Raw genomic sequence first — 283,110 nt, 5'->3', positions numbered from 1 at the left:
TTATAGGCAGCATATTGATGGGTTTTGTTTTTTTATCCATTCTGATACCCTGTGTCTTTTGATTGGGGCATTTAGCCCATTAACATTCAGGGTAACTATTGAGAGAGATGAATTTAGTGCCATTGTATTGCCTGTAAGGTGACTGTTACTGTATATTGTCTCTGTTTCTTTTTGATCTGCTACTTTTAGGGTCTCTCTTTGCTTAGAGGACCCCTTTCAATATTTCTTGTAGAGCTGGTTTGGTGTTTGCAAATTCTTTCAGTTTTTGTTTGTCCTGGAAGCTTTTTATCTCTCCTTCTATTTTCAATGATAGCCTAGCTGGATATAGTATTCTTGGCTGCATGATTTTCTCGTTAAGTGCTCTGAATATATCATGCCAGTTCTTTCTGGCCTGCCAGGTCTCTGTGGATAGGTCCACTGCCAATCTAATGATTTTACCCTTGTATGTTACAGACTTCTTTTCCCAGGCTGCTTTCAGGATTTTCTCTTTGTCGCTAAGACTTGTAAATTTTACTATCAGGTGATGAGGTGTGGACTTATTTTTATTGATTTTGAGGGGCGTTCTTAGCATCTCCTGGATTTTGATGTTTGTTCCCTTTGCCATATTAGGGAAATTCTCTACAATAATTCTCTCCAATATACCTTCTGCTGCCCTCTCTTTTTCTTCTTCCTCTGGAATCCCAATTATTCTAATGTTGTGTCATTTTATGGTGTCACTTATCTCTCGAATTCTCTCCTCGTGGTTCAGTATTTGTTTATCTCTCTTTTGCTCAGCTTCTTTATTCTCTGTCATTTGGTCTTCTATGTCACTAATTCTTTCTTCTGCCTCATTTATCCTAGCAGTAAGAGCTTCCATTTTTGATTGCACCTCATTAATAGCTTTTTTGATTTCAACTTGGTTAGATTTTAGTTTTTTTATTTCTCCAGAAAGGGCTTTTATCTCTCTGGAGAGGGTTTCTCTAGTATCTTCTATGCCTTTTTCGAGCCCTGCTAGAACCTTGAGAATCGTCATTCTGAACTCTAGATCTGTCATATTACCAATGTCTGTATTCATTAGGTCCCCGGCCTTGGTACTGCCTTTTGTTCTTTTTTTTGTGGTGAGTTTTTTCGCCTTGTCATTTTGTCCAGAGAGGATTTGCTTTCTCCTCCTCTGGAATTCCGCTGTTCTCCTTGGTGAGTAAAGTTGATCTTGGCTGGATTTCTTGTTGATCTTCTTGGGGGAGGGGTCTGTTGTAGTGATTCTCAAGTGTCTTTGCCCCAGGAGGAATTGCACCACCCTTACCAGGGGCTGGGCTAAGTAATCCTCTCGGGTGTGCTTTCGGGAGCTTTTGTTCCCTGAGCGCTTTCCATAGAATTCCAGAGGACGGGAACGAAGATGGTGGCCTCCCAATCTCCGGCCCAGAGGAGCCGGGAGCTCGGGGTCCCGCTCCTCAGTGCGCCCTCAGAGAAAAGCGCCCAAATGCCCCCGTCTCCCTGGCCTTTGGTGGCGCTTGGAGGAAAGCGCTCAATCGGTAGCACTTGGAGAAAAGCGCCCATTACTCCTGTCTCCTTGGCCTCCGGCCTCGCTCTGGGCTCACCCAGCCCACAACCGGTTTCAAGGTAACCCCGAGCTGAGAGCTCACTCCTTAGCTTTGTTGCTGTAGCCGACTTCCTTGCTCTAATACCTGCGAGCTCTGCAACACTCAGACACCCCCATTCCTTCTGTGACCCCTTGGGACCTGGGGTTATGCTGACCCTGTGTGGGCTTCCCCCCAGTTTAGCATCTGGAGCGATGTCCCTCAGCGGAACAAACTTTTAAAAGTACCGATTTTGTTCTCCGTTGCTCCACCGCTTGCCGGGAGCCAGCCCTTCCCCCTGTGGTCTATCTTCCCGTCACTTTGGATTCACTTCTCCGCAGGTCCTACCTTTCAGAAAGTGATCAGTTTTCTGTTTCTAGAATTGTTGCTCTTCTTCTCTTCAGTTTCCCGTTGGATTTGTAGGTGTTCGCAATAGTTAGATAAGCTATCTAGCTGATCTCCTGCTACCTGATGTCTCTCAGCCTGCTACTTCTCTGCCATCTTGACTCCACCACCCGCCCCCCCATTAGTTTATTTTTGCTTTTGCTTCCCTTGCTTCAGGAGACCTATCTAGAAAAATGTTGCTATGGCTGATGTCAGAAAAAGGACTGCTTGTGCTCTTTTCTAGGGTTTGCATGTTTTCAGGTCTCCCATTTTGAATTTATTTTTGTGTATGATGTAGGATAGTGGTCAGTTTCATTCCTTCAGTGGCTGTCCAGTTTTCCCAACATGATTTGTTGAAGAGACTGTCTGAAGAGACAGTCATTGGATATTCTTTCCTGCTTTGTCACAGATTAATTGGCCATATGATTGTGCATTGGTTTCTGGGTTTTCTATTCTGTTCTATTAATCTAGGTCTATTTTTGTGCCAGTAGCATACTGTTTTGATTACTACAGCTTGATAATATCACTTGTAATTCACGGGAATTGTAATGCTTCCAACTGGCTCTTCTTTTTCAAGATTACTTTGTCTTTTTGGGTCTTTTGTGGTTCCATACGGTTTTTAGGATTGTTTGTTCTAGGTCTGTGAAAAATGCTGGTGGCTTTTTGATTGCCTTGTGTAGTAGAGACATTTTTACAATATTCGTTCTTCTAATCGATGAGCATGGAATGTCTTTTATTTTCTTTTTATATCATCTTCAATTTCTTTCATCAGTGTTTTATAGTTTTCAGAGTGCAGGTCTTTCACCTCCTTGGTTAGGATTTGGTGCAATTGTAAATGGGATTGTTCTCTTTCTCTCTCTCTTTTTTTTTTAAAGATTTATTTGACACACACACACACAGAGATCACAGGTAGGCAGCGAGGCAGGCACAGAGAGAGGGGGAAGCAGGCTCCCCACTGAGCAGAGAGCCTGATGCAGGGCTCGATCCCAGGACCCTGAGATCATGACCTGAGCCGAAGGCAGAGGCTTAACCCACTGAGCCACCCAGGTGCCCCTGGGATTGTTCTCTTCATTTCTCTCTCTGCTGCTTCATTATTAGTGTATAGAGAAGCAACAGATTTCTGTGCATTGATTTTGTATCCTGCAACTTTACTGATTTCATTTATCAGTTCTAGCTCTTTGTTGGAGGAGTCTTTTGGGTTTTCTATATATAGTGTATCATTTTGTTCGTTTTTGAGAGAATTTCTACCAAAACACCAGTCTGAGTTACTATAGCTTGTCAGTTGTTCTTTCAAATAAAAATGGTGCTCCGTATCAGGAGTAACTGGTTCAGTTCACCATTCCATCCCACAAATGCTTTTTATTTGAGATGAGAATTGGGTTTCAAAATGCAGCAGAAATGTTTTGTGTGTACGTCTCAGCTAGTCACGCAGAATGTTAAAAAGATACTCAAGGGTGGAGACTTAATAAAATTAATGATTTCTACTGCTTCATAAGGAACATTCATAAGTAAAAGTGGCTTTTTCTTTTTAATATAAGTGTGTGGTGAGGAAGAAATAAAATAACTTTTTGTTCAATTTGATGCTAGTATTTTGGCTCACGCAGGTGTCAGCAGTTTTGCTGACTTCCCACCACTGCCTTCCCACTACTGGACAGATGTCAACTCCATGAAGATGACAAATGGTGTCTAAATAGTTAAAAATATTTTTACCTCCTTGGCCCCTGATAGGGTCTCAGGGAACCGCAGGGATCTGTGGACCATCCTTTGAGATGCGCTGAGCTACAGAGTCAGGAAGAGGTGGTAACAAGGCCTGGGAAGGGATCCCCACCTGTGGGAGGAGCTGCTTCCAGCCACTCCCGACACTGTCCAGGAGGTCTGGGCCTCTGCTGCCCACACAAAGGGCAGCATCTAGGGCTGTGGGGGCTGTCTGGGCTGGGGAGAGTGTGTGCTAGGGATTGATCAACTTTAGTTTGAAGCTCAAGTAGCTTTTCCAGGTCAGAAAGTGCAGCCTTCGGAGAGTAGGGACTGGAAAATGCAGCAGAGGCTGCATGGGCAGCAGTTGCTAAAGAGAAAGACCTAGAGGGCCATGGAATGGGCTATCCTTCTAGAAGACACCCAAGGAGACAAGTGGCTGCAGGTTTGCTGCCCTGACTCTGGGCTCCGGCAGGTCCCTGTCCCTGACTACCTGCCTGCCTGGTCCCTCACCCCACAGCCAGTTTGGGGGCCTTTTAGGGTCTGTTGTTCCTTCCGTTAGTTGCAGAGCAGGGGTAAGTGTGCAAATGAGGGGAAACGTCTCCCCGTCTAAGCTCACAGATCTGAAGAGGGGTCAGGAATTCATTGGGAGGATCTGGGTTTGGTTCTGTTTTATTTTAAAGTGCTACGTACATCTTGTAGATGAAGCAGAAGCCTCACGTATGCAACCCTAACTGATTCCTAAGTCTCATGGCTCATTATTCTCACCTCCCACCCTGAGTTTGGTCCATTCCATTCTGTCTCCCACCAGAAATCCCTGACACCCTCCTCCTCCACCCCCACATCAAGCAGCTTCCCTCCTCTGCTTTAAACTTGCCCCCAAATTCACCTCCTTCAGAAATCTTTCTCCATCTCTCCAGTCTTCCTCTGCAGAAACTTCCTCTGCAGTCTCTGATTCATTTCCAGTTCCCTCAGTGCTCATAATAGGTAAAACTCCCATCTTTGAGCAGCAGGATTGCTGGGTGCTGTGCTGAGTATCTCATGTGTGGTGTCTCTAATTCTTATCATAGGAGTCCTCCCCCGATCCCCAGTCCCCTTTTTCTGGATCTAGCATCGTTGCAGTGATCTGGTCAAGCATGTCGATTTTCCCTCTAGTACATCACCTTCCTCTGTTCTCCTCTTTTCATCTGCACACCTCTGCCCTGATCCAAGCCTTGTCTCCTGCCTGGACTACGGCACGGCCTCTTTTTATCCCTTCCCAGACCCCATGCACTAGGACTGAAGCTCCTTGAGGACAGAACTTGCCCGTTGCATTCAACACCATCTCCAGAGCCCAGCATAATGTCTGATCATACTATCTGTAAGACATTTACTTTGAAGAAATGAACAGATGGAAGCAGTGGACAAAGGAAAAATGATGGCCATTTTACAGATGAAGATACTGAGTCTCATTAAGGAATGTGCCATGACCTCATGCTCTCCCCACAGGAGGGGGCCCCAGTGAGAACACATCCATGTGCGTCGGTCGCTAAAGCCTGTGACTGCCGCCCCCCCCCCCGCCCCCTGCCACTTGTCTTCCTTACTTGAGTCAGATGCCCATCATCCATTCTGCCTCCATGCCTTACTGACCAGCCTAGATGGATCGTGAACTCCTGCGGGAGGGCAGTGACGTCAAACGTTCTCATAAGTCCCTGCACCTGACAGTTGCCTTGATTTTGAGTTGGAGGCTCAGGGTTTCGAATAGGATCCCTCAGTGTTAGGTACACGATCCTTAAACAAATAACTCTGCCTCTTGGAACCTGGCTTCCTGGTGGGTAGATGGGGTTGATGATGTGCGCATCTACCACTCAGCAAAGCCACAGAAAAGCAGGAGGCCAAGGCTGGGACAGGGGCAGTGGCAATGGGGTGGGAGAGAAGCCAATGGGAGGGGGACGTGTCCTGGAAGCAGAATCAACAAGTGTCACCAGCATAAGGGATGGTGACCATCTTTCCTGGTTGGGGACCTAGGACTGCTGTGCAGGCCAGAATGAAGCCCCCGTCCCTCATTGGGGTTCTTCACCACATGGGCTGTTTACTGTGCTTGAGGTGTTGAAACATCCTCCTTTCTCAACAATAAAGTCTTACAGTCACCTTTGGTCGCCCTCTTCCTTCTGTCATCCAGGGTGTTCCGCAAGAGCATTCGCTGCTGACAGCGTGAGGCCGCGCTCTCCTTCCTGGTCTCGTTCTTACTCTGTTCCCGGGCGTCTTCACCTCGGCCTTTGTCGGAGCAGCCGCCTCGAGTCCCAGGATCGCCTGCTGCTCCCGGCTGAGCTCTAGAAGGGCTCCCCATTGCCTGTGGAGATCAGCCTTCGGAGCCCGGCTTCGGCTCCCTGCACATGGGTTCCCATCTTGCCTTAGTGGCCTCTCGCCCCCTCAGGAGCCCCCCTTCAGTCAGACTCATCTCCTCACTTCTGTCTTCCAAAGGGGCTTTGCTGTCCTTGGGAATCCTAAAATCTTTACTCTGGAGGAAAGCTGAATGGCATCTATCCAGCCTCTCCCTCAGTTCAGACTTCCTTCCAGATTCTTCGCTAATAAAATGGTTTCCTCTGGATTGCAATGGTTTCCAGCGGTCCCTCCTCCAAAGGGGTACCAGCTGCTCCCCTGCGTTTCATTTGCTACTTTGCCTCCTGCCACTGCCCATCTGCCTCCCTGGGGCCCCGTTCACATCTCACTCCTCCAGCGCCCTTCTCCGGCCCCCAAGCCTGCAGTGGCCATCCTTCTTCCTTCCCTGTCTCCTGGTGATGGCAGTTAACAACGTAAGTTGGTTTTGGTTCTTTGTTTGTTTGTTTGTTTTAAAAATTGTCATAAAATACACATACCACAAGAGTTACCATCTCAACCATTTTTAACTGTTCATTTCAGTGGTCTGGAGTAGAGTCACGCTGTGGGGGGCCCATCACCGCCATCCATCTCCAGAACTTTCTCATCAACTCATTAAACACTAACTCCCCATCTCCTGCCCCACCAGTCCCTGGCAACCACCCTTTTATGTTCGGTCTGTATGAACTTGACTCCTCGAGGGTCCTCGTATGAGCAGAATCAGATGCATGTGACCGTTCGTGACTGGCTTACTTCACTTAGCCCGTGTCCTCCGGATTCACCCGTCCTGTAGCACAGATGCATAGTCAACATCACCTGCCTTTTTGAGGCCGCCTCATATTCCACCAGGAGTGCAGGCCACATGTTGCTTTTGCGCTCCTCCATGGGGGGTCCCCTGGGTCGTTTCCCCCTCTCGGCTACTGTGAGTGAGCAGCACGAGTTTTGAGTCAGACAGGGTTCCAAGTTTCAGGCTCGGCTTGGTTCGCTTTGTCGCTGGGGTCAGATGCCTAACCTCCAGGAGTTTCAGGCTTCTTACATATACTATGAGGTGGTGTTACATGCCTTTTAGGATTTTATAGGCAGTGAGGAGAAAAGGGGTGTGTGGGAACTGGTGAGCCACCTGCCAATGAGGGGGTGCTCGGGGGAGCCGGGAAGTTCCTCCCGTGGGTCACGTACCAGCATGACTTGGTAGCGCTAGCTGCCCTCTTTGTGAAATCGACACCAGTTCCATCTCTATAGTTCTCAGGGGGCAGGGACTTGAACATAAAAAATAATCACTAACTCTTTGCTGATTGTTTGACTTGGAAACAGCTGTGTGTGTGAGCGCATAAAAGCAGGAGTGTGAGTGTGAGTCGATGTAAATATGTGTGTGCACGCCCATGGGGCACGAGAGAGGGGGTATGGGGGTGTGTTTGCGGAAGGCAGGGTCAGCCCATAAATATTGCCTCTAGTATGTATGACTCACATGCTGGAAGACCCCACATGGTGGGGGTGGGGAACAGGAGTGCATGTTTTGTGTCTATTTATTCTGTATTTCTTGCCCCCCCCAGGTTCTCCATGCTGCTCCCCCCTCCCCGGGGGTGGAGGCCACATGTATGGAGTGAATAAGTGCGCTGGCAGTTGGGGAACAGGGTCGCACAAAACAGAGGAGTATGGACAATCGCACGTTCTTTGTTCTGCCTGCTGGTCCCCTGTCCCCACTTCACGCCCACCCTAAAGCCCCGTTCTCTGTGCCAGGCTGGCCTGCCCACTCCCGCAGCCCAACAGAAGGCCTGTCGCCACTTGGCTTCTGCGTGCTCTGGCCTTGTGACAATGCCGTCGCCCTCCCAACGCCTCCCCCTCCCCGGCCACTTTGCTTTGGCAGGTGTGAAATATTAATTGCCTCACTGGGGACTGGGCTCTTTCTGTCTGTCGTGTCTGACCAGAATATCATTCTCTCCTGCAAATATAATTACCGGGATGGGGGGGTGCAAGGTAGGGAGGGGTGTGTGGGGGGGGAGGGCGTTGAGAGGGGCTGCAGCTTTTTTTCTTAATCGCCTCTCGCCTGTCTGTTAATTAGGAGCCGTGCTTTGCTACATGCTGAGATATTTTGGTTAATTATGAAAGAGAAAAGGACAAATTTGTCACGTCTTTTGTTTTCGTTCCGCCACGTCTCGTGGTGACAGCGGTGTAAGGCTGACGGACTGCTCAGGCGGCAGCGCCAGATGCTCACGGCCCCTCCTCAGGAAGTGGGGGGGGGGGAAGGGACCGGGGGGGGGGGGGGGGACTGCTTGCGCCCCATCCGTGGGGGTCCAAGGCAGAGATTCCCATGTGCGGGGGGGGGTGCCAGGGAGGGCCCCCCCTTCCCCGGAAAGAAGGGGTGGGGAGACACCTTCCTGCGCTGTGGGGTCTGCATCGCTGGCCTTCAGCTGATATCCCGTGGGGCAAGCCTGAACTTGCCATGAGAGTTCAGGGCAAACAGGTGGCTTGCTGGTACCCCAAGGGTCCTGAGGAAGTGCGAGGCCTGTTTGTGTTGGAGTCGGGGGTGAGTCTGATGCAATGTGGTACTCTGTGAGCGCACCATGGCATAGTCCGCCCGGGGCTTGTGCAGAGATGTGCTAGTCCTCTGGCCACTGTCGTCTGGCTAAGGCCTCCAGGCCCGCCTGTACCGTATTCCCCTAGATTGGGAGAAGACCCCGCCTTTGGGCTCGGTGGCTCCCCGAGCTTCTGTGTGATGGTTAAGTTTATGTGTTGACTTGGCTTGGCTATGGTGTCCAGCTGTTTGCTCAAACACCAGTGTAGATATTGCCGCAAAGATATGTTTTAGATGTGATTAATATATCACGCCAGTAGACTTTGAGAGAAGCAGATTAACCTCCATAATGTGCTTGGGCCTCATCCAATGAACTGAAGGCCTTAAGAGCAAAGGCAGAGGCTTCCCAAGGAAGGAGTAATTCTCCCTCAAGACTGCAACATGGAAACCCCCTGTTTCTCACCTTCTAGCTGGCCTACAGATTTCAGACTCAAGACTGCATCAACTTTTACCTAGCCTGCCGACCTGCCTTCCAGGTTTTGCCTTTGCCAGCTCCCATGATCCCATAAGACAAATCCTTAAAATAAGTCTCTCTCAATATATATGTTATAGAAAGTAACCTATAGCCATACCTACATATGATATATGATGCATATGGTATATGTATCTCCTGTAGCTGTTCCTCTGGTGAACCCTGACTAATATGGACCCCAATGCATCCCTTACCCACAACCTGGTCTTAGAGTTGCCTGCTTCACTCCCTGTCTTCTCCACGAGTTGCAAGAAACAACAACAAGGATGCTAATGCCCTAGCATCCCCTGGGCCTTGCACAGGGCCCGTGTGTACTAGGCCTTAATACGCATTTGTTGCATATTGAATGAGTTCATTTGGGAAACAAGAAAGACCTACATCCCCTACAAGCAATCAAATAACGATCCAAGACAGCCTGGGCAGTTCCTGACTTATAAATGGGTTGAGTTCCAAAAATTCATTTGAATTAGTTGTCTGAAGCTTTTTCCCATAACAACAAGGATATCAGTGCTGGCAAGCCTCCAGGGCTGGCTGCCAAAAACCTATTTAACCCATAGTATAGATTAAGTACTGTGCATTTGCCATGAAAAATAGTAGAAAACAATACTCTTGCAAGGCTAGTAATTAAAAGAAAAATATGATAGTATTGAATAAAAATAGATGAAATTTTTCATTTTGAATATTGGAGTTTGAGGAAAAACAGGAAGGGATGAGCAAGTAGAGGGAGACTTGGGGAAAATCTGAACGGAATTTCTGAGTCGTTGCGACAGTTTTAGGAGTGGATGGGGCCACGTCTTTATTTGATCTAATTTCTGTTCCTATCGCTCCTTGATTGCTAAATAATGAAGCTCCTTCTCACTGGTCTCAATTAAAGCCATTAGTTTGTCCACAACTGTAACAAAAGGAGGAAGTAAAGGAACCCTGGGGTGCACAGGAGAAAGCCCACAAAAAAAAAAAAAAAAAAAAAAAAAAAAAACCAGAATGGGAATGTGCCCAAGTGGGAAGAGCCTGGACTGGAGACCCGCCCTGAAGCCCTACTGTAGGGAATGCCGCGCGGCCAACTCGGCAGTTCCCCGCGCCTGTCACCAGGAGGCACTATTGTGCCGTTGTCGCCTAAGACTGGGGGTGCGCTGCCTTTGAGGAGTGGTTGCCTTTGGGAAAGCGGGAGGGATAGCGTGGGGGGCACATTTCCAAGCTGAGTGTCAGGCCTGCATAGGCATTCTCCAGTTCGAAAGATCGAGATGAGTGTTACAGACAGAAAAAGATGTCCCAAGATCCAAAGTGGGGAAGTGCGGACAGTGGGAGACTCATGGGAAAGGTGAGCCTGGGACTGGATCTTTGGGGCTAGCATAGTGGGGCCAGTGGAAAGACCGGAAGCCCCCCCGGGGGGGCAAGTTTCAAACAGGGTCAGTGGGAACAAAGTTCCTGAAACAAGAGGGGACCCGGTATGTTCTGGGAAGGGAGGTAACCCTGGGACATTGACTTTGTGAAATAAAACAATGGGGAATAAATGTGGATGTTAGGATCCAGAGGTCGTGGTGGTGGTGGTGGTGCTGTTTTCATGTGTGGAGCGGGGAGCAAGACAGTGAGTTCTTTTTTAAAAACCAAAAGGTTTTGACTTTGAATATTTTCAGATTTGCCAAGATAGTCCAGGGTTCCATGTACCCTTCACACAGCTTCTCCTAATGTTAGCATCTTACATGATCACGGCACATTTATCAAAACTAAGAAATTAACATCTATACAATGCGAGTAAGGAAACTACAGACTTTATTCCACTTTAACCAGTTTTCCCACTGAGTCTCGTTTCCTGTTCCAGGATCCTGTTCAGTATACCCTGTTATCTTCAGGCCTCTGTCTTCTTCAATCTGTGACAGTTTCTCAACATTCCCTGATTTTATGGGTTTTTAGAAAGGATACCACCTGGGGGAAGTATCCTTCACATTGAATTATTCCAGGAGGCACATGATCTCAACATGACTTATTACTGGGGATGTGAGTCCTTGAAAACTTTCTCCAAGGGTAGATTCAATCTAATTTTCCAAAATAATTGAACATTCCTGCCTACACACACCTTGTTGTCCAGATGAACTAGAAAAGCATTCCTGTTCCTGAGAAGCTGCACACTTGACCCTCTCTGGATAACTGACCATCAGCATTTTCTTTAAAAAGTCACTATTCCTCTCTCTCCATGCTTTGTTAGAAGTGAGTCACTAAGTCCAACCTACATCCAAGGAGATGGAAATTAAGCTCCACCTTCTGGAAGAAAGAGTGGCGAAGAATTTTTGGAGCTCTGGTAAAACCACCAGGTAATAATACATATTGGGGGAAGATGATTTGAAGCTATACAACTATCTTATTTCGATGAGTTCATGACTGGGAACACTGATTTCTGTAACTGTGGGACAGAGGACATACTTTGGAGGGAGATAGACATATGATAAGAGCTCTGGGGTTCCCAGGATTAGGGGTTTGTGTGTGAGAATCAGGGAAGCCCATTCCTTTGCCCACCGTCAGTCTCCAGCACCTTGTTGCCAGACCTGGGAGTAGCTATGTGTTGAGACCCTAGCTGGGACCCCTACAGACATGGTCATGGAGGTGGTGGAAGTGGGGCGGGGGTACGTGCAGATGTGGGAGGAGAAAGGTGCAATTAGCATGGGTTCCTGGTCATGAGTTATTGGCCATCTTTTGCAGGGGAAGGGTCAGGAACCCTATCAGCTGTAAGAAGTCAGGCTGTCTTGTCTCGTGGCCCTTCCTGCTGGCCCTGGGATGGATGGGAGTGGAAGGGTGGCTTCCAGCTTCTTTGAGGGCCTTCCTTCTGAGTTGAGACGGCAGCCTGCTTTCCAGCCCACTCAGGAGCTGCTGATAGCCTCCTCTTTAAGGCTGGAGCTTGACACAGACCAGCTGGCTAGTCCACTGATTGTGCTTGATCTCGATCAACCCCCCGCCCCCCAAGCACCCCAGATCCAGGAGGTCCGTTTGTAACTGGGACTCTCTTAGCTCTGTTGGGTTGCCAAGAGCAGCGAGGCACTGATACAAGCTGCTGGTGTCCTAGCCTCAGGGCCCTGGGGGCTTTGGCCCTTCTATTTTTTCCTCCACAATTCAGCTTTAAAGACAGTTGCCTGGAGAAGAGAGCTGTTTGTGCCTTTAGAGCTGGGATTTGGATTGCCTGCAGGGTGTCCCTCGGGCTGGCTATCCTCTTTTCTCCTTTACTTAGTCATCTCTGCCACTGTCCAGCCTGGCTGAGTTGGGTGGGATTCAAAGAGTGGCATCCCCAAGTATCTCCTATGATGGATCATTGAAGGAATGATCTCTTTCAGCATCTTCAGCCTGTCTTTGACTGATTCGATTTCATGGATCTGTGATCTGGTCTATCTCACCTCTTCCAAAAAGCTTTCCTGGATTAACTTTACATCTACCCAATTTTAATTTAGCTAATTTAACCTCAATTCTGTGCTGTCTCTGAAATTTCAGATGTAAACATTCATACTCCCTTACTAAAACGTCAGCTCTTTGAAGGCATCTCCCTCCTCCCTAAGTCTGTATTATTGATAGGCAGATTAAAAGATGAAAACATAATTTTTTTTTTAAATCCTATATGGTCCTTAGTGCCTTCTGACTCAGTTTGTCTTCTGGAATGGTCGAAGACCTGGATCAGACTTCCAGGAACCTAGGCTTGTCCCATCCATTCTCATCCGTGTGTGTGTGTGTGTGTGTGTGTGTGTGTGCTGGGTCGGGGTTGCCTGTTATTCCAACCCTGTGGCCAGCCCTCTGTGCTGCAGCGTGTCCAGTTTCCAAAAGAAATTAGCAGGAGACAGAGTTACCCTTCCTCACAGGGCTTCGAAGAATTCCCCCTACCCCAAGGCAACGAACCCTTCCCTGTCCCTTCAGGGGAAGGCTCCAGTGCCTACAATAAGGAAACCCCGGACAGACATCTTCCATCTGTCAAGAAGCGGGGAAGCGTGCTGGGTCTCTCTAGGTCTTTTATTATTTTCCTTGTCTCCTTATTTGCATTCAGTAAGGAGGTGACACATTCTAGAACATAACCTCCCTTTTTCATTCCGGGAATCTAATTGTTATTTCTGTGTTTGTGAAAGATAAAGGATTAGCAAGAATGCTTTGCATTAAGGCGCCATTTATAAATCCTTTATAATTATTTATGAAATTATCCCACATTTTATAGCATGGGAGATAATAACTTAAATTGATGTATTAAACATGCACAATCATTATTTTAACAATATTAAATGCACCTCTGTAGAATAATCATTTCATAAATACGAAGAAAGCATTCAGAAGTGGCACCTTAATTTAAGACATTACAGGATTCGTGACACCCAAATCCACGACCCTTTTTCTTGAAGACAGATGGAGTTTCTTATCTGGCTGCAGTGTTCCTCTTTCGTGAAGTGAAAATGAATTCTTAAATTAAAAAATATATTATCGAGGTAATTTTGGCAATGTGATGAAGCAATGGGAGAGGAGATAAGCAGAATTTCCAGGGACCAGAACAAATTGGACAAACCTTATCTTTGCTTGTCTCCATCCTCCCCACGCCCAGGGTACTGGAAGAGTCATCTGGTCTCTGGGAATCCTGCAGTGTTCTGGGGAGGAGGTAAGAACAGGCTGATGGTGAAGACCGTTGCATTATTTCCCTCTAATGCCACGGCTTGGGGGGCTGTTTTGAGAAACCCTAAGAAGAAGATCCATTTTGCACAGCAGTAGGTTTCTGCAATGAGGGGCTATAAAATAAATTATTTTTTTGCCAGGTTAGTGAATCCAAGGTAAGTAAGCCATGCTCCCCAGCGGTGCAGCACCACTGTCTTTTGCTGGTGGTGCCCTCTGCTGGCCACTGCCAGAATTTCAATACCATACATTCACTGCACGGATAGCGAAGCTCTTTTTAGGGTCTATGCCCTGTGCTAAGCGTTTGGTCAACATGATCTTATTCAATTTTCACAACAATCATTGAATGACAAAACTGAGGCCCAGGGATGAGGGCAAATCTACTCTGCATTTAGAGACCACGCTCCACGGTCTTAATGAGTCTATTTAGACATGCATCTTAGTCTCTAACTCAAGTCTAGTAGTATCTCCAGTGCAAATCCTTTGGGAGAGATGGGGGTCTTTGAAATGTATACTCTGTATTCTCCGATCCAGTCATGGCCCCTGTACTTTCAAATCCTGGAAGCCACTGCGGACTCTTCTTTCTCTCTCACCTCATACGCAAGCCCCGTCAGGACTTCACCTTCAAAATATATTCTGGATTCAGCTGCTTCTTCTTTTTTTTAAAAATTTTGTTTCTTTCTTCTTTTTTTTTCTTTCTTCTTCTTTTTTTCTTTCTTCTTTCTTTCTTTCTTTTTTTTTTTTTTTATTACCATATAATGTATTATTTGCCCCAGAAGTACAGGTCTGTGAATCATCAGTCTTCCACAGTTCAAAGCACTCACCATAGAGCATACCCTCCCCAATGTGCATCACCCAGCTACCCTATCCCTCCCCCTCACCCCCCAGCAACCCTCAGTGTGTTTCTTGGGATTAAGAGTCTCTTATGGTTTGTCTCCCTCCAAATCCCATCTTGTTTCATTTTTTCCTCTCCTCCCCCACAACCCCCTGCCCTGCCTCTCAAATTCCTCATATCAGGAGATCATATGATAATTCTTTCTCTGATTGACTAATTTCACTCAGCATAGTACCCTGTCGTACCATCTACGTTGTTGCAAATGGCAAGATTTCATTTCTTTTGATGGCTGCATAGTATTCCATTGTGTATATACACCACATCTTCTTTATCCATTCATCTGTTAATGGACAACTTGGTTCTTTCCAAGAAGCTGGACATTGTTCCAGCTTCTTTTTTTCCGAACCACTTCCTCCATTACCATCTTGGTCTAAGGCCCTGCCACAGCTTGTGGGTGTTACGTCAACAGCCTCCTACCTGGGTTTCCATAGCCGTCAGAGCGAGTCTAGTAGGACACCAGTGAAGGTGTGCTCCTTCACCTTCTCATGGCACGTAAAAGCCAAAGAGTCTCACAGTGATCCAAAGAACACTACAAAGTCTGGTGTCTGGTCACAATCGCCACCTCTCTCCCTCTCCTCCCTTTTGCTCACTCTACATCTGCCCATGGGCCACCATGGCATTCCTTGAATATGTGAGTCGAACTCAGCCTCTGAACCTTTGCCCTGGCTGATCTCACTGTCTGAAATGTCCTTCTCCCACATATCTTCGTAACTTGCTTCCTCACCTCCTTCAAACTTGCCTGAAATCCCACCTACTTAGTGAGGCCCACCCTGATCCCTCTATTTAAAATTACACTCCTCTGTGCCTCATTGCGAATCTTCCTTCCCTGTGTTGCTTTTTCTCCGTCCGTCTCTAGTCTGTTATATAAGGTACTTAGTTAGTGTGCTCATTCTCTATCTCTGCCATCTCCCCCACTAGAATGCAAGCTCCCTGAGGGCAAGTTTTTGTGTGTTTGGTGTCTGTTTGTTTCCCAGCACCCCGGAAGAGCGCCTGGCACAATGTAGGTCCTTAACCAACCCTGTTTGATGGCGCAGCATTGCTGCCTTGTCCCCAGTTGGTGGAGGATAGAGTGACTGTCCTGGTTTGCCCAGGACTGGCCTGGTTTTCATACTGAAAACCCAGCATCTAGGAAAACCTCTTAGTCCCTGGCAAATCGGGACGGTTGGTTACCTGAATGACGGGCAAAAACGTCAGGAAGAAGGGACAGCTGTCCCCAGGAGCTAGTTAGATCTCCACCGCCCCCCACCCGGGCCTGAGCCTGCCTTCGCCCACATCACTAGAGGATGGGGTGGGGGCCGGGAGAATGGCTCCATCTCAGAAAAAGCCTTTGAGTTATTGAAATTGCAGCTTATTATGAAGAAGAAAGTGAGTTTCTATTTCCCTGTAAGTGGCACAGGAGTAGAAAAATGATAGTGTAGTGATGTTCCAGTGGAACAATTATTTTCCCGAGCCGGAGCAACAGAGTGCAATCTTTGATCACCCACCCCCTCCAGCTGAGTTTAGTGGCCGATAAATCTTCCTCGAGCCTCCCGGACCTGTGGCTGCTGCCTCCGCAGGGCCTCCCTGGCAGGCTCGGTCCTCATCTTCCCCACTGACCCCTGCTTCTCCTGACTCTGCTTTTTGGGTGATTGATCTGGGCCAGAGCCGAGGGCAGAGGTGAAGGGAGACTGAGGCAGAGGACAGGGAGGGGGTTTCCACTCACTCGCTCAGGGCGTGACCTTGAAGCACAGATGCAGGAAGGTCTGCCTCGGGGCTGGGCTGGGCTGGGGCAGTGACAGAGATACAGAGCAGGGAGCAGAGATCAGAAAGGTTTTAGAGCCCGTCGCATTAAGATGGTCGGGGAAGGCAGGCGAAGGAGAAGGCCGGGTCGGAAGGCGAGGCCAGGTCTGGGAGAGCAGACAAGCACAGGTGGGCTTGTCTGTCCTGCCTGCCCGAGGAGGTGTACCAGCAGAACTTTCTCTCCCTTCTGACGAAGTCTCAGTGTTTCCTGAGGTTGTTTGGTCCCTGAGTCTGCCTGGCTTTAGTCCACTGGCGCGGCCCCGGGGAGGACCGCCACCCACCGGGGAGGTCAACAACAGACTTGTCTTGCTCACAGCTCTGGAGGCTGGAGGCCCAGGATCAAAGTGCGGGGGAGAGCGCTTCCTGGCTTCCAGATGGCCCTCGCACGGGGTCTTCCCAAGGGAGAGGGATGAAGGGGGAGGAGAGGAAACGGGCGCTGCTGTGTCTCTTCCTCTTCTTCTAAGAGCACCAGCCCTACTGGGTTCGCCCTCCCCCCATGACCTCATATAACCTTTCCACCCCCTTACAGCCCTGTCTGCAAACACAATCACTCTGGGGCTTGGGGCTTCAGCCTATGAACTTGGAAGGTGTGAGAGGGGCAGGGGGACACAGATATTCAGTCCAGAATCCTGCCTTCTCGGTGCTTCCTCTTGGTTCCTGGATTGCTACCAGAGAAGAGGTCTGAGACAATCTCATGCTCAGCCTGGATCGTGTCTCGTCCCAGATATTTAAGCGGTTCTGTCCTTAGACCAGCAACATCAGCGTTCCCTGGGAACTACTCAGAAATGCAAATTCTCAGGCTCTACCCCAGACATCCTGAATCAAGGACTCCAAATCGGTTGTGTTTTAACAAACCCTCTGGGCAATTCTGGGCAAAGTCGGGTTTGAGCACAGTGTGGGTCCGTGCATCAGGTGTCACAAGCTGGTTTCTGCCCCTTACCTGGCCTCTTCCATCACCTGTCTTTCTGGACCTAAGCTGGGGCCTGGTTGGGGTGTCTAGTCTCAGCCAGTTTCCCTCACTGCTGGGGGAGCCTCGCCTTCTCCGTGTTTTGATGTCCTTCCCCAGTACCTGGTTCTTGTACATCACTGGGTCTATATTTTCCTTTCTGCTCCTGAACCTGGATGCCCACGCCCGGGCCCTCTGCTGACTGCCGGCCTTTACTGCCGGCTTTAGCCTTCTCTGGCTTCCTCCCATTGCCCACTGGAGTTGACCACGGAGGACTTCCTTCCTCCATGCAACCTGAGGGCCTAGGCCATCGACTGCCGCCATTCCCCTCACAAACCTGTGCGTCCACATCAGCTTTGGGCCCCTCGGGGGCACCGCAGGGGTCATCCTGGCCCAGAGTCCACCCCCCGCTCAGCCCACCCACCCAGCTGCAGCCATTCTCGTAGGCTGGACCCTGTCCTGGGCTATGACAGGTCCCAGGTTGCTCCTGGGGTGATGCCCGCACTTGGAATTCGAGGCCATTAAACTCTGCAGGGTTGTGGGCTGGGGGGATGGGCTGAGCTGTTGGCTGGGCTCCCAAGTCCTTAGGATTAAGGACAGGTGGTGGGTTTTTATTTCATTGTTATCAATTATAGGGGTCCTTCAGCAATTGCTGGCTGGGAATGAGAGGAATGAAGAAGCCTGTGGTTTTTGTCCTAATTTGTTTGGTTTGGGGCTGGACCCCGAGCTCGGGAACCACAGTAATTAGCCCAGCTGCAGAATTGGGCAAATGTAGCACATGGCTGTCATTGCTCCAAGGGGCCGGGCTGGCACCAGAGCCACTGGCTCCAACAAGGGCTTTTGTCAGCTGGGGGTGGGCTGCGATCGTAGCAGCGGATGTGGGGGGTGGCGGGGGGCGCTTTGCGTTCCCAGCCTCCCTCCCCGCTCTCTCTCCCACCCCTTTTGGCTGGTGGAGCTGCCCCATTGCTGAGTCTGGGGGGTGGGGGTGAGGAAGGGAGAGAGCCCTGGGATGAAGAGGGCAGGGGCCAAAGGCGTGGTGGTGGGGACTTGCGGGAGAAGTGGGGGTCTGGTGTTGGAGGAGCAGGGGAAAGCTGAGAGAAGGGGCATGGCAGCCACGGACAGACAGGAGACATGTGTAGGCCCAGACCTCGGGGAGAGGACATCAGCCATTTGCCAAGCCAACCAGAAAATTTAAAAGATGGGTCAGCGTGCAGGGGAGCGCCTCGGATGGGAGAAGGGGAGGCGAGTTGGGTAAGGAGGGGGCGCTGGGCTACTGAGAAGGGCTCTGTGGCAAGCCGCAGCAGGGCTGGGGCTGAGGCGGTGGGGGCTCACGGAGCTCCCACGGGGGAGCCCATCACTTGCGTCCGGACGTGCGTTCACAGGGCCCGACCGTGGAGCCACAAGCTGTGGGACCCGCACGCGCTGGCCTGCGTCCCACAGCCTCCCTGGGGCTCCAGGGCCTCCCTGGCTTTCCTGCTGCCCCTCTCAAGTGCTGCTCGAGCTTTCCAGTGCTTTCCTCAGCTTTCCAGTGTGAACAGTTAATGCCTTCAGGCACTTGGCTTCTGTGGGCTGCGGAGGGTCCAGAATCTGTGACATTTTGCTGACTCCAGTTCTTTGCTCTTAATTGTAGAAGGAAATCATAGCAGGAGGATTTAGGGCAGACATTGGAGAGAAACTCTGACTCGTAAAAGTAGGTGAGGCATAGAAGAACAGTGTGACTTATCTCAACCATCCGTCCAGAGCTCTGCGAGCTGACCTCTTCCAAGGCTGCGGAAGAACCCCCCAACACGCCCCGCCACCACCACCCTGCCCCTCACCCCAGCCACAGACATTTTAGGGCTCTGTGAGTAGACTTGAAACCAGATGCCTCCCTGGGAGCTAAAAACTCAGCAGCTGCCATTTACTTCTGTACTGAATTGTCTTCTTTGTAGGATGACCAGAGGGGCCGCTGTCCTAGGACCACAAGGAGGCACAGTGCCATTAAGAGACGAGTAGAGGAGTGGGGATGCTGGTCCTCTGCTATCTTGGGCCAGATGCCCCTCCACCTCTCCCAGGTAGAATTCTGTTGGCCACACATCCTTCCTCTTCCCGTCAGCAGACCGAAGGACATACTCTCTTCCAAACCCACGGCAATGGCAGCCACTGGCTTCTTCTCTTGCCCTTGCCATTCCTAAAGATTCTGGATGGACAGAGAGGCAGGGAAAGGGTTAAAATGCCCACACCCTGAGGGATGGTTAAGGCAGTGAGAGGCCAAGGGAGAAGTGGGCCTGAGTCAGGGCAGGAGCCCAACGCTGGGCTTTTGGGGTATGTCCAAAGCCAGGGCCAGGGTTTGGGGTGAGGAAGGTTTGGAGGAGGCATTTCCCAGGTTTGGAAGGGACATATCTCCAGGAAATCCCCCTCTAAACCTTCCTCACCCCCATTTCCTGGGAAATGCCCCTCCAAACCTTCCTCACCCAAAACTTGGCCCTGGCTTTGGGCCACAAATACGGATGGGCACAGGCCACAAGGTCACAGACTGCTGTGCTGGGGTTGCTTAATACCTTTGTAGGTACACTTTCATCCCAATGGTCTGATGTCCTCCGGGGGAGCCTCAGTGCACTGACCTCATTTCTGTCTCCCCCCTAGAGCGATCTGCGATCTGCGCCAGGGGCAGTGATGTCTCTTTTGTTCATTCTTATGTCCTCTGGGCCCACACCTTAGCAGGAACTCACTAAAGTTACCTAAATGAATTTGCCCAGGAGGGAAATACAGTTGCGTGGGCCTGGAGCTGGGTGTGGGGGGCTCCCAGCCATTTCTGCCCTGGGCTCTTCCCTCTAGTCTCTTTTTCTTCTTGTATCCCCTCCCTTCTTCATAGTCTCCGGCTGTCAACTTTTCTTTTGCCCATTTTCTCTCTTTCCTCCCCGTAGACCTGACCTGGTCCCTGGCTGTTATAACCATATAAGCAGAGGTATTTACAGTATGCCTGCTCAACGGGGCCCTCCCGGAAGGCCCGAGCCTCGTGGGAAAACATTGAGCTATTGTGCTTGCCTCTCACAGAACTCCCAGGGCTCCAGCTTCTCTCTGTGGCCTTCAAGAAGCACCAAGGTCAACTTCATCCAGGCAGCCTGCACAGGTCCAGAATACGACTTTGTTCTGTCACCCTGACCACGCATCCTACCCCACGTTCTCACAGACAATGAGTGGTTAGTGCCCTTTAGGTAAGACACAGATTTGTAGCACAGGCAATAGACATTTTTGAGGAGGGATCAACGGGCTGAAGGGACAAATGTCAGAATGCCATCAGTGATTTGGTCAAAAAGTCAGTTTCTGGAGAACATCTGAAAATCACAAAATAGTTAACATTAGCTGTCCATACCTCCTATCTCAACATCGCTGCCATGAAAAACAATAACCAATGTGGGTGCTAAATGAGCCAGGGATTCTGCAAGATTCTCCTCCATCAAGGAAATTGTTGGTTCCACATGCTGGTGTCCAGCGTGTAAGGTCCTTTTAAAGGAACCAGGCTTGCCTACACATGCAGTCCCATTTGGGGAACTAAAAAGCTATCCCAGGGTGGTAGGGAACCTTAACAATATGCCTCAGTGATCTCTGTCTCTTGGTCTTCACCTCCTTGTATCATCCCTTGTCCTTTGGTATACACTGGACTTCTTGATTTGCTTCTAAAGAATAGAACATTTCACTTCCAAGACGAGGTTATAAAAAGACAGTGGTTTTCATCTCGGGTGCTTGTGGTCTCCTAATTTCTCACTCAGTTTTTTGGTTTTTCTTTCTCTCTCTTTCTCCCATTACCAGCTACCATGCTTTGAGGACCCTTAGACAGAGAGGTCAGTGTGATAAGGAATCGAGGCCTGCCAGGTAACCCATGCATGAGCTTAGAAGTGGGTCCTCCTAATAAAGCCGTTAGAGGAAGCCACAGCTCTGGTCTTCAACCTTACAAGAGACTTTGAACCAGAGGCATCCAACTAAGACATGCTCAGATTTACGACACATAGAAACTTTGAGATAGTAAATTTTCGCTATTTTAAGCCACTGAGTTTTGGGGTAACTTGTTACACAGCAGTAGATAACTAGTGCACCTGTACATCACCAGTTTTCATCTCATTTCATCACCAATTGTCTCCACTGCCCCTACTCCCCATTCCCTAGCACCCTGACTCTAGCTCCCCACACCCCCTAACCTCTCATTTTGATTCTTACTCTTTGGCTTCTTGTCCAGCTTCTTGGCTGGTTTTGACCTTGTCAAGTGGTTTTGACCTTGATTCCTCTCCAGACGCAGAGTTGGGAGTCTGCCTTTTGACACCATGCTTCATAAGCTTGTGTAAGAAACTCCTCCCTCCTAAACTTCCTCCCAACCAAGCTCACCTCTCACCTGCTCCAGCCCACACAGAAGCCGGATCAGAAAGTCAGCCTACTTCTAGAACAGGAAAGCTTAACCAGACACGCTGGAAAGATTTTCAGTGAAGGCTGAAACAACCTTCTTATCATGAGAAAATCCACCACATTCTCCTGCTGTTCCTATCAATCCAGACTTTCCTGCATTTGTTAGCTGATGGATGGCAAGTGGCTAGTCCATTACTTTGTAAAAACAAGATGTTGTTTTCAGATATTTATCTTTCCTCCCTCTTGCTCCCTGCTCTACCTCCAAGAAAAACTTTCATTTGTTAAGTCTAGTCAGTATTTCATTCATTATTATCATTATTTTTGAAATTTAGACATTAGAATGATCAGGTCTGGGTTCCATTATGGGGCTCTTGTGACCTAGGGTAAACATTCTCTGTGACTGGGAGAGTATGTGGCTACTTTTCCTCAATCACCCTGGTTTCATGATAGATCAGGCTGCAGAGTCAATCAGAGGCCAACTCAAGATTGGGTACAGAACCAGAACTGATTCACATTCATTGGATTGCCTACAGATATTGATGACTCAAATTCAACGTTTCCATGTGGGCTGGGGGGGAGGACCTAGCCTAGATTGGAAGCTGGACATGACATTCCTCACCTCTTGTCACCAAGAAAATAGTACACTAACAGATGGAAATGCCAGGTAACAAGAGATAAGTCCCTTGCCCACAGAGGATGCATGGTAAATGTTTGCAGGAATGATGAACAGAGACTTTTTTTTTTAATTTATTAGACAGACAGAGATCACAAGTAGGCAGAGAGAGAGGAGGAAGCAGGCTCTCCGCAGAGAAGAGAGCCCCATGTGGGGCTTGATCCCAGGACTCTGGGATCATGATCTGAGCCGAATGCAGAGGCTTTAACCCACTGAGCCACCCAGGTGCTCCTGAACAGAGATTTTTAAGGCCTCTGAGGACCTGTCTGGCCCCTCTCCCCACTCTTCCTGGATGATTTCATCTAGGACCATACTGTAGTCTTCACCTATGACCTGAAAATTCCCAAAGCATTATCTTCAGGCCATTATCTCCAGGCCTTGAACACTACAACCACATATCCAACAGCTTTAGACAAATGCCCTTGATTGTTGCTCAAAAACAGAAAGTCCTTTGTGTCCAAAATTGAACTTACTGTCTTTCTCCCAAAGCTGCTCCTCATCCTGTCCCATCTTCTGGAATCTCTCTACTTTGCTCAAGCTAGAAAACAGGAGTCAGATGTGAGTCCTCCTTCTTCCCGACCCTGCCCTTGTGATCAGTCATCGAATTTGGCTGATGTGATTTCTTGCATAGTCCTTGAAGGGGGCCATTGCTGCCTACCTCCCTTATCGCCCTGGTGTCTCTCCTGTGTTACTCCTAACTGGCCCTTCTCTTCCAGGGTAGGTGTGGCCAATTCATCTCCACATTCCTGCTGGAAAGGTAAGTGCAAAATGCAGTTCTGTTCACAGCATTTTATTCATTCATTCATTCATTCATTCATTCATTCATTCGAGAGATAGAACACGTGTGCATGCAAGTGGGGGGGGAAGAGCAGAGGGAAAGAATCTTCAAGCAGACTCCCTGCTGAGTGCGGAGCCTGACGGGGCTTAATCTGGCCACCCTGAGATCACAACCTGAGCTGACACCAAGAGGCAGACACCTAGCCGACTCACAGCACTTTCCTGTTTAGAATGATTCAAAGTGGGGCTCTACACTCGACACGGAGTCTGCCTGAGATCTTTTTCCCTCACCCTCCGCCCTTTCCCTCCTTCATGTGCTCACTCTCTCTCTCTCAAATAAATAAACACATCTTTGGAAAAAAAAATTCAAAGATTTATTTATGTATTTATTCATTTTTGCCCTTGGGTCAACGGCCCAAACTGTGAGTAGAGGCTGCAAAGCCTCACCTGGTTTGCTCTTCCCTGCTTCCCTCTCCAGCTTTAGCTGCTTGTCCATAACATACCTTGAATCTTGTGTTTCAGGCACAGAGAACACCTTATGGCATTCTAACCCCTTTGTACACAGGACTTCCTTGCCCGGGAACTAGCCCCTCGGCTTGTTACTTGGCCTGGGTTCCTTCTCTTTGTCCTTCCGAAGTCAGCTTAGCTGCCACCTCCCCTTGAGGAATGGTCGCTATCCCCCAAGTCTGGGGTGGCTATTTCCTGGTGGGCCTTGACCGCACCCTGGGCTTCTCTGCCATCACAAATACATGCTTGTTTCTGGGGCAGCCGGGGCAGCCTTGTGGCCAGAGCCTCGGACAGTGCCTGGTCTGCAGAAGGGAACTGGTAGGTAAATCATGAGGTCCCAAAGGAATGGGGCCTTTTCCTTTTCAGATCTACGGAGGGGAGGTTCTTCCCCTTCTAGCTGCCGGTACACAGTAAAAACCTCTACCTGCCCCATTCAGCCAGTGGGGAAAATGAGCCAGGAGAAAGTACCGGACTCAGGATCCAGAGGCTGCTGGTTTGAATCCGACTCTGCCTCTTACCAGGGGAAGTTACTGAACCTCTAAGCCTGAGTCTGTTCCACCGTGAGGCGGGAACCCTACCCCATAGCAGACAGGGCTGGTGGAAGGACCACACAGACAGGGCTCGCCAAAGAGCCCAGCTCAGTAGATGCCTGGTTAGAACAGAGTCCTCCCCTCTGTTCCCACGGAAGCCTGAACCCAGGGCAATGAACTTGAGCTTTCAAGAGCAAGGCTGACAGAGCAGACTTGATAAGCACCCTGGTTGTCGGATATGATAATAATAGTCTCATTTATTAATATAAAGGCCCGCTAATAGAGGCGGCGCTTTTAATTAGCCAGCACGGCCACAATATTAATTTTTATCCACAGTTATTTAAGTCCGGGAGCCTTCCTCCCCTCTTCTGTTAGCACTTAGCTGCAGGGCGATTGAGAACATTTGTAATTGGATTTCTGTGCAGGACTTAATTATAAGGAGACAATAAAGCCCCTGAAATGCGGCAGGTTCTACCCTGCTAACTATTATTTTCCAGACACACGCTCAGGCCAATGAATGCTCAGATTTATCTAAATTATAATTTTTAAACTTAACAAAGCTTTCCTTGCCCCGCCCCTCAGGACCGAGGGGATCTGCCGGGAGCCCGGATTTGCAGGGAGGAGGGCGCGGAGGACGCAAGCTTCATTCCTGTAATCGAATGCTTCGCTCCATGGGCTACCAAGCGGCTTCCCCAGGCCCCTCGGGATCTCGGAACTGTATTTTCTTCCCTCGGCCAAATGGCTTATTAATAGAATGGGCTTATTTATATCTCACCCAGAAAATCCCAAAGTGATGCGGTAACAGGGAGATATCGAGCCAATTAGTTGTGGGGCTTGTTGTCGTGGGGGGAAATCTAGTTATTAATTTACTGCCCTTCACCAGTGGCAGAATCGATTCCAAGGAAACCAAAAGGAAAATAAGAAGAGAAAGAAAACCACGTGTTGTAGACCATCTGGGAGAACTCAAAGAGAGAAGGCTACACCATTTCTACCTTCAGCAAAGCTGTCTAGCCATAGGAGGGCAGGGAGCCGGAGGCCTGGTCCCCCGTCAGCTGGGTGTGCTGTGAGCTCCAGCCTCTCCGAGCATCCATCATGCAGGCCTGACTGTTCCCTCGGTGAGAACATTCGGTTCTCACCACACTCTGCGAAATGGGCTTATTTCACCCACTTCAGGAAGACACATCGATTCGTTCATTCAGTATGAATCCTGTAGCTTTGGAGAGGCAAGAGTGGACAGGGGAGAGAGGCTACCCTCTTAGAGGTTCCTTTCCAGCCCAGGGGGTGAGTGGCCCGTGGCCATCAGCCAGCATTCGTAGGAACCCAGGTAGGTTCCGGCAACGACCCAGGTCTGGGGCATCACTTCGCCTTCTCCTGGCTGCCAGGTTCTGCGCATGCGCGGCTGGCTACACAGCACACCCTGTGGCGGTCCACCTGCCACCCTAACTGGGCGCCATCAGAGAAGGAAAAGGGACCCCCAAGGGGTACAGCTCTGTGAAGGACCTGGAAGAGGAGGGTCTGCCGGGATGAGGGGGTGGGAGATTACCTTCTGCTCCCCTCGGAGCGGTGGTAGAAAACGAGTTCAGAAATACAATATTGTTTTTTAAAGAAAAAACTACGATCATCCTTTTGCTTGTGGAAACTGTTCAGATCACATTGTAGCATATCGTGAATGTTTTTCCCAATCATTGGAAATTCTCCGTGGCTGTAATGTGAAATGCTGGTATAATATTCCATCTCGTAGATAAACCACAGTTTATTTAACTTTCCAAAACTTGTGGATATCCAGACCTTGGTGAATATTTAATTCGTTTGTAGTTATTATTATAAATAGAAGAGAGGAACATATAAGTGTGTCCTTATTTTCACTTGCTCAAAATCAAAGTGGAATGATTGCAACAAAGAGAATGAATTTGTTAAAGATTCTTGAGGCTTCTTGGCACACTGGCCCTAGAAACATTGTACAAATTTCTTCGGGGCTGGTGATGCGTGAGAGGCCTTATCATTATGCCTTAACTTCATCAATACTCTGCGTTGATTTTTACAAGTATTTGCTAATTTGATAGGGTGAAAAAATATATTTCATTGCTGTGTTTTCTTCCAGGGTATTGACTGCTAGTGAGGCTCAACATTTCTTTGTATGCTTAAACCATTACTTGTATTTCTTCTGCAAATAGCCTATTCTTGTTCTTTGCACATTTTTCTTTTGGGTTTAGAGGTTTTTTGTTATGTATAAATGCTATTTTATATTTTAAGAACATAAATTTTTTGATGTTTTTGTTGCAGACATTTTTCTCAGGTTGATTTTGCCGTTTATTTTTATTTTCTATGATGTTTTTTTGTAGAGATGGTTTGAATTTTTATGCAGCCAAATATATCTTTTTTTTTTTTCTTTGTGACTCCTCCAATTGCTTTTGTGCTTAGAAATTCCATCTCCACACTGAGATGGAAATAGTAATCTATATTTTATCCTAAGTATTTTATGGTTCTCTCTTTTTTACACTTAACCCTTTAATTCATCGGACATGTATTTTGTTCCATGTTGTGTGATAAGGACTTACATAGATTTGTCCCCTAAACAGTTAACCATTAATCCCACCATCATGTATTAAAGAATGTTTTCTTTCCCCATTGGCTTGGATGCCACTTTTATCACATGCTGATTTTTTTTTTTAATATACAGTACACTTTTCTGAGCTGTCTTATTCTGTTCAGTTGGTTCTTCCATTATAATCACACTGTTTTAATTATTGTATCTTGTACATTCACATAATTTAAAATATGACATATTTGTATAGGAAATGTAGCATTTTATTATCCGGTAGAACAAATCTCCTACAATGACTCTGTTTTCTAAAAAAATTGGCCATTCCTGTTAATTTTCCAGATGAATTTTAGAACCATGCTGTCTAGCTCCAGAAAAAAAGAAAAAGAAAAAAAGAAAACAGAAAAAAAATCCCATTTGGGACTTGAAAGGGATCAGATTCAACATATATCTTAATTCATGAACCATTTGCATCTTTGTACTATTCAGTCTTGCCATTCGGGGAAAATGACATGTTCTGGGTTGTTTTTCCCCCTCCCCTCTTTTCTTTGTTTTTGCACATTTAACTCTTTAATCTAAGTGAAATTTTAGTGTGCACTGTATGGTGAGGATCAAAACTGATTCCTTTTCAAATAGACGATTTCCCACAGTCCCAGTGTTTGCTTCACTTGCACCTTCTCCAGTGGTTTACGGCGGCTATTATCATTTATTAAGTCCTTAAATACATAGTAAGGTCTGTTCCTGAGCTGCCTAATCCCATTGATGGGTCCATTCTTGTGCTAATGCTACACCATTTTGATTCCTGTCTGGTCTTCCACAGGAAGCGCTGGAAGCATGACCTCCTCCAGATGGCTCTTGGAGTCTCCGCCCGCTTCTTCCAAACCAGGATTCATTTCCTGTTATAAACACTCAGCCCCTTGGTCTGAGCCTCTCTGGTCCAGAAGCTTTTCAGTGACCAAGGGACTGGGATGGAGCGGTCTGATGCCAGGTTTGGGGGTTTTAGTTGAGAAAACACCAAGGGTGGTGATGACTGAGGTGGGGTCCCTGTGTCTACTGCTTCTGTCCTTCCCACAGTTCAGAGTGCTCAGAGGCCAGATGTTGGCTGTGGGGCAGCTCCAGTCTCCAGGGCTGAATGAGGGAGAAAGCAGGGCCAGAACATTTCAGGGAGGTGGTGCAAGTTAATAATGCTTTGCTAGAAACCTCTTTCTTTGAGGGCCTGCTCCACACCGGGCCTGGGCTAAGGACCTTACATACATTGCTCTTGTTTTCACCAGAACTACCTGAGCTAATATCGCATTTTACATATTAGAAGACTGAACTAGAACCTCAGCCGCTCCCACAAGGGAGGGAGAATTTACCAAGGTTTGGGCTACCTTGAGCCCTGTCCTGGTGACAGAATAAGGTGATGTGGGGTCCAAATGTTTGCAGCTGGTCATCTGAGTTGAAAAGGCTCAGTGGTCCTCTCTCCATCCAGGCTAATGGGGTCACGTTGGGGGGCCATGTCATTCTTGGCCATGGCAGAAGCTCGGCTTCTGGTCCGGCCTCCCTCTCCCTCCCTCTCCCCAGCCTGCTGTAGTTCCCTCCTCTCTGCCAAGTGGACAAGTTGGCCTTTGTAACCACTAACTTCCAAAACTGAGAGTGTTTAGGGGAGAGCTGGTGTGCCCACCGATGGTGGGATGCAGAGATGTGGGGCATGGGGACAGAGCGAGCAGAAGGAACCTGTGAGTTAGAAGCCTGTTGCTTAAAGGAGGGGTCTGTGGACCTGATCACATTCTGTCTAAACCAGTGGATGAAATGGCTAAAACAGCCAGAATTTAAAAATAATATACATTTGTTTATTTCATCTTTCTTTAAGAAAAGACTAAATTTGTGTCTAATCTTGGTCAACAAACAGGGAGTCCAAGGTCACTTTACTACCCGTGCAGTCTGTGCGTCCTTGACACTGTGGGATCCCCCCCTTTTCCACTTGAGTTCAGTTCCCATTCACATACCCGAGTATTGACATACCTCCCACGTTTAGCTCATCGTGGCCTATAGCATTCCATCATATCGATGATCCACATTTTAGCAAAACGTACGCTGTCTGGAATGGGCAATGCATGAGCAGACTGATAGCGAAAGATCTGGCCATGAGAACATAAAACTTGGCTATGGGGGGATTTTACCTTTTAGAGGCATGGGGACTGTCATAATGCAGATTATCATTCCGATAATGAGACGGGTAGAGCCCTGGGCAGGGAATCTCACTATCTAGGTTCAGAGCTTGGCACTTTCTACTATTGACTTTGTGTGTCTTTGATACTTTCTTCCCCTGGTTCTCAGATTTTCCTTGATCTGCTATGATTCGCAGCAATCATGAAACCACAGAGATGGAAGGACATCACAGTGACTTTGTTTAACCCTCTTGTTTTACAGATGAGAGAACATGGGGCCCTGGAGGTCAAGTGACTTGCTCAAGGTCACAAAGTCAGCCATTATCTTTGCAGACGCCACCCCAACCAGCCTCATGGCTTTGTGACTCATGTCAGAGGTTGGCACTCCCTTGAAGTAACACCCTTCATTATTACTCGTGCCAGTCCCCCGGCAACCTTTGGAGGGTTTTTCCCTCTGAGTTGTTGACGGCGTGCCTCCTGGACTTCTGCCTCTCGTTCTGGAAGCCCCGTAGCTCTGACTTGACCAGGCTTTATAGAAGAGAGAGAGGGCCATGAGGTTTCCACCTGGGCTCTGGGGCTGCCTTGTTTCCTTACAGGACCCCTGCCTCATGTCTTTCATCTTTTCCATCTGTCTGAGCCATCCTTCAAGCTGCTTTTGGAACAGCCTGAAGCAGCCACATATCGCTATGCTGCGCGGGCCGAGCCTGGGAGCTATTTGGCTTATTGTAATTATCTCACCATCTTGCTATGTTTCTATCTCAGTTCACAGAAAGCTCTAAGTGAACAAAGACCCGGGCACAGTGGGCTAGGGTAACGGGGCAGGGTGGGGTTTGAGCCCCTGGAGATCTGGCTAGATCAGAAAAATCCACAGGTCTCACGTCCTGATGGAGCCTCCCCTAGGGAAATTGTCTTGTATGGTAGGGACTGGAATGAGACCCTAGGAGCAGGTCTTGCCCATGTGACGCTTTCATAGAACAATGGCAAGTCAGTGATGTTGCTGAAGCAGAGAAGGGACGGCTCCACAAAGGAAAGAGACCAGCTCAAGGTTGAGGAGGAGGGAAGAGTGGCTGTCTCTAGTAGGTGGGTGCGTGTCCTTTTCCATCCCCTATAGGGACCAAAGGAAGGCGACCCTGAAAGGAAAGGCTGGCATCCTGGGGGATGTGGGGGTGGGGCTCAGAGAGAAGAGAGAATCACTTCATAGTTTTCCAAGTTCAGAATTTTCTAAAGACTGGGATCAGAGAACAACAGAGGAAGTTTCCTCAAAGGGGATGTTTTGGACCAGATCTGTGTACTTTTGTCCACTGTCCCCTGGATCTTTTTTGCATCTCACATAAAATGCAATTTTAGGGGTGCCTGGGTGGCTCAGTGGGTTAAAGCCTCTGCCTTCAGCTCAGGTCATGATCTTGGGGTCCTGGGATCGAGACCTGCATCAGGCTCTCTGCTCAGCAGGAAGTCTGCTTCCCTTCCTCTCTCTTTCTCTGCCTGCCTGTCTGCCTACTTGTGATCTCTCTCTGTCAAATAAATAAATAAAAATCTTTTAAAGTGCAATTTTATTCCAGGGCAAAGACTCAGAGAAGAAGGGGGAAATGGCAATGGCAGGGCAGGAATAAGGAGAGGACAGTGATGATAGGAAGCCCCGGCTGGTGGGAAGAAGCTGGATTCCAGCCTCCCTAACACGGAGGCTAAGGCCATGTTGGATCCCCCTTCCCCAGAGTTCCTTGAGAAGGTGACATAGAGGCATTGTCCCTGGAAGTTTTCCACAGCCTGGGTGGACAGAGAGCTAGAAGGGGATAAGAAAGAAAGGAAAGGAGCGCCTGGGTGGCTCAGTGGGTTAAAGCGTCTGCCTTCGGCTCAGGTCATGATCTTAGGTCCTGGGACTGAGCCCCACATTGGGCTCTCTGCTCAGCAAGGAGCCTGCTTCTCCTTTTCTCCCTGCCTACCTCTCTGCCTACTTGTGATTTCTCTCTCTGTGTCAAATAAATAAATAAATAAATAAATAAAATCTTAAAGAAAAAAAAAAAAAGAGGGAAAGGAAAGGTGCCATATTTAGTCCCCACCATGTCTACGCCATGTCCCGTCTATCTTTCTATTCCTTTCTCTCTTGGTTCTAGAGGAGGGACATGACCTGTTCCTCTGTGTTGGTACCAGCTGTCTTGTCTGCAGATCAGCTCTCACCAGCACAAGCCCCATTCATTCTCAAGATTCTCTCTGCTCTTCACCTGATGAAAACAAGCAGGGTTTACAATAGAACAGACCTGGGGCCAGTAAAGTCTATAAATCTCATATGTCATGGGCATTCCTGGTCTTCACTCAAGTATAAACGGATTGGGTGCTCCGATCTCAGATTCCATGTCTCTCCTCCTTCTTTGTGAGGTGGCACTAGGGGTCTCTCTCTCCCTCTCTCAATGCCCCCCCTACCCCCAAAAGCCTGAACCACCTTGGGGCCTCTCCCTTGCTCTCAGTCTCCTAGCGCAGTGGGAATCTTGCTGGTTCTCTGGAGATGGAAAACGAGTAACTTAGGACCCAGTGATTTTTGTTTTGTTCCTCACAATGCTTAAGCGACCGTCTGCCCTGGCCTTCTTGAATCATCTCCTGACACGGGGAGGCTACTGAGGATTTAGAGAAAAGAGCGGAGGCTGATCTGGGGGATGGATGTTTGCGCACGGCAGCTCCTTAGGGGAACCTAGAACGCCCCTCCTGCGCGGTTGGAACTCTATAAACAGCAGCTGTATCCTTCACTCTCAACTCTGGAGTGGTTCTGGGTCCCTTGGACTATTGCTTCTTTGCTATTCCAACATTACCCTTTCTGATTTCACTATCGCCATGCTGGCTCCATTTTTGGTCCTTGTTCTCTCCATGGTTCCTCGGATCAAATGTTGAGTTTTGAACTTGGATTCTAGTCTGGCCTTTGGCACTTCTCTCCACTTGGCCTCCACCTTGTCTGTGGGTCAGAGGCATCCCTGTCTGGTAGGGAGGGTGGTCCCCAGGTGGGACCTTATTCTTTGGAGCCCTAACAGTTCTCAGGGGCAATTTGGGGTGCAACATGGGGGGGTGGGAAGGGGTGGAGACCTGGGGCGGGAAGGGGAGGCAGAGTGGGTCGGGGTTTGACTCCCTATCTCCACCAGGGCAACTCCACTCGGATCTGGATTCTGTATGAGCCTTTCTATGGTAAAAAGTTGGAAACCATAGATCTTTTAAAAACCCCTTCAATTTATAAAGAAGAAAGCAGAGATGGAACAAAGAAAAAGAATTTGTTAAGCTTTAGGGCTTTAGGAGGAGACAGGCCCAATGACTGGGGCACACTCCTGAACACTTTGACCCTGGAGCATGATCCACACCTCCAGGAGTCTTGTGGTTTCTGTGTTTTGCCCTTGTTCTGCTGGGAGAGGCCTGAGGGCCCAGAAAGCTGGAGCACTGCTGTCACCAGCTGCCTCTGAGCTGTAAGGACCATCCACCCCTTCTGCTTCGAGCACTGTGTGCTGGAACCAGCGAGGCCCCTTTAATGAGTCCCGAAGACCCCTGACGGCACAGCTTGTGAAGACCTGCAGGGTCAAGTCCCATGGAGGTCATTAACCTCAGTGTGATTCTGGTTTGCTATATATAATTTCTCTGAGGCTCGGCTTTCTTGTCTCTAAAATGGGAGTAAGCAATATTTCCTCTTCTGACGTTTATAGGAGTCAGTCTGATCATGTCTGGGTGGCTTTCCCCACAGGAAGCTCGCCCGTGTGCACACCCTGCCTCCTACACTACCTTACCTTAACACTTTCAACCTTAAGGTCAAGGAAGAAAGAACTCAGGCGAACTGGGCAAGAGGAGTGATCATGTCTGTTCCCCTTCTCCTCCATAGGCGTCCTCACCCCCTTATAGGGAAATGGAAACTAAGAGCTGCCTCTAAAGTAAAGGAAAAGGAGGTGGGTCCCTGTCATTCCCCAAGCTCAAGGTTCACGGCTATCAGCGGGGACTTAGCTCCCATCGTGGTTCTGTGGCCTTTAAAGTCACCAGGGGTCATCGTGGGTGGAGGTGGAGTCGGGCACCTTCCTACCCTCTGGGGTCCATCACCTCAGGCTTCCCTCCCATCTGGCTGGGGGTACCTTGGACACCCAACAGCTCTCCAGGCTCAGCATTTCTAAAATGCATCCTCAGAGTTGGGGGCACTTGGGGTGACAAGTTAGGAACTGAAAAATGGAACCAAATGAAGATGGGCAGCTACGGAAAGACAAGACTGGGAAGATGGACCTGGCAGCACGGAATTCCACGTGATTCTTGGGGATATAACAACGAGGCTTTTTTTTTTTTTGGTACCAGTTTTTGATGTGTGCTTCTGGTGTATGATAATAAATGGGCTAGGATAATGGATGCCTAAGAGAAAGATCAGAGATGGGGATGATTTCCAGTTTTTCCCATTTCCCATTATTCCCCATGATGACTCTCAGAGTCAGGCCCTCTCCCGGGGTCTGGAGCTGGAGCCCTCCCGGCCCCTTGGTCCTGTTTTGCTCTGAGGTCACTCCACACCTCCATGATCTCCGTCCCTTTTCTTCTTTGCTTAACCAGCAAAGGTTGGGAGTTTTCAAAAAGTAATTTCTACCAGGAAATTGAAGAGTAAAAGAACCCAGGTTTTAAAAAGCATCCAAGTATAAACGTGTGGTCGTCAGGGGCTCGGGGAGAGAAGCACGGGGAGTTGTTTAGTGGGGCTGGAGTTTCCATGTGACAAGATGAGAAGAGAAGGGACGGATGGCGATGGCCGTACAACAGGGTGAACATACTTCATGCCCCTCAGCTGTACACTGACCCATGGAGAAGATGGTCAATTTTGTTAATGTGTATGTCATTACAATTAGAAAAAAAAAAAAAAAAGGAAAGCCTCCAAGTGGATGGATTTACGGATCCTTGGCGTAGGGTTTAGCTTCACTGTTTGAGAGTGGGTTGACTTGTCATTTCCTCCCTGTGATGGCTAATTTTTTGGAGCAACTCTGTGAGGCTATGGTGCCCACTTCTTTCAAACATCAGTCCAGGGGTGCCTGGGTGGCTCAGTCGGTTAAAGGTCTGCCTTTGGCTCAGGTCATGATCCCAGGGTTCTGGGATCAAGCCCCACACTGGGCTCCCTGCTTGGCGGCAGTCTGCTTCTCCCTCTGCCTTTGCTCTCCTCTTTGCTCTAAAATAAATCAATACAATCTTTAAAAAAGAGAACAACAAAACCCACCAGTCTAGGTGTTGCTGTGAAGGTACTTTTTAGATGTGAGTAGCATTTATAAGCAGTAGACTTTGAATAAAGCAGATTGCCCCCTATAATATGCATGGGACTCCTCTAAACGTCGAAGGCCTTAAAAGCAAAACTGAGGTTTCCCAAGGAAAAATAAGTTCTGCCTCCGCATGGCCTTGGGACTTAAGACTTCAACGTCAGCTCTAGCCCGAATTGCCAGCCTGCCAGCCTGCACCTTGGACTTCAGACTTGCTAGCCCCCAGCCCGGCGTGTGAGCCAGTTCCAGAAAGTCTCTGTGTCTGTCTCTGTCGATCTACCCCCACTACACACACACGCACACACATACACATGCACACACACGTACCCACACCCTATTGCTCTATTGATTCTGTTTCTCTGGGAAACCCTGACACATACACTCACCTGGAACTAGTTGGGGATGGAGGTGCCCAGATTTCCCCCTGAGGGGAGAGGAGGTACCCCTCCAGGTCTGGTAAGCCCTTCATTTCCTCTCCTACTCTGTTTCTCTGGCTTCTCACTGGGCATCAGCCCTCCTGGGGTATGTGCCCTCTGCCTCCAACCTACGTACCTATCTCTGGTGCCCCTGCCCTGGACCTAAGGGCCTGGCCTCCCCTTCGGCTTTCTGGGTGAAAGGGTGTCTTTCCTATGGGGCCCCAAACATTTTTTGGACCCTGGCGCTAGTCAGGCTTTCAGGAAGCCACCTACTGACTTTGTAGGAGGTTGTACTCTCTTTGTGGCTTTAGTCCAGGGGGTTTGGCTTGATTCATTTCTCTGTTTTCTATCTACTTTTAGCATATCTACTGGCCGCTTCTTGACTGGCTTTGCCTTTGGGTAAAGCCTTGATCCATTTCCTGTTTTCCTCGGTCAACAGCTACACCTAGGCTCCTAAGGACTTAACTCTCAGGCATCAGTTTCCTTTGTGAAACCTGTGAGCATTAATTCAGCTTCTTCCCAGAGCCAGAGAGAGACCCTCATCTCCTCCTGCTTGTAGGTCCTATTGGACTGGCCATAAAAGAAGGATGGCTAATACTTTCTCTGTCTCATTCACCTATTATAAAATCTAAGGTGTCTGTTATATGCATTATCTTATTTAACCCCTCCGAAAACTCTCTTTAATATACAGTATCCTCATTTTATAGATTTGAGAACTGATATGCAGAGAGGTTATGGAACTTGTCCCAGAACATACACATGGGAATGGATTTCAGCCCCAGGCAATCTGAATTCAAGTCCTGTGCTCTTAGCCAGGGATAGATAGAGAAAATCGAGCAAGTTGAAAAGAGTAGGGTATGAGGAATAAAGATAAATAAGACAGAGATATAAAGCAAAGTCAGGAAGAGGATGAATATTATAATAACTTGCTGTTGAGGGTCAGGTACACATGTGTGCTACAGGTGGGTCACAAATTTGGCTCCAAGCTTGGAGCCACAGGTGGGATCCTCCTCCGTCTTTCAGCTCATTCGCTGAGCAGAGGGTCGGACAGCTCCTGGTGTTATTGCGATCAATACTGTGATCAAGCACAGCTTACCACTTCCCTAAGTCCTTTCGAGTGGCTTCTCGTGCAGGGTTTCCCTCAAATCGAGGGGCCCAGCTGTCTGAGCATCCTACTGCTGGAGTTTGGCAAAATTATTTTGCACTTGTAGTAGGAATGATATGTAATTCCCCACTAAGAAAAGGGCGGAGCCTTTCTCTCTTAGAATAATGATTTGCTATTGATGGGGGATTGTAAATTCTGAAAAAGTTGCACCGTTAGGACTTAGCTTTATATGTCCAACAGTGCCTAATCTAGTGTCCAGCTCACCTCAAGTGATGAATCAATGAGGACCATGTTGAACAAATAAGAATGTTAGCGGAGCCCGAAGGGAGTGCTCCCACAGCACCTGCTTGTTAAAAGGAGGGCCCATTTCCAGGGAAGACTTCCAGGTCTTAAATGGCCTAGAGCTAATGAGAGGCACTTTATTGCTGAGGGGCTGGGGGAAAGAGCATGCAGTGGGAACTCTGCCACGGCTCTGCGACCTTCAGGAAATCACTTAACCTCTCTGAGCCTCAGACTGTAAAAATGGACCATGGCTTTCGTATGAGAGGATGTTCTTGCTAGAGCCTGGAATACTGTAGGTGGTCCACAGAATTAGGGTGCTCAATCGTTCATTCTTCAGAACATTCTTACTGGCCTCTGCGGCGGGGCAGGACTCACTGTGCCTTGTCCTGGAAATACACCAGTGAACCGGACACGGGGTGGGGGGGGGGGGCAGGAGATTCCCTCTTCCCCTGTCACTTCCTTCCCTGCAGCAGATATTTATTTGATATTTGATAATAGGCCTGCTTTGGGGCACCTGGGTGGCCCAGTCCCTTAAGCGTTGGGCTCTTGACTTCGGCTCATGGGTCGAGGGATCCAGTCCCAGAGCTGTGTCCGGCTCTGCTCAGCGCGGAGTCCGCTTGAGATTCCCTCTTTCCCTCTCCCTTTGCCCCTCCCCCTGCTCACACACACTCTGTCTCTCAAAATGAATCAATCTTTAATAATAATAATAAAATAATCTCAAGTCCAAGTTGTTGAGGGACAAGCGGGGAGTGGCACGAAGGCCCAGGGAGCCCGAGGAGAAATGGCCTCCTCCTCCGTGCGGTCGGTGCCGCGCGGGGCCCCAGGCCAGCCGAGGGCGGGATCCCAGCAAGCGCAGCGGAGCCCGGTCTCCGGGGAATGCCCCGCCCCACACGGTGACCGGGCCCCCCTGGCTCATCAAGGTCATCTCTCCCTGCGGTGGAACGCACCGCGGCCGCACCCTCAGCACGGTGGGAAACGGCGCACTCATGCTACGCCCGCCTCAGCGCTCTGCTCTTCGCCTGGCTCTTCAGGGTGTCGTGTTTGCATTTTCTCACCCTTGGGACCAGCATTTGCATCTCTCTAGTCTCTCCAGGAACGGCGCGCAAGTGCGTGCGTGCATGCGTGCGTGCGTACGTGCGTGCGTGCTCACACGCATGCGCACAGACCTTGTAAACGCCGAGCCGCCCAGTCAGCAGTGGCAGATCTTCGCAGGGATGCTCTCTTTGAATCCAGCGCAGCCCGCACTGCGCTTTTATATGGTTTTGTGCTTCGAGTCCCAGGCCCCATCTGTCCGTGTGTTGGCGGTCGCCGCAAGACTGGGCTGGCCTTGACAGCAGGGCCGTGTCTCCCGCATCAGACTGCAGGTGCCCTGAAGGCCGGGACGGTCTCCCGCCGCAGACTGGAGGCCCTCGAAAGGCAAAGCTGCATCTCGTCCTTCAGGAGCCTCTGCTTTTGACGTGGGCGCCAGCCTGGGGGCCCAGAGAACAGCTCTGACCCGGTGGTCATGAAGGGAGCCTTCAGCGGTCTCCTGGTGCGCAGTTTCCTGAGATGTCAGACTGAGATTATCTAGCTGACCTCGTCTACTCCTTTTATCTGCCGAGAGTGGAGGGGTCACCCAGTCACCCACACACTTGGGGATACAAGAAGGAGAAAGAGAAAAATGAGAGGACAGAAGAGGAAAGGAGGCGTGGCATCCTCGGGTCCAGGGATCATCTCAGTCAACTTGCCACCTCCCTGGCTCTTTGCCGGGACTCCACCCGCCCAACTGATTCCCCCGCCAGAGCCCCGCTCCCCACTCCCACTCCCCCCAGCTGGATCTAATAGGACACAGTATCTGGCATCATTCCCTGATCCCCCCTTCATCCCTTAGCTGAAAGTCAAAGGAAAACAACAAAAACACCCTACTCGTGGTGTCGCCAAGACATTCCCTTTTTTCAGAATCCTTGTGCTTTTCATCAACCTAAAAGCTTGATGAGGGCAAGGACCATGCGTTCCTCATTTATTATTCCTGCCCCTTCCCCCAGCCTTGCCAGGGTGTCATGCCCTGATGGTAGATGCTTAATACACGTTTTGTGTAAACGAATGAATGTGATTTTCAGGAAGGACCAGGGATGGATCTCCTCATTCTCCTGAGACCTCATCTTCCCTGGCAAAAGTGTCTCAACCCTAAGTCTCTGCACTGTCTTTTGTTGGGGAAAAGCTGTATTCTGGGGTCTTGGAGCTAGGGGGCAGTGTCCACCCATTGGTACAGCTGGAGCAGAGTGTGTGTGTGTGTGTGTGTGTGTGTGTGTGTGTGTTGATGATGACTGGACATTACGAAGCTCCGGCTATAGAGAGACTTCTAGAAGTCCCTTAAAACCACTTAGCTCATCTTTCCTAAGTAGCCTACTTCTCAGATATGCCCATGAAACGTTATTCTGCATATATGCCACTGAACAACCAGGCTTATCTGAAGATATGTCTTTTCTTTTTTATCCAGTAAACTTTATTTATATATAACAACAGTACAAATTGTGTCCTTGGCTTGCAAAATAGGAGTGTTTCATATTTACAATAAGTACACAGTAATATATTAGAATAACCAAAAAACCCCCATTTTATTGTAACATTTTAAATACTTAATTTTCTTACAGTTTTTATTCCACAACACCTGTAAAAACAACAAAACCAGACAACTATCATTGTATTTTCTTAAAAATATATATAATACAGATTCCAGTGTGTCAAGAAGAGCGGGTTTGGGTAGGAGAAGTGGGGGGGGGAGATGCAGGTGGGCTCAGGTCCCTAGTTTCATGGTATAAAGAGCTTGTCCCTTGTTCCCCAACACACTTGCTAATGCGGGACCATGTTCCATTATGCCCTGTAATGTCAACATGGAGGGCCAATAAAGCCAAAGCCAGGGCCTTGACTGAAATCCAAAGGTGCCTCCCATCTTCCTTGAGGCTCGACAGGAGAAGCAGGTTGCACAGAAGAAAGGATAGAGCCCAGTCTGAAGGTGGAGCCCTGCTACAGTGAGGAGAACGAGATGGAGCTGTCCACAAGAGGCCGAGAATCTGTTCGATAAGCAGGGGTCTTGATCAATCAGCTCCCAGGATGGCCCCTGATACCAAGAGTGAAACTTACCTTTTATTCATGGTGTCACTGAGCCCTGGGAGCTAAAACTGCCCTCTTTGGGAAAACCAGGAGAAAGGCAAGAGACGGGGAAGAGAGACTTTGGAGTTATAAAGAGGATGCCGCCATTTTCTCCAAGCCTGTTCCTGAGACAAGGCATCGAAGGTCCTGAACTTGATCTCCCAAGTCTCCCTATGGGATCTGCTTCCACAGCCCTATAACTATGAGGCTGTTTTGCATTTTCTCTTCACCCCCTAGCCCCTGGCCCAAGAGTCTCAAGTCTTTTGTGGACAGGCCTCAGGAGCCTCAGAAGCAACAGTGTGACTGGGAAAAAATGGCCTCCGCGAAGGCAGCTGCCAGCCCAGCATTTAACTGCTACAGGTTAATGGGGGCCTGTGTGGCAACTGGGATGCGCCTGGAGATTTATCCGCCAGAGGCTTCACACATCCTCTATTTGTTCTGTCCAGATCGTTTTTAGTCCAGCACATCCATCCATTGCTTCTGCTTCATGCTCGGCGGAGCCAGAGGCCTCGAATGCTATTTCTTGTCCTCATTTGGTGGAAATGAAGGAAGGTCAGGAGCTCAAGCAGCATGGGACAGGCCACCAGAAGCGTCAGCGGCCGTGGAAGTGAGAGAGGCTCTCACTGCAGAAGGAATGTCCCCAGAATAAGGTAAGGCAGCTGGGTTGGTCGGCTTTCTTTCTTCTTCTGGCCCCCTTTCTGCAAAATTCCTGCCCTCTGCAGGTGGTTGGGAGAACCACCACCAACTAAGTTGGTGGCAGGGACCAGTAGCCTGGAGACTGAATTTGCTAGAAGAAGATTCTTCTTGGTCTTATTGATTGCTGCTTCTCAGCACCCAGAAAAGTCCCCAGCAGACAGCTGCCGGCATGTGAAGGCTCCCCAAATGGAGGAATGGAGGAACCGGTCCCCGCCCTTGCACAAGACCAACAGCTGATCTACTCTTTGCATGACCGAATTCCGCAAAAACGGGAGCTTTCTGCAGTGGTGGGTCAGACATGATTTGAGAGATGCGCTGTGGGGCAGGGAGGAGGGCATGCACAGAAATACCTGACCCTCCCGACTCCATGCTGAGAGCAGAGGTGGCAGCAGGCCAGCTGGAGGGACCTGTTCCACCAAGACAGATATCTTATCCATCTTTGTCTCGTCCCTTAGCGCCTTCTGTCTTGCCAAGCATATTTCTGGGGTCCCTATCCAGCAAATTGTCTCTTGTGAAGATTAATGAAACAAATGAAGCTGGACTGATTTTGGAAAGAAACTTCCCTTCCTGTCTCCCTCCAAGATGGAAGGGCTTCATGGGGGGTAGGGGCTATGCCTTTTTCCTTACATGAGGTCAAGATATCTTCAAATTAGATAATAGTGAGGAGAGAGGCCAAGTCACTCCCCGTTGTCCACGTTCTACTGGCATGAACTCCATTGGTTCTTGATGACCCAAAGCCAAGAGCTGGTGGAGGAGGGACAGATAGGAAGCTAGAGTGGGGGCAAGACTCCATAATCTTTCACCTTCATGGCCTGGCTTGAGTTGCACCAAGTTCTCCTTTCTCTGAATTCCCTCCTCAGAGATCCCCGTGCCACCTCCTTTGCCATCCCGACTTGCCCAACACTCTCATGGAATCCTGAGAAATGTGCCCAAGCCACTTATGCCAGCTCTGGGTCCTCTCCCTTCCACTCTCCAGCTGGCCATCCCCCCATCATTCTCCACACTCTTGAGAAACCTTCAAGTAAGCAGCCCCAGGGCAGTGAACGGGTCACCCGAAGGAGCTCTTGGGAGACGCTCAGGTAGATGTGTGGAGGCAAGGCTTGGTGAGATGCTGTGGAAATGTCAGACTTCCTTTCACTTCTTAGTGGAGCAAAACCCTGGATGCTGGTCTGTGCAGCCGTGTGATCAGAAAACCTTTGTTCAGAGCTCAGAAGTCATGTGTGGGTGGGCGGGGATTTTCGGTGGCCCCGAGCGACCCCCACTTACGTTCCACTTGCCCGTATCTTCTCTCCTTTCATCACCATTAATCACAGGCTCCGAGCTGATAAGCTTTGGGTGCTATGAAGAGCAAACACTTTGGCTTAGTGCAGAAGGCCAGTCATTAGTATTTCTTTCAGGCTATTAATAGGGCCCAGAGAAACTTTAGCAGAAGTGGATTATCAGAAGAAAGTGGCCTTGGCATGGCTGGCTGTGAATTATAATGAAAAGAGCGAGTTTCCTGAGTATTTTTGCTGAATGCTTTTCTCTTTCCCTTCGTCAGCTGCATTAAGGCGAGGAACTGAAGCTGAGGAGACCAGGCGATGTCTGCTGTGTGGTTAGTGCAGCGATCCAGAGCCACACGCCAGGGATGGAAGCCAGCCCTCAGAGCTCCCCCTCCCAGAGCCCTTTCCTGGGAATCCACTGTGGTCAGCAGAGCCTTTGGAGATTGAATTGTTTGGAGGTAAATCAGGGCACAGAAAAGGTGGGACCCAGAGTTAATTACAGAGGAAATGACCCTGGTCTGGTCTCTCTCGGGCTGGCTGGTCCAGTTTCCCAACACTGCAGCCCCCTGAAAAGTGGAAGGTGGAAAGGGGAGGATGGTTCTTCCCCGCCTGCCCCTTCCCACCCCTTTGCCTTTCCCTGGCCTTTCTTCTCCCTCCCTCTGATGCTGCTTACAGAGAAGTTGGAGCTGCCTGCTTGGATCCTTGCCAGCGTGGAAGGCCTGCAAACTCTGAAGGCTGTCCTGGTCGCCCATGTCTTGCTGCCAACAGAGCCACCTTCCCCTGGATGACTCCCACTGGCTTTCATGGGTCCTCTGGGCCAACGTGTGGAGCTTTGGTCTCTCTGTTTAGAAACTACACTCAGAAGGGTTGGCCATCCATGGTTTTAGGTGTCAGCAGAAGAGAGAGAAAAAGGAAGAAGCCCGGTGAGAAGCCACCCACTTGTCCTTCAAACTCAGAGGGACGTGGGAGGCAGATAGGGAGGCAGGAGATAGTCACGTGAGGATGCTACAGTCATTTCTACTGAGCCAAGGGCTCAAATGATCGACCAGGAGCTTCCTTCCTCACATGAGCGGAGGGTTTTCTCCCCTCTGCAGGCACAAGAGAAGGATAGAAAGAAAGCATCACAATACAGGCGGCCACTTCTTTAACTGATGCTCTTCAAGTATTGCTTGCTGTAAACAGTGTTTGGTTTTTGCTTTCTCTTTAATTGCAAGAAACCCCCGGCTGATTGGAGTAGAACTTAAAACCAAACACTCATGTCCCCAAATCAGCTCCCAGATGGGATGTCCGGGGCCACACACACCAGACTCCTCTCCAGGGGGCCTGGTTGATGACAGGGACTGATGTAAGGCAAAGCTGCCCAGTGTCCTCAGGGAGGCCAGGCGTCTGGTCTGGGAGAGGCCCACCTCTCCCCCACTTCTGATAGTAACTTTAGGGGAACCAAAGGGAAAAGTACCAAAGGTCAGCTCTTCATTTCTTGAGGTTTGAGATTAAATAAGAGAAAAAACAAAAAAACAAAAAACAGTAGCAGAAAGCATTGGTACCCTACAGACACAGATCTCTCCAGATATGAGAATATACAGGTGTGTGGTCCATAAAGCTCCTTTCCGGGGCATCTGGGCTGAGACCCTCCGTGGCCCCACGGTCAGTGCTGAGTTCAGTACTTGCCACGGTCCTAGGGCTGCCGGGATGATTCCAGGTTGTCCAGGCCTCTATTTTGCGAAGTGTATGGTGTGAACTTGTGCTCATTCTTCTTCTCCTCCTCATGTTCTTGTCATTTCAAGGGAAAGCAAATGATCACTTCCTTCCAATTCCTCCCAGCTTCTCTTTGCAGGCTTTTTCTGGCATTTGGAAATAGGAGTCATTTGAGGAAGAGGGGGAGGGCGGGGCGAAGGAATGGGGATGGACCTCAGATTGAAACAGAAGTGGGACAGGATGAACAGGGAGGCTTTTTGTTTTGTTTTATTTCTGTTTTTTTTTTTCCTTTTTCTTAAAAAAAATTAAATAAAGTTCTCATTATTTCCCCAATATACATCAAATGAGTTTTCATGCAAAGCAGCAGTCACAGAGGCAGAACTGTTCCCCAGTTCATGCCTCTCGGCTTGAAGAACCACCTTCTCTGTGCCCCCTGCCTCTCTCCGTGGTTCCTGTGGGTGGACGATACCCGCGGTCTCTCCCGGCAGGGGCCGCGGGGACGGGCCGTGGCTGGCGTGGGGGGGAGGGGCCCTCCCCTCTCCCCGGGATGGGGTCTCAGGGGACAGCAAGCTCTGGGGTCTGCTCCCCTTCACTTGTCCTTCCTTCTGAGACACCCAGTGTGACAGCTTTCACCGGCCCCTCTTCCTGGGAACGTGCGGCTCCGTCTCTCAGCTGTCGATGGACATAGCACTTATGAGCTGCTCCACCTTGTACGCCAGCCGCTGTCGCCGGGCCTGCTCATCCTGCTCCAGGGCCCCGATGAGCTGAGGAGCAAAAACAAAGGCGGAGAAGACTTCAGGACTCAGTCTCGGTAGAGGAAGCCCTTGGCCGAATCCTTTATCCCTCTCCCTGCCTTGCCATTCTGGTGTTTAATGAACACAACTAGGGATACTCTGAAGGACTGACTGAATACATGCATGTATGTGTGTGTGTGTATATGTGGGCATGTGTGCACATATATGTATGTATCTTTTTTTTTTTAAAAGATTTTATTTATTTCACAGAGATCACAAGTAGGCAGAGAGGCAGGCAGAGGGGGTAAGCAGGCTCTGCAGAGAAGAGAGTCCAATGTGGGGCTCAATCCCAGGACCCTGGGATTAGGACCTGAGCTGAAGGCAGAGGCTTTAACCCACTGAGTCACCCAGGCACCCCAATATATGTATATATCTTAAAATAACAAATGATATTTGGCATATTTGACAAAGCTATGTAAATATTCGCTATTATCATCATCATTATTATTATTATTATTATTATTGGTACTAATGCTAAGTTCAAGGACAATGCCAACGCATGCCTTGGAAATTCTCCGGAGCGGTCCTGTGCGACCTCTGTTCATGTTAAGGTCCGCCTGCATGCCTGAAATGTGGCTGCCAGTGTCTGCCCCAAGTGCAAAGAAGAGTCTGATTCGTTGTCTGAGAGAGGATGAAATTGGGTATACAACACTTTGAAAGGAACAACAATTATGTTATTAAAAGTGTTACTGATTGTGTTAACAATGAGTGAAAGACAATGAAATGTGTAAGAAAGCGCAGGGTGAATTGGAGAGGAGAGGCTGCCGCCTAAGGGAATGGGAATGAATTTTGACCTCACTTTTTTTTCCCCCTTTCTTTTTTAAAGATTTAATTTATTTATTTGACAGACAGAGAGAGATCACAAGTAGGCAGAGAAGCAGGCAGAGAGAGAGGAGGAAGCAGGCTCCCTGCTGAGCAGAGAGCCCGATGTGGTACTCCATCCCAGGACCCTGGGATCATGACCTGAGCCCAAGGCAGAGGCTTTAACCCACTGAGCCACCCAGACACCCCCTGAGCTCATGGGTTTTTGACTCCTTGACTTCCCATTTAAATTAGCCTCTTTTGCTGTTATTGATGGGCTGAGCCCGGTGTTCTGTGTAGCTGCCCCCCGGCTGCGTGTGGCCCTCTGTCCCCCCACCAGGCCCCGCCTTACCTCTTCACTGTACTTGCTGACGTAGGAGTAGATCTCATTGAGGGCGCTCAGCATATTGAACTCCACCGCGTGCAGGCGGGACTGCTCAGCCAGGTAGGCATTCATGTCCTGGTCGCTGATGGCGGGGAGCTTGGCGATGTCTGCGTAGTATCTGACGTAAAGAGGACAGGCTCCTTAGCGGGGACCCGGCACTCACTCCCCTGCAGGATTCCGACCTCAGGCCCCTGGAGAGCACGGGATGTCCCCAGTTGTTCCTCCCTCCTTACTTCTCTTCTGATAGGTCTTCCTCTGGTTCCTTGCCTCAAGCTAAGGTTGAGTCCTAGAGACTCGTGCTCACTAGGCCAGACTCCATCCACCTGGGAGCTTCCACTGCAGCGACCCCCGCCAACCTCCCCCCACCCCCCGCTCTCCCAGAATGTTTAAAAGCCCAGATGCTGACCAGACTCTGATTGGACTCCTTGTCTTCCAATTCCCAGATCTACTACTTGCTGGCTGTGTGACCTTGGGCAAGTTACTTAGCCTCTCTGAACCTCAGTCTCCTCATCAGTAAAATGGGGAGGGTAATATTTACTTTGCAACTCCCTTGGATTTTTGTTTTTTAAAGATTTTATTTATTTATTTGACAGAGAGAGAGAGATGACAAGTAGTCAGAGAGGCAGGCAGAGAGAGAGGAGGAAGCAGGCTCCCCGCTGAGCAGAGAGCACGATGCGGGCCTTGATCCCAGGACCCTGGGACCATGACCTGAGCAAAAGGCAGAGGCTTTAATCCACTGAGCCACCCAGGTACCCTCCCTTGGATATTTTAATGATAGATAAATAAATCTTTATTACAGCACTGGTTGCTTACCAGGTGCTCAATAAAAGGTAATCAGAATGATAATGATCTGACCTCCAAGGGCACAAATTTCCCCTTCTCCCCCCAAGCAGAAGTTTGGATAAGGGGGAAGGGTGGGAGCCTGAGATCCAAGGGTACCACAAACATGGCTGTGAGCTGTGAATCCTCAGTCAGTGAGGCCCGTGGGATGGTAGATGGCACACAAAGACGGGGGTGAGGGCCTGTCCTGGGAGGGCTACTGACCTCTCCACCCAGCTCTTGTAGCTGGGGATGTCCTTGGCATACAGTAGCTTGTTGGAGGGAGAGTCTTTGCCCAGCCGGTGCTCTGATGTGGAGCAGGAGTCCATGAAGGTCTGGGCCACCACAGACAGACAGGCATCCGTGATGCTGCCCTTGTGAATGTCGAACACAAACTGGGGGTTCTTGATCACGTTCACCCAGAAGCGCAGGGGGAGGCTGTAGGGAGAGGCAGAGCAGACCCTGAGGGCCGAACCTCGGCCGCACCCCGATGGTGTCCATCAACATTCCTCTCCTCGCTCTACCAGTAGTAATTCTCTCCCCGGAGGGCAAGGGAATGAAACCACAGAACTGCTCGGGCCAGGGCTGCAAATCTTGTCTAGGCTGCTCCTGACCCTGGGGCAAGGGAGGGGGCACCACACTATGCTAACTGGGTGCTGACCCTGAGCCTTGACCACCGCAGGGTAGACATGGCTGGGTTCTGTTCCATCCAGGCAGCTTTTCCCAAAGGCCTCCAGGCCCTCAGGGAAGCCCAAGGATAGAGAACTGCATGATTTTCTCAGAGCTTCAGACAAAGCCACCAGCCTAGAGTCCCTCTGCAGTGCCCTCGGCCATTGTCCTGAAAGACGCAGCCCGCAGCCCCAGGCATTGCCTGGGAACCGGCACAAAGGGCACCACCTGTGCTCCCCGCCCAGCCTGGCCCCTTGCGCTGCTTCCCAGGACTGGCCAGGCCCACTGGGGCTGAGCGGTGGGCCCCCCTGGGGACAGCTCTTTCAGGGCTCTCCCCAGGGCTCTCTCCTCTCTGGGCAGGGGCAGGGGGAGGAGAGGAAGCCATTGTCGGCCTGCTGGGAACGAACTCACTGCAGCTCTAAATTTTTCCCACCCCAAGAGGAACTGATCAGTCATTAGGAGTGTTCCTTCTTGCAACTTGGGAATTTATAACCAGAGCAGAATGGGTTTTCTCTGCTTCTGAGGCCTTCAGGAGGCTCAGTCCATTTACTCCCCTTCAAAATCATGACAGCTGCTGTTTCTGTGCGTTTTCCAACTTGGCCTTCTCCTCCAGTTGCCTTCAGGGCCCTAACTCCTGGGCTTCTCTGTGGAATGGTCTTTGTTCCCTGGCTTGTCCTTCTGGCCTGAGATGACATTCCAGAAATTCAGCCTACCCCTCATCTCCCCTTCTTCATCGCCTCTTGACCCTCAAGTGCCCCGAATGTTCCTGAATGTCTCCATCATGCCCAGTCTTGGGAAGATCCACTTTGCCCATTCCAAGTCCTTCCAGGATGATTTCTGCTTATCTTTCAAAGGAGAACAGGATGGCTCTTTTCTGCAGCCGGGGAGGAGCTGCCTGGGCTGAGAAGTGACTCATCTCTTCCACCCTCCCATTCCCCGGCAGCTTCAGGGAGCTTCTGATATTCTTTCCTTGGACACTAGCTACCTGAGGTCTGGCTAAGGGGACCCTTCCTGCCACAAACCCAGGGTAGGACAGTTCTATGAGCTGGGCCTATCTGGCAGCAGAAGGCAGCGAGATGGAGATGATCCAGAACCTTCTCTTCATCTCCCCGAGATTGCACACTTCCAGTGCCAGGCTGGGGAGCCTTCCAAAGCCAAGGAGACAGCCATGGCCCTGCCGCTGGGAATGCAGATGAAAGGCCCGCCCTGGTGAAGCGGGCGGTGGGCTCCTCACCCGCGACCACCAGAGTCTCCCCATTTCACTCCCCCGTGATCAAAGTTGCAGACTCCAGAGGGCCAACAACCACAGAGTCTTGAAGAAGAAAGGATTATATGGGTTTGGGTTTTTCCAAAGTGTTTTTCTGGTTGCTAGGATTTTTGATTCCCAAATAACAGCCGGGGCCCATCTGTGTCGGCTCTGTTTTCTGAGGAGATGGCTGACTCCAGACAGCTGTGCGGGCTGCTTGCCCAGCCCAAATGCCCAGACCTCCTCGCGCCCCTCTCGGGGCTCTTTCCCGGAGGAAAGTTTTTGACTCCGGCTCTCGGCCAGGCCCTGTCTGACCCTGAAGCCAGTCCTCAGCTCGGTCTGTGGTCTAGATCTCAAACCCAGGAGAGAAAAGACGTCTTCCAGGGGCCTGTGGAAGCCCCTTCTCCCACTGGTGTGTGTGGCTCTGGGGTTTACCTTAGGGGAATAGGTAGTCAGGCCTACAGGACACACCCTGCCTGCTGCTTCCCCAAACCTCTGGCACCAGGGGTCATCACTTGGCCCTCAGGGGTCAAGTTTGCCATGACATCCCCCTGGTTGGTGGGCTTGAGTTGGTAGCAAGGGCAAGCTCTCTCCCCAGGGGTCTATGTTCACGTCAGAGTTTTCCCATCTCAGGATGAGGTGCCTTGGGTTCTGCCCCACCCAGAATGCCTGACGCTGCCTGGCTTTGCGGCTTGGCCACTAGGTCTCCACTGTGACCCTTCAGGTTCCTCCAGCAACACTTCCTGAGAACCAGAGGGCACAGAGTCAGGGAGGAAGTGCTGCCTGGGAAAGGTTCTCAGCCTGAAAGGGCAGAGCTCAAGCCCAGGTCCCGGTGCCAGACCCCTGGCCAGGCTGGCCCCCCTTGGCGCCCGCAGCCCAGGGCCCACGTGGGCTCTGCAGAGCACATGTCCATTGTTTGTTCTGGGATCCTCGGGTTACCCAGCCGCTGCAGAGCACGGCTCCCCCATGCCCCTGGTCCCTGCCGGCCCCCGGCCCCCCCTCCCCCAGCTTGCAGCCTCTCCAGGCTGTAGCCAACGCACCCCTCCTCCCGGCTCCCCGAAGGCTTACCAGTTGCTTTTCCAGGTGTGCCGCACGTCCGTGTCGTGGATGCCGTGTCTGTCCGCCTGCTCATCCAGGAAGTCAAACATGTACTTGATGGCCAAGGGCAGAGCGCTGCCTCGGTGCACCGTGCTGAACAAGGTCTCAAACAAGTCATCCACGAACTTCTGCAGGGTGCCCTGGGGGAGGGGCGGGGGGGCGAGAGTGAGGGGGAGGGTGGGGGAAAGTGGGGGTGCAGGCAGCAGACGGGCAGACCAGATGGTGCCTTGGACAGATCCTGCCTTGGAAATTCGTCTGCGGTGCCAGGCTGTGCAGACAGCATGGTGGGGGTGGGGAGGAGGCCGCTGGGGTGTCGGGGAGGTGGGAGGGACTGAAGAGGCTGCAGATTCCTGGGAGGAATCTCTCCTCCAACCCGCAGCCACATGCCCCATCTATGCCTGTGTCCGTGCCAGGCGGGAATGCGCTTGGGGTATCTCCGTAGACAGTGAGGGCTCTGAGCCCCAGCTGCCCACAGGGACTGGTGAGCACATGCTGGGAAAGGAGAATGTCTGAAGACTGAGCTGGAGGACCACGAGCTTCCTGGCCGAGAGTCTTACTGAAAGGTGCAAAGAGGTTTGCCATACATGTGGCCTCGGTGCTGCAGGTGAAGGGTCCAAAGCCAAGAATACCCAGGCACAGACCCGACCCACAAGGCTCTGGAGGGTCTCTGGGCAGGGACAAAGCTGGGCCTGGGTCCCCCAGTTTACAGGTTCAATGGACACCTCTGAAGGTTAGGAAAATGTCCAATCTTCTCTGGTGGCTCTCTTGGTCTCTTATTAGCATATTAGGAAAAAAAATTTTGAGACATACGGTCTGTGGGTGTATTTCTATGTCCCTTTAGGGAGCAAGTCAGAGCTGTAACTTGGATGCCACTGTAGGAGAATTTCAGCAGCATTTTTGTGGGGTCAGTGGGGGAGAGTATTTGAAATCTGACCTGTGCTGGAAAATATGGGCCATAGAATTGCCATACTCACAGGCAGATGTGTTCTCTGCTTGGGAAGCTAGAAGACAGCTTTAGATCCTAGCTTCTAGCACTGTGGCTACCTCCACTCCATCAGCATTTGGGGGCCGATGCGGTGGGAAGGGGAAGGGGGAGCCTTCTCTCTGATTATTGGCAGACCCGGCCTTTGTGCTGTCCCTCCCACTGTGGCCAGAAAGTGGGTGCAAAAGGCAGTGTTGGTGGGCACTGGTCTATCTGTCCAGCTAACACCAATAAGAAAACCCCAACATTTTCCTCAAAGGTGCAGGAACCCAGAGATGAGAGCAGCTCCTCTGAAGAGTAATGGTGGGCTTGAGGGGTGGGCCAGGGGCAATGATATTATTGCCAATAGTAATAATGATATTTTGCCAATGGGTAGAGAACAACAGTGGCCCGAACCTCTGGAAAGTCTGCTCTGGAACCTGGACCTGCTCGTCTGAATGGGTCCCCTTAAAGGACAGATTCCATGACACCCTTACGCTGGGGATAGGGGGTGGAGGGTGGGCAGGACGTACCCCTCTGAGGAGCCCTCCCCAGGCTGAGCAGAGCAGGAGTTTACCTTGGTGGCCAGTAGCCGGGTCAAGTAGATCTCAGATACCATCTTGCTGCCTCGGTCACCCTCCTTCTGGTCCCCATGGTCATGGTTCTTCACCAGATGCCACACCTTAACCCCGCTCTCCAGGTCTGGGGTGATCATGGGGGCTCGAGACCGCAGGCTGTCGGGACTGCCTGTGTACCTGAAGGAGGAGTCTGAGGAGAAGGGGGCCATGGAGGCTCATAAGACACTGATTTCACCATCCTTGCTTGTAGAATCCTTCTAGAATCTTTGCCCTCCCACTGCACTCACTCAGAATAAACCAGTTTCCACTGGAAGGAGACCCCTGGGACCTCATATCTGATGGGTTATTTGGGGATCCTCGGTTGGCATGAGGACAGAGAAGCCTAAAGCCTTTTTCTTTAAAAAGAAGATTTAGAAATTCTGTGAGCTGCAGAGAGCCTTGAGAATTTGTGAACCAACACCGCCCCCCCCCCCCCCGCACATCCCCTGATGCTTCCACAGCAAAGAATAATCAATGGGGGAATGTCAGCTGAGTACTTTCACAGGGGCTTTGATGAAAAATCTGGGTGCCAAGAAGCTGTGAGCTGTCATGGCCTCTCTTGGGGGTCTGTGGGTCCTTTTTGGAAAACATTTGGGCCCAGTCCTGAGGTGTCCTTTAGCCCAAAAACCTTACTGCGTACACAGAAGCAGAAGAAATGGAGCAAGAGAGAATGAAGCATCGTCCGTATTACCCGGCGGGCGCTGGGGGTCCCAGCAGCCTAAGGGATGGCTAGGCTAAAATGCCCCATGTCCTGCCCCCGTTGGGACCCTTTTGAGAGTAAAGGGGGACCGTTAATAACTCATCCAGAACAACAGGTACAAATAGGGACTGGCAAGTAGGAACCCCCATCCACGTGCCTCCCTGATTCTGGGCCCCTTGCACTCCTTCACCAGGTCGTGGCTGCCCAAGGAGGGGCGCACGGTACCCCCGTCCCTGCAGCTCTGGGGTCACAGCTGCACTGGCAGTGGCTGCACTTGGGAGGAGGGGAAGCAGATGCACAAATGTCCTTGACTGGTGGAGGGCAGCTGCAAGGGCTGCCTGCTGTTGTGAGGGATGGCGAGCGGCTCCAGGTAGGCCACGGAAGCTGCCCCTGAGCTGCCCAGGCCTTCCTGGTCCTCACCGTATCTGCTGATAGATGTCCGGGAGATGCTGGCAGAGGCCGGGATGTTGTAGGACGAGGTCTGTTTGGGGACCAGGGCCACTACCGATCTGTCTGACACCTGAGAGGGTACGAAAGGTACAGTGTGGGTGAACCAGGAAACTGAATCATCAAGTACTTCCAGAAGCTAATGACATAGATATGGGGTAGAGCCCAAGGAGTTCAGGAATACTAAAAATAATATGGTTGCTGCTCGCCAATATGTCCGATATGGTAGTTATTGGCCACCTGTGCTGATCGCCCACTTGAAATCCAGTCAGTCATAACGGAAGTAACTACAGACTACTAACTCTAACACGAACCACTTTGCTATAAATGCATAATTCACACTGGGTTTCCATGAGTTAGCATGGACAGAATAACACAAACTACCTCATTAATAGCTTTTCTATTGGTTCCATGTTGAAATAATTACCTTAGAACCCACGAGGTTAGGCAAAATATATTGTTAACACTAATTTCGTCAGTTTCTTTTTACTTTTTAAACGTAGCTAGCCAACAAATTTCAAATTACCCGTGTGACTTGCATCATCTTTTTACTGGACATCTGGGGCTTGGCCGAGCCTCCCTGCAACCCTGTGGGGTCGTACAATTATTCCCATTTTACAGGTGAGGAAACTGAAGCAGAGGGAAAGCGAAGCACCATCTTCAAAGTCATACAGAGACTACGTGGTACAGCCGATATTTGAAGCCAGGCCTGTCCAGACTCCAAAATACATGTTCTCCCCATTATATCTTAATTTGGGATTTTATTTCAAGTCACACTGGTCTGAAGCCCATTTTCCCTTTTGGCACGGATTTCTTTCTGGCCTGGGTCCTATACTGCTCGGGCTACCTTGAGGAGTTTCACCAACAGGGTGGCTGCTCTCAGGGAGCCCAGAGGGAAAGATGGCGCGTTCCCCTTCCTTCGTGAGGGGCCCAGGCTCAGCACCCAGCCTGGAGGGAAAGGGCTGATAAATGAGGAGCCATATTGAAGACATTTGGGGCCATTTTGATTTAAGAGTACCCTCCATCCAATAAAAATGGAGAATCCCCAGAATTGTGGCGATCCAATTAAACCCCTAACGCAGAGGGAATAAAACAGCTATAATAATGTTATGGGCCATAAAACATTCCTATTAAACCATTTTTTATTTTAACAATTTTTATGAACTTTATAAGTTTGATTTATAGCTGCACCAGTCGTAAAACCATCTTTCTGGGTCTTAAATTGTCAGTCCCTCTCTCCCACCAAAAAAGAATTAAATGTTGGGAAGTCAAACTATAAAGGAACATTAGTGCTAACGAGATTCCCTGATAGCCGGTTTTAGTAGTGGTGTTTAATTTTACCCTCCCTATAAATCTGCGGGAGCCCTGCAAGTTTTTTAACATCTCTTTGTTAATTAAGATTATGCAGATTTTCTCCTGGAGGGGCTTCCAGGACCTTTGACTTCAAGGAGGGTCACCAGGGGCAGTGCTCGGACTTGGTGGCAGAAAGCTGCAGGGCCCTGGGCTCCTGTGGGTGCCTGGAAGGGGCCCAGGCTCCAGTCCTTCCCGGCTGGGTGGTTCCCAGGGGTCCGCACCATCCTCCCAGCTCTGGAACTGAGCGGGGGACCTCTCCACCTCTGTCTTTCAGGAACTCTCCTTGCCACTGACAGCCTAGAAATGATACTCTGAAAACCTGGCAGGGGTCGGGGAGGATACTCCCAGGAAGAATAGATTACATTCTGCATGTATGGTTTGCTGTCACCTGGAGGATTCACAAGGTGACTCGAATGACCACCGTTCAACCCAATTCCAGGTCTTGTCACTAAATGTCTCTCGTCTATAGTCCTAGCCTTCCTTTCTCTTGACTGACAGGCGGTGCAAATATTCACTGTCCGGGCTGCCTGCTGGGTCTGACCTGGGCTCTGCCTCTTACTACATGACCTCAGGGAAGTCGGTTAACCCCTCTGCGTCTGTCTTCTCATTTGTCGCTGGGGATAATAATGGCATCTAGGTTTGTCGTGAGGCTCAAAGGAATCGGAACACAGGAAGGTTGACAGCTGCGCCTGCCCCCAGTGGGCACTCAGGAAGTGCTGGTATTAGTGTGACTATGAGCACCATCGTCATCATCACTGTCCCCCAAAGGGAAGCACAATCCCGGTTGTTCCTTGTCACTCAGGGCTGGCATGTGGGAAGTACCTTGCACCCGGGAAAGCTCAGTAAATATTTGAGGAGTGAATGAATACATGAATGAGAAATGACATTGGGGAATTGAAAGTGCTTTGTATGAGGAGCACTGTAAGAACAGAGCATTCTATTCTGATTGGGAGCCTTAGGATGGACAGCCCAGTAACAAGCGTTAGGCCATCACAGACAGAAAAGAAAGGCTTCCCTCCTGCCCTTGAGAAACTTCTGATTCAAAGGCACAAGGCTAGTCTCTTTCGTTTTTTGCTTCTTTAGCTCAGACTGGTTCATTCCAAGTGTTCTCCAGGATGCCCTAAGGCCCTGTAAGGGGGGTGGGGTGGAATGGACAGGAAGGGGCTCTAACACTTTGGGGGCAGTCTTCATCCTAGGGACCTCACCTGCTATTTCTAATTCTTCCCACCACCTTTGCAAGCCAGATGTCATCTTGCAAATGAAGAGCCCAAGGTTGCAAGAGGTTAAAGTCATCCCACTGTTGAGTGGAGAAACGGGGGTTGAAATACGGCTTGCAAGCCTTGAACCCTTCTCAGACACCACACTCCATCCACCTGGGGCTAGGTGCAGTCAGGGTTACGAAGACGACGGGGATGGAGCCTGGAGAGGGGTGTTTCTGGGGCTGCCCCAGTGCTCCCCACCAGCTTCCTCTCTGCCTCGGAGCCTCCCAGCCTGCCCCTACGGCCTTCATGACCCTCGTGGCCTGGTCTGTGGCAACTTGGTGCTCACCAGTCCGGCCCGCCAGTCCCTCTGTCCCCACCCCTCGTGAGGCACCACGAAGGACGGTGTTACTACTCAGGCAATCCCATAGGGTCTTGCAGCCTGAGGCGCTTCTTCTGGTTGGTTTAATTTCCCTCGGTGTCTCTCATTTCCTGCTTCTATTTTAGTATTTTTCCCCCGAATCTCAACCAGCCTACCTGTACTTAATCTTACAGAGAGCCCCAGCCATGAGTAGTCACCATGGGAGGGAAGGGGAGATGGGAATAGATCCTTGCAGGATTTTTTGTTCTTTTGCTGGAATTTTTTTTTTTTTTTTTTTTTTACTATTAATTCATTCAGTGCATCCACCAATGCACTGAGCACTTTGTCTCCTGTACTGAATCTATTCCACACGACTTTATGGGGTGAGGATCACCTGAGAAGGGAGAGACCTTGAGTAATTTCCCCAAAGAAACCATCTAGTACGTGGCACAAGGCAAGAGCTCAAAACAAGTCGATCTTGTTCCCGGCTCTATGGCAGGTGAGTAGCAGAACCTACATCAGTAAGATGCTGAGGTCAGAAAGCCACAGATCCCTATGGCTGGCGTCCTTACAGAGGACCTCACAAGATGCAATTTTTCTGCAGACGTGGAGGTACACAGGAGAGAAACGCCTTGCCCTTCCCAGACCAGTTAAGTCAGTTTCTCGGGGTGGAGTCTGGGCATGCGGGAGTTTTGTTTTGTTTTTTAAGATTTTATTTATTTATTTGACAGAGAGATCCCAGAACCCTGGGATCATGACCTGAGCCAAAGACAGATGCTTTGCTGGCTGAACCACCCAGGCGCCCCGTGGGCACTCACGTTTTTATTAAGTTTCCTAGTGATTTTAATGGGTAACCATGGCTGAGAATCTCCGATTTAGATTCTGAAGGACGACGAAAGGGGTGATGGCTTCCGAGGGCCTAAGAGCAAACCCTGGAGTGAAGGAAACAGTCTGGGGGGGGGTCAAAGGTTGTGGGGCAAAGCCCCCATTCTCACCTGATAATGCATCAGCGTGTTGAGCCGCTTCCAGTCGCCCTCGATCTTAGTGGTGATGTCCTCGTCTTGCAGCACGACCCGGGCGATCCGGCCTTGACGCCACTCTGGGTGGAGGGGGTGGTGCAGGTAGCAGCGTAAGCAGGCAGGGGCCTAGGAACCAGGGTCACCCAGTCCTGCCTCCTCTAGGGACCTGGCAACCCCAGCTCCAAGCTGGTGCCACCCATAGCGTTTAGAGACATTAGAGGCTCCACGGGGTCAAGACAACTGTCGCGAAGTGTGGGCAGGCAGTGTCTCGGGAGAAGTGCTTCCTGTGGTCCCTCATCTGGGCAGGACCTAGTCATGGCCTTAGAAGGGTCCTGGGCAGGGTGGGGCTTCCCATTTTCTCACCCCATTCCATTCCCAAATGCCCTCCTGGAAGCCACTTTTTGACTCTTTGCCCACCACACTCTAAGGCGGGGCCTCCTACCCAAGTCCATGTCAACGGCCCTCGGCCGCTGGGAGTAGGGCACGTTCTTATAGACGGCATCGAGAATCTTCTCCTTGACCTGTGTGATGGTGTCACAGTTCAGCACCTTCACTGGGATCTCTGGACTGTTCTCATTGTCGGGGTTGACGCAGTTCAGGATCTACAAGGATGATAGAGCGGGAACAGGATGGGTGTTTAAGGGGCCACTTGAGGGAGAACGAGAAAGGCCTTGGAATCCTCTTTCCAAGGCTTACCCCTCTTACAGGAGAAATGTCTGTGCCTCAGTTTCTCTTGCCTTCCTGCCATCTGCCAAATGACAACCTGAGTCATGCCTACCCTTCTCAAAGAATTGAGACTCTACTTTCTAGGTCCTGGTTGGCTTGGGGGCGACCGTCATCCTGGGACCAGGCGTCCTAGGGGTTTGGAGATGGTTCCAGGTGTATCAGGGGCTGACCATCTGCTTCCCAAAGCCTCTATATTAGGAACTAGCAAATTCATCTTCTCCCCCATAATGCTGATTTCCCCATACCTAACAGAGGGTGGTCTGGCCCTGGCCTATCATCTAGGGTAAACTGAAGCAGACAGCGCTCTTTGGGCCCACCAGATGAGATGGGGAGGGGGAGCCAAGGCGTGTCTGCCCCGCTCCTAGAACACTCTGCATGGCCCTCAGACTTGATCCCAGGCTGTTTCCCAGCCTCTTCGTTGACCACTGGGATTGGCTTTGTGCTCTGATGGCAGAGTACCGAGCAGAGGCAGGTGTGCCATGTCCCCTGAGTTCCCAGCCTCCTTACCAGGGTCTTGTACTCGATCTGCTGCCGGATGAGCTTGTCCTCGCTCAGGGAGTAGCGGGCCTCACCCGTGATGGCGTCGATGGGGCCCTTCTCCATCTGCTGCTTGATGGCGCAGTAGAGCATGAAGAGTGGCTCCCCCGCACATTCCTGTGGGCACAGGCAGGGCATGGGCTGTGGGGCGGGGCGGGTACCCGACTCCTCTTCTCCCTTTCCTCACCACCGCTCCTAGACCTGCCTTGCTCTGGAGCACCCCAGCCAGGCAGGTTGCTATTCCCGAAGGTTCCCCATGCAGCATTCGTGGCCGGCCTTGGCACAACAGCCCCTCGTCTTGCTCGCAACGCTAGGCCCTGGCTCACCCCCACTCTCACCTTCAGGAACTTGTGCAGGAGGAAGGCAAACCAGTTGGTCAGCATCTTCTCAGCCACAGACTCTGTCCTGGGGAGAAAGAAGGAATGGGAGGGGCAGTCCTTTATGGAGGGGTCTCAGAGAGCGGGGTCTGGCTCGCATGCATCGTGGCCCAAACAGGGCATCAAAGGGCACAGGGCTGGGAGCCAGGACACCAGGGCTGAAAGTATGACCTTGGGCCAGAGGCTTTTTCTTTCTGGGCCTCAGTTCCCTGTGGAAATGGAATGGTGCTCTGGGTCTGTAGCTGAAGGTGCCAAGTACCCCATTTCCACAGGGCTATCAATTCCTAGTTCTCCCTACTTCCTGCTGGCCTCAGGATGAGAAACAGAGCTTCTCTGTCCCTTTGGGATACCTTGCAGGCCTGAATACTCCACTTTCATACCCAGGAGGTCTCTGGTACATGCCGCTCTAACCTCTCAGAATCAGACTGCCTGGATTCCAATCCTGACTCTGCCACGTACTGACTTGGGCCAGTCATTTTACCCCTCTGGGTTCATTTTCCCCATCTCTTAATCGGGACAATGATAATAGTGTGTGTCCCACAGGGCTGTTGTCAGAACTGTATGAGTTAACGTATGTAAGGGGCAAAAATAGCACTGACCCCCAGTGAGCACGATTCCATGTCATTCCTTCTGTCCTGTGGGGTCGTGGATCCCAGCCGCTCAGGTGGAGAGCAGGAGGCACGAGTGTTTAGCAGACAGGGAATCTGCTTCTGCAAACACCAGCGCTCCCCAGCCTCCACCCTGGGCTGCAAATCTGGGGACTCAGGAAGGAACAAAGCCGCTATGACAGACCTTCAGTGATGGGGATGCCGAGGGGTGTTTTAACACCCTGCACGTGGCGCAAATTATACCCTCTGGTTTCAGTAAATCCCAGGCATTTGCCAGGGCTGCTCAGCAGTCTGGGCCTGGGAGAGAGTGACAATGGCAGAAGAAATTGTAGCTTTGTCCCGGGGCCCCTCCCAGCACCCTCTCCAAGCATTGTGCCTGAGATTAGCTCTAATTTAAATACAACAGTTCTTAATGAGAGTTTCTAATGCTCAGATTGGCAGGAGGGGGACTCGGTACTCAGGAAACAAAGGCGTTCTTCCTCCCTCCTCACCCCACGTGGGTTCTGGAAGCCTGAGACCTCTTCCTAGGAGCAGGCTAAGGAGGAGGGCGGAGAAATGGAGGAGGTGCCTTCGAACCCCTGGTGTCAGAGGCGCTCCAGAGCTCTGCTGGGCTCCCTGGGGCCTGACCAGGGCAGGAGGGTTTGGGGAAGGGAGACCAAGGTCTCCAGCCCTGTCTCCTGTCAGGAAAACTGCAACTGGGGAGGAGGCATGTGGTTCCTGCTGGCGATTTGGGTCCTGGAAACTGGGTGCAGAAGGGAGAGGCTGCACAACTCCCTGGCCCCTGCTGAGCACCAGAACCTTTCTGTGATGAAGGAAGGGTTCTCTAAGTGCGCTGGCCAGTCTGGTGGCCAGCACAGGGAGGCCAAGCCCTCGGCACCCGGCCAGCACGAGGCAAAAACTGAAGGTTACGTTTTATCTCATTTTTGTTCATAGCCGCCTGTGGCCACCGTGCGGGACAGCGCGGTGCTAGCGGCACGCGGAGGGACTGACAGCGGGAGGCGTGTTACTGCTGCCGCTGCGTCCATGAGGACGCTGAAGTAGAGGGGCCACGTCACAGGCTCGGGCGCACAGCGTTGGCGGGTGGCGGAGCTGGGCTTGAGCCCCGAGCCTGGGCTCCTCCATGTCGCTTAGCTCCCGGGGCCCCCGGGGACCAGACTTGGCGCTGCGTGACGCGCGGACCCAGGCTGTCGTGCGCGGGGGTCCGTCTGGGGGTGCAGAGCCCCTTGTGCTGCTCCAGATCGCCCTGCGCACGTGTGCCCGCCCCACCCCCACGCCCGCCGCCCTCTCCTCCCCCAGCACCAGCCGTCCTCCCCGCCCCCCACCGCGGGGCCCACCTCCGGAGCAGCAGCTTGGGGTGGTTCTTGTTCTCCAGGTTCTTCTCGATGAGGTCAGAGAGCAGCTGCTTGAGGACGTCGGTGGCGTACTCCAGGCGGCCCTGCAGGCCGGTCATGATGAGCGAGGCCACGTTGCCGCGGTCGCGCATGGAGAAGCTGCGCTGCAGCTCGAGCGTGCGGATGAAGGTGAGCAGGAACACCTTGTTGTTGATGAGCTGCGCGAAGAGCTTCAGGGCCTTCTCCACGTGCTGCTGCCCGTTCCCCTGGACCTGGGGTGGACCGGATGGGCGCGCCCTCAGAGGACAGCCTCGGCCTCCCCGACCTGAGAGGGCGGCAGGGCTCTCGAACCCCAGACGGGGTAGGAATGGCAGGTCACTGCAGTCTCTGCTCTGCTCCGCGCCCACTGGGGTGGGAGGCCTGCCTGGCTCGGGCAGAGCCCTCTGAGGGGATGCGGGCTGTCTGATTTTCCCCGGGGTTCAGTAGGAGCTATTCCATCAGACCCGCTTGGTTTACGAGTCTCCCTGTAATCCTCCCTGCCCTGATTTATTATCTTTAGTAAAACAAACCAACACATGAACAAACAAACCTCACAGAATCACGTCTCTCCGTAAGCCACCTTAAATCCATCTGAGAGTGCGGCAGAATCTTAGCTAATTAATTTAGTTATTAATTAAAAAAGTGACAATGAGCCTTCCCCTGGAATCATCCCAAAGAGCCTGCGCGCCCCCCTTGGCCGAGATCTGCCTGTTGTGGTGAAGCTGTTCCCAGCTGTTTGTCCTCATCATTCCTGACCTTCCTCTGAGCTGCTGGGCCCCAGCTGCATTTCCCAGGATAGGACCCCCCAGGCCCTGCGCCTCCTCCCGGGGTGAATCGGGGAGGGTGGCAGGGATTACCTCCAGCTCCCGCAGCACGGGATGGTCCTCAATGCCAGGGAACAGGACTCGCATAGCGTAGGTGCGGTAATCCAGGTAGGGGATGCCCGAGCGGTCCAAGTCGCTGGTCAGCTCATTGATGTCAGTCTGGAGCTCAGCAAAGGCTATGAAAGTTTAGAGAGATGAGAAGGCTCAGGAGGGCACCCGCACAGGGAAGGGGCAAGGCAGGAGTAGACGTTTGTGAAGGAGGGGCGGGCCTGTGGTATACAGACAGGAAGGGTTGTTTAGGGATGTTTCCAGAAGGGGTGAGCTGTCTCCAGGCCTCCTTTCTTAGGTGGGCATGTGGGCCATTTCTAGGTTATTTCCCCTTCAATGCTGGTGCATCATTTTGACATTTCTTTCTAAGTATTGCAAGTGTAGTTAAAACAAAGGAAAGGGAAGAATACTATGATTTGGGTCCTGCATGGCCTGCCGGTCCCAGAAACAGCTGAGAGGTAGTAGCCAGGGGGAGGAAGCAAAGACAAAAATAGGCAGTTTTGCTCCTGGGTTTTTTTGTTTTGTTTTGTTTTTTTGTTTGTTTGTTTTTTGTTTTTTTCCCTCCAAGCAAGAGAATAAACCAAGATGCAAAACTCTGGGCAATGATGAACATGAAAACCACCATGAGATACCACATCATACCCATTAGGATGGATATTACAGAAAAATGGAGGAGCTCCTGGGTGGCTCAGCTGACAAGGCATCTGACTCTAGGTTTTGGCTCAGGCCATGATCTCAGCGTCCTGAGACTGAGCCCCGAGTTGGGCTCTGTGCTCAGCGGGGAGCCTGCTGGAGATTCTCTCTCTCCTTCTGCCCCTCCCCCAGTCATGCTTGCGTGCTCTCTCTCTCTCTCTCAAAATAAATAAATAACATTTTTTAAAAAAAGAAAAATGGAAAACAAGTACTGGAGAGGGTGTGGAAACACGGGAACCTTTGTGCATTGCTACTGGGAATGTAAGTTGGTGCAGTTGGTCTGGAAACCAAATTTGGTGGCTCCTTGAAGACAAACACGGAGTCACCATAGGACCCAGCAACTCCATTCCTAGGTATGTACCCAAGAGACCTGAAAGCAAGGACTTAGATATTTGTATACTCATGTTCATAGCAAGGTTATTCACGCTACTGAAAGGTGGAGACAGCCCAAAGGTCCAAGGACAGATAAATGAATAAAAAACAGGTGGCACATATATTCAATGGAACATTACTTAGCCTTTAAAAGGAAGGAGATTCTGCCGCGTGAAGCTCTAAAATGCGGAGTGAAGTAAACCAGACACAAAAGAACACATACTGTAGGATTCCATCTACAGGAGGTTCCCAGAGTAGTCAGATCACAGAGACAGAGAGCAGAATGGCGGCTGCCAGCCGCTGCTGGGGAGGGGAGGTGGGGGTTTTTGGTTTAATAATTACAGAGTTCAGCTGGGGAGGGTGAGAAAGTTCTGGACATGGATGGTGGGGATGATTGCACAACAGTGTGAATGTACTTAATGCTACTGAATTGGGGGAAGGAAGAGCCCTGGGGTGTAGAGACAGTGAGGGTTAAAAAAGGTAAATTTTATGTTTTGTATATTTTAACACACACACACACACACACACACACACACACACACATAGTGTGTGCTAAGGGGACACTAAGAACACCAAACCCAGCCTCGGGGCACATCGCTCTGGTGGCAGGCCTGGCTCCAGGATGCCCCTCTCCCCTCTCCTCCCCTGCCCCACTACCAACAGAAGCCTCTGCCCACCTGTCCCCCACCCAGAGCTTCCTTCTGTTCCAGCAGAGGCCTTGTCTCTGATCCTGACATTTGCAGCAAAAGGAGGAATGTTTTGATTCTTTACTGAAATGTTTACTCAGAGAACCGGCTGGGTCCTCAGCCTGAGGGGTACTTGGGATACTTGTCACCTCGAGGCTGTGGTTGCGTGGGAGACAGAAGAAAGCATTCTCTACTCCCATGTGCGTCTGTGGCCAAGGACGCCAACAAGTGGCGGCCTTCAGCGGGCTCAGCCTGCAGCACTGGTGGGAAACTAGCTCTGGGGGAGGGGCTGAGGCCAGAGGCAGGTGGGAGCTCCCTGCCCTTCCTGCTGCTGTTTCCACATGCTCCCAGGGCAGCAACGCAAGACACAGGAGCTAGACTCCCATTTGGGGGGGGTCTATAGGGTCTCAGAGGGCCCAGCCTGGGAGGCTCCGACTGTGGGGAAATGGAGACCCTGAAAGGGAGTGAAAGGGGGCCAGCGTGGGGGTGAGTCAGGGCACAGGAAGGACTAGAACAAGAGGAGCAGGCCTGGGGACTCACCAGGGCATTCATTTTTTTTGGAAGGGTTGGGTGGAGGGAAAGGGAGAGAGAGAGAATGTTAAGCAGGCTCCACGCCCTGTGCAGAGCCCAACATGGGGCTCAATCCCACAACCCTGAGATCATGACCTGAGCTGAAATCAAGAGTGGGACACTTAACTGACTGAGCCACCCAGGCGCCCCCAGGGTCATTCTTAATAGGACTTCTCTGGCGCTAAAGGCAAAGGGAGTTTCTGGGCAGGCAGAGGCTTAGGGTGGGAGGCATGGCAATAGAGATGAGTTGTCTAGAGGGAGGAGGTAATAAGACTGGTGAAGAGAAATGGGGCCAGGAAGCGAGGCGGTGCCTCCACTTACCTTCCTTACACTCAAGGGCCACGCGGGACTCCAGGTTGTCCATCTGCATCTGGAGCCTCTTGAGAGTGAGGTCGTTTTCCCGAGACTTCCGCTTGTAGGCAATGAGGACGATGATGACGATGATGAGGAGGAGGCTGCCGCCCGCCGCGATGCTGACAATGGCTGGCAGGGTCAGCAAGCTGTCTGAGATGACACTCACCGAGCCAGGAGAGAACACCATCCCGCCCACGTGAACCTGTGCATTGCACACACACAGACGCTGTAGAGCCCTGGCATGCCATCGCATCCTTATGTTTCAGGGAGGGCATGAAAGACCACAACCACACAATACAGACTCAGACATGGAACAACTTCCTGTTTATTACCTGCCTGTCGTTTCTCATGTCCTCAACTCCTACCCATTTCAATGCAGAACATGGTGACGAGGTGTTAGGAAGAAGCCTTACTTTAGGACAGATCACGCATGCACGGTGGGGAGAGGAGGAAGTCAGGAAAGGAAGGGAGTTCACTCACCATGACTTTGTGCTGCCCTGTGAGGTTGGGAGGCTCGCAGAGGAGCTGTGTCTCGGACACGGTGACAGCACACGGGGTCTCCCCGATCAGCACTGTGTAGTTGAGTTTGGCGCCTCCAGAGGCGGGAGGGCAGAGGTTTTTGCCCTGTAGATAACAGTAATCTTAACGGAAATAATTGACACATGCGTGCAGAAGCTAATCGCCCATTACAAAAGAGATTAAAGAGGTGGGGGAAGGGCAGCCATGCAAAAACCAATAGATGGCTCCTGGGAAGTTTTTGGAGAAAACGTTAAACAGCCGCAATTTAGAGAGCCAAAGGGAAAATGTGGGGAGGAGAGAAAGAAAGGCAGGAAGACATGGGGAAGAAGACAGGAAGGGGAGACCTCCAATTGACGAGGGCAGGCAGGATATACATAAAAGTAACAAAACCCATGGACAGATCGTACCAAGGAACCATGACCTCTTGAAATGTACATGCGGGTGGCCAGGGAAGTGGGCGATAAAAGGAAATGTCTACTTCGGAGGTGCTACAGAACCCCGGGGTCCCGAAGCTCACGAGATCAAACAGAAATATTGGAAAGGGTCTCCTGAGAATCCCAACTGCAAGATCTTTCACCGGGTAAGTCCGTATCTATAAACAATGCCCCTTTGCAGGGGGCTGGCAACTCCGCAAGTCCACAAAGGAGAACGGGAAGGGCCCGGGGTGGGGGTGGGGTGTCGCCATCACCGCGCAGAGCAGGCTACACTCTGCACATCCTACCTTCAGAATGATGGGCGATCCTGGCTTTTGATCCAAGACTCCGGTAGGGCTGAGCAGTTCAAAGGTTGGGTTGGGGTAGTAGATGAACTTCGTGTCGTTGTAGATGAGCAGGGACTGGACGTTGTTGAAGACGAATCCAAACTCATCTGGCCGCTCCACGGCGTCCAGGCCGGGCCGGTAGTCCGTGGTCAGAGAGGGCGCCAGACAGGTCAGGGTGGTGGTGTTCACGACTTTGCACACCTAGGAGGCCCAGAGCACAGCACTGAAATGCAGACTGTGCAAGGGTGGCGGGGTGTGTGTCATGCTACTGCCTCCCACCCTGCTTGCTTTGGCCCATCACCACTGTGTTCTCTTCATGAGATGGTGATCCCCTTGAGAAAAATGGCTGTGAAACTTTTTTTGAGGGGGGAGTGCATTTGAACATCATTCATTCATTCATTCATTCACCAACACGGTTTGAGCGCCTAGTCTGTGCCCCGCACTGTGCCAGGAGCCGGGGCCATCTAGCGACAGCGTCACCATCTGCAGGGGGAGACAAAGGACCGAACATGCTTTAATCATACAGTCCTGGCAGGGGGCCTGGTGTGCAGAAGGAGCTAGAGCCCTGTTAAATGCATGATGGGTGTGAGAAACGCCCTGGTGGGCAAGGACCAGGTAGGGTAGCAGGGTGTGTGTGTGTGTGTGTGTGTGTGTGTATGTGTGTGTGTGTGCATGTGTGAGCATGCACGGCCATAGGCTATGGATGATTCAGGGACACTTAGAAGAAATGAGTGTAATGTAATCCAAAGAATGAGTGGGACCCACCTAGACAAGGAGAGGGTGGGTGCGGGGAACAAGTCCCGGGCGGAGGGGACACAGCACAGGCTTAGGGTTGAGGGAGCGTGGAGCAACTGAGGACAAAGCAGGGCAGGAGCAGTGTAAGGTGTGTGTGTGTGTGTGTGTGTGTGTGTGTGTGTGTTGGGGAGCAGGAAGGAGCATGAGATGAGCCTTCTGCCAGCACCCAGTAGGTGTTGAATTAATGTTTATTCAGTACACTGATGAATAAAAAGAATTCTTCAACTCTGTGAATGTTCTTTTCAGGCTCTCTCTCTTCTGCTCCCTCACTTTGCACAAGAGAACAGCCCCGGGACTGATACTGAGTTGATGATGTCCTTTCTTTCTGGCCCTGGGGTCCCTACGAGAACTCTAGCTGCTAGCCCTCCTTGGCAGGGGTTGTGCCGCTCCCTCCTCTGGCGGTTTAATTCCGGGGCTGCCCAAGGCAGCGGCCAGCCCCAAGGAAGCACCACAGGACCCTGTGTGGCCTGCAGACAAAACCTGGCCTCCCACCCCCTCTCCTCCTGGCTTGTGTTCAGTGCGCCCCGGTTTGGGCTTCGGGCGTCCCGGCTATAGCCAAGGGCATCTGGGAGATCTCGGCTGCACAAGTACACGCTGTCCTGGCAGGTCCACACATGCTGTGAGTCTGGCCAACAGACACACACACATGGGCTTCATGTTCTGAAAACAGGACCGCGTGTGAAGCTGCAGAAAAGCTGACAGTGATTATGTCAGAGCTCCAAGTCCAAGTATTAACCCCCGCGCTCCAGAGGGAGGGGAAGAGTTTCATCAGACCCGCTCACTAAGGGCCTCATGCCCTGTTGAAGGGCAGGGCCTGCTCCTACTCTTCCCGCACAAACTACCGCTATTCCGTATGAGACGGACGACCCCTTGGTGTTCCAGCTGGGGACGCTCTGGAATGAGGAACACGGTGTGGGGGTCGGGAGCCATCAAACAGGCAGAGCTGAGCTGGCGAGTCTCGGACCCTGTGCTCTGCGGGCAGCGCTCTTCCCTCTGCTCCCCCATCTCCGTCCGCACGCCTCCCAGCACCCCAGACTGGACTCCCCTCTGAATAAGCAAATCGCTCCTGAATAAGCAAATCGCTCCCGAACAAGCATCCTCTGTTTGCTTCCTGCCTGCCCGCGCCCGGTGCTGCATCGGCACTTTGTTTGCCAAACATTCCTTGGGGTTTTGTGGCCTTGGCTTTGGCCCTTCTCACTTCTCACTGAGGCTGTTTCAAACTCCAGAGCTGAGGATGACCTGGTGCCCAGGCAGGCCGGGGAGGTGGGGCGGGCAGAGTGCTGCTCTCCTACTGCTCCTGACCGAGGCACAGGCCGAGTTTATGAGTGTCCCAGGTGCAGACCAGGCTTGATGAAAACTGCACACCAAGGCCTCTCCTCCAGCTGGCCTGCAGACCCCGGGCAGGTCACGACGGAGCCTGCGATGCCCAGCTCTCCACAGGGAGGAATTATTATGATGTAGCTCCTCGAAATACGGAAGGCATTGGGGGTGGTGGGGGGTGGCTGGGGGAATCGCTTAGGACATTCCTGCCTTGGGGCTGTAAGAGTGCCCTGGTGAGTGGAAGGGACACTCTGCACCTGTCTTTCCACATGGAGGTCAGGCCTTCCCAGACCAGTGTTCTCTTCCAGTGGCTTCCGGAGAATGGAGGCTGCAGGCATTGGAGGTTAACCTCGTTGGTCACATACTTACTCTTTACCACGCTAACCATGTCTTTTACTTTCTGTATTTCTGATGCTGTGACATCTGGGGCCTACTGACCGGGAGGACCTCCCCTCCCGGGGCCAGCCAGCACCTAGAGACAGCAAACAACTTGTCCGCTGGCCAGAGCAAGCTGTTCTAACGCAACCCGATCAATCCTGCGCCCACCCCCCCACACACACCTCCTTTCACAGGCTCTGAGCAGCTCTCCACCCTTTCTGACCACACCAGGCCACGTACTGGACAGCTGGGGACAGCCCGTGCACCCCAGAGCCCTCGACCATGATTCAGACTGGTTGATCCTAAACCCGCTCACCTTGCCTGGTCGGTTCCTTCCCGCAGGAGTGATAATAAAGGCACCTGCCACAGCGCCTTTCTCTCCCTCTGCTTCTACACCCCGCTGGCACTTCCCACGTGGCCCCCCCCGTGGCATGGCAGGCCCTCTTCCCTGTGGCTCTGTGAGTACAACAAACCGTCTTTCCGACGGCAGCTGTCTCTTGTTCTGTCGGCCCTGTCACATCTGAGTCATAATAAAACCTATGCTTTAAAACACGTACCTAATTGGTGTGGGGCTTTCATCCTTGCTGAGTGCGAGTGCACTGTTCAGGGCTTTCATTCTTGCTGAGTGCGAGTGCACTGTTCAGGGCTTTCATTCTTGCTGAGTGCGAGTGCACTGTTCCCATCACCACACCTCACCTTCCTTCCTTCCTTCCACTTAGGACTTGGAGTTTGACAAGGTGGTCTGGGACCTACTGGGAGCTACTGGCCTCGGTCTGGAAGTGGAGTGGAGGTACAGGCTCTTTTACTCATGGATCAGACTCTCCATGTGGGATAAGGAGCCCTGTGCTCTCCTGGCCCACAGAGCTGTGACCGTGGCAGCTACTAATGGTGTGACACAGGTGTCCCCGCATGTCTGCCACAAGGGAATGTCATAACCGAATCACCAGCACCTCACCTGCTCTAGTAGCAAAGAGCCCAGGGGATCCCCATTGCCTGGGGATCCCCTGGGCTCTTTGGGGATCCTGCTGGCCCTGCTACCAGCTACCGTCCCGGTTGGGGCAAAGCCATTACTCCTTTCTGGCCTTCATTTCCCCAGCTGGACAATGAAGGGGGGTGGACCAGAGGATCCCTGTAACCTTTCCAGATCTAGCCTTCAAAGACCGTGCATTTTGTGCCTTTCAGCACTTCCTAGGGAAGCTTCTAGCATGCTGGAATCCTGTCAGGGATGACAGGATAGATAACACCATCTTTCCCATCTCCAACACTGCCTACTCAATCCTCTGAGGTCAGAGCAGTAATAATAGCAATTATAGGACAAATAATGGCCATAATAGCACCTCCTGGACTGTAATTATGAATACAATCGTGTTTCAGAAAATATTGGCTAACCAGACTGAGATGAAGCCACTAGAACAAACTAAAACAAAAAAAAATTGATAACGCCATCACAGACATTCTGCTTTTATGATCAAGAACTTCTTTAAAAAATAAAAATCACAAAAATCCATTGCGAAAAGAATTAAGTGAGACGGCTCAGCACTGGAGAGTAAAGTCAAATGTTGGACCGGCCATCTTCGCCACAGGGGTACAGGGAGCCATGTGCAGTGACGAAGGTTTGTCCTCCGCCCACCCCGGGCCCCGCCAGAGGCTGTGTTACAGAGCTGCGCGGAGAGTCTTATCATTAGCATTTACAGGCAGAGAACAGAGGATCACAGAGCTTAAATGACCGGATCATGGTTGTACGACTAAGAAATGGCTGTGCCCCACTTCCAATTCAGAAGCGCCTGATTCTGGAGGCAGAATTTCTTCACCCTTTTATACTGCTTCTTATCGGACCTCCAACTGAACATGCATATGAAACAGAAGCCCTTTCACGTTGTTTCGCAAGCTCAGAAGCCAGTGCATTTATACACTCATCGACTGCCTTCTGACGAGAAATCTGACATGGTCATTGTAAGAGTCACTGTAAGGTTCAGGTGTTTGCGGCCCTGATTCCGGGCTTGAGGTCTTGAACTAACTTTCTTCCTTGGTTGGTGGATACTCCCGGGCTAATACGGACCTTAACACATCACAGACGTAGACACAGGACTGTGGTTATGGAGGGCCAGGCAGACTAGGGGGTACTCACATTGACAGATTCCTTGCCGTTGAACTTGACTCGGACCCGTGGCTCCTGAATGACATCTAGGTTGAAGCCTGTGATGGTCAGGGGTGTGTGGCCACTGGGAACAAGCACGGAGGATGGGTCAGGTTCAGACTCCCCTCAAACTGTGAGCCACCACCACCCCTGGGTCCCCTCCCAAGTCACACCTGGCCGAAGGGGTTATGTCAGGTGCCAGGTGCCTCCCTCCCACCTCTGCCTCACCTGGCGATGCTCCACTCGGGCTCAATGCGCTGCACCCGGGGGTCGTCTATGTACTCGAACTGCAGGTTGTTATCCACGTGGGCTCGGTCGACGCTCACGGAAACGGGGACGGGTCCCAGTCCGTTGGATGATGGGGGTGAGACGCACACAATCTCGTTCATTGACCGCCTGACAGGGAGACAGCAGGACGGTGGTGAAGAAAGGCCTGGGCAACGGGGAGAGCTCTCTGGCTTCTTCTGGGATCTTCCTCGGTCTGAGGGTGTGGGTAGCCCCGAAGTGCTCTGTTCTTTCCTACTCTACACAATGAAACAGACCCATTGCCTGTGTATAAGGGTCCCTCTTTAACCGGAACTTCACCTCTGGTTGGAATAGGGAGGGAACAGATTAGAGAGGGGGATTACAGAATGTGGGGCAGGGGCAGGGCTTCATGGGCTCTGGGGGGAAATCTTTTCTTTTCTGGATTTTTCTAGAATAGACTAGGTAACCAGGGCCTAAGAGTCTGGTCAGTCATTTAATAAATATTTACTGAGCACCTACTACGCAGAGAAGGAAATGCATAGTCCTTGCCCGTAGGTGTTTCCAATCTGAGGAGGAGATAATCCTGAGGCATGCTGGGCTCTCACCCATGGGTTCTGTCAGGATGCTCTCAGGCGTCTGCATAATCCCAGGGCTTTATTGGTGGATCCGGTGAATAGCAGGTGTTCCAGTTTTTATGCACAAGAGATGTCCCAAGGATGAGTGTGTGTGCTTGCAGAGGACTGAGGCCATGCAGCCTCCATGTCTCTCAAGGTCCCAGAGTGGGGACCTCATCAGTGCCCAGTCCCAATGATGACTGAAGAGTTTCTGGGATCTCCTCCCCAGCAGTTCTCAGGGCCCTCATGCTAATTATTTTTAGAAGTGTCTTGGCGGGTTCATGAGTGGTACGTACTGCTATAAACTGAGTAGCATGTATTTGGCACAGGGACAGGAATGGTGTTTGGACCCAGACGTCCGGGCCATGGAAGCAATGGGGCGGGCACCTGTGTGAACACGTCCAGAGCAGGTGTGCACACGCCTCACATGGCCAGCCGTCTAGGGCTCCTGTGAATCCATCTTACCCATAGAACTCGCAGGTCTGGTTGCCCAGGTATACAGCCACACTGCTGCCAGCCCCAAGGTAATGGCCCGTGATGGTCACCATGGTACCTCCTGATTCTGGTCCTCGGATGGGGTTGAGTGACAGCACAGAAGGGTTCTTTAGAAAGAAGCAGAGAAACAGTCATAGCTCAGGTTTTGCCCAAAGTGACAGACCCAGGCTAGACGTAAGGAACAAAGGAGGGACGGTGTCTATGCTCTGGGTAAAGGTACTTTTCCTGCCTTTTCTAATCTCTTCTCCTGGAGCTGAGACTGTGTCCAAGAAGAGGCTCTGGCATGTCCAAGGAAGGCAGAAGCACTGCGTTTTAGAATTAATTAACTCCCTGGGGAATCCCGTGCTCATAACATTGATGGGAAGGCAGAGGTAACACAGACTAATCTATCAATTAGTTTACAAATTGAGAGCAATTTGAAAATGCTTCTCTATCTAGAGCCTGTACTGATTTTTTTGGCACAAAATCGATAAGACTGAATAAAGCATCCTTGTCTAGACTGGGCCACCAAGGGGCTCAAGTCCTCCATTAATGGCCCACACATGTGTCCTGTCCCCTCTGAAGCACGTGAGGGGTGCCGCAGGGGACCTGGTGCACAGAGCTATCTGCGAACGCTTGACATGGCTTCCCCAACCTTCATCAGGAGGATGGCCCGTCAGTAACCAGGACTTTCTAGTAAACTCACTAACCTGTAAAATTGAATCTGAAGCTTGAAAGAAATGTCATCTGGTCTCTAGTGCATCAGGCAGCTGACCTGAATCAGAGAGGAATTGCTCCTTCCTGGGGGATAGGGGAGTGGAGTGGAAAGTGCATTTAACTGAGCAACTATGCCTGCACTAGCCATTCGCTGTCCATGGCCCTGCAGCAAGTTTCTGGGTCATTCTGGGCTTTTGTTTGTACCCATGTTGAGAGGGGGGTGGGCTCAGTGATCTCTAAGACCTCTCCCAGCTGGGACAGTCTATTGATTCTGTCTCCACCTGACACCCTGTCTGTCCTGCGTTGAAGACGGGGTAGGCTGCCGTGCTCTCCAACCCTAAAAAAAGACCATAAGCTAAAAAGGGCAGAGATGCCAAGATAAGAAGGCAGAGCCTGGAAAACCTAGAGCAAGTGGTAAAATGTTTTAGAGAGAATAACATTTTGTGGTCTAATGATTTTTCAAAACTCTTAACAAGGCTGGTTTGACCCCTTGGCTGGTGTTAGCACTTTTTAATGAACGATTCAATGTGATGATATACGTAAGTGTCAGAGGAGGGATTCTGGGGCCCCTTCTGCCCAGAGGCAGAACCCCAGAGTACTGGTTCTGTGGGAAGATCCCCAGAAGCACAGTATTTTTTAAAAAATTTAAACATTTTTATTTATTTATTTGATAGACAGAGATCACAAGTAGGCAGAGAGGCGGGCAGAGAGAGAGGGGGGAAGCAGAGAGCCACAGAGAGAGAGCAGAGAGCCCAATGTGGGGCTCGATCCCAGGACCCTGGGATCACGACCTGAGCTGAAGGCAGAAGCTTAGCCCACTGAGCCACCCAGGCACCCCCAGAAGCACACTATTGATTCAGAAGGAAGACCTGGCCGGCCTTAAGGAAAGCCTTCGTGATTCTAGTGCTCGCCACCTGAGTGCGAGGAGACGTTTTCAGGTGTGAGAATGGTGAGAATGTGCATATGTGCGTGTGACCACCCAACACACAGAGCAACTCATGAGCACACCCGATCCCGTGGGCCTGCCGCAGACACACGTCCCTGTGGGATTTGAAGTGACTTTTCTAAACTCCTACTTACAATATCCTTGGTACAAAACAAAGCATGTGGATAAATATAGACCTTTTTAATTAGGTCCCTCAGGCAATCTGTCCTCATTAGGCTGGAATGAGACTAAGATGTCACACTGTGTGTGGAGGGGGACAAGGGGCAGCCCCTCCCTGCTCTATGGGTAGGATCCACTTTCTAAGAAAGGCCTGATTTTGCCTTATTTAGCACTCCGACCTGCGGCTCTCTGGGACTCTAACAGCATCGTTAGTCACACATCCATCCTACCCCTGATTTTGGAGGGGGGTGTGGGACTTCGCCGAGAAGTCTGGAGCGGACGCGTGCCTCTGCTGGGATCTCAGCCCTGTGGAGGACCCAACACTCACCACAAAGGTGTACTGTTGATGGGACTTGGTCATGAACTCTGGCTTACACTCGCCAATGCACAGGCGCACAGGCCCGGACGTGGTTCCCACGAGGGCATGGCCCATCTCACAGACGATCCTGAGGAGACAGCAAAGCTTCCCGTGAGAGGCTCGGCCAGAACCGCCCTTGCAGCCTGCGGTGCTCACTCCCATCCCATCCCTTGGATGACTCTTCACGACCTTGCCCTGGGGCTATACCAAGACTCAGCTTGCTCACTCCTCAAGCTGTGTGACCCTAGGTAAAGTACTTTCCCTCTCTGGGCTTCAGCCTCTCATCTGTACAGTGAATGAGATCACCTCCAAAGCCCGGTACGCCCCCAGATGCTATGTTGCCTCATTCTCTGAATAACCCAATCTTCCCAGTGCTGAGTGCAGGACCTAGCGCTGGGCAACTACCCAGTCTTGGTCGAATAAAACCCAACGTTGACAGAGAGACCTAGGGCAGGTGATTTAGTTAGCGTTCTTTCTTTTGTGACAAACCAAAGTCGCAACTCTCCCAAAAGGAGGGAGGGAAGGCCTATTTGTCAAGCTGATTCCATTGTGGTTTGTCTCCGACGGTGAGTTTTAAAAAGGGAACAGATAATCTGGTGAGACTGTGAGTGCCCCAAACAGGAGCCCCCGGCCAAAGGGAGGAGGGGAATCCTGCGGCAGCCCCGGCGAGGGGGTGGGTGGTGGATGAGTTCATTAGGACAGCATCTGACATTGGACTCCCACTTAATCAAGGTCTGTGTGCACTACGCTGGTGGGCGAGGCAGTGAGCCCGCCGTGGGGCTGGAAGTCACGTCCCACATTAAGAGGCCGGGTCGCTGGAGGGAAGAGGGGATACGGCCGAGTTCTCTCTCATGAAACGGCGGATCGATACCCCCCGTGATGACTTCCCTGGCGCCTGAGATCAGTTACAGCAAGCACATTTAGACACTGGTTGCCTTGGCCACAGCAGCCTTCTAGAAACGGTGGGCAGCTGGAGGATATGGGAGAGTCTGAGGAAATCAGGTTCTTGGGGGTTCCTCTTGCCTGGAATTAGGAGGCATGGGGCGGGTGGGAAAGGGCCCCACCAGGCTCAGCAAAAAAAGGAAGCTAGGGACCGAAGAAAGGGCTCTGCTTTTCCTCCCAGCACCGTATGAGAGTTCCCAGGAGCCCGGTGCCCCCAGCAAGTCTGCTCAGTGGGAAGCCAGGAAAACAGAGCCGGGCACACTAATCCCAAGCATTACCCTGGCACTGCGGGGAAGGTCGGTGTTTAACCAGCCACTGCTTATCTCCCCAGCTTCTCCAGGAAGGAAGGTAACTAAACAGAGATTTCATTTCGATGTAATAAAGCTTGCATTAAACAAATACACCGCATGCTCGCACACACGGCATGCCACGCCGATCTCCACCTCCTTCATAACAGTTAATCCCAAATAAGTACTTTAACTCCTGGTGAATATTGACTTAACATGCAATATCTGTCTTATTACATTTAGCATATTAGATTCAACAAGAAAGTACTGAATGCACACGGAAGGATACGCTCCCTTCCCTTTCTCCGTGAATAAATAAATTAATTACAAACCCAGAAAAAAGACAATTGTGATGATCCATTAGTATTTTACACATAACTGTCCTCTTAAACCTCATTAGCAGAGCATTCGAGAAGCTTAATTTAAGGTACCACATGTGGTTATTTTCATGCTGCTGCCTGCTTGGAGTCACAAATCTCTCACCCTGTTTCCTGGGCCCTAGTGCCTGCCCCTGGTTGGTGCAGGGTCCCCGCCAGCCTGCAAACCATCCCCTGTGCTCTCAAGGGGCCTGACAGGAGACTCTGTCACCTACTGCAGGGGAAGAGGAGGACACATAAGAGCGGGGGAGCACATAAATCTCTCTCCCTCTCTTCTAACCAGGGCCCTCTTGTTCCTTACTCGCTCTTCCCCTACTCTGTGCTCGAGTCATCCTCCAGAAGACGGGAGGAGGAAATCATGGCAGGTTTGATGTCCTGGAGAAAGGAAATAGGAGGACATGTGAAAGTCCGGGGCATGTTTTTGATTCCTCGGTCCCAAGGGTCCACCTAGAAGAGGACAAGGCCTCGAAGGGACTGTTCAGCTGTCTCCGTAGGGAGTTAGCAAGGGGCTGGAGCCATTTAGCACACTGTCTTTTCTAGAACATTTTCTCACTCAGGGCTCATGTTGCAAGAGAGAAGCTTCTCATATGAAGGACCTGGGAGAGGAGGGGTGGATGGGAGATGAGCTCCTCCCAAGCGCCGCGTCCAAGGCCAAGCGACGGTCATTGGTTCTGACGGCCCCACCTGGGAGGGCATGACGCAGGTGCAAGGGCTGGGCTGCAGCGAGGTGTATGTCCTCCCTGCCTTCACACTGCACCTGACACTTTACCCCGCCTCCTCTCCCCGAGGTTAATTTCATCCTGCTGTGGGCAGCGGGCAGTGGGCAGCTGTGGGCCATAGGAGAGGGTCTGGGCTGGAAGGGAAGAACTGGGTGAGAACCCTAAGGAGTCAGCATGCGGAAGAACCCCAATGGCCTCCAACCCTTCTTCCATTCCTGGGATGCGATGCTTGTGCCAAAGGATGGAGGGGCATTCTTGAGTGCATCGGTCATAGGTACGTGTTCTCGGAGCCCAGGGACAGAGGAAGGTGAAGGAAGAAGCAAGGGTAGCTGCAGGGAGTAGAAAGGCTTATATGGAGGAATGAGGGTCGGGACAAAACAGATTCAGGACGGTAATAAGAGTAAGAGTGAGAATTTACGGAGCCGTGATTGGGGCAGGCACTGCACAAGACAGGGTCTCGTGGCATCTCAGGCTCTCCTCCAAGGCGCGTCTTATCATTTCTGTTTTATGGGCAATGACACTCAGGCTCAGAGAGGCCAAGTAACTCATCCATGGTCACAATGGCTGAGCCACGATTCAAATCCAGGGCAGCCTGCCTCCAAAGCTTGTGCCTTTGACCATTCTGTTTCACTGCTTCTAGGATTAATGGAACGCCTTCCATGTGTTTTGGGGTGGGGGTAGGTAGACATGGCAGAAACGTGAGGGAGCAGATGAGGTTGTTGGGGGTGTGGGGAGATGGGGGGGTAGGGTGGGGAAGTGCCACCTGATTTCCCAAGACTCTGTGAGCTGGCTACCCATGCTCCCTACCTTCCTGGGTGTGGATGATCCCAGGCTGCAGTGTGAGCACCACTGCCTCCTTCAAGCCTTCCAAGTTGGCAAGGTTCCTGTGGTTGGATTTCTGGGGGCCTTCTGCCTTCCCGGCCTCCTCCTGGTGTATCTGGTGGCTCTAGGCTTCCTACATCTCATAAGGAGACCATAGCTGAGGATGCCTAAACTTTTTCCTTGCAGAATGAGGAGCCTGACCAATAAGCACCCGGCTTCAGCATTTGGAGGTTCAACTCCTTCCTGGTTGAGAGGGAGCATCTGGAGACACATATGTGACACCCACAGGCTCTCTGATGGAAGGAGGGGCAGTTCTGTGGGGCAGAGCGTTTACTGCTCTGACATCCTGAGGACCAGGATGCAGATGTATCTGCAACAGATGCAACTGTAGAGAACATCCAGTTCTCCATTCTCCAGATGAGACATTTGAGGATCTGGGAGCAAAGTGATTTGCCCAAAGTCACCCAGCTCACCAACAGCTGAGTTCCTAGGCCCTAGTCCAAGGTGCTCACCCCCATACCGTACCACACCCCCCAGCCTGGCAGAGACGGTGCCTTTCTCCCCCTGAGTGTACACTCCTGTGGTGAGAGCCCAGGCAGGAACATCCAGCCAGCCAGGCCTGGGTTCACAGGTACAGCAGAGGAGGCAGGAGGAAGGCAGGGAGTCTGAGGACCCTGGCGGAGTCCCTCTTGCGTTGTCCCTGTCCCTGGAGGGGCAGACTTTAAGCCTCTACCTGCATTGTATCACCCGGAACATGTCCTATTATGGAATCGGCGGGCCCTTCACAGACAGGTGGGTGCTGATTGCAGGACTAAGTGGGACCCTTTAACCAACATTAACCTAATTGCTGAGTGATAGATGGAATGGCACAAGCATATGGTGAGCCATTACTGTGCCCGCTAATCCTGCCCGCACCCGGGACACTGTGCTGGCCCGTTTAGCCAAATTCATCTCTCCCAGACATCTGTAACGATTGTGCCTGCTGCTCGCTGCCTCGGATGGAGGCTTAAATGATGTTCACAAACTCTGAAACCTTGAGAGTGGCGATGACCCTGGCATGGTGGGGAAGCAGGGCTGCCCCAGCTGAGGTGCAGAGAGGGCTTGCTCCCTCCTGTCCGCCTGGCACCCCAGAAGAAGGAGGTTTTCTAGGGTGCCCGGCCACTGGCCTCAGCTGGGACCCCAGGTGACCAGTCGCCTCCCTGGGCTCTCCTCACCTCCTCACTTCTCATGTCTCTCAGCACTTTCTCCCTCGCGGCCCTGAGTGAGGGTGGTGCCTTTGATTTCAAAGACAGAATACTGCCGCCCATTCCTAGGGCACACCGTAGTGTCCGTTTCTGCATCTTACTGAAAGTCTCCCAACCCCGTGCAGTGGAATCATGACTTCCATCAGGCTGAGGAAGGTCAGAGAGATCAGATAGTCTGCTGAGGTCTCAGACCTGGTGAGCAAAGCAGCTGGGATTTAGAGCACCTATGAATTCCAAATCCCATGAGATCTCTGTGTCCAGCTGCTCAAGAGTTTGTACTTCTCAGCTCAAAGCCTTACCCGGCGGCCCCCCAGACTTTCTCCTTTGGAGCCCTGTGGCATCTCACCAAGCTGGACACTTGGCCTGTGTCCAGAGGTGCAAGGCGGCCCTTGAGGCCAAGGCGGATTCGGTGTCAGTGGGACCGAGTGTCTAGCCCAGCCCAGCAGGATGCTGACCTGGAAGGACTCTGTCCTGCCTCCTGTCCCAGATGCTTTCACCTTTTCTTCTGGCTCCTCTCCCTCACCTCTCTCCTGGAGACCCAGCCAGCCTTTCCTCTGAGATTCAGTCCTTGCAGAGACAAGATTGTCAGGGGAGGATCTCGTCTGAAGGATCAGAATAGCTCCTTCCTGTCCCCACTTGTGGGGGCGAGCAGACCTCCATGTGGTCCTCAGAGTTTGCGAATTCACTCCTCTGACTCTGACCCTACTCTGGGCCATGTCAGGATCATGGGCCCTGACCCCATAGGCCACTCTCTGATGGATCATGGGATCGTCAGACCACTCTTGTCCAGGAGCCTTGCCCCATCGCTCTTAGGACACAGGAGAGACCTGGAGGAGAAGTCAGGGGCCTCAGGTTCCCGCTCTGCCTCCGACACTTGTGCACAGAGTGGACCGGGGAAGTCCTTCCACTTCTCCAAGCCTTTGGCTTTCTCCTGCTTTGTCAAGGCCGATAGCAACATCTATCTCTCAGAGTCCCTCCCAATTAAAGTGAGATAATGGATGAGAAAGGGCAAGTACTGACAGAAAATAAAGTGATGTCATTTTCCTGGTTGTTACGGGAGGCTGGCTCTGGGGACGTCAGGGGGAGGAGCCTGGGGCTCCAGGAGGTGGAGCTAAGGGAGAGAAGCCCCTCCCACAACCCCCACTCTGGCGAGGGCTCCTAGCACCCCTGGTCCAGCTGTGTTCTCAATGGAACCAGGGTGACCTGACTCCACTTTACCTGACAAATCATGCAGAATGCTCCGGCTGCTCCCCCTCGCTGTCCCTTGTTGGGTAGGAAGCCTCCCTCCTGCCAAACTCCCGCCCCCAGCTTTGTGCCCAGCTCCTGCCCACCGACTCCACAGCGGTCGCCACTGCCAAATGAACGCCCCAAATTGGAACATATGTCACTCCTGGAGCCCCGTTCGCCTGTCCGCTGCTACACGCCTATTTTCTAATTTCCAGCTGACATTTCCCTTAGTGAAATAAATGAATTTGCTCCGGCGGAGGCCCTGCTCGGATTAAGCTGCTGTCAGAACCCCATGAGCCAAACAAATTGTTGCTCGCAGCCCACCGAGCGGGATGCATTCCAATGGGGGCTGGCAGGGGAGGGGCCAGGGAGACCCAGGAGGAGCCTGGGCTGGTTGGGAACATGGCTCAGTCACCACTGGCCAGGCGAAGACGGAATGAGGGGCAGCGTCGTGCGGGGACCTCGGAGGCCTCAGGAGCCAGGGAACGGGGCATCGCAGAGGGTATGAGCCTTCGGGAGAGGAGGAGGGGTAGAAGAGGGCTCTGGGCAGGCTTCTGGGGGCAGGGTCCACGGGAGGAAAGGAATGCGAGGGAATCCTGGAGACATCCCAGGGAAGGGAATGGGAGAGTCCCCACCCTGAAGCTGCATGGGGAAAAGGGCGGGGCCAGAGCGCGCTGGACTCACTGCTCAGCGATGATGTAATCCCCCGGCAGGGGGGTGCAGGGCACCCCAGCCACCTGCACGTGGTGGGCGATCTCAGAGAAGTCCAGGCCCAGGTTCACGCCATGGATCGTCACTCGAGTCCCTCCTTCAGGTGGTCCAGACACCGTCAAGATCTGCGGGAGGGAAATGGGATCACAAACCTGCGGGGCCACAGGGGAGAGGCAGCAGGGTCCTCACCGTGCCCAGAGGGAGGCTGCAGGACCCTTGCACACCTGGAATCTGGGGGAACGGAGCATTTTTCCTTTATTTATTGTAGCCTATCTAGGCTCCTGACATCATCTCGTTTTATATGACTTCCTTGGATCCTGAGGTCATTAATTCATTCATGCATTCATTTACTTAAAAAAAAAAAATTATCAGCAAGGCCTGTATGAAAACCCTCCTTTGAGATATGTCTCTAATTCACAAGCTGTCAGATTGTGATCAAGTCACCTAATCTCTTGAAACCTCAGTGCTTAGTTGTGAAGGTGGGGATAATCTTCTCTACCAGGCTGGCGGGTAAAGGGCTTTGTCATTGTTCTGTGCTATTATTGCCCCTCCCGCCTGCTAGACGCCGTGGGGGTTACAATGGCGAATAGTCCGGAAATCAGGAAATTTGCCCTCAAGGAACTTCTGGTCAAGGAGGAAGAGATAAAGGAAGCTTTAAATAACACTGATGCGGGGCACACAGTGATAAGATCGATTCAGAGGAAAGCTGTGGGAGCCCAGAGGAGTCCAAGATTAGGAATTGCTTTGCGGGTATGGTGAAAGATGCAAAGTGTGTTTGACATTGTGCGGCAAAATAAAATAAAATAAAATAAAATAAAATAAAATAAAATAAAAAAACAATCCCATGATGCCTGCTGGAACCATGAAAAAAAAACAAAAAACAAAAAACTTCAGGATTTCCAAATTTTGCTGGCTTCTCATTAGCAAATATCATTCCGTTAGTTCCTAATTCAGTCACCAAATGTTGTCTCATTTTGCTTTGACCCAACAGGAAAAGATATCAAGCTCTCTCAAGGTGTAAACCTCTGTCTGAGATTAGATAAGGCTCTTGGAAAAATGCAGCTCCTTGGTATGGAACAGATAGAGAGCCCAGGGAATAAGTTCATCCTTTGTGGTCCATACTTATCTGAAGCAGGAGGAAGTTAGAAGTCAAGCGAATCACTGGAAGCAGGCTCAGGGTATCTTACGGTAAGATTCTTGTCCAACCTATATGTACAACTGTAAAAAAGTCTGAAGCTCTTTTCACTACACCATAAGAAAGGCAAGACCAGGTGGGAGGGAGGGGTGGAGAGAGGGAAGGGTGGCTTGGTCAAGGCCAAGGCCACCAAAGTCTCCTAAATGAAGCTGCAGCCTAGGACCTTCTGCCCCTGGGTCCCGCTGGGAGCCTCCCTTTAACCCTATACATACTGGCAGGGCATCCAGTGGGCAATGGAGTCAAATGTGTCCCAGGGCAGAGATGATAGATCAGTATAGGTGAAATGCTGCAGAGGGTTCTGGAAACTCTTCCCTCTTTCCTGCTCCCCAGAGGGGCAGTGAGATCTTCCTGTGATGTGAGCACTATGACTTGTGCAAACAACTTGACCATGGATGCCCAGGTGATGGTGGGCAGAGAAGAGAGGTTGGTGGGGAGGAGGACTGGAACAGGCCTCCTTCCCCACCGGGCTGACTCCTGGGATCTCATCAAGTTGGCTGCAAAGCCAGGACTGGAACTCAGTCCGCCTGACCCCATCCTCTTTTGCAAGTCTTACATTGCGTGGTTTCCTTTCCTCCTTGACGGGAGTAGGCCATGAGCTCTCTCATCTGGGGCCTCATTTCACCCAAGTCACCTTGTCTGAGGCTCTCCATTCCTTCTCTGGGAATAAAATATCCCACCCTCTGAATAAAACTAAATAAGATTCATGAACTGAATCAAGAGAAGGAGAGTGGAGTTGGCTTGGAGGCATTTCTGTGTTGGGTGTGAGTTGGAGTAGCAGAACAATGCAGAGAGAAAAGAGCTGGCCTGAGGAAGCAGTAACCCCACAGCTTTCCTGTGTGTGTGTGTGGGGGGGGCAGAATCTAAAAATAACCCATAGGGGATCTTGGCTGTCACACTCCTCCCCTGGAACCTGGGCCCCCTTGGCTCTGCTAGACAGACCCTTGTTAATGAGGAACAGGGAAGGGGATGCCTCTGTGCCCCTGCAGGAGACATCAGTCAGAAGGAATTTGCTTTGAGCAAATTCAAGTGCCCGGTTCTCCTTTGATCCAGGACTGAGCTCCACAGGCCCCTCCTGCCCCTCCCCCAGTCACCTGGATGACAGGAACCCACCTACCAAACGGAACTGACAAAACTGTGGTGATCGCTTTGCTCTCCTTCCCCCCACTTTTATTTTTAAAAATACATTCTTTTGCTCGCTGCAGTTAATTACAACCTTTCAGAAAAACTGTGAAACGAAATCTTTCTGGAATGCCTAAAAATATTTCCATCTCGCAGGTAGCATGTGGGGATTGTGCGGTGGATATATACAGCGTTGGCAGGCTCTGCAAAGCAGCTTCCTTCAGCTGGCGAGTCATCACAGCGTCCCCTTCTGACATTCAAGGGTGGGGTCTGAGACATGACTGTCCCTGGGAGGGGCCGCAGGGTCCATCTGCCAGCCCAGAGCTGAGCAGAAGCATAAGCCAGCTTGCGTGTCGCATAAGCCAGCATATTGTTTACAGAAGAAAGACTTTTTTTTTTTTTTTTTAAATTGTTAGCAAGTGTTGTAGTCTTGGCATGAAGACATGTGCAAAGAGATAGCTAGTTTGGGGTGTGGAGACGCCAGCCGATCACTTGTAAGCTAACTAACAGCTGCTGGAATCCAAACCTGGAGAACCAGAGTCCTCAGGGGTCATTGGAGAAGGCCTGGGGGATGCTGGGGCCCTGGGGGTCTTCTTTCCCACACAGCACGTGCTCCGTGCTATCCTGCCGGCACCTGGGGTAGGTGGCAAAGGAGTCTGGGGTCGAGGCATTAAGCAACCACCGTGCAGGCCCAGCGCTTACGAGGGACCCAGCTTACGTCTTCCTTGCTTAAAACAAAACTGATGTGTAAAAGTCAAGATTTCCCAAACACAGCTGAGGAGGTGAGGATTTGATTTGCGAAAGGATTCCCCAGGTCTCCATTACCGATGACTTCCAAATCTATATCGTCTGCTCCGACCTCTCTCCTGAGCGCCATATCCATATATCCAATTGCTCCTGGACATCTCTGCTTCCACAGGTATGTCCCTCAGGCCCCTCACTTTTCACTGTGTCTGAAAATGAACTCTTAATTTTTCCTCCTTCCACTCCCAACCTGATTATCCTCCCAGATTCTCTTTCAAGGTTAACGGCATCACTGTGCCCCCAGCCAGGACCCTTGCAAGCACCTTCACCTGTCTCCTTTCCCTCACCTACCTACCATGTACAATAAATAACAGTCACCTGGCACTAGCAGATCTTATTCCCCGGCATCTTCTGAATGTGTGCCCCGCTCTGTGTTCCCGGGTGGCGATAAGCAGCTCTCACTCGCACTAACTGCAAGGTGGTCCAATGTTAGAGCTAACTTCCACTTGCCACCGGCTGACCTCCATGAACGCACCCTTGGCCAGGTGACTAGTCGCTTGCTCGGAAAACCTTTAATGGCTCTGACCACGGACAAAGGAAATTCCCTCATTCCTGGCCTGGCACGCGTCCTTCAAGTTCTTCTTCTTCTTCTATTTTTTTTTTTTTTAAGATTTTATTTATCTGAGAAATAGAGCATGACAGGGAGTAGCATACTTCACCCCAACCCCCCCACCCTGAGCAGAAGGCCCGATGCGGGACTAGATCCTAGGACCCCAAGATCATGACCCAAGACGAAGGCAGATGCTTAAGGGACTGAGCCACCCAGGCGCCCCTCATCCTTCAAGTTCTGATCTTTGTTACTTCTTCAGCTACATCTGCTATCTTATACTATGTCCTCCATATTCTACCCAGATGCCAGCTATTCCTGCCAGCGGTTCCTGCCCACGCATAGCACTTTAACCATCTCCATGCCTTTGCTTCATGTGTGCTCTCCCCAGTTTAAAATCAGAGTGAGTCAAGGTGGAAGTCTGGGCTCAGGGTGCAAAGGAACAGAGAAAGGTATCCTGTAAGACACATTCCCTAACACCTGAGGGCTTCCAGGTAGCTCAGAGAATAATGGCCTTGAGGTCTGAGCAATGGCGTGGAGTGGTAAAACCCCAGGACCAAGTATCAGGGAGAAGCTATAGAGGGGGGGCTTTATGGAAAAGGACTTACTCTCCAGAAAGAGAGTGAACAGGATCTTTTAGGATGCCACTTCAGAGCAGACAGCAGTGGGATTCCACATCCACCCTAGAGATGGCCCACAAGCAATCCTAAAAGCAACATTAGATTCTGGGTGCTGTGTGTAGCATCTGTGAAGCTTGGTTCTCTTGGGAGAAGGACATAGGTCTATAACGATCAACTTGATGGAGTTCCCTGCTTGCAGAACTACAAGGAGGACCTTTCCGATCAGGAAGAAGTTCTGGGGCTTCAGGGAAGGGGAGAGCTAGCCTCCTGCAGGGGTGAGAGTGAGAGGGCAGGATGGGAGTTATGTAGACCACCCCCACTGACTGACAGAGGGGAACCAAGGCAGGGGAGGGATGGTGGCCAGCTCCACGTGTCCTGGCCTCCAGTTCAGAAGGCCCTTGCTGCTGGCTGCTCTGGGAGAGGGAAGAGAGCCCACCGGGGACCCGGGGAGCACCTGCAGCAGGAAGACAGCAAGACAAGAGCCTGAATGTCCCCTCTACCACATGTGAGCAACATGACCTTCAATCTCAGGGCCCTTATCAGAAAGCAGATAACAATACTTCCCTCCCAGGGACGTTCTGAAGGTTAAGGAAGACAACACTGGAAAGTCCCTAACAGGACAGTGGGTTAGAGAGCAGGTCTGGACAGCTGGCAGTTTCCTCTCCCGTGTTCCCCCTGCACCTGTGCCTTCCCAGATCATGAAGATATGGGATGGTGGAGTGGCAGGGAGTTTATAGAGGCTGGCAGTCTTTCTGTTTCTCTGGAAGGAGGACACAGGGACCGGGGAACGTAGACGCAGACGTGACTGGGGGTAGAGAGCGCTGCCCACGGGCTGACTAGAGAAAACCTGAGAGGCATCCTACAGCCTGAGCCTGTCCATGCTGCCGAGGACGGGAACTTGGCTTTGGGGGATTCTGGGCCCTGTGCGGAAGCATACTCTGAGCCAGACATCACCCTTTCACCCAGAATAAATTTGGGAGGACACTGGCCCTGTCTAAAATGGTCTTCATTCTTTCCTCCCTCCGTTCTAGCCATTTCTTTTTCCCTTGGCAATTAGCCATTCTGGGGTAGGCAAAGCATCACACAATGAACTCAATGAGTATGCTTCCAGGAAAGTAATTCTGAATGAGACACCCACACAAACAAACGGTTTGGCAGTCTGGGATGTGGATGAGTGTGTGTGAGTGTGTGTAGTGAGGGTGTGCAGAGAGGGGGAGGGGAGCTGAACCCGTGTGAAATCAGCTGCGACCTTTAGATATTGATCATTTCAGCCCCATGCTCCTCAGCACGTACTCTCTGTGGACCAGAAATCTATCGAACTTCTCTGTGGATCTCAAAAGCAGGGGATGAGGTAGAGAAGTGCCCAGAAGCAGCTGCTGTTGCTGGGGGTGAGGGGAAGAGGGCTACGGCACTCCTGTGTTCTGTGCTGACTCCCGCTGTGCCCTCCCCGACCCACCTCCCCAGGGCTCAGGTTCAGCTCTCTCCTGTACAGCATGTGCTCCTGGGGAGAGCTAAGGGTCCACAGGACTATAGGATCTAAAGGCCAGGTGCATTTGACAGGCTTCTCCCCGCACTGGCCAGACATGTCCACTGACCAAGGCCTACCTCTCCTACAAGCCTCTGCTAAGGCTTTCTCCCCCGTGAGGCTTTCTCTGACCCCCTGGGGCAGATTTCATAGCACCTGCTCCCACACTCCCACTGCCTTTAGTGAATGCCCCGAGAAAGTCATGGGCACGCCAGGTTGTAAACCGCTTCTTTTCTCAATAAGATAATTACTATCTTGGGACAGAGACATCTCACTTTTGCTTAGCGACCTGATACTTAGCACACTGCCTGGAACACAGCAGCCCTGCGTAAGTATCCCCAGGTCTTTACTGCTGGGAAACGCTGGTCCCAACCAGATCGCAGAGCAAACTGTGTTCTCTAAAGACGGCGGGGGGATGGGTGTGTTCTCAAACTGTGTTCTCTAAGGATCGGTCCATGTGTGGTTCGGGTGCAATGCAGTATTGCAACAACCAAATCTCAAGAAATTCCGCTGCGCTTGCTCTCAAGTTTCATTGAAGTGCACTTCTGGTGTGATCCCTCATTGAACAGATGAGTGAACACCTGCCTCCTTGTCAGACGCCTTCCAGGTATGGAAGACAGCAGCGAAGCCGCCCTGGCCTGGCTTCTGCCATTCTGTTAGACTTTTGTCGGAAGATCTTGTTTTCCAGACCCTTCAATCATTTCAGATGCTCTTCTCTGGACTCTGGGGCTTCCAGGCATCCTCTGAGAGTCTAATGACCCAAAAGAAGCTTGTGGCTGGTGCACAGGCCTGTTTGAAGTACAGTAAATGGCGCCCATGCAATGACTTCCCGCTGCTTGTCACACATACCATGATACTTAGCACACTGCCTGGAACACCATGAACCCGGCCAACCCAGGGCAAGTCCCAGAGGGAGGCTAAACCCTACATCTCGTTTCCAGGTCCATTTTTTCTCTTTTTCTCCCTCCCTGGGGTCCCTTCCCCTATTTAGGTACCTCTCACCCTACTAGTCTCTTCTCCTGCAAGAAACCTTTATTTGCATCATTGTGGGAACTTGTGTTATGACCCTGCCCCAAGAGCACTGGCTTTTTAGCGGACTGTAAAATAAAACATTTGTCTATATGCAGCCTTTGTAAGAATAATGTGGGAAATGGGTTACAGCAGAGGCCTCAGTCCAGCAGCCCTATGCCCTCCCCAGAAGCAGTCACTGGTGGTGCCCAGGTGTATAGGTGGGTAGCCCATGTCTGGCTGGGACTTTTTATCAGCTCATCCTATGCCTAGATGGGTGAGAAGTAGGATGTGGGATGAGGCTGGCCTGTGCTGATGGTAGGGGACTAACTAGTCTCCTGCTGGGTCCTCTCCAAGCCTCCTCGAGCCTCTTATGGGAACCACTTCTCCATCTCCTGAGACCCCACCTGCCAGCCATGCAGTCCCACGGAGTCCCGCTGAGCTCCTGGGCACCCCCGCCAGACCTGGGCTCCTGCCAGACTGTGTCGTATCTGTTTTCCACCGTGGGCGCTGTGACCTGGAAAGCAGCCGCCGTGATGCTACACTCGCCCTGATTCTTGCAGTCACTAATTGAACAGTTCGGAGGGAACTGTGCCACAAAGCCGCCCAAGGGCGGGAGCAGATGCGGCCCATTAATTACAGCTGGGGAGCTCCGGCGGGCTTCACCCAGGAGAGGAGCGCTTGAGGTGCCCCAGGCCCAGGGGCCTGGCAGCCTGGGGAGTGCTGCCCAGGGCCCCTCCTGGGATTTGGGCGGAGCCTTGGAGGGTAGTGTAGGGGGCTCCTGCAGGGTAGGGGCCCAAGGGGTCAGAGGAGGGCTGCTCCTTGGTGGAGGCCTCACGAGGCCCGGCTTCCATCCTAGTGAAGCTGGCTTCCTTGGGTCACAGCTCCTGCCTGATAGACATGGTGGGAGGGAAGACAGACACTGAACAGTGGCCCCTGTTACTGAAGATTCTGATAACGCTGCCTGCCATCATTTATTTCATTTCCTCTATCATCGCATATTCTCATACCATTTCATTAGGTACTTATCATGAACTAGGAATTTTGCCAAGGGCTTTACATATTCTATCCCACTTAGGGCTCAAAACAAGCTTCGAGGGAGGTCCTATTGTAATTTCCTTGTTACAGATGCAGAATAGCACCCAGAGAGGTTAAGTAATTTGCTCAAAGTTACACCAGGTCCCCCTAACCTGTGCTTCCAGCCTCCACAAGACGCTGCCTGAGTTGACCTACTCTTGCCCTGGAAAAGACCCCTTGTTCATCAGCTGGGAGAACTCATAACCTAGTCGACTTGTGGGTTTCCTTCTGCTCAGGTTCCCCCAGCCCCTCTCCCAGGGCTAAGGCCAGAATGTGCGACTTTCCAAGAATCTCTGCCATTGGCATTGCTGGTCTCTGCCATGTCTCTGATCTTCTCCACTTCCCCCACCCCCTCTCTGTCCCCATTCCCCCTGTGGATGTCCACACACCCGCCTTGGCCTTGCCCTCTTGTCATCTCTGCCTGTGCTTGTCCAGTCTGATGCCTGGAGCAGGGACGACTGGTTTTCTTTCCTTCTCGGTGGTAGGCTGGAAGAGCGCTCTGTGCCGGCACCTTCCCCCACTCCGACCCTATGGGCTGAGAATTCTGGTTTCCTAAGAGCCCGTGAAAGAGATGAGGGATAGTGTACAGGTCACATGTGGGGCTCTAGAGTCAAGTAGCTGCGGGTTAACTCCTGGTTCTAAAACTTACTAGTGGGGTGTCTTCGATAACATTGTCACCCCTCATTGTGCCTTGGTTGCCTCATCTGTAAAATGGGGCTAATGATCCTGGTAGTACCACCCTCATCAAGGATGTTAGAAGGTCTACATGAGATGACATGGCTGCTAAAAGCAGTTCTGGGTGCCCGGTGAGCACTTGGTGAAAGGTAGATACAATATTTCTTATTACGAGTTTATGGTGAAGAAGTCCAGGCAGAAACCAGGCTAGCTGAATTCCAGAAGACAAGTGGCTGGTGTCGAGATGGCTCAGCACGGCTGCCTCTCTGATGGGCCTGTCCAGCTCCTTCCATGGCTCCAGCAGGCGGTCAGCACCCTACACAGGCTTCCTAAGAGCACCTGGGACAGACTGACATCAAAGCCTCCCAGAGCAGCCAAGGGAGGGGAGCCCAGAGAAGGTGCTCCAGGACAGACACCCCGCAGCTGATGGACAGGTTCTGTAGTAAAAACTTCTGTGCCTGAGACTGGGATCACGCCCTGAGTGCCCGACCCCCAATCAGGACCAGCCAGGGAGGACAAGCTGCCAGTACTGGGGCAGCTAATCTTCTTCTGACTCAGCCACTTAGTCCCTCCCTGCTGGCTGGAGCTCTCCTGACTTCAGAAGGCAGAGGCGCCAACTCTGTGCCTGCACATTCTGATGCCATCCTGATACTTGGCCAGAGACACCTGGAGGCTGGCTGGGTGCACAATGGCAAATGGTCACATTCGTTTCCACTTTGGGCGTGTATGTGTATGAGCACAAGTGTGCAGGCAAGTGTGCACACTCTTCAAGGTGGGCTAGAGCCCAGCGGACGCACTTTGCGGGGATCTCTGGCCCTGGTGGCACCAGCTCTCCTACCCGGCGTGAGTCCTTGCTGGCTCTGTCTTAGCTGATAGTACATTCAAAATCTAATTGTTATCTCAGCAGAGTAACTCCATTATTCATTCTGACACCATCCCCCGTTAGCTGTTTGTTGCAGTGATGTTATATTAATGAGGCCTGCAAATAAATGAACGGGAGATCAGAGTGCTGACTTGTTTCTCAGGAAAGCTGGCTGACATATTTATTTATTTGTTGGGAACTTTGCAGCGAGTCTTTCTGGCCCTGGGCAGGTGGCTTTTGGCCTCTCCTGCAGAGATCTGGTGCAGCCTTACGGATAAATACTTGTAAATGTTCAACTCCCCGAACAATTTCACAAATGCATTCACAACCGAGAGAATCCGGGAAAGAAAAAAAAAAAATCTACTTTCAATTATTTGGGCAAATGGAGAGCAGACGGAATGCAAGAGCAGTGGATCATCTCCAACAAATATTGTATCAACTATTATTTTTGCTTGGTTTTAGAGAGCGATGCACATGGTTTTCCACATTTGGTTTTCTCTTCCAGTTACACATACCTAAGATAGTATTAAAGAGAATTTATGTTCCCTGAGCATCAACTAGTAAGGGACTGGGCAAGTTAATGACATTGAAAAATTCATAAAGTAAAATCTACAATGGGGTCGATGGAGAGATGATTGTAAAACCGGCTGCACTACAGCCTGGCATCAGTGCGGTCAGAAACACAGGTGAGCTCAGAAACGCACAGGAATATTTTTTGGTACCCCAAGGTTGATAGGTTCCTGGCCAATCCCTGAGGACCCCAACTCTGGAGATTTGCCCTTGCATTTCAAGTCCACTTTGCTTACTCTTCCCTCTGGTCTCTAGCATCACTGCAGGTGTGAACTACATAGGCCCCATCCTCTGGGCTCAGAGTCAGCTCAGATGCTTAAAAAGAATGAACCACCACGCTCGGTAAATTCCAACTTCGATCTCAACCCCATCATCCCATTGATAGACACAATCAGAAACTCACCAGATCAAGTCTGATAACTCTAATCAACATACATAATTAAAGTAACATCTATCCTATAGACAAGAAGGGGGTTACCCTAAGTTTAAACACACCCAAAATGCTCCTCCTGTTCCCCCTTCACTCATAGGAGTTAAGTGTAGACTTAATTATGTCTAGGAAGTCAGGTAAAGGTTACCTTAAAGCTCAATATAAAGGGTGTGTCAATGCTTCCAGCTTTTCTGGCCTCCCCTGGGACCTTCCAGAAGAATTCTGATCCTGGGCACAGATATTTTTGGTACACTTACAGTGGAGTGAGGTGGAAAAGTGTATGGCCAGAGAAAACTCCTCCATCCCTCTGACCAAGAGAGCTAGCATGGTATTGTGGGGTGAGTCTACATTCTGGAGTCAGAAGGCCCTGGTTTTGAATTCATTCTGCCACTAACGAATTGGGTGACTCTGGGCAAATTATTTACTTTCCAAAGCATAATTTACTTTCTCCTCAACTCTTAAATGAAGATAATTCTGGGCATCTTGCAGGATTGTTAGGTTGGGTAGGTGTGCAAAGGTCCTGGTGCACAGGAGAGTGTGGCTGTTATTGTGAACACTCCCAGAACTAGGATGGGGCTCACGTCTGTTCATGTCCCCGGCCTGAGGTAAGTGTCCTCATTAGGTGTCAAGACCAGGATCCCTGCTGTAGTCTTCCTTCTACACAGAAGACAACAGAAAAGCATGTAGATGAGAAGTCTCTGTCCTAGGTCCTTTGGATGAAGCAGAATGGCCTGGTGGGCAAGCAGATTCCAGCCTCCTCCAGGTGGCCTATGTTCAGGGATAGGCTGGGATTTTGCAGTGACACTGCACCTCCTGCCTCTCCTCCCAGAACTAACTTATCTACGTGATAACTTCCAAGCCTAGCACAGCAACTGGCATGCAGTAGTCACTCATTAAACGAATATTTATTTGTTGCAACGCTCTGTTATGGGTTGAATTTTATCCTTCTCAAATTCGTATGTGAAAGCCCTAATTCCCATTACCTCAGGATGTGACCTATTTGGAGAGAGGTGCCATTCCAGAGGTCATCGAGTTAAAATGAGGTCATTAGTGTGGGGGCTTATGCAATATGACTGGAATCCTTCTTTAGACAAACAAACAAGCAAACAAAAATCAGAGACAGACATAGGAAGGAATGTCACGCAGTGATGAAGACAGCGCATCTACCAGCCCAGGAATGCCAAGACTGCAGCTCTGGCACGGAACAGATCCTCCTCGTGGCCCTTGGAAGGCCCCATCCTGCAGACGCCTGGATCCGGGACTTGCAGCCTCCGGCACGGCGAGACAACACAGAGCTCTTGTTTAAACCCGCTCCGATGGTTGTTTTATGTCACCGCAACCCACGCTGACCAACACAGTCACTCTGAGTGGAGATCTCTGTCGTGGGAGCTCTAGAGCCCCTCGACCCTTCCTACGTTTTCCTCCCCAGTTACATATTCGATCTCCTTTTCCTTTCTGCCAATGCTGCCCCTTCCCAGCTCGTCAGAAAATGTTGCTGCTGGGCCTTCCTTTCTAGTGGGTGGCTTGTGCCATCTTCCTCTTTGAGATCCTAGCAGTTCTGGAAGCACAGCAGCGTGGAGGGACAGGCATCTCGCGGCCTCTCTGAAGCTCTGCACGTCTCTTGTCCCCATGGTGGAACAGGTGACACGTGCACAGACACAGGCGTGAGAGCTAGAATGGGAGCGGCCTAGGATGCCCCCCATGGGGGACAGCATCTTTATCACACCACGGGCTGGCTGAGAAGGAGCAGACGGTGAGTCCTGAGGGGGGTTCCAACCTGCAGTTTACGCCGACTGAGAAATTCTTACATTGGCTGTAAGACTTGTCCTCAGTGGAGCTGCCCTAGGAGGTGGGTCTCTAGGGGTGGGCTTAGTTGCCATGGAGACAGCTGGGTGAGAAGGGGTTAAGGATGAACCCAGCTGTTCACTCAGCTAAGCTTGAGTCCACCCCTTTTCCTAAAACAGAACTCATTCGAGGTCAATTCATCCATCTCTCTGCCCCTGGGCAGGGCAGTGCCCATTCCGGCCCCCATCTGTTTCCAGCACCGGAAATCCTGCTGCCTCCAGCAGCCACCGCTGGCCATCAGAGTCTCCTTCCTCTCTCACCACCCACATTTTTGTTACTACTCCTTGCCATAAGCACACAGCCTAAATTAAATCGTAAGGAGACATTAGCCATCTTCAAATCGAGGGATATTCTATAAAATAATTGTCTTTACTCGTCAAAAGTACCAAGGTCGTGAAAGTCAAAGACAGACTGAGGACCAGACTTCGTAGTAAATGGCTCTCATAGATGGGTTTGCACAGAGCGGGTGGGCACACATTTGGAAGGCAAGGGCCAGAGACAAGGGGGAGGCACGTATGCAAGGGCACGAATCCCACAGAATTCTGATTATTAAGGAAAAGATCTATGCCAACGTCAAGGAATTAGCCAAGAAAGCCAAGGTAAAGAAAATGAGCTGATTCTTCTTAAAAGTTACTTTTAACAAATGATCCATTTTTGGTCACGAATGCCAGAGAGGCACATGAGCTCGATTCTTCCCATTACTGGTGATACTAACTTCCATCACTGGGTAAAAGTAGTGTCTACCAGATCTCTTCTCTGTAAAGTGTCTATTTTTCTTGTTATGATTAATACATATCTTGCGGGGAGATGGCTTAAGAATATGTAAATACCCTATTTTTTCATCATACTTTCATTTACCAATTTTAGTATTCATCAGCCATTCTTCCTGAAATAATTATTACTGTGAATTTTGCCAAATGGTGATTTTCTATTTCCCTAGGTCCTTTTACATTTTTGAGTGAGAATTCTAGTAGAAGAGCTTCCTACCTCCCCCGTGGATTATTTATTTATATCAAGAAGGAGCAAGGATTCTTATTTTATCCTATTGCTTATACTCAAATAGTATCACTTCTTTTCATGCTCAGATTGTCCCAGATTTGGCTATTGGGGCCAACTTAAGTTGGCTCCTATGCCCTGCTTACACATACTCCACGTTTTTGTTACTACTCCTTGCCATGAGTATACAGCCTAAATTAAATCATAAGGAGACATTAGCCATCTTCAAATCAAAGGATATTCTAGAAAATAATTGCCCTGTACTCGCCAACAGTACTAAGGTCGTGAAAGACAAAAGGCTGAAGACCAGAGTCCTAAGGAAACGTGCTTACAGAACATCACCTGTGACCCTGGGTTGGATCCTCGACCAGGAAGAGGGGGACAATCAGAGGGACAATTGGCACAATGTGACTCCGGCATGTATATTACCTGGCATTATTGTATAAACGTTAATTTCCTGATTTTGATAATTGTCCTGTGGTTATATAAGATGTTAATTTTGGAGAATCTGGGTGAAGGGTATATGAAAGTTCTTTGTACTATTTTTGTACCTTTTTATAAGTCTAAATTTATTTCAAAAATGAAAAGTTAAAAAAAAAAATGAAGATGACTTTTCCAGGAGAAGGATGGGAGGAGGGTGAGGGTAGGGGACACAAAACTCAAGGGACTGTTCCTGATTCGAGTGAATAAAATATTCCAGGCCTGGATTCTCCCTCCTGCATGTCCTGTCCCGAATGATGTCCCCTGCATGGCCTGAGCCACCCCACGGATTTGTCTCTCTTCCCCAGAGACGCACTTTCATTTCTCCACAGCCTCCACCTGAAAAAACACCAACAGGAGACCCCACTGCTTGGGGCCTCCGACTCCCGCTGCGATGTTCACTGGGAAAATCAATTATAGCCTAATTACCTCAGAGGGTTAATTAGCATCATGTCGCTTGGGTGTCCTCTGTGAATGGAGCAGCCAGTCAGTCAGTCCCTGGTCAGTGAGCAGGGGCGATAACGAGACGGAGGTTTCCCGGGGAGAGAAGCCTGCCTCAGGGCTGGGAAGGCACCCCTGCCAGGTGGGGAGTAGACTGGGCCGAGGCGGCAGCCAGGGTGGGTGGAGGTGAGCGGTGCCGACGGAAGCAAGCCCCTGCCTAATTTAAGCTCCCCTATACCACAGGCGCAGAGACACAGACCGACAAGTACAGCTGCAAGATTCCTGGGGCAGAGCAGGTTCTGGCAGTTGCTGGAAATCACTAGAATCTGGGAGAAGGCATGAAGCCCTGAGCAGCTCAGGGAGCTGGCTGCGTTAGGGCAGAGGCTGGGGCCCTACCAACAGGGGTAAATGAGTAAAAGGAAATTGAGGAAGTCTGATCTTTGAGGGGCTGCATCTCCACGCTCACAGCATCTTCCCACCAGGATGAACGAGAACCTAGCTGGCAGGAGACACTCTCCCACCACACTGTGCTTTTCCTGGGATGTCCCGCCATGTGGATGGATGGCATCTTCCTGGTCTACCTGAGCTAGGAAGGTTGGACATCAAGGAAGGGGAGGCCCTTGCTTCTTGTGCTACATTACTTGGGAAGTGAGAGACTTTACAAGTAGTTCTATAGTTCAGTGAATCAAGCTTAAATACCAGTTCTGCCATTGACCAGCTGCATGAACTAGAGCAACCACGCCACTTCTCTGAGCCTCATTTTCATCATCTGTAAGATGGAGGTGAGAAGGTTTGCCTCCCACGGTGGTTGTGGGATTAAACAAGATGGTGCCAAGTGCAGTAAATAAACATCAGCTCCCTCTTCAAATAACCCGTTTTAGGTTAAAAACACTCAATTTGATCTTGAGGGGTTTCTTTCGACAGATCTGAAGCTTCAAAATGATCACATGGAGGTTCCAGAAGCTTCTCAATACTCGAACATAGGTGCGAGCCAAAGGTGCTTTCTTTGGCTCGTAAGGACAATGAGCCAGGAAGAGGGCAGTGCTTCCACCTGGAGAAAACGCAGAAATGGAGCAGCCCCTCACTGCTTTCTTAAATGAGCGGACCACGGTGCTACCTGCCTGAGCCTTTATTCCCAGTCCCCATAAGGAACGTGCAATTAGTTTCAAAGCACAAGTGACAGTCGGTGAATAAGGAGCCACAAAGAGTGATGAACACATAATGCAACCAAAGTTAAATACAACTATTTCTCTCCCAGGCCATTCAAAACCCCGAGCAGCTGCTTTTTCATTCACATCATCTATTCATCTGCCTTTGCAATTTGCTATTCAGGAAACATCACTTTTTTTTTCCAGGATAATTAATTACCTATTTCTTTCCATTAAAATGCGCAAACAAATTGGGACAGAGAGTAAATCCTGGGAAATGGCACGGTGGCCAATGTAGTGTCTGCCGTCGCTTTCGCCTTCCGTGTTCAACTTTGCAACTCGGAGCTAATTGTGGCTCCCGAAATCACATTCCTGCTGAGAAAAGCTAAACCTGCTCTCTGAAATGTTTACCCACCACGCAGCCAATTTCCCGTCCCCACCTGGCTCTGCCGGCCTGGCAGGGAGTTGCGCTGGCTCTGCCTCCCCTCTGTGTATGCGTCTACACCGATGGGCACCACATTCACACACCGGCCTGAGGGCACACATCCATATGCTTGTCACTTACACCTGGACGCGGGCCATCGAAGCACCCAAGAGAGGCTTCCCACACCCCACATGAAACGTGCAGGACACTTTGAATTCTTCTGTGTGAATGCCTGACCCACTGCACATCCACCACGGGCCGGCTCCTGGCCACCCCGCCCCCTCTGGGAACCTGTGGGTCTCACCTCGGTGATTTGTGGGTTGGAGCACTTGACATTGTGGCTGGACCAGTCGAGCCAGGGGCTGGAGGGGCTGGTGCAGTGCTGCTGCAGGGTGCACCTGCGCTCGCCGCTGCACCATCCGCACTCGAACTTCCGGTCGGCCTTCAGGCAGAGGCCACAGCTCTCCCGCTGCGCTGCACACTTGTAGAGGTGCACTGCAAAGACAGGGTGCGACACAGCGGGATTGGAGAGGGCTCCTGGTGACCGAGCCTCTTCTCGGAAGCACCACGGCACACATCGGCCTTGGGCACAGACAATACCGGTGATCGCCATCATCCTTGCAAGGGTAACTAATGCGGAACAAATAGTGAACTGAGCCTCTTCGTTGTTGAAAGGTACTGCAGAAAATACTATTTAAGAGTTCTGGCTCTAGGGGTGCCTGGGTGGCTCAGTCCATTAAACCTCTGCCTTCAGCTCAGGTCATGATCTCAGGGTCCTGGGATCGAGCCCCACATCAGGGTCTCCGCTCTGTGGGAAGCCTTCTTCCCACCGCCCCCCCCCCCCCCCGCCTGCCTCTCTGCCTACTTGTGATCTCTCTCTCATCAAATAAATAAAGTCTTTAAAAAAAAAAAAAAGTTCTGGCTCTACACTGAATTGTATCAGGGCTTGGACTGTGGTCTTGCTACTTCTGGCGATGTGACAGAATGTCACTTCCCTGAACCTAGTATACTTAATCTATGACATGGCTGTGATCGTTGTCTTTTGGAAGGTTTGAATGAGGTATCATGTCTTAAGTACTTAGCACAGTGCCCGAGTGTCCATAACATACCTGATGGGCCACACAAGCTTAGGCTCTTCTCTTTGAGGTCCCACTAAGTTTTTCGACACGGTCTTTCCTACATGGGGCCCTCATCACAATAGGCAAGGACTGATTTCCCCATTTCAGGTAAAAATGAAGCTCCAAAATGTATATAATGAGTCTTTTTTTTTCTTTTTTTAAGGTTTTTATTTATTTATTTGAGAAAGCATAAGAGGGGGAAGGTGCAGAGGGCAAGAGACAAGCAGACTCCCCACTGAGCAGGTTTGATCCCAGGACCCCAAGATCATGACCTAGACCTGAGCTAAAGTCAGATGTTTAACCAACTGAGCCACCCAACCACCTCAGTGTATAATGACTCTGGAAGCTTGCTAAGGTTAGTGCCCAAGCTAGGATGGTGGCATTCCAGCTCTCTGTGCCGCTAGACTATAGATCCCAAGAGGACCCTGCCCAGAAACTGGGGACTGGGGCATCTGGGAAAGAGGTCAGCTCTGCTCTAAGAAAGGCCAAGTGGCTAGCAAAGTGCAGGCAGAACTGAGGAGACAGAGTAGACACAGTCCTGTTCATGTCCCCTGCATTGGGGGGTTGCATTCCCACAGAGGACAACCTGGCTACTTAACAGGTCACTTTTGGAGTCTGCAGACCCTTGGCCTTTGCTTTTGTCTCTTATTGACTTAGAAGCCCTGGGCAGGCCAGTCTGCAGAGGTGTGTTTTGGGAACCTGGGGCTTCATTGTCACCCACTGATGTTTTGAATTCAGAATCCTGCGTAGAATTCTCCAGAAACAGAACACTCAGAGAATCACTTTCAACTTTTCTGGTCAAGCAGACAGACATAAGGTTTCAGGACTGGGGGTTGGGGGGTGCCTATGCTAGAAATTGGGCACAGGCCCCAGGGGGGGCATTTTTTTTTATTCCTCCATAGGTCGCCATCCTGTTCCTCTGCTCTGTCAAGTGTCCCTCAGTTCCAGGTGCAGGGACATTTAAACATCCTTATGCCCATGGCTTCTTACAGTAGAGGGCAGGAAGTGAGAATAAGATGAACTATTACATAGTGAGCGTTTACTAACTTCCACAAACGGTGCGCGTCTGATACCTCATTTGGTCTTCGTGCTGACCCCAGGAGGGGATCACCCCTTCCCGCATTTCACAGGGAAGGAAACTGGAATGAAGGCAGGGGCAGTAAGTAGTCTGAGTCCCCCCGCCTGTAAGTGAAAACACCAGGATCTGAATTCTAGATTCTAGAACCCAAGTCCATAAACACCATGGCCGTCTCCACCCAACACGGCGCACGAGCACCAGACACACATGGGCCCTCGGAAGGACGAACAAGGAGATGGTGCTGCCTGAGTGTCCCAAATGTCCAGAGCCCCCTGGGAGGGGTCTGACGTAAGCCTGCACGTGGCCGTTGTCCTCTACGCTACAGGTGCGGCGGCGACCTCTGGGATCCCAGCCCAGATGCTCAGCAGGAAGAATGTTTGTCTCTCAGCGGTGAGGAAATGTGGCCAGGGTACGAGGAGGAAGAGAACAGAAATTTCCCTGGTTCAGTTTCTTTCTCCCAGCCTAAGTGGACTCAACTTCCTTGAGGGTGTGTTGGTGGGGGCCTCTGGTGGCTCTGGTCCCCTCTCTGCGCCCACGGGCGACCCTCAGGCTAAGGGAGAAGCTGGGGCAGCTCTAGCTCTAGCTACTTGAAATGTAGTGAGATGTGGCTCACGGTGTGGGGAGAGGTGTCTGGAGGGCAGAAGGCTTGACGTCCCACAGTGGCCCGAGGAAGGGCAGTTGGGTGGTCCAGCATGTGACTCTGAGACTGGACATCCTTGGTTCAGATCCTGGCTCTTAACTTTCAGATCCTGGCTCTTAACTTTCTGATTCAGCTTGTTTTTTTTTTTTTTTTTCCTTTCCTTTTTCAGCTTTATTAAGGCATAACTGACCAAAAGAAATCATAAGGTATTTAAAGTATATACTGTGATGATTGGATATACATATACATCGTGCTAGGGTTCGTCCCATCTAGCTAATTAACATATCGATCACTATATATAGTGATTATATATATATAAAAATCATATATATAGTGATTGATATATATTGATATAGATAGATAGATAGATTAGAAATATACATTTAGGTTGTTCTCTTTCCACAGACCTCAATCATACCATGCAGCGTTACCATGCAGCGTTACTGTGCTTTGCACTAAATACTCAGATTTCATCCATCGTACAGCTCAAAGTCTGCACCTTTTAACAATCTCTTTATTTCCCCCCAACCAGCCCCCAGCAACCACTTTTCTACTCTCTGTTTTTATGAGCTTGACTTTTTTTTTTTTTTTTTAAGATTCCACATATCTGTCTTAAAAGGCTGGAGCACCCGTCAGTGTGCGTGCATTCCTGTGCCGAGGACAGTGCTAACATGTGTACTTTTGGTATCTGTGCTGTGGAAGTGAGCACTCATGGTTCATTTCATAACCTCTTTGGGGCTTGGTTTCCTTATCTATAAAATGAGAATGATACTAGTACACCCCTCTCAGGGTTGTTACGAGGATTAAGGAGAATCATCTCAAAAAAATCACTGGGTGAGGGGTGCCTGGGTGGCTCAGTGGGTTAAAGTCTCTGCCTTTGGCTCAGGTCATCCCAGGGTCCTGGGATTGAGCCCCGCATCGGGCTCTCTGCTCTGCATGAAGCCCGCTTCCTCCTCTCTCTCTGCCTGCTTCTCTGCCTACTTGTGATCTCTGTCTGTCAAATAAATAAATAAAATATTACAAAAAAACCACCAAGTGAGTGCCTACCCACACTGGCGTTGCTTTTGTCCCTCTGGAGAGCAGATGGGCACGTTGATATTTGCTGCCCAGAGGGCAACGCCTGCCTGGCACGTGGGAGGAGCTGCCCGCGAGTTTGTACGAACAACGATGGATCAGGGTGGCGGTCATGGAGTGTCCCTCCCGGGTCAGCCCAGCTTCTCGGTGAACTTCCCTGCAGCAGTCCTGGGTTTGCGTCTTCCGGCTTGCCCACTCCCCCACCTTAGGACCTGGGGGGGGGGGGGGTGCAGCCTCACAAGCCTTCTTTGTGCAGTGACGGGACCAAGGACAGGGGAATCAGACCCTAATTGAAAACAGAATCTCTATTTCCCTGGAACCTGGCAGGACGTTCCTGCTTGCTGCTTTCCTAGGTCAGGTTCTGCAGACACTTCAAAGTCTCCGGGAGCCAAAGAAAAGTGCGAGGAGCTAGCAGCTGCCTGGTGGATGCTCTGGTTGTAACGAAACAGGGTTCCCAACAGGACTCCTTTGATGGCTCCAAATGTTGCTTTAGGATCCTCTGAAGAGTTCCGCTGACAGAGGGAGTGTATTATTCATGGCACAGCGGCTGGCCGGCTCTGATCCCTCCGCCCCAGTCTTTCCCGGGGTCACGAAAAGATCAAACCTCTACCCGGAAGTAGCTGCTCACCTTTCAGGTCCTGTGGGTTGTCGATGATGAAGTTGCCATTCCACACCACAGCGAAGTCCACGGGCAGGTTGCTGATGTCCATCCCGTCGTACTGGTACTGTGGGGAGAGGGCAGAGAGCGCACGGCTCGCGAGGCTGCCCAGCACAGGGGGCCAGGGATGCTGCTGGCTCGTGAGGCTCCCCAGCACAGGGGGTCAGGGATGCTGCTGGCACCCTGGGGGACCGGGACTACAGCGGAAGAGAAACCGGGGGCTCCGGCTCCCTCTGGGCAGAGAAAGGAGCAGAGGGAGAATCAGGCGAACCCCCTTTGCTGTTCAATCGATGTCTGCGACGCCCTCGCCCCGACTCCCAGTCACTAATGCCAAGTGGGTCCCGCCCAAAGCCCTTGGTGTGGTGCCCCCTGCCTCCCATCATCCAAATCCAAACTCACTTCTCCAACCTCGTCTTCCACTGCCCTCCTGCAGAAAGCTTTGAATCCACCTGTCTCCAGACACAATGGCCCCAGCACGTTTCTGCCTCCGTTCAGCTCACATCGCCTAAGGAGCTCCTTTCTCTCTCTCTCTCTCTCCAGCCTCCATCCTTCAACCTGCCTGTGTTCTTCTGGTCCAGCTCAGACTCACCTTCCCCAGGTGTCTTCTCTGACATCCCTAGAGGCCTCCTCCGGGCTCTCTCTGCAACCCCCCCACCGCACCCCTGCAATGCCAGTTTTGTCTCTCACTGCCTGAGAGCTGCTCTGCATCTTTTCACGTGCAAGTCCACATCCTGCTGTGTGAATCCCACCGGAGCCTCGGAGCAGAGCACACGCACAACAAACAGGGCTGTGGCTGCTGGTGGGCTGGGCGCCGCAGGGATCTTCTGGCTGCACGTGAGCTTTACTTTGCCCAACAGTCCATTAGGGAAAGAGTTCAGAGCTTCTGGTCACAGATCTGACCAGGCTGACCATGAAAGGCCTCAAGCTGTGGCCAGGGGTCTACTCTCGCTCTCTCCCATGCTGGTCCCGCAGAGGACCAGCAAGCCTGGCACACACTTCAGAAATAGGCTGTCAGGTGGCCCAGCCTCTGCTCCTCAGTGAAGACAGGCTTTGGGAATCCCCTCCCGAGAGACCTGATCCGCCCTGGCCACTGAGATCTCAGGGCAGGCCACGCTCCTGTCCGCCCCCTCCCGCCCCCTGCCCTTCCTGCCCGCTTCCTCCCTTTGTCCTGTTGCATTTCTTTCTCATCTCACCTTCGCCTTGTGCTTGGCGGCCTTCCACTGATTACAAATTCTATCAAGCACCTGTGACCTGGGAATCTGACAGCCCCCTGATAAGAAGCCCAGATTCTCTTTATCTCTCCCAGGCGAATTAGCTTCCCTCAACACCTCTGTCACATCACCCCCCATCTCCAGCTGACCCCCCATAGTCAGAGACAGGAGTTGGCAGATAAAAAGATCTTCTCTGGGCTAGTATTATAATTAAACACCTCGTGCTTTCTGTCTGGTGTGCAGGACTGGTTTAACCCTTGCAGCTCTCGAAACTCACGGCTCCCTCCTTCCCCCTTTCCCCCTCCCCGCCTGCCATTCTGCTTCTCCTGAGTTCCTGTCCCCTGTCCTCTGGTTTACACCTAAATGGCGGCGGCGGTGTGTGGTGGCATCTCCTGGCGCTGGCTACAAATGTCACTGAAGGCCGAGAGGTCTCTTTGAACTCAGAAAGGGCACAAAGCTCTCCACTGACACCAGAGGGTCCTCGTGTCACTCGGCCTCCTCTGTCACCACCAATCTGCTCGGCTCTGCTTTGAGGGGTGCCAGCATCTGGGGATGTGGGGTCAGCCCGTGGACCCGGAAGGTTCTGGGAACAGGGGCAGCTCAGGCCTCGGCCTCGGCATGGCGGTGAGAGAGAGCTCTGCAGCGGGCAGGGCGCGGCAGGAGTCCCCTTACCGAGCTGTTCTGGCACTGGACACTGGAGCTGTTGAAGCGCAGGGCAGGCACGCGGTGGACGGCGCCCTGGATGTTGAGGACACACTCATAGCCTCGCTGGCCGGACTGTGGCTGGGGCAGGTTTCGAGCCTTCAGAGTGATGGGCTTTACCTCTCCGACCGGTATCAGAATCTCCTCTGTGGGCACCAGCTGGGGACAGTCCTGGGGGAGCAAGCGGAGAGACGCCATCTGTCCCGACTCGCACTTTCCTATGCGTCTCAGCTGGGGTAGGGGGCAGGACCCGGGTGCCCAGCCAGACCTCCTTGTACCCAGGTGGGCTGCCCACGAGAAGGATGTACCTCATTTAAGGGGCACTGGGGAGTCAGCAGGGGAAATGAAATCTCTCTCTTAGCTCCCGGGGCTTTGATATTGTCATCCCCAGTCCACACGCTGTCCCAGATCTGGTGTGCGTGCTACAATTTAGGAATTCATTTCCAAGCACCAGTGTGGCAGGCTGTGGATTTTATCTCCTGCCACACAGGATAAAAGAAGCCCCCGCGCGTCCCCGTCCCCAGCCTGGACTGCCTGCCTCTCGGTTTCATCCCCTCCCCAGCTCCTGTCCACCCCCCCTTGCACCGTCCGGCCGGAGGCATTCTGTTATCAACAGTGTCAGCTTCTCCGCTCCGGCTGAGTCGGCCTTTCCAGAAGGGGGATCAGCGCTCCAGGCAACGCTCTAAACACTTGCTCTGGCTTTTTATCTCATTTCATTACCAGGCCCTGCGTGAATGCCATGTTGCTTCGGAAAACAAAACCGAGAAAAGAAAGTCTTGGTGGGGAGGGGCTGTGGGAAGGACCGTGCGAGCCCAAGGAAGTGAGAGAGCCGGACTGATTTTCCGGACTTCTCTTCCTAGATGTTTCTTCTCTCCCAGGGGTCACCTTGCCATCTTCCCGCAGCTCTGATCTCCTGCCCACACTCTCCCTCGTGGGGAAGACAGAGCCCAGCAGCCTCTGGCAGGGAGGATGGTAAGGGCCAGCCACCTCCATGGGCGGTCACTTCCTGTCTCCTGGGACCAACAAGGGAAATTCTTGATGGGGTGGGGGGGGGGGGGCTGGCACTTAGTGCTCTGGGGCCAGAGCCGCTGCACTTCCTGTGAGGTGTGGGACAGTCTTGAACAAGGAGAATGGTCCCCAGCCCAGTGCTAAAAGCGCTCCTGGTAAGAAGCCGTTGGTGACACAGGTGGCATTGAACAATGGACAGCTTTAGAGGCAGAATTCGGAAGAGACGTAGGGGAACCACAGCTGGGGCTGAGGCAGTTGCTTCTCTCCTCAGGCCTCAGGTACAAGCCCTCACTAGTTGGCCTCTGCCTCCTCACCCTGGGGGCTCTTGTGCACCGCTCTAGCCATCTGGGATTTCAGATGAGTTGTGAGGGGCGGTGTCCCCAGCTCTTGGGCCTTTGGTCCTTTGGAGATCCTTTTCTCTCTACTGGAAACACTCACTGGTACCTCCTACCACTCTTCGACATCCTGGCTCCTGCCTCAGCCACTCTGTAGCCTGAATGCCTCATAACTAGCCTTCAAATTCAGCTCTGCAGCTCCTTTTCTGGAAAGCTGTCTCTGACCCTTTCCCCGCCCTGGCCTTCAGGATGGGTTACAGACGTTCTCCCGTGATCGCATTTAGCCCTCAGGATTGCAGTTTCTTGTTGGCTCACTGCCCTCGCTGCTGTGAGAGCCTGACGTCTCATTCACCTCAGGGTCCCCGGTCTCTATCCCAGTTCCTGACATGCAGTGGGCACTTGGTCATGGCTTGTGGGAGGGTAAACAGAAAATGAGAAAATGAAGCAACACATGAAAAGATCGCTAACTTTCTTTCCACTTCCGGCTTTCTACATTCTTCAGAGCATGAGGGTCGAGCCCTGCCTTGTGAGCACCAGGAAGCTCGAGGAGTTTGATTTCCAAAGCTGTGGTTGGAAATGGTCACTACTTCTGGAGTCGCGTGATTACTCAGTTGGGCCTGTCCACATCTAGTAAGAATCCTGAGAATTTATGAAACTCTGGATAAATTTTCCACTGAAACTTATTGAGCAGGACCTGGAGGAATGTCTGGGGTCACTGGTGCCCTCTGTCGCCTGTAGGCTAGCTGCATGTGATGACCCCCAGCAGACAAGGTCTCTACAAGAGACAGGATCATAAGGCAACCCCAGAGCAGATGGGTCCCTGCTTAGAAGCCAGTCACTCAAGCTGCCAACTCATAAATACACTCCTTCCTGCACGCTTCCTCTCATGACCTGAGGGCACGCTTGACAGAGTCTTTCATATATTTATAGCCAAGAAAAAAAATGAACACCACTTTAGGGAAACCCAGACATCCCCTGGAAAAGGAGATACTATTTCCTGTTAGGGGCTAAAAAATCCCCATTGTGTCTAATAAATTAAAATTTTAATTTAGACTAGAAATAAGACTGAGGTATAATGAGGGTGTGTGTGTGCATGTGTGTGTGTGTGTGTGTGTGTCTGAGACAGAATAAATTTTCAGACACAGAACTAGTTGATACATTGTAAGTGATGACTAGTTGTTTTTCATCTCTAACGAGCTCAGAGAACAAATTCAAGTTTTAGCAGCACAATCTTCAAGATGTGTTTCTGGAATTATGATGTTTTGTGTCAGTAAACAAGATTGTAGAACGCTTTTAACTTCGGCAAATTTACATATCAAATATATTTTATATATATTTATTATATTACATATTATTTACATATCATACACACACACACACGTGTATACATCCTTATCTTTTTGTCTAGGTTAAGTTGGGTCCAACCCGGAGGTTAGAGAATCATAAGAAGACACTTGAAAAGTACTCCTTTTTTTTTTTTTTTTTTTTGTTTTGTTTTTTTCTTAAGGGATTCTAAAATTTTAGAAAAGAGTCCCACCGTCTGCTGTTTCAAGACCTGCGGGAACCAAATTTAAAGACAATGATTGGGGCGGCTGGGTGGCTCAGTGGGTTAAGCCTCTGCCTTTGGCTCAGGTCATGGTCTCAGGGTCCTGGGATGGAGCCCCGCATCCTCTCTCTGCCTGCTTCTCTGCCTACTTGCAATCTCTCTCTCTGTGTCAAATAAATAAAATCTTAAAAAAAAAAAAGACAATGATTAGGGGCTTCCCAAATGCCTTAACAGGTTTTAAGATTGCCTCAGTACAGACAGATGTTTTATCCTCTGCTTGTTTTTTCGTGGGGGTGGGTTTTTTTGTTTGTTTTTGTTTTTGTTTTTGTTTTTTGCAATTTCAGGCCACGAGGAGTAAGATTCTTTCTTTTATTCTCTAGGGTAAAGGAAGAAGGAGTTGGGGGTCAGGTACACTGCCTTCTTCTTGGGAAGCAGGTGAGGATCTAAAAGTCTGGGGTTGTGAGTGTGGCGCAGGTGAATAATACATTAAGGAGGAAGCAGCAAGCTTCCTGGGCAGCAGCGGGAGGAGTGAAGGCTGAGGGCAGGTGCAGGAGAGCCAGCAGCCTGGAGCACTGCTAAGTCGTGGGAACTTCAGTGCCTCAGGGCCTTGAGGAAGGCCATTGGGTTTCATCAGATAGAATGAGGCCACTTGCAACTCCATTGTTTCTGTGAGCTTGCACGCGCTAGCATGCACATGCGCGCTTGCGCACACACACACACACACACAGTTGCTGTCTGTCCTAAGAAAGAAAGTGCAAATAACCACGCTATGCTGCTATGCTTTCCCCGCAGAATGTTAAGACGGCTATCAGTGTTAAAATGCCCATTGCTACTGCTTTTCTCCCTGTCTTTAGGTCATCTTAACTCCTCTCTCTGTCTCCAGGCCAACTTGGCAGCAGGATCACCTCCTTGGCAGCAATCTGAGTTTCTGTCCAGAGGAACAGATGTCCTATCTGGGAACATCCCAGGGGCGGGGGTGGGCTGGGGAGGAGGAGCCCCGGCTCCGGGGAAGGCAGAACCCTGGCGTGGGAACCCTGCGCTGCTCAGGACCGCGTCGCCCACTCTGTTTAGCTGTGCTGCTCAGCACGGAGGCCCCTTCGGCCCTCCGAAACGACATCTCCCATGTGGAAATGGCATTATCTTCACCCACTGGACTTCAAAGAGAGAGAGCAGCTAGTATCCTGGGAAGCTAATCGGATTTATTTGGTTCTATCTTTCCCCTGGGACAGGGCGTAAAGAAGATATTTATGTATCTACATCTCACTAGGCCTGGTTTAGCCGTGGAGGGAGATGAGCTTTTAGAGCCGAAAGTCATACACAGTAAGCCATACATAGCCCCGCGCACGGCCGCTTGCTAACACCATGTCCCAGCTTGATCCGGCCCAGGGAGGCAGAGACTCGGGGGGTGGGGGTGGGAGGCATCAGAGATCCCTTATGCTCTGCACCGTGGAAAGGTCTGGCTCATAACCTGAAAAGAGCTCAAGAGATGGTTCAGTTGAAATTCAGTTTCCTCATCTATAAAATGGGCCCAGAAATACCCGACAGGCTTAGAAGGCTTAGAAGGCTTCTTGCGTGTGTGTGTGTGTGTGCATGTGTGTGTATGTGCTTGCGTGTGAACCCAGGATTAGAGGACATCAGCTTACCCACAGTCAGCCTGGGGACATTTACTCTGTGTCATGCTTTCTGCATGTATCTGATGATCCTAAGGAAATTGCTTAAATTACCTAAACCCCTGTTTACTCATCTATAATAGTATTCATTTCATAGAGTGGACTAAATGACTGTGTGTGTGTGTGTATATATATATATACATATATATATATATGTATATATATATAGTATTGCATATATAATAATCACTCAATAAATGTTCACTACTGGTGCGGCTGGGTGGCTCAGACTCAAGTGGGTTAAGCCTCTGCCTTCAGCTCAGGACCCTGAGGTCCTGAGATCAAGGCCCTGCACTGGGCTCTCTGCTCCACAGGGAGCCCGCTTCCCCTCCATCTCTCTGCCTGCCTCTCTGCCTACTTGTGAGCTCTCTCTGTCAAATAAATAAAATCTTAAAAAAAGTTCACTACCAATATTTTTATTTTGAATTAGGTACTTTCTTATCAAGCCTAAGCATATGGACTTGGTTCATCACACCCCTGGGAAGAAGCAGGAAAATCTACCTCACAGGCTGGTTGGTCAGTATCTGCATGTGGGCCTACTAACCCAGCTTCCACGGGCAGCCTCCCCAACCGGAGAGATGGACTGGTACCAGTCCCTGCACACCCCAAACCCTCACGACCAAGGAGCATAAAGCCAAATTGGGATCCGGCCGGCAAGTGTGGCTGTGGCCATGGAGACCAGCAAGCTGACTGGCTCTGATTTTCTGCAGAAAGCATACTGTACTCAGCTCTTTTGGATGCCTGAGTTCTCTGTTGCCTTGGGCAAAAAACCTAAATTTTTAGCATCTTGGTTGCTACATATGTCAAATATGAATTATGTGAAACTGCAGGTCTGTTTCCAAAATCAATTGAGATGCCACATGTCCATGACTCTCAATCCTTAGACTCATTTGGAATGGGACCCAGGAATTTGGAATTTTTAAAAAAGATTTCATTTAATTTATTTGAGAGACAGATATCACAGAGGCAGAGGGAGAGGGAGAAGCAGACTCGCTGCTGATCTGGGAGCCCCATGCGGGGCTCGATCCAAGGACCCTGGGATTGTGACTAGAGCCAGAGGCGGATGCTTAACCAACTGGGCCACCCAGGTGCCCCAAGAATTTGAATTTCTAACAAGTACCCAGGTGATACTGATGCTGCTGGTCCTCCTACCCTGACACATGGTTTGAGAACTCTTGTCACATGTGAGAAATTACAAATGTGTGCTATGTTAATGTTCCGTATACATCAAAGGAACTCATCAGTTATACATTGTTTTGAGGAAGCAGACATAAAATTTTGGTTCAGAGTTAGGGGGCCCTTACTGGACGTACAATAGAAATACTCCTGGATCCTAAAAGAAGCACCTAAGGGATTGCCAGTGCCCAGAAAAACCTAAAGACATCGGTGCAGACCCCTAATATAGCAAGGAAAACCCCACCCAAGCTGGACGTGTGCACTTTTGCTGTTGCCCACATTTTCAGAAATCGGACTCCGCAGAGGCAGAGCTTTGGACGGAGAAGAGCAGAGCCTGGGAACTCTTTGCTGGGAAGGGAAGAGTGAATGACCATGGCCAAGAGCTTGCTGGGAACCTGAACCTGTTTTCTTTCCTGGGCGAAGTTAGGAGCCGGACACAGACCAGGCTTCCACCCCTGGCCTCCAGAGTGTCAATCCTGGGGCCCGCGCCGGGGGCCTGTGCTTATCAGCAGTGAGAAAACGGCGGTCTGGCCCAGTTCCACTCGGGAGAGGCAGAGGCGACGCTGTGAGGGAGGGACAGAGAGTACCTCTCTGCCCCAAGCAACAGACATTCAGGAAAGAAAGTGAAACTAACTGGGGGTAAGAAGCCTTTGGGGTTCCCCCCAGGGCTCCTTTGGTATTCATCTAATCCCAAGTGGCCGGGTGGCAACAGCTTTTCTGTGGCCCTGCTCCCTGGAACATTCCAGTCTCTCCCCCATGACTGTGAGGGAACCGTGTTCCAGTGACTTCTAAAGGGCACGAGGGAGGCCGGCATGTTTCCAATTAGCCTTCTGGCCTCCACAGCCCTGCAGAGTTTATTTGTCTCGCTCTGCACGCCCCTCCTCCTGCCCTCTCTCCAGCGGCAGGCCCCTTCCAGGCTTGGCTTTGGGTTTCCTGCTGCCGGAGGGGGAGCCCCTGGGAGAAAATGAAGCAGCTGTTCCTTCTTGTCTAGATCTGCACTCCCCTCTTGTCTCTGTGCGTTTTGTGGTTGGCCTGGCTTCATTTTACTAAAAAACTTAAAAGTTGAGGAGGGGCCCACGTGAAGGTCAGTTTCTGAGACCTTTCAGCACCATCTTCTCACGCCGGCCTTTGCCTCCGAGCAGCCCTGTCTGTGGCTTCTGCTGTTCCTGGTCTGCCTCACTGCCCTTCGCCATTCTCCCGCGGACTCCCTGGCTGGGTGAACCACCCTCCACGCTGTACCCGTGGCCCTTGGGTCCTTTCCTTTGAGTAAGAAGACTGACCTGAAAGCAGTGCCACGCGCTTGCAGCAGAATCCCAGGGTTGGGATTAATTTCCAATGTCCACTCAGACCAGGGCAGCTCTTTCAGGCCAGCTATATCCAAGCACACCAACTGGCTGCAGGGGAATCTTTCTCTGGAAGGTTTTCAAGGCACTACATAACTGGTTCCATCACGCTGGGGCACCTGTCTTAAACACCACCAGTGGGCACCATCTATGTTTCTCTCTTTCAAGATGGGCACATCCCATGTTTCTGGCTGAACGTAACATGTATTATTTCAGAAACTCAGCAGAATTCAAGGCCATGGGTGTGTGTTTGAGAAACAGTTCAAGGCCTACTATATTCTTACTTAATTTTTTTTTTTTTAACCTTTGGAGGTGTAATTGGCAAATGAAATTCTAAGATATTTAAAGAATGTATCATGATGATTTGAGATATACTTTCTTATGTTTATTCATGGAAACAACTAGCATTTCTATCACGACTAGGAGACATTAGAAGACTCTCTCTCTCTCTCTCTCTCTCTTTTTTCCATAACACTCTATTTCTTGAAATCAGGGACAATGATATCCAAGGAACCCTTTCTAGTAGCATTTGGGTAAAGTGGCCATTCCTTCCTTCTTTCAGGCATGCATTCCGCAAACACTCCCTGAAGTGTTTGCTGAGGATTTAAAGATACAATGTAATCCTTGCCTTCAAGAAGCTTCTAGTCTAGTGCAATGGCAGCAGGTATGTAGAAAGAGTACAGCAGAATACACACAAGCTACACTTACTTACTTTTGCAGATTTTCTAAAAAGTGGAAGAAGAGGGTAATGTGTGTACACACGTGTGCCACTTATATGAATATGTACGTCTCTACAGTTGTTCAAACCCAACCGACTGGCCATTCTAGGGTGTGAAAACCATTAAACACAAGAAAGGGAAAGCGTCCAAGCATGCCTCATTTTCCCAAGGCAAGCTGTGAATGTGTATGAAAGTCAACATCATTGGATACTCATCGGATGAGGTATTCCTTGGAAAGACAAGCAATCTGATATTTCATGGTGTTGATAACAAAGGTGGGTCAGGCCTTGGGGATGGAACACTGGCTGTATAACAGACTGGGACTTTTTAGCAAGGCCTGGTTCTTTTCACCAGCTGAATTTCCTTCTCTTTCTAGAAGGCCACCCACCCAGTCATACATCAGAGTCAAAGAATCATTGAAACTTGGAGTTGGAAGAGAGGTTGGCATGAAAGAATGGTTGAGAGTGAATGTTCCATTGAATCACACTATGTCTGTAGCCAAGCAAAGGCCTCAGACTCAAAGAATCAATGCCATTCAGGGCCCTCTTCTAGACAATGGAGTCTGGTTGGTTGGATATGTCCTCTCAGCTTTCAGTCTCAACCCTCAGTTCCCCTCAAGCCTTTGAATGTAGAAGAGTCTTAGGAGTCTAGAAGATATAGCACATTTCTCTGCCTTTTGGGGTATTTTTCTGCCACTTTTTCTTTTCTTTTGAGTTTTATAACAATGGGGTCTTTCTGACATGTAGAATCTCTGCGAGGAAGACTAAGATGCGTCAGTGCAGGGAGATGGCCAAGCTGCTGGACTGTCCACCTGAAAAGGGAGGGCCACTCAGATGCACTGAGAAACGTCACCATGCCAAGGCAAGCCCTGCTTACCTCTGAAATATTGATCCGGCCCTCCTGGAAGGAGCAGGTGGTGGGGTCGTGAGTGCAGAGGTTCCGGTATTTGCACCAATGACAGCGGAAGGCGCTGTTGACACAAGACAGGCACCTGCAAGGATGGAGACAGTAAGAGGCAAAGAGAAGGGAGCAGACAGGGAAGGTAAGGGTCCCAGGTAGCCCACGCACTATGATGGAGGCTGGTTGTCCTAGCCTTTCTCTCAGGAGGGCTGATTCGTGGGGCACCGAGAAATGTGGAATCTCCTTTGAAGATGTTCAAAGGACCAGAAAATTGGAAAAAAGAAAAAAAGAGTCGAAAGTGGAAAAATGTAACTTCTAGAGCAGTGGTGTGTGAGAGCTGGCCTGCATCAGCTCAGGAGAGCTGATTATTTACATTTCTAGGAATTTTGCAAGTGGTCGGTATCATGTTAATAACTTGAAATCAGCCATGGACAGAGTATTTACACCCTAGAAATCGGCAAATACTGCATACTAGGGTTTTTTCTTGATTGATGGCCGTTAAATATTTATCAGCATCCCACCACTTGGAAGGCATGAGACATAAGACTTAAGACAGAAAAGCACAGGGATAGAAATTGGGCAGATAAAATTCCGGGCTTGGACTGCCACTTGGGGTCACCTTGAGCAAGTCACTTCACTTTCTGCATTGGAAGTTCTTCATCTGTCTGCTCCACAGGGCTGTTTAGCATCAAACAAGATAATGTGTAGGAATGGTTTAGAAAGGTACAATGTTAAATGTGTTACTTTCAAGTGCTCAAATTACCTGTTATTTCGAGCTCTTAAGTCACATTTGAGTGTCAAAGACTAGAGCAATCACACGTGTTTCTGGGCTTTGGGGGAGTTAACAATATAACAACATGAAATGGCAATTTGTCTCAGTCTCTAAGTAGGGGAGCATAGCAGTAGTATGGGGGTGTCGCATGCATTTCTTGCCAGGGTAAGCGCTTCTTCCCCTCTAGTTTTACCTGGGGGCTGTGTGTGACCAGACCATTATACTGGAGTTGGGTTTTGTCAGAGGGGTCGGTCTTCCTGCTCCTTGTCAGCTCCCCCCCATCTAGCCTCTGACAACTAGACCAACCTCGAAGGGACACAGCTGGGTCTGCGATCTGGCGCCATCTGGTGGCCACTCTCTTTACATTTCGGTGGATGGGTCTCCATCTGGGGGTGACATGCTAAACTGTCACCCTGTTTTGGGTGCATTAGCCCATCTACACCTCCTCCTCCCTGTGCTGATCAGTCTTACCCACTTCCGGATATGCCCAAAGGGACTGTGTTTCTGATCTTGGGCCACACCGACTGGTTCTTGCTAATATCTTAGGATTCAGCAAGTAAAGAATGAAATTGGACAAAGAAAGATAAGATGGGCTTTAAACCCGGCCTCTCCCCTGGCTCACTTTGTGACCTTCGCTGCAGCACTTATCCCTGTGGGTCTCAGTCTACCATATTAAAAGCAGGGGATTGAACTTGATTCTGTGACTTTTTGCTAGGAATGCCAGGAGTAGAACAGGGTAAGATAGTGTTTAGCAATAAAATGGAATCTTTGCTGTCAAGGAGTAGGTTTGGTTTTTTTGTTTTTTGTTTTTTTAAATAATTATTGGGTATATTTTGTTTTGTTTTGCTTTTGTTTTTTGTGGGTTTTTTTTTTTTTTGGCTAAAACTTGCTGTCTGTGACTGCATTTCTGTTGCCATAGCAATGCAAAGTGGTGACATCACACCGAACTGCCCTGGAGATGAGGATGCTCTCACGAACAATGAATTCCATCACCACTGTGCTGGAGTTTGAGAAGGAGGTGGGGAGTTTCTTTTGCCAAGACGCTAACATTTTCCCCAGCAGGGTTAGCTGGGATGGGGACGCAGTGGTTAGTGGGCGATTTAGTTTATTTTGGTTTCTGTACTTATGCCCTGCCCCCATCCCAGGCCATTTTTATCACTTGTCCTGCCTTTCTCAGCACATCCATTGACTTACCTCAGTGGGGCCCAACTGTGTCTCCTTCCTTAACTACTGCGGAGATCCTAGAGTTCCAGCAGCTGATTCCCATGATAAAAATCGAGATCAGAGAAGGGGAGGCTCGGGAGGACTGGCTCATTGGTCTCTTTTAATGGCTAAAGATTCCCTTCAGGTACAGTGGCACACAAACCCTCTCCCCATGTGGATTGTTGAGCCCATCTTGTCCACAGCCTGGACCCTACAGACAGGATGCCTTGGAGTTATGTAGACCTCAGGTTATTCCTGTCTTGGGAAATGGGAAGGACTGGCCCATAGACTATCCCTAATGATTGCTCCTGGCTCCTTCTGGTGTGGTGTTGTTGCTTGATCTGTCTCCTTGTGGAATGTCCAGGGTCACTGGTCCAGTGGCCTTTATGAGGCCCTATTATAGAGACCCATTTCCCTCTTTCTAAACCAGAAGGTATAGAGATCCCAGTTGGTACAGAAGGAGTCTCAGCTTCTCTTCCAGAGAATATGGACTGAAACTAAATATGGGTCTGTCTTCCTGCCCCACTGTAGAAGCTCTTCGCTTGTGGGCACCACTGGTAAGTGTTCTGCTGCTGGACATGGCTGGCGAGGCCAGCTGGAGCCTACTCAAGCCCTTCTAGGGGCTGCTAGTTTGGTCTGGTTTCTCCCTCCTCTTTGAAAAGCTGAAGGCTGGGTTTGGACCACAGTGGAGTTAAAGTCGGCTCTCCCCCTCCTAGCCTGTGCCTTTATATCCTGTCCTCCTCTGGGGGTAGCTGTGTGCATAGCTGACTTCTACCTTCGAGTCTCTCTTGGACTCGGACATGGAGCATACGTCTAATTACATTCACTGTCAATCTCTCCGTTCAAAGCCACCACCAACTGGTCTTATGGTCTTTGGACCATGACCTTCGTCTTCACGTCAAACTCTCTGCTTACTGTCTAAGCTGGAGAATTGGGGGCAGGGTTGTTGGGGGTCCAGGCAAGGGAGATTGGATGAGATCAGCGTCTTGGACAGTGAGACTCATTCTGTTTAACATAACTGAATAAACCGAACAGAACTGAAAAGGAACGATTATGAAGAGCTTACTTTGTCCCCCACCGTATGCCGGGCCCCGGGGGAGACTAGGAGGGGAAGCCAGAACTTTGGAGCTGTGAGAACCCCACACCTGTATCCATGCCCGGGGCAAGGCCCTCGCCCGGTGAGTGCTTACAGTTGGTGGGCGCTGCAGTTGTAGAACTTGAACTCGGTGCTGACAAATATCTTCCCTGTCTCCTTGGATCTCAGCTGTAGCTCTAGCCCAAACCAGTCTGGGGGTAGGAAAAAAAAAAAAAAAAGGAGAGGGTAACACAACCTGGGAGCCCAGTGGAGAATCTGAGGGTAATCCATTAAACCAGTCCAGGGCTCTCTTGGGGGCATAGATGGTAGATGAAAACTGCCTGAGGCATCGCCTCCCAAGAGGGTCCCCTTGATCCTGCTGAGACACCCGTCACTGAGACCCAGCCACCACCCCCACCCCTTAGGGGAAACGGAATGAACCACATCCCACGGAAACCCTTGCTTTGGTGAGGCATGTTCAGTTACTGAAAGACTTCAGGAAATATGAGGCCCGAACCCCTCAAGTCCCCAGTTCCATGGGGAGAACCCCACTGGAAATCGCTGGCTGGAGCCACTGCCATTCCTAGAAGGGAAGGGAAATCTGGGAAAACTCTCTGCATATGGGCAGATTTAACCCAAATGGGAGCAAAGGTTTTCCTTCTTCCTGAATTTTGCTTTGGGCCATGACAATTAGCTTTCAGGCTCAAACGAGCTGTATAAGCCCATGGTAGCATCTGTGATATGAAGGCTTGGTCAGGCAGCTTTTGTGCTGGCGCTCCCACCCTGCCCCCTCTGCCCTCTGTGCATCACCCTATCCCCCGGGCACTCTACTCTTGACCATTCTTTTTTTTTTTTTTTTTTTTTTAAGATTTTATTTATTTGACAGAGAGATATAGCAACAGAGGGAACACAAGCAGTGGGAGAGGGAGAAGCAGGCTTCCCGCTGAGCAGGGAGCCTGATATGGGGCTGGATCCCAGGAACCTGGGACCATGACCCAAGCCAAAGGCAGATGCTTAAAGACTGAGCCACCCAGGTGCCCCTACTCTTGACCATTCTGGTAGGGCAGCCCCTGGCATGTGACTCTCGCAGCACACACTTCTTACCTTGATCCAGAGGGATGCCCGGGACATCCTTGGGTCCTGGTGAGATGCAGATGACCTGGCTCCCAGACACTTGTCCCTCCACCTCGGTCAGGTTCCCGAAGGCACAGGAGATGCCCACAGACAGGTCGGGGGCATCACTCACAACTAGGCTGAGCTGTGGGAGGAGCAAAAAGCCTCAGGAGGAAAGAGATGACACCATAGGAAGAGAGAGTTCTAGGGCCTCTGGGAACCAGGGCTCCGGGTCTAGCCCTGCTGTGGCCTGCTTGCAGACTCATGGCCCCCAAGCTCATATCTAAGGAAGGACATTGGTCTAGTGATCCTCTGACTTTGACACAGAGTAATTACTGGAGTGCAGAGTTGATGGCTTTTATTAATATCACTGAGTTTAGTTTTCAGTCTTGGCCAGCCTCATAAAGGACTGGGTGAAGGGCCCTTAGAGGGAAAGGTACCAAAATTCCTCTGACTCTTGTCATTCTGACATGAAACCATGACCCTGGAAAGCAAGTCTTCAGCTGAGCCCTTTGCAAACAAGCTGTAACGCTGGCTTACCAATCTGGAGGGTTACTGGGTTGGTGGGCAACAGCTAGCCCTCTCCCTGGCTACGATTCAGTGGCTGCTTATCAGGATGGCAAGTGTCCTAGAGTTCCTGCCTCTCTGTGCCCCCAACCCTAGGTGCCCTGCTTGCTGACAGTCCCTGCCCAGTAGGGCGGTGGCTTCCTAAGGAACTGTGGGGACCAGAGAAAGCAAGGAATGTGGACACCAATAGCTCAGTCATCTGCAGTCATCTGCTGCCTCTGGGTTCCAATGATCTAGGCTAGCACTTTCCAGCTTTTTCAAGTTTGCATACCCTCCTCTGAATGGTAAAAATACCACTGAACGCCAGAAATGAGTTTGTCCACAACACAATAGAATATCTAAGTGATATTTGACACAATAGGTAAAAAATGCACCTGGCTTCCTCTAGCAACAGGGGGTGACCATAAGCGTGCATGGCAACAATACCCCGCCCCACCCCCGCCAGCCTCCAAGTCGGGAACCACAGTGTACATAGGTCTCCCATTGTCTTCCCACCAACACCTGGCTCTATTTATTTGCCGTGGCTTCTCACTCACAGTGAGTGTCACCTAGCCTCTCCAAACATTTGTTTGCTGCTGAATCCCTGCCCCAGTTTCGTTTCCATGGGGCCAAGAGACTTAGGTACAAACTCCCCTATTTGTTCCCTCGGCTCCATGGGAGCCAAAACCTCCTGGTGGGGATGAATGAACAGAAATCTTGGAAGGTTCATTAACTAATTAACATCCATAAATGCTCATAAAACCTTCAGAATGAAATAATCGTGCAGGGCCTAAGGACATGAAATATTTGGGGTTGTACTCCGACAGGTGGTTAAGGGCTGTTTTAGTCTCTTTAATATCACTTTAAGTACATACTGACTGTGACTTAAGCCTCGGTCTCTGTCTCTGTCTCTGTCTCTCCTCTCTCTGTCTCTCTCTCACACACAGAGGCAACTCTAAGGTCTGTGTGAAAAACCGCATGAAGTGGAGGAATGTAAACAGAGCATGTAACAAACAATGTGTTATTTAGTATCAGATCACACTATGTTGTAGATGTTTGTTACTAAATGCAGAATCTAGATTTACAAAACAGATCAATGGGTAATGAGTTTCCCGGGAGTACAGAGAATGACTGTGCCCTTTACAATAGGAACTACCATTGGTTTTCTATAAACACAGCATTTCCTTGGAGTGTTTAAAGTGAGAGCCAGTGACAGATATACGTGCACGTGTTGAAGGAACACGCGCACACCACGTGCGTGCTCCGTGCCCTCCCCCGCCCCCTGCGGCCCCCAGGAGGTGTTCCTTACCCGCCGGCTGTGTTCAGACACTGAGATGCTGCTGGGCTGCACCTCAAGGCTCATGCACTGGCTGATGCTGGCCGCAAATCGGTTGGGTTCCCAGGCGCGCTGGCACTTGTCCCTGCGGGAGCACCTGCCAGGGACACACATTCATAAGAGGTCAGGCCTCTGAGACCCATCTGCTGGGCTCCACGGTCCCCTGGCGGTTTTAAGAGTGGTTTTCTGCTCTGAGGCTCTTGGCTTGTCTTCTACTTATGCTTTTCACTTAGCCCAGAGGGCCTGGGTGACTCCCAGATGGTCCTGATCACAGTTAAACACAGACTAAGAGGAAGTGGGACTCACCCCCAACATGAGCGGTACAGTTTAGACATAAAGAATAGCACCTGGGGCCGCCTGGGTGGCTCAGTCGGCTAAACGTCTTTGGCTCAGGTCATGATCTCAGGGTCTTTGGTTCAAACCCCATGTCAGGCTCCCTGCTCAGTGGGGAGTCAGCTTCTCCCTCTCCTCCACGCTCCTTCTCTCTCTAGTTATCTCTGTCGCTATCTCTCTTTCTCTCAAAAAAAAAAAAAAAAAAAAAATAAAATCTTAAAAAAAAAAAAAAAAAAAAAGAATAGCTCCCGATAGATAGCATCTTTACAGGTTGTGTGGTGAGCAAGGGCGGCAAGTCTGGGGAATGAGAGGGGTAGCCCCAAAAGACGCTAAGCATGTGAGCTCTGGGGCCCGGCTGCCTGGATGCTTCCCTCCTTCCCCCAGGCCACGGCATACTACGGTGTCCCTTTGGGCAAGTGACTTAATATCTCCGTGCCTCAGTTTCCTCAACCATAAAATGGAGAGGATGGTGATAATACCCTACCTCACAGGGCTGGCGTAAGGATTAAATACATGAGTACTTAGAAAATGGCTTTTTGGGGCACCTGGGCAGCTCAGTTGGTTGAGCACCCAACTCTTGATGTCGGCTCAGGTCATGATCTCAGGGTCCTGGGATCACGCTCCCCCTGCTCCTTTGCTCTTACGCGCTCTCTCCCTCAAATAAATAAATAACTCATTAAAAAAGAGAAAATGACTTTTCAGCCCTTATAATAATGTTAATGATGATGACTATTCACGTTATCATTCTACCCCCAAAAGGTGTCCAAGGCAGGACAGGTCTTCACTGAGTGGGACGGCCTGCAGGAGATCCTGTGGCTGGACTAATGACTCTCTGAAGGCAGGGACCATGTTTTATTCATTGAGATGGTCTCCCTGTCACATGCTGTATCTTAAATAAATATCTGCACTGTGAAATAACGCCTGGAGACAGAGAAGCAGACTGGGGTGGGTGGGTGGGGGCTGCCTTCGCCAGAAAGCTGTGCGGCCGGCCATCTCTCCCGACAGCTTCAACTCGGCCCCGGGGCGGCAGGTGGGCACGGGGACGCCTGCGAGCCGGGCATCTGCTGGCCGCCCATGTCACAGGCGAGCACATTCCAGGGCTGGTGCTTCTCCAGACCAAATCCCCCCGACATGCCACAAGATGCCACAATCCCTCAGTGATTCCCCCCACCACCACCTCCCCCTCCCCCGCCCCTCCCTGCTTCCTTTCCAAGCACATAATGGATCTAAATATGAATGCTGTCAAAGAAAAGAATTATTGAGGTTTAAGTGAATCCTTAAGATAGCTCTAAAGTGAGCTCTTGACTGGGGCCTTTATCTCATTGACTCACTGAAATGGCTCTTTTTTATCATACTATTTATGGCAACAGCCCTAACAGAGATAAATAGCCTTGGAGACAATAACACACTTGCAGGAGCCAGGCACACAGAAGAGACAGGAAGGTTTCAAATCCCCCCCACCCCCCAGACCTAAAGCCTCTTCAGCGATCTCCCTGGGCCTCCGTTACAGTCCAGTGTGCGGGCCTGGGAACTGGAACTGGGCCCATCAACTCCTTCCCACCCAGGCAGGCCACAGGTGGCAGGTGCAAGGGCATGGCGGGGGCCTGCTGACCGCGAGGAGGACCCAAGAGGAGCAAGATCTGGGCACGAAGAGGAAAAAGCTTGTTTCTAAGGGCTCTTGACAGGCTGGAGGGAGAGGTGTGCCCCGTAGGTGGGAGGGATTCTCGGCCACAGGTAAGGAGCTCAGAGGACGGAGGAAATCGCAATCTATCCTGATGTGGCAGCTCAGGGGTTCTAGAAGCCACAGCCCACCCAGACAGGAGGAAGACAGGGGTGGTGTGGGGCCGCCGGGAGACTCCAGCACTGTGACAGATCAGTAGGCTCAAGCATGAGCTGGGGAACACGGTTGTCCTTGCTGGTGAATCAATGACAATCCCCCATCTGTAAGGGGTGTTCCACCTGGGAGAAGCGCCGAGTGCACCCAGGCTCGGTGGGCTGCGCAGGGAGCAGGGGGTGGGCAGGTAGCCTTGGGCACTCTGCAGGGGGCAGGCAGCCCTCAGGGTCCCTGATGAGGAAGAAATCCTCCTGATGAGAGAGGCCGGTCGGCACCACAGAGGGGAAACGCAGGGGTGGCCACATCAGCCGTTCCCGTGCTCAGCAGCAGCGGCACCCCTTGTCTCACTGGCCCCGCAGGAACGTTTTCTGCAAAACTTCTTGAAGAGCCTTTTACCTCCAAACCCAAGCAGGGAACCCAGTATTTGTGGGCTTAAATCCAGTCCGGATTTTGCATCTGTGAGGCGCCTGCTTCCCTCCCTCCCTCCCTAGGCCTTGCAACACCTGCCACAGAGGCGGGAAGCCAAGAGCTATTGTGCAGGACCCTGAACTCTGGCCCTCCGCCTCCGCCTCCACCCCAAACCTCGCTCATTGCATGGAGATGCTCTGCCGGCTGGCAGCGAGCCAGGGAGCTTCCAAGTCCATTGGGGAACAGAATTCCTAGCCAGCGCCTGCCTTTTGGTTTTCACCCTCTTCTCTCCCTCTGGGGCCCTTTCCAATTAGGAAGTTTAAGTGTGATTTTGCATTTCTATTGAGCTGGTAGTCAAGGGGCCGGGTGTATCTGAATAGGGGTGTGAGGCTAGTTAGAGTGAGACACAGACTTCTTGAAATCATGAATTAATGCGGCCAGAAGGGTTCTCCCAAAGGTTCAGAGTTCATAATAATTACTTTGATTTGCACAGCCTATTCTGCGATTCCTTATTTGCAAAGCATTTTATTATTTCATTTAATCCCCACAGTGTACCTGTGAGGTAGGCATTATCCCTATTCAGCGCTGGGGGAGTGAGGCCCAGAGCGGTCAGCGGACCATCCAGGGTCACACAGCAGCTCACTGGAGTCCAGATTCCCCACCCCCAACCCCACCCTGGCGCAATGCCATCTGCACGCGGGCGGCAGGTGGCAGGATGCACTGAAGAGTTTCTGGGGAAGCTGAGAGAATGCTAGAGCTTCACTGGTGAGTTCTTTTGGTGCCACTACCCTTCCCGGTATTGACAAGGTGCAAACTAGGGAGCAGCCAGGAGGGCAGAATTTGGAAGTGAAATGAGAGGCAAAGGCATGATGCTGGGAAAGAAGGACCCCCACCTGCCTGCAGCCTCTCTTCCTGCTCTCCAACCTGGATGTGAATTCCTGGAAATTCCTCACACACTGGAAACCCTGGGTCACATCCTCATCAACAGTCCCAGGAAAGCACCTGGTCATCAACAGTCCCAGGAAAGCACCTGGTCATCTGCATTCCAGGCTCCTTTTTGGAACGATCCCCAACTTACATGTTGTGCAGGGAGCACCAGCCACAGTGAGGGTCCCCCGAGCTCAGACACTCTCCACAAGTTGTGTACTGCTCACAGGATTCCACGGGGACCCTGGTGATCTGGCAGAGAGAAGAAAGACAGCACAGTTAGATCAGGGAGTGAGGACTGGCTGATGTGTGTTCGGACTCACCTACACTACTCCCACCGGTAGTTGCACTGTCCCCGCGGGTAAAGAGGGGACACTGGGGGGCGGGGGAATCAATGGCCTCTCTCTCATCCGTTTTCCTGGTGCAAGGTGGGGTTACAGCTAAGGGGAATGTGTTTCTGGGGGTGGCCAGCCCAAGGCTCCTTCTTGCCTTCACCAGGGGCAGAAGCATATCTTCCTCTCTCTGTCTGCCCGCCACTCATGTCCTTCGAGAGCTGGCCAGGCTCATGAAAATGGTGACCTCTGCTGAAAGCCCACTGAATGCCACCAACTTGTCTCTGAAGGGCTTTCAGCTGGACTTGGGCAAAGACACCCTGCCTGCACAGAACACATTTGAAAAGGGAGAGAAGGAGAAACTTTTCCTATCTAATAACATTCATCGTATGGCACAGTCTCTCTACATCCAACCTAACATACCACCTGGATCCAATTATCCCATTCTCTGATGTCTGCAAGCAATTTTTTTCTAGTAAATCTTCCATCCTTTTGAAAAGTCTGGTTAAATGGGAACATCCACAGAGATGAGCTGCCTGATTCCGTCTTGCTGGGGAAAGTGGGAATTTGCAGATCAAGTCCCTCCCCCCACCCCAAGGGTGCAGCCAGAGCGAGCTCCCGCCAGTTTCCCTGTGAGGCCCTGCAGGGTCTTGAGACGGGCCTGTGTGGACCCAAGACCACCACCTGCCCAGTATGTGTGACATTCAGGTAAAGGGGTCTGAAGATTGCCTTCTTCCATCTGCAATGCTCGGTACCGCTGCTGGTTGGGGCAGGAGGCTGATGGGCTGCAAAGCCATTTGCTGGGCTGGGGCTGAGTTCTCCTTCATCAGAGCAGAGAGGTCCCCCACACACTGGATGTGTAAACCAAGTGCAAACACACAGTCTGGGGTCCAGCCACACGCTGTTCTGCCTCAGGCAGAGGGACAAAGGATCTGCTGGGGACACTTTCACAGCATGCTCCTGAGAGGATGGGGAGAAGTTTAACACGCTTATCTAGCAAATGTTTATCAGTTGTCACTACAGCGAGGCTCCAGGGCTACGGCAGAGGGAAAGACTAGCCATCAGGCCACGGGTCCTGCTCCTCGGAGATCAGAGTCCATGTGGAGTTGGTAATTGCAAAGCTGGAGCTCCTCGCCTGGGACAGGCGCCACCGTAGAGGAGGGGTGCCCAGGACAAGGTGTGGGGGGAAAGAGGCCATTGGAGAAAGCCTGAGTCAGGGGAGGAGAGCGCTGGTGCAGAGACGCGGAGGGGCACAGCACAGTGAGCCGTTATCACGAGCAAAAGTCATTAAGGACAAGTTCAGCAGAACTCAAGGGTATTGCCTGGCTGGGGCAGGGTGAGATGTCATGGGACATACGCTGGGGCCAGACGAGGTCTCCTGCACACGTCCCGGGAGGCTCCCTTTCTTGGTTGGGTGCTCCCCATTCTCACCACATCGTAACACCTAACATTGCATCACAAGGCTTTTCTATAAGCGGGTGGACACAATCAGCTTTAAACAGTCCTAACTTCCTTTTAATCACAAAAATAATGCAGGAAGGATAATAGTAAAATCTGGCAGTTCAGTTTAAGAAACTAGTCCTGGGAGAGTGCAAGCCAGTCTGAAATAGCCTCCAGGTACCAGACCCGAGGGTGTGAGTCGAAGCCTTGTCTGTGGTGTGCCCTGATGGCTGACAGAACAGCTCAAGGGGCTGAACTGCCCCTGGGCCGCAGGAACAGACAGGGTATCCCGGCAGAGAAAGGCCGCCCCACACCGGGAAGCGCCCCGCTCAGGTCTCTACTCCAAGAGCGGTGCTGTTCAACCAAGGGTCCTTCGTGGAAGAGTGGTCAGGGCGGGGTGGGATCCCCACACGGCGTCTGAGGGTGCAACTCACGGACCTGGGATGCCTGTTCACATCCAGAGAGATGAGTCTTGGGGTGCCTTCCCAGTGTCTGAAGGGCAGCTGTGTGGCCACAACAGGACTCAGGGGTGAAAAGTTTCAGGAAAGCCCAGCCAAGGAAGGTCAAGGTTGTCCAATAACATTCAGCCCTCGCTTTGGCAAGGAACTCCCGTCTCTGGGATGGGAAAGTGAGTCAAGGTGACAGGTGTCTGGAAGGCTGCGAGAGGGATTTCTGCCCCCAGAGGGAGGCTGCCTTTGTCCTTTACACTCTGCTCTATTTCTTGCAGCTGACCTAACTCTTCCCTGAGTCTGCTCACGATTCCTGCCCCGAACGACTTGGTACAGTTGAAAGAGACCATCCAGGAGTGCCAGGGGGCTCAGTCGGTTAAGCGTCTGACTCTTGATTCTCACCCAGGTCATGATCTCAGGGTCCTAAGATGGAGCCCCACATCAGGCTCTGTGATGGGCGTGAAGACTCAGATGATTCTCTCCCTCCCTTTCCTTCTGCCCCTCCCCCTGCTCGTGCACGCTTGCACGCTCTCTCTCTTTCTCAAATAAATGAATATATCTTTAAAATAAGTAAATAATAAATAAATAAATAAACAAACAAATACATAAATAAATAGAAGAGACCATCCAGCCATTGCTACCAGCCACTGGCATCATTACATTGCCTTAAGAAACAACCTTGACCTCTCGGACTTATGGCCTATGACTCCTCCAAGGAGCACCTTTCTGAAAGCCTGCCTCTCCTGGGCCTGGATCTCTAAGCCTTCCAGGATCTCTGCAACCCCACAACACCAGCGGGCTTCTGCCAGGTCCCTCCAACGCGCCCCCTGAGGCCTGGGCACCATTGCAGCCCAGGACCCAACCTTCCTTTCTTGGGTTTCGGGCTCCGTGTGAGTGATGTCTGCATCTGGCTGGAAATTAAAACAACTGTCTGCATTGCATTCGGCCCGTCTGTCAAAACACAGCCCGGCTCTCAGCAGCTGGGAAAGACAGCCCTGAATGGGAGCAGTGTCTCCAGCAACAAAGCCCACTTTCACGCCAAGTGCCACGGAGATAGTGAGAACCCTGTTCTTCTCCAAACATGAAACCAATAGCACAACTATTTTTCCTGTTTCCTGGGCCCTCCTGGTGGGAATTTCTCTCTCTCTCTCTCTCTCTCTTTTTTTTTTTTTTATAATGCACTGAGTTGAAGAGCAAAGTGAAACAGGAAACTTCTGGGGTGAGGGGTGGTTCTAAAACTTGAATCATCCCCTCCTCCAAGATCTACTGGGCAGGCACAAAGCAGAGGCAAGAAATGTCCCTGGGACTGACATGGAGACCCTCCATGTCAGATGTTTCTGTGGGTTCTCTGTCTTTCCCATATTCACGAGTTCTCGTATTCATTCATCAACCCATAGTCACTGATTCATTGATCACACCCCTACGTACAGATAAGGGCCAATGCTAGGCACTTCGGGGGAATAAAAACAACTGCACCTTAAGACACAGCCATCAACTTCAAGTTGCAAACAGACCAGCCGTGAAAAGGCAAGAGCGTGATGTGTGCTCGAAAGCACTGTAAGAAAGCTGAGGGGATTCAGAGCGAAGAGAAAATACTTTTCATGTCTGCTGTGTCTAACACGATAGCCACGAGCTCGTGTGCTTATAAGCACCTGAAACGTGGAGGGTTCTAAGAGGTGCTCTAAGGACACAAGGCACCCTGGATTTTGTATGGAAAAAAAAAGTTATCACATGAATACTTTTTTATTGACACACGTTAAAAATGGAAGTTTTCAGACAATGGGTTACATAAAATCTATTATAAATATAATATATAAATATATAATATATAATAAAATTTATATATAAATCTTTTTAAAAGTATATAAATATATAATAATATATAATATATAATAAGATTTATATATAAATCTTTAAAAAAGTATGTAAATATATAATTATATATATATAATATATAATAAGATTTATATATAAATCTTTTAAAGGTGTAGCTGCTAGAAAAGTGAACATTTTACACAGGGCTTGCATTTCCGGCTTGCATTCTGTTTCTATGGGCCCGTGCAGCTCTGGGTGGGCGTTCCGAGCAGGTTTTGTGACAAAACAAGGCATGGGCCTGGGTCTTGAAGGGTGAATCATATGGACACAGAAGGAGAGTGCCCCAGGTGGGAAGAGCTTCCGCGCAAACGGAAAAGCAGAGTTTCTTCAGCAAACCTTGCGTGAGAGCCGGGGAGCGGTGGGTATAAATCTGGAGAGGCGGGTTTGGCTTAAGCTGGGAAGGAGAGGGCAGACCACGGAACTGGGGACGTATGAAGTTTCTGAGCTCTCTAGACTACCATGGCTTCGCCAGAAGAATGTCCTCCAGAAAGACAGGGTCCAGGAGCTCTCAAGGAGGAATGGCTCTCCAGGCATGGTCCTGGACCCAGCACTGTTGGCATTACCTGTGAGGTTATGAGGCACGAAAACCCGGAGCCCACTGAGTCAGAAACTCTGGAATGGGGTCCGAGTGGTACTTCTAACAAGCTCTCCAGCCATTCTTACCACTTAAAGATTGGGAACTGCTGGTACAGATAACCTCACTCCTTGGGTCTTTTTAAATGTCAGGTTCCCCAGGCCAGGAAGAAAGGGAATAAAACTTGACTTAGGGGCAGTGGAAGGAATGAGACTGATTTAGGGGAGTGGGAGAAGGAGGTATTCTGGGGACTGCTTTGGGCCCAGGGAGAAACCAGTCCAGACAGCTCTGTCTCTGGAGGCCCTAAAGGACCAAGTTTGAACGTCTGAAATCCAGATGCTTGGCCCTGCGTCCTAGGTGACAGGCATGCACGTGCTCTAGGACCGGGCAGGGTGGGACAGGATGGGGTGGGGACCGACGTGGTCTCCAGCAGCTCCAGAAGGAGCCCGAGCTTCCTCCCGAGAACTGCCATCGAGTCGGGCGCAGCACTTTGTCGGGGCTGACTCAGAGTTTAATGGGACACTCTATGACGCTGTAATTAGTGTTTGTTTATTATGATTGCATTTTAATTATGCCAGAGGCTCGCCCACCCCCTCGGCTGAGTGCTGGGATCCAAGGGTAGCTAGGCTGGGAATGAGAAGCCTGCGTCAGAGGATGCCCTCCTCCTGACCCATCCACCGCCTTCTCCCCGGGACCGCGGAGCTGCTCCGGACAGCTTCCACGCTCGCGCTCCGCATTCTCTGCTGCTTGATCTTAGGTCTCGTAATTATACCTCTAATGAATATAACTGTCCTATTAAGTCATTTACTTAAGACATACTCTTAATTAAAGGTGACTCATACTGTGTTCCTGGCCCCTCTGGCCTTGGGGCCCTGCATCTCGAGTGTCTTCCTTGGCCTGATTCAGCAGGACTGGAGCTCTGTGTAAGAAGGGATCTGTGGGGCTGTGCAGAGATTAGGGTGGCTCCCCCCACTCTCCCTCTTCTTAGCATCCCATGTAGTCTCACAGGGCGGGAGGCCCAGCCTGGCCAGGAACATGACATCAGAGTCTTACTGGCTCAGGTGACAAGTCATGGAGGGAATGGCTGGAATCAACTTTACGCCTCGAGATCTGGAAGAACATGGCAGACCCGCTGGGGTATGGAGCACCCGGGGTGAGGCCAGGAAGGCGTCGGAGGCCCCGGACAGGCAGTACCTCAGGTACCAACACAACATCACTCTTCAGAGTTGTCCGGGGGTAGGCATAGGAAACAGAGCCCTTTGCCAAGTGAGCTTGGGGACAGAGAATCAGTGCCATGTCTCTGCCGCCGGAAAGGAGCAACATGGTTCTGAGAACCCAGATGGGTCTCCTGGAGAAAGATCTGTGGTGAAGCAGCACAACGCATGGGATTCTGACAACCGATTGTGCCCGGGCTCCCTGTAGTCCTTAAACCCTTCCTGAGCGTTTGTGTTGTGTTACACTCTCTGCTGGTCACTGGGGCCGTATTCTCTGCCTTCCTGGAGTTCTTGGTTTGTTTGAGGACAAACCCAAGGAAACATACAATCTCAACACAACGGGATAGATGTCACAAGAGAGGGAGAACCAAGAGACCGTCGTGGCTCAAAGGACAGAGAGCAGAGGTTTGCCTGGTTGGGGCAGGAGGGGGCATGGCACTCCGTGGTCCCGAGGCCCTGTGGGATTCCTCTGCAATCGTGCAAGAGAGATACAGAGGGAACAGGAGAAAATCAGGGAAAGCTGTTCTCCAGGCTGGTGGGGCCCCTCGGAGAATGAACATTTAATCCCCCTCTTCCCTGGAATCTGTTGCCCCCCGGCCCCCGCCAGATGGTACACCTGTCCCCACACGTGTTCCCAGCCTCCTGACACAAGGAAAGAAACAGAGGCCTTCTCAGTGGCCAGGAGCCAGGTGGCGGGGTGGGAGGTGGCGCACACAGCCTGGCTGGGGCAGGCAGTTGGTCTGATCAACAGCTCGCCGTCCCCAGGGCCAGGGCAAAGCGCACAGCAGCTGAAACCCAACTGTCCCCTGAGCCTTGCTCCTTGCCTTCATACCTCCTTTAGGTGGTCCCACCAGCTGGCCCTCCCTCCCCTTGCACTTAGGAAGGTCTCGGCCCCACTTTCTCTTTTTTCCCCAGTGCAAGCCTGTTTTCCAGCAAAGCGCGATGCTCTCGTTCATCCACGGCCGAGGGCAGTCCGAGGAGAGCTGCAGCCAGGCCCGGCACGTGGACTGACTTGCCATCCAGGGCACTGGCTCCCTGCACCAGGGGAGGGTCTGAGCTTTTCCGAGTGCTTTCACAGGCTTTATCTCCTTTGATCTGCACAGCTCCCCAGGGAGGAAGACAGGGTGGCCATTGTTAGGTATTATGATTCCCATTTGATCCACTAGGAAAGAGAGGCCCCCAAAGGGCTTAGCCCCAGCTCCGTCTCGTGGTGAGTGGCAAAGTGGCTCCTCCATGGCCCATGCTGGTGACATACTGTCAGGGAGCTTTCTGAGGATGGGGGAACGGGAGGTTCAGGGGACAGTTTCAGCAGACAAGGTTGGAGGTGAGCCCAGAGCCGGGTTTAGGAGGCAGGCAGGAACCCGAGGGGAGGTAAGCCTATGGCTTCTCTGTCCCTGCAGTTCTGCGTAGCTTGTTGGTACCCAGTAGTTGCTCATGGGGGGATTGGCGGGTGGGTGGAGTCTTTCTACACAGGCTTTCCCCAAACTCCATCAGCCCCATGGCAATGGGTACAATCGGCCTCGAGATGCCTGAGTGCTCAGGGCTCTGTCCTTCCCTACCTACCAGACGGGGCCAGGGTTCAGAGTCCTCACTGGGAAAGGGACACGGGCTGCTGACCCAGTGCCCAGCCCAAGCCAGAGTGGACCCTCCAGGGACAGGAAAGGTTGCACCAGCTCCTGATCGGCCTTGTACTCCATCGCCTACGGTTCAGCAAGTTTCCATGGGAAAAGACAGCTTCTCCCTCCTGTCCTTTCAGGCCAAGAGTTTCTTTCTTGCCTACTGGGTGCCTGAAGCCACATCTTCATCTAAACTTCCCTGCTGGGAGTGGGTGGGGGCAGAGGTATGGGGCAGCAACGAGACCCCCTCTTTGGATCTGTTCCCCAAGGATGGAGGGGTGAGGAGGCAATAGGGGGTCTCCTGCTGAAGGCTGGCAGGCTCCTGGCTGGCACCACCCGGCTCGGAGCTGAGCAGTTAGAGGCCTGCAAAACAGCACAAGGCAGCAGGAATAATAACAATGATAGATTTCATTTATCCAGTGCCTACTGCATGCCAGGCACGTGGTACATAGTATCTCACTTAATCCTGTGCCAACTTCGCAGGCAAGGTATTCTCAGGCTCGCTTTACTTATTAGGAAACAGTCTCGGGGCAATAACCCACCCAAGATCACATGCCTTGCAGGGAGGGGGCAGGCACAGAGCTGGAGACCAGGTCTGTCTGACTCCCGGGCTGAGGAGTAAGATGGAGACAGGCCACCCTGAAGATGGAAGGCCTTCCCTCTCCTGAGGCTGCCCCAAGGGCTGGCTGTCGGGGCTGCCTTTCTCCTAGAAATCAGGTGCCAGCCGCAGTGCCTTGCCATGTTCTTGGACACTGCGATCGCAGACGTAGAATGGTTCAATTTAAGGTTTTTAGACTTTAAGATGGCGTGAAAGCAATACGCATGCAGCAGAAACCGTGTTTTGAATTCTGAATTTGGATCCTTTCCCAGGCTAGCAGTACGTGGTACGAGGCTCTCTCATGCTTCGGGCGGCGGTGGCAGTGAGCACAGTGCCCAGTCAGCCACGGATCCCAGAGGCAAACAACCCGTGTACGTCACAGCATTCTATGCTCACAGGACCATGCTGCTTTTCCCTTTCAGTACAGAATCCAGTCCATTACAAGAGCTAGGCAATGCTTTCTTATCAAACAGGCTTTGTGTTCGACAATTTTGGTCCATCTGTAGGCTAGCGTTAAGTGTTTCGAGCACATTTAAGGTAGGCTAGGCTCTGCTATGATGTTGGTAGGCTAGGTGTAGGAAATGTGTTCCAGCTTACAATGGTTTCATGGGGATGTCTCCCCATCCAAAGTCCAGGAAGATCCGGACAATCACCCATCTGATCACTGCATGCCTCTTAGCTCATTTTACTCTCCTGCTTGCTGGCAATGAGTCCAATGGCAAATCCAGACCTAGTCCCAACAAAAGGGTGCAGAGAGGGAGAGAGGCTGGTGAAGGGGAAAGAGCCCCTACTAGGTTCTTTTTCAAGCTGGCCAGAACCCAGAACAATAAAGGCAGAGGCTCTGAGCAGGTTGCCCGGTTTCCATCCTGAGCCTCCCAGGAACGTCACAGAGCCCTCATCACAGAGGCGGAAGGGGCTTTTCTGTCCTGGTCTCACCAGGAGTTAGTGGTGTGGCTTATGGGCAACCCAGTTCGCCTCTTAAGCCTCCAGTCTCTTACCTTTTTCACGGACACAACAGTACCTGCTCATCAGGGAGCCGAGCACCTTTGAGCTCACATTTTCAGCTTCAGTCATTTCTAAGAATCAACCTCCCAGTAATTAACGTGAAGAATTCACTCTGGTTTGTTCCCAGGGTTACATCCAGTTCTTCAAAAATCAATAGCCATGTGTGAGACCTCCTTAAATCCTCATAAAGTAAACATCGGCCCAGCCTCCTGCCTGTCCTCCGAGCCATAAAAAGTCACATGATCAATATCATTAAGAAAAAGGAGGCATCGAGCCCCCGGAAAACCAGCTGGAGGTTCTCGAGTCTGTGATTCCAACTAAAGCAACATGCAACCTTCTGACCAGAAGCTGACCCTGGGGCTGACTCCTAAGAACTCCTGACTATCTGGGGACCTCAGGGCAGAGTGGAGTTCAAAGACAAAATCTATTTTTAATGACTTGGGGGAGAAGAGTGGAGTGGCTGAGTAGTTCGTAGTAATTAAAGCTATCTATCACTCAGAGAGTAGAATCCAAAGTTGGTTGAACTTTTCAATGACAGTTTTCCCCTCATTCATAAAGCCCATGCAGGAGTCAAAGGGGAAAGGGTGGTAGCAAAAGAAATCTCTGGCCCTGACTAGTGAAATTTATCCTTTTGATGAGCACTAGGGCAATGGCCTCTCCTGGGGTCTTTTTTTTTCAGCGAGAAGCCATATTTTGTATTGACATTTTGGTGGACACTGAACGTAGACAGCTGATAAACCATAGGATATTAACTTGTCAGCACTCCCAACCTCAGTTTCCTTCTCTGTGAAATGGTGACTATAATGATGTCAACTTCACAGGGATGTTTGGGGGCCTCACTGACACCTGCACACCAAGAGCTGTGCATACAGCTGGTGCTCAATAGTGGTAATTATTACCATGCTCATTATTTACAGACCCCACTGAAGGTGGCAGTGTTTGCATGGGAAAGGGGCAAAGGGCCCTCACCCAGGCTCTGCACTCCTGTGCTGCGCGACCTTGAGCCGGCCGCCTAGCCCCTCTGGGCTGAGATGGCTGATGTGTCTGTCATACAGAGAGAATGATGTCTGCCCTTTGCACGAAGAGCGGAACAGCCACTCCAACTGCTGTCCTTAATCCCTCCTTGAGGCCGAAGTGCCCTAAAAACTCAAGATCCTCTGCGGAAAGAAGTCAGATCAAGCTTGGTCTCCTCAGGATTAAGGTAAAACTTGGGCAAAGGAAAAGCACAAAGAGGGTAGGAAACCGAGTGGGCAAAGTAGATATTCCAAACACCATTAACACATTTTCTTAGACAGGAGTTCTGGGCCAGAAATATAAGGGAGGTAGAAGTGGGGCCCTTTCTAGTTTTGGTTTTTGGAAGGATCTACAAAGAAGCAGAGATGCAGATACTATGCGGTCTCCATGACAACCGTGGGTTTGTTCAGTTAGGGAAAGCGGGTGGGAGAGGAAATCGGGGATGGAAAATGGGGCCTAAGAAATAACAGATCTCCCACGTGGGGTCCAGATGTCTTGGACCAGCCAGGTGCCACCAAGTTCCCTATCGGGTCAACATCAACTCCTCTACCCCCAGGAGGGGGAAGGTGATAAGGGCAGGAGGATGGAGTAACACAGCAGGGATGACTCCAGCCACCCACTCCTGCTCATTCATCCGCACTTGTACTTGTTCAAGTGGTTTCACTGAGGGCCCTGATGCCCAGAGCCCAGGTACAACCTTACCACATGGAGACTGACTTTCTCTAAGAGCTGGGCCTCTGCCTTGTCGGTCCTGGTTTCTGGGCTCCATGCCCTTAACTTCTTGTCCCCGTGCTTTCCAGTTACCAGCAGAGGAGATGAGAGGGGTGGAGCACCAGTTAATCCCCAATTCTCTCTGCAGCCTCTCTGGTGCATCAGCTTGGGCAGGTGAGCCCTGTGGTGGGAATGCTCAGGGCCCAGGAGGATGCTGGTCAGGTTCTGGACCACGAGTACCTTTGCTGTTGTCTGGGTAGAAGGTGGGGCCTACCTTTGTTGTGGTTTGGGATAAGGACTCAGGGAATCCTCCCATAAGAGGATAAATGGGGCCTCCTGGACATCCTTGTTCCTAAAGGGGACAGTAAGAATGAGCTCCTTTGGGCAGAAACCCCAGCACTGCCTCCAACCCAAGCTCCAGGTTTCTGTCCCCTGTGCCCAACTGTGCTTCTGGCTCTGAGGCTGGCACTCATGGTTACTGACACAAGCTTATAGTTTCTCAGGGGCTGTATGAATTGTGTACGGATGTCCCACTCTTGATATCTTCCCTTGCATCTGCTCCTGGGGTTCTGAAGGGACCCCATGTTGAAGGCCCCAGGTCACCTTGACATAAGGAGAGCAGTCTTACTGAAGAGTGTAAGATTTGGCCAAGGCCAAAGGCACAAGCCCTCCTTCAGGACACCCGAATCAACAGCTACGCATGTAAGGAAGGTCAGAGCCAGCTTCGCTCTACCCACAGGCACTGGAGCTGAGGTGGACCTCCCTCTCTCCACCTAAAGTGTTGCATAGACCTGAGAAGACAAGAAACCATTCGAGCCTCATGTTGTTAAACAGAAATTGGGTTTCCAGGGGACCTTATGGAGGGCATCTTCTCAGCCATCTCTCTGTTTTTCTCTCTAACCATCTGAGACTTGGCCATCTTATCTTCCTGACACACAAGATCGGAAAATAGTACCTCTAATTTTTCGTCATATGACAAGTGTCTGGCTCCCTTGGGAAGCCCAGAGCAGATTCTTGTCACTCACAACTTCCTAGGACAAGTTAGTAGGTGAATGGACGAGTGTGTGTGTGTGTGTGTGTGTGTGTGTGTGTGTGTGTGGAGACAGAGAGAGAGAGAGACAAAGAGACAGAGATGGTGGATAATAGTACACGTTAAATCTCTGTCTAAAGACAAAAAGTCTCCTACACTTCTATAAATTTTAAAATTTTCCTTTCTGTACAGAGTTCATGTGTTCATTCACACAACCCTGGCAAGACGGTGATGGGCGAGGTAGGAAGGCTCCACCCTTTGCTGGATTCTGAGCCGCCATGTTGCTCCTGGCATCTGCATAGACTGGTCGGTCAGTGGAATAGAGACCCTTCCACTGGGGCAGCAACAGTAACAGGGCCTCAGTGCCCTCTACCCAGGGGCGAGCCTGGAGGGACTGTGACCTGGCCTTGGGAATCTACATTCATGAGTGGACCTACATACGTTTATTCATAAATTGGTGTTTATCAGTTGACTGTTATAATTGGTGCTTATATCTGTCCCTGGGCTTATGGACTCTTTTACTTATTCGTTAATCCATCAAGGTATGAATCTTTAATTCATTCATCTCTTCATATATCCAGCAGACCAGATATCAAGTCTCATACTGCGGCGCTACAAAGTCAAGTTAGTCACGGTCTTACGCGGCCCTCAAGAGGCATATCATCTCTGGTGGGTATGCTGGAAAGTCCGAGGCTCGCTGAAGAGGTTCCTGGCTGAGAATGAGCATCCGCAGGGGCCAGGAAAGTGTCACCCTTTGTGGCAGGCCTGGAACCACAGTGATATTCAGAGAGGCAGGAGCGGAGAGAAGGGCAGGAGCAGAGACCGAGCGTGAGGAGACGCAGAGAGGCCCCAAGAATGAGCACTGGGAGAGCAGGGAACTGGCGGGAAAGGTAAACTGAGGGAACATCGTGGAAGGCCAGGGTGGTAGAAACAGAGCAGAAAGGAGGAAAAGGACAAGCTGTGCATTTCCTCTTGCACCATGTGTCCCTCACCTGTCCCTGTCAGAGCATCCCTGCTGCCTCCCCCAGGAGGTCCCCGCTGTAGGTCCTTGGAGCAGGATGGTGGCTGTTGGTCCCAAGGGTCTCCCTTCTACTATTCTCTGGACACCAGATGTGCTCTGCATACCCTCATTTCTCTGTTCTTCCAGAAAGGTGGACGGCATGGGTCCTAGAGTCAGACCGCCCGGGGCCGAATCAATCCCTGCCTCTTCACTGATTAGCTATGTGACCTTGGGCACCCTCTCAGCTAAGCCTCACTTGTTGATTGGTGAAATGGGGTTAATACTAGCACATATTTCTGTAAGACTCACTACCTGCAGATGAGGAAGGAATGGAGGCGCAGAGCGTCACAGTGAATTCACTGGCGGTCACACAGCCAGGAAGTCAGAGAGCTGGGGATTCGAGTCTCGTTAGGCTGGCTGCAGAGCTCGTGCTCCAAACTTCCACATTAAGTTGTCTCTTAGGCATGAAGGTTAGAAAACCAGTAGGTTGGTGTCTAGCACACAGAGATCAGTTATTAGGAACAGGTACATATTAAGAACATGGTATGTATGCTGTGTAGGCATGAAGTTCAAAGAACGAACAGACATGTCTCTACTCTTTAGGTACTCATAGTGTAAAACAGATAAACCCCGGGAAAACAGAGAAGCAACCCCCCCCCCCAATTTAATGAAATATTAGCACAGATTGATGGAGATGTAGTACAACTACAGGAGTAAAGGGAAAACCATGGAAGGCTTCCAGGAGGCAGTGTTTTATGATGATGCCCTCAGCTAAAAAACCTAAATAATACAAAAAAAAATTTTTTTTAAAAACAAGAAAAACTGCCTCTTAGATGAAGTTTATAGTCCAAATGCCCTCCCTCAACCCCAATATCTGAGCCTTTTAACTTCTGATCCCCACCAGCCTGACATTTCCACTCGAGACTCCCTCTGTCCGTGTCAAACCCCCACTCCTGGCATGGTGGTCCCTTATGCTGTGCACAGTCCTGCCTCCTTAATTTTACTCTGACATTCCTGCTCATCAGAACGTCCTCCCGCCTCTTGCTCACCCCTGGGCTCCCCCTCTTCCATGCAGCCTTCCTTGATCAACCTCTGTGATGTCTCTGAATTTAGAATCTGACCACCTGCCCAGCTGGCAGGACTCTAATGCACTTTGTGAAAAAACAGTCTTCTTAGGACTCTATCTTTTTAGGTTACTCATAGGGCTCTGCTTTTTACTTCTTTGTATGAGATATCCCTGTATGCTCCGACTTCACTTTCTTACACAAAATAGGTCTATAAATACCTGCTGAGAAGTTAATCACACTTGCCCAGTGATCCAGGTTTTATTTTAAGCTTCTTAAGTAAATGTACTAAGAACTATGCGAAGTTTCTCTAGGTGTGGCTGACGCCCCTGGCATTTCTGCTGGGATCCATTAGGTGATGTGAAGGTTTTAGTTAGGTTTTTTTTTTTTTTTCGTTTTTCTTTTTAAATAGACTTACTGTTTATCACCCAGCAGAGGTGCATGGTGTCATGGAAAGGACATGACTGTTTGAGTTAGAACGGGGCTCGGCATCACGCTGTACTCAGCTGTGCTGGGTGAACCACTTAACCTTTCTGAGCCTCAGTTTCTGCTTTTGTAAGTACTATCAGATACCAGAATTAAAGCATCCAGCAAAGCACCAAGTTACAATGACCACAGCAAGCTCACTAAGATGGCAGACGATCCCGCAATTTTTTTAGAGCAGACTGTCAAGACCCTTCGACCCTTCATCTTGGGTCCCAGCCCCAAATCAAAGAAATACAGGGGTCAAGGAATGAAAAGGAAAAGATTTTGTGAAATGTTCGGAGGAAGCCCTTGGAATGCTGTAACCTAGCCAGCCACCCTTTCATAGGAAACGCTTGAAAAGCTTGAGATGCATGCCCTGCACTGGAGGGGATACAGTCCACAGGAAAACCTAGAGGGTAGGACATCCAGACCCTCAGCTGACGGCTCTCAGGAGGCAGAGCGAAGGCAGGACCTCGGGCACTCCCTGAACGCCCGCACCCCGGTGACAGGGGCCGACTGAGCATGTGGAAGTGCTTCCTTGCACCAGATTCAGACGTGCACACCTTAGGAAGGCGAGCTGGTCTGGGAGCATTTTATGACCTGTCCCAGACAACCCCCTGGACCGAACAGGTACATACTAAGCAAGAGTACGACAGACGAGCTGGAAAATCAGGGCCGGGAGCAGAGAGCTGCCTGATGGGAGCTAGAACCAGGGCAGCTCGGCAAAGGGGCGTCCAACGGCCCACGAAGGACCCAGCCCCAAAAGAGAGTTATTAGCCAGCTTGGAGAGTGGGAAACTATCTTGTGACAAATCCAGTTCAAGTGTGAAAGGGTCTCTAGGACCCTTCCTCTCTGCTTCCTCAAAGGGTTCAATAGCAATAATTGGGTGGGGGAAGAGAAATGAGAAAAAGAGCAGAACCACTCCTCGTGGCTCCAAGTGGGAAGCGTGCAGGAGGCCCAGGCGGCAGGACAGGGGGGTGTCTGGCTTTGGTGAAGGCCAGAATTTTACTTTTGTTCTGAAACTGGACATTATAACTTTGAACAGAGACTGTTTGAGCCTTGAAGGCCTTGTATTTCTATCCAAGAGTGAGCTGATGAGCTGTGCAGGTGCTGAAGACAGGGGCAAAGGGGCCGCGGGAGACAAACCAGAGCAGCATTTCGATGCTATCTGCCAACGTAGGGGCGGGCAGGAGAACGCTAAAGGCGCCGTTCCTAACTGCACGTCTTCATGACGGTCCCACGACATCAGAGCCACGACCCTGCGTGGTGCAGGATCAGGCTGCCCACACACTTCCGCAGCAACTCCTGGTGTCACTTCTGGGGACAAACTGAAAACTTAGCGATAACGTGATTTTAAATAAAAAGAAAACTCTGGGTGTCGACTCTCAGATGGTCCTGCTGAGTGTTGTCTCTGAAACCCTGGTGTCCTGGGGAGTGGACAAGGGGTGCAGAAGCCTCTTTTTCAACTCCAGGGGTTCACGGGTCCTAAGAATTTGAGAACTGCCCCAGTGGAAAGCCTCAGGGGATGCGAGCACCATCATTAAATGTGACATCCCAAGCTGGTCTAATGGAGACAAAGGGGTTAGGAGGCGCAGGTTCCTGGTGAGAAGCCCTCTGAGGGCCCCTGCCTCCCAGACCCCAGCGCCAGCCCTGCCTGAGCCATCCGTGGGGATTACAGCTCTGCCGCTCCCCCCTGCCTTGAGGGCGGTGGCAGGGAATGTTCAAATCTTTCCTTTCCTCACTGCTTTCTATTCCTGGCCTCCTCCAATGGCTGCTTGAGATGGAACCCATGTCAAGGAGCTGCTGGGCATATTAAGGTGGAGGGGAACTTGGGGAAATGGAAGAGAAACAAAAGATTCTTTTCCTTTTCCTTTTTTTTTTTAAACAGGTGCTTAGGAAATTAATTAGAGCAAATAATCACCAAGTTGTCTGAGTCTCTATTTTATTTGGTGCATGCCGGGTCTGCTGGAAAAAAAAAGGGGGGGAATTTTAAATAATTTTGGAGTTATAACTGATGTAATTAGGTGCTCAGTGAACACTTAGCATCGAGCTGTGCTTATTAAAATTACTGTTTTAATCAGAACATTGCTGGAGAATCATTAATAATACAATGGCTTGATTCCCTGGAACTCTAATTAGACCTGGACTTTTAACCACCTGAGCGTAATCTGGCTCCGTCTGGATGCACACCACGGGTGATGCATTATCATTTCAGGCCAAGCGGGGATGGAGCATCAATACTGCTCTTTAGTGACGGCCAGAATGCTTTATTTTGGAGGGTGAGAGTGTGTGGAGGAGCCTTGGGGGCTGCTGAGGCTGAAGGGTGGGGATGGAAGTGAAGAGGGTCAGCCAAGGGCTCCGGGTTGAGGTCTTCAGGAAGGAAAGGCAGGAGCTATCTCTCCTGCCAAAGGGCATGCCTTATCCATCATTCTGCTTGGGAAACAATCAAGCCCTAATGTCATAGATCCAGTGAAGGGCCATTTCTTGGGATGGTCTGCCTTCATGGGGGCCGGCCAGTCACCCAAACCAAACTCAGCTTTAGTCCCCGGCCAAGCCACTGTCATCAGAAATCTCATCCATCCCTCCCTGAGTGATAACCAAAGGTTAATCTGGTGAAGGACTGGGGCCCCTTCTTAAGTTCCCTGTCCAGCACTTTGGGTCACCCTAGAGAGAGACCATGAGGTGGGCTGAGCTTCTCCAGAACTTTCCAACCCTTATTGACATTTCAGGGTTAACTAGGTCCACAGCCGGGAGGGAGGCTACCTGGCTGTGTTCGCGTCCCCTGAGACACTTGGCTGAGCTGGTGTTTGGGGAGTGGAGTCAATGCCCCTGGCTTTGGCCTGGAGTTTTGGTTTCTCCTTCAGATGGTGACTCAGCTGTATCAACACGGATTCGGCCCCCACGGCGGGTGGAGTGCTGGGATTGATGTCACGGGGGTGCCCAAGAGCAAAGGGAATAGAATCATGCTCTCTGCCCTCCTAGAGCTTGCTAACTCCTTGGAAGGACATAACAAAGATGTGAAAACAAGATTTAGGATACTTAAAAGGCAGACACTGAGAAGGGAAAATTAAGCTGGAGCGGGGCGAGGGCAAGCAGAGTTAAGTGGTGATCAGAACACGATGGGATTAATCAGAGAGGGGCTAAAGGTCTTCCAGAAGAGGACGTGGGGCCAAGAAGGGGAGGCAGCCCTCTCTGTGCCCTCATTAAACATTCTTCTGGCTGCTACTGGAAGCCTTGAGACAACAAGACTGAACTCTCTCGGAAGCTTCCGTTCTTAGCCACCTCTAGCCAGTACAGCACTTGTGTGCAACTGAAAGAAGGCAGCCCCTCGAGGTGCATGGCTGGTGAGATGAGTGAGGGCTCATTTCAGCCTCCCACTTGCCCCTCAGCCAGATACTTTTGTGCAGTACACAACCTGAACCATCAATGTCTGGAGGCCCTGATGTCCCAAGTCTGTAGGGGAGTAGAGTTGAAATGTGTGGTGTGGCTCTATTGGAGTTCAAGCCTAGCAGAGCCAAAGATAGAATATTTTTAAGGGCTGAACATCATACCTCTTGTCAGCCCTGCGGGGGGTCAGTGGGAGGCAGAAAGAAAGTTGGAGCAGAGTGGGCTGAGGAAGAGGGACGTTTCCACAGAAGCGGTAGGACTTGAGGAAGGCGGGGTGAAAAGTCATGGGCAGGAAAACATCACAAACCAAAGCAGAGAGAATGAGCTTCGGGGTGTGTACTGGCCATAGCGAAGGACGTAAGAAAGATATCCCCATTCAGATTTCTTTTCGTACTAGTTCCACCGGGAGAAGACATTTTAAATAAGAATCAACAAAATAAAACAACTCTAGGCCTCCCTCAAGGAAGTAGAGAACAATGGAAGATGTTTCCTGTAAACCAACAACGCAGGGCAGGGCCGGAGAGCCCTCCTTCCATTGTGGGGGAGCTCCAAAGAGAGGTTTAAGATCCAGAGGAGTGACAGGAGTCCCCTTCCACTTCCAAGACTGTCTCACGGGCAGGTCCCTCATCCCTTCTGGATTCCTAACAACCCCTCACCTCAGGGGAGGTGGGTGACGAGTTTATACACATGGAAAGGGAGGGGGGGCAGGCAGTCCTTCTGCTTGGGAGAAAATGGCCAGGCCTCAACTCAAGAATTCCTGTGCTTCTGAAAAAAGAACACCATCACACACACACGTACACACACACACCACAAACTTGTGTTCCTACGCGAACACATGGAACACAAACACACAATCACCTTCACAGCAAATAGCCTGACACGGCACGCACAATTCCCACACGCTCACGCTGACATGCCACGCCCACATTCCTGTCACACACACAGTCGTAACGCACCGACGTTCCTACCCCACTCGCTGCCACCCCCCCGCCCCCCGCCCGCACCACAACTGTGGGCAGGAAGAGCCATCAGGAGCTGTCTCCTTCGGGTTTGTCGTGAAGAAGGATTAGGGCTGCCCAAGATTAAACAGAGGAGTTAAAAATGACAAACAGACTTCTAAACAGGATTAGAGTCTTAATGAAAACCATAATGAATGGAAAAGCCACACAGATATCATCCATTAATGGCCATAAATATCAGACCAACAGATGAGATCTTAGATACTGCAGTTCCGAACCCCATCAAATTACTTCTATTGTAATTCATCAATAAATAACCAAGCCCAGCCTCATTTCCGAGGTCTTATCATGCTGTGGAGAATAGACTCTGAGACCAGACAGACCTGGGCTGGAATTCTGGTCTCTCTCCTGACAAGCCTGGGCATGTCCCTCTGCTTTTCTGACCGCAGTTTCTTCATCTATAAAACACAGATAATTATCCCCCTAATAGGGATGTTGTGGAGATTAAATTAAGTCCTGGACAGCTCTAATAATCACTTATAATAATATTAATAATTTATTATTATGGGTATGATCAGTTTTCACTGTTATCTCTTGTTCTCTCCCTTTTTCAGCCTCCTGGGGTCAAGGAGAGCCAATTGGCTGGTGGGGTCAGTGGAGAGAGAAGGATAAAGGAGAAGGGAGACAGAAGGAATCGGGGCAGCAAGCAACAGAGGCAGGGGCAGAGCAGAGAGAAGACAGGAAGAGGACAAGAAGATGAGGAGGAGGATGGCGGGCCTCGTGGATGCTACACCCTGGCATCATCCGTGCTGGGCTGCCCATGCCCATCTGGGTGGTGGTTCCCAGGTAGAACCAGGGTGTGGAGTCAACACACAAGTATGGCCCTGTCTTCCTACTATTTTTTTTTTAAGTAACAGTTTTATCGCGATATAATCCACAAAATTATAATTCATAATTTCAGGAAATTCACCCACCTGAAGTGTACCCATCAACGGTTTTTAATATTTTCATAGATTGTACAACCATCAGCATCATCAATCTCAGAACGTTATCATCACCCCCAAAAGAAACCCTGTACCCTGTAGCAGTCCCCCTCTTCCTGGGACAACTGCTCCCGCGCCAGGCAATCACCAACTGTGTGTAGATTTATTCGAGACATTTCATATAAAGAGAAGCGTACGAAATGTGGTCTTCTATGGCTGGCTTCTTTTATCTAGCATCACGTTCCCATCCATGATGTAGCATAAATTAGTGACTTCTGAAATTTCTTAACTCAAAGCGGAAAAGGGGAAGGAAGAGAGCCTCATATGCCCACACCCAAGCACGGGTCCACAAGTCACTCTGAGAAAGCTCACTGAATCCAGGCTAGTCCTGAAGTTACAGACTCAGAGGGCAGCCACCGGGAGGTTTCATTCATTTTTACCACCCGGAGAACCCAAGTGCGGGGAAAGGATGCGTGTTTCGAGTGTGTGCGGTCCGCACCCTCCATATGCTTCTCACGAACAAAGGAAAACAAAACAAGATCCAAATGTAAGAGTCTCTTGTCTATGGTTTTATGATTTAGATTTAATGTTAAGAGGCAAATGAGAGTCTCTTGGTATTCTTCCCATATGTCTCTCTCTTATCTCTTAAAAGTGACAATTCCCAACTCTATTTTTACAATGTAAAAGGATGGCTCTTCTCTAATGGTTATCTGTCATTGTTTATGTTGAAAGTAATTTTGTACGTTAAGATGTAGCCACAGGAGGCAGGAAAGCGACACCCCTGGGCCACAGGCAGTCCCTGAGGTAGGAGGGGCTTGTGATCTGGTTTGAGAAGGACGAGGCTGGTCATTGGACTCAGGAAATGTCAATCACCTTCGTTTTGTCCCTGAAGGGGATGTGTCCCTTAGGGCAGCTGTGCTGAGTTTCAGGAATGATAGGGCGGTGTCTATTCAGTCCAGCTGACTCCAGAGACAGACAATACTTAAAGACTAAATTGTGTGTGTCGCTTCACGGACCATACTGTCGCCAACCACCATTACCCCATGGCCACTAGATGTTAGTCTAGGGCCACTGGTAAAGCCACGGGACTTCATGCAAAATGGAGCCAGACCTACCACTGACTGATAACTTCTGTTTCAGGGAAGCCCAGTGAAAGAGGGTGATGCCAGGCTGTCTTTCTTCCCCACAAATCCCAGGACTGACTGAGCTTGAATCACAGGAAGAGGAGACTGTCCACAGACAGGCCAAGACAGTGCTACAAGCTACAGTGGCCATGCATGGTGGCCGTACTAGCAGCCATAGCTGGAGAACCGGGGAAGGACTCCGCTAATGAGGAATGCCCTTGAAGTGCAGGTATGATTACTGTCCCTTCCTATTGGGGCTGTTCAGCGATCAGTATCTCCAGTGATCTCAATGGGTACTGTGAGACTCCCAGGAACTCATTTTTAGAACTAAATTCATTTGAAAATGGAACAATAACGATACCAAATGGCCTGTTGTTTAGGGCCCTATTTCATGAAATAAGACGACAGTGTTGCCACTCTAAAAAGGTCAAGCATTGTTTATTAACAATGCCCAAAGAATCTCATTAAATCTGGGAGCGTGAGGACAGAACAAACTAATATGGTACATGTGAAGTGATTTGCATACCAAGGAGGACCGCCCTGGGACCAGACTAGCAGTTTACGTCTCCCCATGGCTACTGTTCAGCAGTCCCCGAACTCCTCGGGGTGGGTGGGGAGGGGGTGCTGCTGTCCATTGCTCAGCTCTGCTCTTCATTCTGCTTAGCAAAGAGGAGGCCCTGGGCAGATTTTCCCAGCCCCAGGGCTCCTTCCTCCATTGCAAACTACTCCTCAGTGGCATGGCAAATAGACAGGGGATCTCAGGTAGGGGGGAATGGGATTCCAGAAGTTTTCTTCGTTAATCTGGAAACACTCCAATTTGCTCTCTGAGCATTCCAGAGGCCCTAACTCTAAGAATAACAGGTAAAATTAATTCTTGTCATTCTCTGTGATCATATTCAAACCCAATATTCTCAGCTTGGCCCACAGAACAGATCTGCCTACCCCCACTCCCCCATGCTTTCCTTTTAAAAGCATTTTCTCGAACAGGGAATGAGTGCACAGTCAGTGCCGGGAGGGGCCGGGGTACCTCCGACCTGCATCCAGTTTCCTAGAAGCTTGGAACCTCTTGCGGGAGACACTGGATATTTACTGTCATTTTTACCACGAAGTTAAAGGAGCTCAAAGAGCCGAATTCCTTCTGATTGGAGTGGACTGGGGAGGTTTTGAGTTCTGCTGGGGCATAGGAGCAAGGACACAGGGAGCTGGCGGCAGGCAGACACTTTCGCTTTCTACAAGTTCAAAATACCTGCATGGTTCTTGAGCCTTGAGTCTGTTTTTCCTTCATCTAGGGAGGCTGTTAATGAGAGAGACAGCTCCTTGAGATGAGATGGCTGAAGGCTGCTCCCAGCGGGCCTCAGAGGCTCGGGAGAGGCCCATGACTACAGACAACTGCGGGATGGGCCGGGCGGTGAGTGCGACCAGGCCAGGGCAGAGAGCAGGATGGCAGCTTAGCCTGGCTTCCTGCAGAAATCTCCTGGGCCTGGGGAGGCAATCTTGAATCAAGGGGTGGCTCTGTCTTTTTCTGGCTCTTCTAAGAGCTTAGGCCTTTCCTGTGGTTCTGGAGATAGGACCGATCATGGACTATGCGGCTCATCTTTCTTGGAGAAATCAGATTCCCTTCTGGCCAGTCTCTAGCGGTTAGGGAGCTAACGGCTGCCCAAGACTGCCAGGGTAGGACCGGGAAGATGTAAGATCTTCTTAAAAAGCTACTGTTTGTTGAATGTTTGCTGTGCCCCACGTCCTGTGCTCAGTCTTCTGACGTCACCAGCTTAATCCCTGCCACAACCCCATGAAGGAGAGCCTAGCATTACTGACAATGTATCTTAGAGGAAACTGAGGGCTTACATTAGGTAACTGGGCAAAGGTCAGTCTAGTAACGAGGTGCGGTGGGGATTCCAGAGCTGCTGAACCCAGGCTGCCCTTCCCCCCGGCCACTGGGCCTCCCACCAGCATGCAGGTACCACCAAGTGTGTTCGGAGGGCCTGGAACCCCCTTGCCTGGCCTGCCTTCCCGGGGAGGTACAAGCTCTGCTCTGACCTTCTCCTCACCACTCCCCTCCCCTCCCTACCGCCACAGCCCTCCCGGAAGGAAGCTCACGAGAAGGGATGCAGGCACACCGTGTCCTGGGCCCGGGGACAGGTGACCTTTCCAATTCAGCACCTTTATAAATCTTACCTAATGAAGTTAAGGGGAAAAAAGAATTAATGAATAAATGAAGGTTAAATCACTCCCTGCAGAAAATTGATGCTGACAGCGAGGGCCAAGAAGAGAGCTCGGGAAGCAGGGAGCTGACTTGCACAAGAAGCTTTTTAAAATTCCTCTCCCTGAAATTCGAGGGAGCCATGTGGCTGGCCAGTTCTGAGCTCAGCCAGGAAGACTTTGGGACATCCAAGGCATACAGCCCGAAGGCAGTGGAGTAAGAAAGCCATGTTCTATCTTGGGTAGTTTTTTTTTTTTTTTTTTGGGACGCCAGTTTGGGGGTTTCTGATATACAGACCTGTGTTTGTGCCCTGCACACATGCACGCATACACACACACACACACACACACACTGTGAACATTGTATATACATCGTTAACTCCAGCAGCCAGCCAAAACATGGGCACCTCGGGTCCGCCTGACTCATTCCCGGCCTCCCGGGGCTTCTGTGGAGTGTCTTCTTGTCAGCACTCACTTGCTAGCCCTGTTGGTCTCCTTGTCACCACCCTCAGCTGCCACCCCCATATCCCCAGGGCTGCACACCTCAGCCCAATTGGCTCAGAGGGGCTAAGGGAGGAAGAGAAAGACAAGCAGAAACAGACACCAGCCAGGGCAGGCCAGGGGGCAAAAGAGGTGTGAGGAGAGGGTGGGGGTTCCGGGAAGGAGATGGAAGAGGAGGTGCACAGTAGAGCTCACAGGGCAAAATCTGGGTGGGGGCCTGGGAGGCACATCTGCTCTTCCCGACGGCAGCGCTGGGGCTCACTGAGTCACTTGCTCGGGGGGCAGGTCACTGGTTGGCCTAACCCGACCTCTGTTTGGCTCCTCGGTGCAACGGGAACTCAGAGGAGGCCTATGGACTCCTCCATAGGATCAAAGGCAAGAACCCTCCCTGGTGCCGGCACTGGGCAGATTCTGCTTCTTCCTGTTTAAGAATCTGATCATGAAGACAGGGAGGCTCCAAGGGACGGGCAGAGCAGGCCCACCCCGCAGTGAGATGGGGGGCACGGGAGGCAAGGAGCCAGCCCTGGGCTGGTGGAGGGGTGGGAATGCGGAGGGTGGGCTGGAGGGGCGGGGGGAGACAGAGAGACCTGAGCTGACTAGATCAACGAGTAAATAAAAGGTCATAGTGATTTTTCCAGGCACCCAGGGAGAAGCGGGCGGAGAGCTGTGCTGACGGCAGGCGCTGACAATTGGCAAATGAGCTTCTACAGTTATCTGTTTCCCTTCCTTATTCTCGTCTCCTAAGACAGAGGCTAGAAATAGATGCAACTGGCAGATGACTTAAGGATGAAAAATGAGCAACATGTTAGTTGTGGGGGCTCAGCGGCAGTGAACCGGGGAGCTCGTGGGTGAACCCGAGAGAAGGAAGAGGGCAGAGCTGGACCTGTCTCCAGGGTTCGGCTCCCGCTCTGTCCCAGCCACTTTGTGGGGCTCCGTCATTTCAGCTCAGCAGCGCTAGAAGGCAGGTATTATCATTTTCTCCACTTTACAGAAGGGAAAACTGAGGCTTAGGACAAGCCAGGCCCTGCCAAAGAATGGTAGAGCCAAGATTTGAACGCAGGCCGATCTGCCCCCAAAGATGAGCTCCTTACACCATCCTGCAGGGTCTCCTTTCCGTGCACTCTCTCTTTTCTTATCCCCCGTCATCCCCTCTCTCTCCTCCTAACCTTCAACAAGTGTTTATTAAGCCGCTAGTTAGGGCCACACACCGCAGTATCTCTTCGGGAGACAGAAGGGGCCCAGAGAGGCAAGGTCTCTGCTACCAAAACATGTTGCTGGGATGACTGAATGAATGAATGAAGCAGGTACAATCTCTCTCTTCCTCTTCCTGTGAACCTAGATGAGCAGAGCTTTTCCTCCCTGTACAGAGAAGTGGCCGTCCTGAAGGGTGGTGCAGACTGGCGTGATCACAAAGGGGTCGGGGATGGGCTGTAACCGGCCATGGCACTCTTTCTCTTGGGGGTGCCTTTCAGATCCTTGGCCCTTGGAGGCAGGGAGGGGGGATGCTGCTGTCAGCAAAGGGGAAACACTGGGAGCTTGGTGCATGATTGTTTTCTGCCAAGTTCTGTGGGGGCAGCAGTAGGGAATGAGGGAGCCCGAAGCACCTTCTCTTGGGTGGAGGGATGGGTGGGTGGGTTGAGTCCACCTGAAGTCCTCTGTGCACTCTGAAGTCACCTGTGAGCTACAGATAGTCTTTGAGGACTGATACCTCCTGACCCTTGACTTCAGCTCCAGCAACGTCAAACTGGGGGACTATTCCCTGAATACGCTGAACTTGTTCATGTCTCTGTGCTTTCCTTCACTTGAGAAATACTCCTGTGCCTTTTGTTCCACCTGGTGAGCTCCCCCCTGGCCCCCTTTCATGAGTCACCTAGAGCAACACCTCCTCTAGGAAGCCTTTCTTGATTCACAGACTATTGGAAACCACCCTCTCCTGCATTCCCAGCCCTCTCTGCACACTGTATCACAATATTTTTTCCCTGGCGTATGTGTGATTTTGTCAATGAGCTCTGTGCTCACAATAGGTTCTCAAAGGTTGTTTGATAAATTGCCTGGAAGCTGAGTGGTTAACTAAGACATTGTTCTCAGCTCTGTTCATTTTTCTCTTTCCAATCTTCCTCCTGCCCAACTCTCATCTCTGCCCATCTCCTGCTTCTCATTAAACATTACTTGAGGGACAGAGGCTGGACCCAGACTGTTTGCTAAGCCACCAGCAGCTGATGACATAGCCAGTTCTCCCTCCACCTGGTGCAAATTTCAAACCCCAACCTGTTTGCAGAGGTGGGGTGTGGGAATAACCAGGAGGGGGAGTGAGGAGGGTTGCTCTGCGCAGAGTGGAAGAGGCTTTGGGAATTTAACTGCGTAGCACACAAACCATGACCTGGAGACAGTGGCTGATGCGGGGTCTCTGAGCTGGGCAGGCTATGGAGAGATCAAAGGGTCAGCTTGGAAAATGCAGCCAAGTGGGGCTCTGAAGACTGAGCAAGCCCGAGGAGAAGGAGCACAGACCTGCCTTCCCCCCAGCGAGCACAGCCCTGACCTGTGGTCTGAAAGAGCCGTGTCGTGTGGCTACCCTTTCCCACGCCCAGAAGACAGGAATGCTTGCTCTCATCTGACGTGTCCGCCATGTAGCTGTTCTCATAAGTACACACACTCCCAGACCCACGTCAGCCTCTGTCCCTCGGAGGAGGCTCGTCGCCAGAGTGGAGGTGCTAAATGTCATGGACGCAGGGGTCATTCAAATACCTTTTCTTCATTAAGGAAACTGAGGCCCCAGCGGGCCTGCTCTCAGACATATGGGGGAGACTCCAGGGATTAACTGGAGGCAGAATCCTAACTTACCACTAGCCTGTCACTCTCCTGTCACCTCCTGCCATCCCTCCCCAACCCTCCCCCACATACCTCCTTCACAGCTCCCAGTTCGGTTCTCAAGTCGTCCTTGGGACCAGGCCCCAGGGAGACCAGTTGTCTGCTGGGCAGCATGTGTGAGTGGCAGGCCGGGACTCACGGGCCCTGAGGAAGAACCCCCGTGTGTCAGTAAGCCAGCACAGCTGGTCACCTCTGGCTGAGGAGCGCAGAGGTTGTAGTCTGGAGAAAGCGACCCATGGTCGGCTTCCCATTTCTGGGAACCCTGTGTTCACGGAACCTGTCTCACATAAAAGGCCCAAGCCCTGGGTACCAGCAGCCAGTGGGACTGAGGCCCAGCTCCTCCCTGCTCCTGCACTGGCACGCAGGACCCCCGGCCTAAGAGGAAGGAGCCTCAACAAGTGGGCCCAGCAGCCAGCACCCACCTCCCACCCTCTCTGTGGAGAATGGGCTGTGCCCCTCAGAACTTCCAATCATGCACCTCAGAAGGGTTCACTGACTTCCCCTCCCCGCCCCCCCCCCCACCCCTTTGCTGACAACGTCTGGTGCATCTCTCGGCACTTCCGAAGCCGTATCTTCACATCACAGCAACTGTCCTACTCATCAGCGGATGGAAATAACTTTTCACGACGGCTCCTCTGATGTTGCCATCTTTTGTGTTGATCAAAACAACAAAACGAATCAGACTCTCGGCGTTTGATTGAAGCCTAATTGGAAATCCAAAGTGGCACTAAATGTTATGGTCTAAATAAAACACATTCAATTACAGAAACCCAACACGGGAAGCATGAGCGAAAGCTCTGGGAAGGAGCTGAAAAGCAGGCTGCAGAGTTCTGGGGCATCACTGCGGGGCTTCCTGAGTCTCAAGACAGCAAGCACAGAACCCAAGAGCCCAAGAACCCTCCTCCCCCTTAGGGCAGCGAAGGCACGGATACCATTTGTCTGGTTCACACTGGAGTAGCCTGGGAGGGGCTGAATCAGGGCCTCCTGTCTTCTGGACCTGCTCTCCTTGCAAAGATGGCCAGCTATGGATAGGGGTAGAGGGGGTCCAAGGGGGTCATGGCATCACCCCCTGGGCCTCCCTGGTGGTGGGGTGGGGCAAGCAGGGCGCGAGCCTTGCGACCACACCAGCCTGCACCTCCACCCCAGGCCTGGCTCCTAGGGATGGTACAAAGCGCCTTGCTCAGGTCCCTTAACCTTGCCAAGCCTTCCTTGTGTGCCCAGCGGTGGTGACAACGCCCACCTTCCAAGCTTGCTGTAAGGACTCCAGATAATGCTTGTGAAGCCTGTGGTCGGCCACACAGGCCACACTGCAGCTGTACCTCCCTCCGGCAGGACACTCTCTCTCCATCCACTCTGACCACCAGAGCCATCTCCCCGGACAGTCTACGTAAGGCCCCGGGCAGTGCTCACTCTCCTTTGTTGGTTTTGAAAACAAAAAGCGCACTGCTCCAGTCTCCTCGGGAGGTATCAAACGAGGACCTAGGAGTCCGTGCTGGTCCCCTGAAGCCTTCAAAGCCGCTGCTAAACCTTTTCCTTAATTTGGAACCAGGTGGAGAGGGAACAGGAGGGGAAGGGCTTTGTGCCCCACACACGGCAGCCAGGGGGCGCCGTCTCCGGACTGGGAGGTGCGGCTTCGGCTGCAGAAGGGTAGGGTGGAGTCCCAGCTCTGCTCTTAACCAGCTTGGTGGCTCCGGGCAAATGACTTAGCCAGACTTGAATTTCAGTGTTCCTATCTCTAAAAGAGGTGAGGCCAGTACTTCTCCCAGGGGACTGTTGGATTAGCTGAGGTCATGTTTGTAAACTAGAATAAGAAAAACACAACCTGAATGTTAGTTAGATTTCAACACATCTTAACGTAGAGCTGGGAGTCAGGGCAGGGTGGTTAATTTTCTCTTTTAGGTGTGGCTACAGGCAGGGCGTGATCTGTAGGGCCTGAGTCTGGTGATTATGCATGGGACAGGATCATAAAATACCATGACAACTACCAACATTTATTAAGCAGGTAATAGGCGCCAGATACTTTTCAGAGGGCTTTTTATGTATCCATTCACTTAATTTAATCCTTAGGCAGACGCCATAATTATGCCCATTTTGCAGATGAGAAAACTGAAGCAAAGAAAGGTAAAGCAACTCCAGCTTTAAGTCCCAGGTCACACAGCAGGAAGTGGGGAGTAACGCCTCAAACCTCAGCAGACAGGCACAGTCTAGAGCTTGTACTCTTCATGGGGTCCGGAAATGGCCCATCGTCATCCGCATCAGCTTCCTCACATTCTGGTTCGGTAGACCTTCCCTTCTCAAGAGTCACCTCCCCCTCCTGTCTCCCATCCTCACCTATCAGAGAAAAGGCGGCTCTTCACTCGGTAATCTCTGAGGTCTAACCAGCTCCGAATTGCTGCATCAGAGAGCAAATGAGCCCTCTGCCGGAGTGACCCCGAGATGGAAAGACAAGGGCAGGCCTCTCCCAGGTTGGTAGGACTTGCTTCAGTCCCGGAGCACACTGCGTGTCTCTGCTACAGCCGGGCTCACTCCCTACTGCAATGTGTCCCCTGTCTGTCTTCCCCACCAGAACCTCCCTGAGGGCAGGGATTCTACTTTATTTATTACTGCACAAAAGCACACTTCCCAGGGCTGCCGCTGCACTGAAAAGAGCAGAAAGAAATCAAGAAGGTACCTATCGTCAGGCAGCCCTATTTGTAATATTTGGCTGCAATATTACTTAGAAAGCCTGCCCTACCTATATCTGCATATGCAAATGACTTGTCAGTGGACAGCTCTATGCATTATACATGGTAGACACTTTAACGGTCTGTTGAGTGAATGAGTCTATGTATGCAAATGGTATGCAAATCTTTCCCTATTTTAATTTGACCCTCGGGAACATCTTCAGTGACTCTCTTGGGCCCAGGTGGTGTTGTTGGTGTTTTTTTTTGTTTTTTTTTTTTAATTGAAAGTCTTTAAAGACAACCAGTTTTCTCTCTCGCCTGTGCCCAGAGAAGATGTTGTCAAGTTGGGAAAAGAATGCTGGGCTGGACCAGGTTAATCAGGATTAATTCTGCTTCTCCTGGTCATTCAGGGGAGGACATCAGCAAGTGACCTGGCATAGGTCTCCTCACCTTTAAAAACAAGGGAGTGGGTTTCCTGCTGGTGGTGAGACCCTATGATTTCCCATCTCTCAGAAACAGGAACATCACCCTGGGCAGGCAGACTGTCAGTGTTCAGCACGACCTGCCTAGAAAGAGAAATCAAATCCCTTGCCAAGGATTAGAGAAAGTCTCCAGCCCCCCTGCCCATTTAGAGAAATGAGGTTTTTGGGCACTACTTCTCCCAGCCTGGGCATTGTGTTCAATCATTTCCTTCCAAACCAAAGGATTTTAAAATAAGAGGCTGGAGTTTTCTCTCTTAAACACAACAAGCCAAGCGTCTGATTAATAGGGTGGGTTTGTGTTTCCTTTCTCTCATGTGAAAATATTTATTAGAAAAATGTTCCAATGAGAATATTAATAGCCAGGGAATCAGCTCTGTGTCAGCTTCTTTGTTCCTTGACATTTGAAATGGGGGGCGGGGGAAGGGGTGAGAGAGGGAAAATCAAAACCCAGGCTTGGGGTGGTCACCTTTCCCTGGGCCCCCTCCCCCAAGAGGCGGGATTCTGCCCTTCCTTTGGGAAAGGCACTGAAAGGAGCAGCTTAGCTCCTGGGCCACACCGGGGTCCCCATCCTTAACCAGAAACACATGTGCATCAAAGGCTTGGATTGAAAGTGACACATTTGAAAACAAAAGTGCAGCCGAAATTCGCTTATCCTCACTTTCCTAATCCGCAAACTCTGTAATTCTCCCCAAAGCCCCTCAGGCTCTGCCGCAGTCCAAGCCTGCTCACATTCTCTCCTCCCCCTGCCTCTCCGCCCAGGTCTCCCACCCCAGGGCAGAGGGAGGGCTCCTGTTACTGGGACCCCGGTGCCTTGTAAAAATACACCTTGGCACGCTCTGCCCGCACCCTGGGAAGCCTTATCGCCTGGACTAAACAAATGTGCACAATCAAAATAATAGTCTGAGATGTCAAAATAAATGAGCAGGAACATCTGGAAGTGTGGTTGCCTACATTTTTTCCTTTCCCTGCCTCAAGCATTTAGATGCCTTTGGGGTCTGGCAGCTGGTGGGGCGGGCTCCAGGTAGGAGACTCTTACTTCCGACTCACAATAGACCCTTTGAAAATGCTTATTTGGGGTACTAGGTCCAGGTTTGCAGTAGGTAGGCCCTCCCCCAAATCAAGGAAACCCCAAATTAGCTCTCTGCTGAGCCGGGGCATACGGCACATCCGGGGGTGGCACAGCGGAGTGGTGTGGCCCGGCCTTCCCTTCGTCCTCCACCACCCCCCCCCGCCAGCACACACCTTCAACGGAGGCCCCTTAACCGAGAGCCAGGGAAGGGGTCTCTCCTGCCCATGAGCCCCTCAGAGAAGGATGGCTTCACAATCTTCCCAAATAATTTGTGTTTCCAAAGTTTTGCTTGCTCCAACTCTCTTGAATTACTTAAGGCGGGGGTAGTTAGAAGATCAGTTTCCTGTGCGTCTCTGCGGTCTAAGTCAGCCACGGCTCCACAGAGCCGAGGTGGGGCACCACGGAGGCTGGCCTTCCTTCCGAGGGGGCTGATTTATTATCACCATAGGGACACTGCCCGGGAGAACCCCTTAAAATTGTGTGCCACTGTCTGGGCGATTTCCTGGCAGAGTGACCCTGTTCCTGATGGATTCCCTCGCTGGCTTGCAGGAAGCACTTTCATTTAGGATCTACGCAACCTTTAGCTAATCACCAGTAGGCTTTAAAGCCCCTGGCGCTTCCCTGTGAGCTTTGGGAAATCAGGCCAGTTCTGATGACTCTGGACTTGGGTATTGGGCGTTGCATGACACTAAAGTGGCAGCTCACCCACTCAGATGCCCCCTGGGCCTCCTTGTTCTCCTGTGGGGTCAGGATGGGTGATCCCTAAGGTCCTTACTGGCTCTGATGCTTTGTGTTTCCATGACCCTGGGTGTCAGGAAACCATGTATTTATCTTCCCTGAGTCTTGCCTCTCAAAGTGTGCTCATGGGCCATGGAATCAGAATCACCTGAGGTGACTGGCTGTGGAGAGGTGAAGGGGAAGGGAGGAGAGACAGCTCTGTGGCTTCTAAGGGTGTGTCTAAAGGGCGACATTTCTGCCTTACTTGTGGGAAGGCTCACTCTCTGAGTCCTGAGCTGCTGTGTCTGCCATGGTCTGCCACGCTCAAGAAGTTGGACTCTAGGGTTCACCGTGCTGTGAGGAAATCTTATGCCCCATGGAGACAACTTGTCTGAGGCACTCCGGTCAAAAGTCCCAGCTGAGCAGAGCCTTCTAGTTCCCAGACAGGAGAGGCTTCCAGAAGATTCTAGTCCCTAGAATTCTTAGCACCCCAAGTTATTTGTGTTGTAGAGAAGAGACAAGCCCTCTTCGAGGCACCACGTCTGTGTCCCTGACTGACACAGCTTCGGAACATAATAAAATGTTTGTTTCACATCCCAGAATTCTGAAGTGGTTTGTTATATAGCAATAAGTGACCAGAACAGTGAGCTAGCTACAGACAAACACAAGGTCACTCGGAACTGGGGTCTGAGTGCCCACTACTCAGGGAATGGCAGCCCTACGTTTTGAGACCTGGTTTCCTTACCCGTAGAGGCCAGAAATGAAAAGCCCCATGGGTGGCCCTTTTTTGGCCCCGTGTCCTCGAGTGCAGCCAGACAGGACCCTGAGGACTTGGGGCCTGACCAACACTCAGGGTGCCCCTCCCTTCTCTCCATAGATGCCTGCATGACTGGCCTCCTGGGCCTCACATCTGGGCCCGGGGCTGCCTCTGCTTATATCAAGGGGAGCGGGACTGTTTAGTCTGCTGGGCACATTCCTGGATTTTTAAAATAAATAGCAGATTATGAGCGACTTAGCCTGATGCTGTCACTGGGCCAGGCCACAGGCTTCTGAGCCGTCCCTTAGGAGGGAGCGGCAGGAATGACAGGTTGGAGGTGTTTAACTTGGGAACTCTATCCCAGCCATAATTTAAGTGGAGAGGGTTCTAGCCTTCTCTGGGGTCCCAGAGAACTTCTAATAATATGACTGACAGAAGCAATGATGATAATAATTATATAGCACACTGAAGGCACTATGTGTCAGACACAACGGTTACCATTATTCGGCCCATTATACAGATGAAAAAACTGGGGGTTAGTGGTGTGAGATCTCAAAGCTGAATGTCTAGCAAGTGGCTGTGGGTTAAATGGAGATCAGTCTGATTCTCAGGCTCCAGCTCTTAAACACTACGCTATATTGCCTTCCCAGGCTCTGAAATAGACAGCTGCATCCCATGCCCCCACCCACCCGAAAACACACACACACACACACATGTGCACGTCCCACTGCCAGCCTTTCTGCTGTTCCCAAGGCCCTTTCCAGCCTGCAAGGAGCCATTCTCCACTGTGACTCCCTTTTTCCATTTCACCCTTCGCTGGATCATTTTATGCCTCTATTCCCTCTGCTAATTCAAACTAATTAAAGTATAAAATAGAATAATTGCTTCCATCCCCATACTCTTTCCCATCCACGTCGAGTACAGCGTTATATTCTTTATCTGGGAGTGGCCAACCTGACGAGTTGGGTGGAAACTGGAGCTATCAAGTTTCTTTTCATCTTCTCGCTCAGTTCTGCACTTGGCTTGTAGCCTGATTTCCCCTGGACTTGCTGTCTGACTTCCATTAGACATTGAGGAGACGGGAGAACTTGTATTCACATCCACAGCATCTGTCAATCTGCTGTTGAGGAAGCTGGGGCGGACTTTCTAGGGAAGAACCAGGCATCCTATCCGTGGGGCACCTGGGCAATTAGCAGGATTGGGAAATCAGTTCCCAAATGTTCCCCTGGGACTGGCCAGCCCTGGATCTATTAACAGTCCATTAACATCGGCTTGTTAGGCGGTGGCACCAGTGACCCAACACTTCTTACTAGTCCTATTTTTTAATTAAGTGTAATTAACCGAGAGAGGGGGAGGGAGCGAGAATGAATGAGCTGTATGGGATCGTTCCAGTTCCGTGGGGAGATGCAAACTTTTCTAGGCAGAACTTGAGGCCAGAGACTGGGTTTACACTTCCAAGATGCCAAGGGTACAACAGGTGCTGTGTCTTGGGGAAGCAGCAGGGGGACAGAGAGACAAGAGGTGGGGATGAGGTGAGGGCCGGGATGACAGCAGGCTGCTCAGAGATTTACCAGAAAGTGAGGGGAATCCCCATCCCCATCCCCATGATGTCTTAGAAGGTCTCAGGTCTTCCAGAACCTCAGAAGTCTTAAATCATTGCCTCAAAACAGCAGTATGCTCATCCATAAACAGCTGGCATTTCTGCCCTCTCTGTCACCGTTCGGGGAGGAAGTTCACATGGACACCCACGGCCTCATACAACTCTTGTTTTAAAAGGTCCTCATTTGGGACACCTGGGTGGCTCAGTGGGTTAAGCCACTGTCTTCGGCTCAGGTCATGATCTCAAGGTCCTGGGATCGAGTCCCGCATCAGGCTCTCTGGTCAGCGGGGGGCCTGCTCCCCCCCCCCCTTCCCCCCGCCGGCCCCCTGCCCACTTGTGATCTTTCTCTGTGTAAAAAAAAAAAAAAAAAATAGGGCGCCTGAGTGGCTCAGTGGTTAAGCCGCTGCCTTCGGCTCAGGTCATGATCTCGGAGTCCTGGGATCGAGTCCCACATCGGGCTCTCTGCTCAGCGGGGAGCCTGCTTCCTCCTCTCTCTCTGCCTGCCTCTCTGCCTACTTTCGATCTCTCTCTGTCAAATAAATAAATAAATAAATAAATAAATAAATAAATAAATAAAAATAAAAATAAATCTAAAAGTTCCTCATTTGGTCTAACCTCAGGCCTGTCTACTGTAGTTCTGGTGTTGTCTTCTGGAGATGGAGGAGAGTCTCAATCCCAACACCTTGGACAAGCCTCTTCAACAGGAAAGGGAGCCTAGAGTTAGATTTGTTAACTGTGTCTCTGAAAGGGAGGAAACTGAGTCTGTGAGAACTCAAAAATCTAGGCCCCCTAGTTCGTCAGATGCAGGCCCAGACTAGAACATGGAGCTCCAGGCTTAGCCCGAGGCCTACTGGCTGTAGCCCACAGCCACTTCACTTCCCCTTCATCGTCAATCATGGTCACCACCCTCCTGAGGTGGAATCGTAAAGGCCTGAGAGCCAGAAGGGGCCCTACGAAAGCTCAGTGACCCAGGGTCTATGTGGCATGTGAGATCATGGGAGAGAAACTCCCTTCTGCTGAGCAGAGTCTCTGCTGAACCTCACACTGACCCCGGTGAGACACAGTGAGGCTGAGCGACTGGTTTAAGGCCACGTGGCTATGGACTGTTGAGACAGGATCCAAATCAGAGCTTCAGACTTCAGAGACAATCTTATTATCTGAAGCAACTTCTCTATTTCATGACCAGGGAGAGGATCATGCTTCCAGATCTAGCCACAACTGGACCAGACCCCTAAGCCATCGGACTCCATCTTCATCAGCTCCCGTGAAAGTGCTTCTTGAAGGATGTGAGTACCCCATACTCAGAGTTGCTCGGGCTCAGACAGATGGGCCCCCTGAGCTGTTCTTGGCCCTCATCCCTGGGACCATCCCCAGGTGAAATCACCTTGCTACCCATTTCTACACAATTTACAGCTCTCAGGGTGACAGGTCTCAGAGCTCGGCTACAAATCCCCCTTAGACGTTGCCCACAGATCACAGCCCCACCTGGCATGGGGAGCTCTCTTGGCTAATATCTCACCTGCCTGGAGACAGCCCCATTAACCCCAAGTTCTTCCCATAGCTGCTCAGTGGGACCAGCTACTACGGAAGCCCTGTGTTTGGGGCAGACAGCACAAGAACGGCACAGCAGCAGCAGAAAATGAGAACAAAGGCCAGGACACTTTGAGATACGTTATGCAGACCCTTGGTTGGGCCAGGGCTGATGCTCTCGGAGGTGACACTAGATACGATCTCAGGAGGTCATCCTATTCCCCAAAGGCCACTTGTTAGGCTCCAGCTCAGGCCCAGGCCCTTCTCCTCTGGCCACATTTTGAATGTAATTCCAGAAAAGATCCCATTTGAGAAACAGATATGCAGCCAAAATCTGAGCCTAGGCATCTTCTCAGTTCTCCTAAGGCCTCACTGGTCACTTCTGCTTGCTGTCAATGCTTTTCCACCACGCTGGGCTCAGAGAGCCCAAGAAAAGAGTTTTTACCAAAAGTTACCTTCCTGGTCCTCAGGCATACATAACGTGTTCTGAAAATATCACATTTTATGGATCTGCTGGATCCTTCTGACCATGATTTATCCACCTCTCTGGACTGCCATGAATCCATCCATCCCTCTGTCTGATTATTATCCTGCAGAAGCATCTAGAATGGTATTCACCAAATGTTGACATGGTGTTACATTTTGGGAAGACCCGTCTGGGTACTCATTGCTATTTTCTTTTCTGTATGTATTGCCGGAATTTGCATGGTGAGCATCCACCGTTTCTGTTTAAGAAATAACCTTATGTCTATAAATAGAAAAGAATAGGGAAAAAAGGCAGAATATTTATAGGCTTCAGTGGGATGTTACAGATAACTGGCTACGTGTCTCCCTCGTAAGACTGTAAACAACCTGAGGGTAGAGGTCAAGTCCCCTTCCTTTTGATGCTTTCCCAGCACATCGTTCCCGATAAATATATTCCCAATCATGGGCTTTGTTAGGGCCCACGGACTGTTTTATTAGAATGAGACATCAATGTTTATTTCCGAGACTGTCTTCCCCATCCTAGGTTAGGCTAAGCCTCCTCCAGCTTCACCCAATTCCCATCTGCCCCTGTTTATGCCTCAACTGCAGGGGCCATATGAAAGAAGGTAAAAAGACAGGTGGGTTCAAGGGGGTCTGGATAAAATTTGCATGCAATCTGCATGTGATTTGTGTCATCTGTTCTCAAGAAGTAATTTTTGAGTTAGAGCTGCGTCACTGCTTCCCTCAGTGCAGTTATGTGCCCATTGGTCGCTGCCTTCCTCCCTCCACTCTCCCCTCATTCCCGGATTCAGCATTCTTATATTCAAAAAAAAAAAAAAAAGAGGAAAAGAACTTTGGGCAAGGTGGGATTCACCAAGTACACCGGGAATCTTTGCAGTGTATTTGGGACGACAAACACTCAGGAGCTGGGAGGTACCTCGTGAACGCTCACTGGTCCTCCAGCCCAGCATCTTTGTCTAGCCGAGTCAATGCCAAGACCAGCGTCCTGCTGAACAGCAGTAGACCCACTGACTGAAGGACTGGCAGATACCAGCCTTTCTGAAGGTCTTTGCTTTGCTTTCTGCATCACCATTAATATGTGAATGCTCCATTCCCCATCCCCCCACCACCTTGCCCATCACCGTGGCTATCCCACATTTACCTTCTCTTTGCTCACACATATTCAGAGCAGATACACTCAGGGGGGAATCATGTTTCATCAGAGAAGGCGAGGACCCTGCCCAGTGGTTACCGCGCAGAGGGTAGAAATCTGTTTCTCAGGCCAACTCTGGCTTCCCAGAGCTGGCCAGCTTCTACTGGCATCAGTCTATGACTCAGGCCAAGATTTTTATCTCCTTCTGGGGCCCCATCTTGGGTCTGTCTCTCCCAGGATCAGGCCTAGCCAGGAGGCCTGGATTATTTACACTTCTTTGGCTCCCTCGAGCAGCAGACTCTGTGGGCCCGGGAGCTGTAAATCTACCCCCTAATCACACCAAGCTGCTTCGTGCAGTCTGGCCCGTTCTTGCGGGGCTGTTCATCACGCACTGAGACAGGGGCTGTGGCCTGGAGAGAAGCCTCCGGGAAGTGGCTGGCCCCAGTTGCTTCTCTCTGGCTCCCTGTGAAAGCCTCCAAGGACTCTGCCTGTCCCTGGACCCTGAGTCGCAAGCCCAGCGGACCCCCTGGTTAGATGAACAGTTTCTGACCAAAGGTCACAAGTTATCAGTTACTCCTGGGCTTTGAAAAGAGGGACGGGTGGGCCCTTACCTGTCTTTCAGACATGATGTATAGGTAACGCTCATCAACGGAGAAGGCCATGTCCCGGAGGATGGGGCTCCCGTCTTTGAGTACGGAGACCATCTCGTACTGGACCCCTCCATGGGGGGGACCATCGGCTCGAATCTGTAAAGGAAACAAGGCATCCTCAGCATCGGTACTCAGCCGTCCCCCAGGGGATTACCTGCTTTGGCCTAGAGCAGGTCCTTTTACCGAAGATAATTCCCCCCACCCTATCCCTACTTGCTACTTTGAACCAGAATTGGCTTCAGGGAAGGTAGAGGTGCTTCTCAGTTCAAACAGCCCAGCTTCCAGGTCTGGGATTTCTGATGGTGGGTTCTTTTGTGTGTGCGTATGTGTCCTTAGGAACAATTCTGAATATCCCAATGTGGTTATTGTGTCGTGTGTCTACATATATTTACAGCATGGTGTGGAGGGTGTGTGTGTGAGTGTGTGCTTGTGCACACTGATTGGTGTTTAGGGTTGGGGAGTCAACATCTGCTTACAGTGTTTCTGCCTTGGGCGGGCGAGGAAGAATGGTTCCACAATCCCATAAAAGATCAGAAAGCTGGTCATCAAGAGACTCAAGATTTTAAAATCTCAAGAGGGTCTTTCTGCCCCCAAACATATCCCTGCATGTGTGCAAATTCACCCTGGGATTCTGGAGAGCCAAAAATCCTGGCTCAGACTCTCAGAGCCCAGCTCTGGATAATAAGTCAGAAAGAAAGGACTCAGACACCATCAAGTTCACTGCTTCTCAGCCCTGCCTGCACTTGGGAATTATCTCGGGAGTTTTAAAAGATATGAATGCCAGGGCTGGATCCATTAATCAGAACCTCTGTGGGTGTGGCCTGGGCGTCTTCTTGGGGATTCAAAGCTCCCCAGGTGAATCTGATGAGTGGCCAGGGTCAAGAAGCAGAGATGGAGTCCAGTGGTTTTCAAGGCTGCGTGCCTTGAGAATCATCTCAAGGTGGTGGTAGGGGCAGCACGGGCTGGGGGGCGGAGTCTGGGGGCTTGGGAAAATGCATTGCTGAGCCCGCCCCTGGAGTTTCTGATTCAGCAGAAATGAGGCTTGAGAATTCTCACGTCTAACAAATTCCCGGGTGATGTGGAGACTGCTGGTCTGGGGGTTCGTGAGGGCTAGTCTAAGCTCTGCAAAGACAATCCCTAAGGTCATACAAAAAACTGGCATCCAGGAGTCCTCGGTTTGAATATGCTCCTGCCTTCCCGTTTCTTGTTCTCAATATAGCAGCTGACCGTTGAACAAATAATCCCCAGCCTGGTTTGTTGTCTCTGTCCTCTGCCCAGCTGAACCCCCTCAAGCTTGAGCCCTATTTCCTTCGTGAAGCCTTCCCTAATCTCTCCACCGTACTAATTGCTCATCACCCTGATGCCTTTTTTCCCCCTACCATTTTGTCTTAGGATTATAATCAATTGATCTGTTCATTGTGTATGTACTTGCTACTGTGTATTGACAACCCACTCACATTGTTCTCTAATTGGCTCACACGTGCATAAGTCTGTCAACACTGCAAGGGCAAGGATGCGTTTTCTATTTCTCTAACAACCCTCTGAGGACGAGAATGGGTTCGGGAACCTGGCTGGTGATGGATAAGATGGGATGCTTGAGAAATACTTGTTGAAAGGACATGAACGAGGAACCAGGTGATGAAGTCTCATGAACTCTAGCGCTAAGTCAAAGTGAGGTCAAAAGGCATTTTCTCTGGAAGATTGTAGGATTCAGGCCGCCCACCCCCTCACATTCCCTTTCAATTTTCTCTCGTACTTCTAACCACGGCCTTTCCTCTCCCACCACACCAGGAGTTCCTGAGGGGCAAGGACCAGGACTCACTCATCCCAAGGGCCAAGCTTGGTGCCTGACGCCACAATAAATTCCTCTTTGCCTTTTCTCTGCCAGCTAGTAGCTCTTGCATCCAGGGAAGGGTTTGGGGGGGGTCATTTAATTCATTCTCAGAGAGTGGAGGAAGACTCTGGGGTCAGCAGTGATGTCACGAGGCTGAGGTTATTACCCTCTACCCCAGCGCAACCATGATTACGAATTCAAGCAGAGGGAAAGGTCTCTACCTGGAAGAATGCCTCACAATTAAAAAGGTTCCCCTTAACATCTGAAATAGCTTTCTCTCTTAGATGGACCGATCTGAAATTTCCTTGAGGTCCTTCTAGAAATTCAGCAGTTTTTAGTCAAAAAAGTTCCTGGGCTATTGCAGACAGTAAAGAAAAGACATGAGGGTCATGGCTTCCTGCTGGTTTGACCTCAGTGTACTGTCTCCATTATATGGGGGAGTTCGGGCTCTGTTTCTTCCTCTGAAGGGGAAATGGGCCAGTGCTTCTCATCACCCTCCCTACGACAGCCACTCTTCTTCAGGGAGATTTAAGTCTCCTCAAGCTACCGGCTCTGCCCTAGGAGCTGTGGAACCAGTAACCCCCCTCAGGCCCGGCCCAAGATCTCCCCTCCTGGAGAGGCATGTTAACCTTCTGCCAGTTGGGGCAGCCTCCACCCCATGAACCCGGGCACCTGCCTGCCTCCCTGGCAGGGTCTGGACACAAAGTCCAAAGGGGGAATGCCACAAGTCTGGCCTTCCCTCTGTGGTCCCTGAGACGAGATGGTACCCAGGGCCAGATTAGAGCTGGAATCAAATCAAAGTCAACTTATCATCACACACTCTGCTGCGTTCCACTTACGACCAATCCCAGCCACTAACTTTTTCCTGAATCAGAGATCTACGTAGGGGTTTTTTTTTTTTTCTTCCATCTGCAACCCCAATCTTTTAACAAAGCAGTTGAAGGCAGAATCAAACCTACATAACTCTCAAACGTCAAAGCTAAAACCAAACCAGAACAGAAACTGTTCCTGGTATTGAACCTGAACTAAGCGATCCTATTTCATTCAGTCTAAATCTCTGGAGGGAAGAGCACTATTGCCTCCCCACTTACTCCCTCATCCCATGTTAACTGCCTCCAGCTTGTGTAACCCTCCGAGACACCTGCGGGAGGGCAGAGAAGATGGAGGATGGGGCCAGGAGGGGGGGCGTCAAGGGCACAAGTTGGGGGCGGGGTCTGGCAGGCAGTGGCCAGAGAGACCGGGTGGGCAGAGTGTAGGTTTGGGACACAGGGTTCCCGGGTTTCTGTTCAAACTCTGGGCCTGGGCTTGAGTTCTGCCTAATGGTACAGTTTGCATTCAGATCCCTCCCACGAGCCTCAGTTTTCCCTTCTGGATAACAGGCCACGGTGATCTGCTCAGTGCCGGCCAGAGGAGAACCACTGTAGCATGTGCTAGAGCTATAAGGACTTTGGAGCTCACCTCACCTAAGCTCTTCGGCTCCAGGCTCGCAGCTGGCCAGTGGTGGAACCGGGGCTCAACCCGGCTGTAGCCCGTGTGGCCCAGAGGAGAGCACATGGTGGATGGAGACAGCACACACTGGGGACAAGGGTCCTGCCGCAGGGCAAGCACATGGTTTCCCAGACTGCTCTGCCTCGGAGAGAAAGTTCTGAGGTTCAAAGTTGTCTCCACCCTTGCCAGACACAGGATGGTAGTGGTAGGGGCTGGTCCTGAGCCAAGGTGGGATTTTTAAATCCAATGAATCACATCTATTTGGTGTGGTCCCAGAAGAGCTAAAGTGTGGTGGCACAGTTTTCAGCTTTTCAGCTTGTGTCCCCAGGGCCAGGTTTCAATGACCACAAGGTCAACAATGGACTGAAGTAGGTCACGAACCAATCCAAGAGAAGGGGGTCTACAGCCCGAGCTGCACAGGGCAGGGGAGGAGCTGGGACAGAGAAGGGAGGCGACATGCTCGGGGGCAGGAGAGTCACCTGAACATGACTTTTGAGTTGGGCTCCTCCTCTTCTGAGAGGGCCTGGCCTCAGTGGACATGCAGAAACTACAGAGGCCATTTTGGTTGGACAAAGCTCATGAGGTAGGATAAGAGGGCCAGCCGGAGGGGGACAGTCTTTATTGAAACCAGCGAAAGATAGAAGGTGCCCACACCGTTGTGCAAGGAGATCCAGGCTGGTTCTAGTAAGAACTCCTGCTGCGTAGAGCGCTCACTGTGAGACTGAGTGGCTATAGGACCCTGCGACCTTCTCAGGAGGGTTTTGAACACAGGATTACTTCTTTTGCTTCATGGTTTGACATGGCCCTACCTGAAGGCAGTAGCACAGACCTAGTGAATTTTCGAAGGGCCCCTTTTGCCTCAAGAACTTACAACAGCTACCCTCCTATTGCTCTTACAGTGTGCCAAGTGCTGTCGAAAGTGCTTAACAAAAATCAACTCTCTTATCCTTGCAAGTACCTCTGAGGTAAATGTTCTTATTATTCCCATTTTACAGATAGGAAATTTGAGGCCTGGGGGGATTCAGTGGCATTCCCAAGATCGCACAGCTAAAGAGTGACAGAGAAGGGAGTCCCACACACAGCGGGACTTCTCAGGTGCTCTGCGACCCTCTTAGGAGAGGACACTAAGGGGCAAATGAGCTGTTCATCACCGCCAGAAGAACAGACAGAACAGATGGGAGAGACAGAAAGTCCCAGCTCTCCCCTCCCCCACACGTCCTCTTTCAGACCCCAAGGTCCAGGCAGGGCAATCACCCATTGCCTGGAGTCGACCATAAACTCGGAACCTAATTTTCAGGAATCTTCATTGGGAGGCGAAAAGTCAGTTTATCAGGGTCGTTTGTGGGGTGGCGAAATGCGAGGTGCAGCCCAGGGGAGGGTGACTGCTGGGCCCTCCGGCTGGGGAGGGGCCTCCGCTAAGTGAGAAGGAAATAGTAATCCCATTAGTGCCTTGCTTTAAACCACAGCTAGGCCTGTGCAGAAATTAATGACAGCCTCTGGAACGTCCAATTCAAATCAGCATATCCAATTCCAATTAACTAGCTTACCTGTAGGCCTCTCCAAACCCTTTTTCTTAGGCATCAATTTTGTCTATAGTTAGCTCTAAATTATGGACCCCCTGCCTGGGATTTGTCACCCTAATGTCACTTTATTAGTAGTACTGGCAGCATAAATAGTAATGTTATTTATTTATTTATTTATTTACTTGGCAAGAGTTGCTGAAAACCAGTTGGGAATCTTCTTCTTGGGCCCTCCCGGTAGGAAACAGATTGGTTGGAGAGGTGTCACCGCGCAGAGGGAGGCACCGGTTGGTGTCTGGAGGACCGGGATCTAACCCCAGCCTTCTCATTAAAGGCCTATGTGACTTCAGATAAGTCACCTCCCTTGTTTGTGTAATAGTTTCTGTAACGGCCAAAGGAGGTGGGAACTCCTGTCCTTATGAGCACAAAAAGGATGCTAGGAGAGTGAAATGAGTTATTAGCTATGACTTTCAGGACTGTCCAATATCCGTTTATGACACTTCTGCTGTGAGCCAGGTCTGCGCTCGGCGCTGGGGATGCTACGGGACAGGATCCCCTTGGGAAACCCCAGGAGCTGGGAATGGACAAGCCGACCAGTCTTCAGGAACACACGGTTTAGCCCTTGTGAGAGGAGTTGGCAGGGGGAGGGGGTGGCAGGCAGGGGGGCTAACGCCCCCAGGAGGCTGGGGCGTGAGGGAGGCCCTGAGTAGAAGGCTTCCTGGGGGAGGTGGTGCCTGAACGGCTGAGCAGGGGTGGAGATGTGAGTGCTTTGGCTCATTTCAAGTGTGATGTCAGTATAAGCGTGTTATTGTTATGTCTGAGCCCAGATTTCTTGGAAACTTGGTCTCTCTGACCTGAGCGCCTGGAGAGGATGAGACTCTTGACGTGCATTTATTGAGGGCTTGTCCTTTTACATCAGAAAAGTCACTTTGGAAGACACCTATATTACTTGATTTTATCTCTTTCTCAGGAATCAGGGCTCTCGTACTATATGAATGTGTGGGGGTTTGCGTACACATACACACATACGTAAACGTTTAGACAGGGGAGAGGTGGGGCAGGCCTGGTGCTGCTCAGACTGAACTTGGGGGTGAGTTAATGAGCGAGTGTATCTGCAGCTGCCTTTAGTGCTGCACGAGAGGATTCAAGCTGAAGTTTATTTTTGTAGAGCTTCATGACCCGAATTATTTATAGATTGAAGCCTTTGGTAAATTCAACTCCGAGATGCTTCCTCCTTCTCCGCTGCATATGCAAGCATGCACGCGCACACACACATGCACACAGAGGCAGCAGCGCCTCCCAGGCTGCTTCTGTCTGCCCCTTCCCCAGAGCTCTGCAAGGATGAACTAACCATGCAGACTCCCAGTCAGGGAGGCCGAGGATCCCTGGAGGGATCCCGGCCCTGAATGCTGAGACAACTGAGAGGGACACTGGAGCCAGGGAAACTCAGCCTTTGGGTCACAGGGAACCAGGAGAGTAGAGCAATAACTCACAGGGAGCGCACAGAGTTGGGGGGGGGGGGGGGGCCGGGGGGGGTGGGGGGGAGGAATTAATAAAGAATAATGAGCAACCTCTGCCAAATCGAAATCTCTGTTTACTTGAAGCTCCAGCCACGTGAGGCTCTCAGAATCCCCATTCGAGGTGCCACACACAGGAGAAAGACAAGGCCAAGGACCCCTCCTGGCCCTGAAAAGGAAGAAGGTCACTAAGATAGGCTAACCTTTGTGAATTTTGCACCCCTACCTGGTGCGTGCAGGTGCATACACACACAGACACACACACACACCCTACAACACATATGCAGATGGTTCTAGAACTGGTCCCAGGTGAGTTGTCGGTTAGTCACTGGGCTTTGACACTGGAGATTGACATTTCCATGTACAATTACTTCTATTTCTGTGCATGTTGGGAATCTGCCCTAGATATTAAACTGGTGGGAGGGCGGGTGATCTGGCAGAGGGTTTCATGTTCTAGAGGCTCCTGGATTTCATCCTTCTTGGAAGGCTAAGCCATGGAAGGCTTTCTCCTGGAATGTGGGGAGGGGTTCCTGAGAGAAACCGTTGGTTCTCTGGACTTCCGCATCTCGGAACAGTGAGAATTAAGAGCCTGGTTTATGATGGGTGATGTAGTGAATATTTCCTGAGCAGTGACTAGAAGTGTTCAGAGATCAGGCTGAGGGGGTTGGCTGCAGTAAGGGTCTCTTCTCCTAAATCTTGGCTTCATTGCTCCTCATCGGCCAGGGCTGGATGGCCACATGACCACTGATCCACGTGGCCCCACAGAACTGAGAAGGGTAGCCTCTGCTTCAGACCTTCCTGTGTTTAAGGACCAACTTCACTTCAAAAGGGCACCAACTTCCTTATCCCAGGGGCCTCTCCCTTTATGACTCAGCAGAGAGTGACATCAAGATCAAGAAGCAAAAGAACCCACTTCTTGGTTCTCCCTCTGTCAGGGAGGGTTTTGAGCTCCCAGGCCAAGGATAGGGCAGGAGCTTAACACAGGTGCCTGTGATGGGCATTTGGGAGTGTGGGGCTCTGGCCTTGGACCAGCCCCACCTTGCAACGCTGCTCCAGCTCAGACTCCGCCAGTTAGGAGGATCCGGGAACCAGAAGAAGTTGCCAGGGGCAGCGGAAGCACTTGATTGTTCTGGGAAACAATACGATAAACACTGGCGAGGGACAGCTGAAGCATTAAACAGCCACAGCCGAAATCACATCACACAGCAGCAAAGCAATAACTCACAGGGAGCGCACAGAGTTGGGGGGGGGGGATGGGGGGGGTTGGGGGGAGGAATTAATAAAGAATAATGAGCAACCTCTGCCAAATCGAAATCTCTGTTTACTTGAAGCTCCAGCCACGTGAGGCTCTCAGAATCCCCATTCGAGGTGCCACACACAGGTTCCTTGCCTGGGGATGCCCTGCCTGGCTTAGGATAGCATCTACCCTTTAAGAGTTTTGGACTGGGAATGATTTGGAAGCACCTCTTTGGGCCCACCGGGAGGGCGATGCAGGCTTCCTGGCCAAGCTTTGGAAGGGGGTGTGGTGAGAATCACCACAGAAGGATCAGGCAGATTCTCCTCATCTCAGTGAGAATCAGGCAGACTGATATCCAGGTAAACTGCCTTGGAAATGCCCTGCCCGCAGCAAAGGAGCACTTTCTGGGCCTGAACACAGGCGGCTTCTGAATCGCTTATCTCCCTTTATCAGTGTGGTTCAACGTATTTACTGAACAACAATCGAACATGTCAACCCAAGTGCAAAAGGCTGGGGGTATAAACATGAAATGATCTTGAACACCGGGAAGTCAGCCTCCCCAATTCACAGAACAAGAAACATTAAGAGTGGAGAGCAAGTTAGGGACAGAGCCAAGCTCAAAGCGGAGTCTGCCTGATTCCAAAGCCTGTACTCTGTCTCTTTCATGAGGCTCCCTCTGGGGCCTCGCTTTTCCCTAAGTCAAACAAGAGGACAATACCTGCACTGGTACTAAAAATTACATCTAAAAAGTGCTCAGTGCCCCTGGAGATAAGTCCTGGGGGACACAATAGATCATATAGCTGTCTCCTCCACTATGACAAAGGAGGACACTTGCAGTTTGGAAAAAGAGCAAAGGGTGGGGCGTTTAAGAGGGTTATTACCCTCTTTAATTAACTCATTCTTTTCAATGGCTAAAATTGCTCTGCATTTTATAATCTGGAATAGTAATCTCTGCCTTTCATGAACACCGAGGATGACATTTAAAGCTGTAAGGATGGGAAGGGAGGTCTAGACTTGTAAGCACAGCTATCTGACACGGGGCTTGTACCTGAACGCAGGAGGCTCCCTGAGATTTTAAAAGGAAGAGTCATTTGGAAAATGCATGGGGCTTGCATACACCGTGGTGCAGAAAATGTGCGGTAACCGAGAGACTGGAGAGCACACCCACGCAGCCGGACTTCTCTTCCCATTGCTAACGGGCGAGGCCTGAGTCTTTATTGCCTCTTATCTGGGCTACAGCAATAACCTGAGAAATCTCCCTGCCTCCAGCATATTCCTGCTCTAATCTGTTCTACCAACACGGCCAGATTAATCTTCTTAAAACTCTTATTTGATCCTGCCTTTTCTGTATGCAAAATCCTCAAATTTCAGGTGTTTGTAATTTTCTTTCTCTTGCTTATCTCACTTCTAATTTTTTTTTTTTGTGATGAACATACACTACTTTTGGAATATGAAAGAAAGTAAATCATCGCATACACCCATGCACATGCACACAGAACGCCTTTAACTGCCCCCACTGATAATTTAGAAAAGCTCATGTCCCTTCCTTGCCATGCATGGGTCTAGCTAGCATGGCCTTCTCACCATTCTCTAGTTACGTCTCTGGGTTTTTGGTCATCATGTCTTGGCTTGACAATTTATTCTCCTTCCTAGATCCTAGCCATCCTTCAAGGCCTAACCCAAATGCCCCCTCCTCCAGGAAGCCCATCCTGATCTCTCCTTTGAACTCCCAGAGTCCCTAGCAAGTCTCTTGGCATGGTGATCTGTGAACACATGCAGTGATCTCTCCTAAGATTGTAAGTTCCTAGGAAACAGACACTTCTTGGTACAGTTTCATATGCCTTCCTGCATTCATTACTACTGTACACATAGTAGGGCTTGAATCACACCTGAGGATGGAATGAATGAGTCCCTGAAACTGGCTAGGAATGGAACATTAGCCACAGCTCCCATATATTTAACCCCTATGAGTGTTAGACATTGTGCTAAGGGCTCTCTACACGCCCTCTCATTAAATCTTCACCACAACCCTATTAGTCACATGTTACAGATGAAGAAACAGAGGCACAGAAGTGTGAGGTGACATCAAGGTCACATAGCTGGTGGGCAGAAGAGCCACAATTTCAATTCTGTGAGGCCTTCGCTTTTCTAGGCCTCTGTTTCCCCATTTCTGGAAAATAATAAATGAAGAAAGAGAGAATCTGGCTTTGCACACCTTCCCCCTCCCTCCACCACATCTGGAACCTGACATGTAAAGACGCTGTACACGCTTCTGTTGAAGTGATCTCTTTGGCTCCCAGTGGACTACTAAGAGCTCTTGGGAAGAGAGCACTGCAAAGGCTTAAGGTGCTGCTGTATAAAGAACTCTGGGCCCACTGGGCTGGAGCTCGGCTGGCTTAAAGGCAAATGGAAAGCAAGGGTTAAATAAAGTGCAGAGATGGGCTCAGAGCTGGGGTCTGAGAAAGAGCATCAGAGGAGAAGGGAAAGGAAGTGGGGCCAGAAGGCCTCTATCCCCTGAAATCCCGAGACACCAGCACGGGGGTGGAGGGGGGTGCCCCTGTGCTCTGGTATGTCTGACTTCCCAGCAGAGCCCAAGGGCAGAACAGACAGCTGGGGGGAGGGTCTGGCTCTTTTAAAAGATTGTTTGACTAGCTGTCGTCTTCACACCTTTCCCCATCTCCCCTCCCAGGAGAAGGACTTTAATAATGAGCTGCTTCGTGACAACAGACCCCTAATTAATTCATTGCTATTCTTCTGGGGCTGGATCACTCTAATCAAGATGGGGTGGGGTGGGGGAGGCTGAGCAAGGGCTGTCTGATCTCCATGGTCTGCCACTGACGGTCGCCGGACTCCCCCGCCTCGCTGCCCCTAGACCCTTCCCGGTCACCTTGTTCTCTCTCACTGGACACCTGCCTCTCCTCAGTGCCCAGCCCCTCCTGGCACCGATGCCCCACAGCTGCGGGCACAGCGCCGGGAGGCAGCCCCTGCGGGGGGTTCATTACAATAGCACCGGTGGTGTCAGGACCCACAGCACAGGCGGAAGGAGAGGAGTGCCCAGCCTGGCAAGGGGCAAACTTTTACGGGCTTTCTCGGAGCACGAGCAGAATACCCAGCAGGCTCACGGGCAGCAAAGAGCAGCCCTGTCCTTCTTGCCAGCCTCCTCCCTCCTCCCGACCCAAGAGGCTTTCTCGTCCCAGGGTGCTCTGTGCTCCTGGAGTCTGGAGAGCCCACATCACCGCACCCAGGGAGTGGCCGCATTCGAGCAGTTCTGCGGAATTCTCTGCATGAGGACCTGAACAGACGCCCGAGACCAACACTGACAAGGAACGACTCTAGGGACATTTTGGAACAAAATAACCTTAAAAAAACAAAAAACAAAAAACAAAACCATAAAGCCAGATCACACTTGGAGGTGACAGAAACTAAAGGGCACACAGGTCTCCTCTCCAGCAGCCTCTTAGGTTTCTCAGTTTCCCTCCTAGATCATTCCAGCCCCACACTTCAATCTTCCCAGCTGACAGGTGCCGACCGTCCAGTCAGGGCTGACGTCTTCACTGGCTGGGGTGGAGGTGACATTGGGGGCACTCAGCCCAGGGACTTAATTCTCACTTTTCTCATCTGCAAAACCGGTAAAAACAATACTGGCTGCTTGAGGAGGCTGCGGAGGGGACAGATTAGATAAGGGATGGGAAGGCATCTGGGACCCTGGAAAAGGCTGCTGGGAGGTGAGGGATTTTGGCCGGATTTTCTTTGCATCCACAGACTTGGGTGGGACCAGGCCACGGAGAAAGATCAGGCAGGGAGGAAATTCTTCAGGGGCCCACTGGGGTAATCGGTCACCCCCACCTTCTGTCCTTTCCAAGGGAGTGAGCTGGGTGTTGCGGGGGTGGGGGGGTGGGGGGCAAGAGTGGGTGGAGGAAGGAATTGGAGGAGGAGGAAGGGAAGAGGGAGAAGGAGGAGCCATGGGGGGAAGGGGGAGCAGAAGGAGGGGGACATGGAAGAGGAGAGGTAGAGGAGGAGGAGAGGTGGAGCGGGGGAGGGAGAAGAGGGGGGAGGGGAGGGGGAAGAGGATAAATGGAAGAGGAAGGAGGAGGAGGAGAAACAGGCAGAAAGGGAGAGGAGAGGGGGGAGGAGGGAATGGAGAAAAGGAGGGAGAGGAAGGAGGGGGGAGGAAAGGGAGGAGAAGAGGGGAGGGGGAGGACAGAGGGAGGGCAGGAGCGGAAGGGGGGGCGGAAGGAGCAGGAGCCCTTTGCCCCGTGGGCGTCCGTGGTCAGCTCGGGAGGGCAGCCTCCTGTGAGAGGGAACGGTTTTGCGAGGGTCTCCACAGGACCTGTGCTGGGGACAGAGGGCCGAGGCCACTGGGGCCCAAAGGGGGATGGCAGCTTTCGGATTCAAACCCTTTGACGTTGTGAAAAGGAGAAAAGTGAGGGGGAGGCTCCAGGCTTTTCCCCACAGAGAGAAGGCCGCTGGGGCAAACCTACCCACTTCTAATCTGCTCCTTAAAAAGAGCTGGAAGGAGCTACGGCTCAGCTTTTGTGCGGAGCACTAAAGCATCCCCCTCGTCCGCCCCTCCCACGCCCCCACTCCTCTCTCTCTCTTTTTTTTTTTTTTTCTCTTAAAAGAGCGCTCCACCTCTCCAGGGACTGGAATCATTAACTGAACAGCACTTTGCCTCTCATAGCTTTTGACAATTTGGCAGTGAGCTGGAACGTACAGAGAAACTGCAAAGCAGCAGCTGGAGAGAGGGTGGGCAAGAGGGGTGTGTCCCGAGGACCCCAGCCTGCTGTGTGCCTGGCCCCTGGCCCTGCACCTGGAAGTCCTGCTCTGTGGCTCCCACTCTGTGGCTCTGGGGAGTGCTGGGTCCCCAGCTGTCAGGCAGGTGTGTGTGGGGGGTCGGATCTTTGTGTGGCTTCACCCAGAGGCTGTGGGGTAGGGGGCGGGCTGGTTGCCTTCAATCCAGACAAGGTGCCTTATTGGCACCTGAGCCTCCCTGTGACAAGCAGAGGAAGGGCACCTGAGGTTTGAGAAGGAAGCAGGAGCCTAAACAGGGACCTTGCAAGGCCGCTAACCCCAGGTGCCGTCCATTTGCCAAGAGGGAAAAAAAAATGATGAGAGAAAGGAGGGTCATGGTTCCCCAGTCAAGCTGTCGCAGAAGCGGAGTCAAGAAAGAGAGCGTTCTAGGGCCTCCTGGGAAAGAAGCTAGGTTAGAACATCTACGGAACTGGCTTTGAACAGTCCCAACCCGGAGAAAGCTGATGGTTTTGAGGGGATTTCTCAGCAAGGCTAGGGAGTCCCCAGGCATCCTGCTGAGGATGAGCAAACATCTTGTCTTCTCCTTGTCTTGCCCGTTGCTCCTCTCCCCACTGCTGGCAACGGAGCCTTATTTAGTATTCCTAGAATGGACTACAGTTACCACTTCCCAAGCACATACTCCGTGCTGAACAGGGCCCCTGGCGCCTTACCCAAAGTATCTACTTTAATCTCCAAACCCATTCTGCTGATGAAGAAACTGGGGCTCGGATAGGTCAGGTAGCTTGCCTCAGATCACAACAGGTGGTAGAAAGAGCACACTGGTTCAGTTTGCTTCTATGATCTTGTATTAAGCCACATGCTTCCTGAAAACGCATTCACCTTTGTCTTGTGTATGATGTTAACATCTTACTGTCTGTCATTTTAATGCCCTTATGCTGCTGCCTGAGCCCCTGTAAAAGTGCCAACAAAAATTATAAATTCCCAGATCTAGACGCTGAATCTCTATAGTTCATTTTACTCAACTTTTAGCAGAGTGCCAAGCACAATGGGGTGCTTAAAAAAATTGCATTCTATCCTTGCATCAAGTTACAGCCCCAGAAAGCCAAAGGCTTGGACGACAAAAGCTTAACCAGCAAGCTTCGCTTTCTTTATTGGCCTTATGTACTTGCCGTTCATTGTTGTTGCTCCATGAGAGGAATTCACTGGACGTCGACTGTTACATGGATACCGCAGTCTGGGCAGCCTGGGCGCGTCAGCAGGAGTTAATACCAGAAAATTGCCATGTAACAGATGCCCTGATTCTGATGTCAAACTTTTGTTCTGGTTTATATACATGGTCTCCCGTGATAGATCATTTCGAGAATGTAATTAATGTCTGGGCATCGTCTCTCCCGGAAAATAGGTACACGTCTTCCTATCTGAGAGTAAGGGTTTCTGGATCATCCCATTTTTCTTTTTGATTTGTCTACCAGGATACTCAGGCCAAATCTGGGGCTGGGTCCTGGTGCTTACATTCGCTTTATTGTTAGCATACTTATTTCTACTCCCCTCATGTGACTGGGATTTTCTAGTTCTGCGTGAGTTTCATTACATACCTTTGCCAAAGTTTTTATTATTGGGCTATCTATTTCCTTATTTGGAACGAAGTGGGATAGGAATACGTACAAATAATTACGCTCATGCTCTCACATGCTCTGTTGGCACCACGTGAACTTGTACTCTGTTGTAAATTGCTGTGATAAATTCTCAGGTCTCTGCACTGTGTGCCCATATTCTTTTGGTGTTGGCCAGGACGTTTCTGAGCAAAGGCCTGAACTACTCCTAGGATGGTTTAAATATAGATGCTGTTACGTTGGAAGAGAGGGAAGGAAGAGGGAGGTACCACTAAAAACTAAGAACCAGATTTCAATTTGCATTCTGCTGGGTTACTGAAATCCACAGATCTGCGATGGGTCTTGCCCACAGTAATGTTCTCCAACTGTGTGTAAAACGGAAGAATGAATAAACGAATTAGTGAATGAATGGTTTTCTGAGCCAAGAGATTCTCCTTGTAGGAGAGAAGGCAAGGACTGTTCGGCAGAAAGCCCCATCTTCAGGCCACAGAAGAAACTCAAGCCCACTAGAAGCCCCGTGGAGGTCAAGCTCCCCACCTCCTCCTTGTCCTGGCCAGGTCAAGAGCATTTGTCACCTGCACTGTGTGTGGCAAAATGGGGTCAGTGTGCTGGACCCCAGAAGGAAGGGCGTGGGGAGAGGGGGAAGGAGGAAGGTAAGAGGGAAGCCTGTTTCTGCTGCCTTTCTGTGCTTGCCTCTGAAGGAGAGCGCGGCCCACAGCAACGGACAGATGTCTGTCTGTCTGTCTTGCCTGGCCATCTCCTTTTACCTCTAATCTTCCATCTCCTCCTGGTCCTTCTTGTGCTTCTCCTGCCAATTCCTGTTTCTGCTCATCTGTTATCTCCGTGTCTGTCTCTCTGCCTCTCACCCTCTCTTTGGCATACGTGCACACACACACCCCTCTCCCAGGTCCCCCAGCAGAAGCTCTCCTTCTGCCCTCATCTCTCAGACTCCAGAGACAGTCAGGAGGAGAAGGTACCAGAGCCTGCGACACTCCCACCTTCCTCACCGACCTGTGTCCCAGCTTAGACTCCAACTCTAATCCCAGTGGCCTTGCCAACATCGGTTGGGCTAATTTTTTCCTATAATTAGAAGGGAACCCCCCCCAATTCCATCTCTAATCCCAGATAATTAGCTCTCTGATTGCCAGTGTGGGGCAGGAAACCTCTTGTTTGGAGAGGGATTTTGGACAGACAGATTAGGCAAACACAGTGCAGGAAGCTGCCCTGGGAGACGGCTGTTCACAAAGTTTGTTGTTGAAAGAGGTTTGTGGTGGGTATGGGGCCTGTTTCCCGCCTGGTGAGCCAAGCTGCCTCGGACCCTGTCAGGTTCTCCAACAAATGGGTATATCTCTCCCCAGCCTGCAGGCTCCTCCCTATAGTGGGCCCGTCTCCAACATATCACGCCAAGGGGATTTTCAGGGAGGGGATTCCTTCTGCTCTTGGAGGACACTGTGTGTCTCTGCATGGGGGAGGTAGGGACAGCCCCAGAGGTGTCCACCCCCTCACACTGGACGGGTGGCAGTCAAAGGTTAATACAAGCTAGTAGGTGCTAAGTCTGCCATGACTCCTACAGACCCAGGGAGTAGGAGACATGCCAGCAAAATGGGAGAAATAAATCTCTCTCTTCCAGGATTTGAGGAGGAGTCCTCAGAATGAGGCTGAGGCCTGCTGAGGCTGGCACGTTGCAGGGTCATATGCTCTGCAGACAATGTGCGTTGGTAAGGACATTTCATGTTGTTTGTCTGTCATCTAAATTTTCCTTCTCTGATCCTCACAATCATCCTGTCGGGGTGGGGATCCTATGATAGAAGAAAAAAAACTGAGTCCTTGAGAAAGCAAGGACACAAAGCAAATCATCGTGGCCTGGCTGAGGGTAAGGCTCCGGGCTCCAGGCAGCTGTTGGTCCCTGTTCTTTGCACGTCTTCCAGCTGCGAGATCTTTCCATTGTGAGTTTGGGCATTTATTTAGGATGTCAGAGTGATGGGAGATTTGGGACACCGATATCCAGGGAGATAGATCTAGGACTCTGACAGCCAAGGCGGTGGGGGTCAACTTCATGAAGACTCTGAAAGCCCAGCGCTACCATAACACCCACTCAAACTTTTTCCTGATGCACAACGGGGCTGGCATTCTCGGGCCGCCTGAATAACCCTGGTGTGGAGAACTCGGAGGCTTTTTTCCCCTCTTTTCTTCAGCAATCCTCTGAGCCCTCAGATTAGCTTCTGAGAGGAAGGGTCAGGAATTGAAGCTGGGGCCGGTGCATGGGGGACCTGTGCTTTCAGGGCTGGAACAACAGGGGCTGTGGGCTGGCACCTGGGGGATGTGCCCAGCCTGCTGGGGGAGGCGCCTGGCCCTGCTTCCCCCCACTGCGGCCGCTCCAGTGAGCTCAGAGCAGGGGGCAGGGAGGCAGGCCATGGATGGGTTCCAGATGGACTATCAGGTTTGCCCAGAGTCGACTCTGAGGCTCCTCTGGTCTCAGCAGCTCCCTCAGCTCTGATTCGGCTGCGTGGTGGAAGCCTGCTGTGGAATGCCAGTGAAACCCAACCCGCCTCTCCCCCGGCTGCCCCTCACCCCCTCTGCATCGGAGATAGCACCCTTCTTTCCAGCCCCTTCTCTCCTTCCTCAGTATACTCCCTGCCCCCAGCGGTAGAAAGGGTTAGAGCTGGGGACTTTGCCCATGGCTGGGGACCCCCCCATTTGGGATCTTTCACCCATTTTCCCTTGAGGAGAAGTAGCTCTATAAGGTTCTGGGTTCACGTTCTGGATCTCTGAGACCCAGTTGCCTGCATGGGGGCGCCTGGGAGGTAGAGGGCCGAGGTTCCCGTGTCCTTCGGATTGTCGGATGTGCCTCCTCGGCCCTGGGCCTGACATGGGAGGGGAGAAAGGAAAAGCAGGAACAAGGCAGCCGGATATCTGGTATCACCACAGCGCTGCGCCATGGCACGGCTCCCAGAACAGCCGGAGCGTCTCCTTCCACCCGACAGGCTGGAGGAAAGGGAAGCTCTCTTTACCCCCATCCTACAGATGAATATACGGAGGCTTGGGGAGGTTTTAGAGCCAGGATTAGTTTTCGGTTTCTTGATGTGGCTGCAAACATTTTTGAAACAGTGTGAAGAGTGTGCCAAGAATCGGGCCTCTGCTTTGGGGATACAGAAAGAACTAGAGCATAGATCGTGCCCTAGAAGCCAGTGCTGTTTTCCTTACATCACGTAATTAATAGATTAATTATTCTCACAGAGGGCCCTCAGGGTCTCACAATATAATCAGACTTTCACACATCCTCACCCATTCACTGTGGTTTCAACAGGAAGATCAAGTTCATTTCTGCCTGGCAGAGAGAAGAAGTATTGCGGATCAAATAAGGGGATTACATCAGGCTCTCCTGTCCAGTGAAATGTGCCTCAGTGTCCCTTTTGGTGTCAAGGTTCTGCTAGACGGCCATTTGATTTTGAAGTTTCTAGAACCTTCCATCTCAGCCTCCTCCAGGCAGCCTCCTTCCATCTAGCACTCTTCTTCTCTCAGGTCTGCCTTGGGTCATTTGTTAATGACTGGCAGGCTGGAGGTGATGCTGCCCTGTCAGGGTTGATTAGTTGGGGCTGAAATTTGCATGTTGCTTCAGAAAACCAGTTTGGGATCTGGATGGCAGAAAGCAGCAGGGCTCCAGCTTCAATAGAGAATGCCCCTGAGGCCAGGCATTTGAATTAACCACAGAAGCCTTTTCCCCCCTTTTCCTCCACTTCCTCAAGCCCCTTCCTCACCTCTCCCCTCACACCAGAAGGCTGGTTAACTGCAGCAAAGGGCTCTCTGAACATGCTTGCAGAAGAAAGGCCTTTCTTTTCTTTTCTTTTTTTTTTTTCCTGCTTCTTCAAAGAAGATGCGAAGCTCCCTCCAGCCTCTCTGGAGAATCAGGGACGGAACAGGCTGTCTCAAAATGCCATTAAAACATCTCTCACATTAAAAACAGTTGGAATGTGCAACTTCACGAGAGAGCGGTTCCGGGGAACACCAGTGGTGGTCTTCCACTACCTGAGAGTGGGGACAGGTGTCAAAGGCACTGCCCTACCCGCCCCCTCCCAACCCTGCCCAGGTCCCTGGCTCTGTCCTGGGACCTGCAAGTATCCTTGGGCAAGACAGTTTGTCTCTCTGAATCCCAGTCTCACCCTTTTAATTAAAAAAACAGTAAGTAAATCTGTTCTCTGTCTCCTCCCTCCCCAGTTTCAGAGAGAAGTGGTCCTGTTATTCTCAGAGATAACAGTCTCTGTTCTCCTCACACACCATCTTCCCAGCCTCCCTCGCCTGCCCTTCCTCTCCCCAGTCTTGGTGCTATTTTAAGTTGAGGCTTCCAGCCAAAATCTGTACTTTATTAATTACGCGTCAACTACTCTGTGTAATGTTTAATGCGTTTTCCAGATTGTATCAAATCCACTGTGAAGGGAGGAACCGGAATGCCGCCTGGGTGCCGGGCAGGGTGGGTTCTAGTTGGGGCTTGGGGCCAGGGGCCAGCCAGCCTGTGTCTGCAGGACTTGGGCTCCCCTCCCCTCCCCCACCCCGAATCTCTGCGAAGACCAAGGCCTCATCCCACTCACAGCTCTCTATTTAAAGAACATGCAGCACCCTGAGAGGAAGAGGTAGGAAAACCTCCCTCATTAGGAAGGGCCGAAGGGCTCAGGACAGCTGAGAGCAATAGCAGGGAGGTTGGGAGGCTGCGGGGGGCCGTCTGAAAGTGTGGCTCAGTGATCTGCCAAGGCAAGGCCGGAGATCATACTGACCGTCTGTTTTTCTCTCAAGAGAAGATAGAAATTGCATTTGTACCAGAGCAAGAAACTTGTGAGTAAGACCCAGACATGGTATTCCTGACCACCAGGTTTCTAGCACTGTTGCTGACCAGCTGGGTGATCAGAGCAACTCCTCCCGCTCCTCTGGGCCTCAGTTTACTGATCTGTAATACTGGTATTGACTCAAGATGTCCTCTGGGCCCTTTCTAGATTGGGTCTTCTGGGTTTCTTTCTGGGAGAATTTCTGAGAGATTATGGGGAGAAGCAGAGTCTCTTTGGGGGAAAACAAAGATGAATTCTGTGCACTCCTGGACCTCCAGGAATTCACAATCAGGAGAAGACAGAGTATGATACCACAGGACATAAAGATAATAGCCAGTGGGTACCATTCTATGTGCTTTACCCAGAAGAACAACTAAATGCCCACAACAGCTCTGGGAGATAGCTTCTACTATTAGCACTGTATTGCTGGTGACAAAAGTTAGGCCCAGAGAGGTTCAGCCACTTGTCTGAAGTCACACTGCCAGGAAACAGACAGACCTCATTTTTGAGCCCTGGTAGTCCCAATCCAAAGACTGTGACATTCACCACTGTGCACACTTCCTCGGGGAAAGGAACAGAAGGAGTTCACATTTAAGCTGGCTCTGCCACATGCGGTAACCAATGATAATGATCCAGCTGACCGGAAAAACCCAAGAAGGCTTCACTGAGGAGATGGGATCTGAGTCGCCCCTGAAAGGAAGGATGGGTCCTCAGGAATAGCTTGAGCCACGGCATAGACATGGACTGAAGAAGGAGCACTTAGGGAAGAGAAAGGGGACTGGCAAAGCTGGGACCAAGGGGTGAGAGTGTAGCAGAGGTGCATGGGGAAGGGGTGTAGGAAGGGGTGAGGCATCACTGGTAGGGGGGTGCCAGGACCTTGTTCAGGAGCCTGAGCATAGCCTAATACATTGAGGGAGCCTTTCAGGGCACTGAAAGAGGTGATCACTACCTCTGGGGACAGGGAGCGGAAGCTGGTGCAAGCAAGTTCCAGAACTGCTCATAAAAGCTCAGCTAGGGCTGGTGGGAAGGAGGGCAGGTGGGGGCCCCTCGAGAAGACGGACAGCTAAGCAAACATGGCCATGAGGGAGAGGGAGGAGAAAGCCCAGGGGAGCTCGCCTGGAATCACTGGTGCGGGGGAGTGGGGGCTAAACTGTGTGCAGCAGGGGTGAAACGCGGATGTTGGAGCATTTAGGATTCAGCTTGCATCACTTCCCCAGGGAAGCCCTTTCTGGCCCCTCCCCAGCCCCAACAGCTCCGGTTCCCTAGTGACTGGGTCTTGGCTGCTGATGGGACCTTGTACATCGCTTTCAACTGGTCACCACTGGGACAAGCCGTTACTCACACTGTGACTCGCTGGTGTCCTTTCCCCCATGAGCTCGTGCTGTGGGCAGCCTGCACCCCAGGGCTGGACCGGGCACACGGCCTGTCAATGCTCAGGAAGTCCCTGCTCCCCGTGACCTGAGCTCTGCCTCTCGGCTGGATGCCCTTCTCCCACCCTTGGACGTCAGCCCCGTGGCTTCTCATCACTGTTTCCCCGGGGTCCGTGCCTCCCTGTGGAGCGCAGGGCGGGGAGGTATTCATGCGTTCACCTGTCCACTCCCGCCACACTGATGGGTTCTGACACTTCTGTGCAGTGTTGCCGGGTGGCAATAATGAACAGTTTAGCATGGAAATTGGTCTTAGCAGGAGGGGGCGGCTGTGTGCGTGCCCGATAGAGAACGATGGGCTAGGGGACACCTTCAGAGCTGCGGTGCTCCAGCTAAAGAGATCTTTATGGCTTTCCTTCCCTGGTCGGCCCCCGCTGCCTGTCCACCTCTGCCTCTTCTGTGTTCCCCCGAAGTCTTCTGCCTCAGCCCTGAATTCTGGCTCTGTCTGCCCCCAACCCCAGCTCAGAAAGTAAGACTGTGCCGGTGGCTGGCTGTTCCTTCCCCTCCTCCCAGCAAGTTAACCACCTGTTACCTGTGGATGGTGTCTTCCTTGGGGAAGTCAAAATGACATTTCCCCCCAAATCCTTGTGGGATTTTGAGAAACAAGGGAAGAGGAGAGCATCTGATCCTCACTGTCAGAAGTGAGATAAGCGGGCTCCTCACCAAGCAAGGGCAGGGAGCATCTCTGAAAACTCCTGAGAAGGGGTGGGGGGCAGCGAACTCCTTTCTGAGTCCGGTTGTGATGAAGTCCCAGAACCTAAGTCAGGTTCGATGGGGTGAGGAGGTAAAGGGGGGGTGCAAGGCGCCAGCTCTTGCTTTGTCCTCAGCCAGCCTCCTGCTCCCTCATCAGTTGGAGCCTCCTTCGCCCGGGCCCCAGAGCCAGGCTGCCTCGCCCTGCGCTGGTCCGGGCGGGAGGGAGCGCCTCCGGACGTAGTTAGCAGGCGCTGCCTGACGCTAGCGGCACTAATGGATTCTGTTATCTCGCCAGGACCCTTGTCTGCAGATGGGCAAAGCGGAAGGAGGTGGCAGGTTAAAAATACTCTGTTAGCAAAGAGGCTTAGGTGCGGGCCCTGCCATGAGAATTGCAGCGACGAGAAGCCTCTGCGACAGGAAATCAGCAATGGAACCAAAGGGGCTGGACCCTCGGCTTCTCTTTTGCCTCCAACTTGAATTTGCCACCATATTGATATGAGCACAGAGACGGGGATGGTCGGTGGGGGGGATTCAATTTGCCTGTTTTACGAGGCCTCTCCAGCCATGACTTGGGTGGAACAACTTGCAGTCACCCGGCCCTCTCTGCCTGAGGTGGTGGATGGCCAGGCTCTGATTCATTTTATAGCACCCATTCTCTTACCCAAGGAGAGGAACCGAGTCCTGGATGGATGGGAATAATAATACCCTACATTTATAGAATGTTTTTATTGCTTCTGAAGTGTTTCTGTATACAGTACCTCACTGCAGCCTTAAAACATGCCTGTGAGGTGAGAATTATTGTCCTAATTTGATATATGGGAGAACGAGACTCTAAGTGTTTATGAGACTTGCCCAAGGTCATGTATTTAAGAAGTAGCAGAATGTACATTTGAAGGGGTGTTTCCTGATCTCCTGTCCAGGGCTCATCTTGTATCCTTTATTCTCTCAACATTTTGCTCCCCTGGGGCTGTCCCCAACAGCCCAGCCCTCAATTTCATTCTTCTTTAAAGCCCACTGGCCTCTACTGAGTCCAGGCTGGTCCGGCACTGGGCTGGTCTGGGGGCCATTTGCGTTCAGTCCCTCAGGACCCAGATGGAAGCTTGCAGCTATGGCATCCCTTCCTGGGCTCAGGGCTATGGCATCCCAGGATCGAGAGCAGCCTCAAACTTCCAAGTGGGCCTTCACTTTCCATGTAGGTCAGGGGATCTGGGTCTCATTTTTGACCAAAGAGAACAAATGTCTGGACTTTCACTGGCAAACCGATTCAGGGCTCACTATATTCTTCCTTCCTGTTCAGAAAGCTCCCCTGAAGGTTCAACTTCCTGCTACAGCTGAGATCTATTTAGACTGAAGTTTACTTCCCACATGAAGTAGGACCCGTGTCCAACGGCCCAAGGAGAGAAGACTCTGGAAAAGGACCCCATCCCACCACCCCAGGAAAGAGCAGATTACATTTCTCATGGACTGGCAAGAAATCAAGGGAGGGGAACGGTATGGCAAGAAATCAACCCCAAATTGAAAGATTTTGGAAAAGAAAAAAAAGAAATCTCAACCGACTGGAAACTCTCGCAGCGACACCACGGTCCCCTGGTTCTACTCTCAGTCCCCGTTTCTCATCATGAGGTCTCAGCCGGGGAAGGCTGCCCTAAGAACTAAAGTCAAACAGCCACCCATTTGGCGCGGCTGGAACCCTCAACAGGCTCTGCCCACTCACGTGGGAGCAGAGATTCCTAAACACAGAAAGACACCATCACCGACCACAGGGACTCCCTGAAGAGCTGAGAAGGACAGAACGCAGCATCACTTCAAATGCTGTGGAATGCCCTCTGTGCCCAGCAGGGTGCTAGGCCCAGGGAGTTGGCCTTGGTGGGGTCTTAGCCTTGATTGGGTCCTGGTCCTGGCAGCTTGCACCACGAGGAAGCAATGCAGAAAACTTTGAGCCTTAATGACAAATGCAATGTAGACGGATTTGGAAATTGTTCTGGAGAGTTCAAAAGAATGAGAGATAAAGTCCATAGGGCAGGGGGGTGAGGAAAGGAAAATCAACAAATGTGCAAAGTAGTGCAGTAATGAGATCTGCAAAGAACACAAAAGGAGGGCATCCTGTATTGACACGATAATTAACCAAAGGCAAGAAGCAGGCCTGGAGCTGCAGGAGGGTGGGGGGGGGGACACACACATGGGGGCAGGAACCGAAGAGAAAGGGTCTCCCTCCTGGCAGCTCTCAGCGGATGGGTTCCTCACCTCTGGCTTCGGTCCCTCCCACCTCACCTGGTGCGCTCACCACCTCCGCTCCTTCCTCCCAGGCCCCAAGCCACTCTCCTTCCCAGGCGACAGGATTCAGAGCAGCTTAGCACCTGCTCCTGCACCTGGGGCTATACGCCCGGAGAGGGAGTTCCCGAAATAGCATGCCAGGCTCCGGGCTATGCAGGCATGTCAGCAAGCTGACTTCCACAGTCTCTCGGGTTGCTGGAGGAAACCCAGCCCTAACTTCGGAGCTTCACGGACTTGTGTGCCAAGTTAGGACCCTCGCCCACTAAATCTTGGGCCAGAGCTCCTCACAGGGCTGCCCTGACCACTGAGAATCTCATCGAGCGTGTCTGGAAGGAAAGGGCTCCGAGGAAGCCAGGCAGGGGAAGGGAGAGGAGACGGAAAAGAGCTGGTGTCCTGTCTCCCACAGCCCTCATAGCCACGGGAGCCGTTAATGCATTAATTAACTAAGTAGTTTTGAATGGACTCCATTGGACCTCATTGTCTGCAGCCGCCATTCCCTGGAGGAGTCATCACAGACGCGGCGCACGCTGCATAATTAAATATCAACACATGTGTCCCCTGCCCAGTGCTGGGACGCGTATTTGCTCGCGTTAATGAGAACCGGAGTGGTCTTCCTGACGGGAGGCCCAGAGAAGTAAGAGGGGTGAGGCACGTGTCACCTGAAGGTGAGGTCCTTAAGTCCAGGCCCCCTCTCTTCCTGCTTCTCCACCACCCTTTCCCCACATCCCACCCCCAGAAGGGCATCTCAGGACCCCAGGTGGAAGCTTCTCCACCAGACCACAGGCCACAGCGCCATCGGCTTCCTGCCTCATAATGCGGTTGGCCACAGCAGCCCGCATAGGGGGCATAATGACTCTGTTTCTGCTTAATACAAATTGTGGTTATTTAGCAGTCCAAATACCAATTCCCTATTGAGCTCCCCGTTGTTGAACCCCTCCCCAAATGTACTTAAGCAGATGGAGCACCACACCCGTGTGCTGCCCCTGCCTCTGCTCCCCCCTCTCAATCCATCCAGAGATTATTTTCTGGCTTTGTGGGGGGTCCCACATTATTAATACTGAGATGGGTGGCAAAGTGCATTTGTTATATGATGCAGCTTGGTGGGACCGAAAGGGCAGGCCTTTAGAGTCAGAAGGCCTGGGTTCGAATCCCAGGGCTGCTACTTCCTGGCTGTGGAACACTGGGCAGTTGACCTAAACCTTTCCTTATATGGGAAGTGGGCACAGTGACACCCGCATCTGGATGGGGAGTGGGGACATCTGTTCTGAGAAGTGGGTGTACCCTAGGGATGGAACTATGCCTTCCACTCGGATTTCAGCTGAGAGCACGCTCACTCAAATGCAACTCATTCTTACCCATGTTGTTGACCGATATATCGCGAACCCCTATAAGAGTGAGCACCGTATAGCAGATGCTCAGGAAATAGTTGAAGGACACAATTTCTCCTATTCGACTTTCATACCAATCCCTATGGCCACATTTTGCAGAAGAATCAACAGGCTCAGAGACGGTGAATGGCTTGCCCAAAGCCCAACAGCTAGCTTGGGATGAACCACTCAGGTGTCTGACTCAAGGGTTCTTTCCAGTGCCTCCAGCAGGCTCTACACACTTGGGGAGTTTCTCATTTTATAAAAAAAGGGAAAATAAAGACAGAAAGAAGATAAAGTGGGTATGGCTTTTAAGAATGACGGGCAGTGCTCCTGAGAGGCTAATGGGCCCCAAGACAGTTCTTAACTGGCCAGCTATGGCCAGGTTATATTGTCCCATTAAGTCCCAGTTTTAACCAGGACATGAGGCCACAGAAAGGGAACTCTGCAGCAGGCACGAGAGGCTGGACTCCTCCAGGATCCAGGACTCGAGACTCTACCCCCACATTCATTTCAAAAGTCACTGTGCCCCCTGGGCAGTTTTTCCATTAGGCGGAGCTGACCATGAGCCCATCTTGCACTCTTTGGAGTAAACTCCCGAGAGAGGGTGTTCTGACTGTCCCCATCCAGGCCTGCTGATGCTTCCAGACCGAGTCATTGGACATGGGACTGCCGGACTGGAGGAAAGGCAGGCGCCTCCCTGCACGGCATGCTCCTATATGCTGCAGAGAGCCAGACGACAGAAGAGGTTGACCTTTGGGGCTCAGAGCAGACGGAGTGACAGGCCACATGCTCCAGACCCAGACATGACACATACTAAAAAACTGATAAACAAGAGTAGATTAATGGAGTGGCGACAAGACACAGGGCAAGTTCAGATGGGCTACACGTGATCAGCAAAGGCGTGGACCAGCAGCTCGGGTGCTTCTGGAACTTTGGCTCATCAGGAATATTTCTCTGTCTCCTACAGATGCTGCAGAGGCCTCGTCCCAGGGCAGGCTGGTACTCCGTCCACAAGTATACCTTGGGTGCATCTGGCCCTACCCAGAAATAAGCCAGGGCCCCTCTCCTACACGTTCTACAGTGGCCCCAGCTTTGTGGGGGCTGGGAGCACCACAGAGTCAAGAGAGACTCAGTCCTGGACTTGGAGGTGACATTGGGGTTCATAAGGGCAGAATCCGGGGTAATGGAAGATAGATTTGGGGCATGGGGGCAGAGGAAGAACAGAAAGAGCATGCTCAACAGGTGAGAAAGAGGACCTCAGGCCGCAGAGGAGACAAAACCCACGATGCCAGGGACAGCTGACTCTAGTCCAGGTGTTGGCACAAACCAGGTATGGCTTCGAGCAAGTCACTTCTTTTTTATGATCCTGACTTTATTTACCACCTCCCCTGCCCTGCCCCCATAAAGGGCTTAGGTTGGATAAACTCTAAATTCCTTTACTATTAAAAAAAAAAAAATTAAATTCCAGACTGATCCTTCCCTAAATGTCTGGACTTTTCTGGTCCCTGCCAAGCTCAGAAACAGGATCTCCAAGGACTTTTCCAGCTAAGTGTGGGGTGTCCCGTGCATCCCTCATTAGATATTCCCCACCTCTTCTCACTCCCCAGCCCCCCTTCATTTCCCCATATGCAGATGGCTTTGTTTTCCAAACCTGATGGATGCTGACAGGTAGATTGTCTCAGTGTCACCAGACTGCCAGAGGCTGCTTAAGTCAAATGATTTTCTTTCCCCTAATAACTTGGAGGATTTTTTTTCCTCTTAAAAGGCAAAAAAATAAATAAATAAATAAATAAATAAATTGAGGTCTTTTTTTAAAAATGCCTCTTTTTTACCTTAAAGAGACAGAGTGTCATTTATCTTCCTCTTTAGCCCAAAGTCAAATGAAAGGAACGTTAAACAAAGACCAGTCTGCCTTGGAGCAGTCATTTGTGACTGGAGGCTGGGGAGAATGGGATGGGCCTTGGGGACCATCTCCAGAGACTGGTGATTGACAGGCTGAGGGGAAGCGGGGGCGGTTGGGGTCTGAACTACAGCCAGGAGGAGAGACACAGCCACCCACAGAGGCAGGGGAACTGGGGGCCCTGTGGGGTGGGATGCCTGCCAGATAGGGGGTAAGAGGCTGGCTAGCGGGCCAGAGTGATCTGTGGGGGGCTCATAAAGGGGAGAGTTCAGCCAAGCACAAGAGGACGGGATGAATCTGGTGGGCAAAATCAAATAGACTTCATGATGGGATTCCGTGACCCCTAAATTATTCTGGCCTTTGGAACGGATTTAAATGCCTTCCACCCTCTAACCTGTATCGTTTTTAATGAGTCACTAACTGTGATTGGGTGATCCACCAACCAACTAGTGCTTTAAGCTCCTCCTACTGATAAATAATCTTACGGTGAGAAGATAAATAAAATGCAGTCCTTGCTCTCCAGAATCCCAGGATCTAACAACGAGAGCAAGACAGGGAAAGAAAAATAACAGGGAACAATGCCAGTGAGCAAATGCCTGATGATGGTGGTGGTGCCAGGCATTCAGGGATTAGGTGGAGCTGGGGAGGAAAGGCTTCCTGGAGGGGGTATCACTGCTAGTGGTCCTGTAATGGGTGGTACCTTCTCATCAAGGGTTGCCATCTGACGGCAAGATGGGACAAGGGGACACAGATTAAAGGAACGTGGGTATGTTTGACCGACTTAGAAAGAGGCAAACTATCCATATCAAAGAGTGACAGCATGGCCACTGCTTGAGCCTAAAGCCCTAGTAAGATTTAAGGATTTGGTAATTGTACTCATAATCATAGCTAACATCTACTGAAAGCTCACTGTGGCCAAATACTATTCTAAAGGTTTTCTATGCACCATCTCATTTAATCTTCAAATCACAATTAGGAAGGCTATTCCCCTCTTTAGAGTTGAAGGAAACTGAAGCATTGAGAGTTCAAGAAACTTGCCTAAATGACCTAATGGATTCTGTAAATGCTAATGTCTTTAACTATTACATGACAATAATAACAGCACCTACCTGATAGGGTGGTGTGGCGAGGATTAAATAAGAAGCCAAATGGGAAGCGCCAGGCACAGTGCCTGGCACATAGTAGGTACTCAATCAATATTAGCCTGAGCATCATGAAAAGTGGCTCTGGGAAAGAGGTGCATATCGTGCTTGCACAGCCATGTGAAAGCCTTTGGGGCCTCTGTTAACTCATAGAGTAACATTTCTGTACTGGGGGAAGTATAATTGGAAAGGTCATGGGATCGCATCAGGAAAGGCCTGGAATGCCTGTATTTAGCCTGGGGAAAGGGTTTGCGCTGTTCTCCTTTGCCATTGCTTTACAAACAACGTCTCAGTACCTGCAACTCACTGCTGCCCACCCCCTCGCCCCACTGCTGCTTCCATTGCGGATGCCTCTGCTTGCTCCAGATGCCCGCAGCCCTGCCCATGTCTGCAGGTGACGCCCAGGGCTCTGATGTCAGCAAGGGCAGGTGGAACAGAGCACACACCCTTACACTTATCTCACTGCGTGAGAGCAAGGCCTCTGAGTTTTGGGGTGGTGACTGTCCCAAAGAAGCTGTCTTCTCCTTCTAAAAGATTCTGAAGGCAGGGGTGCCTGGGTGGCTTAGTGGGTTAAAGCCTCTGCTTTCGGCTCAGGTCATGATGTCAGGGTCCTGGGACAGAGCCCCGCATTGCATCAGGCTCTCTGCTCAGCAGGGGGCCTGCTTCCCTTCCTCTCTCTCTACCTGCCTCTCTGCCTAGTTGTGATCTCTGTCTATCAAATAAATAAATGTTAAAAAAAACCAAAACATTAAAAAAAAAATAAAAGATTCTGAAGGCAGAGAGAGCAGACCTCCTGGTGCCCCCAGAATGCACCTTGTCCACTGTACCAAAGAGAGGGTTGGCTGGGCTCGCGCCTTACCCAGCGTGCATCTTAGGAGCCTGAACCAAGCTGCTCCCTGTGTTCAGTGGGCAGCTTCTTGAGCAGCAGAGAAGATGGGGCAACCATGTTGCTCTAGGGCGAACTGGCTACAGAAGAGGGGTCCCTCCGGCCCCTCCTAAGGAATGTGGTTGATTCACCTGATGCCATGGAAAGAAGCCCAGGCCTCGGAGGAAGAAGATTAAGAGCTGAGCCAGTCCCTGCTCACCCTGGGCTGGGGCTACCTCCATGGCATGTGGGAGTGGAGGGCTGTGGAAGGCAGTGGTTGGGAGTGAAGCCGGGAGCCCTTCTCCCTAAGTCTGATTCTTGGCTGTGGCCTTAAGGAGCCACGTGACTTGGGGCAAGGTACTTAAACTCCACAAGCCGAATTTCCTCACTTGGAAAATGGGCTGCAGGGTCATGAATTAATACATGCTCAAAACTTAGAGGCTGACCTGGCACCGGAAACGTTAGATGTGCTTCCCAGGACCGCTGCCCCCACGACTCCCAACAAGCCTGCTTGGTCAGCGAGCCCTTCCAAGCCTCCACCAAGTCTGTGCTCCGTCTCCTGGTACTCTGAGCACCGTCTAGATTCTGACCTAGCTAGCCTTTGCCGAGCGCCTCCTGCATGTGAATGTTTTATTATATTTAATCCTCCTACGAGTCTCGTGGGACTGACATTAGGATGCTTATTAGGAAATGAGACCATCACAGCTCAGAGAGTGCAAGTGAAGTTCTCAGGGTCACACAGCTAGCCCATTGCAGAGCCAGGATCCACACATGGCCCCACCCGGTTCTCTTTCCACTCAAATTCGTCTGCAGTGGGGAGAAAGGACCAGTCCTTTGGTACAAAGCTGCCACTTCTGCCCAAGATTTCGGGGCCAAGGCCCTGGCTCCCAGCTGATCCAGTTCTGGACCCAGTGTGTATGCTGAGCCGGTCTTAATGGCGGGCAGGGGATTGACCAGGGAAAATGTTACCAGCTGAACCAGCATTAGCTGCTGAGAAGTAAGATTGACCCTTTCGTTACAGGCCTGACCTGTGGAGGGATGGGCAGCTTTGAGCCGGCAAGAACGCTCAGCCACATCTGCTCCTGCGGTCTGCGGGACTTCTGCCTCCTCCATCCAGCCTGGGATGCTACCCGGGCCCCGGCGTGCCAAGATGTGATGTGTGTAGGAACACATACTCACACGGGGGACAGAATTAGGGGCCCGGGGATGGAAATCCTTGGAGAGAAGAAGAGTGAGGGGAGTATGTGGGTCTTCTTCCTTATGCTGAGCCCCCTCCAAGGAGGGTACTGGGGTCAGAGGCCAGAGTCTGGGGTCGTGATGAGCATGGTCTCCGTAAATCTGTTTGGGGCTTGCTTGGTAATGGAGGGGCCCTGCCTACACACTGGTCTTGGCCTGTATCAGTGAGAGTGGCTTCTGAACACAGGAAGGAGGCCAATGGGGACTTGAGAGGGCTTGGTGGCTTAGGGTTGCGTGGGGGCCTGTGGGATGGGGAAGGAAGGGACAACTCTCAGGAGAACGTGTGTTCTTGTTCTATTCTTGCAGGGCACCTGGGGGAGGCAGGGAGGAGTCCAGAAGGCAGGGTCAGAAGGAGGCTCAGCAGGCAGAGGCGGGAAGACGTTGGGGCTGCTGAGGGAGGGAAGAAGGCACCGTCAGAATCTCTGGATGGTCGTCCGCCAGATGTGGAGACCGTATGGAGGACAAGGGCTGGAGGAGGGTGTGTGGGAGACAAGGACAAAATACTAGGACGAGGGCTGAGAAGGGCATCTCAGGCAAGCAGAGAAGCAGCTCACCTCCACTGGCCCGGAGACGGCACGCGAGTAAGAGTGGGAGGGGCTTGCCCACGGCTGGCCGGTACGCCAGGACTGTGGGACTTGCCAGGCCCCCGGCTGAACACTCTGCCCACTTGCTTTGCCTGAAGCTTCCCCCAGGGCTCGACAAGACCCCCACACCACAGCCCCTGCTCTGCACCTGCCCTCATGCCTCCTCTCCTCCTGAACACCCTCAGCTTCACTGCGGCAAAGTGCCCATACTCCCCAGACTGCAGGGGCGGCCACGGGAGAAATCCCCACAAGCCAATGAGTCTGTATTTCCCGGTCTCCTTCAATGTCTTTGGGATGCCCGGCAAACTGGATCTGGCCCCAGCTGATGTGACCTCTACTTGGGACCCGGAACTCTCTAGCCGGGTCCGGCCCATTACCATCTTTGGGGGAGCTGGGTCAGCCTGGAGCCAGCTGCGGCTAGAACCCTGCACTGTGGCCACTCTGTGGGAGCTCCCAGACCCTGCAGGAAACAGACCTCAGGGGCACGCCGACCAGCCCTCCAGCAGGGAGCAGACTGGCTGATCTGGCGGAAGTCTTTGGGAGGAGGAGTCTGATCAGTGCTGTGGAAGCTAGACTGAGAGAGAGAGCAAAGGAAGGCTAAGGGTCCGGGGTGGGGGACAGGGATGTGCTAGGTCAGGAGCAGTGGGGGTCTCCCACCCAGGTCCACTCACCCCAGCTCAGCACCTGACAGGAAAACATGGAAGCAAGAATGGGATACAGCTGGTTGCTGGGCAAGAGAGCGGAGTCATTCTTTCCGGGAGGAGGTCCCTCCTTCCTTCCCCCTTCATCCACCCATGGCTGGCATTTCTGCCACCCCTGGTCCTCTGAATGCGAGACACAAAGGCTCCTGCCTGTGCATAGGAAAGGAGGGAGGCTACGTGGCCTGCCAGAAGACAAAGGGAAAATGACCTCGGAAAGGTGATGTTGAGGTGGACAAGGCCCAACTGTGCAGCCCTTCAAATTCCAGGCAACCTGGTGAGCTCTACATGCTGCCGGGTTCTGTCCTCTGCTGGGAGGTCTGGGGTCAGCTGCCTCCCCCCCAGTAAGTAGTCACTGCTCTCCTGGGGACAGGGCTGGACATCTGGAAAGGTGAGCCACAGGCCCAGTGCAGGATGGGAGCTATAACTTGAGGCCCCAGGGGACAAGGGTTAGGCTGGAGAAAGGATATAAGAAAGATAGTCTTCCTAAGAGAGTGTCTAAGAAAACCTGACAGCTCAAGACGGAAGACCCTACGGTTCAAAAGACAGTTAAAAGATACCTAGGGACTCATCAGGAGGGTTATAGGGTTGGACATGGGTCGGCCTCTCGTTGAAGGGTATCTTGGGGTTTTGTTTAACGTGAACTGATGGATGCCTCAATTCTGTTTCTGTCTGAAGCCACCAGCCTGATGGACCTTCCTTCCCCTTCATACTCGTTTGGGGCTTTACACTTTGCAAAATGCTTTCAAAGTCAGCTGAATCTAATGCACACAAAATATCTGTTGAATAGTGGGTTAAGACTTCCTGACACTTCACAGCTGAGGAAAGGAAGGTCGAAGGACGTCACTTCTGGCGTTAGTTCCCACCAGCCTTTCCAGTCAGATGGTAAGAATCGGCTTAGATGGGCCCAGCAAAGTCTTTTAAATGCCATGGAGGTGAGCATGCAAAGGAGGTCCCAATGGCCTCTAATGAGCTCTGGGCCTGATGCATTTCCATGGGTGTGAGCCGGGCTGTGATCACCAGGCTTCTTGCTTTCCCCATGTATCCAGGCATATCCTTACTTACCAGAGCGGCAGCCTTGGTCGCTCCAAGCATAGGCTTTGAGGCCATGTAACAACAGACTTTGGGGGTATGGAGAATAAGACCCACATATCTTGAGGTCATAGAGAATAAGACCCAGAGACCATGAGTGAGAAGGTCCACACGAGGATGACAGCAGTTGTAAAAGTCTTGAGAACAATGAAAGAACTGGAGAAAGCCCCAGAGTGAGAGTTAAACTGTCAAGGGGTACTGTCCCGGTAGCAAGTGCCAAGGAAAGAATGATTTCATTCGGGGGAAGTAAGTGACTGAAACAGTGCGGGGAGTTGAGCAGACTGGTGCGTCTGGCGTGCAGCCCTGGAGCTGGAGCTCTCGCTCACCATCACACATCCCATTATGTCCCTAACTTGCTCGAAGACCTTAAACAGCTCTCGCTTGGTGGCCAAAGTCGAACCGTTGAGCGTGCCAGTCCAGACCGCTTAGCACCTGGCCCTTGCCTGCCTCCACTGTGGCTCTGCCTCCGCCATTCCTCCTGGAGCCCCGACCTGTTCACAGGCCTTGCGCGTGCTGCGGTCGGGCATGTAGGGTCTGCATAGACGCTTCTTGCCGTTGCTGGGGAGCAGTCTTCAGCCTTTTCTTGATCTGAGAACTCCTTCCTGCATTTAGCAGTTGAGCTCAAATGCCTACTCTTCTTTGACGCCTTTTCCAACGTTGCCAGGCCAAGGATCTTGTTCTTTCTGCTTCAGGCCCTCGGCCCGAGTACGTATTTCTGTCTCGGTGCTCTCCAATGGCATCTTCCATTTGTTAGCATTTGGCAAAATGCAACTCGCATCTTTGTATTCCTCCCAGCTCACCCAGTCCGGGTCTCAACGTCTCACTAGTTAGGTGTGCTGTCGGACGTAGGAATGACTTGCAGCGAGTCAAGGCCTGGTTAGGAGTACGGATTCTAGAACCGTCCCCGCTGTGCCTCTGGTTGATGGCACACTCTTCGCTTCTCTGTGCCTTAGTTGCTCCTTTTGTAAGATGGGGATAATAATTACAGATACCTCACAGCGTTCTTATGAGGATTAAGAGAGTTAATATATGCAAAGCTCTAGGACACTGGCATTTAGGAAGCACTACATAAGTGTTTACTGTAATAATTATTATCTTTTGAATGAATGGAGAAACAACATGGAATTAGCAAGCTGGTCACATTTTTCCTTAGCGAACTCATAAGAACTCAGAAAGGGTGTCATTTGATGGAGGGGTGAGAGGAAGGTTCTGATGGAGTGAAACAGAGAATGACGGCCAGCAAAAAGCCTCATCAGTGGCCCGGAGAACTAGGCCAGCGGTTCTCCAGGTGTGCTCCCCAGACCAACGGCATCAGCCCCACCTGGAATTTACTAGAAATGCTCAGGCCCTGCCCCAGCGGGGGGCTACACAGGGTGTATTTTAACAAGCTCTCAGTGATTCAAATACACCCTCTAGGTGAGAGGCCACCAGGCAAGACTTCCTCCATCTTTTATTATCTGGGTACAGTGTGCACCCCGAGCTTCTAAACCTGCTATTGAAAAAAATCGGCTCTAGCCAGAACAGAACAAGCATCAGGGAGAAGACACCCGTGCGGATCGCGGACTGTGTCCTAGGATCTAGCATGGGCTCTGTCACACAGGAGGAGCCTGAGTGCCACTTGGAGTCCTCTCTCCTCCTTTTCTTGCAGAGAAGTGGTACCCGAGGAAAGAAAGAGAAAATCTCTGCTCCCAGGGCATTGCTTCTGGAGAATCCCTGAGCTCTCGGTAGCGGGGGGAGGCCAAAAGCAACAGCGAAGAATTGTGGGAGCCTTGCTTTGAGGATCAGTGCTGTGGGCCCTGGGCACATGTTCTTTCACGGGCGTGGGGACAGTGTGCACAGGGACGCTGTCCCTCTCTGCGGAACCTGAGGCTCCGCTAGAGGAGCAGGTGGGAAGGAATGAGGGAGGCGAGCTTGGCTGGGGCCCAGCACTCCTGACAAAGGTTTACTCAGTGAGTCAGGCTGGCCTCAGCCTCCCCCTGAGAAAGGCCTAAAATACCAAATGAAGGAATAAATCTTCAGGGGGTGGGGAGGGGGTGTTGCCTGCCTCTGCCTTCTCTCCATGGGGTCCTTATGCTTGAGCGCTAGCAGCACTCCCTTACCTCACGCTGCACCTGCGCCCTCCGCCCCCCTGGCTGGGAAAGCAGTTCAGAGGGCACTGAATGAGACACAGGGCAAACACCCGCATCGTGAGGAAGGGAGGGGACAGGGAGTTCAGCGGCTCACCTCTTCAATATACTCAACTTAGGATGATGTAGGGCAGTGGTTTGCAAGAATGACAGCATCGGCACCATGGCAGAAACGCTGAATCGGCATCCAAGGGAAGCACAGTTCCAGGTTGGTCCCTATCCGATCAGTCTGAGACCCCGGGGCAGAGCCCAGCGGTCTGAACTGTACCAAGGTCTCCAGGGGATGTGGATACAGGCCCAGGTTGGAGAACCACTGGTTTAGGGCAAGGCTTGAAGTGCTTTTCTTCTTCCTAAGAAGAAGGACACTCCCTGCCCACAACGGGGGTGGGGGCATCTCCCCTGCCCTGGCATCGAACCCCACCACACAGGGCCCGCCCCCGCCCCCCGAGGGTGAAGGTGTGGTGGGCACAGGCCAGAGAGAGTCTGTGGTGACAGCGCAGGAGGCAAGGCCCCGTGGGTGGTGACGGGGGAAGGAGAGAGGCAGGGAGTCTGCCATGACTCATTTTCTCTTAACACGAATGCCCAGAGGGGGCCTCTGCTTCCCTGCCATTGAAGCGGGTAAATTGCAGGATGATGATGGTGATATTACCAATAGTGATGATAACAGCCCCAATAACGGTGAGGTCAGACAGGCACTTTCCCGTCTGCGGTCAAGGGGTAAGGTTGCGGCTTTGGTGCATTTACTTCTGCCTTAGAGGAAAACCTGGATCCCAGCCAGCTCCGCTTCCATGCCAGGGTGGGGGGCGGTGCAGCTAGGGGCTCCGAGACCTGAGCCCTCCCTCCTTGCTGCAGGACCCTCTGTCATCAGTCAACTCCCCCCGCTCCTAGAAGGCGAGTCTTCCCTGAGTCCGGGCAGGTGAAGGGATGGGGAGGCAGCCAAGAGGCAGGCAGCATCTGATGCCTTCCACCTCCGGAAAGAACATCTGGTGGGTCTTCAGTTCGCAGACGAGATGCCAATCCGGGAGATCAGGGGACAGCCAGAGGCCGGCAGTTGGGGAGAAGCTCACCCTGGAGAAGGTGAGGGCACGGGGGCACTGCCGGCCTCGACGTGTCCCAGGGCAAGCCACGAAGAGAAACCAGACACAGAATGCGTGTTGGGGTAGGAGGCCTCAGCAAAGCCATAAATACTTTGGAGCTGGAGTCTCCCTTTACAGATCATCTCCTCCTGCCCTTGCCCAGAGAAAGCAGGCAGAGCAGAGATTCGGAATCTCAAGGAGAGAAAAGGTCATCTGGTAGCATTCTCCTTCCACATTAAAGCCCCCGCCACCCATGCAACCCATCTCTTACTCCTCAAGATTTCCCGGGATGAAATATTTCCCCAAATGCTACAGCGTTTCCAGGAGGATCAAAGGGAACAACCAAATACCCGAGCCCTCGTCAAATACCGGAGCCCTCGGTCCCTTCCCTCCTGCCGCCTGCCACCCCGCCCCCACGCTGGGCTTCAAACACAGGAGGAAATTAGCACAAGGCCCCCTGTCATCACAAGCAGTGACTTGTGAACATGTGCTTGGGTCGTTTCTCCTCCACTACAAGAGGTTTGGGGCAGCTCACTGGGGGCCTGTTTTTTTTTTTTTTTTTTTTTTTTTTTTAAAGAACTGTGTGTATGTTAAAGTCATTAAGGTTTGAAAAGGGGGTGGCGGGTAGGGGAGTAAAGGCCATTATATGGGAAGAGAAGAAAAATGACCTGTCTTCAGGCTGTCAGCAGAGGAAACGCCTCTGCGCCAGGGAGTGGGAGAGGGGGTTGGGGTGGGGGGGCTTGAGTGGGCACCTCTGCGCCCAGGTGGCTGAGAGGTTTCGTCCCTCAGTCCATGCCCTGGCCATGGCAGTGGCTATGGCTGCCTGGGCATGGATGGTCACTGTGCCTGTGTTAAAGACAGGGAAGAGCTGGGAGACAAAACAGAGCGAAAAAGAACTAACGTGGACCGTGAGCTTCCTACACGTCAGGCATGGCATATGCACTCGCATCCACTTTCCAGTGAACCCCATTTTGCAGATGAGGAGACTGAGTCCCAGCGGTTAAGTACCTTGCCCGAAGTTACACAGTTAGCAAGTGGCAGACTGAGCCTGGAAATAAGGCCACAGGACACCACGGCCCACGTCTTTGGAGACTTCGCTCCAGTTAAGACCAGCTCGTTGTATGGAGTTCCTGCCCCTCAAGAGTATTTGCGACCACCGCCCCCCACCCCAAAGCAGCCATGGGGAGCTGGGGCAGAAGACATCTCAGCTGGGGTGTGGGCAGCAGAGCAGAGGCCACCGGGAAAGAATCCCAGCTGTTCCAGAACAGACCAGAAAGTTCCTCTGGTCGGGGAAGCATTTGGTCGTTTCTTCTGCCCAAGTTTGAGAAGGGATCCTGGGGGCTGCGGGTTCCTCTGGAACCCCAAACTCCCAGCCTTCCAGCCCCATCCCCAAGCCCAGCGCTCACTCGGCAGGAAAACTCTAGCCTCCAGGCCCCAGCCTGTGACCTCTTCTTTCCTTTCAGACCTTAATGTCCCCGCAGAGGAGACAAATTTGCACGTGTGGTTCTCTGCAGCAACTTGGCTCTGTGCACTGCCATGAGGAGTGTCCCAGGTGTTCTGTCCTGCCTGGGGCACTGAGGAGCCTTTCTCATCTCCTTCAAGGAGAGCCTGTGGCCTCCCCAGACACTTTGGTCACCTGCCCAGGCTGAGAAGAGCGGTGGTGGGGGGCAGTGGGGGAGCACAGGGGAAGGCCATGACTGTTTTCATATTCTCCCAGGTGGGCAGACCCCGACGGGGGAGTCCCTGTTCCCCAGAGCACAGGCTCCACATCATGGCTCCAGGGACAGCCCTTGTTTTCCTTGTTGGGGAAGTTCTGGAAGGATGAAAGTCTGATCCCACTGGCTGCTCCACAGGCCTCCTCTGCCAAAACATACTGTGAAACGACCCCTGACCTTCACCTCATACTTTCTCTGCTCCACCTCCCGTCAGCCCTGTTTGCCTCTCTCCTCCCCGGAGAGGGTTAGACAGCTTGGTAATTTAGGGATCACCAGCAAGAGAGGTGCAGAGGTCAGAAGTCAGCGAGGGGCTGGGAGGGGGAAGTCACCCCTGCTCTCTGGCGAGCCCCCTCCTCCTCTTGCCACCATCTGCAGACCAGGCCCCCGCAGGGTTGGGAGGGTGGGGACCGGAGCTGGGGCCGGGAAGTGCTGCTGGACAGATACGAGGAGAACACGTGTTTTTTAATCCTGCCCCCCAAAATAACTCGAGATGCAAATGTACGCCTCCGATTTTCTTCTTTGGAAACTTTGCTAGGGAAGGAAAGGGTACATTCCCCTGAGAAGCGGCTGATGTTGGAAGTTCCTTCTACGATCTCACTTCAGTTCCTCCCTGCTATAGCTGCTACAGGAACAAAAGCCAAGCTACCCAGTCTGGGTCCTCTTTCTTTCCACCGCCTGTTCAGTCTAGCTCGGCACTTAGCTCGGCTCCAAACGCAGTGAGCGGTTCGACTCCCTCAGGGAGATGAGCAGCCAGCTCACATCTCTTCCTTGAGAAACTGGGACCACTCAAAGCCCACGAGAGGGTCTTACTGCAGTTCCAGAGCTACTAAAAGGGCTTTGCTCAGCCCCCGTGAATAGAATTTTCTGGAAATTCCATTCACAGAAGGTTAGCTCTAGAAGGGCCTTGCAGTGCTGTCTTCTCATTTCGTAGGTAGTGAAACTGAGGTGTATTGCTATCTTCTGCGGGTTGCAGAAATGAGAGCTCTTCAGCTGTCCGAAGGGAAGGGAAAGGGGCTTGAAGACCTGTCTTAGACTGACCAGAGCTACAGAGGGCATTTGCATCCAGCGCATCCGGGTTCTCGCCCACCGCCCCCCTGGGGAGGGGCAGCTCAGCCTGTCTTTGGGGAGAATCCGCAGCTGGACTGGATGGCCTAGTAAATTAACATAACTTCACAGGGAGGTCACCTCCATGGCTGGGGGAGCCAGAGGAGTTCAAGGGGCTGGGATCAGAAGAAGGGACACTTTGCTCCCACCAGGCTTTCTTCACATGTGGAATCCAGCCGGGGCCGCCAAACTCCTGGCCCAGCAAGAGAGCCTTTCCTCTCTTACTCCCACAGACCTGGAGGAATCGGGAAGGCTGAAGCCCAGGGGTGGGGAAGCAGGGATTTTTTCAGTCTGGTACGGGGAGTGCAAGCTCCTCTGGGGCTCCCTTCCCCTCCAGGGGTGAGGTCAGAAGAATAAAGGTCACAGATGGACCTGCCATTGGATGAGGGAGGCACATGTGTTCCTGCGTGCCTGGGAAGGAAGGGGGGGGTTTGACAACTCAGGCGGGGGAGAAGTCATCGATGGCTTGGAAAGCAGACAAGGTTCATCCTGAATCTGGAGGGGGTGGGCAGTGGAGCCGGAGGAAGTCACTTGCTTGAATGTCACTAACATTTCATTTCACCCTCTCTCCGCCTTCCTGTCTCCTTCTTCGTCTCCCCTCCCCACCCCCACCCTCTGCAGCAGGGGACCAGGGGCAGAGGAAGAGAGGTCTGCAGGGCCTCTTTGACTCCTCTGACCATCAGGGGCCAGGAGCTGCTGCCCACAGGAGGAAAGCAAGTGGCGAAGACGGAGGGAGGGGGGCTGGGGGCAGCTGCAGCGTCACCCGGCCCTGTGTGCAACCCCCCTTCCCTCTGCCTCCTGGTCCCAGGCTGCGGGTGGGAGCCGGGCCAGGTGGGGTGGGCATCGGTGGGAGGAGGGAGGGGAGGTGTAAGAATGTCACAACTCTTCTGTTCACGTTGCCAACCTGTATGCTTTCTTTAGACCCTGAGTCTCTGCTAGTAGGAAGCTAGTCAGTTTGCCCCGGGGAGGACGGGGTGGCTGTCTGTGGCAGAGGAGGGGTGCAGGAGGCCGTGACAACCGGTGGGGTTTTTGGAATGATACCCTGCCTCCCAGCCGCACCCCCCCCCCCCCCCACTTCAGAACCAAGCAAGGTACACCAAGGGCAATCCTAGATAAGGTGGGCGTAGTGTCATTAGCCTGACTTACTCATCACACCCCGGGCCTCCACCAGGACGAGTGTGGGCAGGGAGGGGGACTGGGGACACGGACTAGGGATGAGGCAAGTGGTTACGCTTCAGTCAATTTGGAAAGTTGTTGACATGATAGAGATGGAATGAGAGATGCAGAGCCAGATACCGGGCGCGCCCAGCTAAACCTGCCACCCAGCTCACTCAGGGGCCCAGCTGCTCTCCCCACGTCAAGAGGTCCCCTGGCGGGTAGAAGTCGGGAAGAGCACATGTGCACACACGCGCACACATACACACTACAGACGGTCCCCCCGCACGTGCATGTGCACACACACCTCACACGCACACATAAACGCACAAACACACATAGACACACACCACGTAGTTGCAGGGAGATTCTGGAAAGGCTTTCTGGCCCATTCTCAGTAAGCCTCAGCTGTTCCTCCAGGCTCTGGCGGGGGTGGGGGGAGGGTGGGGAGGCCCAGCAGATGGTCCCAGCTAAGCCTGCAAGTCTCCCAGTGCCTCTAAATTCAGGGTCTGGGCCCCCCCAAGGCCAACAGTCCAATTAAGCTTTGTTCCCACAGGTGGAAAGCAAATGAATTCGGAGCCATTCCTTCCCTTCTTTCGGGCATCGAGCCCTCAGGCCTCACCCCTCCCCCTCGGCATCCTTGCAATTTCCCATATGGACTCCTTGCCTCCCACACTCTGCTCTGAAGATTAGGTTACTCAGGGATCACAGACCCCCAGAAAGATTTCCTTCCAAGATGTCCTCTAGACCGCAGGGACCTGCCTGAAGAATTCAAAGGAAAACTCGGGGCTCAGAGGCTTGGTCCCCACTTGGGAGCGTCTTTCGGTCCCAGAGGGGGCCCCAGGGAATGGAAGCCAAAGATCTCTGAACCTTCCGTTATGTTCCTGTTTCCTTCTGCCGAGGGCCTAGAAAAGCTGCAGGGAGACCCTGACACCGCCTCTCCTAGAGCTCCTCCTCCTCCCCACAGAGCTCATGGGCATGACTGGCATAAATATATCCATACATCTCTCTATAAATACACACATCTTTAGCTATATATATCTTTTCTTCTAAAGACTTGGCAAGAATTCCCTAGAAGACTTTTCCATGACACAATAGAAAACCAGCAGAGTCATCAGTTTGATGGTTGCCTCAAACACAGCTTTGGGTTGACCTTCGCAAAGCTCCTTTGAACCCTGCTTCCCATAACTGAACCCCTCTAGCCCTCACCGGCCTCCCAGCGCCTGGCAACCGGAAAGTAAAGCTCAGTTTCCTGAAGCTGCCACTTCATTCCTTGTTGGCCTCTGTCCGAAAGCAAAAAAAAAAAAAAAAAGAATCCATTGCTTTTGACCTATCATCTTAAAAAAATAATGGGCTCAGTATCTGAGCTCCAGCTGGCAGCAGGAGGAATTAGCTGGGTGACAGGATCCCAGGGCACTGAGGGACAGTGTGGGTAAGGATGGGCTGCTGGAGGTTTTGGAGGGGGCTAGACCTCCGTGGGCAGCATGATGGGGAGCACTGAGTAGGCATCTATCAAGGCTTAGGAACCACTGGGGTACCACTGGGGCCATGAGCAAAGCTGTGGTGGATCGGCTTGATGGCTTCTTTGACGGCTTCTGGAATAAACAGGAGAGACTCCAGGGTCTAAGAACAGGGCCGGAAAAGCCACTCAGGTAATGACTTTCCACAGGAGCTCTCATTAGGCACAGGTTCTGAGAACCCTACCTTCATCAGCCTGCATCAACATTTGTTGGAAGAAGGCCCAGGAAGGGAGGAGGTAATGACTGGCTCTTCCATCTCTCTTTTCCTCTCTCTTTTTTTCCCTTCCACTACTAAAGGTGGGTGGAGACGGCCCCTGCGACCTTTCTTGGAGGCAAGGAGATCCCAGCCACAGGCTGATACGGTAGTTAATCCCCAAACAGTTTTTCTTTTCTTGATTTTCAAAGTGGGGGTTGGAAGAGGGGCTTCATAAGTGGAGAGTGGAAAGTGCAAAGGTGAATCAACAGAGAAATGCAGAGAAAACGTAATTTGGCAAAAACCAAACAAATTTCAAAGCCCCAGCTCCACCTCCTGTAGCCTTTCTTGCTTAGTATTCTTTTCTTCTTTTTTAAATTTGGGCTGTTATCCTTGCAAGGGAGAATGCCAGCAGGTGTTGCTGGCAGCTGTTTAATGACAGTGTCAAGAACGTCTTTCAGGAAGGGAGGCTTGGAGGCAGGGGACGGTGATGGAGAAAATGGGGAGGGGGAGGAGGGAGAGGCCCCCCATCTGCAGAGAGGTGGCTGAGGAAGGGAGCGCCGTTCTGAGAACTGCAGTGTGATTTCGTACAAAATTCTTCCTGTAGGAAGTAAGGGGGAGGGACAAGAGGCATCTTTCAGCCTTTGGAGGACCTCAGAATTTTGAGCTGGAATTACGGGCAGCGCGCTGTGTCTTTGGGCAGATATCTTGGCTCCTCTACTCAGCAGCTCCCACTTTCATCCTTATTGTGAGTGACCATCGTGAGGATTAAATAAAAGGACCCGGAGACCCTTGGAGACGGATCCCAGCAGACCCCAGGGGTGATGAACCCTGCAATTATTCCACATCTGGAAAAGGTAATGGCTCCCAGGTTGGCAGGGGAGGGCTGGAGAGACCAGAGAGAGGAAGCTGTTTTTTGTTACCTAGCCGATCTCTGTTCCAGGCTGCGCGAGAGGCTGGATTTGGAAGATGGCAGGGTGGTGGCCACAGAGCCTTAAACAACCAATGCATTCCTCAGAAACCACCAAAGTCTGACATCCTTTTCTGCTCTGTGCTTACAGCTTCTTTCCCTCAGGCTGACCTCCTGGAGGCAAACCTGAAAGTCTAACCCATCAAAAACCCTCCTTGGTAACCAGCATGGTGGGAAGAGGTCCTGAGGTACTCTGCCCTTCCTGAACTGTGGCGACACTTCTTGTTGGGACAATGACTGACATTTTGTGCAAGGTCCTCACGGGTTGACTTCCTCCACCTACAGGGCATCATGGGGACACATAGTCTTATAAATAACTTACAGATTTCAGGTTCTCTCTGCAAGGCCTTTCTCATTCTAGGTTTTTGTTTTTGTCTTAATGGAGGCGGCATTTTCACTTTGCATTGCATAGGTCACCTATGAAACTGATGGGGGGAAGGGCAAGGCTTTGGGACAGCAGGGAAAGCAGGTGACTGTAATCACCCCGGTCCTAGGACAGTCAGGGTACAATGGTGGTCAGCTCCAGAAGTGTGCCCCAGGGTCTGAGGCTACCAGTAAGACGCAGGGGGCGGGGAAGGGGAGAGCACTGACCCCTTCTATCTGGACAGCAGTGTGCAGTTTTCCAGATGTTTCCACACATACTATGTCTCACTAAATCTGTCCCTTATTCCTGTGAAGCGGGAATCGGAATTATCAAGGCCTCCCTTTTATAGGTAAGGGACCAGGATGACTTCTTTGAGGTCATGGCTGTACAGTCAGCCTAGAGCCCAGACCACTCAGTTTCTGGACTTCTTTTCCCCAGCTCCGTGTTGTTTCAGAGCCAGAGCCTCTGACAGAAGGGTGCACCATGTCCCATCTTCAAGGGAAGCAGGAAGGAGGAAAACACGTCCCATGCCTTCAAACAGATTGTAGGTGCCTGAGGAAATGGCCCTTGTTCTAATAGTCTTTTATATATCCCATGGCCCATAACCCACAGTCTTCCAAAAAAGTGGTTTGAATGGCTCTTTTGGGTTAGGTTATAAGGAAGGACATAAGGGAATTGAGGTGTCATGGGGAGTGGTGAACTTTGAACCACAAAACGAGGGTTTATGTCAAAGGCTCCAGGACGGACTGACTGAATAATCCAGTGGGAATTTCGTTTACTGCATCTTCTAGCAGGAGGTAAGAACATCCGCCCCTAGAACTGCTATCAGAAAATGACACATGGAAAAGTCCGCTGCATCCTGTGACGCAGGACCTTGAGGTTCAGGCGCTCACAGGTCAGACAGCAGAGAGATAAGGAAGTTTCACCTCTGAGGGCCCTCAGAGCATCGCTCATGCCCTCCTGCCCCAGGTGGGCTGAGCGTCATGTGCCAGGATTGGAAGAGTGGGCTAAGGTGGAGGGGGAGCTAGGGGTCTGGTGCACGGTAGGGATTTTTTTTTTTTTTTCAACCCAGCAGGGGACCCAACACGGGGCTTGAAATCATAACCCTGAGATCAAGACCTGAGCTGAAATCAAGAGTCAGATGCTTAACTGAATGAACCACCCGGTCACCCTACCCTCAGAGTCCTAAATGATTTCGTCTTTGAAATAATGTTTTCTGAACAGGTATTTCTCCAAAGAAGACATCCAAATGGCCAAAAGACACATGAAAACACCCTCAACATCACCCGGCATCAGGGAAATACAAATCAAAACCACAATGAGATGCCACCTCATACCCATCAGAATGGCTAAAATTAACAAGCCAGGAAACGACAGATGTTGGAGAGGATGCAAAGAAAGGGGAACCCTCCTACACTGTTGGTGGGAATGCAAGCTGTTGTAGCCACTCTGGAAAACAGCATGGAGGTTCCTCAAAAAGTTGAAAATAGAGCTAACCTATGACCCAGCAATCGCACTACTGAGTATTTACCCTAAAGATACAAACGTAGTGATCCGAAGGGGCACGTGCACCTGAATGTTTATAGCAGCAATGTCCACAATAGCCAAACTATGGAAAGAACCTAAATGTCCATCAACAGATGAATGGATGAAGAAGACGTGATATGTACACACACACACACACACACACACACACACAGGAATACTATGCAGCCATCAAAATAAATGAAATCTTGCCATTTGCAATGATGCGGTTGGAACTCGAGGGTATTATGCTGAGCAAAAGAAGTCAACCAGAGAAAGACAATTATCATAAAATGTCACTCATATGAGGGATTTAAGAAACAAAACAGAGGATCACAGGGGAAGAGAGGAAAAACTAAAACAAGACAAAACCAGAGAAGAAGACAAATCACAAGAGACTATTAATCATAGGAAAAGAAACTGTGGGTTGTTGGAGGGGAGGGGCTTGAAGGGAAGGGGCTCCCGGGTTGTGGACATTAAGGAGGGCACATAATGTAATGATGGAATGAGCGCTGGGTATTACATAAGACTGATGAATCACAGACCGCTACCTCTGAAAGCAATAATACATTATATATTAATGAATTGGATTTAAAGTAAAAAATGAAGAAAATTAATTATAGTCCTAAAAAAAATGATACGCCTTCTGAAAGGGTCAACTGCTGCCACTGCTTAATGGTTCCGGGCCATTCTTTGGGTCTTTGCTGGGTTGAGGGGTAAATACAGATGACTCTTCTCTACGTGATCACTCTAGGGGAGGTGGTGGTGGCTGTGGTCTCTGTCAGCTGACTCGCAGCAGAGACAGGGCCAGACGTCAGTCTGTGCTTCACTCAGGTGCCCTTGAAGAGACCCAGAGCACAAAGGGAGGTCCAGCAGCGGGGGTGCACTGACTACCCCTTCCCATCGGTCTGAGCCTCTGGGGGGAGCCAACCTGGGGCTGAGGCAGGGGGAGGGCCACATTGGCTAGCCTTTCCCCAGTCCTCCCTCTTTGCCAAGCACCATGCGAAAAGATGAACATCCCGACCTCATCTAGAGGTTGACGCACCCTTCAAAGTAGGCATCATCACTGTCACTCTGGAGATGGAGGAACTGAAGCTTGGTAAAGTTAACCAATTTCTCCCAGACCGTCTCCCCAGCAGGTGGCAAAGACAGAATTTGCAACAAGGTGGTCTGTTTTCAGAGTCCACATTCTTCCCATTACACACACGGCCCCTGTCCAAACAGCTCACCAGTCAGGAGCTACCAATAAAATACCACACCTCCTACGGTCGGCACTAAATCAGCACGAGGAGAAGCTGGAGGCTGGAGGGGAAGAGATCTTTATCAAGACACTTCGGGAGTAGGAGAAATACTTCCACCCTCCTCCCAGCCAGAGGGTTGGCTGTGTGTGTGAGATGAGAAACATTTTGTGGGGAGGGGAAGGAGGGTACAATCTCAGGCTCCCATCACCACCCACACTAAAATAAACCTGAAGGCGAACCGCGGCCCTCAAGGATTTTGTTCAATTGCTCCTGTGCGCCTCTGTGAGGTTACGTGGGGGAGAGGGAAAGCAGGAGGCGGGAAAGGGAAAGTAATATCTTTTTCCATACCCAATGGCATTTATCAACTACACTCTCCTCCCCAAACTTAGGCTTCTCGCTCGCTCACCGATTTCCTGTTTTCTCCTTCCCGACCTTGCGCAGAGAGCTGGCATAGTTTTGAATGAGTCTAGACTTCGGGGCCAGGCCCCCTGGGTTTGGTCTCCAAACCTCCCACCCCGCTGAGCTGTCCGTTAAAGACAGACTCCGTGAATGAATGGGGAAATAATTTAACCTCCCCGAGTCTTGGTTTTCTCATCTGGAAAGATCCACGTCACCATTCCTGTGCTATAGGGCGCCCAGAGGGCGTGAAGGAGGCGAAGCGCTTAGCACCGTGATGGGCACATCATCGATAATAAATGTTTGGAGCCCTGACCAGAGCTTCCCAGCCTCCGTCCTGCTGACATTTTGGACAGGCTCCCATTCTGTTGCGTGGGCTGTTTCGTGCCCACGTGAGATGGCTAGCAGCGTCCCCAGCCTCTACCCACTAGATACCCCGAGCACCTATAAGGACCCAAAATGTCTTCTGGACAGTTGCCAAACATCCATGGACTCGCCCCAGTTGAGAAAATGGCGGCTGCATGTAATTAACGGTGGCATTACCACAAGGTGATACATTTGAAGGCACATAGTGGGCACAGATAGAAACGGTCATTTTTCTGAATGGGTGATCGAATGTATGAATGAGCCCACTACCTAGTAAAGGGTGTTGTTCTGCATCTTCAAACTCTTGGCAGGAGGCGTGCCATCTACTAAGTGCTATACTCTGGAAGTCTGATGGACTCACAGAGGGGTCTGGGAGGGAACCCAGCACCAACCCCCCCCAACCCCTTGGTATCTCTGCTGCCAGCTGTCTTTGGGTGCGGACCTGGGCTTTGCTGGTGGAGCACTGGAGGGAGTGAGGCTGCGAGCTGAGTGAGGCTAAAGGCAGTGTCCCCTCTGGGAAGGGCCAGTCCCAACGGGATTTGCTGACAGCAGTGATGACTCGAATTTCTGGGTATGAGATGTGACTGCTGGAATCATCTGCACTTCCCAAAGGACCTCTTCGTTAGCCATGGCTGGTCATAGACATCGACAGGAACCCCCAAGTCCTACTGTGCCTGGAGGCATAGCACACACCTGCGAGCCCCTCTGACTAGAAGATGCCTTTGCACTGGAACAGAGCGATGATTCGGGTCCTAGGATTTCTTCCTTCCTCTCCTCTCCCCACTCTCCTTTCTTCCTTTCTCAACAGATACTGAACATTGGCTACAGTACTTGGCACTCTGGATACAGGGATGACAAACGCGGCCCGTCTTAAAATTGCTGAAGGGCAGGGACAAGGGAAAGGGCCATGACGATACATGGGATAATAACAGGGAACATGTCCTGAGCACTTAGTCTCTCATGGACATGGATCTGCGTGCTTCACACGTGGACCCTCATTTACGTGTCCCTTGCAACAAGCCTTCGAGGCAAAAACCATGACCATCTCCAGCCTGCAGACGGGGAAGCAGGCACAGAGAAGGGAAGGACTCTTACTGTATCACCATACGTGAAAGGGCAGGATCAGGAGTGGAACCCAGGACACCGTGGCTCTTGGACCTGAACTCTTCTTAACCATCGTGCTCTTCTGCTGACAGCCATGTGACCGGGGTGGGGGGCACAGAGTGAGCAAAGGGGAGGCTTCCTGGAGGCAGTGAGGCCACAGCCTCTTGAAGATGAGAAGGTGCTAGCTGGGCAAGGGGAAGGGAGAGGTGGCCCTAGCCTGAGAGAACAGTGAGAACGTGAGAAGGAACAGAGAGACACGCCAAGGCTCCAGGAAACAGTTCCTCCCCTACCAGCATGGACGCCCCACCCTCAGTCTCATGGCTAGGTTAGGGCCCAGCCAGTGGATAGGACTCCTACCTTCTGACTTGGCCTGGTCCTGGGCACACCCCCTGGGAGCCACCTATTCGGCCTCCTCTCCCAGCCCTTACTGATTGGGCTTTGCAGCCAAGCCTGGGACCTCTGCTCTGTCTCTCACTGGTGTCGTCTTCCCCAACCTGCAAGCCTCATCTGCTCTCCCTCTGGCTCACCCTTTGCCCTGATCAAGGTTCTTGCAGCCTTGCCTTGTTCTGCTGCTACTGACACCAGGTGTGTGTGTGTGTGCGTGCACATACACACAGGTGGGGGGGTCGGGGGCGAGAATGGTGTGCACACCATGTAGATGGGCAGACAAGCCCACCATTTCATCATCTGTCATTTGAACCTGTTTTTTGGATTAAAAGAGGGTGGAACTGGGGGATTGGAGTGGTCACTCTAGGGCTCAACGGCACATCGTTTAAAAGCCATCGGACAAGGAGGCTTCACGTTTTAGGATCACAGACAGCTTTGAGAATCTTATGAAAGCGATGGGCTGTCTACATAAAAATTATAGACATGCAAGTGTTTACAGTTTTTTGTTCTTTGTTTTTTTGTTTGGGTAGAGCATGGTCCCTCTGAACCCTAGAACACAGGTTTTAAATGCCATACATTCAACTTCTGCCATATTTCCTATCGGGTCTCCCTGCCTCTGTGCCTTGCAGAGGAGTGTCCTAAGATGGGGTGGGCGGCTACGGTACCATGAATGGTGAAACCAGACAGACCCGGCTTTGCTTCATTTGCTTGAAAGAGCAGAGGCCCCAGGTTTGAGCACCGCTTTCTACAGCAAGGGTATTAACACTGCTCCCACACAGCCCTAAGGGGTCTGGCTGTCAGAAATGATCTCTGCCTCAGTTTCCACACTACATGCATGCTAGTGAGCTCACTTATTTAGGTGATGATTAGGACAATGGGTGGACATCAAGGTTCCACTGTAAGTGTCACTGCTGGGTGATGCTGGGCAAATGACTTGACTCTTCTGGGCCAGTTTCCTCATCCCTACGATGAACAGGCCATGGACTTGTTAGGATGACAACATGAGCTCGGCATGGGTAAAACATACATGAAAGCTGTTTGTGTTCCTCAAACCACTGAACAGGTTTAAGGGTGTTCTCCTTATCTTGGCATGCAGAGACGAGGGGGAGATTCATACCAAGAGGTATGGACTGGGAACCAGAGAGGATAATGGAGATCACTCTTCCTTAAAAGCGACAAATTCAGGCCCCGGATATATAATGAACTGCCCGGTCATCCATCGATGAGTCCTGGGGGGTGTGGGGGAGCTCATAGCTCAGGACAATCCTAGCAACATCCGGTGACTCTGGAGGCATCTGCTCTCTCATCTGTGGCTCCCACCGTCAGCGAAGGGCAGACTCAGGGAGCAGCCTCCCTGGTCCTTTGTGTTCAGGATACTACGAGGTACAAATCAACTTCCAAGTTCTCAGTGATGGGAAAACAAGAAGGTTCTTCATTGGGTGTGCTTGCTGTTAATGAGCTGATCGGTCGGAGGGAGGAAGGGGAGGGTGGAAAACCCAGTGAAAATGAACAATCCCTACCCAGAGTCACCAGAGTGCTCTGTACCGCCCGTCTGATGTCTGTGTTTTATGCAGTGCTCAGGCTGCTGGTGCCTGGGGCCCGCAGGCAGGTTTATGAGATTAAAGCCCAGTGCCCAATAAATAATTTAGCAGCTTACTGCAAAAAAAACCTACACGCAGTATAATAGCTACTATCTCCAGCAGTCTGATGTGTACATACATTTTAAATGCACATCACTTTCATCTACATGTTTCCATTTGATGTGGAGTCCAAAACCAAATAAGGAGGAGAAAAAGAACGTCACCTCCACCTTCTGTCTACGTCCTGCCCCCAAGATGGGGCTGAGGAGAAAGAAGACTATCGATGCACTAAGAATTCAGGGCTTTGCTTTTCCACATCCCACTCCCTCTTATCTTTGCTCTGTTCTTTGCTTTCGGTGCTGTTCATGCATGTAGGAAGCATCTGAAATCTCTACTAGACCAATTATTCATTCTGAATTTGGTTTTCTTCTCCCAGGGGTGCCTTTTAGGGAGCAAAGCTGGCTCCAGGTGCTGTCTCCTACGGCGTCACAAGTGACTTGCTTGTGGGTGCAGCTCGGAAGCGGAAATAAATATCACTGCCACGGCTACCGGAGTCCCGGCTGAAGTTTTAATGAGCCAGAAGCAGTGGTAACTGATTGGTAAGAGCCGGTCTCAGGCACGAGAAAGAGGGAGAGTACTGGAAGAGGAGGAGGAGGAGTGTCATAGGGAGAGAGGCTGGGAGAAGGCAGAGAAGCTCACAGGGAGATGCTCCCAGATCCAGAAGCATCAATGGGAGATGAGTCGTACATAGTAATCTACATAGCAACATGACTAGGCAGGAGAAGAATAGATGCCAAGGGGAAGCAAACTCTTCTCACTGGAAAGTTTACTGGTTCTGATCGCAGTTAAGGGACGAGTGGCCTCAGTGGAGGAAGACAGCCATGAAGGAGAGTGGCAGGGCAGCCCTTGAGCTTTCTTGGAAATCTGGAAGGCATCCATTTCCACACCAGCCCCTCGACTGTCCTGCTGTGGGTGGCACCTAACCAAGACCACTGGCCTTGCACAGATAGCACCAAGCTTACCCCCTCCCCCTTTTTGCACCTCCTTGGCCTTGGACGCATTTACTGCCAGTGGCTGTGGTTTATCTCCCGTTGTTTATGGCCTGGGACAGGCTGCCTACAAATAGCTCCCCAAAGAGTGGGGAAATGCAGGCATCTGCCATTCTGTGAAGCTCTTTCCAGAAATGAAAAGGACAGTCATAAAATGTTGTGCGGGGGGGAGTGGAGGGTGGGTAACATGCATCATAAAAAGCGTAATGGACTAATGCTAATACACAGACTGGCTCCAGCCCAGGGGTGTCTGCTGAGCTCAGACATAAATATTGGGGAGGCACCAAGGAGACAGATTTTTTATTTCTTTGATTTGATGGTAGGGGGAAGTTGGGCATATTTTTTCCTCTGTTTCTCTGACTGTGGCCATTCCTCTGGGAATACCACCAGTCTGTCTGAGACTGAAGCCCCTCAGTGTTTTATGGCTTCCAGAGCAGAGAGACTCCCGGAAAGACCGGAGGGGCAGGAGGATCTGTGGGTACACGGCATTGCATCACAGGGTGAGTCAGTCTTGGGTTTTGTTTGTATCATTCCAAGATCTTACGGGTGACAAGAGAACCAAATAGGGGGAGAGTAATTATGTTGAATGTGTGCTTGAATGAATTTATGAGTAACTATGCGCTTGCCCAACATCAGGTTAATTTCCAATATTAAAGGACTAATATTATCTGATTAATGTTTTCTACTTAGTGAGAACAAAAACAGCAGTGACCCTGACCATAACCCAACAAGAATCTCCATGTCCTCGCAGCTTCAGGTATGAAGAGTAGGACCCTTGTTGGTTAATTAATGAAAAAGTCAGATACTTGGGGATTCAACCACACACACTGTTTTCTAGAGTTTTATGTGGAAAAGTACCTCCATCTCTGGTCAATGGCGGCCATTGGCCAATTGCTGTCTACCCACACACGTGCCTTTAAGTATGCCCTTGCGTAGAATGGCCAAATGTACGGTGTATGTGTGAGGCAGAAGGCAGAAACGTACACAAATCCTGTGTCAGAAGAGCCTCTTCTGGGTGAGGCTAATGTAGTCTTGCCCCCTCCTCCACGGCCTGGAAGTACTCAGTGCCTGGGAGGGGTGCGGGGTCTGTGGGACCTGACCTTGAGGATAGATTTGGTCCACCCAAAAGCCTGGACCGCTGGTAAGCAGGAGAAAGAGCAGAAGCTATGGGGCAAAAAGAAGCCCTTGTGTTTCAGGGTGAGTTGAGAGGGCCGAGGGCCTCTGGAACTCATGTTCCGGTACCCCATCTGTTCTGGAGGAATTCATTTTCCATGTGCTGTCCCTGAGCACGGGTGGCAGAGAACGTGGTGTTCTTCTGAGGCCATGGGCACCGAGAGCCACCCCTTTGTCTTCTGAACCTGGGTCTACGTGACAGGAGACAGAGAAGTGGGGAGTGGGAGCTGTTCTTAGGTGCAGAAGACCTGTGATAAGCAATTTAGATACGTCCTGAGCCTTATTATCATCTTTATGAAGCAGACATTACTATCATCACCTTCAACTCCAAGTTTCCAGGAGGTTAAGTAACTTAGCCAGGGTTATATGCTTTATAAATAGTAGGGAGAGGACGTGAGCTCAAACCACTGTCTTCTCATGACGACTTAAAAATATGAAAGGGAAAAAAAATCAATAAATGATGATTTGGAGGAAAATTAAACTCAGTTTGAAGGTCAAAAGAGCAGGGACTAATGCATCCCTTCTGTTGAGGGGCACATATTGTTATTCTAAGTGATAAGGCAGGGGGTGGGGGCGTTCCCACATGTTCTATCTTAGCAGAAGGCTTGAGAAGCCTTGGGTGTGTGATGAATTACTCAGATTGAGGGTGAATGGGGCAATGGGGCACTCTTGAACTGGGGGCCTGATCATAATCACAGGCAGGGCTCCCCAGTAAATAAATATGCTACAAATTTACCCAGAGAAGAATCTTGTCATTCTTTCCCATCACGGGTAGCAGCAGGTTCTTTTAGGTATGAGGTTAGCTGGTGCTCTGTGGTCCAGGGAGCTCTCAGGGAGAGGGGCCTTGAGATCAGTTGTGAGTAGGGGTCTTGCCTAATCATCTGTCCAATTGGGCCTCTCAATAGCCCCAGCAGGGGCTTGGCTTAGATCTTTGAACCAAGCTTAGAGCTTAAAGAAACATTCTTTTTCCCTTAGTTGACTCATGGCCACCTTAAAGTCTGAAACAGAAGATTCAGTCTCTCAGCCTAAGCTGACTCTTAGTAGATTAGATTTAGGGAAGACCTTCCTGATTATGAGCTTGACCATGAGCTCCCACCTTCCTGCTGGAGGCTTGACCATGAGCAACCACAATAGGCTCTGAAATAGCCATTTCTACCGACTTTACAGAGCTGGAGACACACCTCGTCGCTGTCCACAGCAGTGGGCAGGAGGGAACCTTTCCTCCGGCCTCACCTTGGCTTGCTGGCATTTCAGTAAAGGCCCAACACAAATATAGAATGTATAATTTTCACATCATTCTTGGCAAATCCCAGGTGCGCCCCATTAGCAGAGTTCCAAGGATGCCATTCTCTATCAAGAAAAAGACACGCGGCATCGTAGTGCTTAGCTCAGGGCCCTATTAATAGCAATCCTAATTATATGGCTGCAAATTTAATTCATAGCAATGATTAGTGTCAGAATCAAAGGCATCAGGCATCAATATTGATGGAACTGCATAAGCCCCATAAACAGAGAACAAGCATTCGGGCCCATCCCCCTAGCGGAGGTTTGCGGTTAACTATTGCATTAATGTCTCTTCCAATTTCGCCAGATCAAAATGACTCCATTTTTCAGTGTCCTCCAACCACCCCCCTGGAACCTTTGCCCTGCCAGCTCTGAATGGGTATGACTGGCACACAAAAGATCCCAGACAGCATCTTTGAAGAAGAGCCCGGGGCCTCGGAGGGATGCACGGGTGATGGGCCGAGGCCCCCACGCTTTACACAGCAGCTCTTGGCCTTGTCAGCAACACTCCTTTGTCTTCCCTTCAGAAAGCTCAAGGCAAACAATGATGCCTGGAGAAAGGGGAGTCAGCTGGGGACTGTGTGTGGCACAAAGGGCTGCCACCCCATCCATTGTGGCCTGGGCTGAGATGGGTGGGGAGGGGGAGGACGAGGCCCGAGGGGGTGACACAAGGCAGCGTGTGCCGAGGTGACAGCTGCCATGTCCCGGGTTCCCAGGGCACTTTTGCCGGAAGGAGTGCAAAGCATTAGCCCTTCCGTGCTTCTCTCGTGCCCCTCCTTGCCTCTCTCTGAAGGGCAGGTGGTAGGTTACAGAGGGACCCATGGGATCGAAGAGAAGGCCAACTGAGTGCTCAAAGCCAGGGCAGACCAGAGCACAGGTCTGGACTCAGGTTCCAGCTCTCCACTGAGAAGCCCTGTCCCTGCCAAGTTATTTCACCTTGTTGAACCTCAGTTTATTCACATGGAAAACAGAGTATGGATCCTTAACTTACAAAGGTATTAAGACACTTCACTGAAAAACACTTAGCTCAGTACTTAGCACATAGTTAGTGCTTGACTGATAATACAATCCCCCCCCTCCCACTAAATGGCATGCCTAGAGAGGACAAACATGTGAGACCTGAGATTCCCAATTCAGTGTCCCTCTGATAGGTCAGAACACCTTAGCCCCAATGCAAGCATTCTGTGGTCAAGCAGGCCTCCTTGCTGGCCAGGACCTGCTAAGATCCTCAAGCATGCAGAGAGGGCTTGGGGATGCTGGTCACCCCAAAGCAAGGCTATGTGGTCAGGTCCACGACAGGAAGCTCAGCCAGACCCTTGTCCCGGGGAGAATGATCCCACAGGTTCTGCTTAGGGAATGCTTGTATGTCAGGGAGAGGTGGAGGTGTATCTGGTGTTTTGTGCAGAGAGAACATTCCTCCATATGCCAGAGAGAGAAGGGACCAAACACTGGACTTGAAGCACCTGAATTCGAGTCTTGTCTCTAATGCTAAGAACCTGGGTGATTTTGAACGGATGTAGGCATCAGCTGTCTTAGTAGAAAATATAACAATAAATAATCTCACTGGCCCAAAATCTTTGTCTGGACCAGTTTTCTGAGACCCTTTCTAGGTATAAAATCAGGGTGAGCTTCTAACCTTGTATGAGGGAATCCACCTTCTCCCCGGGCCCTCCGGGCCATGCTCTCACCTACCTTGAACTATAAAGGTGAGAATCCCTGATTAGTTACTAAAGCCTGTGGGTGCCATTGCTCCTTCCAGGTTAGGTGGGGACACCTGGCTGGTGGCAGTAGCGTTTGATTTAAAAACCCAGAACACGGTATAGGAGTGGTGGCTGATTGGGGCATCCACAGAGGCTCTGGCTCCTGAACATCTACCCCACCCTGGAGCCTAAAGACCTTTCTCCTGTGGCCGGAGAGGGACAGAATCCTAGGAAGGGCTCCAAAGGACAGAAACTCAGGTTGACCTTCACCACCACGCGTCTCCATGGATTTCCTGCTTCTCTGAGCCACATGATGGAAGGACACATGATAGGAAGGAAACAGAAGTTCAAGCAGCTGCAAGCTTCTGGCTTCATCCTCTTGAACCACAGAAGGGACCTAAGCATCTTCTGGGCCCATCTCCACCTGAAATACTTGTAGCTCTGGTTCCAGTTCCCACATCTTCCCTCGATCGTCCCTGTGACCCAGAGCCAGTCCTTAACCTCTCTGAATTTCTGTATCAACCTCTGCAACAGAGCAGAGAAATATCCCAGCCCTTCCTAGTCATCAGAAAATGGCATGGGAATAATGAGCTAATAGAAACCTGGGGGATCTGGGCCCCAGAAAAAGAGCCTGATAACAGCACAGAAGTGGTAGCAGCAATAAGACGCGTGAGAGTCACATTCGTAGCAACAGCAGCAACGGCCATCATTTATTGAGCACCTACCACGCCTTGGGCTCTGTATCAGGTTCTTTATATCTGCTGTGTCTGCCATGCAGGCATCAGGGGGCCAGCGGAGGAAACTGAGCGCCCCCGCCCCGCCCCCAACCTCCATAGTTAATCCGAGGCAGAATGGACAGCCCTAGGACATGGCGGTTGGCTTGGGAGCATGCACAGGACAGAGAAGGGCTCTGTTGTAGTTCATTCTGCTAAGCGGCAAGAGCAGCTGGCCACTTCCCCCAGCCCCGCCCTGGGGAGGGGTCCGTTCATATTGTTTGTGCAACTCTCAGAAAGCTCTCACTGGTGACTAATGCAGCTGGATGCCAATGTCCAGCAGGATTAGATTAGTTCGGCTCAGCTGGTCTAGTCTTCGAAGTATTTTTTCCCATGACTCAGGGCTGGGGAGGGGAAGGGGGCAGGATTCTCTTCCTCCCTCTGACCTTGCAAACATGTCACTAAAAAAGGAGGCTGATCTGACAGCTCCACTCCCCCAGAGAACCAGACAAGAAGTGGGATTTGGGGAAAGCCTCAAAGCAGTTAGTAATAATAACGCAAAGCACTTTTGTGACAAGCACTAATAGGAAGTACTTTCCGTACACAATTTCATTTGGTCCTTCCAACAACTATGCAAAAGTGTTTATTGCTACCCCACTCCACAGAAGAAGAAAATCGAGGCTCATGTGTTAAAGTCGCAATAGTAGTGATATTTAAAGAGCAAATACGCTCAGATCCCACACCATACTGTACAGGAATTATTTCACCATGCTCTGTTTTTTCTACCAGCCCCTACTCTCTTCCAAACATACTATATGTTGTGCTGACTTACTCTTTTCTTTTCAGTCTGTCTTTGGACAGGGAGATAAAATCTTCCCGAGGGCAGGCATTTTGACAGATACCCAGACAATGGCACACAGTAGGTACTCAGTCATTCTTGGCTCAACAACGAATCACTGGACTGAATTCTCAGCAGAAGCTTGCGAGGCGAGTACTGTCACTGCTCACGTGTTACAGACAAAGAAAGCGGCCGAGCGTCAGGACAATCCCGTAAGCCACCTACACATGCTTATGCAAATCAGTTTCTACCTGAAGGCAGAGGAACGGAACCAGTGGCCTTTGGAGGTCCCTTCCACACCCAACATACGTGTGCATGTCCTCTATCCACGGGCAAGCATGCCTCCATGGCCTGAAAAGATGTGCTCTGTATTTTCCCAAAGATGAGAGCTCTGTAAATATCAGCACCTTGGTCCCTGACAAATGCTGCCTGGCCTTATGTGGGTCACCTGGATTCTGTGAGCTTGAATCCTCACCCCTCCTCCACCCCGTCCCTGAAACCCAGTTCCCTGAGTTTCACCTGTCCTGAGATAAAGCCTCGAGCCCCAGGGGCTCCCTCTTGGACGGCAGAGAGGCCTGTCGGGCACATGGCCTGTGCCTCCTACAGGGACCGTCCAGAATGGGAGCCTCTGTGGGGCATCACAAAAGGCGCAAAAAATAAGCGAACCTTTAACATCTCCCCTTTCAGAGTGGCTCTGGGAGATCAGGGTCTCCTCGCCGGGGTGGGGGCAGCTGGGGCTCTGGATGGAAACCCATACCCTGCCTCTCTACACCTGTCATGGTCAAACAGAGGGATGTGGTGGCCAGGGGAGGGGGGTCTGGGGGGATTCTGTAAAAATATGCCTCCTTCCGGGTGCCAACAGAGTGCTGCGGTTCCCAGCTTCCAGGAGACCAGTGCTTGGGACCCAAGAGGCCTATAAAACAACAAAACAAACAGCGCATTTGGCGGCAGGAGGCTGGGCAGAGAGCCAAACTCATTACCCGGGATGTAGTGGTGAGCTCGGGGCCACCACCTGACTCTTCTCTGCAGGCTCCAGAGAAGTGGGAGAGGGCGTCTGCTGCCCCGGACCCCAACCCCCCGCCCTGCTGAGATGCCCGAGGGGGTCAGGGCTTCGGGTCAGCCGTCACAAGTGCCAGGAGAGCCACGAGCTCGCCTAGACTTGGACCCACAGCCCCGGTTGTTGACTCAAACCAGGGTTCACACTGAGAAATGAGTGAATCATTTCCACTCAGAGGAACGAGTGGCTATTGTTTGGTGGCGTTGGCACAGACAGAAAAGCATGTTTCTCAGCTTTTCATCGCATTTGGCCTCTTGTCCGCCAAGACAGCTCCACCCCAGGAGGAAGTCAAGTAACAGGTTAGGAACTTCCATGTGTTTGGGGAGGAAATATAAAGGCCAATGTCATTATTTCCAGCAGAGGGGCCGTGTCACCTTAGGGAGGACACTTTGGATCTCTGTGGCTCTGTTTTCCACATCTGTAAAATGGGGCGGAGATGCAAGGGGCAGTCACCGTATTTACTTGAAGTATTCTCAGAAGACGGAAAGACCCATAGGAAAGTGTCTTGTAAATAATCAGTGGTACCACAAAGCTGATAATAGCCCTGGGGCTCAGGAGAATGATGACTTCGGTGCTCTCGATGGATCTTTGTCCAGCGCCCAAGCTGCCAGCCACTGCAAGGAGCTCCAGTTTTCCTGGCTTTGCTTAGTAAACCCTTTGTGAAATCAGAAAAAGAATGGGCTTGGGAAGTCAGGGCTTCCTGTGGGCTGCGGACGGCAGGGACCTTGGGTTGGTCGGTATGTCCCTTAGGGAAAGACAGAATTTTCCTCAAGAATTTCACAGGCATTTCCGAGGCCATGCTGGTTAGCTAATGGGAAAGGAGGTGGTGCCAAAAGAGGCCAGGGCTCTCCCCAGAACTTGAAAAGCGCTAAGTCTCTGCAGATTTCTGAAACTGCCCAAGAGTCCTGTCACCGGAGGGGAGGGCTGGCAGGGTGGGGCCAGGGCAGTGGCTACCTGGGCCTCTGCACCTGCTCCCCGCCGTCAGCGGGCCCGAGTCTGATCCAAAGGAGGCAGATGGCCGGCCATGCTATTCTGGGGATCTCCAGGCAACAGAGTAAACACTGTCCCCTTCTTCCACCCCGGGCACTGTGTCTAAGAGGACCGCCCACCCTCTTCCAAATGTTGTTCATAAACTCTTTTCCTGTTACCCACCAGGCTCCCCCATTTTCTTGATGCCTCCTCCCACTGCCGCCCCCTCCCCCCTGACATATCTACCACAGCATAACTTCCTTCCCTTGCAACCAGCCACGTCAACAGCAGTCACTCTCGGCGTCTCGTACTCTCACGGTCAGTGCACCTAGGTGCCGGGCATAGGAAGGCGGCACCCCGTACACTGGAGAGAAATTTAATGAGCACCTAATGCGTGAGCGATGTGGGGTCTGGCCGTGGGGAAGGGGGACATAAATATGAAAGAGAGGGTCCCTGTCCTTCAGCATCTGGGAACCTCAAGGGGACACATGAGTTAGTAGCTGCTCCCATGTTGGATGCCATCAGGGCGAGACTGCCTGCTGGGAGGGGCCTGACGAAGGTGCTCCTCCCCATGCCTGGAGGGGCAGTCTGAAGGATGCGTTACCAGTCTGTTTCCAGTGGGGAGACAGAACAGAAAGCCACCAACTCCTGCTGGGTAAGGCCCGGGGAGGGGAGGGGAGGCCTGCAGAGACACAAAGCTGGGACAGAGACAGAAGCTTCAGCAGTCATCAAGGGAGAGAAGGAACCAGAGGGACTCCTCCCCAAACCTGGAGAGAGTCCTCCCTCCCGTGTCCTGTCAGCTTCTGTCTTCTTAGCCCCCTTCCTTCCCTCCTTCTCCCCACAACTGTGCTCCGACCGCCTCCTGGGCTCCTCCCTTCAAGCTGGGACATCTTAGTCAGTGAGTCTGCAGTTCTCGATGCCACTGGTCCTCCTCCATCTGCTTCGGCACGAGCTCCCTGCCTCTCTTCTCTGGCTGCTCAGCCTGCCCTCAGCCACGACACCATGGTGCCCAGCCCCAGAATAAACCCGTTTTCCCCTCCTTTATATCCCCGCCCTACCCGCCCCCGCAAGGCCTGCCTGCCCTCACCATCTTGCCCATGCCCTGTCCTGTCTGTACCCTACACCTCTTCCTTGACCCTGACGGCTTTCTGCTGCACTCCGAGAGCAAGCTGAACCCAGTCCGTGACTTCAAAGCCCACACCGAGAGTGCCTCAGCTTCCCTGTCCCTGCCACAACCTGCCCTCCCTTGACGCCTGTCAGAGGAACCGTGGCAGCATAAGGATCACGTGGCTGGTGCAGGAGCCCCGCCACAGCACCCCTGGTTGGTGACTTGGATATTTCCATGACTGGGAGCTCCATTCCTTCTGGAGTCAATTCTTCCCATGTTGGGACAGTCTGGCCACCAGAAACTTCCTCCTTATGGTATGTGTTTTACTGTAACTCCTGCTTACAGGTTCTCTTCTGCCCTCTGCAGCCATACTACGAAAGTCTAGTTCATCTTCCACAGCTTGGAGACTAAGCATGTGAACGTTGAAACCCGACGATGAAGATTCAAATTCTCACTCTGCCATTTACTAGCTCTGTGGCCTCAGATGAATGTCTGGGACTCTATTTCTTCATCCATAAAATGGAAGTGATAACAGCACCTACCTCACAGAATTATATCAAGATTAAATGAGGTAGTAGATGTAAAGCTCTTAGAATAACACCTGATATAAAATAAATACTCTAAATTGTATTATCTGCAGAAAGCTGTTTTGTTTCCTCCTCTACTCCTCTTTCTTTGAGTTACTATCCTTTTAAAAATATTTTTCACAGGGCACCTGAGTGGCTCAGTGGGTTGAGCCTCTGCCTTCGGCTCAGGTCATGATCTCAGGGTCCTGGAATCGAGCCCTGCATCAAGCTCTCTGCTCACCGGTGAGCCTCCTTCCACCTCTCTCTCTCTCTGCCTGACTCTCTGCCTCCTTGTAAGCTCTGTCTGTCGAGTGAATAAATAAAATCTTAAAAAAAAATTCTTCACAAAGCATAACTCTACCATGTCTCATGACCTGGAAATGATCCTCCTATTAGAGCAGAGAGGACTAATTAATTTGGGGAAATCCGCAACACCCAGTCGGCTCCTCTTGACCTTGTGGTCAACAAAAATCCCAAAATCCTTTTCACTTGGTCCTCTCAGGGCTGGACCCTTGCGGTGCACCACCCGGACCTTCCCCTCACCAATCCTACAACCCCCCCTTTCCCTGCGTACTCTGGACCTTCCGGGTACATGCTCTGTACCTTCTCAGTGTGGCACCCAAGGTCTGGAATGCCCTTCTCTCTCTCACCCATCGGCCCATTCATTAGTTTCTCAGTCCCAAATCCTGGTACTCTTCCTCCTCAATAAAGCTTTCAAGATCAACTGCACCATAGTGGTTAGTTTCTCTGCCATTGTTCTATCCCTGTGGTGGGCCATGGCCTGTCTTTTGACCACCTGTAGTGCACTGACCCTTAGCTGATGCAGATATGACCCCCTCTTGGCTTTGAGGTCTCATCCTTATTCTGCCCGTTCCTTCCACAGGCTTGGGGTTCAGAAGGCCTCGTCTGTGATGTTCCTCCAGGGTCTAGCAGAGAACAGTGTATAAGCAAGTATGCGTCACAGCATGCAAGAGCCCCTCATGGGCATGCACGGTCTCTGCGTCCTCTACACTTCCCCACATGAACATCCTGTTCCGATGGCTGTAGTGGCTGAGGGCTGGACAGTCCGACAGACGCCTGGTCAGGCAGGGAAGAAGTGACCAGTTCTGACACACCCTGCTTCCCTCCCCTCTCCAAACGCTTAGCTGTTTTTTTTTTTTTTTTTTCTTTATTTTCCTTCCTGTGTTGAAAGAGCTATGGGGCCTGGGCCATGGTAGAGTTTCCTGGGGACATTCCACAAATTCCTCATGGGCTGAAGAGGGTGGGGGCAGGCGGGTGAGTAAACGGGAGGCCAGTGGGAGCCGGGGTGCAAGTATCAGGTGCCTCGAAGGAGTGTGGGTGGAAAGGAAGGGCGGCTGCACAGGAGAAGGAGAGATAATATGAGCTCATAGAAACAGTCAAAGAAAGGCCAAGTGAAGACTGAGAAGGAGCGGCCACCTTGCAGGTTGGAACAAGCCGTGGGCAGCCACGCCCCTAGCCTTGCCCTTGAACCCGCTGACTTGCCTCCACAGCGACTTGTCCGCCAGGATTCCAGCAAGGCCGAGAGTGTTTGGCTAACTTGGGTGTGTGGTTGGGAAAGATGCCCCAAGCACTGCCCCGGGTGTGATGCACAAGATGCAAAGAGATACCAGGGCTGGGACGGGGACTGCTGACTGCGAAGGTCCGCACGAGGGTTCCTTTGCATCTGGCCGGATCTCTCTGCGCTTATCCAGTCCTTATCCCCCCGGTCAGCAACCGTTCATTCCTTAACGCACACCCAGGACTGACGAGAATGGAGGCACAAGTCCCTGGCTGAACTCCTTGGCAAGCCTGGACCTGAAGATCGTTCTCGGCCTCCATCCCATGCTCCGTGGCTGCCTCTTAGGGTAAAAAGGATGCCAAATTGAGTGTCAGGGCAAGAAGCGACTTGTCCTCGTCTCTGTGCTTAAGGGCCTCAGTTTCCCTGCCCAGCCATGAACTTATCGGGCAAGATGCTCTCGAAGATTTCTTAGAACGGTTCTCTTTCTCAAAAGCAGTTTGGGGGCCTAACCCATGTGTGAACACTTGGTGAAAGAATTAGGCAGAAGGAAGTAAATATTTACGAATGGAGCATGACCCCTGCCTTTAACAGAACTTTTGAGTGAATAAAGGAGACAGTCACACAAATGATCCAGAATGGCGAGTGAAGGCGCTGGAGGAACAGGGGAAGGTGCGGAGCGCCAGCCTCACGGTGGGTACCTCTGACTCTTGGCAAGCCTTTGTGCATTAGAGAAAAAGGTGGTCTCTGTGGGCGGATGACTTAGTAAGGGGAGCCCCTCTGGGTGGATGATGATATCCTTGGGCACACGGCTTGACAGAGAGAGTTCAGGCTGGACTTCAACTCCTGTAGGCTCCTTGGCCCAATGCCCCCGTGCAAAGCGCTATCTACCTGCCAGTACAGGGAGAAACCCCGCAGGGAAGTAGCCCACGCTACTCAGGGGCCCATGCTAAATTCCACACTGGCCCAGTGGAATATGCCGCTTTTAAATCTTGGTAGAATAAGAGTAAAGCAACTCCCTCCCCTCCCCCTAAATTCTGGAAAGGCAAAGGCAGGAACCACATCCGTACTCTCTTCCATGGGCTTAAAGGCCAAGCCAAGGTCCATGGTCCCAGGACCAGAACAAGTAGTAACCTTCAGCAGAGCCAGAAAAGGGTTAAAGGGCCTTTGCATCATGAGAACCAGAAGCTGTCTGGACAGCTGAGCTCCTCCACACAAACCTAGACCAGTTGTCTCACCTCCTCTGGCAGCGACTCAGAACAAGCAGAACAAGCAAACTCTTCCTCAGGCTCGCTCCTCACCACCCGTCCTTCCACATTCCCGAAAGACCTCTCTCCCGGGGCTCTAAATGGGTTTGGGGGAAAGAGCTGCCGGGGGGTGTTAACACGAAAGGGTGAGGCGTGCTGAGGTCTTGCACGGGCCTCGGCCCACAGGTGGCGGGACTGGGGAAAGGAAGCAGGACGGTGAGCATGGGCAAAGGGATGAGCTGGAACGGGAAAGAATGTGGCTGCCGGAATCCCACGTAATGAACCAGACCGGGCTCCTCTCTGCACCCTGAGCTCTAGACAAGCAGGAACAAGCTGCTGGCTCAAGCCCGCCGTGCCAGAGGCCTTCCGCGCCCCTGGCCCCGGCCAGCCAGTGCCCTCCAGCTGGCAGAGGGGCCCGGGGCAGCCGTGAGATAAGACACCGACTTCCTCCTGGCAGCTCAAGTCTTGAGCGGGGAGTGGAAGGGCGGGGAAGGGTCTGTGGTTGCAGGCAGAGGAAAGGCAGGACAGCGGTTTCTCACGCAGGCACCACACGCCTGGATTCTTTCAATCGGGCCCAGTCACCTGCTCTGACCACCTGCTTTGGACGCAACAAAGACTTCTGACCAGTGCCGTCAACTCTGAACGGTGGCAAGGGATTTGTGATGTGGGTCATTCATGACACAGAGAGTCAAAGTGCTGGTTCTACTTGATTTGGAGATAAAGGCTGATTCTCTTTCCTCCCCGCTGCCCTCAGGCTGAGGTACCTTTCTAATTTTGTGAAGTTTGGACAATACTGAAACATGCTGGTCTTCCCCAGTCACTCCCTGATGACTGGAGGAAGCAGCTAGAAGACAAGCCACAAAATTAACCCCTTTCTACTCCCCCATTCTAGTTTCTTCAAGGAAAGGAAGAGTTACCTGTATTAAATCTCTGCCAACAGCCGAACAGCTCTGGGGGGTCTGCGTTCACGGACTCTTACCTTTTTCAGCTTGCCGCTCTTCGTCCCCACAAAAACCACGCTGTAGCCATTGTAAACGTAGGAGGCCACTGAGGTCATGCGGTCCCGGCTGGTGGTATAAAGGGTCAGGCCCTCCACTGGAGTTGAGCCTCCCAGCGGCTGGTTGATGTCCAGCCCACAGAAGTTGTCATCGATGGGGACAGGCTGGAGGGAAGGGAGGGAGTTGGGGTAAATGACAGCAGAAGGCGATCTCCTTACGCTAGCCCGCACCCGACCACCAGCCCGAGGACACCAGGCCTCAGAAGGTACACTGTTGGGGTTCAGGAACCTAACACATGCCTCCAACGAAAACATGTCACCAAGTGACTCATATATCCTACGCCGGCTCCCGTGAAACCAGACAGAGGGGTCTGTAGGCTTCCTTGCACTAACCCACAGCCACTCATCCACTCTTCTGTTAAGAGATCCGGGGTCATCTAGAAAGATAACTGCTTCAACTCATTGTCTGGTCATTTCCATGTCCGCCATGTCCCTGGGGACCATATCCTTTTATTTAGACAGGGGAGACTCAGTCTGGAGGCAACATCACAGGATTTCTATCAGCTGGCAAGGGTTTCTTGTTTGTGCTTTGGGTTACCAGGCCTCGTCTCCCTTTGGGTGTAAGGCATTGCAAGCCATCCCAACATTCATCAGATCGTACGCTGAGGATAGACTGAAAAGGATCATCATAATGCAGGGCAGGTCCTTATACTTTGGAAAAGTTACTTCATCTGCTTAAACCTCCATTTCTTCATTTGTCATAATGTTTGACCATTTTTCTGAGAAAATTATTGACGAGCAAATGGAAGAATCCATTCCTCAGTTTTGTTAAGTTGTATGACGGTTTCCACTATTGCACACTCGAGGTCTTCAGCCATGTTTACGGCGACAAGAATACAAGACAATGCCGGAGGTGGTCTCCTTCCTGTCTGAAGGGATTGCTGGTGTGCCCAGATAAAGAGTATCTTTCAGGAGACGCTAGGGGACCTTAGAAATAAGACCACCCTGAGCCAATGAAAAATGAACTTACCCCAAAGTAGAAAGACCTGAATTCTGGCCTCTGTTCACCTGCTAGGTGGCTGTGTAAACCTAGAACAGTAATGAACTCTCTTGGACTTGTTAAATGGGAACGTAAATGGATTATTTCTAAGGTATCACTCAGTTGCAAGAAAAAAGAAGAAGAAGACCACATGCTTCCTAAGGACGGGGGCTGCCGAGGGGCTCGTCTTGCCGGCACAGCTCCTAGCCTGGGGCTGGGTCACGATGGGTCCCCTGAGACGCTCTGGCTGACTGTTTAACCAGGAATCCTGTGGGCAAAGGCTACAGACCCCGGGCCAGGAAGAACCCCGAGAAGCTGTTCCTCCTGGGTCTGAAAAGACATCCTAGAGGAGGAAGGAAATGACTGCTGTGGGAAACATAGAAAGCATTAGGGAGAAACCTGCAAGCTGCTCCCTTCAGCTTCCTCCTCTCACCCTCACTGGGGAAGAACAGGCTGGGGCATCACTCACTGACAGCTGACCTCCTTGGAAAAAATGGTTTATGAGCCAGGGCATGTGATGGCTAAACCGGGGACTTCCCTTCTGCTCCCTTCTCAGATCAAGGGAATAGAGCCTCGTGAGGAATCTTGTGATTCCTTGTTGTTCTCCAGAGAGCAGCTGCCCCGACTCCAGTGGGAAAGATGGAGCTGCTCTTGTGTGTGTCTGAGTGTACGGTGAGTGTGTGTGTGTGTGTGTGTGTGTGAATGTATGCATTCTTTAGCAAAGGGACTGATATTCAGGTTAAGGATGACCTTGAACCACTAGAGAAAAGGGAGACACAGCAGAAGGCATAAGCTCCTCAAGAAGGGAGTGAAGCAGTGGCATGCTGGACAGCTCACGAGGGGTGACCGTACACATCTGCAGTCAGTAGCATCACACTGGTGGCCTGAACTTGGCCATGGTGAGAGTATTTACACCCTAGAAATCGCCAAATACTTCTAATCAAATATTCCCACCCCACCCCCTCTCCCTGCATAGAACCAGCTATTTAATGTTTACTAGCACAGCACTAGACCCAATGATGGAAATTTCTAGCTCCCAAGAAAGGCAGGTCAAAGGAATCAGTTACCGCTTTTTACATTTTCTGCTTTTCCTTCCCATCCCTACACCGTAGGCAGCAGGTATTCTGGTAAGACTTAAGAAATCTAAATTATAGTCCTGTTGCTACCACTATCCACCCATGTGACCTGGGTATGTCACAGACCCTCTCTGAACCTCTGTTAGGCGAAAGCATTGGACCAAGTGATGGTCAAGATTTCTTTAGCTCAAAAGTCCTTGATTCAGGGCTTCAGTTTCCTTCTCACTTTCTCCAGGAGCTGGTAAGGCTGCAGAGTCTGGGCACAGGCAGAGACCAAGCCCATTTCTGAGCAATGACAAAAAAAAAAAAAAAAAAAAAAAAAAACTGTCTGTGATTGTGGATTTCTCTACACCCTTCCTGATTCTAGAATCTCCAGAACTGAAAGGGAGATATTTTTTTTCCAGAAGCTCAGCCCTTGGAGTTGACTGGCATTTCTTTCTCTCTTCTCTATGTTGTCAGGGGTTTCCAAATATCTGATGCCCCTTTATTTTTGCTCAAACGGCGAGAGCTTGAAGTATGGCCTCCCTTAGCAGCAGTACGGCTGGACAGAAAGAGCTCGGACTCAGAAGTCGTATGGGCTGAGCGGAGCTCGAATTCCTGCTTTGTCATTAGAGTTGTGTAGATGTAAGCAATTTAGTTAGTCTTTGTGAGCCTTTGTTTTTCCATCTGCTCAATGAGGACGATCGTCTTTGCTTCATAGGGTTATACCAAGGATCAAATAAGGTAACACTTAAATTGCCCAGCTCGGTCTTCAGCACACGGCTTCCATTCAGTGAGTGACAGTCCTCTTCCTCATCCGTCTTCTGGGCACAAAGCTCAAGCCCTTGATCTCAGATATGCTAGTCCAGAGATTATGCTAAAAGTAAGCTGTGGGACCACAGCTTCACTGACCCATCCCTCACCCTCCCCAGGTCTGGGACTCCTGAGATTGTTGGGATTTTAAGCAGCAACTCGTATTCCAGCTTCCCTGCCCACATTGCTGCAAAGGTTGCACCCAATGACCATGACTGTCAGGGATGGGACAGGGGGGCTGAGGAGGGGCTGTTCTCTCAGGTCCTGGTCCCACCGACTGTCACCTCTCTCCCAGTGCCTTTGCTGCTCTTTGGTCACTAGCCGGGGCTTGTCTCTCTGCAAGCCACTGGAGCCAGAGAAGGGTGTAGGCTTCCTTTTCACTCTGGCTCAGAAGCAGGCAGGAATCAGCAGTTTCCTCCTGACAAGGCCCCCGCTGGGCATTGGGAACCAGGCAGGACTCTGCAAGGGGGTTAACCCTTGCATTTCCTCACAACCTCTCCTGATTGGTTGGAGACCATAAATTACAGAATAAAGAGTAAAAAATTTTGGAGACTATCTAGTTCATAATAAAGAATTTTAGAGACTATCTAGTTCAGCCTCCTAGCCTCCTCATTTAATATAAGTGAAATAACAGGGGTGCCTGGGTAGTGCAGTCGGTTAAGCATCTGACTCTAGGTAGTGGCTCAGGTTGCAGTCTCAGGCCCCTGATCTTGGGATTGTGAGATTGAGCCCTTCGTTGGGTTCCATGCTCAGCCGGGAGTCAGCTTGAGATTCTCTCTCCCTCTGCCCCTCTGGCCCCTGTGTGCTCTCTCTCTCTCTGTCTCTCTAAAATAAATAAATAAATAAATAAATAAATAAATAAATAAATAAGTCTTTAAAAAAATAAAAGTGAAATAAGAGCAAATAACTGGTTTTGGGCTATTATGATTAATATCAACAATTTTAGCTTCCATTTATTGAATGCCTATTATATGTCAAGTATGGTGCTAAGCATTTTATATACATTTTCTATTTGATCTCCCTAAGTCATAAAAAGAGGGTATCATTATCTCTATTTTAAAGGTGAAAGATTACAACTCAGACCAAACACATGGCTTGCCCAAAGTCACAGAGTTTTAAGTGGTAGAACTGATTTTAAAATACAAATCCGCTGGACTTCAAAGTCTACTGTCTTAACCACTATCTTACCATACTAAGCAAACGATGGTGTGAACAGAAGCATAGATGAGGCATGACCTGTTTTCTCACTTTAGGAAGTGGTTTTTGGTTCCACTAGCAGGCACCCTCAACTTAGGGTACTCAAAAGGCCATATGGGGCCCTTGGCCTCAGATTTCTCCCCAGTTTGCAGATCCAGAGTCCACAACACTTTGCACGGAAATCTATCTTGGCACCTGTCACCCATCCTAATAGGTAACTAGCAACGGTAAACCTAACTCGATGCTAATCTTTGCCATGTATTATCTCATCTGATCATCCCATGAGGTAGGCATTACGATCCCCGTTTCACAGATGATAATGTGGAGACATTAAATTACTTTTGAAGCCAGGAAGCAGCACAGATAGTATTTGGACTGTGATCTTTGTCTCTGAGGCCCAAACTCCTAGCCACTGTATTACATTACCAGTATCTGCCTCTCTCTCCCTCTCCTTCTCTCTCTCTCTCCCACTAGATTATGACACATGTGAGAGTACTTATCACATCTTTTTATGGGTGCATCCCCAGTGCCTGGGACGGTGTTAGGCACTCAGAACATCTTCAGTACTCTCTTGTTAAATGGGTGGATGGATGGATGGATGGAGGGGTGATGGATGCATAGAGGGAGGGATGAATGGATGGACGGATAGATGGATGGGTCATGAATGCATGGAGGGAGGGATGGATGATGGATGGACAGATGGATGGACGGATCATGTTGACCACTTAGATGGCAGCACCTTGGCCCTCTGTCAGGGCAGTGCTCATCACTGTTGTTCTTGTATCTGCTGTCCTTAGGTCTGGATTCCGAGCTTCCCTTCCTCTCATCTTTTCTCTTTGCCCAGACTCTGGATTCTTTTCCCGTAGTCTTCCATCTACCAGTCCAGCTTGACTCCTTTCCCTCTCCGACGACTTACATATCTCCCTGACTACTTGACACCGGCTTCCCAGTGGTCCACAAAGCCCTCCACGCGCACAGTCTGGTCCCTGTCATCGCCCACCAGCCTCGATACTTACCATCCTTTCTCCCACATGCCCTGATCCCAAGCCCTGGATCCCACATGCTCCCTACCTCTTCACACACACCAAGCATGCCCTGAATTTTTCGCCCTTGCCACTCCCTCCGCAGAATGTTTTCCCCAGATATCAACATGACTCACTTCCTTACCTTCCTCAGTCTTTGCTCAAATGCCACTTTTTCAATGAACCAGTCTTCTTGGGTACGGCCCCTCCCTCTTCCCTGCTTTATTTTTCTCTACAGTAATTACTGCTGTCTGACAGCCTACACCTCTTATGCATTTCTTTGTCTCCCCTCACTCATGAAAGTGCCATGAAGGCAGGGCGCTTGGCTGGCTGGGTCACTGCGGAAGCTGGCAGGGCCTACAAGGGCACCCGCTATGCATTTTTGGAACAACTCAATGGATCAACAGACACACTCCAAATGTTGGGTCTAGGTCAGGCTCTGTGTTCCTGGTTATAACCAGAAAACGTGAACCTAAAACCCTTCTCATCTGCGTCCCTGGGTGGTGGGGAACAGGCTGTACCATGGGTCACCCCCCTGAAAATGGAAGGCCAGTGTCGGATCAGGAGGAGGGGGAGGGGAGCGTCTCCTTACCGCTTTGGTGCACTGGACGTCCTTCCCCAGCAGCCAGTTGAGCTCCAGGTTGCCCTCCCCCTGGTAGCAGGACTGCAGGCGCTCCTTGATCTGCAGGTTGATGGCCCGAATGGGGAAGGCACAGAGGGCAGAGTCGTCCGGCGGGTGGTGATACTGCTTCTGCCCTTTGGAGAAGACGGCGAAGAGCACATCATCGTGGCTGCTGATGTTGAAGGCCTGGGCCAGGGAGTCCCCGGGTTTGGCGAGGTAAGCGGCCTGCAGGAGGCGGTACTCCACGCCCGCCCGCGTGCAACCGAAGGGCAGGGACACGTAGGAGTGGAACTTGGGGTCGTCCTGGCAGAGGCGCACGATGCGGGATGTGTAGAACAGGTCCCCCGCCGAGTTGATGGCCACGCCCTCGGGGGTCTCGGGCTGCACCGTCAGGAAGTAGACGAAGCCCCCGCTGGCAAAGCCATAGATGTAGAAGATGTCGAAGTGGGAGACTAGGGCCAGGGTGTCGGAGGGGATCTTGATGAGGGAGGAGACAAAGTCGCTGTGCAGCTCATAGTCGAGCATGGCGGAGGACTCGGGGTCGCGGGGCAGCTTCCGGCTGGACAGGGTGGGGAAGTAATCCTGCTTGCCGTCCACGGCGGTGCCGATGAATAGTTTGCCGTCCTCGCCGTCTGAGCGCACGATCACGCCGTACATCGTGCCGGTCTTGTTGACGCTGGACAGGTAGTGCTCCTTCTTGTGCGACGGCTCCACCAGGATGAACAGGTCGTCCAGCCGCAGCAGCTTGCACACCCCCTGGTAGAGGCTGCCGCAGGCCAGCAGGCGGTTCTCTGAGTAGTCGATGATGAGCAGCTTGTTGACGTTGTTGGTGAGGGTCAGCACCTCGCTGCAGGGCTGCACGATGAGGGGTGGGTAGCACGACTTGTTGTCCTCTTCTGGCCCCGTCTTGTGAGCCACTTGGATGGTCAGGTTGCCCGTCAGCTTGTACACCCGGTTGATGGCCCCCACGTACACCGCCCCTGTGCCTCGGTGCACCGTCAGGTGGTTGAAGGTCCAGTCCCGGTTCTCCGAGTGGAAGGTGCTGAACTGAGGCATGCCGGCGGCCCCGGGGGCCAGCAGCACCCAGACCACGGAGAGCAGGACCACCGACCAGCTGTCAACCTCTGCAGCCCGTGGCCAGGGCCTCCTCTGTTCCATTCTGAGTGGGGCGGGCAGGAGGACACGGAGCCTCTCAGTTCTCATCTATTCCACCTTCCTGGGCTGGCCCTCACATGGTTCTGGAAAACACAAGGCAGAGTGGTCAGAGGGGATAAGAAATCCTGCAAAGGGGAGGAGGATGGCCTGACCCAGGGTCCCGATCCCGGCTAGCTCTGAGTCTCTTCCTTCTGTATTTTGGTTTTTCTATTTTTAATATACTTTCCCCCTCTTTGGGATGTTCAGGGAATCCTGTTATCTATTTTGGTCTCCAGCCTTGATGCTGTAAAATACTTTCTTTCTTTTTTTTTAACTTTACAAAGCATCTCTATTTCTGTCTTCTTAAGACATCGTTTTTTATCTCTCAGAGAGGTTAAAAGACTGTTTAAGTCCACCCAGCCAGTCCATCCGAGTGTCGGCACTAAAGCCAGTCTTCCCTACCCAGGTGTCACGTCTGTCCTCTCCCGGTCGAGTGGAAATTTCTCCTGTTTTTGAAAAGCTTGTTTAGAAGGCCCTCTTCTAAGCTCTCCAGGTCAACTACTCCCAGAGCCTGAGGTTGCCGATAAAATTCCTTCTTATTTCCGACTACCCAGCCCCTCGCACTGCTGCATTTCAGTGCTGTCTCAGCCTCTGTCCTCCGCAGGGAAGGAGACCGAGCTGTTCATCCTGAAAAAACAGTGCCCCCCACTGCCCCTCAGACTCGTCCTCTCCAGAAACGAGAATTCCTGAGCGTGAGCTGTTGAAACCTGTTAGAAAAGTTAAATACGGGGACCCTGTCAGGACTGGGGTTCTCCCGTGTGGCATTCAGGGGCCTGAACGGCCCTGGGGAGAAGGATGAATATTCCTCCCGCTCCAACAGCCTGCTTTGGGACAAGGGGATGGCGTCACCACCGTTCCAGTGAGCAAGTGGCCAGGTCTGGCCGGAATTGCTTCCACTTCAGCTTCTCTCCAGGTGAAGCATGGGAGGAACCGACCTCCTTGCTGAGGGGGGCTGGCTCCCTGAGTCCGGCCTGAGCCACCTGGGCAAGAGTTCTGGGCTTCAAACATGTGGGGAGAAGCAAAGGGAGACGAGTCGACGGTCACCCTCATTCCAGCCACTGCGGGGGCCCCGCGGCGGTTTAAGGATGCAGGAAGTCCATGCCTGTCCTGCCCGAAGTCCAGTCACTCTCCTGTCCTGTCTCCTCTGCTCCTTCCCCTCTGACCCCCAGGTCTGAAAGCTTTTCTGTATTCTAAGGAAGCTGCCAGAAGGGCAAGGTGGGGCTCCTGTGGGAGCTTCCACACTCCCGAGCAGAGAGGATGGGAGAGTAGAGCTTGTCCCAGTCTCTGAGGGCACTGCCTCTGATTTCCAGGCACAGGGACAGTGGCAGAGGCGGCAGCGGCGGGAGGAGGCAGTGAGCTGTCTGGCCGAGAAATCTGCTCTCTAGTTGGACAGACTGTCCAGCAACCTTCTCAGACAAGTCCAGACAGAACTCTGAAAAAGAGTGGAAACACTCAAACTAAGGATGGAGAATTTGCTCCAAGGCAGCTTAGGAGAGCCGTGTCTCCTTCAACTCCCCCCTCCCGCACGCCCCCTGCCCCCAGATCTGGCTGGAATGGGGTAGAATTAGAACAGGCACAGTTTTGGAAAATCCGCAGTTTTGCTCTGTATCTTTAGAATCGCTCCTCCTCGAGGCCTTGACAGCCACCATGGAGCCAGAGGGAAGCCCCACCTGACCACCCTCCTCGAACCAGGCTCCACTGGGGTGTTCTGGGGTGACTCACGAGGCCCCAGGCTTCCTTGGAAAGAGGAAGGCAACAGCGGCATGAGGCCCGGGCCGACCTCAGCGACTCTGACACAGCCCTTCCGGCCCCACGCGCGCACCAGCAAAGCCTCCCGACAGACAGGGCTTTGGGCTTTCGGTTTGAAAACCAGAGGTTATTTTTAGTGACGTCCTGGGGCCGGTAGCAGGACGTGAATTCCTCAAGAGGAGCTGTGGAAAGGAAATAACAGAAGCCTCACATTCTCCAGCTGGAGCGGGAATGACAAGAGACCATTCTGGCCATGCCCCTGTCTCTGGGTAGGAAAGCTCCTCTGGCCACGCGGAGGCCAGAATGTCCCCTGAAGAGCTGTGAGGAAGGCCGTGGAAGTGTCCGCAGTCTGCACTTGGGGTTTGGTCTTTTAGAAAGTGTACCCTCAGACTCCCTGGCCCTGAGCTGAACATTACACTTCTGCCTTCGCCATAGCACACACGCTGCATACATGCTTAGCCCGTGGCTGGAGGAAGAAGGTCCTGGTAGCAGAGAGAGCACCAAAGCACACAGTGTGAGGTTAAGATCAACCATCTCACCCCCCTGCCCACTCTCCTCCTGAGGCACAATTTGAATAGTGAGTGACTTTTGTTAGGCACCATTTAGGGACAAGCTGGGCTCTGGGGCAAGTCAACTTCACCTCCGTTTCCGGCAGAACGGGGCAATGACTGAAGGTATCTCTCAGGTTGTCACAAAAGAGAATGAGATGATGTGGGGAACCTCTTAGCATGGCACCTGGGACACAGTGAGTGCTCAGCTTGGGCCCACTGTTACTATGATCACCGAAGCCTCCCCAGGAGACTGTGCTTCAGGAATCCTACCAGAGCTTCTGAGCTCCCTTTTTGCTCAGATTCTTCCTTTTCATGGGAATAAACATTGTGGGTAGACCGTGAGGCCCAGGTCTCCCTGACTCAGTGAAGGTGCTCAATCTGGGAAGCCTAAGTCAAGGGAAAGGGAACAGATCCAGAGTGATTTTCTCTATCATACTACTGCAAGAGTCCCAACGTTGCCTCTCGGCAGTCTGCCCGAAGACTGGTGGAAGTGTGTTTCCTTTAGCTTCTAGAGTTTGTCATTGAGACTGTGGTCCTGGTAAGGTTGGTTGGGCCAGGATTTCTCACTAGACCACTATAGTGGCCTGCTTACCTCTTACTCCTTAATCAGCATCTACTCTGGGACCGACGGCTCCCGGGACCTTCTGCCCTTGTAGCAGCAGGTACTGGTACACAGGAGTCAAGAGGAGGCACGGTCTACAGTGCAGAGGTGGCAAGGGAGGCTCATGGTCCACTTTGGGAATGTGGCTCTCACAAGGACAACGGACTTAACAGCCAAGTTGAGAGCCTCCATCACTCTGTGCCAAGGTTGATATTACCATTCCAAAGCAGGGCCCAGCTGGCAAGGATCAGGTCTCCTGAGTTCAGAGGAAAGTAGAACATTTGTGCCTCTGCTGAGAGGTGGTGTGCTCTAATGGTTAAATGCCTGAGCTCTGAACTTAGCTGCTTGGATTCAAACAGAGCTGACAGCTGTGTAAACTTGGTCAAGGTACTTAGCCATTCTGTGATGCTCTGTCCCCATCCATATAAAATGGGATTAGTAGTAGCATCTATCTCATAGGATTATGATGATGAAGTCAGTTAACACATATAACACACTTAGAGTGATGTCCAGTCCATTTGAAACGTTCCAGAGACATTAGCCACTATTATTAATAATTTATTTGTCAATATTTCCAGCTCTTCATGGACTCCGCCATTCCACGATCTGTCTCAGAATGAATTTTCCAGCCTCGGTTTGGTAGAAGTCAGCAAACATGTGCCTAGGAACTTGGTATAACCAGCATTTCTTCCCGATACCAACTATCTAATGTCAACCTGGGAGTTTTCCCTTAATGACATGTCCTTTCTGTCATCTCTCTCTGTGGCTGTGTGTGAAGTCAGTCTGTCAGAGGCATTCTCAAGAGCCAAAACGTGCCTGTTCTTTCTTTTTCCCGTCCCCTGTCCCCATTCAGGACACGCTGCTCTAGGACATTCGCCCTCTCGGCCGAGCCTCTGAAGACGTTTCACTCAGAGCACTCCTGATACCAAGGAGAGGCCACCCCTGGCTCTCTGGGAAGCAAGTATTCCTAAATATTTTATTCGGAGGGCTTGATGACACCATCTCTCTGATCAGGATTCAGGAGGCAGGTGTTGGTGACAGCCTGTGGAAGTATCTAATACCTTCCAGATCAGCTGCTGTAGGTGTCGGTGGCAAAGCGGGGAGAAGTGACAATCAGGCACTCCCAGTTCAGCTCAGGGCAGGAGCCTCTCCTCCCTGCCTACCCGCTCTGATGCCTCTTCCCAGGAGATCTGGGTGACACGCCTCTGTGCTTTCACTCGGTCTCCGTTATTGCAAAAGGAGCCAATAGGAAGGAGAGTTAGAATCCGGGTACCATTTTTGCTAAACTGAGTTGAAGTTCATGATCATAGATCTCACACCCTTGGACCTTTCTGCAGCAACACCACCACCACCATCTCCATTCTATTGTCACTGTCCCCGCCTTCATCACCACCACTTGCACCATCATCACCAGCAACCTCTTGCCTATGACATTCTTCATGACAATAATGGCAAAAGGTGCCTGTTACTACCACAGCACTGACTCAGTGGCTCTCATGGCCAGGATCCTGAGGAGCCAGATGGTGACAGAGCGAAGGTAAGCGTGGCCGTGAGGCTGTGACGTTGAAGAGGGAGCTAGCTGCTGCTCTTGGGTTCCACTATCACCTCCTTCCTCACCCACTGTGGGGGTGGGGGAAGGGCCGTCCTTTGTCCCAACACCCATTTCTTATGAGTAGAGCCTATAAAGCAGGAATCCGGGCCAACGCTACAGGAGATTATACGATCACTCCAACTCACTTCTTTTCTCTTTTCTTTCTCCCTCCCTTCTCTCTCCCTTCCTTCTTTCCTCCCTTTCTTCCCACCTCCCTTCCTTCCTATAAAGAAACCACAGACCATGGAAAGAAAAAAACCAATTGTCCAACGTGACCCAGAGTGAGTCAGAGACAGGCTAGACCTTTTGATAGAAAGTCCCATGCTTCCTCGGTAGGTGAAAGAGTCCCGGAAGTCAGTTATGTTCTGCCTCAAGACTGCCCCGTTTGGGGTAAGAAGGTGCCTTTGATGGTGGCAGCCCCCGGATGGGCAGAAGGGAGCCCGCCACTCGGCCTGGGCAGGGAGTGACTATGCAGGGCAGACTCAAGGAGGTGAGGGGTTCGGGGCCGAGGGGGATGGGATGAAAGAGCCAGTCAGTGGCTCCTGTCTATGTCCCGAGAATGACCTCCTCTGACCTCCTCTAAGCCACACCCATTGCCACATGCGGGAATGGCACCCACGTTTTGACTCCGGGGCTATGCTGTCCCAAGCCACATCCTTCTGGGGTACAGACAACCTCACAGACAGGTCAGAGGCAGTCTAAGTGACAGGAGGCCTCTTCTTCCCAAAGAGTTAGAACTGCAGCAGGAAAGACGAACGTTAGATATTAAGGGGGACATCCTGTCTAGAGAGGATTCCTGGGCTTCCTGCCAAGGAGACTATGGGCTCTTCTAACAGGGAATTTTCCCAGCAGCTGTCTAGGAAGACGTGTACCCCGAGGCAAGGGATTGGTCCCAGTGACCTCAGAAGTCTCCTCTGGGTTTAAGATTTCTATGAACTAAAGTCTATGAGGATGAAATGTCTGCATGTGCGATTCTGGGGGCCTGGCTGGTCCCCTGTGGGCGGCACGATCCTGAAGGACCTGTCATCATGTCCTCTGTGCAGTCGTACATGCACACGTGCCGAGCGTCACTCTGTCGAACACGGACCGCGGAGGTAGTCCAGGCACGCTGGGTAGCACAAGGTGAGCGCCAGGGCGAACGCAAAGGCCCCGGGTAATGCCGACAGCCGAAAGGCCTCAATTAGAGTGAAAGGAGTTATCTGGCATTTAAATAATTATTAGATTGAAGGAATAATCATGGGTTTGAGCTGATTTTTTCCCCACTGTCACCCTGATGGCGTCTATAATATTATTATTCAAATGCCCATGATTCTCATTGAGGAGAGACCAGGATGGAGAGGATAGAGTGGGGGAGGGGCGGCGAGCACGGAGGGGCTGGGGGGAGGCTCATTTAATCTCCATGTGACAGGGCTGCAGGAGGGACGATTAGTCTTTTTCTTATTTCAGCTGTCACTCATGCACAGACACCGAAGATTGTTATTAGCGTATTTTATGCACGCGATTTAAAGGGAAAGGGGGGGACTGTGGGGAGAGGGAGAATTTCCTACAGAAAATAAAGGGACCAAAGGAACAATTTAGATGTCACTGCTGTACCAGCTGCGTTTGCTTCATTAATCGAATGTCATTTTTCCCCCCCGACTCTGTGCTGTTATGTGACGCTAAGTGACTACATCTGGCCCCAGAGCGAGGGGAAGAAGGTGAGGGGAGCCCGAGGGGGAAAACGGGCCTCTTGGCATCCATCCCTGAGGAGGTGGCATGGAGGATGCTGGCTGATATGGTGGCCCTACGGTGTGTGTTGAGACAACATCTGGTGACACCTTCTCTTACCGTGAGATGTGAGAAAACACACCCACCTGGATGTGCCTGGGATTCCCGTCACAGGTGGGTGAGCAGAGCCCGTGGCCAAGCACTGGGGAGTAAGAGAAGGGAACGTTGTTGGGGGCCCTAGGGGTTCCAATCGGCAGTGAAAGAGAAGCCCATGTTCCGGGCGGCGAGGCAGGGAGGGTCTGGGTGACCAGAGCTGTGTGTGGTTCTCTGCTCTGGATCCCACATGATGACATGACAGCCAAGGACTCGACCTCTCAGACGGCACAGTGGGCAGAGGCAGAGTGACGGGGCAAAATGCAGAGGCAGAAAGGCAGGTATTCGGAGTGTGTCTGCATACGCGTGTCTGCATACGCCAACCCGGGGCCCAAGCCGTAGACATGTCAATCTCCATGTCTCCGTGGGAACTGACGGCAGCAAACATCCTCTTTCACCTGTGCCCAACTGAGGCCTAGAGACCTGTGGCGCTGCCTGTCACTGCTTTATCCCCGGGGGATCAGAGATGGCATTTGCTGCCTCTTGATCATGGAGCTCTTCCTGCGAGTGGCTCCTGTCCTCTCTGCTGCACCTGCCCGGAGGAGTAGGGGAGTCACCTACAGGCCCCTAGAACCCGATGGGAAATTCTGTGCTTCCCTCCAGCTGACACCAGCTCCTCTCCCAGCTCTGTTATGGGACCACTGCCTTTTTTACCCCAGGTGACGGGTTTTCTGTTGCTTCCCTCAACCCGCCCCCACCAACTCTGCTCTCCCAGTGGGCTCCGATGGGGCCCTGGAAACCACACCAGCTCTCCCAGGGCCTTAGCAAAACATGCGGTGTTTGTCCTCTCCCCTCTCAGGCCATAAAAGCTTGGAGTTGTCTCCCTGAATTATGAAGGGTTCCAAAGACACGCACACACACACTCGAGGGGCAGCGGAGGGGAGGGGTCTCGGCTCCTTTCTGGGGCAGTGCCTGGGCTAGCTTCACAAAGTCAAAACAAGATTCATTACCCTGGGGCCAGGAGCAGGGAGATACACCGCCTGACCCTGCAGACCTGCCCCATATGTCATGGGCCTGTCAGAAATCTCCCAGAATTCCCTTTATTATCTAAAGGTCGCCCCCCGGGCAGCGCTGAGAGAGTCCATGGTCTAAACTAAACTCCAAGAGCAATCAATTTCAAGCAGCTGCCCGCCCCGCCCCCCTTCCCACTCCCCCTTCTGCAGGCTTTGCCCTCTTCAACCCCCTCTGGGGGATGGCCAAGGAGGAGCAAGCCTTGCCATGGCTACCTCACCCTTGGGGCAGAAAGCATTGCGGCGAAAGTTAGCGGGACTCTGAGCATCAGGCCCTGGGAGCAAGCCTGCCCTGGGCACTGCGTGGGGCCTTGAAAGGTCACTTGGCTTCTCCTGGGACTCTGAGCTGGCCCCTGCTTCAACCATCTGAGAAGTGGGGGCACTGTTCTGGCATTTTAGGATGAAAGAACAGAAAAAGGAATTCTCAGGCTCCTTCCAAAGGCAGGCTGGGCATCATCAACGTGGGGATATGGCTTTGCTAAACTGAGTTGGATTCGTGCTAAGATAAGAGCCTTCGTACCCCGAGGGCCACGAGTAGCGTAAGTTAGCCACTGCCACTGCCATTTGTTTCCTATAGCAAAAAATAATGAAGAGGAGCTGCCATTCTTCTACTATTTATTAACTAATTGCTGAGTGGCCCACTGTGCTAGATCCTTCGCACATGCAGTGGAGAATCCTGTGCTTACCCTGCAACGTGAGTGTTCTCCTCTCCATTTCACAGATGAAAAACCCGAATCTCGGCAAGACTGAATTGCTAGACCAGGGTCATTCTGCTAGGAAGCGGGACCTCCTGACGGCCATGCTTTCTCTGCTAGTCCACTCTACCTACATATACGGATGTTATTTTTCAAGCAAACCCTCTCATCACTGGTCTGGGAAAACTCAGCAGAATGTTAAGGAAGACCTGGCAAGTGCTTGATTTCAAAGGTCAAAACGTGAGCCTCCCATTTTACTTTGGTACTGAAGCCGGGCCGGGGGGTGGCGGGAGGGTGTGGGTCAGGATGATTGTTACAAGGTGGATTCTGGGGCTGTTCTGTGGCAAGAGGTCTGCTGGTTTGCAGTCACTTTTCAGAGATTTTCCAGATGACCTTTCCAAGGAGTCAGAGACGTTTCTCCTGCCTTCTCACCCCATCCTTACTGTACACGGGAGAGCCATGGGGCTCTGGGGTTGAAATGGGGCAGGAGAGCAGGACACAGGGTAGAAAGTACCCTACTAAATTGTTAAATAAATTACGGTTACTACACAATGGCATATTATGCTGCCATTAACTGTAATGTTTTCAGAGAATAATGACACAGCTCCAATTCACAGCAGTGGGAGGGAAAGCAAGAGAAAGGGAGAGGAAGAAAGAACCCAAACAAAACACCAGGCATTCCTCTCCGCTCTCCGCCAGTGGCCTGGCCCAAAACCCCACTCACTTTCCCGGCAAGCTGCCCAGTCTTGCGTCTCTTGAAGGAAAACTGCAATGGCCTTGGCCATTCCTTGGCACATCCTCCTTCTCTTGGGGACCCTCCTGCCTCTCTGCTACCCCATGGCTCCCAGAGCCGGCCACTGACCGCCTACGTGCTCCAGGGATAAGGAGCACTCCCCACCACTGCAGCTACGTCCTCACGGCAGGGAAAGGAGCCACTGGGGCCAGCTCAATGTGCGTTTCTTAAACCTCGTCCTTTTCCAGAAGTCAGGCTTCCCAAAGTTCAAGAGTGGGTCTCCTTACCAGCAAGCCTAGTGTCATCTCCCTGAGACATGTAAGACTGGCCCAGACTCTCCTCGAAGACTGACCTCAGTGAAAGCCACTGGCAGCGAAGATTTGGCCGCAGATACCCTACCTGGTGTGCCTCGTCCTGCATCACTTCCTGCGCTTCAAACTCCTTGTCTATTTGCCAGGCTCGTGGCTGGAGTGTGATATCCACCTATGGCAACTCCTTCTGCTGCCCAGATAGACTCAAGGCGGACTGCCAAGTCCCCAAGTTCAAGTTCTTCTCAAGCTGGCTCTTCTTTTTACAGCTTCCCCTCCCCCTCTCCCAGAGTGACTCCTCTCCCAAAGAACCGGTTCACGTGCTGAGTCCCCAGGACATCTTGCAGAGTTTCACCGCCCTAGCCGCTCTCCCTGGAACACCTGTACCCACAGTCTTCTTGGCCTATCCAAGCCCTGTGCATCCTTCAAAGCTTTGGGAAGCCTTGAGGTCCTCCCCACCCCTCATCGCTTCTCTTTCCTCCAAAGTCAGCCAGAAAGCATTGTTTTTAGCACACGCTGCATTGCTGTTGTTGGCTCTCTTGTTATAGGACTGTGTCCTACTCTCCATCGAATTAGAGGCTCTTAGTTAAGAGTTCAGGAATAATCCCTGGCTCTTCGGCATCCCGTGATGGGCAGCATGATGCCTCTTTCTCAGTTCTGTGCTCGGTCTGAGTCATGACAAGCAGGGGACAGGGGACATGGGGATGCCCTTGTGCTTTCCTCAGCGACTAGTCTGCCCTGCATCATGGCATGAACCAATGCGCTTGGCTCCATGATTTGCCATAACTGATGGAGGTAATGAAGAAGGGGGTGAACAGTTTGGGAAGGGCCCTGAATGTTGGTCATCTTGAACCCGCTGGGGAAAAAGCCAATGTCACTGGGAGGTGGATGAAATGGGGCAGAAGGATGAAGAATGGCGGGGGAGGCCCCAGCTCTGTCGGTGAAGGACGTGGAACACAGATGGACCTCGTGCAGGAGAGCTCCAAAGAGCTCTCTTTGGCAAGAGAGCTCCGAAGACCCAAACTGCCCAAGTTCACAGGTCACACAGAATGCATATGGTAAGTGGCCAACTGACAGCAAGAATGATCAGGAGCAGATGGGGTGGGGTGAGAATCTCCCTGGAAGGTTCCGGAACAGGGCTCTTCCAGAAGGGGGTCAAACTCATGGTGGTGCATGTGTGGCCAGGCAGCAGACACTGTGGGCTTTGGGGACAGACCTGGGCTCAGGTCTTGCTCAACCATGTCCTAGTTCAGTGATCTTGAACCTGTTATTTAACCATTCTGGCCCCGATCTCCACAGCTGTAGAAAGACACCTCTCAGGGCTGTGGTGAGAATCAATGAGACAATGGATGTGCAAAGTATTCCACAAACTCCACCGCTTTGAATAAACACCCGTGACCCTTGTTTCTGTTTTTGGAGAAACACTGCACAAGGACATCATCCCCTTGACAGCAGCCAGCTGCCCTGTGTGTGCTGGTGACAAAGGCTGGAGGCTCTGTGTCAGCCAGGTGATGCAAGATTCTTAGGACGGGGAAACCTCTGAGGTCCTGGCCTCTCAGGAGGAACTGGGTGCCACTGACCCTTGTCACTTTTCTCCCCAGTCTCTGAGCCCCACGCTTTCTTCCTCTCATCCTGAGGGTGATTTAAGGGCCATTTCTGCTGCTCTTGGTGATCCATCCAGGTGCCCTTGGCAGGAAAGCAGGAGGGAAGGAGGAAAGCGGAAAGCTGGCCCTTGGGAGAGGAGGAGCAGGAGCCCGTGCCGAGGACATTCCCTGGGCTGGAGCTCCGCATTCTCTAGACTCTTCCCATACCGGGTCTGGCCACCATGAAGGGTAAAGTCTCCCCCCCCCCCCCCCCCCCGCCCGCCTCTCTTCTTCTCCAGTGCTCTTCTGAACTGACAACCAGCCTCCGAATAAAAAGTTGTAACTTCTTTTTCTGAGGAAGCTTCTTAAGCAGGCTGTGCCCCACCCTGTGCCTTCCCACCTTCTGTTTCTATTCTTCTCTCTTTGTCTGAGACTCTGAGCTCCTGCAGAAAAGATCCTGAGCTGCCAGGCAGCCTCTCTTAAGTAACAGGCATGTTCACACCCCTGCACACGGAGCAGGAGTGCTCTGGAGCTGGATAAAAGGGACACGTGTGGACCAGGAGAGTTGCCATTCTGGAAAGAGATCTGTCCACTGAAGGGGCTTGTCGGTGCCCAGATGCACAAGCTTACCACCTGGAGTGGCATCAGCCCCTCGGGGAGACCCGTGTAGTCCCATCAGCTTGCAATGTCTAGGACCCCAGCCCTCCTGGGAGGGAAAGTGAAAGACACAGTTATCAGAGAGGCTGACACAGGGGGAGAAGAATGTGCTGGAGGGAAAGCTGGTGGGGGGTGGGCGGGTGGGGGTGATGCAGGCTGGTGCAGCAGGAGAGGGAAGTTGGGGGGTGGTGGGAGGGTGTGGGGCCTGGGGCGGGAGATGAAAAGAACTCCCTGAGTGAGAATCTGGCCTGGATGATGAATGGGGTGTGAGAGAAGAGCCTGGAAAAGGGTAAACAGCCAGGAGGGAAGCAGGAGGGAGGGAGGGGTGGGGAGAAAGAATGTTGGGGTCAAAGAGCAGAGAATGCTCTCTCGGAGTGATTGGTTCAAGATCCAACATGTTGCACGGCGGCATTGGTGCACATATGCACAGAGACGGACTCCGCCACAGCCTCCCCTCCCATGGCCCCGCCAAGGTGTGAGCGAGTCAGCTTCTCTGCCAGACCCATTCTATGCCCTCTGCGAAACCTTTCTTCTGCTGTTTTGTCCTTAGAACCCAGGAACCATCCCCACCCCCCGCCCTGTAATAGAAACTGCCATTGGCACAGTGATACTAGAGCTCACTAAGAATGTCCCATATGCTATGTCATTGGCATACTCCTCCCACAGCCTGTGCGGGAGAGCTGACGCAGGTGAGAAGGCAGGTATACCTGAGATGGAATGTTCTAGCAAAGGTACCAAGTGTGGAAGTGAGACTTGGGGCTCACGTTAGCCCTGCTGCTCTGCTCCCTGGAGTTGGAGGTGTGACCCCCCTGAGATCTCCAAGGTGAGACTACTTGCTTCAAGGATCACTCACTGCCTCCAGCTGGGCAAGACTCCAGTCATACTCAGGAATGCCCTGTGGAATGGGGGTGGGGTATCAGGAGCTCAACTCAGAGTTGAGTTCTTGCAGACTCCCATGAAAGAGGGAAAGGTCTGGAGCTTCTGGCCATCCACAGAAAACCATTCAGCTCCCATCCCGCCCTGGCTGGTGGGAAGGAGAAGGGCTGGAGGCGGCCCCCAGAGCTAGCACCGGTAGTGGCCGATGGAGAGTCCAGAAGCAGGGCTCTGTAAGGACAGAGGCTGGGATACCGAAGCCCCCAGGGCCCTCTAACTGCTCTTACCTGTGGGGCAGAGAATCAGCTGCCACCTCTCCCCCTCTGAAGACTTACCCGCTTCTCCCAGTCTCTGCAACCAGCCCCCACCTGCCACGGGATGTGTGTCCCACCCACCTTCCCTTAGCTCTCTCCCCTGGTCCTGCTGCTCTTCAATTCACAGCCCTGGCAGATCACTGATTAATTCGGGGCTGTTTAATAACCCTTCCATTTCGATGAAACAAGCTGTCTTGTTTTCTTTATTTTTAACACCGACTTTCGTTTCTTTGCTAAGCATCGTACTGTCATTTAAATTTCTCTGTCTCCAACCAAGCTGATAATAGACTGGAGTGAGCAGCTGCTTCCGTCCTGTTTATGACAATGATTAGAAGTTAGAGCTGTGCAAGCAGAGAGCTGACCAAGACTCCGTTCTGACGGGTCTGCCCCTGCTTGGAGACTCAGTGCTCACTTGAACGTGATGATGAGAATTCTGGCTCCAGGGGAGCCCAGGGCTTAGCCCAGCCTAGCCTTCCTGGCACCCTGCTCAGAGGGGAGTCATGGGGGCGGACAGGGGAAGAACCAGCGCTGTTTACTGCAGAATTAAGTCCAGCAGCTGCGGGTCATTCTCACGAGCCCAGGCCAACGCGCCACTTCACTTCCAGCGGAGCCTTTTTCCTCGGCTGTATTTACCAAGCAGCAAACAGGGACTCCAGGTTATGGGACCCAGAAGTGGTGGGGATCTCAGCCATCACCTATCGTACCTTTCTGCTCCAGAGAGGAATCCCTTCTTCAGGCCCGGTAGTCACCTTCCAACCTCTGTTTAAATTCCCCCAAGGCACCAGGGCTCATTCCCTCCCTGGAGGGCCCCTTCTGGGTCAGGTTAGTCCCTCTCTCTTCCGGCCCGCTGCAGTACTTACACTGAACTTGTGTGAGCATCCTTCACGTGCATCCCCTGACTCCCTTGACATATTGCAAGCCTGTCATGAGCTGGACGGGGACATGCCTTCCTCCCAGAACACTTGGCGCATGGTACATATTCGATAAATGCATGCTCAATCAAATTAAATCATGTTGCACCAACCTCAATCTCTGCAAATAATGCACCTTTCTTCTACCTGGGCCGGGCTCCTGGAGAAGTGTCTGTCTTTCTCTACCTGGGCAAGTGTCCTGCCTCTTCCTGTCCTGAGGCTGTAAATGGTGGGCTTCCCAGGGGCCAGGACCCTGCTTTTCCCTCCAGGCCCTGAGGGACTCCACAGCTGGTGGAAGGCTCGGCCAAGAAAGCTGCGGGCATGCGGAGGGAGCCAATCAGGTGGCCTGGACCAGGTCCTCTGGATCCCAGTTCCCCTGCTCACCCCCTCCGCGTTGGCCCTGTGAGAAAGCTCACAGGTGCCAGGTGCACAAACTCTGGCTGGCCTGCCGCTCCCCGGCAGCCTCCCAGCCAGCCCCGTCTGCAGGCAGCTGCTCTGGCCATTGTCTCACCCTCTTCAAGTGCTGAATGCTGAGTCTATAGAGACCGAGACACAAACAGTGCCCACAGTGCCTCCAGGGGAGGGAGGGGCGGCCTGGCCTTGCCAGAGCCATTGACTGTGCAAATAGCAAGGCTCCTGGTGGATGGAGGAAAGCTGCTTGGAGCAATTGAAAAGAGGGGGGCTTTTCTACACCACGCTGAGCAGCTCCACAGAGAGGCAGTCTGGGTGCCCTAGTGCCCGCGGACTGGCAGAGAGCGGGAGACTTCGATTCTCAGGGAGTACTGCTTCACCCTGAGGTGCCTGCTGGCTCAAACCCGAGGGAGGGAGAGAGAGTGGTGCCTGGGTGGCTCAGTCGGTTCAGCGTCTGCCTTTGGCTCAGGTCGTGAACTCGGGGGTCCTGGGATCAGTGCTTCTGTGTGCTTATTCTCTCTCAATAAATAAAATCTTGAGAGAGAGATAGAGAGAGAGAGAGATGGGGGAGGTCACCAGGCAGAGCTGTGAACTGGGAGACTGGAAGGCCACTGGCTAAGGGCTGGAGAGTGCTGGGCTCGGCTGGGGCAGACACACGTCCTTGCACTTGGAGGGCTCTGCATGGCCACTTGCTGTGTGGACCGTCTACGCACCTAGTTTGGACTCGGGTTTCACATCTATGATAGGAGCCTGGGTAAAAGCTGCTATCAAATCCTCAGAGACCATTTCCAGGTATTCTACATTTAACACCCATTTCTTTTGTAATTCAAGTTGTTTTCTCAAAAGTGATTTAAGAAAAAAAAAAATCAAGGCACCCCGTCACTCTCATTTTTCCACAGCTGGCTCTTGGACAGGGCTGTCAGTGCCCAGGACTCGCCCCTTCCAGAACAATTTTCTGGGGTTCTACGCTTCCCACAAGGGACAAGGCTCCTTGTGCCTCAGCTGGATGGGAGGGCAGGGGGCTTCTTGGGCCGAGAGATGACAGCTGATGCATCTCACCAGTCATCCTCCTGTTGTGTCCAATGATCAGCGCTGGCCAAGGGTCTAACCCCGGAGGCCTAGGGTCCAGCCTGGGCTCTGGGACCCAGCTCCTGTCAATGCCCTTCATGCCGAGTCTGCCTCACAAGTACTCACGCTCTGAGAAGCGCTCTCTCTGTAGGAGAGAGACACAAGCCTTCCCGCAGGCAGGCAGCCAGAGGGGCCCATGAGATCTGCCCCTTTTGCCATGGGAGGTGGACTCCCAGAAATATGCCAGCTTACCAGTTCTAGAACAGTAGCAGTCATCCAGTCATCTCGACCCTTAAAGCCAAAGCCACCAAAACCCTAAGGGTAGCACGTTCAGAATTCAAATTCCAGCCACACTCGTTAAATTTACCCATGAGCCATGCATGTGGCCTCAGTGACAGGATCACTACTGCCTTTCCTCTCGGTTTCCTGAGGAAACCGAATCTCCACTGAGACTTTTACCTATTTTTCTATAGAAGAACCTTTAGCATACAGATTTCCTTCAAGTAGAATCTTATTTTCTCAGAAAGTTCCAAACAAATTCAGAGAGGGAGAGAGGGAGAGAGAGAGAGAGAGGAGGAAAATGTCCCTAGCCTGGCTTTATTCCTGCTCTAAATTTTAGAATAGTTTTGCACATTTGCAACAATTGTCATTTTTCCAAATCCCCTGTTTTCCTATGCCTGCTTCCAAAAACAAAGGGCAGTGAGGGTCCTTGAGTAGTCATGCAAAGCTTTCATTTCCACTGTACAGATGGACAAACTGATTACAGGATAAGGGGCAGGAGCCACCTCTCTTAGCGAGGGCTCCCTCTTGCCCCGCTCCTGTGATCAGAAAGCAAATGGTGGATGAGCCCCAGTGGGCAAGTGAGAAATCTTTTAGGAAGAGAAAGAGTGACAAGTGTGACGGAAGGCCCTTTGTTCCTGGGCATTAGGACCTTTTTCTGATACCAGACTCTTCCTGGCCATCTGTTTCAACACCCTTCTCGGGGGTTCCAAACCTCCTACACAAGGGTGCCAGGTGTGGCTTCCCAGCACCACAGGTAATTCACATCATTCCCCCCAAGTGTCTCACAGCTAGGTCCTCTGGTGCAGGAAGCTGAAGGCCTCCACACCCTGATGGTGGGGGAGGGGGGGTGTCCCTCAGAATGGGGTGTTGGACTTGAACTGTATTCATTTCTGGATAAAACTCAGAGGAGTATTTGCCTAAGAGAAACCCCAGTGTTATGGGTTTTCATTCCGCAGAATGTCAAAGGACTTGGCAGGAAGGCATAGGGTGCGCGGGCCAGTCTGACCTCCTCTCTCTGGGAACGCACCACCAACGGCCAGCATGGCGCGTTTGGAGAGCAGGTAGAGCTTACTGGCCCAAGAGGGCTCTTGTGTCTGGGGACAGGGAGGGAGTGGTCTTCCCATCTGGCCTTGACCAAGGCTCCTGCTGAGGACAGTGGAGAAAGTAAGTTCTTCTCCCTCAGGTATCGGGGGGTAGTTCTGAGAAGCTGAGGAATGGGACAAAAAAAAAAAAAGGTAAGCCTGGGGAGCAGTCACGGGAGGCCAGAGGTCAGAGGCCAACGTAATATTTACCCAGCCCAGCCGAGGCCTTTCGCTTTTATAAAGCAGGAAACCACTTCAAAGCAGCAACATCCCCTCTTGCCACTTCTGTCTGCTCTCTGGTCCCCCTGCCTTACAGGGAGCGCAGGGATTTTTTACCTCTTTCCTCTCCTCCTGAACTTCCCCCTCTCTCTCTTAATGGGGGGAGCCTCTGCTCTGCCTCCTGCTCAGAGAAGTTCCACAGTTTGTCCAGAGTCGTGGAGCAGTGATAAAGCCAGGGCTTCCCTGACATTCTGAGCCCGTCTTGTCCCTAGATTTCTCGTTGGTCCCAAGAGTGAGTGGCCGACCACTTTGGGACATGGGCAGGTGCTGGGTTAGCGCCTTCTCTGAAGCCCGCATTCTACGACCCGAGCTGAAAGCACAAAATGAGGACAGGAAGAGGCCCCAGACCCTAGAGAGACCCTAGAGCCCAGTGCTTCCGTGCATATGAGGGGAGGGATCATAACCTTCTTTCTTCATACACATACACACACGTATGTATCACATACACATACAGATCCACATATATTTACACATACATAAGCATAGATTAAAGACCTCTTGAAGCCCACGCACTCCCCCTTGTCCCATCTGTCCCAAGGCAGGGTCTGCCCACCCCAGATCTTATGTGGCCATTTTAAGCTGCAGGGAGAGTATGGCCTTCCACTATAGGATTGGATAGAGTTTTTCCATTGAGTTGAAATCTTCCTCATTTTAACCTCCTTTTTCATTCATCCTTCCTGCCTTCTTTCTGGACAGAAACCTAAAAAAGAGATTGGTCCCTTCTTCAAGGTAAGAAACAGGGCAAAGTTGGCTGGTGGACTTGGCTCGCCTGCCCAGACAAAGGGGTAGGGGTAAAATCCGATTTCTTTTTCTCTCGGGTCTGATCCACTTCATGGGTTCATTCAGGTAAGAGTGGGTGAGTTAAAAGGAGGATTCTGGACCCTGAAATGTGAACACAGATGAGTAATAACATTTCCTGATGAACCACGTGGGCATCTCGCAGCCAGGACCGGAAAGGGATACAATTTGCATAGAATGCAGAATGGAAAGCCCTCGGGAGTGTGGGCCATGGCACTCTTGCTCTCGGAAGTTGAGTAACAGAGAACAAGGACACGGGGGTCTGCTGAAAACCCCAGAGAACGAGGGGAATCGGGGGGTAGTTCTGAGAAGCTGAGGAATGGGACAATGTGAGACAGTCGTTCTTGACAGTCAGCTGAAGTTGTCAGGCATGTGAGTCTCTCTCCTGGAAATCTCCACCTTCCACTGACCAGAGCCAAAGTTTCCAGGAGCTTCTGTGCCTTCACCTTCCCGGTCCCCCTAGCTCACCGTAAACTCTATCCTGCCGTATAATAAGGTTTCCTTGGAGGCTGCTTGGCTTAGGTAATACCCCCTTCCCCGAAGCTTACTATTTCTCGGAGGGAGCAGCTCTTACTTTTTCATCTTTGTTTTGGTGCGACTCCATCGCCAGCACCGTACAAGTAAGTGACTGAGTTCTAATTGTTTACATGAAAATGGATTCCAGTCTCTGCTTTTGGTGTCTTACTATTTGGTTCAATGCAAGGGCAGGACAGGTGGCGTACTGATCCATATACCAAGGGTAAAGTTGGGGGGGATGTCCTGGGGTCCTCCCTCTTCCCCTCTTCCACCCCCTGCAAACCCAAGCAAGCCACTAAGGAAGGGAGGGTGCTTAAAGGCAGGAGGAGAAAGCCTGGGGTGAGCCCCTTGACCGCGTAGACAAGCACTGGAGGCACTTTTGTCCTCTCTCTCTCTCTCTGTGTCTCTCTCAGCTTCAGAGAGAATGTTGTTGTGGGGGGCACGGAGGAAAGAGGTTCCTTCATGGGCTGCTCACGCTGAGCCCCAGGATCCCTCCCCCCCTTCCTTCTCAAAGACAAGTTGAACTTTCCGAGGGCAACTCCACTGCCTTTTATCTCTCACACTGAAAGGAATTTTAGCCAAGGAAAAGCAGGATTAAATTTTCATAACATGACACATTGATCCTGTTTTTTTTTTCTTTTCTCTTTCCTCCCTTCCTTCCCTCCGCTTGACCCCAGGTAAACAGGAGCCGAAGGGAAGCGGAGATGCGGCATCAGAGGCTGGTATCAAGAGCTGAAAAGATGTGGGTCTCTGGCCCCCTGCCCGTCCCCAGACGTCCATCTTTTTCCAGACCCCTGTTAGACGGTTATTATCTCCTAAGATGAGAAAAGCCTCGTGACTCTGTTCCCTCTCCAAACCGTCTTCTGCTGAAATGAAAGGGGGGGGGGGGGGGATTATGATTCAGAGAAAGGCTCCCACAGAGAAGATGAAGATGAAGATGAAATCAGCGAGGCAACGTTGACATGTGTTTGGTTCCTGAAAACTGTTTCCAAAAGAGTCACCTCAGGAGCAGTTTTGCCACCTCACCTGGGAAGATCTTAAAAATCCACATTTAGGGAGCTGGAAGGGGGTGGGGGGGGGAGGCATGATGTGAAGGCACCCTGGGCTTGGGCCAAGAACTTCTGCTGCTGATAAAGAAAGGCAAGAGCCTCTTGGCGGGCAGGCCAGCGGACTGCACTGCCTGCTAACTCGAGAGGGCAGCCCCTTCCCCAGGGCCCACCCCCAGATGCACCCTGTCGGGGCCGGCTGGGGCACCCCCACTTAATGCCGCCGACGCCTTTCCCAGACGGCGGCCCGGAGGTCCCACTGGCAATAGGACCCTGCCAGTTTGCCAGTTGTAGTCTCTGGGTAGTGACAGCTGAGAGTTCCTAATATATCTATTTCTTTCTTCTCAAAAAAAAAAAAAAAAAAAAAAAAAGCACAAAAACCACTGTTTAGGGCCAAGCCTGGTTTTCAGGAGCGCCCTCTAGTGGAGATAACCTGCTACTTCAGCTTCCCACTGCAGCCCAGATGGAGCCTCCTCTCGCCTGGGAAGACTGAGCAGAGCTCCCTTCTGCCTACTCTGTTCTTTCCCACTTCTTTCGGTGTTTGTTCTCAGCTCTTTGTGCCCCGCTTACACTGTCGGTCTCTCCGTCCTTATATTCCTTTGCCGTCACCCTGCTTCTCTGTGTGTCTGCGACTGTTTCTCCATCTGGACTCGGGCTTTCCACATGTGCCTTTGCTCCTGCACCTTGTTGGTCGGCCTGCTTGGTTCATCTGCTGGCTTTTTTTTTTTTTTTTAAACTTCTGAAGTTCCAGAAGCCAGGTCTGATGAACTGGAAATGCTCTGACATGACCTGGGATCAAAGGACCCACTCTCAGAGAGCCTATATGGGGACTTGCCAGCCGGATCACAGAAGCACTAGGACAATCCACTGTTCTGGAGAAGGGAACTTGGACAGAACTCTCCCTTCCTCTGTGCCCCAAGCAAACTTTGGGCCATCTGGGTTGATACATATGTCTGAAACATTGTTGAACCTGAGCTTGGGGTCTTGAGTGGAACCAGCCTGCTTCCCTCAATCAATTCTCCCCACCAGCCCCCCTGCTTCCTGGTCACTGAGAGGCACGCTGACATGAAGCATCGGGCAATGCATGGGTGAAGGGACAGCTGGCGGGGGCTGGGGGGAAGGGGGTGCCCCTGCCAGGGAAGAGCGGGGAGGGTACGTGGGGGCCAGGACTGAGCCTCTGGCTGGAGCAAGGAGGAGATACAGAAGTGTTTTACTGAGCTGTCCGGAGTGGGGCTGGTTTGGGGGGGAACCCCCCCCCCCCCGCAGGGAACACCTGCTGGGCTTCTGGGTTTCTGAGACAGATCCTTTCCCCCCTAAGCAGGAGATCTGGCCAAGGCAGGGCAGGGGGTTAATGGTTAACCAACTGCAGGATCAGGGAACTTCTGCACTGCTCAGGCCTAAGCCCTCTCTCTCGGTTTAGCTCTCACCCTCCCCTCCTCCTCTTCCTTTACACTCTTGCCCGGTAGGGACCCTGCTCCCCAACAAAGAACTTTCTCGCCTCTATTTCTGCCCTCGAATTCCAGATGGAACAGTGTGGAGCTAGATAAAGAGGTTCCATATGCCCCAGTGCCAGGGAATGGGGGCCCGGAGAGCCGGAGGGCTAAGCCGAGGGGAAAAGAGGTGTCCCGTTCTTACCATCTATCCCTCCCAGGGCGCCTTGGGACCAGCCATTTGACCCCAGGAAGAACTGCCTTTCTCTGTCTCCGCAGGGCTCACCTTTAGAAATGACCAAAAAAGAAGTGGACGCACACCCAGCCTTCATTTACTCTAATCAGGCATGAAATCTTTGTAACTAAGTGAAAAAACTGTTTCCCATAAGGGAATTGGTTCCATTCATCATTGTTGGAGCTGAGCATATGTGAAGGGGAGAAAGAGAATGTTCACATATAATGAATTGATAACAGACTGCCCCTGGGTGAGGGCGGTGGTGATGGGGGAGTGCAGAGGAGCAGTAGGGCGACAGCACCCCCAAGCCTGTTTCCACCAGTTTCCCTGCGGACAGTCCAGAATTATTTGTAGTTAACAGACTGTAACACAATGCTCTGGGCTCTTTACGATTGGGATGGGGGTGGGGGTGGGGGTAGGGGCTTTGGCTTGGCTTGGAACGCCTTACCTCTCCATTTGCCATGATGGACAGAAGTATATCGGGCCCCAGTCTGTGTGCGTGTGTGGAGACAGCTGTGTGGCAATGCGGAGAGACAGCTGGGGGGTGGGGGGGTACTTTGCTGCTGGGGACAGGAACCGCCTCCCCCCACAACAAACGTTGTATCTTGGGGAGGCAGCTGTAGAAGAGGAGGCGGGTTAGAGACTATAAACCCCCAAACAGTGACAGCTCCAGCCACGTAAATATTCCATAGTACCTGAACAGGGTGGGGGGGCTTCCGCTGCTGCCAGCTGGCGCCTTGTATATTTAACTGTGGCCCTGGATCCCCTCCTGCTCCGGCGCCTTCTGGTATCACGCCCGGGAAATAGAGATTAACGGAATCATCAGAAGTATTCACAAATGGGAAAGGGGCCTAGTGGAGAAGGAGCTGTTCTTTGAGGGTTTTCTTTTCCACCACCTTTGAAGGATAAACTCCAGTGTACCTGATGGGGAACTCATCATACAATTACTACACCTGCAGCTTCTGATGGGCAAGCATGTGGGGGGAGGGAGGATGCTCCCCAGCTCTTTGGGGACAGGGATAGGTACTCAGGCCAGCTCTGAAAGGTGAGTCACCAACCTTGTAAGGGTATGGTTTCTTTGGGGGGGGGGGGGGTATGGACATCTTTTGCTCATGTGGACTTGGGTTGGAAGGACAACCAGCCCCTCTGCCCTGCTCCAGACTGTGGGGCATCCCGATCCTCCTGTCCTGCTAAAGAGAAGGGCCAGGAGGGGATTCTCCTGCCAGACTCATGACCCCTGGACAGAGGAGACCTTCTGGTACTTTTACTTTACCCCCCGTATCCCCACTGCACATTGTTCCAAATGTCATTTCCATTTAACTGCTTTGCAAGCCAATTTGCCCCGTTTTAATGCAATTTGCTGAGGACAGTGAGGGAGCAAGAGAGGGCAGCCTGCATTGCCCTCCCTTTATCAGCGGGTCCCTGAGAGTGAAAGGCTCTTCCAGGTGACGCAGGAGGCAAGTTCTGGGATGAGGAAGGGTCGGCGAGAAAGGGGGAAATGCCAGGTGGAAAAGGAAAAGAAAAAACCACCTCACTAGGGTATCTTGACAGATTTGTCTCAGTTTTCTTGGTTCCCTACCCTCTCCTCTCAGTCCACATGCCCCCCACCCCCATTCCCACCCCCTAGGCCAAGGAGGAGAGATCACAGGTAATTAGTTCAAATGGTGCTGTGTGAGGAGAGGGGAAGTTAATGAATTCTCCTCTCTTGCTGGGAGGTCAGAAGGGAGAGGGCAGCTAGCAACGCCAGGAGCTTTCTGGGGTGACTGCACAAAAGTTGTGCATTTCATTTAGGAACAGTTGAATTCCTCCAGCCAGAGCTATCTCTTCCAGAGCTCTGTCACTCTGTTGAAGGCCCCAGAACTCAGAGCCTACCCAGAGGGAAGAATGAAGTTTCAAGGTCTGGGAAAGAAGCCCAACAAGACAGGAGCCCGCTTCTGTGTTGAGGAGGGCACGGCTGAACTTGACTCCTACTCTTAAAACATCCAGCCTGGCCCAGATACCCATCTTAGTCCGAGGCTCACAAACCTTGTCCACCGTCCTTGTAAATAACAGGAAGAGAATGAATGGATCCCCACATTTTTGTGGGTTCCTCTGAGATGCTAGAGCCCTAAACCACTGCCACAAGCTACAGCTGGCAGCCCCCTTTCTCAAACTGGTCCTGTCCCTATGTCCCTTTCATAGACACTATTAGTATGTAACTGTCACCCTAGGCTCTTCCTTTCCTATGGGAGACCAGATCAGATTCCACTGCCGGGTTCATGGGGCTCTCATTCCTAGACTCTTAAGGGACCTAGAACTCCCAAGCCCTTTATCCACCTCACCCCCCCATAATCACTCAGAGTTGAGTCTAAGCAGGCAGCTCCTCCTAGGGCAAGGGTCATGCCAAACAGGTGGAAATTTGTCACGGACCTGGAATGTCAATTTCTAGTGACTCTCTGCTCATCCAGACCAGGATTAATATTTACAGAGACTACCTGTGGGATGGATTAAAAGAGCTAGAATGTTCTAAGATCCCTCCATCACTTGCGGGGTGGGGCAAGAAGGAACACATGGAGGGAAATATTTTCAAATGGTTTATTAGGAGCTTTTCGGACCCTGGGCAACCTCCTACTTCAGCCCCCAACTCTCTCGTGCTGCTCTAACCAAAGAACGGTGCTAATGGGTGCTCTACCACGAGGGAGCACAGAGAGGGTCATGGAGCACTTATCCCTTCTCAGTGCCTTGAAATCGCTCCCTGAGCCTCAGGGACCCCGCGCGGATGATGCATTTCCCTTCCATTCCCAAGTCCCCTGATCCGAAGGAACAAGCAGCGGCCGCCAGGGACTGTGGCACCAGAGTGAACGCCTCCGAATCCAGCGCTGGCCACAGTGGCCTCCGGCTCCCTCACTCTTGCAGGCGAGGCCCGCTTTGGGCGCCAGCTCTCGGGACAGCCCCGCCGCCTCCGTGCTCCCCAAAGCCGCAGAGTGCCAGCAGGTGCGCGGCGGGGACGCGCCGCGGAGCGCCCTCCCCGCCAGGAGCCGGCGGCGGGCCGGGAACCCCCGGACGGGAGGCGGCGGCTCCGAGATCGCCAGCACCCGCGCGCACGCCGCGTTCTGGCCCGCGAAAGTGGCCGAGCCCGGGCGGGGAATCGAGCGCCGCAGCCGAGCCCCCGGGCCCGGAGCCGGGACCCCAACCAGGCGGGCGCGGTAGCAACGGCCGCGGCAGGGGCGCGCGCTCGGGGACAGGGCGGAGGGCGCCGGCTACTCGGAGCGCCCGGCCCCAGGCGCCGCTTACCCAGCTCGGCGACGTCGGTCTGTCTTTCCGCTCCCGGATGGTCCGCCTCGGCCGCCGGCTGCCGAGGGCGGCGCGCTGCCCCTCTCGCTGCCCGCAGCTCGCAATCACGGGGACGACCAAATCCACATGGAGTCCAAATTCATTAAAATCCACGTCCAGCCGCCAGCCACTTATCTGTATTCCTGAAGTGGCCCCTCGGTCTCCGGTCCGCGCGCCCCTCAGTCCCCCGTCGCCCCGCAGCAGCCCCGCCGCGCGCTGTCGCCGGCTCGCGGGGGGAACCCGGAGGCGCCGAGGGGGCGTGTGGGGGTGGCTGGCGGTGTCTCTCCTGGGGAAGCAGCAGAGCCCCGGCTGTCTTAGGATTTTTCCAGCGCGACTTTCCGGGCTCCTCTGACATCAGCAAGCCCGGCGCTTCCTTCCCTTCTAGCTCCCCGGTTCGGTCACAGTCCCATTTCCTCCGGGAACCTGGCTTTCTAGATCTATTTCGGGGCTGGCTCGGCTTGCTCCTGCGCCCGCGCTCCCCGCCGCTCCCCAGCTCGCGGGGTCTGTCTCCCGAACGCTCGCCCTCAGGCTGACAAATTCCCAGCAACTGCGCTCGGCCACCCTCCCGCTCCAGTCTGGCGCGGACGCCGCTGCGCCCGGCAGCTCCGGCTCCCGCGGTGGTGGCGGCGGCGGCGGCGGCGGCGGCTGAGTCCTCAGCGCCGGCCTCCCTATATTACCATGCAGCTCATTATCATAGAGGCCGCGCGCGTTAACCCCCTCCCTGCCGGCCGCGCCCGCCGGGCCGGGGCCGCGCCCGCCGCTGGCACCGCCGCGCCCGCCAGCCCCCTGCCCCTGCCCCCGCCCGCCCGGACTGCCTCCTCCGCGAACTGTCAACAAAGGAGAATCAGGTTTGGCATCGGGAGGCCTCCGGGCTGCCCGCCCTGAGCCCAGCTCAGCCCGGACCCACCGGCCACCTTAAGTGGCCGAGGGGGGCAACGAAAATCTGCCAGGGCCTGGGGATTCTGGTGGAGGCCTTGTGAGCTCAGCTGGCGTAGACCCCTGTGCGTAGAGCTCAGGACGCCCGCAGAGTGGGTAAGGGCAGTGGGGATGTGCTCCCCCCACCTCCCCCACCCCCGCCTTAGCATCACCTGTCACCACGCCCATCCTGCACACCTCCATCTTCATCTTTAATTTGAGTGAGGGGTGAGTGAGGAGGAATGGACTTTGGCAAATGCGGTCGAGAACGGGGCCTCAGAATTGGTGGGAGCAAATTTCCTCTGCTCGTGAATTTCAAAAAGCCAACAAGCTGTCAAATGAGGTTTGAAGTTGTTATTATTATTTTTCTAATGCAAAGGTGAGCTTTGCTCTGAAGCTCAAGCTTCCAGCTCTATTAGGGATCCTGGGCACCGGGCAAGCGTGGGGGGACCGGCGGGGCGCGCTTTCCATATTCAGGCCCAGGGAGCTTGCCTGGCAGGGCAATCAGAGGTGGAGGTAAAATAACTTATTTTAATAACCTAAGGTAAGAGGTTTCTGGATTCCGGATGGCAATGCCTCGGTTGCTTTTAGGACCGTTGATTCCGTGCCATAGAGTCTCAGCATGTCCGCAGTGCCTGGACGCGGCTTTCCGAAAAAGGCCTGCAAGCTAGAACCCGGTGAGTTCGCAGGATCTGCGTAGTCCCTGCTCGCGATTAAAGCACAGGCGAGTTTACTCAACATGTTCAAGTATTCGGATAAACTCCATCTACTGCCCTCTGGTGGCCACGGTCCTCAGTGGTACAAACAGGAAAAAATAAAAAAAATTTAAAAATCACTCCGGGGAGCCCTGGAGGGAGTCCATGAAATTCTCTGAGCAGGAGCTTAAGAAAAGGGGTGGTGGTAGTTGGAAATTTAGACTCACTGGTGGCCTTGCACGATCGTGCATTCAACACAGTGTACAATATGTGTGTAGGAAAATCTAGGCTTTCCTTCATCTACAGAAATGAACTAATTTCTCAGAAGTTCTTTCATCATTGTAATTAGCTGAAATTTGTCTCCCTGTGACTTTCACTGGTTATTCCTGGTGGTGTCCTGTGGAGCCACATAGAATCTATCTAAGCTGTTTTCCCTGATCCATACCTGCTTTTTCCTTTGAACTACTTTAGCATTTATTGTTGGCACCCCTCAGGGCAATTATCATAAGTTACCCCATATTATTATTTATTTCTCTTTATAAGTAAGTATTGTCTCCCCATCCAGACAGTCTTGTCTACCCTCTTATCCGAGTAGCCTGCATATAAACCATAATTTATTAAAAAATATGATTTGAAGAAGGTGCTAGAAGATTTTAGAAAAACATTTCTCCCATTTGGTCGATACATGGAACATCAGTCTGGCCAACTACACCCAAGACAGCCAGTGGTGGGGTTGAAAATATTCAACTGATAAAGCTTGAGGCTGAATATTAGGACTTTCTGGTTCTACATCAAATGCTGTGGGACCCTGGAAAGGGGTCACATCTCTTCCCCATGTCTCAATTTAATCACATCTTGGGAAGATTATAATATAATATGAGATATAATATAATATGAGACAAAATTTAAATAATTGTCTCATAACACCTCCCCCACCTGTGGTCCAGAAATAAATCCTAGGATGAGGAGCAAGACAGGATACAATGAAACAGACTCCTCCACCCATCCGGTCCTTCATCCCTCTCCTCCTCATGCTTTCCAAATGAAAGGAGGGAAAGAGAGAGCAAGGGAGAGAGAAGACACGTGGAAGAATACGTTGTAGGCAGCATAACACAATATCGCCAATTTTCCACATTGTCACTGAGCACGGTCTAAGATCTGAGTCTTGTGAGGTTTGGGGCGTCAGCATAACCACCAGGAGAACACTAATTCAGTCCACTGAGCCATACCCTGGTTGAAGCACGCTTAACATTTCTGGACCTCAGTATGTCCATCTATGAGATGGGAATTTCTACCTCCAATCTTCCCATAGTTGATGGAGTTAAAATAGATCTATGTAAAACCATTGGAAGAATTAATAGCATCATTAACATGGAAAGATCTGTTCATATTTTTAGTCCCAATAGGCTAGAATAAATATGGATCTTATTAGTTAAGTACATAATTATAACGATATATTTTGGGAATAAAAAAAAAAAGAACAACTCAAGTTCATGGTTTGTATCTAAATGTAACATCCTGTGAAATAATGACAATATACACAAGCTTTGGGTCTTTCAACGTGCTCTGCTAAGTGCTTCCCTTCAATCACTAGGTATTCATTCATTCATTCATTCACTCCACAAATATTATTTATTGACAATACGTTTGTGAAATTTCTTTCTTAATGGAATTGTATACCTCATTATCTTTTCACCTACTTTTTAAAGAAATCATGCTAATAATCGTGTTAATAGGCTCCATACCCTTGGACCTGTCTATGTCTTCGTGGAACTCAAGTTTCCTGGTGTTTCTCTGGCCTTTGATGTCTTCTTCCTCATCCCGTCCAGCTGATGTCAAACCCATCACCCCTGGGGACTCACGGAGACTCTGCCAATGCCTTGAAATACATCCTTATTTCCACAAGGACAGACGGTCCCAGCCCAGCACAGTTCTGGGCAAGTAGTGGGTATTTAATAAATACTTAGCAAATGAATGAATAGGCGGCTGGATGGCTGGATGGCTGGATGGACGGGCATCTCTTTGTCTTGTGCCAATTTCCCATCTTTGGAAAATCCTAATAAGTTCAGCAGGGTTCTCCTTCACCCCAACCTGCCCACCTTGGCCAGTGGCGGTGCTCCTGAAGCCTCACCCCTGCAAAGTCATCTGTAGCTCCTGCTCCCTGTTATCCCACACCACACCCCCCACCTGCCACTGCCTGTTCTTTGCTCGTCATCGGACGGGTGACTTGGGGATAAAGATCAGACAAGTGGAAGAGGATGAGGCAATAGCATTCTAGAAACGGGGCTGGGTTTTTTCTGGGAGAAATGAGTAAGTATTTCTCCTGCAGAGGGCAAGTGCGGTTGAGCAGGGCTTCTCAGGCTCCAGAAAGCAAGCCTCAGACTTTGGGGAGACGCCTAAAAGGCCCAAAAGGGCAACCAGCCGATCCCCAGAGGGAGTCCTTTCTCTGCCACTGCAGCAGCTCCAACCCCGCAAATAGATGCCAGCGCAGTAGCCCCTCAGATCCCGGGAGGTATTTTTGGTGCTGGAAGCCGGCCATACTTTGGCAGGCTTTCAGCATGAAGTCTGCTCCCTTTCAGAGGTGGTGGGGGGCGGGGGGTAGGTGGCAAGCCATCCGCATTTTGCATGGGAAAGCTGCCTGTGAGTGTGTGTGTGTGCATATATTTAAGGTGCCTGGAGTGGGATGGGGGCTGGGCCTGGGAGGCAGCGTGACCTGACTGCTGGGGACAGAGGTCAGGGCCTCCTGCTTGCCAGTGTCAACAGGGGACATTTGGGGGAGTGCATGGCCTATAACCAGGCTTGCATTTAGCTCCCAAAGCTGCCGCCAACTCGAGCGATCTCTACTCCAAATGCGTGTCATCTTCCAGTCGCCCTCACCCCGAGCCTTCAAGGCAGGGACACGTTCCTCTCGTGGGTGGGCCCCTCTGTCTCCCATCCTGTACTTCACCTTCACCCAGTGGACCCTGGTCCCAGGTTCCTCTACCCCCGCATTGTTAGGAACAGAGGGATGGGTCTGACAGGCCATACGGGAGTACGTGGGCCAAGTCCCGTGCCTGGAGGAGAGGCTGCTGGGATGCCAGACTGGTGAACCTCACACCAAGCCGTGGGGACACGGGCCCAGGACACAGCCACGGGGCCCCTGCTCCGGGATTCTCAGGACCATTTATAAAGATGTCACCCCCCTCTTGCGTCCCCTCTTATCCTTTCACAAATCCCGCTTTCCTGTGTACTTTAAACAGTAGCGAGCCTTTTAAGGCTCCAGATCAAACAAGGCAGGATTTCACTCCTTTCTAGCTAAACCTCCCACAAGCGGAGCTTACCTCCAGTCCCGTATACCTCGCCCTCTTTCCAGAAGCCTCTTCCCCTCCCCCATCCATCTAGTATGCTCCTCTGGGAGGACGTTATTCTCTGTGAGGCCCAACCAACTGCAGCCTAAACCTACCTGAACAATACCCTGGAACAATCCACAGGAATCAGAACGTGCAAGGTAAGGGGTTTTAGGTGGGGAGTCTGGACTGCTGGGCTGCAGGTGTGGAAGGTGAGGGCTGCGTGAAGTCCTCTGCTCGCAATTTTGGCTGCTGCCCTGTGCCTACATTGTGAGTCTGTGAAAGGGCCCTCCTTCCTTATTTTTTTCTAAGAGATTAAAAAAAAAAGAGGCACTATTTATTTGGTCCTGTAATCTCAGGCTAAGCTGCTCTGTGACTCAGTTTCCCCATCTCTGAAGTGGAAATGCTATCCCTTGCCTTGTATATTCTGCTTCACAAGAATCAAATAAGATATTGGCTGTGACTCGGAGAGAATTATGCAAGCATATGGGGAGGTTGCCTTAAAATCTAGAAGCTCCTTCCAGAGCCAAACTTACTTCTCTGCTGCGGTTATCTACAGTTCATTCTCTTGTTCGGTTTTCCAGGGAAAAGTAGCTGGGCTTAGAAATATCCTTCTGCTTATTGGGGCGCCTCGGTGGCTCAGCCAGTCAAGCACCCAGCTCCTGGTGTTGGCTCAGGTTATGGTCTCAAGGTTGTGAGATCGAGCCCCGTGTCAGTTGTGTGCTCAGTGTGGAGTCGGCTTGGGATCCTCCCTCTCCCCCTGCCCCGTCTGTGCTCTCTCATTCTCAAATAAATAAATAAATCTTACAGAAAGAGAAAGAAATACACTTCTGCTTATGAGGTGGCTTCTTCGTCTCCCTATTACTCCGGGTCTCTTTCCCTACCATGCCTCCACTGGAAAGTGCTACAGAGCAAGAGAGATCCTGCCTCTTACCTTCCCCTACGGAATCATAAAGCACATGCACGTTGGAGCAGGCAGCGCACGTCCTCCCACATCTGCCAAGCAGGCAGAGTGTCCAAGGTGCCTCAGTGAACCCTCCCCTAATTGTCGAGGACTGAGAATGGCATGGACCCTCCCTGCCTGAGGTATATCATGAAGATGCACTTTCGAGGTCCTTCCCCGCTCAGTAGCCCTCACTTGCCAGGAAGCCCCACATTGAGCTCCCTGGCTCCGATGGCCCAGGTTGATTCGGGGGATACTTGCTCTCTAAGATTCAGCTGGAACTGGGCTTCCAGGCTTCGTGAGGATTCCGTCTGATGGCAGGCACACTCAGGGCTGTGGGGTTAAGACTGGACGGAGGCAGCACAGTTCCTTCCTTTGGGATCAGAAACTTTCAGAACCAATAGGAAGCGATCATTTTGTCCAAGTTTCTTTCTTGAGGCAAAATGATACCTTCAGTTGCTTAAAATTATCTGCAGAGAATGACCCCATCTCAGCCACAGCGGTCAGCAGAAGACCCATATGATACATAAGCCTCGCCAATCTCAGCTTGCGGGGTGAGTACCATCACCCCATTTTACAGATGCAGAAACTAATGGCCAGAGAGTCAAGTCATTGGTCCCTAGGCCACCCAGGTAGCATGTGATGTGGTCAGAAGTGGAGCCAAGGTTGATCTGACATCCCTTTTCTCCAGTCTTGCTGTCTTCTGAGGAGGCAAAAGTGATGAGACTGTGGGAATCTGTACTTCAGATGCCAGGAAATGGGAGGCGCTGGGTTTCATCCCTCTTAGCTCTCCACTGCCCCCCGGGAGCCCCTGCAGGTTCATCCGGAGTCAGGGAAAGCTTCAGCCCTACTTACGGTCACGAGTGTCATCTTCTCTTACAAAGGAGAGCATGTTGTAGTTGTTATCGTGATTATTACAAACAATCATACTAATGAGCTCAATTCTTCCCCATTTTGCAAGACGTGTGTTTAACAATAAGAGCTGGCCCGGAGGAAAGAAGTTGCCAGCATGGGCACCTCTCTACTAGCTCCTGTCGCCTCTGCCCTGCACCAGCGCCACATAGGTGGCCATGCCCGCCTCTCAAAATAATGGGATAATTGGGTGCAACGCGTGTGACCCCCACTCCTTCCAGAGAGCCCGCCAGTCCGTCTTTGTGGGAACCCACAGGGAGCAGGGTGAGCAAAACACTGGTGTCTGCCTTTGCCTTGATTGCATTTGTGCCCTACAAACCCCAACAGAATTGAACTTACATCTCCTCCTAATTAGGGGAGAAAGAAAGACAAGAGCGATAGCAGAAGAATTTCTTCTTGCCTCGAACTGCAAGCTCTTCTGGGACAGAACATTACACTCCCCTTCTGTCTGCCCCCATCCTCCGACTTCTCTTTCCTGACTGACAGGTGGAGTACCTAACACAGAGCCCAGGCCCTCCCAGGGACTGGAGCTGGTATTGAAAAGCTAGACCTAGCCCCAGGGTCCTGTCTCTGGTTTGCCAAAAGGTAGAGAAGAGCAGCCGCTGAGGGCAGTTTGGAAGGTCTCGAGCCAGACCTGTGGGGGCTGGTCCAGGGCCCTGCAGGAGTGGGGGTAGGTGGGACCTCACCCAGGTCTGGCAGAGGGTCAAGTCCATTGCCCCATGCAAAAACAAAGAAAAACATTGCTTCAGTAAATCAGATACCCAGCCGTCCAGGTGCAGACCCCAGTGCCTGCTTCCATGCTGTAAATTCAGAGCAGCAGGACCTGAAAAGGTCTGAAAAGAAATAATCCAGAAATGGCACAAGCCCTTGGCCAGCAGGAAACCAACCACTGCATTATCACCGGCATCACCAACTGGTTAATAGGTACCGGAATAAAACTCTTTAGCCTTGCTTTTTGTCTTCTGAGTTTTGAATTCCTAGAAGGAAAGATCCATGCTTCTCCCTCAGTGTCAGTTTGTGAAATTGTCTCTTGCCGGGTGTCCCAGGTGGAGGATGACGCGGGAAGGAGGGGACAAGAACCGTTCTCTGCGTCCATCTTTCTCTTCTCACTTTCCTCCTTTTCCCCTCTGGGGTCAGAGCACCATTTTTGCTTGTTTTTGTTTTCTGGAATGGCTTGTGTTTATTTAGAATCACAGTGCGAATGAAAAGGCTGTGATTTCCACCAAAAGGCAGAGAGTGGAGCCTACTCTCTTGGGAGTTATGAGACCTGGGTTCTGAGCCAGGCCGGTTCTGAGCTTCTCTGGCCTTGCATGAGTCCCGTCCCTCACTGGCCCCGGTCCCCGCATCTGTGAGAAGCAAGAATGAGGCTCCATGCTCCCCTCTCCTAGCCCTGCCTCCCTACCGCCACTCCCCTGCTGGCCTCGAAGGAGGAAGGAAGGGCAGAGGATACGGGAAAGCCTCCTTGTAGTGGCGAAGACATCCCAGTGCCTAAAAAGTCAGCGAGAGTGCAATATAGGGACAGAACTGAGAAATAGGGTTTTGCCTTTGAGTTGTTTCGAGTGCGATGATTACTCTCTCTGCCGGCCTTTGATAAACTCTTCTGTTCAGGGCTCTGGCGTTATGAATCTTCCTGAGTCACGGGTGACTCCAGCCCCTTCGATCCATTCAGCCAACGATATTTCCTGATGTTTCAAAGGCTTGAGAGCCTCGGATGGTTGGGTATCGTATATTCACTCACCTCCTCTCTCCTTCCCCCACCGGCCTGGAGCCCCAGCCTCTTGTTTTTCTTGTGCAATTCCCATTTTGCGATGTTCTGCAAGGTCCCTGACGGCGATAGGGTGAATCTCATCCCAGGCTACTGCCCTCGGGGTGAGGCAGCCCCAGGTCCTGGCCTCTTGGAGAAGGTGAGAGTAGAAAGCCTTCCTTGGTCTCTCGGGGACATCACCCCCCTCTGGTGGAACGACGGGGAACTTTCCTGGCTTCCATAGAGCTGGGCAGCCTGGCAGCCGCACCTCTTTCCTGTGCAGTTTTCAGTGTGGCTAATAATTATTAGCCTGTATTAATCACGACAATGGAAGAATTGCAGGCCGTGATTTTGAAATGATGGGCTCCAGTCAATGACTACTTGTGACAGCAAAGGGGAAACATCAGCTCCAGGGAGCCCCCATGTAAATGGGGCGGGGGGGGGGGTTGAATGAAAGATCAGGAACAACAGAACGTGTATTTAGTTCCATTTTGCTCCCTAAAAGGGCCCTGTCATAGTAATTTCCCCTTTCGTGCACCATACCTTGCCATTATTTACAACATCTTCTTGGGAGAATAAAACAGCAGTGCCTCCCTCATCTCCCATCTCCTGTTTGCTCCTCCCTCTCCTCCCCCCCCCCCCCCCCATCAATTGTGTCTCTTTCTGGAGTTTGGCAAACACAGCGACTTCCTCCTGCTGTGCTTTCAGTGGAGTTGAAATGAATGTGGTTCTAGTTATATTTTTCCCTTAATCATTCTTTTTCTTTTTTGCTGGAGAGCATTTTCACGAAGCACAATCACAGAGGAACAGAATGTCCTGATGTTTGGGTGAGCAGCGTGCATTTCTTTTCTTTTTTCTTCCCTTGAATAAAAATAACACCCGTAACTATAATATCAGAGGATTTAGAGGCCATCTTTCAAGGTTTTTCAGAATCCTGCCCTACCCTTTGTGCACAGTCTATTTCTAACAACCCCTACCCACCCGCCCCAGGCATTCTGGCTCCCCATCAGTCCCTTGCAATCGCTCAGCTCATTTTATTCCCTGAACTTCTGCCCATGGGATTCCTGCCTTCTGGAATGTGTCATCATCCCCCTTCCCGTCCATCCGCCAGCCGTCCAATGGCTCAGCAATCTCCAGGATCTTCTCCAGACCCATCTCTTTTCTGCTATCTTGGCCAAGGGCACTTTATGCTCAGTGTATAAGAGTCCGTAATTGTCCCTACCCACTGTAAGCTTGGTAGAGAAAGGCCACTTAACAAATGCTTGCTGAATTCCTGCCCTTATGGTATCTGCCTTGTTTTTTTTTTTTTTTTTTAAAACCACTTCAGAGATGTTAGAGATCACCTTCTCTTAGAGAAGTTAAGTAGTATGTAGATCACATGTCTGGGAATCGCAGAGAAGAGAGTGGAACTCAGATGTTCTAATTCCAAGTCCTGGGTCCCTTCTGCTCTGCTGTGCTGTGTTGGTGCTACAATCCACTCCGACCTCTTCTGTTACCCATCGGTAGGCTTCACTCCAGCACTTGCCTCCTCTCATTAGATTGCAAATTGCTTATGGGCAAGGACCATACCTTACGTTTCTCTTGTATCTTCCACTGGAAGTGAAAGTTCTTTATCATCTGTTAACCACTTCCCTCCAACCTCTCTTCAGTCTGCCAGAGTCAATGGAAGGTCTTGGTTCTGATGCTGGAGTTTCCTGTGGACCCACACTTACGAACACCCATGATCCAAGGCTGACCGCAGGAGCCATCCAGTTCTGCTCCACGGATCTGGGTGTCTTCCATGCACGGAGCGAGATGACACAGGAAATGTCAGGAGGTCAAAGTTCTCCTCCTTTGAGGCATTAGAGATGCCTTGGGTTTCCCTGTTACACTGGCGAGGACAGCCATCAGCACCTCGAGAGCCCTATTCCCCCTTGACTGATCCTCTCTTCCCCCTTGACTAATGAGCTCAGAAAAGATCCTCAACAGAAGAATATGCCAAACTGTTTTGCAATTTTTATATTCGCCTCATCCCGGGACCCGAGAATCACCTCTGTGCTTTGGATGAGTTTCAGACTCAAACTAACACCCACTTCCCTTACTGCGATAACATTTAACAGTTAACATTAATGTAATAATATAATATACCAAGTTTTCATGTACACGATAAGCAGGTAACCTAAAAAGATTGGCAAGCTCAGTTGTCGTTGCTAAGAGCAGAGATTTCAGAGTGGGTTTGATTCCTGGCTCCCGTACTGATACCTCTTGGTCTCAGCAGAATGACTCAACTTCTTGCTGACTTCCGTCTCCCCCGGCCATAAAACAGGAAAAGAAGTTGGACATCAAAGTATTGTGATGAGAGTCAACGGACAGTTGTGTAAACTGCAGGGTCTGGTGGAAGAAAACATGTTATTTACAAGGCCCTTGCTCTGTGCTGCCTGCGTCTGTCATTCACTGGTGGTGGCCTTCAGGTGTGGGGGGGGAGGATGGGGAGGGTTGGGGGACTAGCCTCATTTTCTTCCTCTGCGAAGCAAGAAGCATTGTGTCTGTCCTGATGCTCTTTGGTCTTGCAAAGAAAGTCAGGAACTTGGGTAAAACCGTTGCTGTTTTCCAACGAAACACTGAGGTTTAGGAGATTAAGTGCTTTGCCCAAGGGGATGCGTCTGATAAATGGAGAAGCCGGGATCAAAACAAGGTTTCGCCCCCCCTGCATTGCTCAGGGAGATGCGGGGGCTGTCCTTCAAGTCTTTGGATGATTCTATTTCCTTTTAGCATATGCCATCTTTACTTTTGGCCGTGGGTTCCCTGGAGAAAGGCATTGATGTTGCCTCAGAGCCATCCGGCTCAGGTAACTCAGTCAAGAACACACTGACCTTGAGACTGAGCCCACTCCGCTTCGTGGCTCCTTCTCCCCCTCCCACCACTGCCCTGGGAGATTTTGCCTCTAATGGCATTAGTGTGTGCTGTGGGCAGCATTGATTGGATTATCTTAATTGTTTGGGAAGGAATCCTGAGTCCGGAATCCCACTGGATAGCCCTGGGCGTTGGGGTCTGGTTCCTGTCCCCAGAGCCATCACCAAGTATGCAGTTGTTTTCACTTTCACGGTGGAGAAGGAGGAAGGGAGTGGTTGTGGGTGAGAACTTCATTGTGTGACAAAATCGGTCCCTTCCCAGAGGGAAGGAGAGTCCAGTTGGCGCTCTCTCTACAGGGCCCCATGGCTCTCACAGTTCCTTCCTTCTCATTTGCAGCCGTGCTTCCTTCCCTCTTATGATAGGACCGTTTGGAAATCAGTCCAGAAAGATGTTGCCGTATTAACTCCCAACAAAGACACCCCCACAAAGTTAAGAGTATAGCTGTTGCAGTGGAAAGAGACCCTCTAGGTGATTCGGTCTGACCCTCTGTGAGTTTCCTAAAGTTGCCAGAACCAGGGACCATGAGCTGAATGACTTACAACAATTTCTTCTCTCCCAGTGCTGGAGCTCCAAGGGGGAAGTCCAGGAGTCAGCAGGGCCCTGTTCCTTTGGAATGCTCTAGGGAAGAAGTCTTTGCTTTGTCCAGCTTCTGGCTGATGTCCACAATCCTTGGCAGTCCTTAGTATGTAGCCATATCATGCCAATGTTTGCCTCTGTGTTCACACAGCCATCTCTCTCCACCCACGGACGTGCATACGAGTGTGCGCATGGATGTGCACAATGACACCTTAGAAGGACGCCCCTCATTGGATTTGGGCCCACCCTCGTCCCGGATGACCTTGTTTTAACTTGATTTCATCTGCAAAGAACTTACTTCCAAATAAAGTCTTGACCAAGTAGGTGGTCATTCTTTGAGTGCATCTAATGATAAGGCATTTACCATCTTATAAATTTTGAGAGGCCTAGAATATATTACTAATACTCTTGGCACCTGTTATAGTTTTACAGTACCTTTAGCCTGAAAGATTCTTAAATTCTAGCCTAAATTTTCCTTTTGAACCTTAATCCAGTGCAAGGAATGATTTCTCCAAAAGCCTTGGGCAGAAAGCTTTTCTCTACCACTGACTGACCTCTTTTCCAAAGGCAATAGGCGAGCCGCCGGGAGGATCCTACCCCACGTCACAGTTTTGTGTGCATCCCCAGTGAGAGAAAGAGACCCAGAATAATCACAATAAAATACTCACGATTAGCATCCCTATAGGACTCTTGCCTTCAAAGCCCTTCTGCCCCCTTCTCTGGCATACATTCAAGTTCACCAGCATGCTTGTCCACCCCCTCTGGTTTCCTTCATCTCCCATAACCTCATTCTTGTGGACTGAATACATTTGTTGCTTTGCCTCTCACTGTAGAAGCCAGAGAGGCCAGAGTGAGCCCTGGATGTACGTTGAGACAGGCGATTGCATCTGTGTATGTATGCATGAGAGTGTGTGCGTTTGTGCATGTGTGTGTGTTCATGTGCACGCACTCCTTGATTGAAAAGAATCTGTTGGGTTTAATTGATGCATTCGATTACCATGATGACTGCCTCCCTGGAGCTTTCCAAAATAGCCAGATGTACCAAGTGGACCCCCTCCAGTTTTAGCCTTTGGTTCAGACTGCGAGCTGGGGATAGGGAATGGTGAGGATTATGGAGATGGGCACAATGGAAGAAATCCCTAAGCCTTGTTTCTCTAAGGCTCAGCCACCATCTCCTTCCACCAGGACACCAATTAGACTATCTCTGGCCTGGAGAGCCCTGGATAAAAGCGAAAAGGCAGATGTGGAGGAAGCAAGTGTGCTGTTGCTTCTGGGAGATCCCCTGCCCCCGACCAACCCACCTACCCACGGCCTCTCTTCACTGCTAGGATGAGCAAGGAAAATCAAACGGGAGAGCTCATCTAAACTTATTGTAGGAGGAGGGGATTTTCTCAGCCCGCTGGCTTCTTCCTCTCAGCTGACACTGATTGTCACTCGTTAGACACCCGCCTGGCCATGGCTTTTGTCCCTGAAGCCCAGAGAAGAGTTCGAGGGTCTGATTCCTGCCTTCTCCATAGTCACAGACACGTTACATTAACCCGCGTGGCTGTACTAGATGTCCGAGACTCTACGCAGCTCCGTTCATACCAGAAGGCGTCCTCTGAACTTGGACTGTTAGTGGGAATGAGCCGAGAATGGATGGGGTGTACAGACAGCCAGGGAAGGAAAAGCCTGATGGCAAAAGCCAGGAAGGCAGGGAAGTTGGATCCTAGTCCTAGCGCTGCCTTTAACTGCCCTTTCTGATGCAGGCCACAGTTGTCTCACCTTAGGGATTGGACTTGATCCCTAAGATCCCCTCTGGCTTTCAAGTCCTGCCTGGAGATGGATGCTCCCCGGAAGGGATGAGAAGCCCTGTGTCATCTCTGCCCTCGGGTAATCCTAGGATTGGTAAAGGGAAGCAGCTGTTTTGCTAAGAGTGACAGAGCTCTGGGCCTGAAGATCACAAAGCCAGTTTCATCCTAGTTGTTGACAAACTGTGCGACCTTCAAATGTAATTAACCTTTCCATACAACCAATTCTCTTCGAGAGGCCCAAACCCACCCTCCATCCGTCTTTAACTTTCCTCGGGAGAAAATCTTCAAGGTAGATGGCTTGGCTGGCTAAGTTTTCCTTTTGGCACCATCTCCAACAGCAGAGGGGAGGATCAGCCGAGAAGTGACCCCTCCAAGGGCCTTGTAGGTGCTCCAACAGGGCATTTACGTGAGTGGCCGTTGGTCGACGGCTCTCAAGCTGGCTAAAAGCAGAATCATGGTTTGTTATTTAATCCACATTCTTGGTGATCACTTTTGGCGATTCTGATTCAGTGGGTCTTGGATAGAACTTGGCAACCTGTACTTTTAAAAGTGTATTGAAAAAGTGGCATGGGTAATTTGGATGCTTATCCAGGGCTAATAAGCACTGATTTATGCATTCAATTCAACAGATTTTCATTGTGGCTCTGGCTGTGTGGGATATAAGAGAAAAACGCGTAAGGGCTGGTCTGGCCTTGGCTTTCTAGGAAATCCTAGCAACTTTTGCTACCGACAGGGGCAGACATGAATGCTACAAACTCTAATTAGGTAAAACTTGGGAACCAACCAGTTAGAATTGAGACGTGAACAGTCAGGATGGAGGGTGGCCGTAAACAATCTGTGTGACCACATCAGTATATTGCCAGCAGGATATATTTCTGGCTGTAATCGATTTGATGAGTACTCTATTTCCGGGTGGTGTGGGCTCAGAAGAATGATATTGGAGTGGAATCTTGAAAAATGAGGAGGATACAGATATATCTTTGTATCTATTTAGATTAAAGTAATTACAGAAGGAGAAACCAATGAAGGATACATCATAAAAATAACATGTGTACCTTTAGAAAGAGGGAGAGAATAGAGGAGGCCAGGATTGGCATGACAATTCTTTGAATAAATCATGTTTTATAGATTTGTCTTTGGAATTATGTAATTATTTTTACATAATCTTAAAACAAAATACAAAAAAAAGCAATCCCTAAAAAATTTAGAAAGTAAAATGAAAGGAGGGGGAAAAAAAAAAAGAACTTAAATGTATATCCAGTTGGAGCATAACCACACCAGGAAAGTATTTCAAGTAACTTAAAACAAGGGTGTATTTTTTATATCCCTAGTGGGACATGCCCTAAGTACAGAAAGAACTACAAAATGAAACAAAACCTGGAGCTATTTTTTGCAGCTGTGTTGGTGGTGGTGGTGTTCTATTGTTGTTCTGAGGCTGTAGGTTTTGTGAGACTGTACCATTGTTTTATGTGTATGTGTTGGCATATAAGCAATTATATGCATATTATTGAGATCAGGGACTTTTATTATAGGAGAAATGACATACTGATGTGAGATTGTTGAGGAGAGGAAATACCTGTGGTTCTGCATCTGTCTTGGAAATATTATTATAACATCCCAGTATATATTATCTTTTAAAAAGTACACGTTTAGTGGCTCTCTGTATGGAAGAGACTTAAAAAGAAATGAACAAATTCGGTAGCACGGAACAACCCTCGTTCCTAGATTATGTTTTCTAAATACCATTTTCTCTTAAAAGGAAACAAGATTTCTTAGAGAAATGGCTGATGCCAAGCCAGTGCAGGAAATATACAAGATGAGTCCCCCAAATCTTGTCATATCAGAAATCAAGCTACATATGAAACATCACTGGTGTCCCCATTTCGGAAGGACTCAGGATCCTACTAGATTAGATTCTCACCGACCAGAGATGGGACAGCTTAGACATACCAGGATGGATAATAACTGCAAAGGGTTGAAATTCACAACAACCACATTCATATTCATGAGTTCATAATGATAGGTCTCTCGGTCATTGGAGGAACTATCTCATCATTTTTACGTTGATAAGTAAAAGAAAAAAAACTCAAGCATTTATCCTGTTTCTCATCTATGGTCGGTATTTCAGGTCTATCAACTAGACGAGGGGAAGTTTCTCTGTATAAAAGCATTGCAACCAACAAAGAAGGACACACGGAATTAGAATGTCACCATTTTACAGCCCCTAAATAGGATTGCCAGATTTAGTGAATGAACATGCAGGACTCCCAGTTAAATATAAATTTCATTTGAACAACAAATAATTGCTTAGTGTGTTTGTGTGTGTGTATATATATATATATATATATATATATATATATATTTGGGATATACTTATACTAAACAATTGTTTGTTGTTTATCTGAAATTCAAATGTAGCTGGACATCCTGTATTTTATTTGGCAACCTGACAATGAGTAAATAAATGTAGATAATGAATGATCATTGATATTGCTAACATCACAACAAAAGGACCAGCCAGACATTGTGAACCTTCTCATAGAAATACATAGCACGGCCTGTGAAGTAATTTTGTCAAATTATTGAACCTGAATCAATCAAGCCTGCAGATCTAACTATCAATTTACAGGAAATACAGAGGGACACAGGAACATGTTAAATGATATGCAATCAGCAAAATCCAAACTGTCAGAAACATTATACAGCAAATGGTCTAATCTCCAGACTAAAAAGTAACAAGGGGAAAATGGTCGAACGAAAGAATTGAAGGGGAACCTATAAATTAAAAGAGACTTAAGAGACATATCAACCAATTGCAAAGTGTGGACCTTTCCTCGTATCATTTGCAACAGAAAGAAAGAGAGGGAGACAAGAGAGACATAGATAAGACCAAGATTAAGTTTGGTATTATAGCCTTGTTTGTATATTTTGGGGGGAGTATGGTTATTGATTTTTCAGAAAGTTCCCCTTTTCAGAGATACACACTGAAATAATTTAAGATGAAATATGAATTCTTTCAAAACACTTGGGGGGAGAGATGAGGTGGGTGGCCTGTAGAGAGAGAAGAATGACTACTTGTGGATCACTGTTGAAGCTAAGTGAGGCATTCATTATACTACCTTGATACACGAGGGCTTATTATGCTGATATTTATGCTTTTGCACATACATAGGAATATTTATTAAAAATTTTTTTTTAATTTTTTATTTTTTATAAACATATATTTTTATCCCCAGGGGTACAGGTCTGTGAATCACCAGGTTTACACACTTCACAGCAATCATCAAAGCACATACCCTCCCCAATGTCCATAATCCCACCCCCTTCTCCCAAACCCCCTCCCCCCAGCAACCCTCAGTTTGTTTTGTGAGATTAAGAGTCACTTATGGTTTGTCTCCCTCCCAATCCCATCTTGTTTCATTTATTCTTCTCCTACCCACTTAAGCCCCCATGTTGCATCACCACTTCCTCCTATCAGGGAGATCATATGATAGTTGTCTTTCTCTGCTTGACTTATTTCGCTAAGCATGATACGCTCTAGTTCCATCCATGTTGTCCCAAATGGCAAGATTTCATTTCAAAAAAATTTTTTTTTAAATGAAGGGAATCTCTGTTGCCTGATTCAGTGGGCTAGCAGGATCTAAGTACTTGATCTATATTAGTTCATTTTAATTTCACAAAGACTCAAAGAGGTAAGTATTATCTTTATCTCTATTTTACAGATGAGGAACTGAGGCAGGGAAGGTCAGATAAGTTGTCCAAGGTCATGTAGGACTAAGAGGGGGGTCGAACTCCAAGCATTCTGAGCCCATGAGCTTAACCATCAGTCATCCCCTAAACTGGCAAAGTGGTTTATGTGCCTTGGTATGTAGTTAGCCCTTGGGGGGATGCCAGCCTGCGCTCCCCGGCATATTGACCTGTGCTCTTGGCAGTGATGTCCCGTTGTTGGTGTGGATTATGCTCTGTGGGCATTCTAGCTTGAGACTGGCCATTTGACTTAAACGGGCTTTAAGGTGGTGTCCCATTATGAGATTCTATTGTTCTTTTTTTTTTTTTTTTAAGATTGTATTTATTTGAGAGAGAGAGAGCATGGGGAGAGACAGAGGAGAGGGAGAAGCAGACTCCCCACGGAGCAGGGAGCCCAACACAGCGTTCAACCCCAGGACCCTGAGATCATGATTGAGCTGAAAGCAGGTGCGTCCCAAGATTCTATGGTTCTAAGTAGTTTTCGTCCCGGTGAAAGTGAGTCCTGAGTATGATATGCCAATTCTTCACCTCTCAGAGCTATGGAAGCAACTGGGAGAGAAACCAGGAACCCAGGATGAGACCGCAGCAGGGGAGGGAACTCACCAAACCTGGAGTTCCTCAATAAGGTCCCATCTGTCCCTTACCTGGACCCTCCCCTACAGAAGGCAGTGTGCCAATCATGTGCCCTCTGTTCTCCAGGTAAGCTCATTGGCCTAAATATTTGCAAAATGTTTTCTTCAGCTTCTGGGTATAAACATGGTTTCCTTTATAAATACCCGCTCCTTCCCCAAGGAAATCATGCCTGCAAGTAGTCTGATTTCCAGGATTGCAAGTCCTCCGAGTTGGACCCAACCTTCCCCAAACTGTCGTCTTGCTGAGAGCTGACATTCAAATGTCTCCCCTTGAAGAATGGAGCCACATTTCTTCTATACTCAGCTCTCCCCTTTCACCGAGTACCTGTAGCTCTTTTGCCTCATGAACCTGCTAGAGTAGAAGGATTTGGAGGTCACAGTCAAAGGAACTGGACATGCGGGCCACATAGCAGGTCCCTGAGCTTATTACAGGTGCATTGACTTTATCAGTTTACAGGAAGGAAAGATGGGTTTATATGCAAGTCCCCCCCCCCCCCCCGATTGGGGACAGTCCCATGGATTGGCTGACACATATGTCCTATTTTTCAGAACTATCTTTGGAGCTGCCAAGAGTCAATTTCAGCTCTCTGTTTGGATAAGATGGAGGTTTCAAAGGAAAGTTTTCCTTGGCAAAACCTATGTCTTGGCTCAAATAGTCCAATGATGAAAATACCCAAGACCAAAGACGAGGCAGGGCTGCTTCCAATTACTGGGGTTGAGCTCGTTGGGAATAGGTCTCATGACATTCCTTGGGTTGGAAGCAGACAGCATTTTGATTAGTAAGCCAGGGGAAAAAGAAAAAGATCATTTCTCTGCTATTTGGTGGACTTTCCCAATTATGGAAAGGTAATTCAAGTCTTTGGTGATTTTGGAAGTCTTCCCATTGGAAAATTCCCTTGGATATTTGGTGCTGGTGTTATTCTGGAGCATCAGGAGTCTGGAGAGTTCTGGAGAAAGTGAAGTCTGAGTCGTCCGAGGACTAGAGAGGACATCAAAGGGCCCGTAGAGATGTCTCGCCTGGGACTTGCCCACATGCCTCAGAAGTGAGGTCCGGCTTCTCATGTGACTTGAACTCATTATCAACAAAAGAAGAGCAGTCTGGGATGCCGGCAGAGCAAGTCAAACATCTCCTCAAGGCCAAGAACCCAAAGAAGTTTGAGAAAAGTCAATAGAAAATGAACTCAGAAGGAAGAAGGGTGGGGAAGAATGAGAGATCCCTCTTTCTGGATGGCAAGCCCATGCTTTTTTTTTTTTTTTTTTTTGGTTTGGCTGATGATCCTCAGCCACTGATAAGGAAGCTGATGCTGTCATTCTAGGCAACTCATTTCATGCAGGTCGGGGTTGGAGGGCACTTGCCTTTTGATCCATAACACCACCCGGCACTCCTTTCTGAGTGTCATAGTTTCTGAGGCATTTGGATGGAGATGAAATGAGGAAGCTTTGACTAAAATAACTCGTTTCCATTTCTTACAGTTTTATTTCTTTTCTTAATTTGCAAACTGCTTCCTGTGGGTCAACCTCTGCCCATGGATGGCCCCCTCTTCCTGCCCACGCCCCCAGTGTCCTCAGAAAGATGGTCTAGACCTGTCGGTTTTCTCGTTATCATTTATGGGACCCTGGGCGAGCCTCAGCCATCTCAGTTAGAGAGAAGGGATGCAGTTCCTTAGCGCTTTTCCCAGTAGGTGAAACTATGCCTCATGAGCAAATGGATGGTCATCTTGAATACAATCTGAGATCTATGTTCGACTGACGCAGTACATATTAGGACACAGTTCTCTGGGTCCCTTTGCAAATGGAATTGTTTCACACAGGCCATGAGTGGCTTGACTCTCAGTTGATCACAGTTCCCAGCTCTGCCCTCAGAGCAGTGGCCACTTACCAACATTTCCAGTGACGATCTCCTCACAGGTTCTGCCATCTAGATAAGAAAAGGGAGGGGGCCTTCTGCCTGCCCCTCTCCAGAGACCAGACTTCCATGCAGAGGGAGGTGTGGGAAGGCAGAGAATCAGCAACTTAGAGTTGCTGGAATCCATCCTACAAGGACAGTCCCATCCACAATACTCTCTCCCGTACCTTCCCTAGCCTTCCTCAGGCTTTCTGCAGTAGAAGAAAGTGTCTGTTAGGAACCAAACGCTAGCAGGGCTGAGAAACTTCCAGTTTAATTTCCTGAAGGAACACAAGAAACAGCAGGGTTGTGACAAAACACTCCTGGGAAAGATCTTTAAGGCTGAGGTCCTTTGGACACAGATGGGAGTGGGCGAAGGCAACAGGCCAGGCTCTTCTCACCGCTAGTGTGAAGAGCCCACCCATCCTGGCAGCACATTCCACTCCTTCCTCCCTCCAGAGGCCAAGGGCACCTTCCGTACCACTTTACCTTTCCCTTTATTCTTCTCTAGGTTCCAGCTACGCAAACTGTCCGCTTGATCAGGACGTCCTCGCCTCAAACTGAAGACAACTTAATAAAGTTGATTTTCCACATTTGGAATGTCCCTTCTGTACCATTTTGCCAAAGCTCGCCCTTGCCTGTTCTAAAATCTAGCTCTGCCACATCTCCTTCTGGAGCTCACCTCACTCCTGAACACCTGCACCGACCTTAGGGCTCAACCTGTCACAGCACCATAAAAAGTCAGAGCTGGGTGGCGTTAGAGATTACTCAACTGTCTCATGTTCCTTTGGGGAAACTGAGGCCCAAAGTGGGGAAGGAATTTGTGGGATTGTGAAATGAGAGAGTGGTACAGCCGTGGTTATAAATCAGACTTTGCACCTCCTGGGTGAGGACTCTTTCTTCTGTGTGAACTGGTCTTGTTTCTTTTTATCACGCATTTCAGCCACATCCCCATTAATCTCTAAACTTTCTGAGGGCTTGTCGCCCCTCTTTTTCATGTTAGGGGCTTTGCTGTGGCTAAACCAATACCCGACACGTTCGGCACATGACATACTACCTTATTTCATTCTGTCTTCGTAGACACTCTCCAGCAGCAGCAGAGATCTAATTGATTCCCCAGAACACATGACGAAACTTTGATGCAGAGAATTGGATGGCTTATCTGAGGACATCTAGAGACGTCAGCTCACACGGGAGAACAGAAGGCCCTGGTACCAAATAACAACGCAGAGGACGAAACTGATTGTTACCTAACAAGACCTGTAGCCAGGGGAACTCGGATGCTCAGAGAGGATGATGGGGTTCTCATGGTTCAGTGCTCTGTCTGCTATTTCCCTGTGGTTCTCTGCTTGCCGGATGCCTGATTCAGTTGTACTGTCTTAAAACGGGCAATGCTCGGAGGCATGGCTGGGTCAGGAAGAAGGGGTTGCCATTAGCCCTGATTATTTAAGCAAATTCTAATTCTTCTTTCCCAGCACCCCGACTCTCCCCCCCATACCCTATACGCTTGCCACGGGCAGAATGTCTGTGGGTTCCTAAGGGAATGCTGGGCTCCCAGACAGCAGGGCTTTCCGCCCCTCCCCCAACCCTCCCCATGTGGGCTGTGGGGAATGCAGTCACATCATTTGCATTTATCAGGGAGAATATACCGCCTTGTCTGTAGCCTTTAGTCTGACTGAATTGCTTTTCTGCTTCATGAGACACACAGCGCGCCAGCCCAGTGCTCCTCTCTCCTCTTTACTGCACCAGCATCGGCGCAACCCACTTTGCTCTCCATCGCATTTATCATATTGATCGTATAAGAAATAGATCATAAGCAGAATGAAATTACCGAATGCAATGATCTGGGGCATCCTATGGACCAGATCAATCTTGGGGCAGCCAGGAAAAAAAGTCCCTTGCTGTGACGTTTTCCAAAGTTGATTTTCATTGCAAATAGAAATTTCCATCCGCTGAGGTACCCAGCGGGGTCGGGGGTGGGGCAGTACAGGGTGGCAGAATAGGAGCTTGATAAGCCTCATAAGGCTCATTCATTAGGAAGGAGACTTCCTTAGCTGCAACTCCCTTGAAATGGATGTTTGAGGCTCTAGTTGTAACAATATCCATTTTCTCCTGCTTATCTCTCATTCTCCAAGTTGTTCTTCTTGTGTGTGTGTTTGGGGCAGGGCGGTGATATCGGAAAAAGGTAAGATTCTCACTTATTTAGAAGACTGTCAAGGACCCTTTCTTATCTCCTGCGAACGCCTGGAGTGAGCGTGGCTGGTCTTTGTCAGCCTGGCCCCAGCCTGTGGGTGTGGAGTGTCTGTGGGAGGCTGGAGTTTTAACAGCACTGTTTGTAGGGGACAGTGTGGGACTTGTTTATTAAACCGCTTCTTGAAAACATAAGCTTGAAGCCCCCACCCCTCCCAGAACTGAGGCTCCAGACATGACCTCTGCCATAATAAGAACTTTCTCCCTGTCTGGAGACAAGGCTGTTGAGTTCAGCTGAGACTGGAAATCCAAGTGAACAAGGTCCCTGGCAGCCTGCCACCCCCTCAGACTGAAGCAGAAACCCACAGTGGGAATGTGGTCCGAGGCCCCGGTCACCCCCTTCCCACTGTGAAATCCATCCCCAGACGCTGAGACTCAGTGCTATTGGCTTTGGCAACATTCGTCATGCCAATAAACTCATTGAAATTGAAGAAACCAGAGGGGAAAGGAGAGCAGAAAATAGAAGGGGGTGAGGACAGGGAGAGGGGGAGGGTGTACAAAGAACAGCAGGGAAGAGGAGCTGCCCCCAAACCCTCCAGTGAGCTTAATGGGAGAGATGTCACGGATGCCGAATGGCTGAGTTCATGGAGAAGAGAAGGCACAGGCACGAGCAGACCCCCTCCCTACCCCCAAACCCACCTCTGTCTGCTCCCGATTCTGTTGAAGCTTCTATACTCATAGAAATGTCTCTGGAAAGCTTCCCATGACACAAATGGCCAAGGAAATGCCCATGTACACATACACACACACTCCACCACCAATGGGATAATGAAGGAGAAAGCACCATGAAATAGACCAACCATGACCATGAGGGAAATATACCAGGCCCTTAGGACATGTTTAAACCAGGGGAGACCTAAACTGCGGAGACGCTGGGCAGAGCCGGGTTCCCGCTAGCACCACCGTCCCCCACCCCAGAACTGCTCTGGAGCTGCGTTCTGCCCTGAATAGAATTCCTCGAGTTCCATAGTTTTCTAGAATTAAGGATGCTGCCTAGAGTTCATCCAGGCCAGCTGCCTAGAGTTCATCCAGGCCAGCTCAGCATTGTTTTTCCTGGATATATGATTGCCTCTCCTAATTTAAAAAAAAATTTTTTTCTTTAAGATTTTACTTATTGATTTGAAAGACAGAGAGAGGGAGCAAGCACACAAGCAGCGGAAGTGGCAGGCAGGGAGAGAGAGAGAGAAGCAGGTTCTCAGCTGGGCAGGTAGCCTGATGCAGGGTTCGATCCCAGGACCCTGGGATCATGACCTGAGCTGCAGGTAGATGCTTAACTGATTGAGCCACTCAGGCACCCCTGCCTCTCCTCATGTTAAGGGCCCCCAGAAATGGTGGCCGCCATATTTCACAGCTCATGTCGTCAGAGAAGCCCTCTCATTAGCTGATACTTGACTGTCTTCCTCATCTGCCATGACTGAGCATAAGTACCAGCACCAGAACCCCGGAGCCCCACCAGGATGCGATAAGGGAAACTGTCCGGCTGCTCGCTGGTGTCTCCTGTCAACGCAACTCCTACTTCCGTCACCTCTTCCTCAGCCTGTCTGCTTTGGTGACTGTCTTGGCTTCCTGGCAGCCCTGCACTGTTCCTACGGCTCCCCTTCTTGCCTCTCACTTCAGATGTTCCTCCACAGCTAGCAGAGAGCTCGCTTGTCTGTTCCGTAAGCCTGCCTAATTTAGCCACCTACCTGCCTCTCTGTTCTAGAGATCAAATTTGAGACAAAGCACATTTGCTGGGTAAGGAGGGTGCAGAAGACCATTTGAGGAAATGGCTACTGATCATACATTAGCCAAAGTGAGGGCGGGAGAGAGAGCTGTGACGGAGAGGAAGACCACCTCTAGCTATGACTGTGATGTCTGGTAATCCAAGAACACAGAAGGGAGTTGCCAAGAACTTCTTGGCTTTTTGAAAGCTGGGTTGGGTTTGGTGGGATTTGATTTTGGAAAGTGGGTGCTCACGTAACTGAGTACCATCACTTGAATTTAGGAAGGGGCTGTTTACTTTTCAAAGAGAATTTATTTCATAACCACAGGTTATTCTATGGAATTCTTTTTTTTTTTTTTAAAGATTTATTTATTTATTTAACATAGAGAGGTCACAAGTAGGCAGAGAGGCAGGCAGAGAGAGGGGGGGAAGCAGGTTCTCCCTGAGCAGAAAGCCTGATGTGGGGTTCAATCTCAGGACCCCGATATTATGACCTGAGCCAAAGGCAGAGGCTTAACCCACTGAGCCACCCGGGCGCCCCATGCTATGGATTTCTAATCAGCGGTCACATTCATGTTGCTATGTGTCATAAGATGGGTCAGAACCATGGGTTTCTCAGGGTAACCTCATCCTGGCTACGGACAAGCATGGAGAAGCAATGCCCTCTTGGCCGAACTTGGCCACACCAATGTAGATACACACATGAAAATGACACTTTGCAACTGAGGGAGGGAAGCATCCTATCAGAGACTCTGTGGTGAGTTGGAGAACCTGTGTCATGTGTAAGAGGACAGCCGGGCCAGCTGAGAAATTATGTGGGCTCTGAGACTAAATAATACAAAGGGACAGGGAGCAGGGTACAGGAATGCTCCCCAATGACTCTACGGGAACTTTTTTTATCAGCTAGGGCTTAATCTGAGACAAAAGACTGATGCTGTGAGCATAGGATTCCCGCCCTGTCCAGGGCCTGATGGATCCATTCCTTTAATGAAATGCACACAGTTTATTTTACCAACTCTAATTACGTGAAGAATGAGTGTCAGGTTTCTTTATCCTTCTGCCGGCCCTGAATCCAGGCCAACTTCACAAGACTTACGTGCACTGAGGCTAATGGAGCTTTTATTCCAATGAGCTGAGAGCCAACCCACCTTTGTAGAGAAAAGAATATTAAAAAAAAAAGCAAAGAAATACTTAATGTTCGTCTAGCGGATGAAAAATTTCACAAGATAAATTAAAGTGTTTTCTGGCTGAATGGAGAAACCAGGGCAGGATGGTGGAGATAATTTTCCCAGGACTCAAAATGATTTATCTTATCTCTGTGTTCTTCAGACAAGAGGTTCCATTTATTTAGCCATTTATTTTATTAGTTTTCTGAAGATATCCCCCCACCCCACCATGTCCCTACCACCCAACACAAGGACTCAGCACTTGGCATAGGGAACATGGAGTGGGGAGAGGAGCCTGAGATCCAGCCCACCACTCATTCAGTCACTGATGCAGTCGGGTCACATAACACTTCCACACTCGAGGCCATGGGCTCAGATGGAAATGGTTCCTGTCCTCGCAAAACTAACAACTGAATGGGAGACAGGCTCATAATCAAGCAAATATCATTCTCTGTGATAAATGCGATGCTGTCTGACCCCTCTCTGCCACCCACATACTCCAATAACAGGCTTTGAGGAAACCTCAAGAGATCATCTTGTTTAGTAGCTCTTAAAAGGGGGGATTTTGTTTGCCAGGGGTCATTTGACATTTTTGGTGGTCGCACTGGGAGAGCGGGGTGCTATGGGCATGAGGTGGATAGAGGTCGGGGGTGTCGTGCAATACAATGCTCAGAACAGTAACCCCCCTCCCCCTTTCTCCCCTCCCCCTGCAGAAGAACTTTCCAGCCAAAATGTCAGCAGTGCGACTGTTGGCAAACCTGTGTCCTCCTGCCTCACACCCGTCCTGTGCTCAGACCGGGCCGAAAACACTCCCGCTCCTCTCAAATATTCCTGTTTGCTCAGGCAAGATCTGTGCGGGTCTGAGAGACGGGATTTCCCTCTGCTCTGCTCTCGTCACTGGAGATAGACCCGCACTTGAAAAGTAGCATTAATGAGTCAACTTCACTTTATGGGAGGTAGTCGAAAGCTCTTTGGGAGAGCAGCTCAAGCACAGAGTGGAGATGAGAAAATAGGATCCTGCCTCCGTGCCTCCCATTGCTTTTTTTCTGGGGCTTTCTACCACACACAAAACTCCTCACTTGTAGAGCTCTTGGCAGTGGAAATAATTTGGGACTAGGTTGAGTCCTTAAATAGTTTCCCTTTTGCATGCCCCAACCATTATCCCGAATGTTTGTAAAAAGACTGCCAAGGCTTTTTCTTCGGATCTTCATGTAACTGTATGTTACGTACCATGGAGTTATTTTTGAGCAATTAAGGCTCCCTATGCCAGATTTTCTCATCATCTACCAAAGGCATAAAGAGGGGGCCTTGTGTCTGGCTTTCCCAGAGAAGCAGATGGCACTTTGGGTACTGGCAGGAGACAGGTGTGAAGTTTCAGGGGCCGGAGGGCTTGTCTGGCATACTATGCAAATTTGGCTCCATTTTGCATCCCTCCAAGGAGCTACAACCAAATGGAGCCCACTCTTACATCCTGTGTATGTGTGTGCGCGCGCACGTGTGAGAGAGAGAGAGGTGGGGTAGGGAGGGGGAATTGTGAGGTGAAGGTGTATGTATTTGTACGCTGGGACAAGCAAGACCATCTACGACATCTGCAGATGAGAATAAAGCAATTCTTAGTAAGGAAAGCCGTTGCTTTCTTCCTGTTTTTCCTGTTTGAAAAAAAGAGATGGATAAATCCCTCAGGGTAAGCTCTCTTGGAGGACAGTGTGTAATTTCCCTGTAACTTGATTAGCCTCCGAGTCTGCTCACCAAAGGCGACACTGGCCAGAGTTGTGTTACTTCCTGACGTGCAGAAATGAAGGCTCTTTTGCTTGCTTGCAGGAGGCCGAGACCTCGGAGTGACTAGTTTAGCTGCTAAGAGTCAGGAAGGGGCTAAGCTGAGCAGTGCTGATGAATTCTTCTTACACAAAGACCATAGGTTAGCCATAGTTGCAATTAGTGATTTGTGTTAATTGGCGTATCCTGGACTGTACATACTGTATCTCTCCTCAGTAAGGGCATTGTGCGAAGGTGACCACATGCTGAAGATTTTTTACGAACAGATCCAATTTCGTATGCTTTTTTTTTTCCCTTATATTTTCCAAAGTACACTCATACTTGTCAAACCATATGTCCCATTTTTATGTTTTAAAAAATATGTTCCCTGTAACTATCAGATTATTTATTTTGCCATGGTAACACTCTCTAGTCCCTAATAACCCAGAAACCAGAAGGAAAAAAAGGCCTTACTTCTCTTTACTTCACAGATTCTGCCCTAGCTCCACACCAGCCTACCAATCCCAAGATTTCAGGCTGGAGAATTTCAATGCAACTTGTTAGGTAATCCGTTGCATTCTTCAAAGAGCAAGACTGACCACACCACTATTCACTCTTGCCTCTAATGATTAGAGTTTACTTGCTTTTACTGGAATGCCATTCCGTGCCAAGGATGGGTCATTTGTGGCTTCCCACTAGCTAACACATGCTACCATTTGGGTTACACAAAGGAATATGCATGGCTCAGTGGAAACTCTTCCCCATGGTTTGGTTAATACCATAGATTTCTGATGAAAATCACTGCCTCTTACTGAAGAAGCAACACATTCTTGGAGAACATGTGCCATGAATGAGAAGGAGATATACCATATTTGCTTGGCCTGAGCCATCTGGGGACCTGAATACTGTTGGCAGAGGGTCTGAACAGACAGGCCTATTGGTTCCTCACCAAGAGCTGACACAGCCACATCAGTGTTCACCTGGGGCTCACGTGTCAGTGTTTCATGTCTAGTTGATTCCTTGGCATTGAAGCCCTTCAGAGACATCTGTACAAAGACCAAGTTCCAGGCACCCACAGAGAGTGTAGACCATAGAGACAGCAATGGCTTTCTCCATCTTTTAGGGATAGAATTAACACTGTCATCTGTATAGGCAAGTGGTAACTTCTGAGGTAACGACAGAGTCCTGGGAAAGCGAGGTGAGACTATTAGATCACTTCACTCCTCAGAAGCCTTCAGTGGTCCACCCTGCAGGGACCATCCACTGGAAACTCCTTGGCTTGGCTGGATGGCACCCTGAATGTTCTAGACCCCCACATACGCTGGTGACACTGCCTCTCATTATCCTCACTCACTTGCTCCCTGGGGAGCAATTCTCCCCCAGTGACATATCCCAAGAGCTATTCCCATGGAATGCTGCTCTCTCCACAATTTACTATTCAAGTTCCTGTGTTTAGATTTGATACCAAGACTGGGAGCAGGTCTGCCATGGGAGCAAATTTGAAAGTGCATATGAAAGAGTGTAAGATGGTGCTGGGAAGGGGGAAAGGTGCTACAGAGTGATTTCATCTAGGTTCTGTTCCAAGCACTTCATATTCAGGCTTTCATTTAATATCTCGAGTCCTCGAGTCACTATTTCTGAGTGAGTTAGCACGTTCGGAGGACCAGCATCTTTCCCACTTCCAAAATGGGGATGACCCTGAACCCAGAGTCTTTGCTTTTAGGCTTTCTGGTTGACTTTTACTGTTCTTAGGAGAGCCTACGAGTCCTGTCTGAGTTCCCTGGAATGGAGATTGTGAGAGGACCAGGGGTTCTGCCTGGACACCTAAGTAACAGGCCCCCCTTAATTCACACCAGCTCCACCAGGGATTTTCGTTCTCCTCTGGGGGGAAATTTACTTCTCCCTTCCCTTAATCCCCCAGCGCTTTTATTACTTGTAATAGCTTCTCCAATTTTTATATGGCTTCTGCATGATGTCCTTGATGAGAGTCCCATTAGGTAGAAGCCATGTCTCTTTAGGTTTGTATGTCCTGAATGTTGCTAGACACAGAGAAGACCCTAACACATTTGTTGAAATTGTTGAATTTAGCTGATTTGTACAAAGAGCTGAGTAAGTTCTAGGTCATGTCATTGTGACAGATCTTTGAGCTCTGTCCCAGGTGACGTGTGTGTGTGCGTGCGCATGCACAGGCTAGAGGACCCAGTCGGAAGAGGAATTTGTAACAAAGCTTTATGGAGATAAAACTGACTATAACTAAGCCACTTTTCAGGGAGCTCAGGCATCTGCTTATAGAAAAACAATTCCAGACTGAAGCACAAGCTTTTCTTGACTCAGTTGTTGCTTCCCTTCTAGGGGCCTCAGAGTCTTTCAGACCTACCACATCAAGGCCAAGACTAGAGACGTTGCTGAAGCTCCTGCTGGCACCTCCTTCCCCTCTGCTCTCTTGGCAGATCTTCTCTCCTCCATTCCTGTGTCTCTGTCCCTGTCAACTCGCCACTGAGTCGAGTTTCCCCCAAGACTCTTGGAGCAACAGTACTGAGGGTTGCTGGGACTTTCAATGCCAAAGTGGGCTGTGGCTGCACAGCCACAGCCTGGTGAGCTCCGGAGGGGTCTGCTTGGTCACGATAGGGCACATGGGCCGGGGCAGTGGGGTGTGACCGTGGACTCTGAAGGATCCTCCTGCATCTCTTGGGCACAATGGTCATTCATTCGAAGTCTCAAAAATTTTACATCTTTATCGAAAATGTTCCTATCAGACACTGTGCTAAAATCTGGGATAACAGAGCCAAGACACAGTCCCTGTCCTGGAGGAGCCCTTAGGAGGAGACAAATGCACACACAAATAAGTCTGGAGCAATATAATGAGTGCAATAGTCAAGGTATGGATCAGGAGCACAGAGGAGGAAGGGCGGCCAGACACAGAATGTTTGTTTGGTGTCAGAACTACGATGCGTGCATCACATGCCCCCCAAATCGGACAGCATTGCTATGCAGTTGGCATGTGAAGTCTGTTGGCAGCACAGAGAGAGCTCATCTGCAGAAGTCATCCCTGGGGAGCTGAAGAGCACTGAGGACTGTGTGAGCAAATCACGCAGCCGAGGTGGGAAGGCTGAGCCCTTGCCGTGCACTTGAGAGCCTGGGTTCGAACTTAGACTCACCATGTCCCAGCTGTGAGCCTTGCACAACTTCCTATCCTTTCTGAACTTCAGTTCCTGCCTCACTAACATGTGGACAGTGATACCCTTGCTCTTCAGTGTGGACGTGAGAGTAGAAGTCAGGTACGGATGTAAATGTCCTCTGGAATCCACACACAGAGTGATAGACGCAGGGTAGGTATCCTTTTTCTACCGTGGCAAGGGAGGGTAAAGGCTAAAACTGTAAAGTGTGAGGCAAGTGGGTCCTGCAGCATGGGGAGGGGTGGGTTCCGTTGGGAGGAGTTTGTGAGTAAGGTGGTTGCTGGAGTCTCACAGAGGCAGTGGGCCTGCGGAGCGCCGCATAAATGCCTCAGCTTCACCGTGGTCCGGAGCGCTCAGACCCTCCGTGCCATCAAGCTTGGCAGTACGGCTGTTGACAGCTTGAGAGTGACTGCCCCGCTATGGGATTGAGTAGCTGTTGAAAACTAAAGTGCAATTTGATTTTTGCTGTCAGATAGAGTTAGACCAGGAGAAATTTTCTGTAAAACACATGTGCTGTTTTTGGGGATAGTTTGTGATCATTGTGACTTCAGGGTTTACATGTTTTGTGCCTGTCAGACTGATGTACAAATTCAAAGTTAGTTCTGACACTTGGAACACACAGAGGCATAATTGTGCGTCGTACTCTTTACTGAACTTGCTTCCTGATGACACTGAGAGCTCGGTGCTACCAATTTAAATGTGTTCAGGTATTCCTGATAACAGTGAATAAAGATACTTCCCAGAGCTGTTACTTGCTTATGGGTCCAATTTTCCCTTCGGAGCCAAGCAGGGTGCATGTGGGGGCTGTTGCCAGGTAGAGGAACCCAATCTCCAAGCAGATCCAGGTGAATTGCAGGCAAGTTATTGTACCTGAAACCTATAAAGGGAAATCTATCAGGAGGTCAAAAGGCAGGAAGGTGCATTTCAAGTTTGGGTGCAGAGTGCGAAATGTGCAAAGGAAAATAGATGGCGGGGACTAGGGAATCAGGCTGTGAGGAACACAGGAAGCATGGGGAGCTTGCTCTCCTTCAGAGCCTGTGCACCTGCAGGGGTGGACCAGGTTGCTTGGAATATGGGTGGAGAGCGTATTTAAAATCGCTCAGAAGTACATCCTTCCACTCAGCATTAATTCATCCAACATTTCTTGAGCATCTATTATGCAGAAGGCATGCTCCTAGACATTTGGGATACAGCAGTGATAAAGGAACTCAAAAATCGCTACTGTCATAAGTTAGCATTCTTGCAGGGTATGAAGATAAAAGAAAATAAACCATAAGCATAATAAACAACTAAATGTAGTATGTTATTAAAGGACCAGTGCCATGGGAGAAGAAAAGACAGTGCAGCGTCGAGGAAGCTTGGGGAGAGTACAGGGCTGAGGACTGGATGGAGGCAGATGAACTTTGCATTAGGAAACTCGGGGGGGTGGGGCAGGCTCCTTGACAGGTGGTATTTGAGCAATGATTTGATGTAGTAAGGGAGTGAGCCAAGGAGATTTCTGGGGAAATCTTGGTCAGGTCAGAAAGCATAGCCAGGGCTAAGACTAAAATAGGAGATCTGGTAAGTAGATCATTTGGGCTGGACTGGAGTGAGTGGGGAATCTAGATGGCAAATCAGTAAGATATAAGGTCGAAGGGGTGCCTGGGTAGCTCAGTTGGTTAAATGTCTGCTTTCAGCTCAGGTCATGATCTCAGGGTCCTGGGATCGGTCCCTTGCTCAGAGGGGAGCCTGCTTCTCACTCTCCCTCTGCTGTTCCCCCTGCTTGTGCTCACTGTCTCCCTCTCAATCTCCTTGACAAACAAATAAATAAATAAATAAAATCTTAAAAAAAAAAAAAGAAAAAAAAAGAAAAGAAATGAGGACGGAGAGGCTGGGGAAGAGGGCACTTTTACAGGGCTTATCGGAAACCATAACAGGATGGTGGCTTTTACGTGGAGGTCAAGCATTGGCCAGTTTGAACATCCTTTCTCAGGTGCAAATGTCCCCAGGACAAATGCAGGCCCAGATGACTAACTGTCAAGGAATATATATCTTCGTTGATAGGATGGAACTAGAACTTTCAGGGCTTCCTCCCTGTGCTAAAATGATGAAGAGGAATGGAATCGTAACTCTATATGCATCTAGCTCATTGCATTCATATTTCTGGAATGAAAGAGTTGAAGGCCTGTTTAGATTTCCTTCTATTATCGGTGAGCGTAGGGCAGGATCCCTGTTGATGCAATGTTACTGGTGTTGTCCTCTTGTTTCTGTTCCCTTCTTTCCTCTCCACTTTAGGTAGGGAGCCACAGGAGCACTCTGGGAGGGGAGGGGTAAGAGAGTGGGAGCCCTGGGGGAAGGGACTGGCAACCAGCCTCTGCCAGTCCCAGGATTAGCGCAGGTCAGCACCACTATGTCTTCCTCTGCTGGAGATGATTCCTGCACAGGCAGAGGGAGTAGACAGAGACAAATAAAGACCTCGGGATCTGCTATTTGCTTTCAAGGAGTTATGTTTGGTCGCCTGTCAGAAGATAATTTCCGAGGAGGGCTGGTCCAGGAGGACAGAAAATCAAACTTGGGTTGAAAGATCTGAAAGTCTGGAGGGGGGGGGCAATTGAATCCCCCAACGTTATTGGCTGGACAACTTATTCTTGACCCAAGTCTGGAAAGATGTTTTTCTTTTCAAAGAATGTGTTAGAAGTCTCTTGCCTTGCTTATCTAATGTTTTAAGAACAGAAAATGCCAACTACATGTGTGTCTTTAGGAAATTCCGGGAAACGAAATGGAATACTCCAAGTCAAACTTAATGGTTCCAAGTTGAGGCCAGGAGTTCTCCTGGGAAATCACCTTGTTCATCTCTCTGTGATTAGGTACGACTCAATCCCTGGGGGGCGTTGTGAGAGCTCTGTGTGTGTGTGTGTGTGTGTGTGTAGGCCTGTGTGCACGCAAGTACACACACACACACACACACATGTATATATAATAGGCATTGACCGAACTTCCACAGTCTTCCTCACTGGGAAGATTTTCCTATATCCAAACAAAGCTTCTTT

The 283,110-nt window shown here is 51.1% G+C and overlaps 1 protein-coding gene and 3 long non-coding RNA genes across 6 annotated transcripts; 3 read left to right on the top strand and 1 right to left on the bottom strand.

Moving 5' to 3' along the window:
* Nucleotides 1–1,313: 1,313 nt before the first annotated feature.
* LOC132026130 (uncharacterized) lies at nucleotides 1,314–7,937 on the top strand. Its single transcript, XR_009406788.1, has 3 exons — nucleotides 1,314–1,599; nucleotides 5,794–6,427; nucleotides 7,541–7,937. It is a non-coding gene; the product is annotated as an uncharacterized LOC132026130 (long non-coding RNA).
* Nucleotides 7,938–42,918: 34,981 nt separating this feature from the next.
* Nucleotides 42,919–250,641, bottom strand: PLXNA2 (plexin A2). Its single transcript, XM_059412985.1, has 32 exons — nucleotides 249,934–250,641; nucleotides 224,854–226,121; nucleotides 219,118–219,300; nucleotides 156,000–156,134; nucleotides 118,696–118,796; nucleotides 115,016–115,139; nucleotides 113,152–113,305; nucleotides 112,163–112,259; nucleotides 108,974–109,088; nucleotides 100,271–100,471; nucleotides 98,358–98,454; nucleotides 94,124–94,314; nucleotides 78,027–78,178; nucleotides 71,695–71,812; nucleotides 69,536–69,672; nucleotides 68,439–68,606; nucleotides 68,202–68,295; nucleotides 63,542–63,781; nucleotides 62,782–62,925; nucleotides 62,269–62,503; nucleotides 59,612–59,754; nucleotides 58,719–58,987; nucleotides 56,738–56,804; nucleotides 56,370–56,516; nucleotides 55,579–55,738; nucleotides 55,113–55,216; nucleotides 51,178–51,277; nucleotides 50,018–50,208; nucleotides 48,450–48,619; nucleotides 45,692–45,904; nucleotides 44,615–44,765; nucleotides 42,919–43,431 (listed from the first exon to the last, which is right to left on the bottom strand). The coding sequence occupies exons 2-32, from the start codon at nucleotides 226,084–226,086 to the stop codon at nucleotides 43,336–43,338; spliced, it is 5,730 nt and encodes a 1,909-aa protein (XP_059268968.1). The 5' UTR covers nucleotides 226,087–226,121; nucleotides 249,934–250,641; the 3' UTR covers nucleotides 42,919–43,335.
* On the top strand, nucleotides 231,465–234,404 carry LOC132026129 (uncharacterized). The gene is made up of 3 exons (XR_009406787.1): nucleotides 231,465–231,691; nucleotides 232,233–232,450; nucleotides 234,161–234,404. It is a non-coding gene; the product is annotated as an uncharacterized LOC132026129 (long non-coding RNA).
* A 121-nt stretch (nucleotides 250,642–250,762) lies between the features above and the next one.
* Nucleotides 250,763–280,818, top strand: LOC132026128 (uncharacterized). 3 transcript variants are annotated; one of them, XR_009406786.1, is made up of 4 exons: nucleotides 250,763–251,004; nucleotides 267,831–267,962; nucleotides 268,051–268,214; nucleotides 279,258–280,818. It is a non-coding gene; the product is annotated as an uncharacterized LOC132026128 (long non-coding RNA). The 3 variants fall into 3 exon arrangements; XR_009406784.1 differs by lacking the exon at nucleotides 279,258–280,818 and adding an exon at nucleotides 271,113–271,862; XR_009406785.1 differs by lacking the exon at nucleotides 279,258–280,818 and adding an exon at nucleotides 270,544–270,638.
* Nucleotides 280,819–283,110: the final 2,292 nt, after the last annotated feature.

The sequence above is a fragment of the Mustela nigripes genome, chromosome 10 (genome assembly GCF_022355385.1).
Source record: "Mustela nigripes isolate SB6536 chromosome 10, MUSNIG.SB6536, whole genome shotgun sequence".
Taxonomy (NCBI): Eukaryota; Metazoa; Chordata; class Mammalia; order Carnivora; family Mustelidae; genus Mustela; species Mustela nigripes.
Note: the sequence above shows the minus strand (reverse complement) of the source record. Positions and strands in the feature narration are given on the sequence as shown.

Excerpts from the sequence above, each read along its gene's own strand:
- PLXNA2 (XM_059412985.1), bottom strand. The coding sequence starts at position 226,086 with ATGAGAACTGAGAGGCTCCGTGTCCTCCTGCCCGCCCCACTCAGAATG. Across the intron at positions 113,306-115,015 it reads TGTCTGAACACAGCCGGCGG|CTCAGCCTAGTTGTGAGTGA; the intron begins GTAAGGAACACC and ends CTCCTCCCACAG. Across the intron at positions 98,455-100,270 it reads TCCAGTGCCAGAACAGCTCG|TACCAGTACGACGGGATGGA; the intron begins GTAAGGGGACTC and ends CTCTCCCCACAG.